Source organism: Bubalus bubalis, chromosome 3 (assembly GCF_019923935.1).
Source record: "Bubalus bubalis isolate 160015118507 breed Murrah chromosome 3, NDDB_SH_1, whole genome shotgun sequence".
In the NCBI taxonomy this organism is placed as follows: domain Eukaryota; kingdom Metazoa; phylum Chordata; class Mammalia; order Artiodactyla; family Bovidae; genus Bubalus; species Bubalus bubalis.
In genome coordinates, this window is record NC_059159.1 from 104,517,105 (window position 1) to 104,805,462 (window position 288,358).

The 288,358-nt window shown below is 41.3% G+C and overlaps 2 long non-coding RNA genes across 3 annotated transcripts; both read right to left on the reverse strand.

The window, feature by feature from the left end:
* Nucleotides 1-26,557: 26,557 nt before the first annotated feature.
* On the reverse strand, nucleotides 26,558-196,666 carry LOC123332828. Of its 2 annotated transcripts, none has more exons than XR_006549897.2 (3): nucleotides 196,394-196,666; nucleotides 195,728-195,852; nucleotides 26,558-26,804 (listed from the first exon to the last, which is right to left on the reverse strand). It is a non-coding gene; the product is annotated as an uncharacterized LOC123332828 (long non-coding RNA). The 2 variants fall into 2 exon arrangements; XR_006549896.1 differs by lacking the exon at nucleotides 26,558-26,804 and adding an exon at nucleotides 184,103-184,517 and having other exon boundaries at nucleotides 196,394-196,643.
* A 45,404-nt stretch (nucleotides 196,667-242,070) lies between these two features.
* On the reverse strand, nucleotides 242,071-243,234 carry LOC123332414. The gene is made up of 2 exons (XR_006640731.1): nucleotides 242,981-243,234; nucleotides 242,071-242,623 (listed from the first exon to the last, which is right to left on the reverse strand). It is a non-coding gene; the product is annotated as an uncharacterized LOC123332414 (long non-coding RNA).
* Nucleotides 243,235-288,358: the final 45,124 nt, after the last annotated feature.

Sequence of the window (288,358 nt, forward strand, 5' to 3'; positions counted from 1 at the left end):
CATTTAGGTTGTGATTTTTTTGTCATTATGATTAATGCTTTAATAAACATCCATTAACCTAAATTAAAAAAAATTATTGAATAATAGTTGATTTACAGTATTGTTAATTTGTACAGCAAAGTAATTCAGTTATATATATGTCAATATATATATATATTCTTCTTCAGATTCTTTTCAATTATAGGTTATTATAAGATATTGAATATAGTTCCTTATGTATTTGCTGTATACTCAGTCACATCAAACTCTTTGCCACCCCATGGACTCTAGCCCATCAGGCTTCTCTGTCCATGGGATTCTCCAGGTAAGAGTACTGGAGTGGGTTGCCATTCTCTTTTCCAGGGGATCTTCCCAACCCAGGGATTGAACCCAGGTCTCCTGCATTGCAGGCGGATTCTTTACCGTCTGAGGCTATACAGTAAATCCTTGTTTCTTATCTATTTTATATAAGGTAGTGTAAATCTATTCATTTTAAACTCCTAATCCATCCCTCTTCCACACTTTTTCCCTTTCGGTAACCATAAGTTTGTTTTCTATGTCTGTGAATCAAGAACGTAAATATATTTACATTTTTTGTTAAGTTGAATTCCTAGAAGTGAAATTACTGGACTAAAAGATATAATATTTAAAATTTAGTTTGTATAAGTCATATTGTCTTCTAGAAATACTGTACTAATGTGGATGTATTATCAGCAACAGCAAGAATACCGATTTCTCTACACACTTGCACTCATAAAAATTTTTGACAGTTTGAAGAACAAAAACAAGTAATATTTTGTTGTTTTAATTTGCATTTTAATAAGAGAATGAACATTTTTTTCACTTGTCTGTTGCCATCTTCTTTTGGAGAATTAACTTTTCATACCAGTTTCCATTCTTCTACTAGGGCATTTTTATTTTTTCTTAATGGCTTTATGGCTTGGAGTAGTTATTTTAGTGCAAAGAATATTTATCTCCCCCAATTTTCTCAGTTTATTTGCTTTTTGGCTTTTTATTTCATTATAAGTAGATGCATTCTGGATTAAGTCTTCTATCAGATTATTCTTGATTTATAGAAAAATTATTTTTGTGTGTGTGTATGTGTTATTTAACTGGTGAGCTTACTAAGCTTTCATATTCATTTGAAATGTTTTTTAACTTATATTTGAATTTCATATGTATTTTTGTCTTATTGTGCTAGCTAGAAATTCAAGGACAATGGTATATAATAGCGGTGATAATGGACATCCTTGTTTGTGACTTTATTAGGAATACCTTAATGTTTAATTATTAAACATGATACTGGCTTTTGTTTGAGATATGTATCAAAACAAATATGCATTTGCTAAGTAAATGTCAATGTATTCAGCTATTTTTACAATTTAAAAGAATAATTCCTGAATTTTATCAAATATATTTTAGCATCTGTTTATATGAATGTGGTCTCTCCCTCGTGAGCTCTCTCTAGAAACAATTGCAAATTTAGAGAAGAGTTGTGACTATAATACAAATAACTATTTTTCTGGAACCATTTGAGAGTTTTTGGCTGATATAATAGTCACAAACTCTAAGTACCTTTGTATATTTCCTACAAACCAGAAATATTCTCTTGCATTATCAAAATACAGCCACCAAAACTAAACACTGAAACATTACTAACATCTAATATGTAGATTCCATTTAAGTTCTGTCATATGTTCCAACCACAGCCCGATAATACCCAGTTCAGAATCACATGCTATCCATACAAAAAAGTATACACACATTTATAGCAGCATTATTCATAACAGTCCAAAAATGGGAACAACCCCAGATGTCTATCAATTGATGAATAGATAAACAAAATGTGTTAGCTCCATGTAATGGAATTTTATTCAGCCAAAAGAAAGAATGAAGTGCAATCATATGCTTTACCTCTGAGTTATTATAATACAAAAGATCACATATTATGTGATTTCATTTATATGAAAGGCCAAGAATGGGAAAATCCGTAGACTGAAAGTAGATTAGTGTTCCTAGCGATTGGGGGATATTGGGAGAGAGAATAGGGGTGACTACTACTGGGTACAAGGCTTCTTTTTGGGGTGATAAAAGTGTTTTTAAGTGGTGGTGATGGTTGCACATCTCTGAGCATAGTAAAAAGAACATCAAAGTGTGTACTTTATAAGGGTGAAATTTATGTGTTATGAATTTTATCTTCATGAAGCTGTTATTAAAGAAAATATTTGTATTTGCACTTACTTATCATGTCCCCTTGGTCTCCTCAATATGGAACAGTGGTTCAGTCTTTTTCTAGGTTTTATTGACCTTGACAGTTTTTAAAATTATGGGCCAGTTATTTTGTAGGTTATTCTCAATTTTAGATTGTCTGATATTTCCCTATGATTACATTCAGCTTATGCATCAGAGCTGGAAATCTCACAGAAGGAATACTGTGTTCTTTGCATTGTATCTTATCATGTGATACATGATTTTGATTTGTCCCATTACCAATGATGTTCAATTTGATCAGTTGATTAAGATGTTATCTGTCAGGTTTCTCTCCTATAAACTTATTATTCCTTTCCCTACTGAATAATTTTATTTTATGGAAAGTTACTTTGGAAGGGTATAAAAATCCATTCATCGTCAAAGTTGTATTCATTTATTAGTATGAACCTGTTTTAACATTTAATTTGCCATGTTATGATTTGTTACTCAAATTACCTTTTTGATGTCAGTTTACCCCAGATTTGACCCATGGATCTTCTCAAATTGGCATTCTATGTCCTTTTAGTATCTCCCCTTCATGCTGGGAGTGATTCCAAATGATTCTCTGGTGTAAGAAAATGCTCCAGTTTGTTTTGTGTTCTGCTTTCTCCAGCCCTAGAATCAGCCATTTTCCCAAGAAGCTCTGGTTCCTCTTAGAAGAAAATGCTACTTAGAAACCAAGAGTTGATCTCTAAGGAATTCTGTCTGATTTGAAGGGTTTCACTGCTTCACATCCTTCTCAGTGGACTGAGCTAAAGAATATATGTAAATTCCTATATATGTACACTCTCTTATGTCTGTGTGGTTCTCTATGTTATTAATATCTGTATCTATCAATGGCAACCCACTCCAGTACTCTTGCCTGGAAAATTCCATGGACAGAGGAGCCTTGTAGGCTACAGTCCATGGGGTCGCAAAGAGTCGGACACGACTGAGCAACTTCGCTCACTCACTCACTCATCCATCCATCCATATATTGAAAGTCATGACTTTATAGTGATCAGTCAGTTCAGTACAGTCGCTCAGTTGTGTCCGACTCTTTGTGACCCCATGAATCACAGCACGCGAGGCCTCCCTGTCCATCACCAACTCCCAGAGTTCACTCAAACTCATATCCATTGAGTCGGTGATGCCATCCAGCCATCTCATCCTCTGTCGTCCCCTTCTCCTCTTGCCCCCAATCCCTCCCAGCATCAGAGTCTTTTCCAATGAGTCAACTCTTCGCATGAGGTGGCCAAAGTACTGGAGTTTCAGCTTTAGCATCAGTCCTTCCAAAGAACACCCAGGACTGATCTGCTTTAGAATGGACTAGTTGGATCTCCTTGCAGTCCAAGGGACTCTCTCAAGAGTCTTCTCCAACACCACAGTTCAAAAGCATCAATTCTTTGGCACTCAGCTTTCTTCACAGTCCAACTCTCACATCCATACATGACCACTGGAAAAACCATAGCCTTGACTGGACGGACCTTTGTTGGCAAAGTAATGTCTCTGCTTTTGAATATGCTATCTAGGTTGGTCATAACTTTCCTTCCAAGGAGTAAGCATCTTTTAATTTCATGGCTTCAGTCACCATCTGCAGTGATTATGGAGCCCCCCAAAAATAAAGCCAGCCACTGTTTCTACTGTTTCCCCATCTATTTGCCATGAAGTGATGGGACCAGATGCCATGATCTTAGTTTTCTGAATGTTGAGCTTTAAGCCAACTTTTTCAATCTCTTCTTTCACTTTCATCAAGAGGCTTTTGAGTTCCTCTTCACTTTCTGCCATAAGGGTGGTGTCATCTGCATATCTGAGGTTATTGATATTTCTCCCGGCAATCTTGATTCCAGCTTGTGCTTCTTTATAGTGATACTTTTACTTTAATCCAACTCAGTAGTTTGAGGTTTCTGCCTTTCCACATTTGTATATCCATCCTCTGAGAGTAAGAAATCTGACCTTTATTATCCTTAAGAGTGTTACATATGTGATAAAATTCTTGTGTAAAACCAGTCTTCTGTTTAGCACCGCTGCTGCCTCCCCTGTGTTTGCCCTTCTCACAGCACTCAAGAGCTAATCTACACCCATCTATTCCTGGCCCTAGATGCTGGCTTTTGGGCTGAATAGGTCAGAAAGGGAAGAGGGGTATGATGAGAAGGAGAAGAAAGTCATTTTTATTTGTTGGCTTATAACTTAGTGAATCATATTAATAGATTTTTACTAATATTGACTCACTCTTGCACTTTCGCAATGTGCCTTGCTTTGATTTTTTTCCACTCTTAAGATTTCTTAATAATTTGTTTTGCTGATCTGCAAAAGCCATGGCATGCTAAAATTTTTCTTAGGCATTCCTTTAATTTTTTTTTTTTTTTAATTTCTACAGGGGAATACATGGCTTCCTCCTGACTTCTTTGCATTTTCCCAGTACCTTTGATTTTGGAAATACTATGAGAATGATGGCTACATTTTTTCAGTGTTGGAAATTCGTGGTATGTCTCATAAGTAAGGAATCACAGGATATCTACTTTTCAGTGGTGAGTATGCCTCTCACAAAAGCCACACCATTATTTATAATACCCTAATTTTTTTCATAGAAACAGAAGAGGGATTCTCAACATTTCCTGAAATTTCAAAAACTCAGAAAAAGATTTCAAAAAAAAAAAAAGAATATTCAACTAAATATTCATTTGTTAGCCCAGCACTGGAAGGGACCAGCCCTAAAGAAAAACTGGTGAGTAAATCAACACCAATACCACTATCATTCATCTCCTTCATACCAGCCTAACCCAAAAGAATTTCTTGGCACCCACAAGAAGGTTAATTGAAAAGATAAATCTACTCTGGGAAGCATTTGTATTTTAAGGAGAGATGGAATTGGGGTAGTGCCATGCTGACATCTATCATTCTACAAATCATAATTATTGTCAGTGACCCAAAACCTGGCGCATGTTATGATGGTTAAATAATGTCCATAGTTTTGCTCTCCAGAAATACTTTTGTCCCCGACCTGATCATTATCATGCTTCTTGGGTCTTTTAGGCCTAAAATGTGTAAGTTGCTTATATTTATCTGGGTAGCTGGTTAATTTTGGTGGTAGCCACCTTGCAGGTATGATTTTTTTCCACTGACAGAAAACAAAGCCTGGAATCCTATCTTTTTTTTCTCTAAAGCATAGTTTTATTTTTTGATTGGAGTATAATTGCATTATAATGTTGTTTCTGCTGTACAATGAAGTGAATCAGCTATATGTATACATGTATCACCCCCCTCTTGGAACTCCCTCCCACCCACCCTTAAATCCTACCCATCTAGTTCATCACAGAGCACGAAGCTAAGAATCCTGTGCTTTAAAGCATGTGTATCTATTTTCTACATGGTTTCATTATTTATACTTTCTTCCTCATCTCCCGCTAACCCTCCCACCAGTCCTATTTAAAGGAAATATTTATTATGTATGTAGTTGCCATTGTTTAGTCGCTAAGTCGTGTTTGACTCTTTTGTGTCCCCATGGACTGAAGTTCAACAGGCTGCTCTGTCCATGGGATTCTTCAGGCAAGAATACTGCCGTGGGTTGCCATTTCCTTCTCTAGGGCATCTTCCTGACACACAGGGATAGAATCCCTGTCTCCTACACTGGCAGGTGGGTTCCTTACCACTAAGCCACCAGGGAAGCCCATTATGTATGAAGATTCCTCAGTGAAGATTTATATATGCCCATGTGTCTTTGTGCACATACATATATTTCCACAGTACATGTGTTTAGTTCACTTTAGTCACTCAGTCGTGTCTGACTCTTTATGACCCCATGGACTGCAGCACACCAGGCCTCTCTGTCCATCACCAACTCCCAGAGTTAGTAAACTCACGTCCATTGAGTCGGTGATGCCATCCAACCATCTCATCCTCTGCGGTCCCCTTCTCCTCCTGCCCTCAATCTTTCCCAGCATCAGGGTCTTTTCCAATGAGTCAGTTCTTCGCAACACGTGGCCAAAGAATTGGCATTTCAGTTGCAACATCAGTCCTTCCAATGAATATTCAGCACTGATTTCCTTTAGGATGGACTGGTTGGATCTCCTGGCAGTCCAAGGGACTCTCAAGAGTCTTCTCCAACACCACAGTTCAAAAGCATCAACATTTATCCTTATGTCCTGATCATAATTATCATCAGTATTATGTATGATAGTGCTTTAACAACATACTAAAAAGAAACCATCATCTCTGGGCAGCGCGGGAGGATGTCCAAGATACATATTTATGAGTGAGTGAGTGTGAATGTGTAAAGGTAAAGAAAAGCAGGGAAGGGTCTGCAGGGATACACACTGGATTTGGTATGGTTACCTCGAAAAGATGTGAGATTGAGAAGAAGTTAACAAAATGGGACTTTTTCTTTACTGTAAAAATCTGTACAGTTTGAATTTTGAATCATGAGTATGAATTAATTTTATAATTTTTAAATAAATTTGCACTGTCCAAGTTGCACACGCAGAGCTGTCTCATATGATGTCAGTCCAACAGTGACCAAACGCATAGCAGACAAACAGCAGTTACCAGAATACATGAATCGTTGTAGACAGAATCATTATTAAATAGTTATTGTTTTCCTGATGAAAGTGACTTCAATTGTTGATAGAAGATGAAATAGAATCAAGACACTTGATAGGTATTCCAGTTGCTGCAAAACAAACCACTCCTGTGGCTTAATGACAGGGTTTATTTTGCTCACAGATTTGCAGTTTGGGTGGGGCAGAGTCAGGGTGTGATAGGGACATTTTGTCTCTGTTTTACTGGACATCAGGTGGGATGACTGGAAGGCTGAAGGCAGAATCATCTGAAGGGCACTCACGTGTCTGGCAGCTGACGCTGACTGTTGTCTGGGATGTGGCTGGAAAACCTCCATGTGGCCTTCCATACAGCTGCTCATCTTCCCTGCAATATGGTGACCAGGTTCCAAAGGTGAGTGTCCCAAGAAAGAATTGGGTGAAAGCTGTGTCAACTTTTTTAACTTAACCTCCAAAGTTACAGAGATCACTTTCTTCACATTCTGTTCATCAAGGGAAAAAAGGTAAAATGAACTCTATCTCTTCCTGGGCAAGTAGCAAGTTCTACGAGAGCACATGGGACTGGAAATACTAACGTGGCCATTTTTGGAAAATACAACCTGGCCCAGTAAGGCCTCTCTTTACTGACGTGGTCTGTACTACACAGCTGCGGAGCAAAGACGGAAAACAGCCCAGAGCTGCTTGCCTGCCCAACTGATTGTGAGTATTGCAACTTTACCTTTACTCTGGAAACCATATTCATGCATTGTGAGAGCTGTGAATTCTTATGTAAGGAACCAAAAGAATTTCAGTATTGTAGTATTATTCATGCTTAGCACAGCCATAGTTTTTAAATCAGCTTTCCTGAGTACTGTCAACTTTATCATAGCCTAAAAGGCAGATTGACACTTTATAGGGACAGTTAAAGTCTATTTTTATTGATTGGATTCAGGAAACTGGTGTATTATTTTTGCCTCTGAGCTTACTTCTCAAATACAACAAAAGAGCCCAGAAAGGAGATTCATGAAAATGTATGGTTTGCAACACAATTTCAAATATTCTCCTTAAATGCACTTTGGTGTTCTTATAACCTACCAGCCACACTTTATTCAAGGCTATGTTAAGTTTAATATGTGAAAAGTCAGATGCATTTATCATTTTTTATTCAGGTTCATTAAGGACTCACTTGTATCCCTAGTGTTCTTGGCTCCCACTGTGGCATGCACACAAGAAAACATATTAACAGTGGACTAATCACCAGGTATGTATAGATTACCCATAGAGTAGCACTTAGAGAATTATCAGGAAACATCCAATTAATGGAGCCTACTAGGTTCACATCTCCCTTTATTTTACGATATGAATTATTAGCCCCAAATCAGCAGTAAATTAGATCTGCAGGGATTCTAATTTTTAGAAACTCTATTACTATTAATTTTTATTTCTTTGAACATAACCAAGTTCTTCTCTCATTTAAGAAGATGTAGTCATCATGTAACAAAAGTCTTATAAACTAAGCTCTTTTGGTGATTGACATGTGAAAAATAAAAGAAAAACAGAGTTTCACACTGCCTTTTAAAGTGTGAAAAAACAGTCTTTATTCATGGTTGGATAAATCAGTCAAAGTGAATTTTAACAAAGTTTTGCCCCCAAATATTTTCTTGTTTAGACTGAAGACAGCCATGAAACATTTCTTTTAAGCTCAGTCAGCATTTCATTCTTTAGGAATTTGCTAGAGACTTAAAACTTTTTCCAGTCCTTTTTCTCCCATCACTACAATGCCAAAGTAGCAAACAAAGCAAGCTTGGTGCCTGTATCTTTCCTGAAACTGACATCATAAATGGAATTCAGATATTGTGACCCCCCCCACCCGCCAATGCTTATGTTTATTGTTGTGTCCTTGTAAAGAACATTTACTGATATGCCCAGCTCAAACAATTATTAAAACCATCAGTTAAGTCAGTAAACCTGATTGTTCTTCAGTTCACCTGCTGCTGCTGCTGCTAAGTCACTTCAGTTGTGTCCAACTCTGTGCAACCCCATAGACGGAAGCCCACCAGGCTCCCCCATCCCTGGGATTCTCCAGGCAAGAACACTGGAGTGGGTTGCTATTTCCTTCTCCAATGCATGAAAGTGAAAAGTGAAAGGGAAGTTGCTCAGTCGTGTCCGACTCTTAGCGACCCCATGGACTGCAGCCTACCAGGCTCCTCCATCCATGGAATTTTCCAGGCAAGCATACTGGAGTGGGGTGCCATTGCCTTCTCCTAGGAGAGCCTTTATAATATACTGATTCTTGGACCCACTCCCCCAAAATGCTGGCTCACAGGCCATGAATGAAGCCAAGAAATCCACACTCTTCAAAAGTTCCTCTTATAATTCTGGGTGTTGGCCCAGGGTGGGATTGACTGAATGGGAATATTTGCTAACTTTTGAAGTAACTTTTGTAAGGTAAGATGTTCTGCCTTGATAGAGTTTTTATAGCTCAAAACAAAGTGATATTATGCTTGAATTTCTATCCTTATTACATTTTACAATAGGAATCCAGGCTTACCCTAAACTTTTATACATTTATAGTAGAAGCTACAGCTTTATAAACAAAATGGGGAAAGAAATTCTGGTTCATAAATCTCATCATTATTTTCCTCTTCAGCTTTGTGTTTGGGCTGAAATGTATTATATATATAAATGTTATATATAATGATTACTTTCATTATTTGGTAAACTTTGTCTTCTAGATCCTTCAGGCCCCTCTAGCTGGAACTCTTGAAATAAAGGAACACCTATTAACAATTAATTATGGTTAGAGGATATGAATGGGGCTTGCCTCATAAAACTGGAATTTTTTTGCGTGTAGAGCCACACAGGATACAAAAATATCTACAGATGGAGGAAACAGAAGAAACAAAGGCACAGATGCTTGAAGCTGCCTGGCACACTTCAGGATGGTGAGTAGCTCAGTGTAGCCCGGATACAAGATAAATGGGAGATATCAGCAGCAGGGGTGGGGGCAAAGAATTCTGTCTTGGTTCTACTTCCCATTGTTTGGAGTGGTTTTTTGAGGAAATATGTTAAGATGGGTCTGAGTGTGCTTCTGGCCCTGAGGTTGATCAGGGCTCAGCTATGGGCAAAAGAGGAGGCAACAGAATATCAGGGTATTTTCTAGTCTTAGTCTCCATTATGTAAAGTTTGGGCGTGTGTTTTTTTTGCTTGTTTATCCTTTTATAAAATATTTTTAGTTGGAGGATAATTGCTTTACAATTTTGTGTTGGTTTCTGCCATATATCTGCCCCCACCGACCCCTGCTGTATCGCTGTATTCTTGATCTTAGTGTTTTTCTTCCACAGTTCAGTTCAGTTGCTCAGTTGTGTCCGACTCTTTGCGACCCCATGGACTGCAGCCCACCAGGCCTCCCTGTCCATCACCAACTCCCGGAGTTAGTAAACTCATGTCCATTGAGTCGGTGATGCCATCCAACCATCTCATCCTCTGTTGTCCCCTTCTCCTGCCTTCAATCTTTCCCAGCATCAGGGTCTTTTCCAATGAGTCAGTTCTTTGCATTAGGTGGCCAAAATATTGGAGTTTCAGCTGCAACGTCAGTCCTTCCAGTGAATATTCAGGACTGATTTCCTTTAGGATGGACTGGTTGGATCTCCTTGCAGTCCAAGGGACTCTCAAGAGTCTTCTCCAACACCACAGTTCAAAAGCATCACTTCTTCAGCGCTCAGCTTGCTTTATAGTCCAACTTTCACATCCATACATGACTACTGGAAAAACCATAGCCTTGACTAGACAGACCTTTGTTGGCAAAGTAATGTCTCTGCTTTTTAATATACTGTCTAGGTTGGTCATAACTTTCCTTCCAAGGAGCAAGCATCTTTTAATTTCATGGCTGCAGTCACCATCTGCAGTGATTTTGGAGCCCCCAGAAATAAAGTCTTCCACTGTTTCCCCATCTATGCCATGAAGTGATAGGACCCAGATGTCATGACCTTAGTTTTCTGAATGTTGAGCTTCAAGCCAACTTTTCCCACTCTCCTCTGTCACTTTCATCAAGAGGCTCTTTAGTTCTTTGCTTTCTGCCATAAGGGTGGTGTCATCTGCATATCTGAGGTTATTGATATTTCTTCTGACAATCTTGATTCCAGCTTGTGCTTCATCCAGCCCAGCGTTTCTCATGATGTACTCTGCATATAAGTTAAATAAGCAGGATGACAATATACAGCTTTGAGATACTCCTTTATCCTATTTGGAACCAATCTGTTGTTCCATGTCCAGTTCTAACTGTTGCTCCCTGACCTGCATACAGATTTCTCAAGAGGCAGGTCAGGTGGTCTGGTATTCCCATATCTTTAACAATTTTCCAGAGTTTGTGGTGATCCACACAGTCAAAGGCTTTGGCATAGTCAATAAAGCAGAAGTATTTGTTTTTCTTCCACACCTTCTCTTAATTTGGTATATACATTCAATGTCTTTGTCCTGGTTTTAATTCTCCCTGTGGTATCTCAGATTATAGAGTGAGATCCTTGAGGGGTTCATGAGGTGCTGATCCTTTGAGAAAGGTGTTTTCCTTTGACTGCCTGTCTAGTTCTGTTGGTGGGCACTGTGGGTGGGCTTGGCTGGACTGTTATAATGAAGCAGCGAGAACTAGATGACTACAACCCAGTGTTCCACTTCTGAATTTCTGAATCAGTGATCGAGTCAAAAGGTGACTACTGCTAAGTCACTTCAGTCGTGTCCGACTCTGTGCGACCCCATAGACGGCAGCCCACCAGGCTCCCCAGTCCCTGGCTCCAATGCATGAAAGTGAAAAGTGAAAGTGAAAGTGAAGTCGTGTCTGACTCTTAGCGACCCCATGGACTGCAGCCTACCAGGCTCCGCCGCCCATGGGATTTTTCAGGCAAGAGTACTGGAGTGGGGTGCCATTGCCTTCTCCGCAAAAGGTGACTAATGAACAGTTAATCTGATGTTTTGCATTTATGGATTTCCATGTAAAAGGTGATGGCGCACAGACATTTTTTCCTCCAGAAATCAAAGAGTTAACATAGAAATCAGATCTAGCTTCCCTGGTGGCTCAGACGGTAAAGCGTCTGCCTGCAATGCGGGAGACCTGGGTTCGATCCTTGGGTGGAGAAGATCCCCTGGAGAAGGAAATGGCAATCCACTCCAGCACTCTTGCCTGGAAAATCCCATGGACGGAGGAGCCTGATAGGCTACAGTCCATGGGGTCGCAAAGAGTCGGACACGACTGAGGGATTTCACTTCACTTCAGTTTTTACCAAGAAAGTTTACACTGATGGTCAAAACACCTGTTTTATTATACATTTAAATATTGATTAGTCTATTAACTTTTAAATTTATCAGTTTTCAGAAACAAATCCAAATAGTTTACATGCTTCAAGGAAATTTTAAAATGCATGTTTACTTCTTCAAAACTGTAATTATTGTGAAAACTCTTGTTGTTGTTTCCACTATTTCGTAGTTATATCTAGTAGTCACATTTGGACAAAATATATAGGCTCCTCATTAATACTACTTGAAGATTTTATATTTAATTACATGTGTTGTCTGTAATTAAATATAAAATTTAATTATATTTGTCTACTTCCAAGACTTTCTTGGGGCCACATTTTAGCACTCTGAAAATGAGCTGTGTACATTGTAATCTCAGGACATTTCATGGAGCATTTTCCCTCCCACCCCCCACAAGCCAAAAGCTGTTATTAAATTTATGCTGCTGCTTGGCCATTTTATAATCAAGAAAGTGTGGGAAGTGCATGCATGGAGGACGCAAGGCTTCGATTCTGCCAAAAGGAAAGAAAGAGAACGTGATAAATAAGGCAGAAGAATTGCTCTGACTGAAGATTTCAAAACGATACCTCCCTCTTCCTCTGATTTTGAACGTGGTTCCGTGTACATCTGACACCCAGAACTTGGAGATGACTTTTTCTGCAGTGCCTAAAGGAGCAACAAAAGATGGATCAGGTGCCTTACTGTCACTTTATTTCCAATATTTTAAAATCGGTGTAGTAAGCTAACGATGTCAATTGTTACTGATGTTAGAGGGGGCATTTTTACCTAGAGATTAAGTATAAAACTTTGGAATGGTAAAATATTTTAAAAAAATTTTTATTTTATATTGGAGCTATAGTTGATTAACAATGCCTTAGTTTCAGGTGTACAGTCAGTGATAAGTGTATCTGTTTGTTTTCAAACTCTTTTCCCATTTAGGATTTTACAGACTATTGAGCAGAGTTCCCTGTGCTATAGAGTAGATCCTTGTTGGTTTTCTATTTTATATACAGCAGTGTGTATATGCTCTGATACTGTCTCCTCCATATCCACTGCCACTGTCCAGACTTCCTGCCTCTTTCAAGTATCTCACTATCCTGCAGAGAATGTTCTGCCTCTCCTTCCTCCAATATTCTCCCTTCCAATGAGATCACCAATTTTATTTTTTAAAAAAGGTATGATATTAAATGTTTTTTAAAATTTTTATTTCAATATTGTTGATTTATAATGTTTGTTTCAGGTGTACAGAAAAGTGATTCAGTTATATATATGTATATGTATACATATTCTTTTTTAGATTTTTTCCATTATAGGTTATTACAAGATATTGAGTATAGTTCTCTGTGCCATGCAGTATATCTACTTTGTGCCTGTTTGTTTTACATATAAATATGTATATATTTTAATCCCAAACTCCCAATTTATCCCTCTGCCCTACTTTTTCTTTTTGCTAACCATGAATTTGTTTCCAAGATCTGTGAGTCTGTTCCTGTTTTATAAATAAATTCATTTGTATCATTTTTTTTAGATTCTGTGTGTAAGCAATATCATACGATATTTGTCTCTTAACTTCAGTTAGTATGATAATCTATAGGTCCATCCACGTTGCTGCAAATTGCATTACTTCATTTTTTTTATGGCCAAGTAATAGTATGTTGTATATATGCACCACATCTTCTCTATCCATTCATCTGTTGATGCGCATTTAGACTGTGTCCATGTCTTGGCTGTTGTGAATAGTGCTGCAATGAACATCGGGGGCATGTATCTTTTCAGATTATGGTTTTCTTCACCTATATGCCCCAGAATGGCATCATTGGGTCATATGGTAGTTCTACTACTATTTTTTTTTTTTAACTTAAAAAATTTTTTTTTCTGATGATGGCCATTCTGATCAGTGTGAGGTGATAGCTCATTGTAGTTTTGATTTGCATTCTCTAATAATTAGTGATGTTGAGCATCTTTTCATGTGCCTCTTAGCCAGCTGTATGGCATCTCTGGGGAAATGTCTATTTAGGTCTTCTGCTCATTTTTGGGTTGGGTTTTTTGATATTGAGCTGCAAAAGCTGTTTGTATATTTTGGACATTAACCCCTTGGTCACATCATTTGCAAATATTTTATCAATTCTGTATATTTTCTTGTTTCTTTAATGATTTCCTTTGCTGTGCAAAATCTTACAAGCTTAGTTAAGTCCTGTTTATTTTTGTTTTTATTCCATTACTCTAGGAGACAGATCCAAAGGGATATTGCTGCAACTTATGTCAGAGTGTTCTGCCTATGTTTTCCTCAAAGAGTTTCATAGTATCAGGTCTTACATTTAGGTTTTTAATCTGTTTTATTTTTGTGTATGGTGTTAAAGAGTGTTCTCATTTCTGGGAATTTTAAAGATTGTCCAGCCCTGTCAAATCCTCTAAGAACCTTCTTCCAACTTTGGGTCCAGAGTTTTGCTTGATAATCCCTCAGCCTGATGATTATAATAAGTTCTTACACACTTCCTATCCCATTACTTTTGACCTCAGAATACTCACCTTTAAGCCAAGTTAAATTTTCTAGTTGCCATGGACAGGTAAGTTGCTTAATGTGCAGCAAAATATAGGAGATATTTGGGGGTCAGACTGCAGTTCAAGTCTCACTTCTGCCATGTCTTAGATGTGCAACTGGTCATTACTCAACATCTATAACCTTTATTCATTTATTCAGGTCATCCAAAAAATCACTGATGTAAATGAAGCTTGTACATACAGAATGTGCCAGCACTAGCCTGGACATGGAGTGTACATTGTGAAACACAACCGATATATTTCCTGCTTTCCAAGAGCTTAGTTTCTGAAGATACATGAGAATGAGTTGCCAGTGACCATCCAGAGGCTAAGTTCTCTGAGAGGGATAGCCCAGGCTTGGAAATGAGGCACATTGTGTAGGCAAAACTTTTAGGGAAATTACATCAAGAAGGAAATGGCAACCCACTCCAGTACTCTTGCCTGGAAAATTCCATGGATGGAGGACCTTGGTGCAGGCTACAGTCCATGGGGTCACAAAGAGTCGGACGCAACTGAGCAACTTCACTTTCACTTTCATATATGAAGAATGACTGGGGGTAGTCAGATGTTCAGAAATAATCATGAGTACCTTGACACTCCTAGGTTATTGGGTTATAACGCAAAACAGAAACAGTGAATATAACACACCAAGAGTGCATCTGACAGGTCAGTACTGAGTCAGAAGGCATATACAGACTAGGTACCATCGTAGACAATGGAGATGCAAAAATGAGTAGGATACTGTCTTTGTCCTCTTGGGTCTCAGTGGCCCGAGGTCCACCCCGAGCTGTGTAGGCGGCCTCTATTACTGCTCTCGTCCCCACTGTATTGTGCTTGCCTGCTCCTATGTCTTGAGACCACCAGTATTGCGAAGTCAGGAATGCTTCTGTCATAGATACTGTGGTATCTTTAATGCTGAGTAGTGCCTAGTGGACCTTTGTATTCATCTTACCCCCATAGCAGATGGGGCCGGGTCCCTGTTACATCATTTCTCCCTTACCTTTTCAGCTTACACCTGCCCAACTTTTAACTCCTCTCCCTGGAAGCTTTTATTTGCCTGAAGCTTTTCTCTGTCTGATTAGGTCCACTCAGTTTGCATATGAGTGCAGGAGAATTTAAGCGCCACCCCAGCAGCTCTCAGTGGCATGCGGTATATAGTTGGTATAGAAAACCTCAGCTTCCAGCGCCTGGGATGACTCTGAGGCATGTCTTCTACACTGGCTCCATGTTCTCCCTAGAGGATTTAGATCCAGTTACCCCAGAGCAATAACTCAATGGATAATTTACACTCCCTTCTTTATCTTTGGAGATGGAAATGGCAACCCACTCCAGTAATCTTGCCTGGAGAATTCCTCGGACAGAGGAGCCTGGCAGGCTACGTGGGGTTGCAGCGTCAGGCATGACTGAGCAACTGTCGCTCACTCACTCCTTATCTTTCTTTCTCCACTTCCTTACCAGTGATTCCAGGGATTTCCATAGCTCCCGAAGAAACTACTTACATTTGAATCCGCCCAGTCCGCATCTCTTCAAGAGAGATAAGCTTCATCTAAATTGTTTCATCTGATTGATGATTGTCATTTATAACTTTATTGTTACTTCTGTTTCGGGTATTCCTTTGGAAAAGGTGTATGGATTCATTACATATTCTAATGTATTATCTATAGATTATAAGATTAAGTCAAGCATCTATCTGTGGATACTTTTTAAGTTGATCTGTCTTTATACTTAGAAATGTCTCTTAATAGTAAACATCCCTGGTGACTCGGATGGTAAAGAATCTGTCTGCAGTGCAGGAGACCTGTGTTCAATCCCTGGGTTGGGGAGATCCCCTGGAGAAGGGAATGGCTACCCACTCCAGTGTTCCTGCCTGGAGAATTCCATGGACAAAAGAACCCGGCATGCTACAGTCCATGGGGTCTCAAAGAGTCAGACACAACTGACCAACTATCACTTATTCCCTCAAGGTCTCTCCGGCTGCCAAGTCTCTCTCCTGTGTTTAGGGAATTCTGCCTAAAAAGAGCCCATCTCGCATGATAGGAATGGAAAATGTCAGATACTTTTGTGGCCACAAGTGGGCACATGATCTGGGCATGGACCATCAGATTTATCCATCTCTACTCTCTCTAAATTGGAAGCAAATGTCGTAGAGAAGTAGGAAAGGCCTAAAGTTGATTCTGTTGAGAAATGGGAGCAGAGGCAACAATTCAAATGGTACCTTCCAACATCCAGTGTTGGTGGCGGCACATGCCAGGACCCAAGACCTCAAGCACGCCTGCACCCACACAGTGTCACTTGAAGATTTTCAAGCGTTGCTCCTTCTCTTGCAGTTTCTGAGCCTGGCTCTCTAGTCCTCCCAGATATCCTTTGATCTCTCCAGTATCTTTCATAGCAAAATTCCTTCTTGCCAACATGTCAAGGTTGGTTTCTATAGCTTGTAACTAAGAATGGTGTCTGTCAGGATAGAGCCAGGAAAACAGTCTTCTGCATATTTCAGGCAGAAGGGATTTAATGTAGATTATTGGTTAAAAGGGTGATGGAAAATCTGGCAAGAAATGGAGAAACAAAGGAAGCTGCAGGTCAGTAATAGCTGGAAGCTGCTATCTCCACCAGGGTTGGAAGGGCAGGGGAGGAAGGGAGCCCATTGTCTGACAGGAGCTAGAACCACACAAGGGTGCCTGGAGAGGGGACCAGTGGGATCCAGGATCTGGAAACTCATAGGAAGGAAGGGTGAGAGGGAGAGAAAGAAAGATCTGATTGTCTTTCTTTTTCTCTCTCTCCAAATTTACACCGTGAAAGTGAAAGTGAAGTCTCTCAGTCGTGTCCGACTCTTTGTGACCGCATGGACTGTAGCCTATCAGGCTCCTCTGTCCATGGAATTTTCCAGGCAAGAGTGCTGGAGTGGATTGCCGTTTCCTTCTCCAGGGAATCTTCCCGACCCAGGAATCAAACCAGGGTCTCCCGCATTGCAGGCAGACACTTTACCATCTGAGCCACCAGGGAAGCCCAATTAACTGTAAGTAACTACCAGAAGCTAGAGGGCAAGGGAGCCTGTAGTACACAGCAGAATAGAAGAAATATTCTGAAAGTTCTGAAAGCCAACAGGCAGTTGACATGCCCATGTCCTAGAAGTCCAAATACTTTAATTAAAAAAATTTTTTCATTAACAGTAACAAATTGCTTTGCCATGCTCTGTTAGTTTATGCTGTACAGAGAGGAGAATCATCTATATGATGTATAGATATATCCCCTCCCTCTTGAATCTCCCTCCCACCCCCATCCCATCACCATGGAGCACCAAGCTGACCTCGCTGTTCTATACAGCAGCTTCCCACTAGCTATCTATTTTGCACATGGTAGTGTATATATATATAGGAGAAGGCAATGGCACCCCACTCCAGTACTCTTGCCTGGAAAATCCCATGGACGGAGGAGCCTGGTGGGCTGCAGTCCATGGGGTCGCTAAGAGTCAGACACGACTGAGCAACTCCACTTTCACTTTTCACTTTCATGCACTGGAGAAGGAAATGGCAACCCACTCCAGTGTTCTTGCCTGGAGAATCCCAGGGACAGGGGAGCCAGGGGGCTGCTGTCTATGGGGTCGCACAGAGTCGGACACGACTGAAGCGACTTAGCAGTAGCAGCAGCAGCAGTGTATATATGTTAATCCTAATCTCCCAATTCGTCCTCCCTCCCCTTCCCCCCCACTCTTTGTCCAAATCTCCATTCTCTACATCTGCGTCTCTATTCCTTCCCTGGAGATAGGTTCATTTGTACCATTTTTCTAGATTCCATATGTATGCATTAATATACAATATTTGTTTTTCTCTGACTTCCCTCACCCTATATGAGAGATTCTGGGTTCATCCACATCTCTGCAAATGACCCACTTTCATTCCTTTTTTGGCTGAATGTGTGAAGAGAACAACCAAGCAGAGGGCTGGGATTTAATCTTGCGCTTTCCTAACTTTTAAAAAAATAGGGAAAGAAGAGAATTTCCCTTAAGCTGAAGCATCAGAGAGAGAGAAGGAAAATGAGGCAAGAGTAGGGCTCTGGATGTCACGGATCTGAAGCAATCAACTCTGCCAGACTCCTGACTGGACTTCTACCAACTAGATCTGTGAATTATTCATCAAGTCTAGACAGGAGACTCAGAGCGCTTATCCAGGAGCTTTGGGTATCATAGCTTCTAAGCCAGGCTATTCCCTGGGTAACATGGGTTATTAAGTGAGGATAACAGTGCTTGCCAACTTTCACTGGACAAGGTGAGGAGCAGCGAATAATGAGGATTTTTAAATACTTGGCAAAATAGAGAAATGAGTCGCAGCACGAATCTTAATTGATAACTTAGAGACAAGCACATTCGCTCTCACAGTTTGAACTGATGGTGTTGTCCTAGATGAATTCTGTGAATAAATGGAATGTAATCTCTTTGTTATTGGCAGTGCAAATGAGGAAACAAAGGTCTGGGTTTGGATTTGTGAGAAGGAACTTGGTATATAGGCAAAGCTTCTGAGCTCATGCCAACACAAAATGAGCACATTACAAATATTTGTTCCTTTCTTCTGTCCCCCTTCTTTTTTATCATAGCTCTAACCTAGAGGGCAAGGGAGAAAGTGGAAATACTTTCTAGAAAATGCTTTTTTTAGAAATCATTTTATAGGAAAATGCTTAAAGGAATTAAACCCCCAAACTCAATATTCCTGCTTATTATTGAAAAAAAAAAAAACACTAAACTCAGTATTCCTGCTTATTGTTGAAAACACCAAAAATCCACGGGCATTGTAAATCAAAGGCCATTTACTTAGGATTTCAGACATTCTTTTAAAAAAAAAATCATCTGCACTTACTTTGTTTCTTAAAAAATCCTCATTTACCATGGCTGCTGTAAAATGCCTATGGATTTCTATTGTGTGGAGTTTCATTCTCAGCTGGTGTCTGGTGTTTCTGTGACCCAAGCAAGGAGTGAGTCCCTGTGATTTTACCACACTCTTTCTTCTGGACACAGATGGAAATGTGATCACTTCAAGGCCCATTGCAAAGGAGCTGGGTCTCTGCCATGGGTCAGCAGCAGTCAGGAGGGTTGCCAAGAGACGGTACAAAACATAAGACCCCTACATCTCCCTCCGGGCTTCTGGAGCAGCCTTCTCCAGCTCAGCTGCTGGGATTTCAGTTCCTTCACTGAAATCCAAACACATCTGTCCCCAGGACAGGAAAGTGCTTATTAAGTGACTTCCTCCATGCTGGCTAGCCTTGTTTTATTCAGCCTTTGAAGACAGTGTGGGGCCTGAGTGAAAAGGGGGCCATTTCAGGAATGGAGGCAAACCCCAGGGATGGGTCACTGGAGTGGAAGCTTGCCAGCCAGCATTGATACCTGTGGGGCAGCCATCAGAGTACTCACTGCTTGGCTTGTCTTTGAAACATCAGCTGCAGCTCAGACAATATCAGATCTCCCTTACGCTTCACCCTTGCATGGGCAACCTGCACGCCTTCTCTCTCGTTCTTCTGGTTGTTCATGGGCACAGTCCTTTTAATCTGTTTAATATCATAGCACAACAGAAATATTTATCACTTCATTTATGTGTCAGTTAGGTGTCTTCAAATATCGATTTTGTCATGACTTTCTGTTTTGGAAAGTATGATTTCAACCCAAAATGTAATCTTTTTTTTGTGAATATATAGGAAGGATGGTAGTGTCAAGCCAAGGTGGTGGAGGTCAAAAAGGTAAGTCTTCCCCATCAATTTTTAGAATTAGGTTGCCCTGCAGGGCCCTATTCCAGACAGGCCAAGAACCTTCCTGGGATGGGGAAGATCCATGTTCAGAGTCTCTGGGTTAGAATGCTCAGGGGGGCAGCTCTTCTCTTCCTCCCATTGTTTCCAGTGGTGCTAACCCCACAGTGGACCCCTAACCCTGAGGCTCCTCATGGAGGCTGGTGCTCTGGGACCCCAGCAGCAGCCCCTGCTCCCCTTGAGTCTGTCTCACCCACTCAGTCATTTACCGTGGTACCTGAATGGCCATCGTTGCAATGTCCTATTCTTTCAGGGCTATTTTAAACATATTTCCTTATTCCTTTTAGTATTTAATTCCTCAGTCCAAACAGAATGCTACGTCCATTCACTTCCTACTGTGGTAAAGAGTTATCTCACATCCTTCATCCTTCCTCTGTCCTTCCAGTTTGTTACACTACAGTTTTCACTCTTTTGCAGTTTCTGACTTTGAAATAGTCACTATTGAGCCAAGAAGCCTACTATTATTATGTTTCCTTTCTTATTCACTTATTATTTTGTCCTAGAGCTGATAAATTACTTATGTTTTAAAAACTGTACTTAGTTTTCTCTGTGTGTGTTTTACAGTTTCCCAGCCCTCATTCCAGTACTCTTGCCTGGAAAATTCCATGGACGGAGGAGACAGGTGGCTTCAGTCCGTGGGATTGCACAGAGTCAGACATGACTTCACTTTCACTTTCAGCTCCTCTATGAGCCCATAAGATCCAAGGTACTAATGTTTTATTGGACTGTAATTTCTTTATAATGCTGTTAGTCTATGCTGTACAATGAAGTGAATCAGCTATACGTATAATGTACCCCCTCCCTCTTAGATCTCCCTCCCACTCCCCATCACACCCATCTAGGTCACCACAGAGCACTGAGCTGAGCTCCCTGTGCTGTATAGCAGGTTCCCATTAGCTGTCTATTTTATACACTGTAGCACATTTATGTCAATCCCTGTTTCCCAGTTCATCCCAACCCCATGTCCACACATCCATTCTCTACATGTGCATCTCTATTCCTGCCTTAAGTGACTAAGCACACCAGGACAGTACCATTTTTCTAGATTCCACATCAATGCAGTAGTATACAGTATTTGTTTTTCTCTTTCTGACTTACTTCACTCTGTATAACAGGCTCCAGGTCCATCCATATCTCTACAAATTACCCAATTTTGTTCCTTTTAACGGCTGAGTAATATTCCATTGTATATATGTACCACCTCTTTCCCATCCACATGTGTTGATGGATATTTAGGTTGTTTCCATGTCTGGGATATTGTAAATAATGCTGCAATGAACATTGGAGTGCATATGTCTTTTTTTTTTAATTTATTTTTTATTGAAGGATAATTGCTTTACAGAATTTTGTCATTTTCTGTCAAACCTCAACATAAATCAGCTGTAGTTATACTTATGTCCCCTTCCTTTGGACCTCCTTACCATCTCCTTCCCCATCCCACCCCTCTAAGTTGATACAGAGCCCCTGTTTGAGTTTCCTGAGCCATACAGCAAATTCCTGTTGCTATCTATTTTACATATGGTAATGCAAGTCTCCATGTTACTCTTTCCATACATCTCACCCTCTCCTCCTCTCTCCCCATGTCCATAAGTCTATTCTCTATGTCTGTTTCTCCACTGCTGCCCTATAAATAAATCCTTCAGTACCATTTTTCTAGATTCTGTATATGTGCATTAGAATGTGATATTTATCTTTCTCTTTCTAACTCACTTCACTCTGTATAATAAGTTCTAGGTTCATCCACCTCATCAGAACTGACTCAAATGCATTACTTTTTGTGGCTAGAAATATTCCATTCTGTATATGTACCACAACTTCTTTATCCATTCATTTGTCGATGGACATCTAGGTTGCTATTGTCCTAGGTCCTAGGACATCTATATAGCATCTAGGACATGCTATTGTTCTAGGACATCTAGGTTCCATGTTCTAGCTATTGTAAATAGTGCTGCAATGAACAATGGGATACATGTGTCTTTTTAAATTTTGGTTTCCTCAGGGTATATGCCTAGGAGTGGGATTGCTGGGTCATATGGTGGTTTCAGTTCTAGTTTTTTAAGGAATCTCCATACTGTCTTCCATAGTGACTGTATCAATTTACATTCCCACCAACAGTGCAAGAGCATTCCCTTTTCTCCACACCCTCTCCAGCATTTGTTTGTAGACTTTTTGATGAGGGCCATTCTGACCAGTGTGAGGTGATATCTCATTGTAGTTTTGATTAGCATTTCTCTAATAATGAGTGATGTTGAGCATCTTTTCATGTGCTTTTTAGCCATCTGTATGTCTTCTTTGGAGAGATGTCTGTTTAAGTCTTTTTCCCACTTTTTGATTGGGTTGTTTGTTTTTCTGGTATTGAGTTGTATGAGTGCTTGTATATTTTGGAAATTAATCCTTTGTCAGTTGTTTCATTTGCTATTATTTTCTCCCATCCTGAGGATTGTCTTTTCACCTTGCTTATAGTTTCCTTTGCTGTGCAAAAGCTTTTAAGTTTAATCAGGTCCCACTTGTTTACTTTTGTTTTTATTTCTATTACTCTATGACGTGGGTCATAGAGGATCTTGCTTTGATTTATGTCATCGAGTATTCTACTTATGTTTTCCTCTAAGAGTTTTATACTTTCTGGTCTTTCATTTAGGTCTTTAATCCATTTTGAGTTTATCTTTGTGTACGGTCCTAAGAAGTGTTCTAATTTCAGTCTTTTACATGTAGCTGTCCAGTTGTCCCAGCACCATTTATTGAAGAGGCTGTCTTTGCCTCATTGTATATTTTGCCTCCTTTGTCAAAAACAAGGTACTCATAGGTGCATGGGTTTATTTCTGGGCTTTCTCTCTTGTTCCATTGGCCTATATTTCTGTTTTTGTGCCAGTACCATACTGTCTTGATGACTGTAGCTTTGTAATATAACCTGAAGTCAGGAAGGTTGATTCCTCCAGCTCCATTCTTCTTTCTCAACACTGCTTTCACTATTTGGGGTCTTTTGTGTTTCCATATGAATTGTGAAATTTTTTGTCCTAGCTCTGTGAAAAATGCCATTGGTAATTTAATAGAGATATATCTGTAGCCTACCAGGCTCCTCTGTCCATGGGATTTTCCAGGCAATAGTCCTGGAGTGGATTGCCATTTACTTCTCCAGGGGATCTTTCCAACCCAGGAATTGAACTGGGGTCTCCCGCATTGTAGACAGACACTTTACCATCTGAGCCACCAGGGAAGCTTCCAATTTAAGAGAGATTGCATTGAATCTGTAGATTGAGTTTGGTAATATAGTCATTTTCACAATATTGATTCTTCCTATCCAGGAACATGGACTATCTCTCCATCTGCTTATGTCATCTTTGATTTCTTCAATCAGTGTCTTATAATTTTCTGTGTACAGTTCGTCTCCTTAGGTAAGTTTATTCCTTGTTATTTCTTTTTGTTGCAGTGGTGAATGGGATTGATTCCTTAATTTCTCTTTTCATTGTTAGTATATAGAAATGTAAATGATTTTTGTGTAATGATTTTGTATCCTGCAACTTTGCTAAATTCACTGATTAGCTGTACTAATTTTCTGATACTAGCATATGTCTTTTTGAATTAGGGTCTTCTCAGGGTATGTGACCAGTGGGGTCATACGGTAACTCCATTTTTAGTTTTAAAAGAAACCCTCATGCTGTTCTCCATAGTGGCTATATCAATTTACATCACCATCATCCGTGCAGGAGGGTTCCCTTTTCTCTATACCCTCTCTAGCATTCTTTGTTTGTAGATGTTTTTAATGATGGTCATTTTAACTGGGTGTGAGGGGATATTGAAAGGTTGTTGCTGAACCACAAAAGACACCAGGATTCTTGGCCTCCAGAGGAGAAGAATTCAATCTGGGGCCACAGATGAGGCTGGATTGCTCAGAGCTTTTGTGTAATCAAGTTTTATTCAAGTATAAAAGAGAGAAAGCTTCTGACATAGACATCGGAAGGGGGCAGAATGAGTGCCCCCCCTCCCCCGCTAATCTTTAGATGAATGTTACATAGCTACTAGCAATCTGCTAATTAAAGAAAGGAAATGTCTCAAAATTCAGAGAATGGCACCAGGCCCCTCACCCACAATGTGCATTTTGAGAATGTTGTGGCCATGCATTCCAGGAAAAAAAACTCACTCAGAAGGACAATGCAGATAGTGGAGTGCAGTTTATTACACTGGCGGACCCAAGGCAGAGTCTCCTCTTAGCCAAGGACCCTGACCGGTTTTTGTGAAAACCTTTTATACCCTAAGTGTATGTGCTCAAACCCACCTCCCCAAATTCTCTGAAACTAGTCTGAACAAAGGAAAAGAGAAATACAATAAAAGTTAACCTATGATTCATATGCCTTAAACCCATGATTCATATGCCTTAAGCCTAGGTAGTTAACAGTGGACTATTATAAATAGGCCTGTGGTCATGGAGAAGGCAATGGCACCCCACTCCAGTACTCTTGCCTGGAGAATCCCATGGATGGAGGAGCCTGGTGGGCTGCAGTCCATGGGGTCGCTGAGGGTCAGACACCACTGATCGACTTCACTTTCATGCATTGGAGAAGGAAATGGCAACCCACTCCAGTGTTCTTGCCTGGAGAATCCCAGGGACGAGAGCTTGGTGGGCTGCCATCTATGGGGTCGCACAGAGTCTGACATGACTGAAGCAACTTAGCAGCAGCTTAGCATACCCCAATAAGCATAGTAGAATTTATAATTCTATTTGGTTACACAGATAATTAGGGTATTCTTTCAGGTGACAGAGAGTCTAGGTACAAGCCCTGGGGCTCTTCCATCTGGGGGGTCTGGTTTTCCAGTTGGTATGTTGTTTCCATAGATACAGGGCATATAGCTCAAAGTCCACAGTCTGGCCCAAGATGGAGTCCTGCTTTCAAGATGGAGCCTGTTCTGTCTGGTTCCTCCTTCATTCCCCCTCTTGATGCTCTTAACTCATAGTATGAGCATTTTTCATAGGGATATATTGGCTCTCTGACCACCAATTTGGGAGAACGACACCAACCTTTGGGTTACAAAGTTCATAATACTTTGTAAAGTGCAGGGACCACAAAGCAGAACTATCAAAGCAACTATAACAATGATAAATATAGTTTTCTACCAATCACCTTTCACCCAAGATAGGACTGAAGTCCAAAAAGGAATGTTTTCATTTGACGTTGCTTTTACCTGGTTTTTCATGTCCAAAGCCATTCTATTTTGAATTACTGCTTTTCTCATTTGTATTTGTTCTTGATTTAAGGCTTGGATGGCTTTAGCACTTTCTAGGAGGGCCTGTTTTGTGAAATTAGTCAAGGCTTCTACTTTAATCATAAGATCTGTTGTCCCTATAGAAGGTACGAATAAGGCAGCAATATACTCATACCACTGAAACACAGACTTTGTCCACCTAGCACGTAAATAAGGTAGATTTACCGGGGCTTTTTGTAGGTTAGGTTTTATGCTGCCATGGGCAAAAGCGAATCCCAGTGTGCAGTGGCCTACCCAGCTGATTGGTAACCAAGGCCAAAGGTTAAGCCCACAAAGCCATTATGTTCCATTGGGCACCACCCAGCGGATTCCAGGGTTATATTTCCAATCAGAGCCTGGCCAATGGATGGACTGGTTGGCGTGGTATGTGACTTCGAATGTTTGTTTACATGGTTCAGGGGATAGATACCCCATATATTTTAGTTCTTTTGGGTCTAATGGACGGTCACTGAACCCTACCCTTTGTTCTTTTTGTTCCCAGCATATAGCAGTGGGAGTAATTAATTGACACTTTTCTGGGGTCATCCAGAAATATTCATCCCAGACTTGGTAGAATTGTCCAACATACCTAGAGGCCTGTCCTCCCTTGCTGGTCAGGGAGTTTTTTCCCTTTTTGTTCTTTAAATATGAGGTATAGGCTTTTGTTACGTCTATGAAACTGGTGTTTACATCAAATGTAGCCCCATGACCCGAATCTAATGACTGTAGGTCTGGCTTACACCAAGAAAGCAAGGAGAGATTATGATTGACAAGAGGAAGGAAAGTCTCTTTTTGTTGTCCCAGAAAAGAGCAGAGTGGTTTAAAATCTCCTTGGCAGAGCGGTGACACCCACCAAGGAAGTCCATCCATCACAGACAGAGGCATACCCACATACCCAGCAGTTGGAGGTGTTGTGGAAGTCCGCGTAGGAATGTGTCCATGAAATGAAAACATTGTCCTGAGTTGAAACAGAAGTTTAATTCAAAATCACGTTGATGAGGCCAAGCAGCAGGAATTGATTATGCGGCTTCATCCTGAAGAGGCTCGTCTGGGATCTTCCTTTCCTTCTTCTTCTTAAGGATGATCTTAGTCTCTCGAGGGTCAGTGGGGTCCCTCTGCTCAGTCCACTCAGCATTTTCTGGGTCTGCGTGGTATGTTCTCTTCATCTTCATGTGGTGGATCCAGGGGTGACACCTGCAACCTTAACTGCCGTAGGGCTGGTTAGAACAGCAGTATATGGACCCTCCCATGTGGGGCCAAGGAGTTGTGTTTCCAGCCCTTGACCCACACCTGATCCCTGGGCACAAATTCATGAATCTGTTCCCCAAGGGGGAATGACACCCTTTCTTGTACAAACTTAGTTAGTTACCTGATTTATTACCTTACCCAGTTGTTCCAACTGCTGTGAAATCTCATCTCCCCTTACCTGAGGCAAATTTGTTGACACCTATTTTATTATGGGAGGGGATCTCCCATACACCATTTCACATGGAGAATAGCCATGGGACCATGGGGTCATCCTGAGTCTGAGCAGAGTCGTCAGATACAAGTCCACCCAGGAGCAGTCAGTCTCTATGATCCACTTGAAGAGTGTCTCTTTAAGTTGGTTCCTTCCACATCCCAAAACTCTGGGGCCCATATGCTATGTGTAATTTCCACTTGATGTTTAAAGTTTTGCTTACTTGTACTAAATCAGCTATGAAAGCTGGGCCATTGTCCAATCCAATGCTGATAGGAAATCCAAATCTGGGAACTCTCTCCCTAAGCAGGCACTGGGTTACTCTGATGCTCTTTCAGTCCGGGTAGGAAAAGCTTCTACCCATCCCTAGAACATACATACCATGACCAGCAGGTAACGGTAGTGTCAATGAGGTTTCCAGTGAAGTCCACTTCCAGGTGTTCAAAGGGCAGCGTGCCTTTTAGCTGAGTCCCCAGAAGTTTCTGTGTTGAGAGGCGGCACTGACCTGTGAGCAGGCAGTGCAGTTCTGAGATTCTGTCCCGCATAGGGAACAGAGGCGGGGAACCAAAAATATTTTCAGATTAGCTCTTCCAGTTTATCATGGCCTAGGTGGGTCGCTTGGTGTGCTTGGCTTACCAGAGTGGGTGCCAGCTCCTCTGGTACCAATAATTTGCCACTTGGCAATTCCCACCATCGCTTTTCAGTCTTGATGGCCCCTTCCGCTTTGGCTAGTCGGTTTTGGGCTTCAGTGTATTTTGGATAGTCCAGCGTTAGCTCAGGCAGCTCTGCCAATATGAGAGCTTTAACAGGGGCTTCACTTGTCACTCCCCAGCCCTCGGCTGCTTGTTTAATGGTCTTATCTGCCAGTCTGTTTCCCCAAGCCCGGGGGGTATCCTTTATTCGATGTCCTCGGCAGTGTATGACGGCAACCCTTTCTGGTTCCCAGGCAGCATCTAATAGGGTCTTAATTTCTTCCTTATTTTTAATATGTTCTTCACTAGCTGTCAAAAGGCCTCTCTCCTTATATAGACCCCTGTGTACATGTAGTGTGGCAAAAGCATACCTGGAGTCTGTAAATGTTTGTCTTCTTGCCTTTTGACAGCTGGAGGGCCTGAACTAGAGCATATAGTTCAGCCCATTGAGCAGACCAGTGTGATGGCAGAGAGCTAGCCTCAACAATGGTTTCTTCCATGACTACTGCATATCCCAACAATCACTGTCCTTGTTTCACCAAGCTGGTGCCGTTGGTGTACAGGACCAAATCTGGGTCCAGGATTGGCTGGTCTCTCAAGACAGGGCTGCTGGCATATTTCCTTGCAATCATGTGAGGGCCCACCTTCTTCCACAGGAAGGAGAGTGGCCAGATTCAGGGCCTGACAAGGCTCAATAGTAACATGGGGGTTCTCACATAACAGTCCCTGGTATTGAGTAATCTGGGATGTCGACAGCCATTTATGGGGGTCCCCTTGCAGAAGAGTGTTGTTGACCTCATGCAGGACTTTTACGATCAAATCTTGGCCCAAAGTCAGCTTGGTTGCCTCCCAGACCAGTAAGCCAACTGCAGCAACTTCCCATAAGCATCCCAGCCACCCGGTGGCAACATTGTACTGCCATTTTGGGAAATAAGCCATGGGTCTGTCCCGTGTCCCATAGCCACCTTGTCCATTTCAGTCACGTAAAGAGTAAACGGCTTAGCAAGGTCTGGCAGGCCCAAGGCGGGTGCTGATGTAATTGTACTGGGTTTGAGTTCTATTACCAGTGGGACTTGTTTTGCAAGCCTGGGGGGGAGCGGGAGTTGTATTCCACCCATACCTCAGGGAATTGTTGAGTTAACTCTCTCTCTGTCTCAACTGTTTAGCCCATCCAGTTTCCCTTCTGGGAGATCATGCAACCTCCATTCATCCTGAGGGGTTACCGAGAGGAAGAGTAAACAGGTGGTTGAGCCCATGCGAAGAGTGGGTCTTTCGCAGGGGGAGGGGGGGAAGGTCACTTGTGCCCCCAATTTAGACAGCAAGTCTCTTCCCAACAAAGGTATTGGGCATTCAGGGATGTATAAAAATTCATGAGTAACTTGGTGTCCCCCCCATCTGACATTTTTGGGGTAGGCTTGAGACACAGAGGCTGCATTTATCACCATCTGAGACCTAGCAGCCTCTGGATCTATTGGTGTATAAAGTCTACAGCCCTCGCACAGTCTTTCATAGAATTCAGAGGGTGATTTGCTTTCCCTTTCAATCACTGTGGAGGGTTTTGCCCTACTTATAGGTTTTCGGGTCCCCCTCTCAACACCTTGTAAAATAGCCACCCGATATCTCTCCAGGTGGCCCCTCCCTTTCTCTGTGTTACAGTCCCAGGTGGGCCTCTCATTGGGGGTGGCTAGTTCTGCCCACAGCTGCAGGTTTGCAGTACACTGAGGTGCTATTTCTTTTAACCATTTTCTGGCCTCAGTTAGGATCCTGTGTCTTTCCTCAGTGCTGAAAAGGGAGACTAGTAGTTGGATTATGTCATCCCAGGTAGGGTGGTGGGTTTGAAAAATAATCTTCATTAGCCTAATCATGGCTTGTGGCTCCTCCAAGTATGGTAGAGTGTGCCTCTGCCAGTTTAATATATCTGTAGAGGAAAATGGCTGGTAATAATAGGCTACAGGGGGAGGATGGTAGTGCCCACATGCTTCCTGAACTGGAGGCTGTTGTAGCTCTCTGAGGGGCATCTGTAGTGGGGTTCTTTCCCCCTGTTCCTTGGCAGAGCGCAGCCTCTAATTCCTGTGTTTTCTTCCCCCTTTCCATCAATACTCACCAGGAAAGGTGGATACAATCTAGGAAGTCCAGCTGAGGTGGAATCCTGGGGGCGTTGACCAGAGGTCTCCATCGCTGGGATCAGAGCCTGCCGAAATGGTGGCTCTACAATCTCCGGGAGAGCTGGCGGAGGGGCAGCGGCTGCTGCAGGGACTTCACCTGGCCCTGCACTGGGCATTAAGGTGGCCTCCAGTCCTGGTGGAGCACTGGGAGGCAGGCACGTCACTATCCAGTATAGGGGAGGAGTCAGGTCATCCCCATCCAAATCCTGTAGAATTTCTTTTTTATTCATTCAGTCAATTTTTGTGCCATTAATATTTTCCCCTTTCCCTTCTGGGTACAGAACCTCATCCAAGGAGGAGGGTCTTGAGCTAACCCTAGCCATGAATCAATATATGGATATTGATCTGGGTGTCCCAGCTTTCCTGAGACTTACTGTATAGACTGCTTCCACTATTTTTAAGTTCATGGTGTCCTATGGTGGCCATCCTACTTCCCATAGGGGCCATTCGACCTCACAGAGTATGTGGAGGCGGTTAGGCGTCATCTTCACCCCATAGTCTCCTCCAAATCCCTTCTTTAAAGTTTTAACCCTGCACTCCAATACAGTTGCCTTAGATTCACTTCCCCCATCTTGCTTACCTTCTCGGACCTTCTTCTACTTTTCCTTTTCATTCTGCCTATGAAGTTCTTAGTACCCTATGTTCTTCTGATATTTCCACTCAATGAAACACTTAAATTGCCATTCTGCCTCCTTCCTAATTGGGGTGAGAAGAGCCTTACCTGCCAGATCCCAGAGGGAGAAAGGGGATTGGCGTGTCTTTACCTGCTGGTCAGCACGACTGAAGCAGAACACCACATGGTCCAAGACTGTTTCTCTCTTAAATTTTTAAAGTCCATTCTGCCTTGGTGGGCTTGATCAGGTGTGGATGAAAACACAGATGGGTTAAATATCCCATGTCCCAGGCTGTCTCCAGAAAAGCCAATTCGTACTCCTTCTCCTTCTAGCCTGACAATTCTGAGGGGGTCAAGAATTTCACAGCAGATGGGACACCTCCTTGGGGAGAGCAGAATATGAGCACACAAAGACCAAGTTTCTTCTCCTAATAATCCCCTGGTGATTGCTTGGTAATAATTTTCCCCAAGATGGCGTGGACACCACCTCCTAAATAACATTCACGAATTTTCTTCCTAAACCCTAACATGCTCGTCAACCTGTGTATCAAGCAATCACCACCACCTGCCTATTCTAGGCTCCTGTGGGTCCATACCCCTTCTAGTCCCTCCCAGGGGGATGATCAGGCCCCCTCTTCCACCCTACTGGGTGGGTTCCTCCTCACCTGAGTGCTCAGTTCCCCTGCTGCCATCCACTACCTGCTAACATTAAAGGTCCAGGCGCTGAGAAACAGAATCCTTCCGGAAAGGTGAGGCGCCTTCCCCCTCTAGAAGATCCAAGCCACAAGGCCTCTGAGTAGTCCCAAATGGGACTTGTCTCCTCAAACTGAATTTCCCAGCCAATGCACCAAATGTTGTAGCCATGCATTCCGGGAAACAAACTCACTCAGAAGGACAATGCAGATAGTGGAGTGCAGTTTATTACACCAAGGCAGAGTCTCCTCTTAGCCAAGGACCCTGACCAGTTTTTGTGAAAAACCTTATATACCCTAAGTGTACGTGCTCATCCACCTCCCCAAATTCTCAGAAACTAGTCTGAACAAGGGAAAAGGAAGATACATTCAAAGTCAACCCATGATTCGTATGCCTTAAGCCTAAGTAGTTAACAGTGGACAAATATCAATAGGCCTGTGGTCATACCCCAATAAGCATAATAAAATTTATGATTTTATTTGGTTACACAGATGATTAGGGTATTCTTTTAGGTGACAGAGAGTCTAGGTATGAGCCCTGGGTGCGAGGAGGGGGTCTGGTTTTCCAGTTGGTATGTCATTTTCATAGACATATTCATGGGCATGTAGCTCAAAGTCCACAGTCTGGCCCAAGATGGAGTCCTGCTTTCAAGATGGAGCCTGTTCTGGCTGTTTCCTCCTTCAAGATAACCCTGGCACCAGGTGGTCATCCTGGGCCATAAAATGATTGACATAAATCTTGAAGAAAGGCAGATTTCCATACAAATATATAGTTTCATTAACATAGATTAGGAGAACAATGTATGAGTGTAACATACTGGTTTGTCAAGTCTTCTGCCCATTTTTTGATTGAGTTTCTTTTTTTTTTTTTCCTTTTTGAGATTAATCTCTTGTCAGTCACTTCATTTGAAAATATTTTCTTCCATTCTGAAATAACTACGAGGTAAGTACATTATGACCCAATTTTATAGATAGAAAACATGAAGCACAGGGAGGCTATCTGTCTGACCACAGTGGCAGAGGAAGGATTTGAACCTGGCCAGTCTGGCTTCTGCATCCACATTCCCAACTCCAGCAATACAGCCTTTGGAAAAAACTTCTAAACAAGCGAACCAGATACGCAGTTGGTAAATGTTTTTTGTTTTTTTTTTTTAACTGAATATGTATTTTATTTTGGCTGTTTACAATAATGGATAAATTAGTCTAAGAATTTTTAAACATTAAAAAAAAAATGTTTTTTTAATAGAGTTCTTTCTCCAGTATGCCCCTGTCCTCTCATATTCATCTGGATTGCTTACTTACTACAGCTGTCTCTGCTGTCATAGTAGGGTTTATTTTTACTACTTTCTGGGGAATTTCCTATATCTCCTTTCTGTATTGATTCTTTGATTTCTGGATATCATTTCTTCTTTCTTGGTGAATCTTATTGCTTTAGTGGGAAGGAAGGAGATCCAACCAGTCAACCGTAAAGGAAATCAACCCAGAATACTCATTGGAAGGAAAGTTGCTGTAGCTCCCCAACACTTTGGCCACCCAATGGAAAAGACCTTGATGCTGGGAAAAATTGAAAGAATGGGGGTGGCAGAGGGTGAGATGGCTAGATAGCATCACCAATTTGATGGACTTGAATTTGAGCAAATTCCTGGACATAGTGGAGGACAGAGGAGCCTTGCATGCTGCAGTCCATGAGGTTGCAAAGAGTTGGATACAACTTAGCTGCTGAATAACAACAAGACCTTTAGAAGACTTGAGGAAAGGTACATGGGAGAGAAATACTTTCTAGATCTTAAATGTCAGAAAATGTTTGTATTCTAGTTTGATAGCACTGGATATGGTGTTCACTGCCCTCTTATTCTAGGTTTATCTGTGACTTGTTTTTTTCCCTTTGTTTTTTTACTATCTTCCTAATATTCTAAAATTTACAACTTGGTATTTTCTCATTTATTGTGCTGGGTGCTCAATAGGACTTTTCTGCATGTCCAAAAAAATGTTCTTGTAACATTCCTTTTGACATTTTTCTCTTCTGGATTGTTACCATAGGATGTTGGGCCTCTTGATTTCAACCTTCTAGTTTAACCTTGTTTTCTATTTTTAAAAAATTTTGAGATATTTTATTTTCCATATATATATAAACATATTTTATCCATGTAATTTTGAATTTAAATTAAAAATTTATATTTTTAAAACACTTTATTATGCTAATAAAAGTGTCTGCTTATTCCTTTTTCTTCATAGTGTTGTAGCCAAGGACCCTGACTAGTTTTTGTGAAAACCTTATATACCCTAATTGTATGTGCTCAAACCCACCTCCCCGAATTCTCTGAAACTAGCCTGAACAAAGGAAAAGAAAGATACAATCAAAGTTAACCCGTGATTCATATGCCTTAAGCCTCAGTAGTTAACAATGGACAATCATCAATAGGCCTGTGGTCATACCCCAATAAGCAAAATAGAATTTATGATTCTATTTGGTTACACAGATAATTAGGGTATTCTTTTAGGTGATGGAGAGTCTAGGTACAAGTCCTGGGGCTCTTCCATCCGGGGGGTCTGGTTTTCCAGTTGGTATATTGTTTCCATAGATACAGGGCATGTAGCTCAAAGTCCACAGTCTGGCCCAAGATGGAGTCCTGCTTTCAAGATGGAGCCTGTTCTGTCTGTCTCCTCCTTCAATAGTATCCTGACCTTGTTTTAACAATAGTTTATCTTCTCTTTCCGAGGTCATTAAGTATAATTCTATTAAAGTTTTCTTCTTTTTAGTGTGCTGTCTCTTTTGAGTTTTCTTTCTTCCTTGCTTCCATTTTGATATCTCTGTCTTTTATGTCAGAGTCTTTCTTCAACTGTCAAGTAATCATTGGTTTTCTGTACTTATTTTTTTTTTAATTTTATTTTATTTTTAAACTTTACATAACTGTATTAGTTTTGCCAAATATCAAAATGAATCCGCCACAGGTTTTTTTAAGGTTAGGTTAAAATAAATTCTGGATGCTCAATGTGCTTAGATTTGTTTTGTTGACTGTAAAGTGCACTGTAGAATAACTGGGTGATGCGTTGGCTTTTTAATTGAGAGATTTCTAAATGTCAGGTCCTACAGGATTTTCTCTAAGCATACAATGTATTTATTTATGTAAAATTGAAGTCTTGAGAAAACTGAGACAATTTCTATTATGGCAGCACAAACAAATTCAGTGTGAGATATGTGGTTCCTAAAACATCTCCTGCTCTGTCTGCAACTTCAACTCTGTCTCCCCACTATATTCCTTATCAAATTCTTCCTCACTACTAAATTCTTACTCATCTTAAGGTAGAACTGTTTGGTTCTTGCTGACCTACGTCCTCAGAATTCTCTTTCTACCCCTAGTCAGCTTTATAAATTATTTTCCTACAGGAAGGCAGTCTAACCAATAGAAGAATCATTCTTCAGTTTCTGCCACATACTGAAACATCAACTGTTGAGGTGAAAAATCTAATAGTTACATGATAGCTATTATAACGGAGGAGGCAATGGCACCCCACTCCAGTACTCTTGCCTGGAAAATCCCATGGATGGAGGAGCCCAGTGGGCTGCCGTCCGTGGGGTCGCTGGGAGTCGGACACGACTGAGCGACTTCACTTCCACTTTTCACTTTCACACATTGGAGAAGGAAATGGCAACCCACTCCAGTGTTCTTGCCTGGAGAATCCCAGGACAGGGGAGTCTGATGGGCTGCCATCTATGGGGTCGCACAGAGTCGGACATGACTGAAGTGACTTAGCAGCAGCTATTATAAACTTGACTTCTGGATTGATGCCAACTTATATATAACCCTTACTTCTGTATAACATGTAATCACTGCATGTAGATCCATTCTACTCATTAAGATAATTACATACATATTAATTACATTTATCTTGATATACATTCGTCTCCTTTTTCAGTGATTCTGCTGAAACCACATGTTTATTTATCCTCTTGATGATTGAGATTTTCTACATATTGGAACAGTCACACTAGGCTGTCCTGGATAGAGACTTTAAATTCAACGCTCTGGACCTCTCAACAATACATTTGCCAGGAATTCCTCCCCCAGTCCTCAAGATCTAGAAACACAGTAGTGATGGACATAGCTGGATCCTTAAACATGATTTCCTTCATGTGGAATCAAATACTTGATTTTCTGGTGTTATTATAACTAGACCTCCTAGCAGCATTTAATACACTGGATTGCTTTTTGCCTCTTAAAGTTTCCCTTGATACCACATTTTCCTGGTTGTGTTTCTATCTCCTGTCACACTAGCCACTCTTCCCTCTCCTCCTTTATTAGGTTGACCTCCTCAAGGTCAAGAGTACTCCAGGATCCTGTTTACTCACCCCATCTCTACTGTCTATCAGGTCTCTTTAGGTGATTCCATCTAGTTCATATTTTTACACTAAGGACTCCATGCATTTATCTTCAACTCTGTTGTATCTCCAGACTTCCCTGGTGGCTCAATGGTAAAGCATCATCCTGCCAATGCAGGAGACTCGGGTTCCATCTCTGGGTTGGGAAGATGCCCTGGAGAAGGAAATGGCAGCCCACTCCAGTATGCTTGCCTGGAAAATCCCATGGACAGAGGAGCCTAGCAGGCTACAGTCCATGGGGTCACAAAAGCCACACACAATTAAACGACATATTGTATTTTCATGACTCCTGACTCTAGTTGCCTACTCTCAGATCTTTATACAGATGTTCAATAGACATCCAGTGCTTAGCATGACCACTATCGAACTCCAGACTCACTGCTATCTGTACACATCTTAACTAACCCTTATCTCTCTCTTTCTTTCTTCCCATTTTGGAAAATGGCACCAACATCCAGCCACTTGCTCAAGCTCCAGATCTGACAATTACCCTTGAAATTCTTTCACTTAACCCACAAAAGCCATTTATCTATAAATACTATTGATTCTACTCCCATAAATGTCTTAAATCTGTCCAATTTTCTGTATTTTCTTGACTCTTACCTTAAAGAGATCATAGTATTTCTTCTAGACTACTGCAGTAGCTTCTTACCTGGGATACCTGCTTTCAGCCTTGTACAGAGCAATCCTGGTAAACTTCTGGAGGCATAAATCAGACCCTGCTACTGCTTGAAATCCTCCAAAAGTCTTTGTGATTTATAGAACCATACATGTTCTCACTTGTCTATCAATCCTTCATTTGGTTCCTCACAACATAAGCTCATTCCTTCCTTAGAGTCTTTGAACCAGCCCTTCTTCTGCCTAGGAGCTTCTCTCATTTTTACAGGGCACATTCAATAATCTCATGTAAAAAGTCACCTCCTCAGAGAATCCTTCATAGGAGACCCACCTAAACTGCTCATTCAATCACTTTCTTTACCATCAGCCTATTTTTAATACTTTGGGTAACACTTATCACTGATATTTTTCTTTCTTGAGAAAAGTGACCTCATCTGTCTCATTCAACTTGTTTCATTAGTACCTGGATCTACAAACAAACAAAAATCACTCAATGCCTATTTGTTGAATGGATGAATAGATGGATGAAAGGCATCTTAGAGGTCAGCTAGTCCAACCTCTTTTAGAGGTAAGAAACCAGACAGAAAAGCAACTTACTAAAGGTGCTTATTGTTATCTTGCTATTTGGCTTACTTTTTAAAATTTGTTCATTGTTTTAGTGACCTCAGCCACATCCCAAAGCAACTATCTTTAATTACACTCTTGGCTCTACCAATTTCATCTGTTTATCATCTCACCCTAGGGCCATATCTTATTAGCATTACCCCACCTGAGGGTGCTTTGGACAGGAGCCAACTATATGTTCTATTGTCAGCTGCCATTCACACAGGTCATAATTTCCTGGGGCAGTCATAAGCTTTGTTTATAAACTTGGGGAACTGACTTTTTAGATGTTTTCTCCTGCTGATCCACTAAAATCCCCCCTTCTTACCAAACTAAATACTTGATAGTTTCTGTGTATAGGGTAGAATTATAAATCTAGCATGTTTACAGGGTAATTATGGTTTGGTAGAAAGAGCTTTGCCTTGGGAAACCTGGGTTTTCTCCATTTCTATTACTAGAAGTTGTCTGAGTTTAAGCAAGCCCTTAATACTCTAAGCTTCAATCTCGTAGCCTGTCCAGCTTTGCTGTGAGCAGGGAAACAATAAAAATGACAACAAAACCCAAACAACCAACAGCCAACTGTCTCACTTCCTCTCTCTCTTCCCTTATTTGGAATAATAAGTATGAACATTCACTTTACAGGATTAAGGGAATTCATTAATAATCCAGTTAGTTGGATTGAATCAACTCATGAACGTGAAAACATTTTGCTAAGTGTACAATGCAATGCAGCCACAAGGCATTCAGTGTAAGGGATTGCTTACATCAATCAGTTTCTAATGTTTTAAAAACACAGCCCTCAGTAATTGTGATTTTGGTTAAGTCCCTGTTTGTTACATGTCAGACTTTCAAAACAGCAGTCTTCTTATCCAATATACTTTGAATACTTTCAATTACTTTTTAATATAAGTATTATGTTCACTGTAACTAATCCAAATGGTCTAAAATGAACAAGGAAAGTGCTACTCTTTCACTTCAAGCCCACAAGTATAAGCCCCAGACATAAGCAGTTAGCATTAGCTTATTATTTTTAGTTACTACCACTACTGCTCATAATAGCTCATATATAATGTAATAGCTCACATAATTCGTTTAGTATTATATGAATCCAAGATTGTTATAAGCACTTTTCATAGGAGTTCATTTTGATGCTCACAATGACTCTACTGCTTACGTACTACCGTTACCCTCATTCTATATGTGAACAAGCTGAGGCACAGACTTGGGAGGCTAATTGCCCAGTGTCACACAGGCGTTTGAGCTCAGGCAGACTGGCTCCAAAGGTCACGCTCCCAGTCACTATGAAGACTATATCTCAGAAACCTTCCATTTGTGTGTATAGAGATCTGTATGATTTGAGTACTTACAGAACACTCCATTGTATGATGTAGCTTATCAACTCCTATCTTATGAGAATTTTTATTCTCTTCCAGATTTTTCATTACTAGAAATAAACTGCAAAAAATGAAACCATCATGGACAACCTAGTGCTTTTGTGAGAGTGGGTGTCTATGGCATATGCAGCTGAAACAAGGGGGTATGCACTAACCTTTTCTGAGCAACACCACCACATTGCCTTGCATAATGAGCACTTATTTTCACCTGGAGTCTACCACTCACCAGAATCACTGTGAGAACCAGTTATTTTTATGTGCTTCTCTTTTTTTCCTCTGTGTTTTACATCTGATTGCTCTGCTGTTTGACAAAGAATTTTACCACACGGTAGATGCAGCATCTGGGGAAAGCTCCTGTTCCTGTGGGATGACGTCTCTGCTTCTGGGCATAAGGTGAGGAGGCATCTGGTGACCTCCCTGCTTGTGCTGCCTGGTATACCCTGAGGCTCTGGAGAAATTACTGTGCGATTGTTCACCTTGGCTCAGCCTGAGAGCTACTGTGACAGATTTATTGGCTCTGAAACATTTATCCAAGCAGAACCTCTAAACCAATATACATTTGCACTCACACACACTCTAGGGAGAGGGGGAGGAGAAGTCTAAGGAGTGGAACTCTGCAGAGATGTAAGTCCGCCCCTCACTTCACTCTTGCAAATTTGAGAAATGAAATGCATCATTTCTTCCAACCTCAGGTGTGTTTCTTTTTCTAACCAGTTTTTCTCAGTCAGTTGGTACAGAAAAAAAAAATGTACATTAATAAAAGGAAATTAATGAGGTCACTCAATCAACTACTATTTCATTATTTGTTTTGTAAGAGAAAATATTAAATAGTCTATGGTTCTTGCCTCTAAAGAAACTTTCAATCTGCTTCAACTCTTGTAGGAATGAAGAACATGTAAGAAATAATCAGTAATAATATTATCGCTATTTTCTTGATGAGAAAAACAAAAGCTTAGAGTGAATATGTGACTTAGCAGAGCTTACTCAAGAATAAATAATAAACGGTTCAAACTCTGGTTCCAGTATCAAAGGTCACGTATTCTCTATTGCATTTGCTGGTAGTCTTCAGACCTGACTGATGCAGGTTTCTAGTTCCAACTAGACATCCTGTAGTACACAGCAGGATGTCTGCGTTGGATAGGACCCAACAGCTAGGGGTCATGGTTTTTAAACACACGACTAGAATAACTTTCCCTTGGGTCTGTGAAAGGTGAGGAGGTAGAACTGTGAAATTCATGCATAAAGCTAGGACTGAGAAAGAACTGCTCTCACTACAGAAGGTGACTATGATGCTTCATTCACTCACGACAAAAGCAGCTGGCAAAGTTCTCACTGATTAGATATCTGGATGGGAAAAATTTCCCCATGATAAATGGCAATTTAAAGATCTAAGTTATACACAGAGCTAGAATCCACATTTTAGACTATTTTCATAACATAGGAACCCCAAATGGGGATATTTATGTAGATACTGGAAATATTTCATACCAGTGAAACTCCTGGAATTCTCAGAAGAATCAAATGTAAAACTTCTCTGATAGTTACTACCAAATAGTATAGTACACACAGGGATTCCACAAGGAAATACAACCTGGCTGAAAATATGCTCACAATTAAGAAGTACAGTCTCACCAAGGAAGTGGTTCGCCACTAGAAAGAGTCAGCAGATACATGTGGGAGGAAGAAGCACAAGAACCTGAGATGTAAAGATCTAAAGCATCTATAAATTAAGTATATTTATAATCATTGAAGAGATAAATAAAAAACCCTCATGAAATAAACCAGGGAATTTAAAAAGAACAGGCAGATATGAACAACAACCAAATAGAACAATTCAAAATGAAAAGCTGTCAATAAAATATAATGGCCAATTTAAAATCAGATTGGGACAGTTAAAGAGTTATAAAACCCAAAAGAGAGGCTGGGAGAAATGAATGACTAAATTTGAAGTTTCGATTTAGGACTAACGGGAGTTTCAGAAGGAGAAAATGGGGAAGGGGCAATATTTTAAGTAAAAATGGCTATGAACTTTCCAGAACTAAGAACAGCCATGAAACTTCAGACTGAAGAACCACACTGAGTCTTGCACAATATAGAAATCCACTGCTAATCCTGTGAAGAGTGGAACACTAAAGAAAAGCAAACTCTAATTGAAGAGCAAGTAGGGAAAAAAGATAATATACAAAGGAACAATTATTAGAATAACAGAGGATATCAATAAAATAGAGACTAGAAGACAATTCTCACTTATCATCAGAATCACCTGAGAAGCACATTAAGCTACAGTATTATGGTTTTACCCCAGATGCTTTGGATGGTGTTCAGGAATATGCATTTTAAATCATCTTCTCAGGTCAAGTATGTTTAAAACCCCCTTTCCTTAGCACCAAATACATAAACACATTGTACATTCTTATGCTCACATTGTTCTCTGGTGTATATTAGTGCGATTTCCCCTAAAAAAAAATGAAGAGGCTGGATCCATAACCAAGGATAATTTCTAAAGTTTTATTATTTTTTAATCTCCAGATATCCATGCTAAATTGTGTCAGATGATTTCCTCCCCCTGCCCCAAATAAAGGCAAAGTATCTCTGACCTCTGAAATCTTTTCCCATTTCTGTCTTCTCCAGTAAACATATGGCTAGAATCAGAGGGCACATCAGACTCCTGATACTTTCAGAATCCTAGGTGTGTGTTTGATGAGACTCATGAATGTTCCAAATTTTCAGTGTTTGGTAAGACATGCCTTCTGTCCTACTTGGTATTTCATATTAAATATAAAGGAACAGTATACCAAAACCACCAGTATAAGAAATTTAGTCTATCTTTTTTTTTTTTTACTTTATAAATTTTATTTTATTTTTAAACTTTACATAATTGTATTAGCTTTGCCAAATATCAAAATGAATCCACCACAGGTTATGGACATCTGTTTTCAGATTAGTGGTTGCTTAACTCTTATAATGGGCTTCCCAGGTAACTCAATGGTAAAGAATCCACCTGCCGATGCAGGAGATGCAAGAGACATGGATTTGATCCTTGGGTTGGGAAGATACCCTGGAGAAGAAAATGGCAACCCACTCCAGTATTCTTGCCTGGGAAATCCCATGGACAGAGGAGCCTGGTGGGCTACAGTCCCTGGGGTCACAAAGAGTCCAACACGACTTATTGACTGAATGACACCACCATGATCAAGTGGGATTTCTCTTAGGGATGCAAGGATTTTTCTATATCTCCAATCAGTGTGGTACACCACATCACAAATTAAGGAATAAAAATCAAATGATCATCTGAATAGATGCAGAAAAAGCTTTTGATAAAATTCAACACCTATTTATGATAAACACTCTCCAGAAAGTGGGCATAAAGGGAAACCACCTCTCAACATAGCAAAGGCCATATGTGACAAATCATATTTCTCAATGGTGAAAAGCTGAAAGCATCTCCTCTAAGATCAGGAAAGATGTCCACTCTTGCTACTTTTATTCAACATAGGTTTGGAAGTTCTAGCCACAGTAATCAGGGAAGAAAAAGGAAAGTAATCCAAATAGGAAAAGAAGAAGCAAAACTGTCACTGTTTGCAGATGACATGATACGATACACAGGAAATCCTAAAGATGCTACCCCAAAATTACAAGTCATCAATGAATTTGGTAAAGTTGCAGGATACAAAATTTGCACACAGTTATCAGTTGGATTTCTATACACTAACAACCAAAGGTCAGAAAGAGAAATTAAGGAAACAATCTAGTTTACTGTGGCATTAAAAGTATAAAATACCTAAGAATAAACCTATCTAAGAAGGCAAATTCTTTATGATTACATAGAAAATATATATAAAATACATATATAAAAATCAAATCCCTTATGATTATACAGTGGGGGTGCCAAGTAGATTCAAGGGACTAAATCTGGTAAAGTACCTGAAGAAATATTGATGGAAGTTTGTAACATTGTACAGAAGGTGGTGACCAAAATGATCCCCAAGAAAAGGAAATGCAAGAAGGCAAAGTGGTTGTCTGAGGAGGCCTTCCAAATAGCTGAGAAAAGAGAAGTACAAAGGAGAAAGGCAAAGCTATAACTAACCGAATGCAGAGTTCCAGAGCAAGGAGAGATAAGAAAGCCTTAAGTGAACAATGCAAAGAAATAGAGGGAAATAACAGAATGGGAAAGACTGGACATCTCTTCAAGAAAATTAGAGATACCAAGGGAACATTTCAGACAAAGGTGGGCACATAAAGGACAGAAATGGCAAGGACCTACCAGGAGCAGAAGAGATTAAGAAGAGGTGGCAAGAATACATAGAAGAACTGTACAAAAAAGATCTTAATGACCTAGATAACCAAAATGGTGTGGTCACTCACTCAGAGCCAGACATCCTGAAGTGTGAAGTCAAGTGGGCCTTAGGAAGGATTGCTATGAACAGAGCTAGCGGAGATGGTGGCATTCCAGCTGAGCTATTCCAAATCCTAAAAGATGATGCTGTGAAAGTGCTGCACTCAATATGTCAGCAAATTTGGAAAACTCAGCAGTGGCCACAGGACTGGAAAAGGTCAGTTTTCATTCCGATCCCAGAGAAAGGCAATGCCAAAAATGTTCAAATTACCACACAATTCACATTTCACATGTTAGCAAGATTATGTTCAAAAGCCTTCAAGCTAGGCTTCAACAGTATGTGAACTGAGAACTTCCAGATGTACAAGCTGGATTTAGAGAAGAGAGAGGAACCAGAGATCAAATTGTCAACATCCACTGGATCATAGAAAAAGCAAGGCAATTCCAAAATCATCTATTTTGCTTCATTGACTATACTAAAACTTTTGACTGTGTGGATCATAACAAACTGGAAAATTCTTTGAATGCATGTCAAGAAGGAACAGTTAGAACCAGACATAGAACAATGGACTGGTTCAAAACTGGGAAAGTTCAGATCAGTCTCTCAGTTGTGTCTGACTCTCTGCCACCCCATTGACTGCAGCATGCCAGGCTTCCCAGTCCATCACCAACTCCTGGAGCTGGGGAAAGAGTATGTCAAAGCTGTATACTGTCACCCTGCTTATTTAACTTATATGCAGATTACATCATGTGAAATGCTGTGTTGGATGACTCACAAGCTGGAATCAAGATTGCTGGGAGAAATATCAACAACCTCAGATATGCAGATGATACCATTTTAATGCCAGAAAATGAAGAGGCACTAAAGAGCCTCTTGGTGAAGGTGAAAGAGGAGAGTTAAAAAAGCTGGCTTAAAACTCAACATTCAAAAAACAAAGATCATGGCATCCAGTCTCATCATTTCATGACAAAAAGATGTGGAGAAAGTGGACACAGTGACAGATTTTATTTTCTTGGGCTCCAAATCACTGTGAACAGTGACAGCAGCCATGAAATTAAAAGACACTTGATCCTTGAAAGAAAAGCTATGACAAACCTAGACAGCATATTAGAAAGCAGAGATAGCGCTTTGCTAACAAAGGTCTGTCTAGTCAAAGCTATGGTTTTTTCCAGCAGTCATGTACAGATATGAGAGTTGGACCATAAAGAAGGCTGGATGCCAAAGAATTGATGCTTTCGAACTGTGGTGTTGGAGAATATTCTTGAGAGTCCCTTGGACAGCAAAGAGATCAAACTAGTCAATCCTAAAAGAAATCAACCTTGAATGTTCTTTGGAACGACTGATGCTGAAGCTGAACCTCAACCTCCAATATGTTGGCCAACTGATGTGAAGAGCCGACTCACTAGAAAAGATCCTAATGCTGAGTATGACTGAGGACAAGAGGAGAAGGGGAGACAGAGGATGAGATGGTTGGAAGGCATCAGTGACTCAATGGACATGCATTTGAGCAAACTCTGGGAGATGGTGAAGGACAGGGAAGCCTGATGTGCTGCAGTCCATGGGGTTGCAAAGATTCAGACACAACTTAGCGACTGAACAACAACAAAGAGGCCAGAGACCTGTACTCTGAAAATTATAAGACACTGATGAAAGAAATAAAAAATGACACAAACAGATGGCAAGATATACTATGCTCTTGGATTGGAAGAATCAATATGGTCAAAATGACTATACTACCCTAGGTAATCTATAGGTTCACTGCAATCCCTATCAAATTACCAATGGCATTTTTCACAGAACTAGAACAAAAAAATTTTTAATTCATATGGAAACACAAAAGACCTCAAATTGCCAAAGCAATACTGAGACAGAAAAATGGAACTAGAGGAATCAGACTTCTTGATTTTAGACTATAATACAAGGCTGCAGTCATCAAAACATTATAGTACTGCCATGAAAATAGAAGTATAGATCAAGGAAACAGAATAGAAAGCCCAGAAATGAGCCTACTCACCTATGGTCAATTAATCTATGACAAAGAAGGCAAGACTGTACAACGGAGAAAAGACAGTCTTTAATAAGCCTTGCTGGGAAAACTAAAAAGCTAGATGTTGAAAAAAAAAATGAAATTAGAACATCTCTAACACCTTACACAGAAATAAGTTCAAAATGAATTAAAGACCTAAAAAGGCCAGATATTATAAAACTCTTGTAGAAAAATAGGCAGAACACTCTGACATCAAGTTCAGCAGTATCTTTTTCAAGCCATCTCCTAGAGTAATGGAAATAAAAACAAAAATAAACAAATAGGACTTAATTAAAAACTTTTAAGCCATAAGCAAAATGAAAAGACAACCCACTGAATGGGAGAAAATATTTGCAAAGCTACTGGCAAGGGATTAAACTCCAAAATATAAAAGAAGTTTCTGGACCTCTATATGACAAAAACAATTCAATCAAAAAACATAGGCATATAGTCTAAATAGACATTTATCCAAGGAAAACATACAGACGGCCAAAAAACACAGGTAAAGGGTGCTCAGCATCATTAATTATCAGAGAAATGCAAAATCAAAACTGCAGTGAGATATCACCTCGCACTGGTCAGAATGGCCAACATCAAAAATATCTATAAACAATAAATGTCGGAGAGGGTGTGGAGAAGAGGGGACCCTCCTACATTGTTGGTGAGAATGTAAACTGGTACAACCACTGTGGAGAAGAGTATGAAGGCTACTTAAAATGCTAAAAATAAAACTACCGTGTGATCCAGCAATCCCACTCCTGGGCATATATGTGGAGGAAACCATAACTCAAAAAGGTACACGCACCCCAGTGTTCATTGCAGCACTATGTATAATTGCCAAGACATGGAAGCAACCTAAACCTAAACAGTGTTTATTGACAGAGGAATGGATAAAAAAGATGTGGTACATATATACAGGGAATATTAATCAGCCCATAAAAGGAAAGAAATAATGCCACTGCCGCAACATGTATGCACCTAGAGATTACCATACTAAGTCAGACAGAGAAAGACAAATACCATATGATATCACTTATATCTGAAATCTAAAAAAATTGATACAAATGAACTTGTTTATAAAATAAAAACAGACTCACAGACTTCAGAAATGAACTTATCACCAAAGGCGAGACGTGGGTGGGAGGGATAAATTAGCAGTTTGGGATTAACATATACACACTGCTATATATAAAATAATCAACAAGGATATACTTTATAGCACAGGGAACTCTACTCAGTATTCTGTAATAACCTATATTGGAAAAGAATCTTAAAAAGAATAGATCTATGTATATGTATAACTGAATCACCGTGCTCTACACCTGAAGCACAACATTGTAAATCAACTCTATACCAACATAAAATAAAAATTAAACAGAAAGAGCCTATATATTCAAGGGTATTCACTCCAACGTTATATACATATATATAGAAACCTGCAAGTCTCCAGAAGAGACAGAGATCAGTAAGATCTTTTTCAGACACATGTAGAAATACATTTGCTTTTTGCCTTGAACTCCTTACACATATATTTGCTTAGATAAATAATGCTATATCCACATGATAGAACTATGCCAGTTTAAAAACTATTTTGAACAGGTGGTTTACAGAAGAAATAAAAATGTACTACAAACACATAAACAGTTAACCTTATTAGTATTAAAGAAATAATAAAATGTCCTTTCATTCATTTGATAAAAATTAGTTTAAAAAAAATAGATTGATAATACCCAGTGTTGATGAAGTTATGAAGAAATGGGCTTAACTTTGCTGTTGGCAGTATAAGTTGGTACATGGTTTCTAGACAGAAAATTAGTAATATATAATCAAATCTTAAAAAGTCTTTTCTTGGCTCAGCAAATCCATATAAAGAATACATTTTTAATAAAATTGAACAAGTGTAACATTGTTTATATTATGAAAAAATTGAGAACTTAAATATCCCCAAATAGGAACTATTTAGCCAGACACAACTGAGCAACTGAACAACTAATAAAATATGGTGTTATATAATGGAATACAGTTAGAAGAAATGTTAATAATATATAAGTAATAACAAAAATGAAAAACAGGTGAAATAATATAAGTTTGTTAAATTATAGATCATAACATTAAAATGTCAAGAAAGAGATGTATTAAGAATTGTTAATGATTATTTCTGGGTGGTTCGAACTTATGGATAATTTTTGTCTTTTTGCATAGTATTGCTTATATACTTTGCAATGAAAGTTTATTTTTTAATATAAATAAGAAAGTTTTGTTCATGGCACTTTTTAATATGAGATAATACCTATTGTGCAAAAAGATTGCAACTATGTATAAATTAGAAGAATAAAGGAGGTAAATAAAGGAAAAAAGGAAGAAGGGATGAATAATCTCTCCTAACAGTGGTTTTCTTTGGCCAGTGGAAAATGGGGCAAATGCTTTCTATTTTTATGAATTTTTCATACTTTCTAATGTATTACCAATTTTATTCTCAGAAATTTATTTTTAATATAAAATTGAATTTAATCAAGTAAGCATCTTTCTACCCTCTTTTATACATGTCTCTGTCATGTCAAATGTCTTCACTGAGTCTTAATGCCAAGTTTCTAGGCTCCAGCCAGGCCACTACATTAGGTCACATTTATAGACAAATACTTCTGAATTTGTGATGTGAATCATGAAAAGAGGCTTGGAAACTTTTCTAGAATCCTTTTAGGAGTCTAGCAGGGAGCTGGGTGGGATTAGAACTGGCTGCTTTCCACTCAACATTCCATCTCAGTCTCTGGAGAGAATGGGGAGTGATGAGATCTTGGCACCGCTGTTCCAGACCCAAGTTGTAGTGTACTGGCTTTTTGGCTGGAACTCCTCACACATATGCTTTGCCTTTCTGCCATCAAGCAGAGGGCTCCTTGCCTGCACCAGTCTGGATGCAGCAGGAGGCCTGCTGGTCCCTAAAGCTTTCTGCATGAATTACTCTGTGTGGTTTCTGCACATCAAAACATGGCACCCACACGCCTCCACCCCTCCCCTGACATACGCTCAGTATTCCATTAGAAGCTGGTTCCATTTGGCCACGATATTAGAGCAAGGCCAGACCTTCTTCAAAAATCACCTAGTTTCCGTCTGCTAAAATGCCGTATTTCTTCTTCCCTTTCCAGATCAAGCATGCTTTCTGGTCCATTTCCAGCTTCTTAGTTCTTCCTCTCCAGTCCTGCCTCTGTGGCGCTGCCTGAATGAACTGATCTTGTCACTCTGTGGTCCCCACGTCTTCCGTGACTCCCCAGCACATTCAGGATAACATACGTATTCCTTGATGGTTAGCCGGGTCCTCCACGATATGCCCCCGACTTACCCAGTCACTGTCACCGCAGGCTTCTCACCTGACTCGATTGCTCTAAACACTGTCATTGGACTTGACCTGCCTTCTCACTTGCCTCTGCTTTTCCACAGGCTTCTCCACTTGGTACCCAATCAATGCCTCATCTTTCAAAACCCAATTTGAGTGTCATCTTACTGAGAAGTTTTTCTTGCCCCTGCTTCCCTCTTCTCTCCCTTGTCTGTTCATTCAGTCCAAGGCCGTATCACCCATGGTCCTTACATACAGCTAAGAGTATTTGCCAGCCCACTGCTGTCCTCCATGGGGTCTTGAGGTCTTTGCAAGCAGGGACTGGGCTTTTCCATGACTTTATCCCAGTGCCAAGCCTACTTTCATAGTTTCTAGACAATAGTAAGCACTCAAAAATAATATCCAGCAAAAAATTCACTCTTGGATATAATCCCAATATATGCAAGACATGTACAAGAATGTTCAAAGCAGCATTTTCTGGATTAATCCCAAACTGTAAATAACCCAAATGTCTCATAACTATAGAATAGGGAAGTAAATCATGGCATTTTAAATAAGTAAATCCCATACAACAGTGAGATTGACTGACTGAATACTGTGAATGAATTTCACAAACATAATGTTGAGTGAAAGAAGCCAGAAATAAGAGTAAACAATGTATAATTTCTTTTATATGAGCTCAAAAAGCAGGTAAAAGTTATCTGTGGTGCTAGAAATCATGAGAATAGTTATTCTCATATGTACAGAGTAACTGATGGAGGGGCATCTGGGGCCCCAGTAGTGTTCTACTTCTTGATCTGGGTACTGACTGTGGAATTTTCATCTAGCTATGTATTTATGATTTGTGCATGTATCTCATATTTAGTAAAAATTTTAATTTAGCAAAGTTCCTTTTGTGAAACATGTTTCTCTGTGGCATTGAGGACAGTGACAGAAATGACCATAGGTTTGACTCAGATGAATTGCCAGCTTGACTGATGCTCTTTTCCTTACTCAGAACAGTGTTTCAGGGCAGGAAGGAAAATTTTTTTGAAACAGAGAAAAAAAAAAGAGAGAGAGAGAAAGCTCTCCCATACAGAGTTCAGCATTTGCTTTGGTGTCAGCAGGTGTTAATTTGGATAGTTTGACTTCTCTACTTGAATTTCGGCAAGCCCCAATGATTTTAGAATGAGTCAGGGTATAATTGGAATTTCACTCTTTGCTTGCTATCTTCATCCTTCTGCTTTTAAGGCTTCTCTTACTGATAGGCACAAGCTTACCGGCCTGTGCACATCTATCAAACATCCCCTATACTAGATCACATTTCCCAGCAGCAGTTTAAAATTGGTTTTCTTCCTCTTGATAAAAGGATTGTGCTTATTTATTGAAATTAACATATGTGAACTGATAGGGTTTTTTTTCCCCTCCCAAATTTTAAGAGCTCTAGAAATTCCAGACTCTGGGGCATCTTTAAAAATTCATTTTCTTCTCTTTAAGCAGATCAGTGAGGGGAAGGAGCCTGGGAACCCTGTCTCTGAAACCTCGCAGTCATTTTGGCTACAGCCTTCTGCAGCCTCCTTGCTGGAGCCCATCCAGCTATCACTGCAGGAACTCACTGAGTTCCTCTCTCACATTCAGTGCTAGAGGCCTTTCAGTGTCTGCACAGATGGGAATTCTGCTCCCACCGTCTCTTTTCACATTTCCTGCACTTTTCTTTCGAAGCACTCCACTGCCCAAAATAGAATCACAGTTTTTGAGTCCATGTGTAGGAATTTACTGGGAGAATGGACAGGGTCTCTGTAGCTCCCTGTGATTATTACACCCTGAGGTAATTTTCCTACTGGCTACCAGGTAAATAAAGGAGTCAGAAGGGTGCTGAGCGTGTCTCTCAAAGAACAGCGTGGGTTTTCTTTCAGGGGGTTGGTGGGGAGGAGCCCACTGTGAGGCAGGATGTTAGTGCTGACCTGTGGACAATGAGGATGCAAGGAGACAGGAGCCTATGTCAGCCCGGCCACCCATCAACCCTCTCACAGTCCTCCGTGCTCCTGAGGTCTCTTCCTGATGGGATATACCCTGCCTTTCTACGTGTGTGTGTGCACGCGTGCACTCAGTCATGTCCAGCTCCTTGCAGCCCCGTGGACTATAGCCTACTAGGCTCCTCTATCCATGAAAATTTCCAGGCAAGAATACAGGAGTGGGATATCATTTCATCCTCCAAGGGATCTTCCCAACGCAGGGATTGAACCCGTGTCTCCTGTGTCTACAGCATCGACAGGTGGATTCTTTATCACTGTACCACCTGAGAAACCCTTTTTTTTTTCTTTTTTTTAAATCAGTTTCCATTCACTGGAAGGACTGATGCTGAAGGTGAAACTCCAATTCTTTGGCCACCTGATGCGAAGAACTAACTTATTTGAAAAGACCCTGAAGCTGAGAAAGATTGAAGGCGGGAGGAGAAGGGGATGACAGAGGATGAGATGGTTGGATGGCATCACTGACTCAATGGACATGAGTTTGAGTAAACTCCAGGAGTTGGTGATGGACAGGGAGGCCTGGTGTTCTGCAGTCTATGGGGTTGCAAAGAGTCAGACATGACTGAGCGACTGAACTGAACTCTCCCTGATCCTCTCTATCTAGTTGAATTATCTCTCCATCCTTTAAAGTCTTATTCAAATCCCACCTCCTCCAGGAAGCCTTCCTGGATGGCTTCAGCTGGAAGTAATTTCCCTCTACTCTGAATTTTTAGAGCCCTTGATGACTATACATTCTGGGGGTACCCACATAAAAGATAATTTATATCACTAATAAAAAGTATTAATTTTAGTATTACTGTTAAGTTTTTATTAATTTAAAATTTTATTATTCTAATAATATTAATTAAAGCATAAATATTTAAATTAATTATTGATTTTTAACTATAATTATTAATTATAACTATTAATTATAGTGCTTGGTATGAGTACCTCCATATAGGCACTATTTTTTGCACTTTACTGATATAAAGTCAGAATCCTGACAATGACTCTTTAAGTTAGGTTGTATTATTACTTGCAATTTATGAATCCTAGCCTGAAAGATCCCATGGATGGAGGAGCCTGGTAGGCTGCAGTCCATGGGGTCCCTGAGAGTCAGACACGACTGAGCGACTTCACTTTCACTTTTCACTTTCATGCATTGGAGAAGGCAATGGCAACCCACTCCAGCGTTCTTGCCTGGAGACTCCCAGGGACGGGGGAGCCTGGTGGGCTGCTGTCTACAGGGTCGCACAGAGTCGGACACGACTGAAGCGACTTAGCAGCAGCAGGGCCCATAATGATGTCATAATTCTCTCATCAGATTAGAAGCTCCATTTACCATCTCTTTGACTTACTGACTTGTCTCTTTCTCAGTACAAGGCTCAGAGTCTTGCAGCTGGTAACTCTTCACCTCATTTTCATCCATTTAATTCTGTTTTGCTTAAGAGACTGAGATCAGGAAAATAGCATCTGAAAATCATTTCCATCAGTCATGTATGCTACCTTTATATTTCTGTCAACAAGGATGATGGTGTAGTGGAGTAGGTAGGATTGATACAAAATCAAAAGAAAAAAAAAGACCTCATTTCATATGTATTGTATGCCAGGCACTGTGCTAAGTGACATATATTCACTCTTTCTTAATCTCAGCTTCTTTCCCCAAAAGATCAGAGAGAAGTTGCAAAATGGTCAAATAAGTAGATGAAGGTGTTCTACCAAAAGGAACATGAATGTAGGAAGTCAAAGTGAATCCCGGGTTCAGTTGTTACCCAAGAACGCATGCCTTGAGGACCCTTCTTTGGTGGTGAGCTACAGATTTGGCTCTAGGCTTCCTACAAAAGGACACACAATCAATTCCAACACTCACATTGCCTCTGAGATAACAACAAACCAGCTATTCAGACGAAGCACACATAAATGTCACATCAAATAGCTTCCTGTTACAATTCTCAGGGCAAGCCAGTCTCATTTTGCTGAAGGGCGAATGTTAAAATCTATTTTAGAAGGAGATAGAGCTATAGGATCTAGTTATGCAGTCTAATTTGATTCAAGACATTCACAGACTGTACACATTTCAGGAAATTCTCAAGTGGGCTCCATACTATCTTCTCCAGATAATTCCCTTTCCACCTTCAACTAAAAGCCGGATAGGAGTTTTAGTTTAACACCCATTAACATTCTATAAAACTAGCATGCCCAGGAACAGCTTCTGGAAAACCCAGTCTTCCAGGTAACATGGAGCTTTAAAAATTGAGGTTTTCAGTGGGGGAAATGAAATGCAAACTCTTTATGATTTATGATGCTTTTCACAACCCAACCTCAAGCTGCTGTTTCAGACCTAATTTAATGCCATCCCCACCCTGCAGCATCCTCATGTTTTGTCCAAACTAAACTACATAGTTTCATGAATATTCTCCATGCTCTCACACACTGTGAGCTAACAGATGCTTCCTAAGACACCCTCTCTTCCCTCCCTTCTCTCCCATGACTTCTCTGCCTACTGTGTCTTGAAGGATGCTATCTTTTCTGATCCCATCTAGCAATTAATGTTACCCCTTATTAGGCTCCCATAGCACTTTGCTTATATCACATTTTATTATCCCCTTTTGTTAGCTTCTTTGATTTTTCTGCCAAACTGTGTACTCCTTCAGGGTGGAATGTGTCTTATTTTTGTGTTTTTTTTTTTTTATCCCAGCATTGGGGATCCAATCTGACCCTGATTTATTTCACCAAATATTTATTGAGGGCTTCCTGTACTAACAAAGCAAACTGGGACAATTTCCATCCTGTGATGCTAAGTGAAAAAACAAGAGTTACCTCATAGTGACCCAAATATGTTTCCACCATTCTCTGAAGCCATCCAGTATTGTGTAGATGGACTTCTCGATGTGGCTTAATTTAGAAAAGGATGACCCAGTAAATAGATTGAACCACAAACTGATTCTACTAAACTCTCCTTATCCTGACTCATTATCGCCCAGATTTGAATGCTCCAAAGGAAGCTGTGCTTGTACACTGCCATTTATTCCAAGTTTGTGTAACACCTGATGCCAAAGAACTTTGGAAAATTACATTCAGCATCTGGATACATCACTTCATTTACCAATAAAACATACGTCCCTTTTAAGTAAAACAGAGCAACCATCCCAGGACACCTTAATATTTTTACAACAGAGCAAAGAGGAGGGTCAGAATTTTTAAAAAGCTGTCTATTCCTCCATGATTTCCTGACAGGAATAGGAAATTTAAGAAGTTACCAAATTTCATTGTCAGTGAAACAGACTACTTAATGGAGGCTATAGTAAGTATTGTGCAAATCTGACCTTATTTCTGGACTTCTAGAACTTTCCATCAGCTGTCCATTACAAAAAGCCATGTTGTGAATGTTAATAGATACATAAACTCTGTGCAAACATGAGAACATTTCCATAAATGGGGTTCTGAAAATGTGTTGAGCAAGCAGTTTGGAAGCATTTTAGATACAACTTAGAACCAGTATTAGATGTTACTTTACATCAAATTGTTTACATTTATACACTAACTAGCCTAACAAAGTTTCTTTTGCTTTGTAAATACATATGCAAAAGAGAATAACACTGCTAATATTTGTTAGAAAATTGTTAATTTACTTTATAGAGGATGTTCACAAACAGAACATAGCTCTTTCAGCAGAAGGTAGATTTAGTGGACAAAGAAAGATTAAGCCCAGGACATTATAAATTCACCATTATTTTTCTATTTTTAGATTTAAAAACTGACCAAATTTATGTTGAGATTTACTTGTGTGTCAGCCTCTGTAGTTGGTACCAAAGAAAGAAAGATGACTAAAATATTCTACCCAAGTGGAACTTATAATACAATAGAGAAGACCAGTAAAACTATAATAAAATTTCAATACCATATTATGTAAATTCTAAGACAGAGATACTCAAGTGCTGTGGAAACTCAGAGAAAAGGCACTGAGGAGGTTAAAGAAAGGTTTCCTGAAGATGCTGAGTCTTAGAACGATGCACAAAGCACTATTTATGAGATGGAGAAAAACTGTCCGTGGTGTAAGAGCAGAAGGCACCAATGACAAGATTTGGAATACCTCACAGATAAAGGGATAGGTGATGATGAGATTTTGAAGGATATCAAGAAGTGATGAGAGAGATGCCAATGGAATCATGAGAAAATAGTGCCAAGTGTTGTGGAAAGCAAGAAATTATAGACAGCAACTCCAGGAGAAGGTAATATTCAACAGTAAAGCACAGAGAAAAAGAGAAAAAGATATCATCACTTAGAATTATTGTTGTTGTCTAGTCACTAAGTCATATCTGACTCTTTTGTGACCAGATGAACTGTAGCCCACCAGGCTCCTCTGTCCATGGGATTTCCCAGGCAAGAATATGGGAGTGGGTTGCCATTTCCTTCTCCAGAGGCTCTTCCTGACCCAGGGACCAAACCTGCATCTCCTGCACTGGCAGGCGGATTCTTTATCACTTACCCACCAGGGAAGCCCCACTAATTATTAGAGAAAAACCATAATTAAAAAAGATACACACCCCCCAAAGTTCACTGCAGCACTATTTACAACAGCCAAGACATGGAAACAAGATAAATGTCCATCAAAAGAGGAATGGATAAGGAAGATGTGGTACATATATACAATGGAATATTACTCAGCCATAAAGAGAAACAGAAGTGTACCATTTGCAGAGACGTAAATGGACCTAGAGACTGTCATCCAGTGAAACAAATCAGAAAAATGAATGTCGTATATTAATACATATATGTGGAATCTAGAAAAATGGTAGAGATGCCTTACTTGCAAAGCAGAAATAGAGACACAGACGTAGAGAACAAATGTGTGGATACCAAGGGGGTAATTAAAAGGGATGAATTAGGAGATTGGGATGGACATATACACTATTGATACTATGTATAAAATAGGTAACTAATAATAAGAATCTACTGTACAGCACAGGGAACTCTACTCAATGCTCTGTGGTGACCTAAATGGGAGGAAAATTCAAAAAATAGGGGATATATGTACGCATATTCCTGATTCACTTTGCCGTACAGTAGAAAAACATTGTAAAGCAACCATACTCCAATAAAAATTAATAAAAGTAAACAAAGGGAACCTAATTAAATTCAACACTTTTTGCACAGCAAAGGAAACAATGAACAAAATGAAAAGACAACCTACAGGATGAGAGAAAATATTTGCAGATGATGTGACCGACAAGGGATTAAGTTCCCAAATTTATGAAGAACACATGCAACTCAGTATCAAAAAACAAACAACCCAATCAAAAAATAAGCACAGAACCTAAATAGACATTTCCCCAAAGAAAACACCTAATTGCCAAGAGGCACATGAAAAGATGCTCAGCATCATTATTTATTAGAGAAATGCAAAACAAAACTACAATGAGATATCACCTCAAACCAGCCAGAATGGCCATCATCAAAAAGTCAACAACAATAAATGATGGAGAGGGTGTGGAAAAAAGGGAACCCTCTTGGTGCAGCTATTATGGAAAACAGTATGGAGGTTCCTCAGAAAACTAACAATAGAGTTGCCATATGACCCAGCAATCTCATTCCTGGATTTTGTCTGGCACATACCCACACAAAACTATGATTCGAAAAGATACCTGTACCCTATGTTCATGGCAGCACTATATACAATAGCCAAGACGTGGAAGCATCCTGAATGTCCACTGACAGATGAATGGATAGAGAAGATATGAGAATGTGATGGGATATTATTCAGCCATTAAAAAGAATGAAATAATGCCATTTTCAGCAACATGGATGGACCCAGAGATTATAATACTAAGTGACGTCAGAACGACAAATACTGTATAATATCATTTATATGTGGAATCTAAAATACAACACAAGTCAACATATCTACAAAACAAAAATGGACTCACAGATACAGAGAACAGACCTGTAGTTGCCAAGGTGGGAGGTGGAGGAGAGAAGGGATTGCGAGTTTTTGATTAGCAGATGCAAATTAGTATACATAGAATGGATAAACAAGGTCCTCTTTTGGCACAGAGAACTATAACTAAGTCACTTTGCTATACAACAGGAATTAACACAACATTGGAAATCAACCACACTTCAGTAAAAATGTTTTTAAAGTAGAGAGAAGAGTTGATGAAGCAATGTCCTTGAGCTGATGGGAGGCCAAGTATATGGGTTGGAAGAGTTGGCCATAAGGAAGAGGCCTCTAACCCTAACCCTAGAGGAAGACCTCTAACCCTCCAAGACACTGGGGAAAGATCCAAGAAGTGAAGCTGTGGTGGGTAAACTTGGAGAGAGGAGCACCACAGGACGACACAGTTCAAGCCAGACGGCTCCAGTTTTGTGTTGAAGTAGGCTACAAAGTCACCTACTAATAGTGAGGACACAGAGACTAGTGAAAAGGCTGGAGGAAAAGGGTAGCTTGGGGCCATCAGGGAAGTAAGCAGAAAGGAGGAAATAAATCTCTGATGGCAGGGGAGAGCCTTCGGTTTGAGATGCCTCTGATTCACACAGCTGTGATTTTTCCCCACCTGCAAGCAGAAGCCCAGGAAGAGAAGCAGGTAATTATAGCAAACATTTACTGACCATTTACAATGTCCCAAAACTGATCTTAGCATCTCTACATATTGTGGTAGGCAGAATAATGACCTCCTAATAATGTCCACATCATAAACTCTGGGATCTGTACATTTGCTGCGTTATATGGCAAAGGGAAATTAAGGTTGCAGATGGAATTAAGGTTGCTGATCAGCTAACTGTAAACTAGGGAGAGTATCCTAGATTATATAGGTTATGTGGGCCCAACATAATAAGGGTCCTATAAGTAGACGAGAAAAGTACAAGAGAAGATCAGAGTGATGTGAAGTGAGGACTCAATCTACCTTTGCTGGCTTTGAAGTAGGAGGAAGGGGACCTAAGTCAAGGAATGGGGGTGACCTCTAGAAGCTAGAAAAGACAAGGAAGTGGATCCTACCCTAGAGCCTCTAGAAAGGAAGGCAGTCCTGCTGACAACTTGATTTTAGCCCCTTGAGACTCTGCCAGACTTCTTGCCTACAGAAATGTAAAACTGTAAATTGCATTATTTAGTTTTTCAAATGTGTGATAACTGGTTACTGCAGAAATGTAAAATATATATATGTGTGCGTGTGTGTGTGTGTGTGTGTGTATCACTTTCTTTTAACCGTCACAACGTTATTTTACTATTTGGGAAATTTGGGGAGTTGATCCTGGTTATTGACCTGGATTATCATGAAGGAAGTGGGGATAAACCTTGAGGAAATGTTTCTATAAAGCAAGGCATTAGCCTCAAGGGAAGCATTTGTAGAATTTTTAGGCAAGGAATTATTCCATTATGGACCACTTCCAAAGGCCCAGAGGGATCAAGGGCTTCTGACAGCATCTAGTTCTTCCATCTAGATGTCCCCATTCTAGACCCCAGTATCTCATTCTTTCCTTATCAAACCCTGACTTTAGCATATGAGATTTGGTGGGGCTGCATAGTAGGGCTTCTCTGTAATTTATTGTTCTCATTCAGGTCCTGGGCCTGATTTTCAGCCCAGTCTGCCTTCTGCCTGTGGTGGTGGAGGATCTCTTTAAGTCCATGAGAGAGGCCTTTTGAATTACATATTATGTCCTGAATAAGCAGTTGTTTTGGTTGAGCCAGCCAACTCCACAGCCTTTATAGTTACCATTGGACCAGATCTCTCATGTGTTTGCGAGTTTGCAAATACCAATATCCCATCCCACCTGACCTTAGGTGAGATGCTTAGTAATTGTAATGTTACATAATGTACTTTACTTAAATCCTAGGGAGTCCTTTTATGATTGTTCAATCTAAAACCTCATAAAATTCACTGTTCCTACAGTTTCCTTTATAATACATAACACCGTAATTATTTTATTTATGTATGTGTCTAAAATTTACTATTTGTACATCAGATATAATGAGACCTTTTAAAATGCAATGCTAGTTCAAGGCTTGGCACAAAATGGACTCAATAAATATTTACAAAACAAATATCTGAATTTACTTCACTGAGCTTGAATGAATTAACAGTGCAGTATATGTGAAAAGCATTTTAATTGTAAAATATTTTATCTGTACCAAACACTAGATGAAAATATTTCAAAATATTCAAAACTGTGTCTTGGTGGATCAATGATTTGATGCTACACCAAAAATAGCAGTACTTGTATAAACTTTATGGATTTTTATTATATAACAATGTTTCAAATGCTCATATCTACAATTTTTACAGTACTTTTTGAAATGCATCATTTTATCTTTAGTAAATGAATTATATGCAAAACTCTAATTATGGAAAAATGGCACATTTGGGGGGTTCTGAATGTGTAAATGATTATATATATAGTGAGGAATTACTTTCCCCTTTCCCCAGCAGCCAGATTGTTTAAATTCCTCTGAGGCTAGAGTTAAGAGAGAAAGACAATATAGCACTGAAATTAATACACCTCTGAAATGCCAGTCACAGAGGCGCCCATCAGCTTTGAGTCCTAACTTAATCGAGCATTGGATACGTATGAAAATGAGTTACTTGCTGCTGTCACATAGTTTGTATCTATAATCAGAAAAATATGAGTCTTAAAGTTCAGGTGCATATTGACATTCTCCAGCCAGCTGAAGGAAGAAGATTATGACCTTTCAAAGCCATGAGCAATCACTTAATGTCCATTTCTTCAGCCACCTGGAACCATCAAATCAAGAAGCGTTTTTGGAAAGCTCAGATTTTGAATTGCAAAGTGATATCCAAATCATCTAGCTATTACACAGCTGGGGCAAAGGGAAATTAATCAAGCAGTGGATTTTTAAAAGAGAAATTTGGCTTGCATCTTTTACAGATGAGGTGAAGGAGACATGCTGAAAACGTTTTCCAGAAACAAAATCCTTTGTGATTATAATTCTTTCAACAGTTTAATGATGTGTCCTGGAGTAATTGTTAGAAATGCATAGGATGGGCATGCTGACTTCTCATATGAAATGTCTAGGATCAATCCCAAACCCATATAATAGAGTGCTGGCTCTCACAGGCACAGGACTGCTTCTCACACTTTAACAAATTTCCCAAACACCACCCTCCTAAATTATTTCCATAGGACTACAAGAAGCAAGTTCAATTGGCTGAGGCCTTAAAGTTTCATGCTTTCCATTTCACACAGGGTTCAGATAGGAAAGAACACTGCTGGCTATCACAATCTGGGTACCTAATAGACCAGTACCTAGTACTCACAATCTGAGTACCTAGTACACCTGTACTACTGCCTGTATTATCTCGTCTCATTCAGCCCACTCTCTAATATCCTGACATGATTTTTTTAAATGTCAATGACAAGGAAACAGACAAATCATACACGGGCACAAATGCTAAGTACCAGAGCATGGATACAAACCCATTTCTAATAGGCTTCAAGGCTCATGCTCTTTCAACTACATTATCTGCTCTTCCCACCAGTGTTAAGGCCAATGCTTGCCACTGGCCTCCAAAGAATGCTCCCTATTTTTGAATCTAAATTCAGCTCCCTGGCGAGTTTTCTCTCAGTGGCTCACAGCATCTGGCAAATTAGTGATGTCTTTAGGAAAAGCCCCATCGAGGCTGTGTTCCCATCAGTGACGACTGCCAGGAACTGAAGCTGGTTCTCATTCAACAGTCTACCCTGGAGCCTTCTATAACAGGAACTCTAAGCAGCAGCAGTTGCTGTTTAGAAGTCATGGCTCCCAACTGCAGCTCACTTAAGCTGCCTCCTAGCCATCTCTCTTGGTAATGACATTTCTTGGCAGTAAACAGGAAAATTATCAGCAGGGTCCTCTATGGGCTTTCCAGTCTCAGATAGCTATGGCTACCCAATAAATGATTATGAATAAAGTCACATAAGCTCTTTGAAGAAAATTATTGCAATTTCAATGCACATTTCCATTCAGTGTTATACTTTTGATTGTCCCCTAGCCCTGTTCTGTTTTGCTGAAGGCCAAGAAGCACTCAGGCTTCTCTTTTTTTTTTTTTTTTTTTTTTCAATTTTTTAATTGAAGAATAATTGCTTTACAGAATTTAGTTGTTTTCTGTCAAACCTCAACATGAATCAGCCATAGGCATACATATATCCCCTACCTTTTGATCCTCCATCCCATCTCCCTCCCCATCCCACCCCTTTAGGTTGATACAGAGCCCCTGTTTGAGTTTTCTGAGCCATACAGCATAACCAATGGGAATTTGCTGCACAGCTCAGCCTTTTCTTAATCTCCAGAGGGAACCATTCTCTAAGGAGAAAGGAATCAAGAATCACTTATTCTCTTCTGGAAGTACTGGATTCAGATCATATCAAGATGGAATGCTGTAAAAACCTCAGACCCTCTTTTCTTAGTAGTGCAGAAGCATCTAAACAAGTCAAGAGTCCAAAAGAGGCCCAGAAATTCTTGAGAAATTCCAGGTAGTATTCAAATGCAATACTATTAGAAACCTCATCTAATGCAGGCCACATACTGAATGTTTTTCTTTCTCCTCAACTTTTTATGATAATTGATTTCTCTTAGCTTGAAAGAAAGCCTTTATTTGATTGAACTGTCTCTCTGGCTACCAATCAATTTCTCTCCTGCCTTTTAGTCTTTACATTCTGCACTAGAGATGAACCTGCTTTGATTCTATTTCCTCATCTTTTGCAATTTGATTCCTTCCCCACAAACTTTAATATTCTTGGATGCTAATGTACATAATTCCAGTGACCTCTAAGTCATCATTTTCCTTTCTCCTTCTCTAGAACCTTCCAGGAGAGAAACCAAGATCTCTGGCTCTCGGCTCCAGCTGAGCTCTTCAAAAAGCCAGCATCATCTTACTAGTCACACGAAGGTGCCATCTTGGAAGCAAATCCTCCAGCCCTCAGCTAATCATCATTACCCACCAGATACCACTGCATGGAGCAGAGACAAGCCTTCCCCTTGAGTCTTGCCCAAATTAAAGATTTATGAGAAAGAGAGGGAGATGCTATTACTTTAAGCCACTGTTTTAACTAAACTACATGACTTCAATCATAAAGGGTCTGACCTCTGAATTCCTCAGCACCACTCATCTGTCACTGAACTCTGCTATCTTAAGTTTTCTTCCCCTTGTACTTAGAAAATACATTACCAGCTCAGTAATTAGTTTCTTGGGGACAGGTATCTCATACTACATTTGTAGAGTTTTCTGTATCTTCTAGTACAGTAACTTTTGAGGCAGTGGATATTCTATAAGTATTTCTTGGTTAATTAAATCAGAGACTATGTGTTCTGTAAGATAAAATAATTTCTTACTGTGCCAGTTCTGCAAACATGAGATATGGTGTAGAGCAGACATATTAAAACCCACGCAGACTCTGGGTAAATAAACACACTGACATTTAAGACACTAAAGTATTTGCATTATAGAAAATGTGTATAATCACCAATTCTTCAAACCTCTAACATGCTTATTTAATGCTCCACTGAAATTTGATATCCAAATTTGGGAATTTATTGAAAAAGTCAAACCACATCAGCATCTCATCACTCAATATATTTTTTTGATTAAAGGGTTACAACACAAATGAAGCAAGTTCACAGTTAATGAGCTACAAATAATCTATTTGTAAATAATAATTACCCTGACAGTCAAATTAGTTAGACTGCAGGTTTATTCCAACACTTTGTATTTATACCAATTTGTTTACTTTACCCTAATTAGTTAAAAAATTTCATCTAAAGATAATTGGAGAGAGATGACTTCTGGAATGACAATATGAGGAGCTCTACAAACTCATTGCCCAACAAAATAACCTAATTGGTCAAAACTATTTTAAAAAACAGTAAATTTAAAAAACAAAAATTTTTTTTTTAAATCTCTGTAAATTGTCTAAGGGAATATAGAAATTGGGGAAATATTTAAGAAAATCTGCTAAATCTTGGAAAGAACAGTGAGAACCTGTGTCACTTGAGTCAGGACCTATTTCCCTTTTTGCCCCTCCCCAACAGCTCAGCACAGTCGACACTCCACTTCAGAGGGGGCTCCCTCTCTATCAAGCTACCACACAAACACTAGCATATCCCTCTGGGATTGAAAGGTTGCCAACGTTTCTCACCCTCCCCTAGTCAGCTGCTGCAAAGGCTACTTTTTAGACAAGGATGGTCATGAGGTTAGGGTCCGCCTTCCTCCATCCAGCTCCTTTTGTAGCCCCACTGATTCTATCCCAGGCAAACAGGGCGGACACTACTGGGACCAATCACCCTCACCACAGTTTGCTCACAGAGAGAATGTTTCACATTGGTCCTCTCGAGGCTACTGCCTCTGCCCATGGCCCTCCTCATTAGAGCAGGAATGGTATCCTAAGAGAAGTAGGTCATTGTCCCTGCTCTCAAATCCACAGCAGTGGCTCTGATATTTGGCTTAGAGGGAGAGGCATGCCAAAAGAAAATGAGATGTAAAAGCTTTTCCCAAAGAAACTCTATTTATTTGGAACACATTGTGGAGAAATTCAATCCTAAGGTCATTCTCGAGGAACAATGGAGGTTCTGGGGGTAAGCACACAGGGAAAAAGAAAGCTGAGCACCAAATAATTAATGCTTTTGAACTGTGCTGTTGGAGAAGACTCTTGAGAGTTCCTTGGACTGCAAGGAGATCAAACCAGTCAATCCTTAAGGAAATAAGTCCTGAATATTCATTGGAAGAACTGATGCTGAAGCTAAAGCTCCCATACTCTGGCCACCTGATGCAAAGAACTGACTTATTGGAAAAGACCCTCATGCTGGAAAGGCAGAAGGCAGGAGGAGAAGGGGACAACAGAGGATGAGATGGTTGGATGGCATCACTGACTCAATGGACATAAGTTTGAGCAAGCTCCAGGAGTTGGTGATGGACAGGGAAGCCTGGCGTGCTGCAGACTATGGGGTGGCAAAGATGCAACAGGACTAAACAACTGAACTGAATTCATAGGAGGTTGGCAGCCCCACAAAAGCAAGAAGAAAAACTGTAGGCTGGCTACATTATCAGAGCAAACCAGGTAAAGAGAGAACTGCTAAGATGAGCCCTCCTGAAGTCAAAACAAACCTGAAATACTGGCTCTATAAGGAGCTCCAAATTTAATTGTATCAGACTGTGGAGCAACATATGTACTAGGACACTATAAACAACAAAAATCAGCTAGCAATTAGTGGTGCCTAACAGCTGGGTGTCACTCCAGTGTTCTTGCCTGGAGAATCCCAGAGATGGGGGAGCCTGGTGGGCTGCCGTCTATGGGGTTGCACAGAGTTGGACATGACTGAAGCGACTTAGCAGCAGCAACAGCTGGGTGTGGATACCAACAGAGAGAAACATCTTAACAAAGAGATCAGAAAAACAGACCAAGAGAGCCCTATTAAAACTAGTCATCTCAGGACAACTGTGCCCATGCCTAAGCCTGCATCCTCTTAAGAATGACATCAAAGGCTTCACAATACATGAAAAACAGGAATTACTAAAATACTCCAAAAATACTGCAGTCATGTTACTAAACGAATAAGCAAATCAATAACAAGAAACCTGAGGGAAGAGAAATCAGATCCAGAGTTCCTACAATATATTATTTTAAAATGTTCAGCTTTTAGCAAAAAAAAAAAAAAAAAAAAAAAAAAGGGAGAAATGTAAATAAGCAGGAGAGTATGTGGCAGATGGGGGAGTGGAAGAGGCAGAAATCACTTCTAGATGCCCAAATGTCTGACTTAATAGATTTCACAACATCCATCATAGTATGTTCAAAGAACTAAAGGAAACCATGCATTAAAAAGTAAAGGAAGGTGTGATGATGACAATGTCTCACCAAAAATAAGAAGAAGAATAACAAAGAGACAGAAACTATAAAAATGAATGAAATGGAAATTCTAGAGTTGAAAATACAATAACCGAAATGAAAAGTCCACTAAAGAGACTCAACAGTGGTTTTGAACTTGAAGAAGAATCAATGGTCTTGAAGATAGGTTGATACAAGTTGCTCAATGCAAATAACAGAGAGATAAAAGGATGAAAAATTAATATAAAATAGTAGCTGAAAATTCTAAAAATCTGATGAAAAACAGTAGTCTATACATCCAAGAAGCTCAACATATTCCAAGCAGGATACAGGCAATGAGATCCACAGCCAGGCACTTCATAATTGAAATGCTGAAAAACAGAAAGAAAATCTTGAAAGCAGTTAAAACAATGAATTAATCATGTACAAAGGAGACCCCAAAAGATTAACAGCTAACTTCTCCCTAGAAACAATGAGACTGGAAGGCTGTGGGATGACGTATTCAAAATGCTGAACTTTAAGAAAAAACGGACAATTAAGACACTTATATCCAGCAAAATAATTTTTTTTAAATAAAGACAAAAATCAAGGCATTCCCAGATAAACAAAACTGAGAGAATTTATTGCTAGCAGAAAATACTAAAGAAAGTTCTTCAAGCTAAAAGGAAGTAGCTGCAAACAGTAATTTAAATCTATGTTTAAAAAAAAGAGTACTGATAGAGGTAATTCTGTAGTTACAGAAGACAGTATTGGGGCATAGTTTTCCTCCTTTCTCTTATTTAAAAAGCAGTTGTGCAAAGCAATATGTATATAATTGTATTTGGGGGACTATATAATGGAAACGTAATATACTTGATTGTAACAGCAAAAAATAGTAGTATATTGTAATAAGGAAAGAATCTCATATGCTAACTAAAACACAGGAACAAATGAAGAGAACAAGAAATGGCAAATAAGACAGTTAATACAGCAAACTCTGTAAGTATATGTTTGCTCTTCTCACTTTTCTTACCTACTTAAAACACAAAATTATATAAAGTAATAATTACAACTATGCGTTGTTGGATTTGTGATATTATACACATACACATACAATAATAGAGCAAAAAGAGGAGAAGAGATTATAAAACTTAAAGGAGCAACTTTTCTATATTTCACTGAAATAAAGTTGGCAAATCTGAAGCAGAGTTTGAAAATTAAGATGTGTATGGTATTCATAGAGTAATCACTATACAATTAAGAGAATAAAACAAAAATATATAGTTGACCCTTTAACAATACAGGGTAACCCTGTACTCCAACCCTCTGCAGGTTGAAAATCTGCATATAACTTACAGTTGTCCCTGTATCTTCAGTTCTGAGTCTGTACATTCATCCAACTATGGATTGTGCAGTACTTGTAATATTCACTCTTGGGAAAATCTGTGTCTAAGTGGATCTGTGCAGTTCAAACTTGTGTTAAGGGTCAACTGTATAGTGAAATATTATACTAGAAAATATTCATTAATGCAAAAGCAAGTAGTAAAAGAATAGAAGAACAAAATATTGTTATGAGTTGAGTTGTGTCTTTCCAAAATTTAGATGTTGAAGTCCTAACCTCCAGAATGTGACTTTATTTGGAGATACAGTCTTTACCTAGGTAATCAATTTAAAATGAGGTATTAGGGTGAGTCTTAATCTAATATGATTAAAATCCTTTTAAGAATGGGAAACTTATACACAAACAGAGGGGCGATGACATGAATAGAGACACAGTGAGAAGATGGCTATCTTCAAGCAAAGAAGGGTGAGAGAATAGTATGGAAACATATACATTGCTGCTGCTGCTGCTGCTGCTAAGTCGCTTCAGTTGTGTCTGACTCTGTGTGACCCCACAGATGGCAGCCCACCAGGCTCCCCCGTCCCTGGGATTCTCCAGGCAAGAACACTGGAGTGGGTTGCCATTTCCTTCTCCAATGCATGAAAGTGAAAAGTGAAAGTGAAGTCGCTCAGTCGTGTCTGACTCTTAGTGACCCCATGGACTGCAGCCTACCAGGCTCCCCCGTCCATGGGGTTTTCCAGGCAAGAGTACTGGAGTGGGTTGCCATTTCCTTCTCCAATGCATGAAAGTGAAAAGTGAAAGTGAAGTCGCTCAGTCGTGTCTGACTCTTAGCAACCCCATGGACTGCAGCCTACCAGGCTCCTCCGTCCATGGGGTTTTCCAGGCAAGAGTACTGGAGTGGCGTGCCATTGCCTTCTCCGACATATACATTACTATATGTAAAATAGATAGCAAGTGAGAATTTTCTCTGTAAAACAGGGAGCTCAACACAGTGTTCTGTGACAATCTAGAGGAGTGGGATGGGGTGGGAAATGGGAGGGGGTTTCAGGAGGGATGGGACATATGTATACCTGCGGCTGATTTGTGTTGATGTGTGTCAGAGGCCAATACAATACTGTAGAGCAATTATCTTCCAATAATTGCATTTTGTTCTATACTACTCAATAGTGTACAATTACAATCTTTGATAATTATTAGTTACTCAAGAACGGTTTTAAGAATATTGTTCAGTTGTCATCACCAAAAGAATGATACTCAGATGTATTCTTTATATAAAACTTCATAAGTAAAAAAAAAAAATTTACATCCAAAAAAATAAAATCTATATCCAAAATAAATGAATAAAATCTATATCCAACTCTAAAAAAAAGGAAGAGAGATCTGGAACAGATCCTTCTCTCACAGTCCTGAGAAGGAACTAACACTGCTAACAACTTGGTCTTAGACTTCTATCTAGCCTCCAAAACTGTGTACCAACAAATTTCTGTTGTTTAAGCTCCAGTTATGTTGTACTTTGTTATAGCAGCCCTATAAATACGCATATAGAAAACAAAGGAACATGGCAGATGTAAAACTAACCACTTCAATAATAATGTTAAGTGTGAATGGAGTAAACATTTCAATTAAAAGATAGCAATTGTCAGACAATAAAAAGACTACACTCAACTGTATCTGTCTATAAGGAAACCTAGTTTAGATTCAAAAACACAATAATTTTGAGAAAAATAAATAAAATAAACCATATCTTGCAAACAGTAAACATAAGAAAACTGGATTGACTATACTTACATCAGGCAAAATAGACTTTAGTACAAAAATGTTAATAAAAATAAAGAGAGACATTTTCTTATGACAAAGGATCAATCCTTCAGGAGGATACAGCAATTATAAACATTCCACCTAAAAACAGTCTGCTGCTGCTAAGTCGCTTCAGTTGTGTCCGACTCTGTGTGACCCCAGAGACGGCAGCCCACCAGGCTCCCCTGTCCCTGGGATTCTCCAGGCAACAACACTGGAGTGGGTTGCCATTTCCTTCTCCAATGCATGAAAATGAAGTCACTCAGTCGTGTCCGATCCTCAGCGACCCCATGGACTGCAGCCCACCAGGCTCCTCCATCCATGGGATTTTCCAGGCAAAAGTATTGGAGTGGGTTGCCATTGCCTTCTCCAAAAACAGTCTAAAATACATGAAACAAAAACTCACAAAAATAAAACAAGAAACAGGCAACTCAACAAGAGTTGGAAGCTTTCATGCTTCAGTTTCAATAATGGATAGAGCAATAAGGCAGAAGATTAACAAATAGAAGCATTGAACAATATTATAAACCAACAGTACCCAACAGAAGCCTTTACCTACAATTGTAGAATAGGCATTCTTCACAAGTGCCGGACTGGATAAGTTACAAGATAGAATTAAGATTGCCAGGAGAAATATCAACAACCTTAATGGCAGAAAGAAAGGAGGAACTAAAGAGCCTCTTGATGAGGATGAAAGATGAGAGTGAAAAAGTCAGCTTAAAACTCAATATTAAAAAAAAAAACTAGGATCATGGCATCTGGTCCCATCACTTCATGGCAAAAAGAAGGGGAAAAAATGGAAGCAGAGACAAGTTTCCCTCTTCTTGGGCTCTAAAAATCACTGCAGATGGTGACTGCAGCCAGGAAATTAGAAGATGATTGCTTCTTGGCAGGAAGGCTATGACAAACATAGACAGTGTGTTAAAAAGCAAAGGCATCACTTTGTCGACAAAGATGTATATAGTCAAGGCCATGGGTCTTTCCAGTAGTCATGTATGGATTTGAGAGCTGTATCATAAAGGCAGAATGCCAAAGAATTGATGCTTTCAAACTGTGGTGTTGGAGAAGATTCTTGAGAGTCCCTTGGACAGCAAGGAGATCAAACCAGTCAATCCTAAAGAAATCAATCCTGATTATTCATTGGAAGGACTGATGCTGACGCTGAACCTCCACTACTTTGGCCACCTGATGAGAATAGCAAATTCACTGGAAAAGACCCTGATGCTGGGAAAAATTGAAGGCAGAAGGAGAAAAGGGCAACAGAGAATAAGATGGTTGTGTGGCATCACTGATTCATGGACATGAACTTGGGCAAACTCCAGGAGATGGTGAGGGACAGGAAAGCCCGGTGTGCTGAAGTCCAGGGAATCGCAGAGTGGGATATGACTTGGTGACTGAACAACAACAAAAAGTGCATGGATTCTCCGTGATCTACCATATGATAGGCAGTAAAACAAGCCTCAGTAAATTTAAAAGGATTTAAATCATACAAATGATGATCTCCACAACAGAATGAACTTAGAAATCAATAACAGAAATTTAGAAAATTTATAAGTATGTTCATATTAAAAAACACTCCTAAATATCCAGCAGGTCAAACAAGAAATTCCAAAGGAATTGGAAAATATCTTGAAATAAAAATAAAATTAAAATACAATATAGCAAAACTTATGGGATGCAAACAAAGCTTTGGGTAAAATTTATAGCCTGTATTAAAAAAGAAAAATCTCATATCAGTAACCTAATATTCCATGTTAAGAAACTAGAAAAAGAAGAGCACATTAACTCTAAAACAAGCAAAAGGAAATAAATAATAAAGACTCCTTACCAACTGAACTATCAGGGAAGCCCAAAGATTACAGTAGAAATTAACAAAAGGAGAAGAGAAAAACAATGGAGAAAAACACAAAACCAAAAGGTTCTTTGAAAAAAATAATTGACAAAACCCTCAGCTAAACTAACAAAAAAGGAGAGATGAGACATGTTTCTAAAATCAGAATGAAGGAGGGAACAGAACTACCAATAGAACTACCAGCCTTACAGAAATGAAAAAATTATAAGGATACACTATGAACAACTGTATGCCAACAAATTAAATAATATAGATGAAACAAATTCCTAGATAGACACAAACTACTAAAAGGAGTTACGCAGCAAAAGACAATCTGGATAGATATAGATTATTAGTAATAATATAAAAAGAAATTATACACAAAGAAAAACCCAGAACCAGATGGTTTCTCTGGTCAATATTACCAGATATTTAAAGAATAAGTACCAATACTTCATAAACTCTTTCAAAAAACAGAAGGGGAAAAAACAGTTCCTTTTATGAAGTTAAATATTACCCCAATAACTATAGACCATTATCTCTTATGAATATAGACAAAAACCAACAAAATATTAGCAAACCAAATTAAGCAACATTTTAAAAGATTATAAATCATCATCAAGATATAAAAAGACTATACATCAAGACCAAGTGGAATTTATTGCAGGAATGAAAAGATTGGGTCAACATTCAAACATTGAAATTATACTAATAAAAATGATGAATCACATAATCATCTCAATAGTTGCTGAAAAGGCATTTAACACAGTAGAACATCCTTTCATAAAAAAACACTTAACTAACTAGAAATAGAAAGGAACATTCTCAATCTGAAAAAGGACCCCTACGAGAAACCTAAAGCAAAAAGGAATTAGTGTGAAGGTTCTGCTAGCTGCAATGTATGTCTATTCCAATTATGCATTCTCAGATGGTTCAGGAACCCCTTGGAACCACTGTGAGATAGACCAATGCTAAAACTCCACTGATCACCAACCACCATAAACCCTTACTCTGGTGCTCCACAGTTGACTCTGGGTCACCTGGAATTAGAGTCAGTTTGGAGCCAGTGTTCAGACTATTTCCTTTTCCCCAATATGCAGTTACCCTCATAAAAGGCCATAGGTTCCCTTAGAAGAAGTCTGGGAGAAAGATTAACAGTAGAGTTGACCCCTGAACAACAGGAGATTCAACTGCATGGGTTCCACTTATACATGCATTTCTTTCAATAAATACATACTGTGGTACTACTCAATCCAAAGGTCGTTGAATCCATGGGTGTAGAACTGTCAATATGGAGGACTAACTGTAAAGTTAAACTTGGAGTTTTTGATTGCATGGAGGGTCTGCACCTTAACCTCCATACTGTTTAGGGGTGAGCTCTATAAATTTTGGTAGATGCAAGATACAAGTGCTTTATAGTAATGAGATTTTTCTTCAAGGAGATTTGGCTTTCCCTTCACTCAAGGACCCGTGGGCCTGAAAACTGACTCAAGTCTCAGAATTGATTGAAGGACCATGACTTTTAGATTCAAGTTAGACTTTTGCTCACTTGAGTTAGAAATTTTCTGCTTGTACAGATCAAGAATAAGTTATCTCTTTTACATCTAAGAAAGTGAAAGTGTTAGTCACTCAGTCATGTCTGACTCTTTGTGATCCCATGGACTGTAGCTCTCCAGGCTTCTCTGTCCATGGAATTCTCCTGGAAAGAATACTGGAGTGGGTTGCCATTCCCTTCTCCAGGGGATCTTCCCAACCCAGGGATCGAACTACGTCTCCCTCATTGCAGGCAGATTCTTTACCACTGAGCCACCAGGGAAGCCTTCTAGAGACACCATGATTATTTAGCCAGCACCAAAGGCCTGTGCAAGTCAGACTATTCTGATAGCTGCTTTGACTCTGCTGTTCATGATGGTAGCCATGCCATTGCCTTTGGTAGCTGAGTGTCTTCACTTGGCCCCTGCCATCCGATTACTTCTATTGCATTTAGGTTTCCCAATTCAGTGACTGCAGTACCAACTGTAAGGTCTGATCTACAGAGAAGAGGGATCACAGAGCTCCCCTCACAAATATATTTTTCAAAGTACTAGTGAAAGGGCTATCTTTTGGATTCTCACATTATGGATAAGTAAGTCTTAAATGAATACTCCACTCTAACATTCCAATCTCCCTAAGTCTTTGAATTCTTTCTTCTCTACACTAAATCAAGGCATGTCTGGCATTTCCAATTTGCTCATGGTGAGCCACATTTTAGTCCATGTTTCATCATCCTAAAAGGGGAAATTTCAATGTTTCCCTCAAAAATCAGAAGCAAGGGCTTCCCTGATAGCTCAGTGGTAAAGAGTCTGCCTGCCACTACAGGAGACAGGGGTTCAATCCCTGATCCAGGAAGATCCCACATACTGCAGAGCAGCTAAACTTCTGTGCTACAACTACTGAACCTGTGCTTTACAGCCTGGGAGCTGCAACCACTGAAGCCCTTGCACCCTAGAGCCCGTGCTCTGCTAACAAGAGAAGGTACCACAGTGAGAAGCCTGCAAACCACAGCTACAGAGTAGCCCCCATCATCAGATGGCCAACACCAAAATCAGATTGATTATACTCTTTGCAGCCAAAGATGGAGAAGCTCTATAGAGTCAGCAAAAACAAGACCAGGAGCTGACTGTGGCTCAGATCATGAACTCCTTATTGCCAAATTCAGACTTAAATTGAAGAAAGTAGGGAAAACCACTAGACCATTGAGGTATGACCTAAATCAAATCCCTTACGATTATACAGTGGAGGTGAGAAATAGATTTAAGGGACTAGATCTGATAGACAGAGTGCCTGATGAACTATGGACAGATGTTCATGACATTGTACAGGAGACAGAGATCAAGACCATCCCCAAGAAGAAAAAATGCAAAAAAGCAAAATGATCGTCTGAGGAGGCCTTACAAATAGCTGTGAAAAGGGGAGAAGCAAAAAGCAAAGGAGAAAAGGAAAGATATACCCATTTGAATTCAGAGTTCCAAAGAATAGATAGGAGAGATTAAAAAAAAAAAAAAAGCCTTCCTCAGTGATCAGTGCGAAGAAATAGAGAAAAACAATAGAATAGGAAAGACTAGAGATCTCTTCAAGAAAATCAGATACCAAGGGAACATTTCATACAAAGATAGGCTCAATAAAGGACAGAAATGCTATGGACTTAACAGAAGCAGAAGATATTAAGAGGTGGTAACTACACAGAAGAACTGTACAAAAAAGATCTTCATGACCCAGATAATCACAATTGTGTGATCACTCACCTAGAGTCAAACATCCTGGAATGTGAAGTCAAGTGGGCCTTAGGAAGCATCACTACGAACAAAGCTAGTGGAGATGATGGAATTCCAGTTGAGCTATTTCAAATCCTGGAAGATGATGCTGTGAGAGTGCTGCACTCAATATGCCAACAAATTTGGAAAACTCAGCAGTGGCCACAGGATTGGAAAAGGTCAGTTTTCATTCCAATCCCAAAGAAAGGCAATGCCAAAGAATGTTCAAACTACCACGCAATTGTACTCATCTCACACACTAGCAAAGTAATGCTCAAAATTCTCCAAGCCAGGCTTCAGCAATATGTGAACCGTGAACTTCCAGATGTACAAACTGGTTTTAGAAAAGGCAGAGGAACCAGAGATCAAATTGCCAACATCCGCTGGATCATGGAAAAAGCAAGAGAATTCCAGAAAAACATCTATTTCTGCTTTTGACTATGCCAAAGCCTTTGACTGTGTGGATCACAATAAACTGTGGAAAATTCTGAAGGAGATGGGACTACCAGACCACCTGACCTGCCTCTTGAGAAACCTGTATGCAGGTCAGGAAGCAACAATTAGAACTGGACATGGAACAACAGACTGGTTCCAAATAGGAAAAGGAGTACATCAAGGCTGTATATTGTCACCCTGCTTATTTAACTTCTATGCAGAGTACATCATGAGAAATGCTGGGCTGGAAGAAGCACAAGCTGGAATCAAGATTGCTGGGAGAAATAACAATAACCTCAGATATTCAGATGACACCACCCTTATGGCAGAAAGTAAGGAAGAACTAAAGAGCCTTTTGATGAAAGTGAAAGAAGAGTGAAAAAGCTGGCTTAAAGATTAACATTCAGAAAACTAAGATCATGGCATCTGGTCCCATCACTTCATGGCAAATGGATGAGGAAACAGTGGAAACAGTGGCTGACTTAATTTTTTGTGGGCTCCAAAATCACCGATGGTGATTGCAGCCATGAAATTAAAAGATGCTTACTCCTTGGAAGGAAAGTTATGACCAACCTAGATAGCATAGTAAAAAGCAGAAACATTACTTTGCCAACAAAGGTCCGTCTAGTCAAGGCTATGGTTTTTCCAGTGGTCATGTATGGATGTGAGAGTTGGACTGTGAAGAAAGCTGAGCGCCGAAGAATTGATGCTTTTGAACTGTGGTGTTGGAAGAGACTCTTGCGAGTCCCTTGGACTGCAAGGAGATCCAACCAATCCATCCTAAAGGAGATCAGTCCTGGGTGTTTATTGGAAGGCCTGATGTTGAAGCTGAAACTCCAATACTTTGGCCACCTCAGGTGAAGAGCTGACTCATTTGAAAAGACCCTGATGCTGGAATAGATTGAAGGTGGGAGGAGAAGGGGACGACAGAAAATGAGATGGTTGGATGGCATCACTGACTCAATGAACATGAGTTTGAGTCAACTCCGGGAGTTGGTGATGGACAGGGAGGCTTGGTGTACTGCAGTCCATGGGGTCCCAAAGCGTTGGACATGACTGAGCGACTGAACCGAACTGAACTGCAACTAAAGAAAAGCCCTTGCAACAGTGAAGACCCAGACAAACCAAAAATAAATGAATAAATACAATTACAAAAATAAAATAAAATCAGAAATAGGACAGGGATGACTGCTCTCACCACTTCTATTCAACATTATACTGGAGGTTCCAGCCAGGGCAAATTAGACTGAAAAAAGAGAAGGGCATCAGATTATAAAGGAAGAAGTAAAACTATCTCTGTAGATGACATGAACATGCATATAGAAAAATCCCAAGGAATCCATCAAAAGCTGTTGGAACTAATAAATGAATTCAGCCAGGTTGCAGACTGTAAGATCAATATATAGAATCAACTGTATGCCTACACAAGAGCAGTGGATAATTCAAAAAATGCAATTAAGAAAATAATTTCATTTACAATAACTTCAAAAAGCATATAATATTGGAAATAGGCTTCACAAAAGAACTGCAAAACTTATACTCTGAAAACTACAAAATACTGCTGCATGAAATTAAAGACCTAATTAAAAGGAAAGCATCCTGTGTTCATGCAGTATTGAGATGGCAAACATCTCAACAGTGCATGAACTGTTGAGATGTGTTAATACTGTTGAGATGGCAAACCACTTCAAATTGATCTATAGATTCAACCCAATTCCTATTAAATCTAAACTAACTTTTTTGCAGAAATTGACAAGATGACCTTAAAATTTATCTGGAAAATCAAGGGACCCAGAAGAGGCAAAACAATCTTGGGGGGGAAAAAAAAACAAAATTGGAGGATGTAACACTTCCCAATTTTAAAACTTGCTATAAAGTTACAACAATCAAGACTTATGACATTGGCCTAAATCTAGATGTACAGATCAAGTAAACAGAAACGAGTAAACAAAAATTATTTTCACATTTTTGATCCAATGACAAGAAACAAGAATGATAAGAAAACCCAATAAAGAAAAAAATAGTCTTTTCAACAAATAGTGCTAGGGCAGCTGGATTTCCACAAGTCAAAGAATGAAGTTGGACCCCTATACCACAATACTATATATAAAAATTAACTCACACTAAATACTATATAATACTATATAAAACCTAAATATAAAATCTAAGATTAGAAGATACTTAGAAAAAATCATAGGCATAAATTTTCATGTGTGTTCATGTGTGTGTTCAGTCATGTCTGACTCTGCAACCCCCACAGACTGTAGCTCGTCAGGCTCCTCTGTCCCTGGAATTTTCCAGGCAAGAATACTGGAACAGGTTGCCATTTCCTACTCCAGGGGATCTTCCCAACCCAGAGATCAAAGCTGTGTCTCTTATGCCTCCTGCATTGGCAGGAGGATTCTTTACCACTAGCATCACCTGGGAGGCCCCCAAATTTTCATGACTTTGGATTACACAATGGTTTCTTAGGTGTAATACTAAATGCCAAGCATCAAAAGGAAAAATAGATAAATTGAACATCATCAAAATTAAAAGCTTTTGTACAATAAAGAGTACCACTAAGAAAGTCCACACACAGTTCATAAAATAGGAGAAAATATTTGCAAATCATGTATCTGATAAAGGATAAAGAGCTCTTACAGTGCAATAATAAAAGAACAACAACTCAATTAAAAAGTAGGCAAAGAATCTGAATAGACATTTTTCCTAAGAAGACATACAAATGGCCGATAAGCACATGAAAAGATGTTTGACATCATCACTGATTAGGTAAATGAAAATCAAAACTACAATGAGCTACCACTTTACATGCACTAAGATGGCTATAATAAAAAAGAGAAATAAAAGCAAATGTTGATGAAATTGGAGCCCTCATTCACTGTTCATAGGAATGTAACATGGTGCAGTCATTCTGAAAAACAGGCAATTTCTAAAGAGGTTAAACTTAAGGTTATCCTACTACCCAGCAATTCACCTTCTGGGTATATATTCAAGAAAAATGAAAACAAATGTCCACACAATAACTTGTATGTGAATATTCATAGAAACTCATTATTATTCATAATAGCCAAAAAGTGGATGCAATCCAAATACCCATCTGATGAATAAATAAAGTGTGATGTATTTATACAACAGAATACTATTCACCTGTAAACAAGAATGAAATAGCCTATATGATTCAACATGGATGAACTTTGAACACATTATGCCAAGTAAAGCAAGCCAATCACAAAGGACCACATATCATACGATTCCATTTATATGAAATGTCCAGTTTAGGCAAATCTATAGAGATATAAAGTAGTTTTGTGATTGCCTCGGGCTGAGTTTTTAGGCATGAAATGAGGAGACTGCTAACGAGTATGGGGCTTCTTTTGGAAGTAAAAGTGAGAGTCGCTGCAAGTGGTGTCTGCAATCCCATGGACTGTAGCCCATCAGGCTCCTCTGTTCATGGGATTCTCCAGGCAAGAAACCTGGAGTGAGTTGCCATTCCCTTCTCCAGGGGATTGTTCTGATCCAGAGATTTGAATGGGTCTCCTGCATTGCAAGCAGATTCTTTACCGTCTGTATCACCATGGAAGCCCTTGGAAGTAATAATATACTGCTACTGCTAAGTCGCTTCAGTCGTGTCCGACTCTGTGCAACCCCTAGACGGCAGCCCACCAGGCTCCTGGGATTCTTCAGGCAAGAACACTGGAGTGGGTTGCCATTTCCTTCTCTAACGCATGAAAGTGGAAAGTGAAAGTGAAGTCACTCAGTCGTGTCTCTTAGCGACCCCATGGACTGCAGCCTACCAGGCTCGTCCATCCATGGGATTTTCCAGGCAAGAGTACTGGAGTGGGGTGCCATTGCCTTCTCCCAGTAATGTACCAATAATATACTAAAAATCATTTAATTTTATACTGAGTTGGCCAAAAAATTTGTTTGGGATTTTCTGTAACATCTTATAGAAAAACTTGAAGGAACATTTGGCCAACTCAATACTTTGGGTGAATCATCTGGAATATGAATTATAAATCAATAAAGCTCTCTATAAAAGTAAAAGATAATTATAAAATGTTTAACTTGTATAAAGTATGTTCACTCCTGTTTTGAGGTTATAGAAATGTCACAGAAACCAGTTTCAGTTCAGTTTCCTACTGCTCTTGGCTTCTCTGGAAGAATCATTCAAGGCAGTATAGACTTAAGTAATTAGAGGAAGAACTAAAGTCAGAATGTGGTCAAACCCCTCTCCACTCTCTCTGTTTCTAGGAAAGTGAGAACTGGCTCAGGACTTGGCTACCTCAAGTGGCCAAATAAGTGAGCACTGAATTTTATTAGAGCAAGCATGGACTCTAGAGGTCCCATGACATATATCACATGAGAAAGTGTTTGTCTTGGTGTAGATTCTCCCAAAGCAAACTCTGACATAAGGACTTGGGTTCAGATAGCTTATTTAGGTGGCTATCCCAGGTAAGTAAGACATGGAAAGAAGAAAAGCCAATAAAATGTATCATAAAGCATGGGTCATTCATGTCATGTGGACCATTAGAGCTCAAGGCCACTGGCCATGCTCTGGAAAGACAAAGTAGAATATGTCTCAAAATTGCCCCACAGGAGTTCAGGGAGACTGAGGCATGGATCTACCAGATCACATCTCCCCCCGGTTGGGAACTAGTCTGAAGGCTCTGTCTGCTTGCTATGGAACAAGTGTCTGTTGGAAAAATAAAAAATCCTTTGGGTTAGAAAAGGAGATGCAGATGCTTGAGGGGGAAGCTTTTAGCTTTCTGGGACTAGTCCTACCCCTGCAAATGAGCTTAGGTGGGTTGTGGGGCTTCAGGGTAGGAAAGCAACATCAACCACAGTCTCTGATGATTAAAGAAACACAATGGGATGGGATCTTCACCCCTACACCCTGACGTAAGAAGGGATTTCCAGATGGCTCTTCATGACCCACTCTTAATCTGGAGGCAAATTTCCCTGCATTATCATCATCCCTCAAAAGGCAAAGTCCTTTATTGATCTGTGGGGCTTATGAGTATCTAGTATTTTCACTAGTGGCTTGTCTACAGGAAATGGGTGCATGTGGAACAGAGGAGGGGTCTAGGCAGAGTCTCCCAGGATAACCCTGGAATATTCAGAGATAATCCTGAATATTCTTTGGAAGGACTGATGCTGAAGCTGAAGCCCCAGTACTTTGGCCACCTGATGTGAAGAGCTGACTTAACAGAAAAGACCCTGATGCTGGGAAAGATTGAGGGCAAAAGGAGAAGGGGGTGAGAGAGGATGAGATGGTTGGATAGCATCACTGATTCAATGGACATTAATTGGAGCAAACTCCAACAGATAGTGGAGAACAGAGGAGCCTGGCGTGCTGTAGTCCATGAGTCATAAAGAGTTGGAACGACTTAGTGGCTGAACAACAGCAACAGGGATAACAACAAGCCTCACCCCTATGCAGATGCTCAGTTGTCCATGGACTGGTCCTTGGTAGTTCGTGGGGAAATCACAATGATAGAAAAGGAACCTTTTGGCATGGTGCAGTTACCATCCTCACAGTTCCTCAGTGCCTCCTTGCCATAGTTCCCAGCTTTTCCTTTTCACCGATTGAATCTTAGTTACTGAGAGAACACATTCTGCTAACCTGAATCCAAGCCTCTCTGCATCATTGATCCACTGTTTAGTTGTAAAACATTAACCATGTATATTAGTACTTGGGTATGTAGATTCCACCTCTCAAGATTAGGAAATGTCAATATTCCTTAGTATAGGGTTTCTCAGAAACTTTCATATACCTATGAGCCCCAACTATCCTTAAGGAAAGGTTTAAGATTCACAAAATTTCTCAAACTTCTTTGTCCAGAAAAGAGTTTTTCACAGACTGTTTCATGGAACTAATGTTCTTGACTACACACTTAGAGGAGCAGTGCTGTAGCTCAGTCCATTTCTTTTACTGATGAGAAAATTGGGGCCCAGAGAGACAAAGTGACTTAAGTGATGATGCAAATTATTGAGGGAGCCAGAACTTGAACCCAGATCTCCCATTTCTCAGGTGTGCTTTGCACAATGGCTGCACAACAGTCCTGGGTTTACCTGAGATGGGCAGCTTGGAAACGGCCCTTTTCCTGTTTGTTTTGTTTTGGGTGCATTAGAAGAACGTCATTCTCCTTCAATGTCTAAACCAGAGGAATGAAACGCCTCATTCCTGTGATTAGGAACTGACAACTAGAAGAAGAAGCAGGTAAATAAAAATAAGGAAAAAGTGAGTTAGGACCTAGACCTGCTGGTGTGACAGAGGTGGCTGTCTAGCAAACTTTTGTGCTCCCCCCTTCATGTAGGTATGCTGATATAAAGTATACATCCAGGGACACCCATGCAACGAGTTCTCACTATCGGGTGTATAAATGAAGCTCTGCACAGCAAGGTTACTTTCTTCACCCTGTCTTGCTCCTTCTGCTAAACAGGAACACAAAGGCCCTAGAGAATGGCCAAGCTGTAAGATAGAAAGAAGCCTGCTTCCTGCACCTGCATATATATGGAGGAAAGCCACCGGATCACCTGGGAAAGTTGTTGCAGGAGCAAGAAATAAACTTTTATTGTGCCAAGCCACTGAGAGTTCTGGGTTTCATGCTGCAGTTCACATTGCCTTAGTCATCATACTGAAGCATGAAAGAAAACGTGGGGCCAAAGGAGAGATGAAACGTCAAAAAAGCATTGGATGACAGATTCAGAAATGTGGAGACACAGAGCCATTTCATCTTAACTGAAAAGAACCTGGAACAAAAGAGGCCAGCCCTTATTTTCAGGGACTGAGGTGGAAGGTTGGGGGCTGGCACAAACAGCACCCCTGTACCATGCCCTACCCCCAACTTCATTCAATCACTAAATCATGTCACCTCACTAAACATTCTTCATAGTATCTGCCTCTCTCCATTCCCACTGCCAGTACCCAGGCTGAGTCGTCTTCATCTTCTGGTTGAATCACGCCAGGAGATAACTAGTGTTATCTTCTGTTAGCTGCCATCCCCCCCTGTGCTGTGCTTGATTGCTCAGTTGTGTCCAACTCTGTGTGACCCCATGGACTCTAGCCCACCAGGATCCTCTGTCCATGAGATTTCCCAGGCAAGAATACTGCAGTGGATTGCCATGCCTTCCTCCAGGGGATCTTCCCAACCCACGGATCAAACCCAGGTCTCTCATGTTGCAGGTGTATTCTTTACCATCTGAGCCACACCAGGGAAGCCCAAGAATACTGGAGTGGGTAACCTATCCCTTCTCCAGGGGATCTTCCTGACCCAGGAATTGAACTGGGGTCTCCTCCATTACAGGCGTATTCTTTACCAGTTGAGCTACCCGGGAAACTCTATCCTCCCCTACCCCTCATTAATCTATTTTCCATACTGGGGCCAGAATCTTCTTTCTAACACACAAATCAGATTAGGCCCACCTCCCTAACATCTGGTTTGAATGCTTTTAATTAATTAATTTAATTAATTCTCAATGTCATTACAATTAAGCCCAATCTTTGCACGATGTATGGCCCTGCATGATACACCCACCTTGGCAGCTCTCTCTCCCATCTTTGGGCTCTTCTCCAGCCATTCTGAACTCCTTCTGGCTCCCTGAGTGGGTCACACCTCTCTTGCCTCTTAGCCATCGCACAGGACTATTCTGACTTCCTGAATTGCCCTGCCCCTTTCCTTCCTCCCTGCCATCTCCTTGTCCCTTCCCTTCCAACAGCTTGACTCCCACTCAACTTACTTGTCACCTTTATTTTGAAGGCTTCCCTGGTGCACTCATATTGGATTTGCTTCTCAGGTTCTGTTTGTCCTTAGTATCCTGGATACCCCCAATTCTCACCCCAGGAACTGTCCTGCTCTACTTGTATGCCTATCAGCGTCTCCACCAGAGTGATCCTGGAGGACAAAACCACCTCACTCATCATTGAATTCAAGCACTTCTCGGGAGCTCGGCACAGAGTAGGCACTTGGAAAATAGGTCTTGAAAGGATGAATTTGGAGGTGGGGGTTGTATGGCTGGGATGCGTGCCACCCTGTACCAGCCTATGAAAGAAAAAGTCTGACATAAGGCAGTGGGCAGTGTTGCTTAACTATTAGTGAAAACACACATTATAAAAATACATGCATTTATTTAACCCTGCACCTTAAGTATCTTTTAACATATGACATTCCAAAGTTACTGTGTTTGGCTGTTTTAAAGCATTTCACTAATTTAGCTAGCTTATCAAGGTGAGTAGACAAGTCCACACATCTCACTCATTCTCTGCCAGCCAGGACCTGAATAAACCAGGCTGTCTGGTCACAAGGAAGGAAGCGAAGCATGCATTGGGTTAAATTAAGATCTTGGCTCTGGAGTCAGGGGTGTCTGGGTTGAGTCATGCTGTAAGATTTACCAGCCATGTGACTTTGGCGAGTGAAATAATGTTTCTCTAGGCCTTAGCAGAGTGTCTGGTACATAATGAGAGCTCAACAGCTGGTAGCAATAATTATTGCTCTATTTGCTACAAAAATTAATGTTAATTTTATCATCTCCTGTGTAATATTGTCATTAGACTGTCATGAAGACATTACTGGTTGTGGCGGGGGCTGTGGGGGCGGGGTGGCTGTTGTACACTGTGTGCAGGAAAAGTAACCAACAAAGATCAGCCCTATGAGGTCATCAGGGGAGACCTAATTCTCCTCATTGGACAGACAAGAAAACCCACACTCAGCAGGGTGCGGAGACCTGCTCCTAGTCACGTAGCCAGCGAGGGCAGAGCTGAGACTCAGACCAGAACTTCTAATCGCCAGGCCAGTTCTCTTTCCACCACACTGCATGGCCCCTGGGCGTGAGCACTTCCAGGTCCTAAAGGCTTCCAAGTTTCTAAGATCAAATAGGACACAGGTATGCTGGGACTGGCTGTTCCCCTGCCTCCATTCATGGGTGCTTGGGGTCACAGGCCCCCGGGGCATGGTTCCCGGGCTGTGGCACACACGGATGTGGCTCCTCTGCCAAAAAGACAGACTGGCTCCCGTGGAGACCAAAGTGTCCTTTAGCGGAGTAGCTGCTGCATTCCCCCTTCCTCAGGACTGGGCTGGGCATGCCAGCTACCCCTGGCCCCTGCACAGCAGACGCCAGAGATGCCTGGGATGTGTGTGCCAGGGAAACTGAATTCACTTCCCACCAGAGTGAACATCAGGACATGCTATGTCTCTGAAGTCCAGTTCTTGCTGCAAACTGCTAAAGCAGATACAACAAGTACTCAGAAGTCATAGACTGTTCAAGTTCGATAGGACCTGAGACCCCATCTTAGTATGAACTGTTTATTTTGTAGAGGAGAAAATCTGGGCATAGAAATGAGCAGAAACAAATATCTAGGCTGTGGCGAGGGTGGGGTTCTTTCTCGAGCATTATCACAACCGGATTCCCCTTATGGACATGAACTACCTCTGACACAGAACACTGCTTAGGACATATGCCATCACTGTGGGGAGACATTTTTGATACAGGTCATCTTCAATGATCTGGAATACCTCCTCAGAATGGCATGGCTGGGCTGAAATCCCAATCTTTGGGGGCCTTCTCTTAACAGGAAGCCTAAGAGGCCATATAGAAGTGTGGACAATTCTAGAACTATTTCAGGATTGGTGCTCATCACTGGTTTTTTGGTGTACGAGAAAGGCACTGGAGAGGTGAGACTTTTGTTAGAATCTGTGGGTCAAGCTGAAAGGCCAGACCAGGGGGATGGCGATCAGCTGGGGGCAGCTCTTGGGTGAAGACTGCTGCAGGCACTGCTGCACCCGTAGCCTAGCCCGTCCACAGGTGGGAAGGAAATCTTCAAGGTACCAACATGGGTTGATCAGTTCATGAAAGCTTTGATATCTTCAAAATACCGTAGGATGTTGATGTCTCAGAACCTCACAGGAGGTCCCTAAACCAGGATTTGCTCCAATCAGGCAGATAAACAGAAGACACACCTAATGTCTTCCATTCTTCACAATATCCTAGTTTTAAATTAGGGACAGGCAACTCCCCCCAAGACAGCAGTGCCATGCCAGAGAACTAAAGGGGGTCTGTCTTTAGCAGAGAACCATTCATAGACAGTGAGGAGCAGAAAATAGATACAAAGGGGGAAACTACCTTCTCTTTTGAACATATTTAAATTCCATTCCATTTAAGGCAGGAGACAGCACTTTTTTTTTTCTTTTTCTTTTTTTCTTTAATTCTTAAGCCTCCACTATCCTCTTTGGGGCCCAGTGCATGGAAGAGATGGAATAAATATCCGACTAATGACTAGGTAAATAAATGAATGAATGAAAGAATAAGTGAGTGTTTGAGTTAACGAGTAAATGAAGTATCTAGGTAGAGAATGATTGTGGAAACACAAGGGAACTGCAAAGTCTTGATAACGCATGCATAAATTTGCATAAATTCTATGCTGGAGAAAGAGGCTCATCTGTTTATATAGTTCTTATCAATAAGGCATTTCCTTTTCTGTTCTGTGTTCTCCTGAACTCTGTAGAAAAAGAAACATTTAACTTTGCTCTTTTGTTCTCTAAACATTTGGGCAGGATTAAAATAACTTGTTGCTGCTATTTCTTTTATTTTGTTAACCAGTTGATCATTTGTTCCCAATCCAGAGTGCAAATGAGCTATTTTTTCATTTAAATCTTCTGTCTTGTCTTTTGCCAACACCTGGCCTTCTCGCCACAGTATTCCTTCACACGCTAGTGAGGAAAAGGCAAAGTGGAAGCAGACAACAAAGTGGAGAACTGGAGGGTGGGATGGGGGTTCTTGAGGCAGATAGTCCTGAGTCCTGGCCTTTACCGTCCAATGGAATAGCTTTGGGCAAGTTACCAATCTCTGGATAATAATGAAACTTCCACCATGAATGTGATTCTAAGTAATAATACAAAGAGAATACTTCATACGCTGTCCATCACAGTGAATGTTCAATATATTTGAGTTACTCTGTTAGGTTATATTGTATTACATTACATCATACTATATACATACAGTATTGTATCTTCAGTTCAGTTGTTAAGTCGTGTCTGACTCTTTGCGACCCCATGAATTGCAGCACACTAGGCCTCCCTGTCCATCACCATCTCCTGGAGTTCACTCAAACTCATGCCCATCAAGTTGGTGATGCCATCCAGCCATCTCATCCTCTGTCACCCCCTTCTCCTCCTGCCCTCAATCCCTCCCAGCATCAGAGTCTTTTCCAATGAGTCAACTCTTCGAATGAGGTGGCCAAAGTACTGGAGTTTCAGCTTTAGCATCATTCCTTCCAAAGAACACCCAGGGCTGATCTCCTTTAGAATGGACTGGTTGGATCTCCTTGCAGTCCAAGGGACTCTCAAGAGTCTTCTCATATCACATTATATATAGCAGCGGTGTAGAATGTGGCCTTATAAAACCAGTGCCAATGGGTGTGTTGACCAAAGTCACATTCCCCAAAGAGATCTCCTCCAACCACCTTTCCCACTCCACTCCAGACTCAAACCACTTTGTATTTCTCTCTCACCTACATCCTAAAATCAATAACCAGTGTTGTTCAGGGAGAAAAGAAGAACTACTGGTTCTTCCTCTCAAACAACATTCAGTGACACCTGAAGCTGGGCCAGTCCACTTGGGAGAAGCCATTGGAGTTCAGGGTCCTGACAAGAGACCCCTGTATGAGGAAGGAAATCCACTTCCAGTGTTGACCTGACTCTCATCCTCCCCTGCAGCATTCCTAACTCTCACTCACATCAACAAGCTACAATTTGTGAAGTTGGTTAGAACTGTGAAAGCTTACGATTATGCGAGCTCAAGATTAGGGCCACAGCTGAGCCCAGACTGGGGTGGTCAAGGCCAGGGCAGGGTCACTGAAAGGCCATGTTTTCTAGTAGCCCACGACTGAAGTGACTTAGCAGCAGCAGCAGGGCTTTTGGCCTTATGCTAGGAAGGCATGAGGAGCTGAACATGTTACCAATAAGAGAAGATAAGTACCTGGACTGGCACAACTCTATGCTTAACCAGGTGGCAAGCATAGTTGGTTGCTTTCTCCTTCCATCTTTTTCTTTGGATTATAGGATCCCCAATTCTGCATCTGGCAGTGTGCTCAAGGGAAGCAAAAACCTTCCCCTAGCCTGAGAAACTAAGGCATAATTGGCGTACACCAAATGTGGCAATCCTCTTCCTCTCCACGATAGACTTGGGAGTGGGCCTGTGACCCAGTTCTGAACGTTGAGACCAAAGGGGTAATTTGTTGAAGGGATCTTCTCAGAAGATTCTTATTGTCTGTTACAAAGAGAACATTCCTTCCTGCCTGACTTGAATGCAATGATATGAGAACATGGCACTTGGGGTGACAGCAACCGTTTTGTGACCATAAGGCAACAAGTCAATGGGCACAGGATAAAACAGGGAAAAGACACAACAAGGGTTTTGACAATATAGTTGAAAAAAAACCTAGTCTGGAAACATTTCTTCTAGACTTTGATAATTTGTGAGATGATTAAAATTTTCGTTTGTTTTAACCATTATTTCATTTCTTCTTCTTGTAGCCAAAGATATATTATCGATACAAACACTATCCAATTCATGTTGTAATTCATTTTGTGTCTGAACTGTTTCTTATTAATTTTCATCTATTATTATCATTGAATATTATTCTGCTGCTGCTGCTGCTAAGTAGCTTCAGTCGTGTCCGACTCTGTGTGACCCCACAGACGGCAGCCCACCAGGCTCCCCCTCCCGTCCCTGGGATTCTCCAGGCAAGAACGCTGGAGTGGGTTGCCATTTCCTTCTCCAATGCATGAAAGTGAAAAGTGAAAGTGAAGTTGCTCAGTCACATCTGACTCGCAGCAACCCCATGGACTGCAGCCTACCAGGCTCCTCCATCCATGGGATTTTCCAGGCAAGAATACTGGATTAGGGTGCCATGCCTTCTCCAGAATATTATCCTGACATATAGTAATATTTTTAAAAAAGGCCTTTGCAAAGGTATATAAGAGATAAACTCCAGTTGCTGAGGCATGAAGATTAGTATTCAATTTTAAGTTTTATAAAAGTCTTGATTTCCTCCCTGCCAGGAACTTTTTCATTTCTGTATGATCCTACCTTTTCTGGGGCCAAAGAATGATTAAGACTTTGAAAAACGATAGATATTGCAGCTACTGCTGAGAAATAGCTCCTGAGAATTCCTAGCAATTCCCATCAGCCACATTTAGACCTAAGTCTCTGGTGATAAATGTTTCTAAACTTAAATTGGAGTACAAAGTCAACAGAACATTTAAATTGGTATTCCCCTGGAAAACCTAGGGTGTGTGTTTGATACATTTAGTAAGCATTTATTTAACATCTCTTATCTACCAGGCACTTTATGATGCATTGGAAATGTAGAGATGCACAACATGGCCCTTATCCTTGAAAAGCTTACAGTGACAAAAGAGAATGTTACAACATGAATAGAGGTATTGACAAGCGATCATATCTAGCCCTCTTAGCATAGTACTGCCACTGAGTTAATTAAGAAAACCACATTCCCAGGCACGTATCTTTGACAGATGGTGTCCATGAAAGCTTCCCAAGCTCAGTCCTCCCCAGCAGAGTTTATTTTGGGAGGCAACTTTCTGCAGTCATCACTTAAGATCCTCAACATTACCTCCTATTCTCCAAAGTCATCCCTTGCCCAACGTGCACCCTCTGTGTGGTTCACCCACAGCAGTTATTTCAAGCAGCAAACACATTTGATAACTGGGTGATGATCTGGGGCACCATGTTTAAAGTGGGGGGATTATGAGTAGTGTCTTGCTTCCTTTTGAATCAGCAAATTCTAAAAAAAGAAATCAGATTTTTGTCCTCTTCCTGACCTGACTGTGACTTCTGAAAAAGGACTGAGCTCTTGAGCTCAGCATCCCTGGGCCAGCAGCCTCAAGGGCATCTTCAGTCCTACATGGAGTTCAGTTCAGTTCAGTTCAGTTGCTCAGTTGTGTACGACTCTTTGCGATCCCATGGACTGCAGCATGCCAGGCCTCCCTGTCCATTGCCAACTCCCAGAGTTTACTCAAACTCATGCCCATTGAGTCGGTGATGCCATCCAACCATCTCATCCTCTGTTTGTCCCCTTCTCCTCCCGCCTTCAATCTTTCCCAGCATCAGGGTCTTTTCAAATGAATCAGCTCTTCGCATCAGGTGGCCAAAGTATTGGAGTTTCAGCTTCAAAATCAATCCTTCCAATGAATATTCAAGGTTGATTTCCTTTAGGATGGACTGGTTTGATCACCTTGCAGTCCAAGGGACTCAAGAGTTTTCTCCAGCACCACAGTTCCAAAGCATCAATTCTTCAGTGCTCAGCTTTCTTTATAGTCCAATTCTCACATTCATACATGACTACTGGAAAAACCATAGCCTTGACTAGATGGACCTTTATTGGCAAAGTAATGTCTCTGCTTTTTAATAAACTACCTAGGTTGGTCATGACTTTTCCTCCAAGAAGTAAACGTCTTTTAATTTCATGGCTGCAATCACCATCTGCAGTGATTTTGGAGCCCCCCAAAATAAAGTCAGCCACTGTTTCCACTGTTTCCCCATCTAGTTGCCATGAAGTGATGGGACTGGATGCCATGATCTTAGTTTTCTGAATGTGAGCTTTAAGCCAACTTTTTCACTCTCCTCTTTCACTTTCATCAAGAGGCTCTTTAGTTCTTCACTTTCTGCCATAAGGGTGGTGTTATCTGCATATCTGAGGTTATTGATATTTCTCCCAGCAATCTTGATTCCAGCTTGTGCTTCATCCAGCCCAGTGTTTCTCAAGTGCACAAAGCTAACAAACCAGGAGTTACTGCTTTCACCATTGGTCCACTTTTTGTAGAATTGCCGGGAACTGGTTTTTCTCTCCCTCTTCCCAAACATAAGCCTTCCTGCCCTCTCTCATTCATCTTCTCCCCCTCCTCTGATGTCCAGTCATCAAGCCCTGAGAGATTGCCCTGGCCTTCTGCTGGTTGCTGCAGCTGTGTTTCTCCTTGTTGGAGAGGCATTGATCCCAAAGCCTGACTGCTTGGGAAGGAATCTTAGCTTCCCTGTTGAGTAGCAGTGTGATTCCAGTTACTGTTACTCCCTTTGTTCTAGTTACTACATCTATAAAATATTTACCACCTTTCTTTCCAGAGTTAGCACTGAGTGTGTGCTGTGCTTAGTCACTTCAGTCAGGCCGACTCTGTGCGACACCTTGGACTGTAGCCTGCCAGGCTCCTCTGTCCATGGGATTCTCCAGGCAAGAATACTGGAGTGGGTTGCCATTCCCTCTTCCAGGGGGATCTTCCTGATCCAGGGATCGAACTCACATCTCTTATGTCTCCTGCATTAGCGGGCAGGTTCTTTACCACTAGTGTGACCTGGAAAGCCCCAGAGTTACCATTAAGGGCTTTCAATTTGCCAGTCTGGTTCACTGAGTGCCTCTTGCTGAACCCCTACTGTTATTGCTCACTGTCCAGACTCCTGGTTGTGGAACCCCAAGAAGACCCATTGCTGTATTTAAGACTCATTCTGGATCTAGGTTTATGCACTTAGTGAAAAGCCATCCAACTGTGTACTTATTATTTGTGTCTTTTTCTGCAATTAGGTTATTATTTCAATAAAATATTTACTTGAAAATGTTGCATTTGTATTAAATCCAGTTAGCCAGACGGCTTACTTTCTCTGCTCTCTTTTTCTCTCTCAGATTCACAAGAATTAGGCATGGATAGTCATTTTGAAAAAAATAATATGAAGCAGGGCAGCAAAAGAACAAAAACTAAAAATTATTTCCATTCCTAGCATTCAGGAACAACCAAGGCTGAAATTTTAGAAGTTACCATTTTCACAAAAAATGAAGTCAGAGGTTAATACTATTTCATAACCTTTTAAATATAATCTGTCTACAAATTCCAGTATATTATTTTAAAAGTTTGTGTTATATTCCACTGAATGGGAATAACACAATTATTTAACCTATCCTTTCCATTAGAGAGGGCTTCCCTTGTGGCTCAGCTGGTAAAGAATCTGCCTGGGTTTCTTTACCAACGTGGGAGACCTGGGTTCAATCCCTGGGTTGGGAAGATCCCCTGGAGAAGGGAAAGGCTACCCACTCCAGCATTCTGGCCTAGAAAACGCCATGGAGTGTATAGTCCATGGGGTCGCAAAGAGTCAGACACGAGCGACTGAGCAACTTTCACTTCACTTCCATTAGAGATATAGATGGTCCCAGTATTTAGCAGTGTTGCTATGAACAGCTCTGGGGCTAAATCATTTCACTGCTCTGGGGTTTCATTCGATTCACACTTCAATTGCTCATGCCCAGTTTAGGAAGTGTCTTGGTCTGTGAAGGAATCCAGTCACTTTCGTATGCACTATGTCTTCTGAACTGTCCTTCAGAAACACTTACATTTCACTGAAACAAATAATAGGCTCGATGAAGCCCTTTTCAAAGATATGATGGGAGGGGACAGAGGAGCTTTGGGTCACAGGTCCCTTTTGCTGGAGTGGGGAGGGACAGGGGGTCTCACCCGCTAAGAGCCCTGCCTTGTTGGGGACTGATGCTGCTCAGAAGCCTGGTTCTGACTCACAGTGGTGTTTGTTTCCTGAGTGTCATTTGCAACGTTTCTGCAGTGCTAATGACTAGAAACTGCTAATGGCTGTGAAAAGCTAATTGTTGTGCAAGGTGCTTCTGCCCTCCCCCAGTTGCCAGGAGAGCTCACAGTCCTAGCTCAGCAGAGCTCTCATTAGCATCTCTGTGTCTGTGACACAGTCCCTAAGGGGGGAATCCTCCTCGCAGCCTGGCAAACAGCCAAACCTCCTCTGTAGACCCAGAGCCAAGAGGCTGTGTGCCGGCCAGCAACAAAACACAGGGAGGCAGAGACTGAAGTAGCCCTTCCCATGAGGAATCAAAGCAAGTGAGACCATGTGCTGTGCTTCAGTCACAGACTCTTTGTAGGCGACTCTCTACAAATAACAATGTGGCAGCTGGGGTGTACCAGGCACCAGGCTGGTGCCCTGTGGCTTTTTCTCCTTTAATCATCCCCCCTTTTCAGAGGACATTGAGGCTCAGAGACCAAATCATTTTCACTAAATCTGTTAGCAGCTTACAGATCTGGGATATGACTCTCAGACTTTTTACTCCAGACCAGATTTTTAATCACTGCATAGTAGTACTTTGTGAAAACTAGTGAAGCAGCTTTGAGCCACACTGGAATGAATTAGTATGCATGTGTGGGCACCCACATTTGTATGTGGTTGTACATTAGGAGAATTTGAACACTGCATTTAACCCATCATATTCCATGATTACCTCCTGAAAGGTGGGCTGGTTAAAAAAACAAACTAACAGCAAGCTCATTTTTGGCCAGTGAATGCTTCTTTCTGTAAGTTAAGATGCAGTGTCTCCCTCTACTTCCACTGAAGTCCTGTTTTCTAGGCTATTTTATAAAATCTCTTCTGTTGATTATCTATCATTTCCCTGTCCTTTAATAATCTGTCCAACAAAGCAAACGTAGGCTCCATAATATTTGTTTGAATTCATGGTGCTTCCAATTTTGCACCAATTTTGTTTCCCTACTTCTCTATGGATGCATATGACTTATTCAGCTGAAGATATCAGTTCAGAGCTCCTCTCTTTCTGGGCCCCCAGCTTTTTAAATGTATCCTTCAATATCCACTTCTTTTCCCAGTTTTTATAGCCATTTGCTGCCTTGTGCTAGTAATTTCACATGCAAAATTGTGCTTTCAATTCTATACAACTTTTTCAAAAAGATATGAAATCAACAGAGAAGGCTCATCCGGAGCGGCCACAATGACTGAGTTCCTCCCACACAAGCTTTGAGAAAACAAAAGGGAGAGGCCAGGAGGTCTGCTAACACAGGACAGAGGGAAGCAACACTGAAAAGCACTGACCTGCCACTTTCAGTCGTGGGAACAGTTACCTGGGCAACCAGAGACTCAAGAGATAATGGGATGGCCTCACCTGCCATCCTCCGTCCTTACTAGGGCTCATCAGCTTAAGACAGAGAGCAGTAGCCTTCACCAGCTTGACTATTCACAGGGCAAAAACATTGGCACTGAAGTTGATATTAAACTCTCAACAACTAAATTCACTAATGAGATTTAGTGTGAGCCAAAAGATTAACAACCGAGAAGTCCATATCATTTCCAGAATCTCAGGAAGTGACATGTACTGACTACAGTTGATAAATGACCCCTAACATAATTATTCCAAGCAGATCATGTAGTGCAGAAAGAGAACACGATGCAAATACTGTGATCTGAAAGTTAAGACAGAAAGTGAGGAAGGTGACTCCCACAGCAGTAAGAAAATGGTTCCTTTATGGAGTCAGTTCTCCCAGATTCCCTCAGGTCTCCATCGGGGATGAGTTATCTTGCTCAGGCCGAACCCAGGACAGCCCCTGTCATTCTTACTTGTCCTCATGAGCTGGAGCAAAATGAGGACAGCCTACTTCCAGAGTTGCTGAGCTGACAATTGCCACCAGCTGTCACACTTCCCCAGCCCCAGTGGGAGGGACAGAACTAGCATGTGAAAAGGCCCCTCCCTTGATTGTATCTGGGCCTTCCTCCATCAGCTGAGCTCACAGCCAGAATAGGAGGGACAGTTTTCAAGCAGCTTCAATAAGCTGGATATATCCTTGTGGTTTCTTTTTGCTGGAGTTTGGGACAAGGCCAAGCACATTCATGATTCCCAGAAGAATACCTCTCCCCCCATGTAAGTGAGAGCTCATTTGTGCTTGTGCTAAGTCGCTTCAGTCGTGTCCGACTCTTTATGACCCCATGGACTGTAGCCCGCCTGGCTCCTCTGTCCATGGGATTCTTTAGGAAAGAATACTGGAGTGAGCTGCCATGCTCTTCTCCATGGGATCCTTCCTGACCCAGGGAATGAACCTGCATCTCTTACGTCTGCTGCATTGGCAGGTGGGTTCTTTACCACTAGTGCCAACGGGGAAGCCCGAGAACCCTTTAGGAGAGAATTAATAGTAACTTCCTCTCTGAAATCTGTTCTTCTTTTCAATATGTTTCAGTGAAGGGTTCTATTTGCTATCACTTGCATTGGTCAGAAACTCATTATATTGCTTACATGTGGAATCTAAAAAAAAAAAAAAACTTATCTACAAAAGAGAAATTATAGATGTAGAAAACAAACTTATATTACCAGGGGGTAAGGTCAGGGAGGGATAAACTGGAAGACTGGGATTGACATATACACACTGCTGCTAAATCACTTCAGTCATGTCCGACTGTGCGACCCCATAGATGGCAGCCCACCAGGCGCCCCCGTCCCTGGGATTCTCCAGGCAAGAACACTGGAGTGGGTTGCCATTTCCTTCTCCAATGCATGAAAGTGAAAAGTGAAAATGAAGTCGCTCAGCCGTGTCCAACTCTTAGTGACCCCATGAACTGCAGCCTACTAGGCTCCTCCATCCATGGGATTTTCCAGGCCAAGAGTACTGGAGTGGGGTGCCATTGCTTTCTCCGATATACACACTACTATATGTAAAATAGATAACTAATAAGGACCTACTGTATAGCACAGTGAACTCTACTCAATACTTTGTAATGGCCTATATGGAAACAGAGTCTAAAAAAGAGTAGATATATGTATATGTTTGTGCTTAGTTGCTCAGTCGTGTCCGACTTTTTGTGACCCCATGGACTGTAGCCTGCCAGGCTTCTCTGGGCATGAGGATTCTCCAGGCAAAAATACTGGAGTGAGTTGCCATGCCCTCATCCAGGGGATCTTCCCAACCCACGGATCAAATCCAGGTCTCCCACATGCAGGCAAATTCTTTACCATCTGAGCCTCCAGGGAAGCCCAAGAATACTGGAGTGGGTAGCCTATCCCTTCTCCAGGGGATCTTCCTGACCCAGGAATTGAACTGGGGTCTCCTGCATTGCAGGTGGATTCTTTACCAGCTGAGCTACCAGGGAAGCCCAGATATATGTATAACTAATTCACTTTGCTGTACACCTGAAACTAACACAACACTGTATTGAGTTGGCCAAAAAATTCACTTAAGGTTCTATAAGATGGTACAGAAAAACTCAAATGAACTTTTTGGCCAACCCAATAAATCAACTATACTCCAATTAAAAAAAAAATTGTTTTAAAGAAACTCAGCAAACATCATCAACATCTCCCTTCCCTTCCCCACAGCTTTCAATTTCCCAGGCCAGTGGTTCCTACCTCCTTAATATTCCTTGCATTTTCTTTTCTCAGTTCTCACGTGTTCTGCTCTGATTCTGACTGTTACATTTTCTTGATGGAATCACTGATGACAACAATGACCCAAAGGCTTATCACCCTCTGTGCTATGGTATGATTTTTATTTTTAATTCCAAATCTGATCGTGTCATCTCACTAGTAAAAATATATATACATATTTTCTTATAAAAAAGAATCTCCAAAACTTTTAAGGATAAATTTCAAGAAACAAAACATGGAGAGCAGACATCTTACTCATTTTTTTTTTAAATTTTTTTATTGAAGGATAATTGCTTTACAGAATTTTGTTGTTTTCTGTCAAACCTCAACATGAATCAGCCATAAGTACACATACATCCCCTCCATTTTGAACCCCCCTCCCATCTGCCCCTCATCCCACTGCTCTGGGTTGATACAGAGCCCCTCTTTGAGTTTCCTGAGCCATACAGCAAATTCCTGTTGGCTATTTTACATATGATAATGTAAGTTTCCATGTTTATCTTTCCATATACCTCATCCTTTCCTTCCCTCTCCACATGTTCATAAGTATTCTCTATGACTGTTTCTCCACTGCTGCCCTGTAAATAAATTCTTCAGAACCATTTTTATAGATTCTGTATATATGCGTTAGAATATGATATTTATCTTTCTCTTTCTGACTCACTTCACTCTGTATAACAGGTTCTAGGTTCGTCCACCTCACCAGAACTGGCTCAAATGCATTCCTTTTTATGGCTGAGTAATATTCCATTGTATATGTACCACAGCTTGTTAATCCATTCACTGTCGATGGGCATCTAGGTTGCTTCCATGTTCTAGCTATCTTAAATAGTGCTTCAAGGAACAATGGGATGCATGTGTCTTTTTCATCCCTGGTTTCCTCAGGGTATATGCCTGGAAGTGGTATTGCTGGGTCATATGGGGGTTTTATTCCTAGATTTTAAGGAATCTCTATACCATCTTCTATAGTGGCTGTATCAATTTACATTTCCACCAACAGTGCAAGAGCGTTCCCTTTTCTCTACACCCTCTCCAGCATTTATTGTTCGTAGACTTTCTGATGATGGCCTTTCTGACCAGTGTGAAGTGATATCTCATTGTGGTTTTGATTTACATGTCTCTAATGAAGTGCAGTGGCTGCGAAGGACCGCGCAAAAGCACGGTGGCAGCGACCGACCGTACAGGAGCTACCCAACGCCCAAGGTCAGGGGCGGCAACCGAGAGCACCAGGCTGCGACAGCGCAGGAGCAGCCGAGAGGAGCTACACCACTGCTGAGGCCAGGGGCTCTTCACAGGAGAAGCTCTATACAGTCAGCAAAAACAAGACTGGGAGCTGACTGGGGCTCAGACCGTGAACTCCTTATTGCCAAATTCAGACTGAAGCTGAAGAAAGTGGGAAAACCCACTAGACCATTCAGATATGACCTAAATCATCAAATCCCTTATAATTACACAGTGGAAGTGAGAAATAGATTTAAGGGACTAGATCTGATAGACAGAGTGCCTGATGAACTATGGACGGAGGTTCGTGACATTGTACAAGAGACAGGGATCAAGACCATCACCATGGAAAAGAAATGCAAAAGAGCAAAATGGCTGTCTGGGGAGGCCTTACAAATAGCTATGAAAAGAAGAGAAGCAAAAAGCAAAGGAGTAAAGGAAAGATATAAACATCTGAATGCAGAGTTCCAAAGAATAGCAAGGAGAGATAAGAAAACCTTCCTCAGCAATCAATGCAAAGAAATAGAGGAAAACAACAGAATGGGAAAGACTAGAGACCTCTTCAAGAAAATTAGAGATACCAAGGGAACATTTCATGCAAAGATGGGCTCAATAAAGGACAGAAATGGTATGGACCTAACAGAAGCAGAAGATATCAAGAAGAGGTGGCAAGAATACACAGAAGAAATGTACAAAAAAGATCTTCACGACCCAGATAATCACGATGGTGTGATCACTGACCTAGAGCCAGATATCCTGGAATGTGAAGTCAAGTGGGCCTTAGATAGCATCACTACAAACAAAGCTAGTGGAGGTGATGGAATTCCAGTGGAGCTATTTCAAATCCTGAAAGATGATGCTGTGAAAGTGCTGCACTCAATATGCCAGCAAATTTGGAAAACTCAGCAGTGGCCACAGGACTGGAAAAGGTCAGTTTTCATTCCAATCCCAAAGAAAGGCAATACCAAAGAATCTTCAAACCACCGCACAAATGCATTCATCTCACATGCTAGTAAAGTAATGCTCAATATTCTCCAGCCAAGGCATCAGCAATACGTGAACCATGAACTTCCAGATGTTCAAGCTGGTTTTAGAAAAGGCAGAGGAACCAGAGATCAAATTGCCAACATCTGCTGGATCATGGAAAAAGCAAGAGAGTTCCAGAAAAACATCTATTTATACTTTGTTGACTATGCCAAAGCCTTTGATTGTGTGGATCACAATAAACTGTGGAAAATTCTTCAAGAGGTGGGAATACCAGACCACATGACCTGCCTCTTGAGAAACCTATATGTAGGTCAGAAAGCAACAGTTAGAACTGGACATGGAACAACAGACTGGTTCCAAATAGGAAAAGGAATACGACAAGGCTGTATATTGTCACCCTGTTTATTTAACTTATATGCAGAGTACATCATGAGAAACGCTGGGCTGGAAGAACCACAAACTGGAATCAAGATTGCTGGGAGAAATATCAATAACCTCAGATATGCAGATGACACCACCCTTATGGCAGAAAGTGAAGAGGATCTAAAAAGCCTCTTGATGAAAGTGAAAGTGGAGAGTGAAAAAGTTGGCTTAAAGCTCAACATTAAGAAAGCTAAGATCATGGCATCCGGTCCCATCACTTCATGGGAAATAGATGGGGAAACAGTGGAAACAGTGTCAGACTTCATGTTTTTGGGCTCCAAAATCACTGCAGATGGTGACTGCAGTCATGAAATTAAAAGACGCTTACTCCTTGGAAGGAAAGTTATGACCAACCTAGATAGCATATTCAAAAGCAGAGATATTACTTTGCCAACAAAGGTCCGTCTAGTCAATGCTATGGTTTTTCCAGTGGTCATGTATGGATGTGAGAGACTGTGAAGAAAGCTGAGCACTGAAGAATTGATGCTTTTGAACTGTGGTGGTGGAGAAGACTCTTGAGAGTCCCTTGGACTGCAAGGAGGTCCAACCAGTCCATCCTAAAGGAAATCAGTCCTGGGTGTTCATTGGAAGGACTGATGCTGAAGCTGAAACTCCAATACTTTGGCCACCTCATGCAAAGAGAGACTCATTGGAAAAGACTCTGATGCTGGGAGAGATTGGGGGCAGGAGAAGGGGACGACAGAGGATGAGATGGCTGGATGGCATCACCAACTCGATGGACATGAGTTTGGGTAAACTCCGGGAGTTGGTGATGGACAAGGGAGGCCTGGCATGCTGCGATTCATGGGGTCGCAAAGAGTTGGACACGATTGAGCGACTGAACTGAACTGAACTGAATGACGAGCGATGCTGAACATCGTTTCATGTATTTGTTAGCCATCTGTATGTCTTCTCTGCAGAAATGTCTGTTTAGGTCTTTTTCCCACTTTTTGATTGGGTTGTTTGTTTTCCTGGCATTAGTTGTATGAGCTGCTTGTATGTTTTGGAAATTCTTTGTCAGTTGTTTCATTTGCTATTATTTTCTCCCATTTGAGGGCTTTTCACCCTGCTTATAGTTTCCTTTGCTGTGAAAAAGCTTTTAAATTTAATCAGGTCTCACTTGTTTACATTTGTTTTTATTTCCATTACTCTAGGAGGGGGGGTCATAGAGGATCTTGCTTTGATTTATGTTATAGAGTATTCTGCCTATGTTTTCGTCTAAGAGTTTTATAGTGTGTGGTCTTACATTTAGGTCTTTAATCCATTTTGAGTTTATGGTGTTAGGGAGTGTTCTAATTTCATTGTTTTACATGTAGCTGTCCAATTTTCCCAGCACCATTTATTGAAGAGGCTGTCCTTGCCCCATTGTATATTCTTGCCTCCTTTGTCAAAAATAAGGTACCTATAGATGCATGGGTTTATTTCTGGGCTTTCTATCTTGTTTCATTAGTCTATATTTCTGTTTTTGTGCCAGTACCATACTGTCTTGATGACTGTAGCTTTGTAGTATAACCGGAGGTCAGGAAGGTTGATTCATCCAGCTCCATTCTTCTTTCTCAAGACTGCTTTGGCTATTCGGGGTTTTTTGTGTTTCCATATGAATTGTGAAACTTTTTGTTCTAGTTCTGTAAAAAATACGCCGTTGGTAATTTGATGGGGATCTCATTGAATCTTAAATTGTGTTTGGTAGTATAGTTCTTTTCACAATATTGATTTTTTTTTTTTTCCTACACAGGAACATGGAATCTCTCTCCATCTGCTTATGTCATCTTTGATTTCTTTCATCAGTGTCTTATAATTTTCTGTGTACAATTCTTTTGTCTCCTTAGGTAAGTTTACTCCTAGATATTTAATTCTTTTTGTTGCAATGGTGAATGGGATTGATTCCTTAATTTCTCTTTCTGACATTTCATTGTTAGTATATAAAAACGCAAGTGATTTCTATGTATTGATTTTGTGTCTTGCAACTTTTCTAAATTCACTGATTAGCTCTAGCAATTTTCTGATATTATCTTCAGGGTTTTCTATGTACAGTATCACGTCATCTGCAAACAGTGAGAGCTTTACTTCTTCTTTTCTGATTTGCATTCCTTTTATTTCTTTTTCTTCTCTGATTGCTGTAGCTAGGACTTCCAGAACTATGTTGAATAACAGTGGTGAAAGTGAACACTCTTGTCTTGTTCCTGATCTTAGGAAGAATGCTTTCAGTTTCTCACCATTGAGAATAATGTTTCCTGTAGGCTTATTATATATGGCCTTTACTATGTTGAGGTAGGTTCTTTCTATGCCCATTTTTTGTAGAGTTTTAATCATAAATGGGTGCTGAAATTTGTCAAAGGCTTTTTCTGCATCTATTGAGATTATTATATGGTTTTTATCTTTCTATTAGTTAATATGGTGTATCATATTGATTGATTTGCACATATTGAAGAATCCTTGCATTGCTGGAATAAATCCAACTTGATCATGGTGTATGAGTGTTTTGATGTGTTGCTGAAATCTGTTTGCTAAAATTTTGTTGAGGATTTTTGCATCTATATTCATCAGTGATATTGGCCTGTAGTTTTCTTTTTTGTTGTTTTCTTTCTCTGGTCTTGGTATCAGGGTAATGGTGAGCTCATATAATGTGGTGCAAGTGTTCTTTCCTCTGCAATTTTTAAAAATAGTTTTAGAAGTATAGGCATTAGCTCTTCTCTAAATGTTTGATAGAATTCTCCTATGAAGCCATTTGGTCCTGGGCTTTTGTCCTTTGGGAGATTTTTTATCACAGCTTCAATTTCAGTGCTTATAATTGTGTTGTTTATAATTTCTATTCATTCCTGTTTCAGTCTTGGAAGATTGAACTTTTCTAAGAATCTGTCCATTTCTTCCAGGTTATACATTTTATTGCCATATAGTTGCTCATAATAGTCTCTCATAATCCTTTGTATTTCTGCATTGTCTATTATAACCTCTCCTTTTTCATTTCTAATTTTGTTCATTTGATTCTTTTTTTCGAGTCTGGCTAAAGGTTTGTCAATTTTGTTTATCTTCTCAAAGAATCACTCTTTACTTTTATTAATCTTCACTATTGTTTCTTTCATTTCTTTTTCATTTATTTCTGCTGGGATCTTTATGATTTTTTTCCTTCTACTAATTTTCAGGGTTTTTTGTTCTTCATTTTCCAGTTGTTTTAGGTGTAAAGTTGGGCTGTCTGATGTTTTTCTTGTTTCTTGAGGTAGGATTGTATTGCTATAAACTTCCCTCCTAGGACTGCTTTTGTTGCATCCCATAGGTTTTGAGTTGTCATGTTTTCATTGCCATTTGTTTCTAGAAATTTTTTTATTTCCCTTTTAATTTCTTCAGTAACCTGTTGGCAATTTAGAAATGTTTTGTTTAATCTCCATGTGTTTGTGTTTCTTATAGTCTTCTTCATGTAATTGATATCTAGTCTCATAGCACTGTGGTCAGAGAAGATGCATGATATGATTTCAACTTTCTTAAATTTACTGAGGTTTGATTTGTGACTCAAGATGTGGTCTATCCTGGAGAATGTTCCATGTGCACTTGAGAAGAAGGTATATCTTCTGCATTTGGATGGAATGTCCTGAAGATATCAATGAGATTCATCTCATCTAATGTATCATTTAAGACTTGTGTTTCCTTAATTTTCTGTTTTGATGACCTGTCCTTTGGTGTGAGTGGGGTGTTAAAGTTTCCTACTATTATTGTGTTACTGTCAATTTCTCCTTTTATGTCTGTTAGTGTTTGTCTTATTACATATTGAGGTGCTTCTATGTTGGGTGCATAGATATTTACAATTGTTATATCTTCCTCTTGGGTTGATGCCTTGATCATTATGTAGTGTCCTTCCTTATCTCTTGTGATCTTCTTTATTTTAAGGTCTATTTTGTCTGATATGAGGATTGCTACCCCAGCTTTCTTTTGCTTCCCATTTGCATGGAATATATTTTTCTGTCCTCTCACTTTCAGTCTATGTGTGTCTTTAGGTCTGAAATGGGTTTCTTGTAGACAGCATATATATGGGTCTTGTTTTTGCATCCATTCAGCCAGTCTATGTCTTTTGGTTGGAGCATTTAATCCATTTACATTTAAAGTAATTATTAATATGTATGTTCCTATTGCCATTTTCTTAATTGTTTTGGGTTGATTTTGTAGATCTTTTTTCTTCTCATGTATTTATTGTCTATACAAGTTCCTTTAACATGTGTTGTAAAGCTGTTCTCATAACTTTTGCTTGTCTGGAAAGCTTTTTATTTCTCCATCAATTTTGAATGAGATCCTTTCTGGGTACTGTAATCTTGGTTGTAGATTTTCCCCTTTCAATTCTTTAAATAGATCCTGCCATTCCCTTATGGCCTGCAGAGTTTCTGCCGAAAGATCAGCTGTTAAGCGCATGGGGTTTCCCTTGTATGTTACTTGTTGCTTCTCCCTTGCTGCTTTTAATAGTCTTCTTTTTGTGTTTAGTCTTTGTTAGCTTGATTAGTATGTGTCTTGGTGTGTTTCTCCTTGGGTTTATCCTGTATTAGACCCTTCGTGCCTCTTGGACTTGATTGACTATTTCCTTTTCCATGTTGGGGAAATTTTCAACTATAATCTCTTCAAAAATTTTCTTATACCCTTTCTTTTTCTCTTCTTCTGGGATCCTATAATTCAAATGTTGGTACGTTTGTTATTGTCCCAGAGGCCCGGAGACTATCCTTGGTTCTTTTCATTCTTTTTACTTTATTCTGCTCTTCAGAAGTTATTTCCACCATTTTATGTTCCAGCTCACTGATTTGTTTTTCTGCTACAGATATTCTGCTCTTAATTCCTTCCAGAGTATTTTTAATTTCTATAGTTGTGTTGTTTGTCTCTACATGTTTATTCTTTAATTCTTCTAGATCTTTGTTAATTGATCCTTTCATTTTCTCCATTTTGTTTTCAAGGTTTTTGATAATCTTTACTATCATTATTCTGAATTATTTTTCAGGGAGTTTGCCTATTTCCTCTTCATTTATTTGGACTTCTGTGTTTCTAGTTTGTGCCTTTTCATTATTTTGTTTAAAAGTATTGTGTTTGAGGTCTCCTTTTCCCATGCTTCAAGGTTGAATTCTTTCTTCCTTTTGGTTTCTGCCCTCTAAGCTTGGTCCAGTGGTTTGTTTAAGTTCTTATAGCATGAGATTTGTGCTGAGTTTTTGTTTGTTTGGTTGGTTTTCCTCTAGTGGGCAAAGCTGAGTGAGGTGGTAACCCTCTCTGCTGATGATTGGGTGTGTATTTTTGTTTTGTTTGTTGTCTAGATGAGGTGTCCTGCACAGGGTGCTACTGGTAGTTGGGTGATGCCGGGTCTTGTATTCAAGTGGTTTCCTGTGTGTGAGTTCTCACTATTTGATACCCCTTAGGGTTAGTTCTCTGGTAGTCTATGGTCTTGGAGTCAGTGCTCCCACTCTAAAGGCTCAGGGCTTGATCTCTGGTCAGGAATGAAGATTCCACAAGTGGTTTGTTATGGCATTAAGTGAGATTAAAACAAATATCCAAAAACAAGAAACCAAAGATGAACCCCAGACAAATGGCAGTTACAAAATCAGGCAAATAATAATTAAAATAATAGAATATACACATATACATATATACCCATAAGCAAAATCAAAACAGTCCGACAAAAATTAAATACAATAGATTGACCCAGCAAACAAAGGAAACCTAAAATTATGTCTACGAGAACAAAACTAACTAAAATGCAGACTGGAAAACAAAACCAAAGCAAGATGCCAATTGGGGAATAAAGAAATGAAAATAAAACTAACAAATATGTTGAGAGGAAAGGTAAGAAAGAAAAGAAAGAAAGAATAGCTATGCAAAGTTAAATAGAGGTAGATGAAGAAGATTTATATACATTGAAGATTAACTGCAAGGGGAAAAGAACAGTAGGAAAAGCAAACAAACGAATAAATGTAGAAAAATAGAATAGGTTTAAGAAAATTAAAATTATAAAGTAGAGAAAAGAAAAAAAAATGTAAGAAGAAAGAGAAAAGGAATAAAATGAAAACTCCACAGAACTGCAAAGTCCCAATGTAGAGGCAGAGGTTTATAACAACAATAGAAAGTGTGACTGAATATACACATAGACATATATACCCATAAGCAAAATCAAAACAGCCCAACAAAATAAAGTACATATTAACCGGGCAAACAAGGGGAACCAAAAATTATGTCTACCAGATCAAAACTAACTAAAGCACGAACTGGAAAACAAAACTAAAGCAAGGTGCCACTTGGGGTATAAAGCAATGAAAATAAGACTAACAAATATGTTGAGACTAAAGGAACGAAAGAAAAGAAAGATAAAATAGATATGCAAAGTTAAATGGAGGTAGATAAAGAATGTTCAAACTACTGCACAATTGCACTCATCTCACACGCTAGTAAAGTAATGCTCAAAATTCTCCAAGCTGGGCTTCAGCAATCCATGAACTCTGAACTTCCAGATGTTCAAGATGGTTTTAGAAAAGGCAGAGGGACCAGAGATCAAATTGCCAACATCTGCTGGATCATCAAAAAAGCAAGAGAGTTTCAGAAAAACATTTATTTCTGCTTTATTGACGATGCCAAAGCCTTTGACTGTGTGGATCACAATAAACTGTGGATAATTCTGAAAGAGATGGGAATACCAGACCACATGACCTGCCTCTTGAGAAACCTGTATACAGGTTAGGAAGTAACAGTTAGAACTGGACATGGAACAACAGACTGGTTCCAAATAGGAAAAGGAGTATATCAAGGCTGTATATTGTCACCCTGCTTATTTAACTTATACGCAGAGTACATCATGAGAAACGCTGGGCTGGAAGAAGCACAAGCTGGAATCAAGATTGCTGGGAGAAATATCAATAACCTCAGATATGCAGATGACACCACTCTTATGGCAGAAAGTGAAGAGGAACTAAAGAACCTCTTGATGAAAGTGAAAGAGGAGAGTGAAAAAGTTGGCTTAAAGCTCAACATTCAGAAAATGAAGATCATGGCATCTGGTCCCATCACTTCATGGGAAATAGATGGGGAAACAGTGGAAACAGTGTCAGACTTTACTTTTTGGGGCTCCAAAATCACTGCGGATGATGACTGCAGTCATGAAATTAAAAGAAGCTTACTCCTTGGAAAGAAAGTTATGACCAACCTAGACAGCATATTAAAAAGCAGAGACATTACTTTGCCAACAAAGGTCCATCTCGTCAAGGCTGTGGTTTTCCAGTAGTCATGTATGGATGTGAGAGTTGGACTATAAATAAAGCTGAGCACCGAAGAATTGATGCTTTTGAACTGTGGTGTTGGAGCAGACTTTTTCAAGTCCCTTGGACTGCAAGGAGATCCAAGCAATCCATCCTAAAGAAGATCAGTCCTGGGTGTTCATTGGTAGGACTGATGTTGAAGGTGAAACCCCAATACTTTGGCCCCCTGATGCGGAGAGCTGACTCATTTGAAAAGACTCTGATGCTGGGAAAGATTAAGAGCAGGAGAAGAGGACAACAGAGGATAAGATGGTTGGATGGCATCACCGACAGAATGGACATGGGTTTGGGTGGACTCCAGGAGTTGGTAATAGACAGGGAGGCCTGGTGTGCTGTGGTTCATGGGGTCACAAAGAGTCGGACACAACTGAGTGACTGAACTGAAAGAAAATTTATATGTAATAAAGATTAACTGGAAGGAAAAAAGAACATTAGGAAAAGCAAATAAAGTAATAAATGTGGAGAAAATAATAATAGGTTTAAAATTTTTTTAATTAAAATTTTAAAAAGGAGGAAAAAACCCCCAAAACTCTCCAGAACTGCAAAAGCCCAATATAGAGGCAGAGATTTATAACAACAGTAAAAATGTGACTGAGAAAAAAATATTAAAAAAAAAAAAGAAAGCTCAAAAGCTTAGATTTCATGCTACTGCTACTGCTGCTAAGTCACTTCAGGCGTGTCCGACTCTGTGTGACCCCATACATGGCAGCCCACCAGGCTCCCCCGTCCCTGGGATTCTCCAGGCAAGTTAGATTTCATAGTGCCAATAAAACCGACAACTACAACGGGGGGTGGCAGGGAGGAAAAAAAGAAAAAGAAAAAAAAATCCAAAAGAATCTACAGGTGAAAACAGAATAGTAGATGTTTTTTTTTTTGAGTCCCTGCTGTCAGAGTCCTTTCCTTCGCTGGGAGTCACAGTCCACTTCGCCTCCCTAGGATACCCTCTAACACTGGGCTAATCTCTAGACCTGCTATGGGGCGGCTCAGATTCTAATCTGTTCCTAGTCCTCTGTGTTCTTGCCTCCAATGTCCACAGCTATCAAAACTAGTGTGTTTTCTTTTGTAGGGGCTCTCAATGATCTTTTATATATTCCACAGACAGTCTGCCTAGTTTATAGTGTAGATTTAATCTGCGGCTTGTACAGCTGGTATGAGGGTTTGGGTCTTTTTCCTTAGTCACTCTGCCCCTGGGTTTCAATTGTGGTTTTATTTTCCACCTCTGGCATATGGGTCGTCCACTGGGGTCTGCTCCTGAGGCTGCCCTGGAGGACATGGGTTTGCCCCTGTGAGGGCCAGGTGTGGAGGTGGTGCAGCTGCTTTAGTCATAGGGATTCTGGCAGCACCAGGTACTCAGGGGAGTTGGAAGCTAAGGCAGCAGGAAATATAATGCTCTAGAAGGGCATGGCAACCAGTATTGGCCAATATGCTCCAGTATTCTTGCTTGGAGGACCCCCTCTCCCTAACAGAGAAGCCTGGCAGACCACAGTCCACAGGGTCGCAAAGAGTCGGATGCTATCAAAGTGACCCTGTGCACATAAGCACAAGACTTTTTTTGCCTGTGGCAGCTCTACCCTAGTGAGAGTTGAGTGTGAAGGTAGCGCAGCTGCTTGGCTTGCGGGGACCCTGGTGGCACCAAGTGTGCAGGGCCATGGACTGCCTCCGCTGCAGGAGTTATGGCCCTATGAGAGCCACCTCATGCGAAGAGTTGACTCATTGGAAAAGACTGATGCTGGGAGGGATTGGGGGCAGGAGGAGAAGGGGACAACAGAGGATGAGATGGCTGGATGGCATCACTGACTCGATGGACGTGAGTCTAGGTGAACTCCAGGAGTTGGTGATGGACAGGGAGGCCTGGCGTGCTGTGATTCGTGGGATCGCAGAGAGTCGGACACGACTGAGTGACTGAACTGAACTGAGAGTCTTTTTTTGAGCCTCTTGTAGCTGGAAATCAGAAGACCTCATTGGCCAGTCTTTCTCTGTAGCTCCACACTTTCAAGCACTTAGCTTCCTTGCCTGGGGTCCTTCTCTGTTGTTTGGCGCATCAGGAACATAGAGGTCCCTCCCCCCACATACCCCGGGGTGGGGGGCGGTTCCTACTTTGTAGATTGGCATGTCAGGCACTTAAAGGGGCACCCTGAGTGGGATACTACTCTGTAGTTCAACGTGTCAGGCATTTTATGGACCAGCCTCTCTATTGTTCAGCTGCCAATGCTGGCGCGCAGGGAGAGAGAGGCTTTAGTGACGGCTCCACCCGCTATGCGTGACTTATAGTATGCCTTACTTCCATGGCTGCCCGGCTTTCTTCCACAGGCATTTCCCACCACAGTCTCCTCCCTCACCTCCCCTCCATCCAGTCTCTTCTGCAGTTAACAGCAGCCCTCACCCTGGGATTGCTTCACAATCCCTAAACTCCAGCTCCCAGCCGCTGCGTCTTCTAGCAGACCTGCATGCCTGTCCAGTTTATGTATGGTTGCAGCAAGCACTGTCTGATTCTCATTCCATTTAGGCTGGCACAGATCAGCTGTTTCCCTGTCAGCTTTAAATGTTTCTCCTCTGGCTCAGACAATTGCCCCAATGTGGGGATCAGACCCATGCTTCAGGTCCCCCACCTGCCAAGGGCAGGTCCACTCCTATTAACACTTCCATTTTTCCCCCTAGTTCTTTTGTCCTATCAAGTTTTGCATGTCTATATATTCTTTTCCACTGATCAGGTACTCCTGCACTTCTGTGTCTGAAGGTGTATTCTTGATGTATCCATGGAGAGAGATGTACTCCATGTCCACCTACTCCTCCACCATCTTGTTCCTCCTCCATCTTACCCATCTTGTTTCAGCAGGGTGTAGAAGGCGCTGAACCATGGTATACCATATGCATTGGTATATCCATGGGCGAGGTAAGCCTAGCCCCACACTCTTGCAGAAGAAGGAGAACAAGAAAGGCTGCTTAGGTGCTTCTCCTCCCACCTTCAACCTTTCCCAGCATCAGGGTCTTTTCCAATGAGTCAGTTCTTTGCATCAGGTGGCCAAAGTATTGGAGTGTCAGCCTCAACATCAGTCCTTCCAATGAATATTCAGGACTGGTCTCCTTTAGGGTGGACTGGTTGGATCTCCTTGCAGTCCAAGGGACTCTCAAGAGTCTTCTCCAACACCACGGTTCAAAAGCATCAGTTCTCTGGCGCTCAGGTTTATGGTCCAATTCTCACATCCATACATGACTATTGGAACAACCATACCTTTGACTACGCATACCTTTGTTGGAAAAGTAATGTCTCTGTTTTTTAATATGCTGTCTAGGTTTGTTCAAGGAGCAAGTGTTTTTTAATTTCATGATTGCAGTCAACATCTGCAGTAATTTTGGAACCCAAGAAAATAAAGTCTGTCACTGTTTCCATTGTTTCCCCATCTATTTGCCATGAAATGATGGAATGGATGCCATGATCTTTTTTTTTTTTTTGAATGTTGAGTTTTAAGCCAGCATTTTCACTTTCCTCTTTCCCTTTCATCAAGAGGCTCTTTAGTTCTTCTTCATTTTCTGCCATAAGCATGGTATCATCTTCATATCTGAGGTTATTGATATTTCTCCAGGCCATCTTGATTTCATCCAGCTTCATCCAGCCTCATCTTTCTCATAATGTACTCAGCATATAAGTTAAATAAGCAAGGTGACAATATACAGCCTTGATGTACTGCTTTCCCAATTTGGAACAAGTTGTTCCATGTCTGGTTCTAACTGTTTCTTCTTGACATACATATAGATTTCTCAGGAGGCAGGTAAGGTGGTCTAGTATTCTCATCTCTTGAAGAATTTTCCCCAGTTTGTTGTGACCACACAGTCAAAGGCTTTGGTGTAGTCAAAGAAGTAGAGATACATGTTTTTCTGGAACTCTCTTGCTTTTTCTATGATCCAACAGATTTTGGCAATTTGATCTCTGGTTCCCCTGCCTTTTCTAAATCCAGCTTGAACATCTTGAAGTTCTAGATTCACATACTGTTGAAGACTCTTCCACTCTTCTCTAGCAGCATATTGGGTACCTACTGACATGGGGAATTCATTTTTCAGTATTCAGAGATCATCTTTTCAGTTCATCTTTCATCATATCTTTTTGCCTTTTCATACTGTTCATGGGGTTCTCAAGACAAGAATACTGAAGTGGTTTGCTATTCCCTTCTCCAGTGGACCACATTTTGTCATAACTCTCCACTATGATCTATCCATATTGGGTAGCCCTACACAGCATGGCTCATAGTTTCACTGAGTTAGACAAAGCTATAGTCCATGAGATCAGTTTGATTAGAGAATTTTGAACATTATTTTTCTAGTGAGTGAGATGAGTGCAATTGTGTAGTAATTTGAACAATCTTTGGCATTGCCTTTCTTTGGGATTGGAATGAAAACTGACCTTTTTCAGTCCTATGGTCACTGATGAGCTTTCCAAATTTTCTGGCATATTGAGTATAGCTCTTTACAGCATCATCTTTTAGGATTTGAAATAGCTCAACTGGAATTCCATCCCTTTCTCTAGCTTTGTTCGTAGTGATGCCTCCTAAGGCCCACTTGACTTCACATTCCATGATGTCTGGCTCTAGGTGAGTGATCACACCATCATGGTTACCCGGGTCATTAAGATCTTTTTTGTACAGTTCTTCTGTGTATTCGTGCCACCTCTTCTTAATATCTTTTGCTTCTGTTAGGTCCATACCATTTCTGTCCTTTATTGAGCCCATCTTTGCATGAAATGTTCCCTTGGTGTCTCTAATTTTCTTGAAGAGATCTCTAGTCTTTCCCATTCTATTGTTTTCCTCTATTTCTTTGCACTGATCATTCCTTGCTATTCTTTGGAACTCTGAATTCAGATGGGTATATCTTTCCTTTTCTCCTTTGTCTTTAGTTTCTCTTCTTTTCTCAGCTATTTGTAAGGCCTCCCCAGACAGCCATTTTGCATTTTTGTATTTCTTTTTCTTGGGGATGGTCTTGATCAATGCCTCCTATACAGTGTCATGAACCTCTGTCCATAGCTCTTCAGGCACTCTGTCTATCAGATCTAATCCTTTGAATCTATTTCTCACTTCCACTATATAATCGTAAGGGACTTGATTTAGGTTATACCTGAATGGCCTAGGAGTTTTCCCTACTTTCTTCAATTTAAGTCTGAATTTTGCAAACAGGAGTTCATGATCTGGGCCACAGTCAGCTCCTGGTCTTGTTTTTGCTGACTGTATAGAGCTTTGTACAGAGCTTTGGCTGCAAAGAATATAATCAGTTTGATTTTGGTATTGACCATCTGGTGATGTCCATGTGTCGAGTCTTCTCTTGTGTTGTTGGAAGAGGGCGTTTGCTATGACCAGTGCATTCTCTTGGCAAAACTCTTAGCCTTTGCCCTGCTTCATTTTGTACTCCAAAAAGAAGGCCAAACTTGCTGTTTGACCAAATCCTAGGCCAAATTTGCTGTTACTCCAGATGTCTCTTGACTTCCTACTTTTTCATTCCAGTCCCCTGTCATGCAAAGGACATCTTTTTTTGGTGTTAGTTCTCGAAGGTCTTCGGAGAAGGCAATGGCACCCCACTCCAGTACTCTTGCCTGGAAAATCCCATGGATGGAGGAGCCTGGTGGGCTACAGTCCATGGGGTCACTAAGAGTCAGACACGACTGAGTGACTTCACTTTCACTTTTCACTTTCATGCACTGGAGAAGGAAATGGCAACCCGCTCCAGTGTTCTTGCCTTGAGAATCCCAGGGATGGGGGAGCCTGGTGGGCTGCCATCTATGGGGTCGCACAGAGTCGGACATGACTGAAGTGACTTAGCAGCAGCTAGAAGGTCTTGTAGGTCATCATAAAACCATTCAACTTCAGCTTCTTCAGCATTAGTGGTTGGGGCTTAGACTTGATTACTGTGACATTGAAGGGTTTGCCTTGGAAATGAACTGAGATCATTCTGTCATTTTTGAGATTGCACCCAAGTGCTGCATTTTAGACTTTTTTTTGACCGTGAGGGCTACTCCATTTCTTCTAAAGGATTCTTGGCCACAGTAGTAGATATTATGGTCATCTGAATTAAATTCACCCACTGCAGTCCATTTTAGTTCACTGATTCCTAAAATGTCTATATTCACTCTTGCCATTTCCTGTTTGACCACTTCCAATTTACCTTGATTCAAGGGCCTAACATTCCAGGTTCCTATGCAATATTGTTCTTTACAGTATTGGACTTAACTTCCATCACCAGTAATATCCACAATTGGGTATTGTTTTTGCTTTGACTTTTTCTGGAGTTACTTCTCCACTCTTCTCCAGTAGCATATTGGGCACCTACCAGCCTAGGGAGTTCATCTTTCAGTGTCATATTTTTTGCCTTTTCATACTGTCCTTGAGCTTCTCAAGGCAAGAATACTGAACTTGTTTGCCATTTCCTTCTCCAGTGGACCACATTTTGTCAGAACTCTCCACTAAGGCTGGTCTGTCTTGGGTGGCCCTACAGAGCATGGCTCAAAGTTTCATTGAGTTAGACAAGACTATGGTCCATGTGATCAGTTTGGTTAGTTTTCTATGATTGTGGTTTTCTTTCTGTCCACCCTCTGATGGATAAGCATAAGAGGCTGATGGAAGCTTTCTGATGGGAGAGACTGACTGTGGGGGAGACTGGGTCTCGTTCTGATGGGTGGGGTCATGCTCAGTAAATCTTTAATCCAATTTTCCTCCCTGATGTTTGATCTGAGATCGAACTATGGTAGGGGTAATGAAGATAATGGCAACCTCGTTCAAACGGACTTGTGCACGCACTGTTGTATTCAGTGCCCCTGGCTCTGCAGCAGGCCACTGTTGACCCACACCTCTGCCAGAGACTCCTGAACACTCACAGGCAAGTCTGGCTCAGTGTCCTGTGGGGTCACTGCTCCTTTCTCCTGGGTCCTGGTGCTCACAAGGTTTTGTTTGTGCCCTCCAAGGGTCTGTTTCCCCAGTCCTGTTTAAGTACTGTAATCAAATCCCACTGGCCTCCAAAGTCAAATTCCCTGGGGATTTTCAGTCCCTTTGCCAGATCCCCAGGTTGGGAAATCTGTTGTGAGTCCTAGACTTTCTTAACAGTGTGAGAATTTATTTGGTATAATTGTTCTGCAGATTGTGGTCATCTGCGTGGCAGCTCTATGTTGGGGTTAAAGGCGACCTCCTCCAAGAAGGCTTATGCCACACGCTGTGTGACTCAGGTCTGCTGCACCCAGACTTCCTGCTCCTGCGGCAGGCCACTGCTGACTCATGCCTCTGCAGGAGACACTCAAACACTCAAAGACAGGTCTGGCTCAGTCTCTGTGGGTTCTCTGGGTCCTGGTGCACACAAGATTTTGTTTGAGTGGTCTGAGCATCTCTGGTGGGTACAAGGTTTGATTCTAAAAGAGATTTTGCCCCTCCTACCATCTTGCTTGGGCATCTCCTTAAGAAAATTATATATTATATTATTCTGAGATAAATAAGAGGACATTTCGCATCGATGAAACAATGGGATGCTATTTAAAAATCACTTGAAACAAGAAATAACAAATAGGAAATCAAAATGTGATAACAGGAAGAAAACACTGAATACCCCACTGTTCACAATTTATGGTAGCCAAGACGCAACCCAAGTGTTCATGAACAGATGAATGGATAAAGAAATATCCATTCTGTATATATATATATACACACACAGAATGGAAATTACTCAACCACAAAAAAAGAATGAAATATTGCCATTTGTAGCAATGTGGATGAACATAGAGAAGAATATTATGTTTAGTTAAATAAGTCAGACAGATAAAGACAAATACTGTATGATATCACATAAGTGTAGAATCTAAAAAACAATGCAAATGAATGTATATATAAAGAGAAACAGACTCACAGACTTAGGGAAAAAACTAGTGGTTACCAAAGAGGGGAGGGACAAATTCAGTGTACAAGAATAATAAACTACTGTGTATAAAATAGATAAGCAACAAGGATATATTTTATAGCACAAGGAATTATAGTCACTATCTTATAATAACTTAATGGAGGTATGATTGATAAAAATACTGGATCACTATGCTATACATCTGAAACTAATATATCATAAATCAACTGTACATCAATTAAAATAAACAGACCTTACTATGACTAAGAAAATACTATGTTCAGAAAAAAAAATTCAGCAAACTAGTTGGAAGATGAAGTTAAAAAAAAATCTCAGAAAGTAGAACAAATGATCAAAGAGATGGATAATGAGAGACAGGATGTAAATATTGAGAAGCAGTTCAGAAGATAAGAATCTACGCAATAGAAATTTCAGAAAAAGAGAAGGGAGAACATGAAGAGTAGAAAGATGATTAAAGAAATAAAACAAGGTCATGAATCTCAATTTTTAAAGGGCCCATCATGCATTAAAACATTAAAAATTTTAAGTTTTATTGAATTAAAGTCACAAATTAACAACAACAAAACATATCAAGATACAGTATTATTAATACCAGGAACAAAGAGAGGACCCTAAAAACTTCTGGAGGCAAGGGGAAGAAAAAAGTCACACATAAAAACATCAAGAATTAGAAATGGGATCTAACCCCAGGCACACTGAAAGCTAGAAACAAGTGGAAAATGCCCTCAGAATTCTAAGGGACAATTACTTCCAGCCAAGAACTCTTATCTCCTGCCAAAGTATCCATCAAATCATCTGTGAGGGTAGAATAAAGATGTGTTCAAACACACAAGGTCACAATAGGATCAGGTCAGGAATGCACAAAGCAGATAAGACAAAGTTAATAACCAGCTGGTGTCTAGGGCTCCTCACTTGGATCTAAAACTTGTGGGGTATGTGGCTGCACTGGATGCCCTGAGCTCTGCTGCTGCTGCTGCTGCTGCTAAGTCGCTTCAGTCGTGTCCGACTCTGTGCGACCCCATAGATGGCAGACTACCAGGCTCCCCCGTCCCTGGGATTCTCCAGGCAAGAACACTGGAGCGGGTTGCCATTTCCTTCTCCAATGCATGAAAGTGAAAAGTGAAAGTGAAGTTGCTCAGTTGTGTCCGATTCTTTGCGACCCCATGGACTGCAGCCCACTAGGCTCCTCTGTCCATGGGACTTCCCAGGCAAGAATACTAGAGCGGGTTGCCATTTCCTACTCCAGGGGATCTTCCCAACCCGGGGATCGAACCGGCAACTCCTGCATCTCCTGCATTGGCAGGTGTATTCTTTATTACTGGGAAACCCAAAAGTTTATTTATGACCTGGGAAGCCTAAAAGTTCCCACCCCACATTATCATTCCCTGTTGAACATGGGAATAAATATTCTTTGCCTCATGAAAGCATTATTTACCATTGAGAGAGAATTGACTCTCTGTTAGGCCCCTTGCCTAACAGAAAACTCCTCATGCTTTATCCCACTTATCCTTTATCCCTTTTAAATTTTATTAAATTAAAGCCACATATTAACAACAAACTATATCACGGTACATTATCTTTGATACCAGGGACAAAGTGAGGATTCTAAAAACCTCTGGTGCCAATATGGGAAAAGAAAAGGGTAACACATAGAAATATCAAGAATCAGAAGTAGCATCTAAATCCAGCCTCACTTAACCCACTTTATCTCATTTAGATGTCAGTTCTTTTTTGTGTGTGTGTTCAGTCGCTAAGCTGTGTCCAACTTTTTGCAACACCATGGACTGCAGTATGCCAGGCTTCCCTGTCCTTCACTATTTCCCAGATTTGCTCAAATTCATGTCCACTGAGTCTGCGATGCTATCTTACCATCTCATCCTCTGCCACCCCTTCTCCTTTTGCCTTCAACCTTTCCCAGCATCAGGGTCTTTTCCAACAAGTTGGCTCTTTGCATCAGGTGGCCAAAGTATTGGAGCTTCAGCATTAGTCCTTCCAATGAATATTCAAGGGTTCGCTTCCTTTAGGATTGATTGGTTTGATCTCCTTGCTGTCCAAGGGACTCGCAAGAGTCTTCTCCAGCACCACAGTTTGAAAGCATCAATTCTTTGGCACTCAGCCTTCTTTATGGTCCAACTCTCAGATCCATATATGACTACTGGGAAAACCATAGCTTTGACTATACAAACTATTGTTGATAAAGTGATATCTTCCTTTTAACATGCTGTCTAGGTTCACCATAGCTTTTCTTCAAGGAGCAAGTGTCTTTTAATTTCATGGCTGCAGCCACTGTCCACAGTGATTCTGGAGCCCAAGAAAATAAAATCTGTTATTGTTTCCACTTTTTCCTCTTCTATTTGCCGTGAAGTGATGGGACAAGATGCCATGATCTTTGTTTTTTGAATGCTGAGTTTTAAGCCAGCTTTTTCACTCTCCTCTTTCACCTTCATCAAGGGGCTGTTTAGTTCCTCTTCACTTTCTGCCATTAGGGCAGTATAATCTGAGTATCTGAAGTTGTTGATATTTCTTCCAGTATTCTTGATTCTAGCTTGTGATTCATCCAGCTTGGCATTTTGCATGATGTACTCTGCATATAAGTTAAATAAGCAGGATGATATACAGCCTTGTTGTACTCTTTTCCCAATTTTGAACCAGTCCATTGTTCCATGTAAGGTTCTAACTTGCTTCTTGACCCAAAAACCAGGTTTCTTAGGAGACAGGTAAAGTTGTTTGATATTTCCATCTCTTTAGCGTAGTCCATGAAGCAGAAGTTTTTCTGGAATTTCCTTGCTTTCTGTATGATCCACCAGTTGTTGTCTATTTGATCTCTGGTTCCTCTTCCTTTTCCAAATCCAGCTTGTGTATCTGGAAGTTCTCGGTTTATGTACTGCTGAAGCCTAGTCTGAAGGATTTTGAGCATTACCTTGCTATGATGCAAAATAAGCACAACTGCATGGTACTTTGAACAATCCTTGGCACTGCCCTTCTTTGGGATTGGAATGAAAACGGACCTTTTCCAGTCCTGTGGCCACTGCTGAGTTTTCCAAATTTGCTGGAATAGTGAGTGTAGCACTTTAACAGCATCATCTTTTAGAATTTGAAATAACTGGAATTCCATCACCTCCACTAGCTTTGTTTGTAGTGATGCTTTCTAAGGCTTACTTGACTTTACACTCCAGGATATCTGGCTCTTGGTGAGTTTTTAGGGTATATTAATTTCAGTTTCTCTGGCACCAAGTAGAGATTCATAGTGAACTCTCAAGTAAATACGTAGTGTTCAGTTTGCACTACTCTCAGCTTTCTCTTGTTTGTTCCCTAGCTGGGAAGTGCTACTCAGTAACAAGCTGAATGCCCTTCAGGAAAAAAATACCATTACCCAGCTAGTAGCCACAGGAAAGGAAGGCGCTTCATATTGAACTGGGTGCTCAGAAAAAAAAAAAAAAAAAAAAAAAAGACAATTTCATGCCAAATGTCGTCCGTGGAGCAAAAGGCCTAAATTTTCCACTCATTCTTTCAATAAATATTTACTGGTACTACGTCCTACACTTTACTACAATGTATATGGAATATTAGATAATGGATTCTGCCACTTACTGCCTTTAATTTTAGTTGAAAAAAGTCTGCTTATTAAATCAATAATAGAAGAGCTATAAGAGATGTCACAATGCAGGATAAAAGTAACAAAGAATCAAGATATCAAGTATCAAAGTCAAACTCCAAACAGCAGTTCCTGAATGGGGAGAGCACTGTGGGCTATGAACCTCAGAGAAGGCTCCACAGAGGAGGTATGATTTCAACTGATCTTTGATGGATAAGAATCAGATTAGAGCTAAGAAGCACTTTCCAGCCAAGGAACAAACAGGACGAAGGTGAGAGCAGTGCAAAGTGGATGGAGCCCTGTGATGGTGTCAAGCACCATGGTGGTGATACTGGGTCAGTAGAGACACGTGGCTACAGACCAAATGCTTGTGTTCTCTCAAAATTCATGTGTTGAAAACTTAATGCCCAAAGTAGTGGTATTAGAAGGCAGTCTTTTTAGAGGTAATTAGGTTATGAGGGTGGAGCCCTCATGAATGAACTCATGCACTTTTAAAAGAGACCACAGAGATATCCTTTGCCCTTTCTGCTGTCTGAGGAAAAAGAGAAAAGACAACAGTCTACAAACTAGGAAATCCTTGCCAAATACAAAGTCTGCTGGTGCCATGATCCTGGACTTCCCAGCCTCCAGAACTGTGACAAATAAATTCCTATGCTTTATAAGCTACCTAGTTTGTGGTATTTTGTTATACCAGCCCAAGGTGACTAAGACACAGATGTTGGAGACACCAAGAATGCCACACCAACAGTGCTGAGTTTTACAATGGGGAGCCACATGTGAAGCCTTCCCCAATCTTAAATTCTTCCTGTATTTATAACCACACAGAATCAGCAACTCCCTCCTTAATATTCCCACAAACTCCTGCACAAGTTTCTCATAGCATAACTATCACAGTGAATGATGATGATTTGTTGTAGCTGCCTTCCCCACAAGACTGGGAGATCTTGACAGACAAGGCTGTCATTTTTACCACTGCTTAGCACAGTGCCATGAACTTAGTGGAGGAAGTCCAGGGTACACTTATTGAAGGAAGAGAATAAGAGGAAAGTGAAGGCCAAGGTAGACTCAATGCAGGGAGATGGGATGTCCTTTCTGCACCATCTCCTTCTGCCCACACCTCCCACAGTCCCTGAGACCCCTCCTTATACCCTGAATGAGTGAGTGAAGTCACTCAGTTGTGTCCGATTCTTTGCAACCCCATGGACTGTAGTCTGCCAGGCACCTCCATCCACGGGATTCTCCAGGCAAGAATACTGGAGTGGGTTGCCATTTCCTTCTCCAGGAGATCTTCCCGACCCAGGGATTGAACCTGGGTCTCCAGCATTGTAGGCAGATGTTTTAACATCTGAGCCACCAGGGAAGTCAATACCCTAGTGCTACAAAAACTCTAGCCCTGGAGGGAAACACCGATGCTTAGTGCTTCTAACCCATTCAACATGTCAGCTCAAAGTTAAAACCAAAAGGAACTTTAAAAGTCTCTGTGCCTTGTGCTATTCTTCATAGTACTGCTTCTAATAAAAATTGCTCTGTCTTGCCACATTCCTCAGTGAGATCAGCTTTTCAATTCCTTTAAACAGCTTAAGAAAGCAAATGTATCTCCTCTCCACCCACTTCCTGACCCAGAAGAGAGGGATCCCCTCTCTACACAAATATATATGATTTCTTAGGAGATCAGGCTTCAGACTTATTAGTAACTCTGGCTTGGAGAATTCTACTGCTAATTTAACATTGGTCAATTTCAGATCCCTCACCAAGGCCATATAGCATTAGGAGCCAAGTATCTGCCTTCTCTTCAGTGTTTTCTGCTCTGTTTGAGGTCCACCTACTTCTGGGAAGTGACAGGAGCTACATAAAAATGAATGCCCTGTGGAGATGAGTTCTCTGCCTCTCTAATGCTTATAATTGTCACTTGGTGGATCTGATCTACATGCAGTTTCATTCCTAGAAGTCGTACCAGGAAAGTCTTTTAAAACTCCCTTAAAGATTAATATATTACCTTGTTTTCCCTCAAGTAATAAACACAGCTTCTAGCAGTTAACAGCTTTGTGAGTTCCCTTCTGAAATGGCACCAGAGCCAAGTGTAATTAACATGGAGGCACTGCCTTTTGTTTTTCTCCCGCCTCCACCTCCAAATCACTCTTCCCTTCCTCCTGTTATGAATCAGCAAACAGCGGGTAAACCAGTTCAGATATTCCTTTTATCTCATGCTCAAGCTATGAAGGTCTTGTAAGCATAATCTTTTTCTAAATAAGTATAATAGCTCTCTGGGTTCATTCTTTCAATAATTTCCTCAGCAGTCACTTTCAGTCAAAAAATGTTTTTTCTTAGGAACACACAATAGAAGAGGGTATGGATTTTGCCCTTGAGGAGCCCTTGAGGGAAGGCAGACATACACGGAGAATTAGAATTCAGTGTGCCAAGTCTACACAGAAGTGTGTACACTGTGCTGGGGAAACCTAGTCACCAAACACCAGCCACCTCTCCGGATGCTCTTTCCAGAGCAAATACATTTAATGTGGGTCTTGGAGTGGAGGACTGCTGGGAAGGAATGGATCTTGCAGGCAAACAGTTCACGCATTTGTACAAAGATATCAAAGTCCCCACTTAGGTTTATATCTGCAGAAAGTTTAATGGTGATCAGCTAATGGAAAAATGATGTTACTCACTGAAATGCCCAACTAGGAATGAAATTTCCTTCTCTTGGCTTTTCTGTTGTTCAGTCACTCAGCTCCTCTCAGAACAGAGGACTTAATGGCCTGATTCTGTGATGAAATTCACATTAATAAGTCTGTATTTGTAAGGTGTTCATGCAGTTTTCCCAGGCAAATATCAGTACATGCTAGATGTCCTGTTTTAATTGGTAACAATACCCTCTTTGATTCTCAAACATCTCTGTGTTTGAACAATAAATAACATGGCTACTGCATCTATTGAGAAAAAAATCTCTAAAATATTTATCTGACCAAGAGAATATGACTTTCTCCTGGTAGATCCATCTAACTCCATAGAACAAAAATGACCTCATACCCTATAGGAATAAAGCACTTTCTCTGAGCTAGGTTACTTGTAGGGAATGAAGTGAACTTGGTGAATGCCAAAGTCAATCCCAAGCACACAATTCTGTGACCAGAGAGGTTTCTGTCCCATTTTGAACTGAAAAACAAACAAAAAACCCTTGCTTCTTCTCCTACCTAGTACCATTTCTAATAGGCCAATAGCCTACCTAGTTATAACAGGAAATTTTTTCCTACTGGGAAAAAATTCTTTTGTATTCTTTTCCCAATGGGCTTTGTATGAAACAAAATGATTTCTAGTTGTGACTAACTCAAATTTAATTCTCCTTGCCTCCAGCTAGGGGAGAAAAATGGATGGACTATATTAAGGATATAAGATGAAGTCTCACAAAAAACTGGAGAATGTCCATCTTTGCAGTGTTACCATAGGGGTTAGAGAACTCTAATTTTAAAATCTGACTCAACAATTCACAAACACTTACTGTGCCAGGATATGGGAAGTTCAATGAAAAATAATCTTTCCCTTATTTTTTAATCAATCAGGGAAGACTAAGTTTTACTACTGTAACAAACAACCTTAAAATCTCAGACAATAAAAATTTACTTCTCACTCAGACTCCGTGGCAATTATCAGTCAGTTAGAAACTCTACTTTGCATAAATCTCATTTCGGTACCTATGCTAAGGAAGCAACACCATCTGGGACATTGCCAGTTTCTATGGGAGAAGGAAAACAGAATTTGGTGAAGCACACATTAGTTCTTAAAGTTTCCACCAGGAAGTGACACTGTCTCACATTTCATTGGCCAAAGCAAGTCTTTTGCTACATCTAAAATTTTAAAGGCAGGAGAATGGCAATGCTAGCATATGTTTCAAAGAAAAAAGAGGCGAAATAACTGTCAACATATTCAATAACTATGACAACCAACACAGAGGTTACATTTTAAAATCGAAGTTAGTCAAAGAATTCCATCACACTGAGCTAAGTTCACTAAGAGGCTCATACAGAAATCTTCCTGAGCCAAGCATTTTATGAATATACAGTTATAAAATATTATTCTCTTTGTTGGAAACTCTTAGGATAAAATGTTCTGATATTTAAGGACCTAGTAGCAGGTAAGGACTATAGGAATTTCAAATGAATATACATACATTAGATAGAGTAAATGTTCAACTCAGTTCAGTTGCTCAGTTGTGTCTGAATCTTTGCAACCCCATGGACTGCAGCATGCCAGGCTTCCCTGTCCATTGCCAACTCCCAGAGTTTACTCAAACTCATGCCCATTGAATTGGTGATGCCATCCAACCATCTCATCCTCTGTCGTCCCCTTCTCCTCCTGCCCCCAATCCCTCCCAGCATCAGGGTCTTTTCAAATGAGTCAGCTCTTCACATCAGGTGGCTAAAGTATTGGAGTTTCAGCTTTAACATCAGTCCTTCCAATGAGTATTCAGGGTTGATTTCCTTTAGGATGGACTGGTTGGATCTCCTTGCGATCTAAGAGACTCTCAAGAGTCTTATCCAACACCACAGTTCAAAAGCATCAATTCTACACTCAGCTTTGTTCATAGTTCAACTCTCACATCCATACATGACTACTGGAAAAACCATAACTTTGACTAGACGGACCTTCGTTGGCAACGTAATGTCTCTGCTTTTTAATATGCTGTCTACATTGGTCATAACTTTTCTTCCAAGGAGTAAGTGTCTTTTAATTTCATGGCTGCAGTCACCATCTGTAGTGATTTTGGAGCCCAAAATATTAAAGTCTGCCACTCTCTCCTCTGTTTCCCCATCTATTTGCCATGAAGTGATGGGACCAGATATGATATCTCAATATCTTCTGCTTCTGTTAGGTTCATACCATTTCGCTTAGAAGAAATAGAGTAGCCAACATCGCCAACAAAAGAGTCCGAAATGCAGTATTTGGTTGCAATCTCAAAAATGATAGAATGATCTCTGTTGTTTCCAGGGCAAACCATTCAATATCACGGTAATGCAAGTCTATGCGCCAATGAGTAACGCTGAAGAAACTGAAGTTGAATGGTTCTATGAAGACCTACAAGACCTTCTAAAAATAACACCCAAAAAAGATGTCCTTTTCATTATAGGGGACTGGAATGCAAAAGTAGGAAGTCAAGAAATGCCTGGAGTAACAGGCAAATTTGGCCTTGGAGTACAGAATGAAGCAGGGCAAAGGCTAATAGAGTTTTGCCAAGAGAACACATTGTTCATAAAAAAAAAAAAGAACACCCTCTTCCAACAACACAAGAGAAGACTCTACACATGGACATCACCAGACGGTCAACACCGAAATCAGACTAATTACATTCTTTGCAGCCAAAGATGAAGAAGCTGTATACAGTCAGCAAAAACAAGACTGGGAGCTGACTGTGGCTCAGATCATGAACTCCTTATTGCCAAATTCAGACTTAAATTGAAGAAAGTAGGGAAAACCACTAGGCCATTCAGGTATGACCTAAATCAAATCCCTTATGATTATACAGTGGAAGTGACAAATAGATTTAAGGGACTAGATCTGATAGAGTGCCTGATGAATGATGGATGGAGGTTCATGACATTGTACAGGAGACAGGGATCAAGACCATCCCCAAGAAAAAGACAAAAAAAGTAAAATGGTTGTCTGAGGAGGTCTTACATATATTTGTGAACCAAAAAGAAAAGTGAAAAGCAAAGGAGAAAAGGAAAGATATACCCATTTGAATGCAGAATTCCAAAGAATAGCAAGGAGTGATAAGAAAGCCTTCCTCATCGATCAATGCAAAGAAATAGAGGACAACAATACAATGGGAAAGACTAGAGATCTCTTCAAGAAAACGAGAAATATCAAGGGAGCATTTCATGCAAAGATGAGCTCAATAAAGAGTCAACATTAGCACTGAAAATAAAAGAATTTCAAATATGTAAGGTACTTCAGACACTTTCTAGCCCCCTTGTTTTATTGGCATGGAATCTTACAGTCTCAGCATTATTGTGCACTAAATGTGGATTTCTCCATTCTCCTTCCTGACACAAATATGAAAAAATGCATAATGAAAAGTTTTTAATGAATGTAACTGAGTTTGGTAAAAAGCCTCAGAAATATTTTAGATTCCAAAAAGCAGAATATATATATATATAACCAATATGATGAGCATAGAAACTAATGCTGAGATATGGAAGGTAACATTAAACTGCAATATGGATCCTGTTGGAAAGAGCCTGGAGTTTTGGATATCAGTAATCCAAACCAGATTTATATGTCAATAATTGCACTAAATGTAAGTGGACAAAACATGTCAATTATAAAAGACTACAATTATCGATTAGATTTTAAAAAAATCATTAACTTGATTATCTGCTACACATAGAACATTAAGACAGACTTTGAAAGTAAAGGAATAGAAAAATATATACATGCAAACACCAAAGAAAATAAGTTCAATGTAGCATTACTACTATCAGAAAAAATACACTCCAAAGCAAGAAATATCATTAAAGAGAGAGACAGGTATTCTATAATTATAAAGAGGTAAATTAATCCTTTATAAAATTTAAATGTTTGTGAATTTATAAGCATAACTTCAAATATATTTAAAAACAAAAAGTAACAGAATTAACCTCATAGTCTATATTGCTACACATAAAAAAAAAAAAGAAAGAAAAGAAAATAACAAATGTTGACAGTAACGTGAAGAAATTAGGATACTTATGTACTATTGGTGGGAATGTAAACAGTGCGTTTTCCATAACAGTGTGTTCCCTACTAAAAAATAGGAAACAAAGATTATGATCTAGCAATTCCACTTCTAGGTATATACTCAAAAGAACTGAAAAAAGTGTCTAGAGGAGATATTTGTACACCCACATTCACTGCAGAACTATTCACATTAGTTGAGAAAGAGAAGCAACTGAAATGTCCATCAAGAGACAAATGGATAAACAAAATGTGGTATGTGTATACAATGGAAAAAGACCCATGCCACAACATAGATGAAACCTGAAAATATTGTGCTAAGTGAAATAAATCAGTCACAAAAAGACAAATATTGTGTAACTTCACTTACATGAGGTATTTAGAGCAGTCAAATCCATAGAGACAAAAAGTAGAATGGTGGTTTCCAGAGAATGAAGGTAGGGGGAAATTGGAAATTATTGGCTAATGGGTATAAAGTTTCAGTTTTGCAAGATGAGAAGAGTTCTAGACATTCATTGCCCAAAAATGTGAATGCCTGGAGTTGTGAACCTTCAATTCCAAGATGGTGGAGTAGAAGGACATGTGCTTACCTTCTGCTGCAAGAACACCAAAATTGCAAGTAACTACTGAACAACCATTGACAAGAGAATGTTGGAACCCACTAAAAAAATATACCCCATAACCAAGGGCAAAGGAGAAGCCCCAAACAAGATGAAAAGAAGGACACAATCACATTTAAAATCAAACCTCATACCCACCAGGGATGCTTGGAGGGCACAAACGAAACTTTATGCACAACAGGACCGAGGGAAAGGTGCAGTGACCCCCACCAGAGACTGAACCAGACCTGCCTTTGAGTGTTTGAGGGTCTTCAGCAGAGGCATGAGTCAGCAGTGGCCTGCCACGGGGACAGAGGTTCTGGCAAAAGCAGTCCTGGAAGGCACAGTGTGTGGCATAAGTCCTTTTGGAGAAGGTCGCCATTAGCTCTGCTATAGAGCTGCCTGCCAGGCGACTCACAAACTGGAAAACAGTCATACCAAAAAAGTTCTCCCGCTGCTGCAAAAGTTCTAGGCCCAACAGACTTCCCAACCTGGGGATCTGGCAAATGTACTGAGTATCCCCAGGGAACCTGACTTTGAAGGATTTGATTACAGAACTTCCACAGAACTGGGGAAACAGAGACTCTTGGAGGGCACAAACAAAACCCTGTGTGCACCAGGACCAAAGAGAAAGGAGCAGTGACCCCACAAGAGATTGAGCCATACTTGCCCCTGTGTGTCTGGGAGTCTCTGGCAGAGGTGTGGGTTGACAGTGACCTGCCATGGGGTCAGGGGCACTGACTACAATGGTCCCGAGAGGTCCAGGCTAATGGCATAAGTCCTTTTGAAGGAGGTCACCAATACTGCCATTGCACCTACCATAGTTTGGCCTCAGGCCAAACTACAGAGAGGAAACAGAGCCTCACTCATCAGCAGAAAATTGGATTAAAGACTGAGCAATCCAAAAAAGGGCAATGCCAAAAAACGTTCAAACAACCACACAGTTGCACTCATTTCTCATGCTAGCAAAGTAATGCTCAAAATTCTTCAGCTAGGCTTCAACAGTACATGAACTGAGAACTTCCAGATATATAAGCAGGATTTAGAAAAGGCAGGGGAACCAGAGATCAAATTGCCAACATCTATTGGATCATAGAAAAAGCAAGAGAATTCCAGCAAAGCAAATACTTCTGCTTTATTGACTACACTAAAGCCTTTGACTGTGTGGATCACAACAAACTGTGGAAAACTCTTACCTGCTTCCTGACAAACCTGTAGGCAAATCAAGAAGCAACAGTTAGTATTGGAAATGGAACAACAGACTGGTTCAAAATTGGGAAAAGAGTATGTCAAGGCTGCATATTGTCACCCTGCTTATTTAACTTATATGCAGAGTACATCATGTGAAATGCTGGGCTAGATGAAGCACAAGCTAGAATCAAGATTGCTGGGAGAAATATCAATAACCACAGATATGCAGATGACACCATCCTTATGGCAGAAAGTGAAGAAGAACTAAAGAGCCTCTTCATGAAGGTGAAAGACGAAAGTGAAAAAGCTGGCGTAAAACTCAAAATCAAAAAAACTAAGATCATGGCATCCGTTCCATCACTTCATGGCAAATAGATGAAATAGATGGGAAACAATGGCAACAGTGACAGACTTTATTTTCTTGGGTTTCAAAATCAGTGCAGATGGTGACTACAGTCATGGAATTAAAAGACCCTTCTCCTTGGAAGAAAAACTATGACAAACCTAGATAGTGTATTAAAAAGCAGAGACATTACTATGCCCACAAATGTCTGCATAGTCAAAGCTATGGTTTTTCCAGTAGTCATGCATGGATGTGAGAGTTGGACCATAAAGAAGGTTGAATACCAAAAAATTGATGCTTTTAAACTGAAGTGTTTGAGAAGACTCTTTTTTAGTCTCTTGGACTGCAAGGAGATCAAACCAGTAAATCCTAAAATAAATCAATTCTGAATATTCATTAGAAGGACTGAAGCTGAAGTTCCAATATTTTGGTCACCAATTTTGAAGAGCTGACTCATTAGAAAAGACCCTGATGCTGGGAAGGATGGAAGGCAGGTGGTGAAGGGAATTACAGAGGATGAGATGGTTGGATGGCATCATAGACTCAATGGATGTGAGTTTGAGCAAGCTCTGGGAGATGGTGAAGGACAGGGAGGCCTGGCATGCAGCAGCCCATGGCGTTGCAGAGTTGGACATGACTGAGAGACTTAACAACAACAAGAAAGGCCTTGCCCAGAGCAAGACCCAGTTTTCCCCACAGGTAGCTCCTCCCATCAAGAAGCTTGCACAAACCTCTTATCCTTATTCATTAGAGGGCAGACAGAATGAAAATCACAGTCACGGAAAACTAATCAAACTGATCACATGGACTACAACCTTGCCTAGTTAATGAAACTATGAGCCATGTGTGTAGAGCCACCAAAGATGGATGGGTCATGGTGGAGAGTTATGACAAAACATGGTCCACTGGAGAAGGGAATGGCAAAACACTTCAGCATTCTTGCCTTGAGAACCCCATGAACAATATGAAAAGGCAAAAATATATGACACTGAAAGATGAATTCCCCACACAGGTCAGTAAGTGTCTAATATGCTACTGGAGAAGAGTGGAGAAATAGCTCCAGAAGGAATGAAGAGGCTAAGCCAAAGCGGAAACTATACCTGGCGGATGTGTCTAGTGGTAAAAGTAAAGTCAGATGCTGTAAAGAACACTACTGCATAGGAACCTGGAATGTTAGGTCCATGAATCAGGTTATATTGGAAGTGGTCAAACAGGAGATAGCAAGGCTGAACATGGGGTTGCAAAGAGTCGCACATGACTGAGTGACTGAACAATAACAACTAATGAACTGTACATTTTAAAATGATTAACAGAGGAGAAATATCATATGACTCCCCTTATATGTGCTATCTAAAAAGAAATTATACAAATGAACTTATTTACAAAACTGAAACAGACTCACAGACTTAGAAAATAAACTTATGGCTGCTGTGGTGGAAAAGATGAAATTCAGTTCCATCCACTAGAACACAGGCACAAATTTCCCCAAACAGAAAACCTTCACAAGGCCCTAGTTCAACCCCACCCAAAGGGAGCAGACTCCACAATTAAGAGGAACTAAGACGGGTGGGTCATGGTGGAGAGGTCTGACAGAATGTGGTCCACTGGAGAAGGGAATGGCAAACCACTTCAATATTCTTGCCTTGAGAACCCCATGAACAGTATGAAAATGCAAAATAATAGGATACTGAAAGAGAAACTCCCCAGGTCAGTAGGCGCCCAATATGCTACTGGAGATCAGTGGAGAATAACTCCAGAAAGAATGAAGGGATGGAGCCAAAGCAAAAACAATCCCCAGTGGTGGATGTGACTGGTGATAGAAGCAAGGTCCGATGCTGTAAAGAGCAATATTGCATAGGAACCTGGAATGTCAGGTCCATGAATCAAGGCAAATTGGAAGTGGTCAAACAAGAGATGGCAAGAGTGAATGTCGACATTCTAGGAATCAGCCAACTGAAATGGACTGGAATGGGTGAATTTAACTCAGATGACCATTATATCTACTACTGCGGGCAGGAATCCCTCAGAAGAAATGGAGTAGCCATCATGGTCAACAAAAGAGTCCGAAATGCAGTACTTCGATGCAATCTGAAAAACGACAGAATGATCTCTGTTCGTTTCCAAGGCAAACCATTCAATATCACAGTAATCCAAGTCTATGCCCCAACCAGTAACACTGAAGAAGCTGAAGTTGAACGGTTCTATGAAGACATACAAGACCTTTTAGAACTAACACCCAAAAAAGATGTCCTTTTCATTATAGGGGACTGGAATGCAAAAGTAGGAACTCAAGGAACACCTGGAGTAACACGCAAATTTGGCCTTGGAATACAGAATGAAGCAGGGCAAAGGCTAATAGAATTTTGCCAAGAGAATGCACTGGTCATAACAAACACCCTCTTCCAACAACACAAGAGAAGACTCTATACATGGACATCACCAAATGGTCAACACCGAAATCAGATTGATTATATTCTTTGCAGCCAAAGATGGAGAAGCTCTATACAGTCAGCAAAAACAAGACTGGGAGCTGACTGTGGCTCAGATCATGAACTCCTTATTGCCAAATTCAGACTTAAATTGAAGAAAGTAGGGAAAACCACTAGGCCATTCAGGTATGACCTAAATCAAATCCCTTATGATTATACAGTGGAAGTGACAAATAGATTTAAGGGACTAGATCTGATAGAGTGCCTGATGAACTATGGAATGAGGTTCGTGACATTGTACAGGAGACAGGGATCAAGACCATTCCCATAGAAAAGAAATGCAAAAAAGCAAAATGGCTGTCTGGGGAGGCCTTACAAATAGCTGTGAAAAGAAGAGAAGCCAAAAGCAAAGGAGAAAAGGAAAGATATAAACATCTGAATGCAGAGTTCCAAAGAATAGCAAGAAGAGATAAGAAAGCCTTCTTCAGCGATCAATGCAAAGACATAGAGGAAAACAACAGAATGGGAAAGACTAGGGATCTCTTCAAGAAAATCAGAGATACCAAAGGAACATTTCATGCAAAGATGGGCTCGATAAACGACAGAAATGGTATGGACCTAACAGAAGCAGAAGATATTAAGAAGAGATGGCAAGAATACACAGAAGAACTGTACAAAAAAGATCTTCACGACCCAGATAATCACGATGGTGTGATCACTGACCTACAGCCAGACATCCTGGAATGTGAAGTCAAGTGGGCTTTAGAAAGCATCACTATGAACAAAGCTAGTGGAGGTGATGGAATTCCAGCTGAGCTATTCCAAATCCTGAAAGATGATGCTGTGAAAGTGCTGCACTCAATATGCCAGCAAATTTGGAAAACTCAGCAGTGGCCACAGGACTGGAAAAGGTCAGTTTTCATTCCAATCCAAAAGAAAGGCAATGCCAAAGAATGCTCAAACTACCGCACAATTGCACTCAGCTCACATGCTAGTAAAGTAATGCTCAAACATCTCCAAGCCAGGCTTCATCAATATGTGAACTGTGAACTTCTAGATGTTCAAGCTGGTTTTAGAAAACGCAGAGGAACCAGAGATCAAATTGCCAACATCCGCTGGATCATGGAAAAAGCAAGAGAGTTCCAGAAAAACATCTATTTCTGCTTTATTGACTATGCCAAAGCCTTTGACTGTGTGGATCACAATAAACTGTGGAAAATTCTGAAAGAGATGGGAATACCAGACCACCTGATCTGCCTCTTGAGAAATCTGTATGCAGGTCAGGAAGCAACAGTTAGAACTGGACATGGAACAACAGACTGGTTCCAAATAGGAAAAAGAGTTCGTCAAGGCTGTATATTGTCACCCTGTTTATTTAACTTATATGCAGAGTACATCATGAGAAACGCTGGACTGGAAGAAACACAAACTGGAATCAAGACTGCTGGGAGAAATATCAATAACCTCAGATATGCAGGTGACACCACCCTTATGGCATAAAGTGAAGAGGAACTCAAAAGCCTCTTGATGAAAGTGAAAGTGGAGAGTGAAAAAGTTGACTTAAAGCTCAGCATTCAGAAAACGAAGATCATGGCATCTGGTTCCATCACTTCATGGGAAATAGATGGGGAAACAGTGGAAACAGTGTCAGACTTTATTTTTCTGGGGTCCAAAATCACTACAAGATGGTGACTGCAGCCATGAAATTAAAAGACACTTATTCCTTGGAAGGAAAGTTATGACCAATCTAGATAGCATATTCAAAAGCAGAGACATTACTTTGCCAACAAAGGTCTGTCTAGTCAAGGCTATGGTTCTTCCTGTAGTCATGTATGGATGTGAGACTTGGACTGTGAAGAAGGCTGAGCACCAAAGAATTGATGCCTTTGAATTGTGGTGTTGGAGAAGACTCTTGAGAGTCCCTTGGACAGCAAGGAGATCCAACCAGTCCATTCTGAAGGAGATCAGCCCTGGGATTTCTTTGGAAGGAATGATGCTAAAGCTGAAACTCCAGTACTTTGGCCACCTCATGTGAAGAGTTGACTCACTGGAAAAGACTCTGATGCTGGGAGGGATTGGGGGCAGGAGGAGAAGGGGACGACAGAGGATGAGATGGCTGGATGGCATCACTGACTCGATGGCCGTGAGTATCAGTGAACTCCGGGAGTTGGTGATGGACAGGGAGGCCTGGCGTGCTGTGATTCATGGGGTCGCAAAGAGTCGGACTCGACTGAGCGACTGATCTGGTCTGATGACCCTCCAGCCTGCAGAAAGGAGACCCAAACACGGAAAACTAAGCAAAATTAAAAGGCAGAGAAATATCCAGCAGGCAAAGGAACATGAAAAAACCCACCAGACCAAACAAAAGAGGAGATAGTCTACTTGAAAACGAATTCAGAATAATGATAGGAAAGATGATGCAAAATCTTGAAAACAAAATAGAGATACAGATAAATAAACTGGAGACACATAATGAGAAGAGGCAAGGAATGTTTAAAAAGGACCTAGAAGAAGGAATAGTCAATCAGCAATGAACAATAAAATAACTGAGATGAAAAACACCCTGGAGAGACCCAAGAGTAGAGTAACTGAGATAGAAGAATGGACAAGTGAGCTGGAAAATATAATGCTGGAAATAAATGAAATGGAGTGGAATAAAGAAAAAAGAGTAAAAAGAAATGAGGACAGCCTCAGAGGTCTTTGGGACAGTTTTAAGCACTCCAACATTTAAATCATAGATGTCTCAAAAAAGAAGACAAAAGGAAAGGACATGAGAAAATACTTGAGAAGATAATAGTTGAAAACTTCCCTAAAATGGGGAAGGAAATAGCCACCCAAAACCAAGAAGTCCGGAGAGTCTCATACAGGATAAACCCAAGGAGAAACAAATCAAACTAACAAAAATTAAACACAACATATATTAAAAGCAGCAAGTGAAAAGCAACAAATAACTTACAAGGGTATCCCCATAAGGCTACTAACTGACCTTTCAAAAGAAACTCTGCAGGCCAGAAGGGAAAAGCAGAATATACTTAAAGTGATGCAAGGGGAAAATCTACAACCAAGATTATTCTACCCAGCAAGTATCTCATTCAGATTTGAAGGAGAAATCAAAAGCTTTACAGATAAGCAAAAACTAAGAGATTTCAACACTAAACAGCTCTTCAACAAATGCTAAAGGACCTTCTCTAGACAGGAAATGCAGAAAAGCCCTATAATAGCCAGGACATAGAAGCAACCTAGATGTCCATCAACAGACGAATGGATAAGAAAGCTGTGGTACATATACACAATGGAGTAGTACTCAGCCATTAAAAAGAATACATTTGAATCAGTTCTAATGAGGCGGATGAAACTGGAGCCTATTATACAGAGTGAAGTAAGCCAGAAAGAAAAACACCAATACAGTATACTAATGCATATATAAGGAATTTAGAAAGATGGTAACAATAACCCTGTATGAGAGACAGCAAAAGAGACACAGGTGTATAGAACAGTCTTTTGGACTCTGTGGGAGAGGGAGAGGGTGGGATGATTTGGGAGAATGGCATTGAAATATGTATAATATCATATATGGAACGAGTCGCCAGTCCAGGTTCGATGCACGATACTGGATGCTTGGGGCTGGTGCACTGGGACGACCCAGAGGGATGGTATGGGGAGGGAGGAGGGAGGAGGGTTCAGGATGGGGAACACATGTATACCTGTGGCGGATTCATTTTGATATTTGGCAAATCTAATACAGTTATGTAAAGTTTAAAAATAAAATAAAATTAATAAAAAAAAAAATAAATAAATAAAATAAAATTAAAAAAAAATAAAAGCCCTATAAAAACAAACCCAAAACAATAAAGTAAATGGTAATGGAATCATACTTATCAATAATAAACTTAAACATAAATGGGTTAAATGCTCCAACCAAAAGACATAAACTGGCCCAATGGATACACAAACAAGACCCCTATATATGCTGTCTACAGAAGACCCACCTCAAACCTAGAGACATATAAAGACTGAAAGTGAGGGGGTGGAAAAAGATTTTCCATGCAAATGGAGACCAAAAGAAAGTGGGAGTAGCAATACTTATATCAGATAAAATGGACTTTAAAATAAAGACCAATATAAGAGACAAGAAGGACACTATATAATGATCAAGGGATCAATCCAAGAAGAAGACATAACAATTATTAATATATATGCACCTGACATAGGTACACCTCAATACAAAGGCAAATACCAACAACTATTAAAGGGGAGATCAACAGTAACACAATAACGGTAGGGGACTTTAATGCTCCAGTCTCAGCAATGGACAGATCATCCAGAGAAAATTTAATAAGGAAACACAAGCTTTAAACAAAGCATTGGGCCAGCTGAACCCAATTGATATCTATAGAGCATTTCACCCCAAAACAATGGATTTCAACTTTTTCTCAAGTGCACATGGAACATTCTCCAGGACAGATCACATCCTGGGCCACAAATTAAGCCTTGGTAAATTTTAAAAAACTGAAATCATTTCAAGCATCTTTTCTGATCACAATGCTGTAAGATTAGATATCAACAATAGAAAAAAAAATTTTTTTAATACAAACACATGAAGGCTAAACAACACATTTCTGAATAACCAACAGATCACTCAAAAAATCCAAAAGGAAATCAAAATATGCATAGAAACAAATTACAATGAAAACATGACAACCCAAAACCTATGGGATTCAGTAAAAGCAGTGCTTAGAGGGACGTTCATCACAATACAGGCCTACATCAAGATACAAGAGAAACATCAAATATACAACCTAAACTTACACCTAAATCAACTAGAAAAAGAACAAAAAAATACCAAAATTAGTAGAAGGAAAGAAATTGTAAAGATCAGAGCAGAAATAAATGAAAAAGAAAAGAAGGAGACTATAGCAAAGATCAATAAAACTAAAAGCTAGCTGGAGAAGATAAACAAAATAGACAAACCATGAGCAGACTCACAAGAAAAAAGGGAGATGACTCAAATCAGTAAAATTAGAAATGAAAAAGGACATGCTACAACATACAACACAGAAATACAAAGGATCATAAGAGACTACTATGAGCAACTATATGCAATAAAATGAACAACTTGGAAGAAATGGACAAGGTCTTAGAAAGGTATGACCTTCCAAAACTGAACCAGGAAGAAATAAAAAATATAAACAGACCAATAACAAGCACAAAAATCAAAACTGTAATCAAAAATCTTCCAGCATGGAGAAGGAAATGGCAACCCACTCCAGTATTCTTGCCTGGGAAATCCCATGGACAGAGATGCCTGGTGAGCTCCTTGTGGTTTCAAAAGAGTTGGACATGACTTAGCAACTAAACAACAGCAGCAGCAACACACAAAAAAATAATTTCAAAAAAGAATCAATAAATTGGAGCAGCTGCTTTTTGTCTCCAAACGAACATGTACACTGAAAACATGTGAGTCAATCCCTGATTTATGTTCTAAACTAAATTTAATCAGCTTGTCAAAAAAAAAAAAAAAAAAAAGATCTTCCAACAAACAAAAGCCCAGGACCAGATGGCTTCACAGGTGAACTGTACCAAAAACTTAGAGAAGAGCTAACACCTATCCTGCTCAAACTCTTTTAGAAAATTGTAGAGGAAGGAAAACTCCCAAAGTCATTCTATGAGGTCACCATAACCCTGATACCAAAACCAGACAAAGATGCCACAAAAAAATATTACAGGTCAATACCACTGACTAATATAAAAGCAAAAATCCTCAACAAAATTCTAGGGAACAGCCAACAACATGTTAAAAACATCATACATCATGATCAAGTAGGCTTTATCCCAGGCATGCAAGGATTCATCAATATTTACAAATCAATCAATGTGATACACCATATTAACAAATTGAAAGATAAAAATCATATGATTATTTCAGTAGATGCAGAGAAAGCCCTTGACAAAATTCAATACCTGTTTTTGATAAAACTTCCCAGAAAGAAGGCACAGAAGGAACATACCTCAATAGAATAAAAGCCATATACAACAAGCCCACAGGAAACATCATCTCAATGGCAAAAAACTGAAAACATTTTCTCTAAAATCAGGAAAAAGATAAGACTGCCCACTCTCACCAATACTATTCAACGTAGTTTGGGAAGTTCTAGCCACAACAATCAGAGAAGAAAAATAAATAAAAGGAATCCAGATTGGAAAAGAAGGAGTAAAACTCTCACTGTTTGCAGATGACATGATTCTCTATATAGAAAAACCTCAAGATGCCACCAGAAAATTACTGGTGCTAATCAATGAATACAGTTAAAGTCACAGGATATAAAATTAATACACAGAAATCCATTGCATTCCTAAACACTATGAAAAGTCAGAAATTAAGGAAACAGTTCCATTCAACAATGAAACAAAAAGAATAGGAATAAATTTATCTAAAGAGACAAAAAACCTGTATACAGAAAACTGTAAAACACTGATGAAAGAAATCAAAGACAACATGAACAGATAGAGAGATATACCATGTTCTTGGATTTGAAGAATCAATATAGTGAAGATGACTATACTATCCAAAGCAATCTATAGACTCAAAGCAATATCTATCAAACTACCAATGATAATTTTCACAGAACTAGAACAAATAATTTCACAATTTGTATGGAAACACAAAAGAGCCCAAATAGCCAAAGCAATCTTGAGAAAGAAGAGTGAAACTGAAGGAATCAGCTTTCCTGACTTCACACTATACTACAAAGTTGTATAGTATAACTATACACTATAGTTCACGAGACAGTATGTGTGTGAAAGTTGCTCTGTCGTGTCCAACTCTTTGTGACCCCATGGACTACACAGTCCATGAAATTCTCCAGGCCAGAATACTGGACTGGGTAACCTGTCTCTTCTCCAGGGGATCTTCCCAACCCAGGGATCGAACCCAGGTCTCCCACATTGCAGGTAGATTCTTTACCAGCTGAGCCACAAGGAAAGCCCAAGACAGTATGATACTGGCACAAAAACAGAAATACAGATCAATGGAACAAAACAGAAAGCCCCGAGATAAATTCACACACCTATGGACACCTTATCTTTGACAAAGGAAGTAAAAATATACAAAGGAGAAAAGACAGTCTTTTCAATGAGTGGTGCTGAGAAAACTGGTCAATTGCATGTAAAAGAATGAAATTAGAATGCTTTCTAACACCATACACAAAAATAAACTCAAAAAGGATTAAAGAGCTAAATGTAAGACTGGAAACTATAAAACTCATAGAGGAAAACATAGGCAGAACACTCTCTGACATAAATCACAGCAAGATCCTCCATGATCCACCTCCCCAAGTAATGGAAATAAAAACAAAAATAAACAAATGGGACCTAATTAAACTTAAAAGCTTTTGAACAATGAAGGAAACTATAAGCAAGGTGAAAAGATAGCCCTTAAAATGGGAGAAAATAATAGCAAGTGAAACAACTGAAAAAGAATGAATCTCCAAAATATACAAGCAGCTCATGCAGCTCAATACCAGAAAAAGGCATAAACCAATCAAAAAGTGGGCAGAAGACCTAAACAGATATTTCTCCAAAGAAGACATACAGATGGCTAATAAATACATGAAAAGATGCCCAACATCGCTTATTATTAGAGAGATACAAATCAAAACCACAATGAGTTTTCCTCTCACACCAGTCAGCATGGCCATCATCAAAAAGTCTACAAACAATAAATGCTGGAGAGGATATGGGGAAAAGGGAACCCTCTTGCACTGTTGGTGGGAATGCAAACTAATACAATCACTATGGAGAACAGTATGGAATTTCCTTAAAAGACCAGTAATAAAACTATCATATGACCCAGCAGTCCAACTACTGTGTATATACCCTGAGGAAACCAGAATTGAAAAAGACACATGTATCTTTACACTACATTAGTGCTATTCATTACTGCACTATTCATAATAGCTCAGACATGGAAGCAACCTAGAAGTCCATTGGCAGATGAATGGATAAGGAAATTGTGGTACATACACACAATGGAATATTACTCAGCTATAAAAAGGAATACATTTGAGTCAGTTCTAATGAGGTAGATGAACCAAGACCCGATTATACAGAGTGAAATCAGTTAGAAAGAGAAAGAAAAATATCACATATTTATGCATATATACAGACTCTAGAAAGATGGTACTGATATCCTATACACAGGACAACAAAGAAGACACAGACACAAGAAACAGACTTTTGGACTCAGTGGAAGAAGAAGAGGGTGGGATGATTTGAGAGAATAGCATTGAAACATAAACATTACCATATGTAAAATAGATAAGCAGTGCAAGTTTGACATAGGACACAGGGGACCCAAAGCTAGTGCTCTGGGACAACCTAGAGGGATGGGGTGGGGAGGGAGGTGGGAGTTGGGGTGCAGATGGAGGGGACACGTATATATCTATGACTGATTCATACTGATGTATGGCAAAAACCATCACAATATTGTAAAGCAATTATACTCCAAGTAAAATAAATAATTTTTTTAAAAAGAAAAATAAAAAACTACTTTTAAGGATTAACATTAAATTACCATTCAAAAGTAAAGTGTACTTCTCTTTTTGATACACATTTAGCTTAGTATCTGAACTAACCCTTCTAATGTTGAGAACTGAAATAAATGATAAAATACAGAAAACACCTTTTAAAAGTATCTAAGAGGAAAATAGAGGGATAAAAAATAAAGAGATTTTATCACTGCAAAATCCACGTGTAGAAACCCATAGATGCAAGAGGAACACAGAAGTTGCTTCTGCCTTGAAGGCATTTATCAAACCTGATAAACATGAGTCTAAGTATTCATGGGATCATATGCATAAGGGATAGAAGAGAAAGCCCAGACCTCCCCAAAGGAGGGAATCCAATATGTAATCTCTCATAAGACTGGAACACCCCCAGATGGCTGTACTTTTAATATAAGAGCAGGCAAATAAATAATCAGATATGGATTTGCAGCCCAAATTCAAATCACCCAAGTAGTTCAAAAACAAACACAAATGATTAACCTTTTAAAAAAACATATTATTAAGGAACTCAGACTGTAGTACTCATGGGTTCATGGCAGAGAAACAGCAAATTCTGTCCAGGGGAATGAACCTTTATCAAAATCCTCAATTTTTCCAAGGAAAGTACAAACACAAAAAAATAAATGTTTCAAGAACATGAAGTAGTGCTTCACAAACACAAAGAACATCAATAAAAGACAGCAAAAGACTGAAATATTTCAAATGCTGGCATTATCAGACATAGAAGTTATGTAACTACAGGTACTATGTTTACATTATAAAAGACAAAGTTAAAAGTGTCTATAGGGAACGGACTATAACCAAGAAGATTTTTTTTTTAAACCGAGAAACAAAATCAAAACATAATACTTTTAATTTTAAAATTCAAGTTTAACAGGAAATTAATTTAGCTGAAGAGTTAATGATTTGAAGCCTCAAAAATTACCCACAATCCATAAAAGACTATAAAATGGAAAATAAAAGTGAGCTTAAAAGACTTGAAGAAAAAAAAATAAGGTCTAAAATTTATAGTTCTAATTAGATTTCATGGAGGAAAGGAAAAAGAGAATCTGGTAGTGGCAATATTTAAAAGTATAATAACAAGATACTTTTGATAACAGATGCAGTGCCTGACCCATAATTTTTTTTTCCTAAGAATTCCAATGAACCTCAAGCAGGATACATTGAAAGAAATCTACACATTGACATGGCACCGAAGAGCTGTAAGACACTACAGACAAAGTCTGAGAACAGAGAAAAAGTGATATACTGTCCAAATAACAGATTCACAGCTAGTATCTCAGTGGTAAAAATGAAAGCTAGAATATACTGGAATGGTATCTTTAAGGTGCTGAGAAATAATAATGTTCAACCCAGAAAGCGAAAGTGTTAGTCACTGCCATGTCTGACTCTTTGTGACCCCATGGACTGTAACCCTTCAGGGTCCTCTGTCCATGGAGTTCTCCAGGCAAGAATAATGGAGGTGCCATTCCCTTCTCCAGAGGATCTTCTTGGCCCAGGAATTGAACCCAGGTCTCCTGTATTGTAGGCAAATTCTTTACCATCTGAGCCACCAGGGAAGCCCTGTCCAACCCAGAACTTCCATCCAATTCAAAATAACTTTCAATAGTGACATGAAATACAGTATTTTCAAGAAATAAGAAAGTGTACCATTAACAGAGCTTCACTAAAGGATATTTTAAAGAATGTTCTTTGGGTTGAAAAGAAGTGATAAAGTGATCTATAATGGAAGGTTTGAGGTGCAAGAAGGGAAGAAGAGAAAAGAAAGCATGAATATGTGGGAAATATAAGTAGATATTGACTATAAATGATATTTAAGTTATAGGATGGTGGCTGTTAATAGAATTATTAAGGTTTAAAAACTTGTAAGGCAGATGGTGAATGTATTAAGTATAGATGTGATGAATGTGTTTTGTAATTTGTAGGTTAACCATTGAGTGTGTGCTAAGTCACTTCAGTCAGGTCTGACTCTTTGCCACCCCATGGTCTGTAGCCCACCAGGCTCCTCTGTATAAGGGATTGTCCAGGAAAAACTACTGGAGTGGAACGCCATGCTCTCCTCCAGGGGAGGTAACCATTAGTGAATTTAAACAGAATATATAACTTTCAAACAAATACAGGGAAAAAAGGAAATTAGAAAAAAATGCTTAATCAATGCAAAAGAAAACAAGTATGAGGTCAAAAAAGAAACAAAACCAAAGAGATAACACAAAACATGAGAGTAAATAATAAACCAAACATGCAAATGATTAATTATAAATGAACCACATGGTCTAGTTAAAAGATAAAGATCAACATACTGGATAAAAAACCTAACAACTTATTTATGAGTCACATAAAATAAAAGAATATGGATAGTGAAATGAAGTGGGACCCCGAGGGCCTCCTGGGCACGGAAGCCTTCCTATCTCCCTCATTTCTTGTTTGTAGGGAACAGCCTCCATGACCTTCCCTGAGTTCCATTGAATTGAACTGCTGCTAGCCAGGAAAGGGCAGGAATGCAGAGGCAAGGGAGGAGCAGCCAAGAAACAACAGTGTAGCTTGGGGCAGGGTCCTGATGCTGCCTCAAGGGATGCAGCTAACAGCATCTTTCAAGCTCTTTACAGAACTGAAACCCTCAATAAATTGGAGATGAAACAATCCTCATTCCAGAGAGAAGGATACACTTTGATGGCCTTGAAAACCAGAGAAGCTCATCTGAAGACCACCTAAAGCCAGGTGAAAGGAATGCAGGCCCTGCACACACATTAATCTTATCAGCAACCCCACCCTTGAACTGTTGCTATAAAGTGTGAAGTGTCAGTCAAACTTCTCATCAAATCCTTCCCGGTTGGTACACAAGACTTTTTGAGAAGTAGGAGCATGCCATGTCCCTCTTGGCTTGGCAAAGCAATAAAGCTATTCTTTTCTACTTCACCAAACCATGTCTCCAAGATTTTATCCTGTACCAGCGTACAGAGTTTTTGGCATCAAAAGGTTAAAATGTTAAAGAGCAGAAAAAGATGTATCGTGCTAACAAGACACAGAAGTGTATATGCATATTAAAGTCAGACAAAATAAACTTAAAGGCTTAAAAAACTGTGTTAGCCAAGCAGTTTATAACAAGTTAAATTTACCAAGAAGATATAACACACTTTAAAACTATATGTCCATAATAATATAGCCTCAAATATATGTAAACCAAAATATAAAAAGAAAAAAGCAAAAGTCTAAGAAGAAATAAGCAAATCCACAATCACATTGGGAGATATTAACACACTGTTAAGAACTAATGAAACAGAGGTGGCTTAGTTGTTAAAAAAAAAAAACTCTGCCTACCAATACAGGAGGTATGGGTTTGATCCTGGATCTGGAAGATCCCACAGGCCATGGAGCAACTAATCCCATGCACCACAACTATTGAGCCTGTTCTCTAGAGCCGCGGAGCTGGAACTACTGAGCCCATGTGCCACAATTACTGAAGCCCACATGCTCTAGGGCCCAGGCTCTGCAATAAGAGAAGCAATCACAATGAGAAGCCACTGCCATGAGAAATCTGCAAACCATGACTAGAGAGCAGCTTTTGTTTGCCACACGTAGAGAAAAGCCCACACAGCAACAAAAACCAAGCAAGGCCAAAAATAAAATTACAAAAAAGAACTAATGAAACACAAAGGCCAAAAATCAAAAAGCAAAGCTCTCATAGAAGATTTAAGCATGAACAAATTTTATTTAATAGATAATCAGAGAGAGAGTGAAGGACGGGGAAGCCTGGTGTGCTATACAGCTCATGGAGTCACAAAGAGTAGGACAAAACTGAGTGACTGAACAGCAACAAAAATAGAATGCTGTGCTCAAAAATGGAACATGATACAGCCAAACTCAGGTAGCATAAAGCTGAAGCATTACTGGCTTATATGTCAGAGGACAGAGCCTGCTGCTGACAGAAAATTTAGAAATTTAAGAGGAAAATACCAGGAGCAAGGAAACTGCAAAATACTGATCTAAGAGTTAAATAAGAATGTGAGAGTTTGACCATAAAGAAGGCTAAGCACAGAAGAATTGGTGCTTTCAAACCGTGATGCTGCAGAAGACTCTTGAGAGTCCCTTGGATAGCAAGGATATCAAAACAGTCAATCCAAAAGAAAATCAACCCTGAATATTCATTGGAAGGACTGGTGCTGAAGCTGAAGCTCCAATATTTTGGCCACCTGATGGGAAGAACCGACTCATTGGAAAATACATAGATGCTGGGAAAGACTGAGGGCAAGAGGAGAAGGGAGCGACAGAGTATGAAATGGTTGGATGGCATCACTGACTCAATGGACATGAGTTTGAGCAAACTCTGGGAGATGGTGAAGGACAGTGAAGCTTGGCATGCTGCAGTGCATAGGGTCACAGAGTAGGACATGACTAAGCAACTGAACAACAACAAGAGTTAAATATAAATTCTTTCCAAATTCTTGGGCAACACAAGTTCAGGGGAGAGCCTCAGAAGGCCATGTTAAAAAAAAATCAGCAGTGGAAACTAAAAGAACTAAGTAGACATATTAGCTGCTGAAACCATAGGTAAGACCATTTGCAATTTGTGCCAGGGTGTCAGGGGATGTTCAACTTTAAGGAATCCAGTATGTTTCACTTTTCTTCCTTTGTGTGCTATTTCTCAAGGATTCTCTGTTCCTTATCAGTTCCTATTCTGGGAACAAGTAGAGCTGCATGCAGTTCTTAGGACTGAGATCATGAGAAAGGGTACCTGCCTGGATTCCTCTCAGTGGCTCCCTTCAATGACTCTTTTCAGCGTCAGCAACCTTGTATGTATGACTATCCATTTTGTTGCAATTGATGGGATTTCATCCTTTGTAATGGCTAGTAGTCATTTTACTAAAGATATATAAGCCTGAATTTCTGCTAATAAAATACACTTGTTTCACTAGAAAAAAAAAAAAAAAAAAAAGAATTGCAGAATATACAATTATTCCAAGGAAACATGAAACATTCACAAAAATTGGTCACATCTTAGACAACACTATACAAATCTCAAAGGATTGAAATTCTGCTATCTGACCATGATTCAACAAAACTAGTAGTCAATAACAAAAAGATGCCTAGAAATTTTCCTTTATATTTGGAAATTAAGAAATACCCTTCACAAAAGCCCATATATGATTTCAAAGCAGAAATCATAATGTAAATTTGGAAGATTTTCAGCTTAGCTGTAGCAAAATTTTCCAACCATATGGGATGCAATTTCAACAGTAGTTAGAAATGTATAGCCTTGAATATTTTAATTAGAGAGGAAAATAGGTTAAAAATGAATGAGCAAAGCATTCATCTCAAGATATTTGGAGAAAGAACCATACAATTAAAGACAATAGAAGAAAGAAAATCATAAAGAGCAAAATTTAATGAAACAGAAACAAGCATAAAATAGAGAGGACTAACAAAGTCAACTATTGGTTATTGAAAAGCTAATGTAATTCACAAACCTTTTGTAATACAGCAAGACTGATCTGGGGGATGCAAAAAGCACTAATAACCAATTTCAGGAATGAAAGAGGCTACCACTGTAGATGCTGCAGATATAAAAAGGTAAGTTATTCTGAACTTTATGTGAATAATTTAGAAAGTTTTGATGAAATTCATCAAAATACATAATCCATTAAAACTGTCTTTGACCTGTGAGACAAACTCAGACTAAGAAACCATTACTCAAGCCCATTCTAAATTCCCTGAAAAGGGAACTTAATTGTACCCTCTTTAGTCCAGTGACCACAACAGATACAATTAATTAAAACCAGACTGTTGAATTAAATTGCAAAACACATCTGCCAGAGGTCAGTACTGAGGGGAGAGAGAGGAAGGAGAGTTTTCAGAGAAAATGGGTCATTGTCAGAGGCAGATATTCCAAAGAAAAATGTACAAGTGTGCACCACTTATCAAGATGTGTGTTATCAACTTTTACTTGTGTATTTGTTTCCCATCACTCAGCTTCTCCAAGGTCATTCTCAATGCCATGTCTGGGATATAGTGGTGCTCAGATCATGTACACTGAATAAATGCTTTAATGAACTTCATCTCTTTGAAATTTTAGATTTTTATTTTTTAAATAGGAACAATAATACTTTATGCCTGAAGGAATGAACTTGGACCCAATAATGCTGAGGTTCTTTTTTTAAACCTATGATCACATGTGAGACTTTGAAATATATATTTGACAACAAAAACTTATTTTGTATATTTTACATGTGTTTCTAAGATAAAAAAAAGTATTAAGTTTTATTAAAACTTATTTGTTTTTATAAGGCATAATAAAAATTGGTGTATTTTTTCATTGAGGTATTGTTAATGAGGTATGATTGACAAAAATTGTATATATTTAGGGTGTATAATTGATGCTGGGGAAGACTGAAGGCAAAAGGAGAAGGGGGAAGCAGAGAAAGAGATGGTTAGATAGCATCATCAGACATTAATCATTAATGTCTGACGGACATTAATTTGAACAAATTCTGGGAGATAATGAAGGATAGGGGAGCCTGGTGTGCTGCAGTCCATGGGGTCACAAAGAGCTGGACATGACTCAGCAACTGAACAGGAACAACAGTGTGATGATATAAAATACATATACATTGTGAAAGAGTTGCCACAATCAAGTTAATTAACACATTTATCACCTCGCACTGCTAGTGTGTGTGTGTGTGTGTGTGTGTGTGTGTCTGTGTGTGTGTGTGTGGTGAGAACAGTTATGGTCTACTTTCATAGCAAATTTCAAGTGTACATCACAGTATTAATTAGCCATTATTTTGTACATTCGGAGAAGGCAGTGGCACCCCAGTCCAGTACTCTTGCCTGGAAAATCCCATGGATGGAGGAGCCTGGTAGGCTGCAGTCCATGGGGTCGCTAAGAGTTGGACACGACTGAGCGACTTCACTTTCACTTTTCACTTTCATGCATTGGAGAAGGAAATGGCAGCCCACTCCAATGTTCTTGCCTGGAGAATCCCAGGGATGGGGCAGCCTACTGGGCTGCCATCTATGGGTCGCGCAGAGTAGGACACGACTTAGCAGCAGCAGCAACATTCTGTATGTTAGATCCCCAGAACTTACTCATCTTATAACTGAAAGTTTGTACCCTGTGGCCAACGTTAAAAAATATATTTTACTGTTACAGATATTTTCAAGACTGAATTGGGCAGTCCGCGTCACATTATCATTTCCAGAGGTGTTAGTATATCCACTGGCATGGATGTCAGGCTATGTGCCTCCTCTCTGGGGTGGGAGGTGGGGCTTATATTTCTAGAAGACTCATATTCTGTCTCCCTTGGGCACCCCCTCTCTGGTCCCTTGTCCCCTTTTACTACTTTCTGGAAAGATCTGATTCCCCAATTGCAATAAAGTTCATCAATGTCAGAAATTTTCTCAAACATTATCCTTCCTTTAACACCAGTGTGGACATGTTATTTATTTCCTTTGTAAAATTTTTCATGGTGTATATGTAAATTTTACTTTGCAGATTTGATTGTTTGATGAATATCACATTTTTAAAAATCCAATTAAATCTAATTCTAAGCCCCTGTTCTTACAGCTGGCAGGAAACTCAGTCACACAGCACTCAATGGAGGTCTTTCTCTTTCCTTAGAGTAGTCCATGAAAACAGGAAGCTAGTTTCCAGGAACCATGGTGCCCAGAAAAATGGATGGCTTCCAACATTCAGTCTGTCATGGTTGCCACCCATAGCCCCATTCTCCAAATCAACATGGGCCCTGAAGTATGGGCCTCTCTCCAGTTGTTGTGCTACTGAGCTACTTGTTTAGGAGAGAGCAACAGTGCCTAGGTTTGGTTTCTCTAAGGCACCTCTCTGAGTTCCTGCTATCCAGGTCATCAGGTTCATGTCTCTGACCCCTGGGGAGGTGACAATCTCTATTTTCTCCCAGACAGAGGGAATCTCTCTCTCCTTCCTCAGCCTTTCTTTCCCAGGTCCTCTCCTCCTTCCCCTCCCCAGCCAGGATGTTGAACATAATCTCCTCTAAAATATGAGGCTTTGAACACAAAAGAAAGAATGTTGTTCTTCCAACAGTTTCTCCTTGGGGCACTGCCAACACCCTAGGGTGAGGGAAGAGAAAAGCTCAGACTAGGAAATGGCACCCCACTCCAGTACTCTTGCCTGGAAAATCCCATGGACAGAGGAGCCTGGTAGGCTACAGCCCACGGGGTCACAGAGAGTCAGACACAACTGAGAGACTTCACTTCGCTCACTTCATACTTTCTCACTGGAGGAGGGCATGGCAACCCACTCCAATATTCTTGCCTGGAGAATCCCATGGACAGAGGAGCCCGGAGGGCCATGGTCCATGGGGTCAGAGAGAGTCGGACACGACTGAAGTGACTAAGCATGCACGCACACACCTTCCTGACAGAAGGAAGGTACATGGAAAATGTAAATTAATAATTACAATAAATCATCCTGCCACACCCTCAAATAGTCTTTTTTTCTTCCAGATTAGAGTTCAAAATTCTTAGCCAGACCTCTAAGGCTTCCATAATATGGATTCTGCCTGCTTTTCTAGTCTTTATTTTTCTCTCTCAAGCCCTGCAGAACAGAATAAGATGATTGGATGGCACTCCTCGCTCAATGGACATGAATCTGAGCAAACTCCAGAAGACAGTAAAGGACAGGGAAGCCTGGCATGCAGCAATCTCTGGGGTCGCAAAGACTCTGACACAACTTAGTGACTGAACAGCAATGACAATGGTTTCCCAAGGCACTGTCGTGTTTCAGTGGTTGTGTTCCAGCTTCTCTCTGTGGCCCCATCTCCCCAGGAAACAGCACTTCCCTCACCTGTAAAGATGCAACTCAGTGGTTGTCCCTTTGAGGAGACTTCTCTTGACTTCCTCAGATAGGAATAGCCACTCTCTTCTGCAGATCCCACTACTCCCTGTGATATTTCAGTTCACTTTTAATATAGATGACTGAATGCCTTTCTCTGCTAACACGTAAGTCCTGGAGAATAACAATCATGTCTGTTTTTAAGGATCCTCCACACTGTTCTCCATAGTGGCTGGACCAATTTACATTCCCACCAACACTGTAGAGGGGTTCCCTTCTCTCCACATCCTCTCCAGCATTTGTGGATTTTTTGATCATGGTCATTCTGATGGGTATGAGATGATATATCATTATAGTTTTGATTTGCATTTCTCTAATAACTAGCAATGTTGAACATCTTTTCATGTGCCTGTTGGCCATCTGTATGGCCTCTTTGGAGAAATGTCTGCTCAGGTCTTCTGCCCATTTTTTGAGTGGGTTGTTTGTTTTGATGCTGTTAAGCATCATAAGCTGTTTAGAAATTTTGGAGACTAATCCCTTATCTGTCACATCATTTGCAAATATTTTCTCCCCATCTGTGGGTTGTCTTTTCATTTTGTTTATTGTTCCCTTTGCTGTGCAGAAGCTTTTGAGTTTAAGTAAGTCCCATTTGTTTATTTTTAATTTCCATTATTCTGGGAGATGAATCAAAAAAGATGCTGCTGTGATTTAAGTCAACAAGTGTTTTGCCTATGTTTTCCTCTAGGAGTTTAATAGTGTCTGCTCTCACATTTAGGACTTTAATCCATTTTGAGTTTATTTTTGTGTATGGAGTTAAGGAATGATCTTATTTCAGCTAACAAATGACCCTGCAATCCCACTTCTGGGCATATATCTGGGAAAAAACATGATCCAAAAAGACATATGTGCCCCAGTAGTCACGGCAGCACTGTTTACAATAGCCAAGACATGCACGCATGCAAGCTAAGTAACTTCAGTTGTGTTCAACTCTTTGTGACCCTATGTGCTGAACCCTGCTGGATTTCCCAGGCAAGAATACTAGAGTGGGTTGTCTCTCCTTCTCCATTGAATCTTCCTGACTCAGGGATTGAAACCACCTCTCTTACATCAGCCAAAACATGGAAGCAACCTATATGTCCACTGACAGAGGAATGGATAAAGATGTGGTACATATATACAGTGGAATATTACTTTGAAAAAGAATGAAATTATGTCATTTGCAGCAACATGTATGGACCTAGAGAGTGTCATACTGACTGAAGTAAGTCAGACAGAGAAGGAAAAATATCAAATGACATCCCTTATATGTGAAATCTAAAAAGAAATGATATAAATGAACTTACAAAACAGAGAGAGGCTCACAGATTTAGAAAACAAATTTATGGTTGTCAGGGGGAAGGGATAGTTAGGGACTTTGGGAGCATGACATTCACACAGCTAAATTCAAAATGGATAACCAACAAGGACCTACTGTAGAGCACATGGAACTCTACTCAATGTTATGTGCCAGCCTGGATGGGAGGTGGGTTTGGGGTAGAATGGATACCTGTATATGTATGGCTGAGTCCCTTCACTATTTACCTGAAACTACCACAACATTGTTAATCAGCTATAGTATTAGTCACTCAGTCCTGTCCAACTCTGCGACCCCATGGACTATAGCCCATGAGGCTCCTCTGTCCGTGGAATTCTCCAGGCAAGAATACTGGTGTGGATCGCCATTTCCTTCTCCAGGGGATCTTCCCAACTCAGAGATCAAACCCCAATACAAAATAAAAAGTTTAAAGTTTTTTTTTTTAAATAAATAAATAAAAAACATGGAAAGAAATTAAACTCTCAAAAATACAAAATCAAAAAATCAAAAAAACCCCAACCATATCTATTCATTGCTCCATCCCAGTATCTGGCCCACATGTAGCTTATGGATGGTAAACAGAGAACCAAGAACACACAAAATAGACTCAGCATGTTTGGACCTACAACATGAAGGTCTGAAGGTCTTGACCTCTGAAGTGCTGTATGTCTGTGTACATTGAGTCACCAGCTTTACCTAGAGTCATTTTGTATTTAGGAGGCACATTTTTCCAACAGTGATTATGCTGGGACCCCATGTTTTTTCTTTTGGTACATTCTTCCTCTAAATACTTTGCATTTGTGATTTGAGTTCCACGCTGTTGGTTCCTGGGACTACTATTAAAGTTTTCACCAAGAGTCTAGGCCAGAGATCCCAAACTAGAAAACCAGTCAGTGAAATGTATCAGTCAACTATGTTTCACTGGTCAGCAAGGTTTTTGTTAGTTGTTTTTTTTTTTTTTTTTTTTAATTTTTGGTTTTAATGCTTTTCACATAGTTACATTGGCTGCTGGGCTCTTGAAGGCATTTAAATCTGTGTTCCCTACTCTATGCTAGCTCTCCATAAAAGCCAGTCAGTCTCTAAACCTTTCCTATACTCCAGTCAAGAGTTAGTCTGTCCTTCTAAGATCAGGAACAAGACCAGGGTGTCCACTCTCATGCCAGTATTACTCAACATAGTTTTCGAAGTCTTAGTACAGCAGTCAGAGAAGAAAAAGAAAGAAAAGGAATCCAGATTGGAAAGGAAGAAGTAAAACTCTCCCTATTTGCAGATGACATGATACTGTACATAGAAAACCCTAAGATATTATCAGAAAATTAATAGAGCTGATCAGGGAATTTACTAAAGTTGCAGGATACAAAATCAAATATACCAACAATGAAAAATCAGAAAGAGAAATTAAAGAATCAATCCCAGTTACCACTTCTACAAAAAGAATAAAATACCTAGGAATAAACCTACCTAAGGAGACAGAAGAGCTATACACAAAAAACTACAAGATACCGATGAAAGAAATCATAGATGACATAAATGCAGGGATAGTCCATGCTCCTGAGTTGGAAGAATCAATGTTGTAAAAATGACTAGACTACCAAATGCATCTACAGATTCAATGCAATCCCTATCAAATTACCAATGGCATTTTGCACAGAACTATAACAAAAAAATCTCACAACTCATATGGAAACACAGAAGACCCTGAATAGCCAATACAATCTTGAGGAAAAAGAATGGAACTTGAGGAATCAACTTACCTGATTTCAGACTATACTACAAAGCTACAGTCATCAAGACAGTATGATACTGGCACAAAAGCACAAGGTTGGACCAATGGAACAAGACAGAAAGCCCAGAGATAAACCCATGCTCCTATGAGCACCTTATCTTTGATAAAGGAAGCAAGAATATACAATAGAAAAAAGATAGTCTTTTCAATTAGTGGTGCTGGGACAACTGGACAGCTACATGTAAAAGAATGAAATTATAACAGCTCATAACACCATATACAAAGACAAACCCAAAATGGATTAAAGACCTAAATGTAAGACCAAAAACTATAAAACTCTTAGAGGAAAACAGACAGAATACTCTCTTACATAAATCACAGAAAGATCCTTCATGATCCACCTCCTGCTGCTGCTGCTAAGTCACTTCAGTCGTGTCCAACTCTGTGCGACCCCATAGACGGCAGCCCACCAGGTTCCCCCGTCCCTGGGATTCTCCAGGCAAGAACAGTGAAGTGGGTTGCCATTTCCTTCTCCAACGCATGTAAGTGAAAAGTGAAAGTGAAGTCACTCAGTTGTGTTCAACTCCTAGCGACCCCATGGACTGCAGCCTACCAGGCTTCTCCGTCCATGGGATTTTCCAGGCAAGAGTACTGGAGTGGGGTGCCATTGACCCACCTCCTAGAGTAATGTAAATAAAAATAAACAACTGAGCCCTAATTAACATAAAAGCTTCTGCACAGCAAAGGAAACTACAAACAAGGTGAAAAGGCAACCCTCAGAATGGGAGAAAATAATGGCAAATGAAACAACTGACAATGGATTAATTTCCAAAATATACAAGCAGCTCACACAACTCAACACCAGAAAAACAACCCAGTCAAACAGTGGGCAAAATACCTAAACAGACGTTTCTCCAAAGAAGACATATAGATGGCTAATAAACACAGGAAGAGATGCTCAACATTACTCATTATTCAGTTCAGTTCAGTCACTAAGTCGTGTCGGACTCTTTGCGACGCCATGAATTGCAGCACGCCAGGCCTCCCTGTCCATCACCAACTCCTGGAGTTCACTCAGACTCACGTCCATCGAGTCAGTGATGCCATCCAGCCATCTCATCCTCTGTCGTCCCCTTCTCCTCCTGCCCCCAATCCCTCCCAGCATCAGAGTCTTTTCCAGTGAGTCAACTCTTTGCATGAGGTGGCCAAAGTACTGGAGTTTCAGCTTTAGCATCAGTCCTTCCAAAGAAACCCCAGGGCTGATCTCCTTCAGAATGGACTGGTTGGATCTCCTTGCAGTCCAAGGGACTCTCAAGAGTCTTCTCCAACACCACAGTTCAAAAGCATCAATTCTTCGGCACTCAGCTTTCTTCACAGTCCAACTCTCACATCCATACATGACCACTGGAAAAACCATAGCCTTGACTAGACAGATCTTTGTTGGCAAAGTAATGTCTCTGCTTTTGAATATGCTATCTAGGTTGGTCATAACTTTTCTTCCAAGGAGTAAGCATCTTTTAATTTCATGGCTGCAGTCACCATCTGTCGTGATTTTGGAGCCCAAAAAAATAAAGTCTGACACTGTTTCCACTGTTTCCCCATCTATTTCCCATGAAGTGATGGGACCAGATGCCATGATCTTCGTTTTCTGAATGTTGAGTTTTAAGCCAACTTTTTCACTCTCCTCTTTCACTTTCATCAAGAGGCTGTTTAGTTCCTCTTCACTTTCTGCCATAAGGATGGTGTCATCTGCATATCTGAGGTTATTGATATTTCTCCCAGCAATCTTGATTCCAGCTTGTGCTTCTTCCAGCCCAGCGTTTCTCATGATGTACTCTGCATATAAGTTAAATAAGCAGGGTGACAATATACAGCCTTGACGTACTCCTTTTCCTATTTGGAACCCATCTGTTGTTCCATGTCCAGTTCTAACTGTTGCTTCCTGACCTGCATATAGGTTTCTCAAGAGGCAGGTCACATGGTCTGGTATTCCCATCTCTTTCAGAATTTTCCACAGTTTATTGTGATCCACACAGTCAAAGGCTTTGGCATAGTCAATAAAGCTGCTGCTACTGCTGCTAAGTTGCTTCAGTCGTGTCCGACTCTGTGCGACCCCATAGATGGCAGCCCAACAGGCTCCCCCGTCCCTGGGATTCTCCAGGCAAGAATACTGGAGTGGGTTGCCATTTCCTTCTCCAATGCATGAAAGTGAAAAGTGAAAGTGAAGTCACTCAGTCGTGTCCGACTCTTCGCGACTCCATGGACTGCAGCCTACCAGGCTCCTCTGTCCATGGGATTTTCCAGGCAAGAGTATTGGAGTGGGGTGCCATCATCATCTCTGCAGTAAAGCAGAGAAATGCAAATCAAAACTACAATCAGATATCACCTCAGACAATCAGAAAGGCCATCATCAAAAATTCCTCAAACAAGTGCTGGAGAAGGTGTGGAGAAAAGGGAACGCTCCTGCGCTGTTGGTGGGAAAGTAAATTGATACCGCCACTATAGAAGACAGTATGGAGATTCCTTAAAAAATTAGGAATAAAACCACCATATGACCCTGCAATCTCACTTGTAGGCATATACCCTGAGGAAACCAAAACTGAAAAAAACACATGTACCCTGATGTTCATTGCAGCACTACTTGCAATAGCTATGGCATGGAAACAACCTAGGCATTCATTGACACATGAATGGCTAAAGATGCTGCGGTACATATGTACAACAGAAAACTACTCAGCCATAAAAAGGAACACATTTGAGTCAGTTCTGGTGGGGTGGATGAACCTAGAACGTATTATATACAGTGAAGTAAGTTAGAAAGAGAAAAACAAATATCGTATATTAATGTATATATATGGAATCTAGAAAGATGGTACTGATGAATCTATTCGCAGGACAGCAGTGCAGATGCAGACATAGAGAACAGTCTTATGGACAAGAGCAGGGGAGAGAATGGAGAGGGTGAGATGAATGGAGAGAGTAGCATGGAAGCATATACACTACCATATGTAACATAGATAGCCAATAGAAATTTGCTGTATGACTCAGGGAACTCACAGAAAAGGCAATGGCACCCCACTCCAGCACTCTTGCCTGGAAAATCCCATGGACGGAGGAGCCTGGTGGGCTGCAGTCCATGGAGTCACTAAGCGTCAGACACGACTGAGCAACTTCACTTTCACTTTTCACTTTCATGCATTGGAGAAGGAAATGACAACCCACTCCAGTGTTCTTGCCTGGAGAGTCCCAGGGATGGCGGATCCTGGTGGGCTGACGTCTATGGGGTCGCACAGAGTTGGACATGACTGAAGTGACTTAGCAGCAGCAGGGAACTCCAACTGGGGCTCTGTAATATCGTAGAGGGGTCAGAAAGGATGGGAGGTGGGAAGGAAGTTCCAGAGGGAGGGGACATATGTACACCTATGGCTAATTCATGTTGATATATGGCAGAAGTCAAACCAATATTGTAACGCAATCATCAATCAATTAAAAATAAATCAATATAATTAATTAAAAAGAGCCTGGTGGGCAGTTGACCATTTTAAGTGGTGGGTGCCTGTGAGTGCATTTGTGTTTGGATGGATGAATAAGCAGGAAAGAGAAGAAGAAATGAGAGGGCCAGATACAAGAGAGGAAACAGAGGGAAAAACAGAACCTGTCACCTCTGCTTCCATCTTTTTTTTCTAGCACAGGGGTATATCTCTTTGAGATGTTGTCTATCCAGATGGGCATTTGCCCTGTGTCAGGAGAGTCATCTCAGCTTCCATTCCACTTGGGTGGCTTTTAGCCATGCCTACATACAGTAAGTGCTTTAACTGATGCAATTCTATTCAGTTTAATGAGTCATATTGAACTGATGCTGTGTTGAGCTATATCCTAGTGCTATTGGGATGATGTGGACATCCTTAGAGGGCACACACTTTAGGAAAGAAGACTGACATGTGGACAGATCACTATCAGATAAGACAGAACAATACAGAGTAGCTGTGGGGACTTAGAGGAGGGGCACTTGGCATGATGTGGAGACTCAGCGTAGACTTGCCAGAGGGGGTACTCTTTATACCAGGAAAAGAAACACAGCAGGGGCCCATGGTTGGGGTGGGGTTGCCAGGAGATAAGGTTAAGGAATAGATTATGAAGAGTAAAACATGCCAAGAATTTTAACTTTAATCCAAAGTCAATGGGGATCTCTAGAAGATTCTTTAAGGAAGGAAATGAAGTAATTAAACTTGGATTTTAAAAATTTAGTCTGTTTCTCTAAATAGATACCCTAGTTAAACTATTCTAAGACATTTTAATAAAAGCAAGATAAAGTATTTCCACATGCTTCTGTGTCAGTGATTGTGCAATGTACATGCGTGTGTGCTTTAACAAAACTGTAGATGTTCTTTTTCCTTCCATTATTTACTTTCTTGTTTTAGACACTAAGAGATAAAAGTAACCTGGCCAAAGATACTCAAAAGTTTCCAAAAGGAAAATAAAACCTAAGACACCCAGGTTCCAAGTTGGCAAGTCAATAAGTCCTATGGAAATTGACCAGGTCCTACCTGAAATTTGTCCTACCCAATTCTTATTATACTCTTAGTTCTACCTGGTGGCTCAGATGGTAAAGCATCTGCCTGCAATGCGGGAGACCCAGGTTCAACCCCTGGGTTGGGAAGATGCCCTGGAAAAGGAAATGGAAACCCACTCCAGTACCATTGCCTGGAAAATTCCATGGATGGAGGAGGCTGGTAGGCTACAGTCCATGGCGCACAAAGAGTCAAACACAACTGACCAACTTCACCTTCACTTTTATTTTAGCTCTCAGGCCCGCTCAACTCTAAATTTTAAAAAGATTCAGTTTGAGTTGAGTTTTTGTCACTGTAGTAGAAGTTCCTTTATTCAGTTCAGTTCAGTTGCTCAGTCGTGTCCAACTCTTTGCGACCCCATGAATCTCAGCACGCCAGGCCTCCCTGTCCATCACCAACTCCCAGAGTTCACTCAAATTCATGTCCATTGAGTCAGTGATGTCATCCAGCCATCTCATCTTCTGTTGTCCCCTTCTCCTCCTGCCCCCAATCCCTCCCAGCATTCGAGTCTTTTCCAATGAGTCAACTCTTCGTATCAGGTAGCCAAAGTACTGGAGTTTCAGCTTTAGCATCAGTCCTTCCAGAGAACAACCAGGACTGATCTCCTTTAGAATGGACTGGTTGGATCTCTTTGCAGTCCAAGGGACTCCCAAGAGTCTTATCCAACACCACAGTTCAAAAGCATCAATTCTTTGGTGCTCAGCTTTCTTCACAGTCCAACTCTCACTTCCATACATGACCTTTATACATTTTTTAAAATAAATATCAGTTCTTACAAATTTATTCCTCATCTATTTTCCATTAATATTTTCATGAATTATTAACAAATAAGCTGTCAATAAGGAGAGATTACAGGGTCTCTTTATAAGGATGTCACATTTTCTTTTACCTCCAAATTATGGCTCACATTTTGAATTTTGCTCATATTCCTAAATTTGCTAACATTTGCTTTTACAAAACCAAGAATTCTAGCAGCTAATATTGCTCAAAAGGGAATTTCCCACTAGGTCACTTTCTGTAAATCTGACAATAAATCAGTTTGAGTGTGTTTGCAGGGCAGGCTCTTTCCCTGCAATGAGGGAAGAAACCACATTTCATCTTTGTCCACCAACTCCCAAATGGGACAAGATATATGATCTGCAACTGCCATAGTTATTGCCAGAGGCTCTTTGCAAACATTTAAAATATTCCCTGGGTCAGATATCTTTCTCTTTGTAAGAATTCTCAGTAATTTTCAATTGTGAGATTAGCAAAGTTGTCTTTTAAGTTTCCGACTCTTATTTTGACCCTCTTGGGCACTATCTCTTGATCCCTGGGTGTCCCCAGTGACTGCCACCTTTGTCCTAAGTAATCCTGGATGATCCAGAGCAGGTATTCCCTTCTATTCTCTCCCAGTTCAAATTTGAAAGTCAGATGGTTGGAAAATTTATTCCCACTCACCTATTAATAGCTAGAAGAGTTTAGTGTCTAGAGATTTTTGTATTTTTACTAGATTGATTTGCCCTCATGCAAAGAAAAAGATCTGCAAAGATTGTGGCAAAACTGATTTATTTTCTGAAGCAATTCACTTTTTATGCCTTTATATAGCAAACAGCTACAGTATTAAGTTACTAGTGTGACAAAGGCACTCTCCTAGGAACTGATGGATACCCAGATGGAGCAGACATAGATCTTGTGTGAAAGCAGCTTACAGTTGACTAAGCAGCAAGCTTTTCAGGCTGGAGGCACCAGGCGGGTCAGGTGCTCGAGTCTGGGCACAGCTGTAGCTCAGCATCTGGAGAAAAGCTTACATTTTATAGGTGCTCAAATTTCTTGAGAGAAGAAATAGACCACTGAGAGGTGAAGAGACCAGAAGTAAGTTAGGCTCCTGATTATTCAGCAACCTTCCATGGAGGGGTAGAGGGGCAAGAGTCCATTTTAAAACCAAAAGTTTGATAGGACACCTATACAAAGGCAAACACACATGTAGCTAGCTGGCACTACAAAGACAGAGCCCCAAAGCAAAATTAAACAAAACTGCAACAAGTAAGTGGAGAAGGCAACGGCACCCCACTCCAGTATTCTTGCCTGGAAAATCCCATGGATGGAGGAGCCTGGTAGGCTGCAGTCCATGAGGTCGCTAAGAGTCAGACATGACTGAGCGACTTCACTTTCACTTTTCACTTTCATGCATTGGAGAAGCAAATGGCAATCCACTCCAGTATTCTTGCCTGGAGAATCCCAGGGACAGAGGAGCCTGGTGGGCTGCCCTCTATGGGGTCACACAGAGTCGGACATGACTGAAGCGACTTAGCAGCAGCAGAAGCAGCAGCAATGAGTAAGACCAGTCTTCCTAGGTGGCACGTGGTAAAGAATCCACCTGCCAATGCAAGAGACTTGAAAGACGTAGGTTCAATTCCTGGGTGGAGAAGACCCCCTGGAGTAGGAAATGGCAACCCACTCCAGTGTTCTTGCCTGGGAAATTCCATGGACAGAGCAGCCTAGCAGGCCACAGTCCAAGGGGTCACAAAGACTTGGACACGACTGAGAAACTGAACCCATAAAGCTTGGAGCTGGATGCTGGGAAGGAAAATCCATTGAGATTTAATAAAGCTGTAACTGGAATCTCCAGCATTTTGGCTTAGAGCCAATATGAGGAACCATAATATAATCAGTATCAATATAATATATAATTGCCAATATAATCAGTACCCTATGATGGAGTAACAGGCAAGTTTGGCCTTGAAGTACAAAATAAAGCAGGTCAAAGGCTAACAGAGTTTACAAAAGAATACATGTGTCATAGCAAACACCCTCTTCCAATAACACAAGAAAAGACTCTACACATGGACATTACCAGATGGTCAATACCAAAGTCAAATTGATTATATTCTTTGCAGCTGAAGATGGAGAAGCTCTATAGAATCAGCAAAAACAAGACCTGGAGCTGACTGCAGCTCAGATCATGAGCTCCTTATTGCTAAATTCAGACTTAAACTAAAGTAGGGAAAACCACTAGGCCTTTCAGGTATGACCTAAATCAATTCATTTATGATTGCACAGTGGAAGTGACAAATAGATTCAAGGGAGTAGATCTGATAGAGTGCCTGAAGAACTATGGATGGAGGTTTGTAATACTGTACAGGGGGCAGTGACTAAAACCATTTCCAAGAAAAAGAAATGTAAATAGGCAAAATGGTTGTCTGAGGGGGCCTTACAAATAGCTCAGAAAGAAGAGAAACGAAAGGCAAAGGAGAAAAGGAAAGATATACTCACGTGAGTGCAGTGTTTCAGAGAACTGCAAGGTGAGATAAGAAAGCCTTCTTAAATGAACAATGCAAAGAAATAGAGGAAAACAATAGAATGGAAAAGACTAGAGATCTCTTCAAGAAAACTGGAGATACCAAGGGGATATTTCATACAAAGATGAGTACAACAAAGGACAGAGATGGTATGGACCTAACAGAAGCAGAAATATTAAGAAGCAGTAGCAAGAAAACAAAGATGAACCATAGAAAAAAATTTTAATGACTCAGATAACCATGAAGGTGTAGTCACTCACCTAGAGCCAGACATCCTAGAGTATGAAGTCAAGTGGGCCTCAGGAAGCATTACTACGAACATGGCCAGTGGAGTTGATGGGATTCCAGCTGAGCTATTTCAAATCTTAAAAGATAATACTGTTAAAGTGCTATATTCAATAATGTCAGCAAATTTGGAAAATTCGGCAGTGGCCACAGGACTGGAAAAAGTCAGTTTTCATTCCAATCCCAAAGAAAGGCAATGCCAAAGAATGTTCAAACTACTGCACAATTGCACTCATCTCACATGCTAGCAAGATTATGCTCAAAATTCTTGAAGCTAGGCTTCAGCAGTATGTGAACCAAGAACTTTCAGATGTATAAGCTGGATTTAGAAAAGGCAGAGAAAGCAGAGATCAAATTGCTAACATCTGCTGGATCATAGATAAAGAATGGGAATTCCAGAAAAACATCTATTTCTGCTCCACTGAAGCCTTTGACTGTGTGGTTCATAAAAACCTGTGGAAAATTCTTAAAGAGATGGCAATATCAGACTACTTTACCTGCCTCCTGAAAAACCTGTATGCAGCACAAGGAGCAACAGTTAGAACCAGAGAGGGAACAATAGACTGGTTCAAAATTGGGAAACAAGTACTTCAAGGCTGTATATTGTCACCCTGCTTATTTAACTTATATGCAAAGTACATCATATGAAATGCTGGTGTGGATGAGTCATAAGCTAGAATCAAGATTTCCAGGAGAAATATCACCAACCTCAGATATTCAGAGGACATCACCTTAATAGCAGAAAATGAAGAGGAACTAAACAGCCTTTTGGTGAAGGTGAAAGAAGAGAGTGAAAAAGCTGGCTTAAAACTCAACATTCAAAAAGGAAGATCATGGCTCCTGGTCCCATCACTTCAGGGCAAATAGATGGGAAAAAGTGGAAACAGTGACATTTCATTTTCTTGGGCTCTATAATCACTGCAGACAATGACTGCAGCCATGAAATTAAAAGACTCTTGCTCCTTGGAAGAAAAGTTATGGCAAACCTAGACAACATACTAAAAAACAGAGACACCACTTTGCTGACAAAGGTCTGGATAGTCAAAGCTATGATTTTTCTAGTAGTCATGTACGGATGTGAGAGTTTGACCATAAAGAAGGCTGAACACTGAAGATTTGATACTTTCAAACTGCAGTGCTGGAGAAGACTCTTGAGAGTCCCTGGGACTGCAAGGAGATCAAACCAGTCAACCCTAAAGGAAATCAACCCTGAGTAATCATTGGAAGGACTGATGCTGAAGCTCCAATACTTTGACCACCTGATACGAAGAGCTGGCTCATTGGAAAAGACCCTGATGCTGGAAAAGATTGAGGGTAGGAGGAGAAGGGGGTAACAGAGGATAGGGTGGTTGGATGGCATCACCAACTCAATGGACATGAGTTTGAGCAAACTTCAGGAGATGGTGAAGGACAGGGAAGCCTGATGTGCTGCAGCCCATGGGGTCGCAGGGTTGGACGCGACTGAACGATTAAACACCACCACAACCACAAGTGAAAGTGAAGTCGCTCAGTTGTGTCTGACTCTTTGTGACCCCATGGACTGAAAGCTACCACGATCCTCCATCCACAGGATTTTCCAGGAAAGAGTACTCGAGTGGGTTGCCAGTTTCTTCTCCATAGGATCTTCCCAACCCAGGGATCGAACCCAGGTCTCCCGCATTGGAGGCACTCTTTACCATCTGAGCCACCAGGGACATTCACACCACCACCATACCTATTATCAATTATTGCCTATTTTCTATGATAATCAGACACCTCTGAGCTGTTTGTTTTACCTTCTGCCCATTTTAAAATTACATTGATATTTTCATGAGTTGATTTTTTGTCATGGCCGTCATAATTGTGAATGAGATTGTTTTGATGTAGAAACCTGTCAAGAATATAGATGAAATAAACACAAAGCAACATATCAGGAAACCTAGAAAGCAGCACTTTCTAAGCAGTATTGTGTCCTGAGTTACCAATCTTTGACTTTAGAAGCTGAATTCCCAGCCACGGCTAGGCTATACTATCCCAGTAACCCAGATGAGAAAAGGAACATAGGTGTGCTGTTTTCTCTGAAAATTATGTACCACTGACCCTGGAATAAGGAAGGAGTGCCCATGTACCATGCTGAAAATATATCTATAATTTATTATGGACCCTTCCAACCCAAGGTTCCTTGCTACCTGCATTTCCTCTGTATCACAGTTCTGCATCTGTGGATTCAACCAACTGTAGGTAGGGAAGTGCTATATTTACTTGGGGAAAATCCATGTACACATGGACCAGTGCAGTTTAAACCCATGTTGTACAATAGGCCACTGTATGGTGTCCTGACATCCTGAAATTTGTTCTGTCTTCATTCTGAAGGTCATTTACGCTCAATTCTCAAAGGTTTTGTCGGGATTTAAGACATTTCAGGCCAGGTTCCTCCTGCACACAACACCGGCATGTGTACATCTACCACTGTCTGTCATCAAGCACCACATCAGAGCTTCTTGCAAGTGCCATTCATTTGATGGCATGGTTATCTTATTTGTCCTAGGGAATTATTTATAATGAAAACTGATAGTGAGTTCTTATCCCCATTGCTGGTACAACAACAATTTTTAAATACACTCCTGAGTTACATTTGTGAATTCTACTCCCCAAGCCGTCTCTAAACCATTGCACAAATTGGAAGGCTCTGCTGCTTCCTTGGAGAAGGAAATGGGAACCCATTCCAGTCTTCTTGCCTGGAGAATCCCAGGGACAGGGGAGCCTAGTGAGCTGCCATCTGTGGGGTCGCACCAAGTCGGACACGACTGGAGTGACTTAGCAACAGCAGCTGCTTCCTTTCCATTGGACACCACTACAGACAGGGTTTGCAGAATTAGCCTGGGCTCTGGGTCATAGTCTTCTCATTACTTAACCTCTCTGAGCCCCAGCCCCAATTTCCTCTTCTGTGTTTGACTGAGGAGGCTGGGCAGTGCTTTTACAAAACTACACTGTCTTCTGAAGAGGGGGCAGATCAAAGTAAGAGAAAGACCTTTATCTGAGGGCTTCTGTAGGGCCTTTGTATTGCTGCAGAAATCAGTGGCTCTTTTGTATGGATTTTTTTTTCAGTGGTTCTAAAAGGGTTGTTCCCAGACCAGTGTCATAAACATCATCTGGGAATTGGAAAAAAACCCATCTTCTCACCCACACCTTCAGGCTCAAAACCCAGCAAGCTATGTCATAAGGCCCCTGGGTGACTCTAAGGCTTGCTCCAATTTGAGAGCCACTGGGGTAGGTCTGGAATTGTGCCGGGGTCCAGCCCTGGCTGATCCAGGGAGTTCGAAGCGGGGATGGCGTCAGCAAGGATCAGGATACAATAGCTTCAATTAATTAGAGATATAAAGAGTAATAGAACGAGGATAGCTCAGCAGGAAAATTCAGTGGAGAAAAGAGGCTGAGTAGCTTGGTTTACGCGGGAGACCAATAAAACTTCAAGACAAGAAGTTTGCACCACTTACATAGGCCACAGGCGTCCTTCCATTTTCCCGAAGGAGAGGAGACACTGAGGCCTCCCCGGTCGGATCTTAGAAGCCCAGGCATAATTAGTAAGCATGGTGGGTTCCGCACTCCAGATGGAGACTCAGCCAGAGTTTGAGAGAGAGAGTGACATGGGGAGACCAGTCTTTCAAGGAACTGATCCCAGTGCTTTATTTTCCATGGTCTACTTTTATACACTGAGATGTTATGCAAAAGTCACGTGGGGTCAGCAGTCCTGACTTTTATCAAAGTCAGGTGCTTCATACAAATGTATACAGAGGTCTTAGGGGTGTTACATCATCTTCTGGCCAGGGGGCCTGCTGACAATTTATGACCCTCTCCTTGTGACAGCGGTCAGTCAACCAGGACACTTATTTCTCCAGGGGTGATTATTCTTAAAACAGACGCCACCCAAATAAAGTTACATTCCTATAGGGTGAGGGTATAGTGGGTTTTCGTTAAAGAAAGAATTTACTTAGCCTAAGGTCTAATGTGATTTATATCAAAGGTTAATACTTATTTCTTCTATATATTCATTAATGTGTGTAAGGGCAGGGGGTGTGGAGACTTAGCAACCAACATTGGCTCAACAAATGAAAAACCCTTCACCAATACAATTTCGAATCAGCCCACTATACTTATACTTATGATTTTCTAACTTTTCTAAGGAACCTGTTTTTAGAAGGTTTAAAGCATCTCGTGCCTCTCACGGTTGGGAGGCTGTGAGCAATCAACATGTGGCCGGACAAGCCTGTCAGGAAGGCTAGAGAACCTTCAGAGGAGTTTGTAGGTTGAAACACTCCTGTCACGCCCAGGAATTATTATTAACTGGAGCTCTAAGTTAACTCCTTCTCCGAAAGAGGTGGGGGGGGGGGGACATCCCCCCGTAAAGTCAGAGGTGTAGGTGAGAGCACAAAGTAGTAAAGTAGGCAGGCTCTGGTTATGGGGGTAGATGCTCGAGGATTTCCAGGAGGACTCCTGAGGCTCGATCCCGCCTTTGCGTATGTCAAGCCTCCTTCCTCATGACCTTTGCCACGGGCGGAGTGCCTCACGCTGGCCCCCAACAGAATTGAGTTTAGATGCAGAGGCTTGTGAGAACTGAACACCTGCTCTGCATAATACAGAGGAAGCTGGAGTTCTGGGTGTAGTCGAAGAAGTAGACAAACAAGGAATGGAGCCAGTAGGATGGAGAGTGGTCTAGATGGTGGGAGCCCGCATGACGTCACATGAGCCATGAGAAAGTTCCAGCCCTACTGGTATGATGGCTGAAGGGACTTTCAGAGCAAGCCTGCCTAGACAGAAAAGGAGAGATATGACATCCCTTATATGTGGAGTCTAAAAAGAAACGATATACAAATGAACTTACTTACAAAACGAAAACAAACTCACAGATTTAGAAAATGAATTTATGACTGCTGGGCATGGGGGCAGGCAGGAATGATGGGGGGAAGGGATGGTTAAGAAGTTTTGGGTTGACATCTACACACTGCGATATTTTAAATGGGTAACCAGCAAGGGCCTACAGGGCCTCAGTGTTATGTGCTAGCCTAAATGGGAGGGGAGTTTGGGGTAGAATGGATACATCTATAGCTATGGTTGAGTCCATTTGCTGTTCACCTGAAACTGTCACAACATTGTTAATCAGCTATACCCCAATAAAAAACAAAATGTTTTTTTAAAAAAAGAGCAGGTCTGTGTAATATACTATTTGTTTCATTTGCTGGACAATGTGATTTTTGTACCTTCTGCCTCATACCTTCAAAAATTTAAAATTTTCTCCTGCATGCAATAACTTTGAATAAGTGGGATCTTGTTTTAGGAAGGGAAGGATGGAAGTTTGGATAAACACCAAGGTAAGGTTAAGAATCAGTGGAGTTCAGGAAATCAAAGTCAGAGATGGTTATACTCCAGGGCAGGGCTTCTCAGCCTCAGCACAACTGCCATTTTAGACTAGATAATTCTTTGTTGTATGAGCTCCTATCAATTGTAGGACTTTCATTCAGTAGTATCTCTGGCTTCTAGCCTCTAGATACTGATAATACCCATACCCCAAATTGTGACCTCCCAAAAAGTCTTCACCCATTGCCAGAACAGGGGAATATAGCCCCCTTTGAGAACCACTTGTTCTGGAATCTTCTAGGGGACGTTGGCTTTTCTTAAGGGCATGTCATAAGGGAGGTAATAGGGATATGGTGAGTCCATTTGCTCTGAATCAGAAGCAACCTGGTTATCCTAGCTGACATATGCAGTTGGAACATCTCTCTTTACAGAGCAGTGTGAAAACGCAATGAGAGTATTTGTAAAGTGCTGGCAGAGGACCTGGTGCCTAGTAGACATATACCCTCTCTCTTTTCCATTTCTATTATAAATAAACAGCCTTAGTAGACTGTGCCCCATGGTGATCCCAGAGACCTCGTACACTGTTCTTTTACCATTTGTCCAGAACTGTGAAGGGACTGAGACTACTTACAAGCTAACAGGTTAACTTCCTTAGGTTTCATGGATGCTGACAGAAGCCACAAAATCCATGGGTCAGAGAGAGAAGATCACCTATGACTGCACAGAAATAGCAGCAGCCAGAGTATCAGCATTTTCTTGGGCTGGTTTTCCAATCCCAGTTCTCCCATGGTGGCACAAAGGGGGCCACATGACACATGCACGCTCAGGGGGCTGCCTTCCAAGAGAGGGACCCTGAGCGTAGGGAACCTCAATCTCTGTATTAGACTGTAAGCATGTCTGCCCGTTGTGCTACTGCTACTGCTAAGTCACTTCAGTCGTGTCCAACTCTGTGCAACTCCATAGACGGCAGCCCACCAGGCTCCCCGTCCCTGGGATTCTCCAGGCAAGAACACTGGAGTGGGTTGCCATTTCCTTCTCCAATGCAGGAAAGTGAAAAGTCAAAGTGAAGTCGCTCAGTTGTGTCCAACCCTCAGCGACCCCATGGACTGCAGCCTTCCAGGCTCCTCCGTCCATGGGATTTTCCAGGCAAGAGTACTGGAGTGGGGTGCCATTGCCGTGTGCTACAGATATAGACTATCTTTTAAGGCTGTTCATTACACAGGCAGATATCCTTGAAAAGATAGTCTTGAACAAAGACACTCTGTGACTCTGCTCACAAGATATGCAGAAAGCTAAGAGATAGTCTCCCAATACTGCTGCTGCTGCTGCTGCTGCTAAGTCGCTTCAGTTGTGTCCGACTCTGCGACCCCATAGACCTCCCAATACTAGTACTCTATAATTATTCTGTAAGCTCTTTGGGGAGTAGGATCATATTTATTCATCTTTGTAACTAGCCCTGGTACCCAGGAGATCATCAATAGCACTTTTTAGATTATACAATAAAAATTCCCCCAAAAAGTGCATGGGATGAGTTTAAGGAGTTATGTTTGGCCTAGTTCAACCTAACTCAATGAGAGTTCTATTAATTGTCAATTGCCACTATAACAGATTACTCCAAACTTGGTGGCTTAAAACACATAAATTTGGGTTAGAGTTCTGGAGGTCAGAAATCTCAAACGGGTCTTACTGGGCTAACATTAAGGTCAGGGCACAGCTGCCTTTCCTTTGTAGGATGTAGAGGAGAATCCACTTCTTGCCTTTTTCAGCTTCTAGAGGCTAACATTCCTTGGCTTGTGGCCCTTTTTACCATCATTAGAGCATCTTCCAGTCTTTCTCTGGCTCTGACCTTCCCCTATCTCCCTTTTTCTCAAATAAGGACACTTTTATTCTACTGAGAATACCCAGGGAATCCAGGATAATCTCTTCACCTCAAAATCCTTAGCTCAATTACAGTTGCAAAGTCCCTTTTTATAGGCAAGGTAACATCCTCACAGTTTTAGAATGTAAAAAATTTTTCTACCCATTCATAAACAAAATCAGGTTTTTTTGTTTTTGTTTTTGTTTTTTAATCCCTTTAATAAAACTTCCCTGAGTTCCCTGAGGTGTAAAACAGAGTCATTCCAGTTTGGGAAATCAGGAATGAAATTTTTCCTTCACACTACTTTTTTCCTCTTTTAATTTACATTTGGAACATAGTTAAAAATATTTTTTACAAGTCCTCTATTTAGCACCAAAAGTATGTTAAGGAAAAAGTGTTTCCAGGAAATAGTAGGCAGCATACCATGTTTACTTATGACTTTTCCATGTTATGTGTAGAGGAGATTATGTATATTTCCTATTCTTTCATGAATTCCTTTCAGAGTAGATAATTTTTCTCAATAGCAACCAGAATGTCTTTGTAGTCTTGTTAAAAGTAGTTGAATGTGCTTTGAAGACCCTATTATACGAGAGGAAAAAAAATTCTTGAGCATATACAATGTGCTAGGAGTTCTACTAAGCATCTAACTTTACCAGCTCAGCTAATTCTCAGAGTAAATCTATCAGGTAGGTATTATCACAGCCCTCGTTTTATAGGTATATGTTATATGTGTTGCCCAAGTCCCAGTACCTTGTAAGACACAAATCACACCCCAGTTTTCTGATTCCATAGCCCTAAAGCTAAACACCCAAGCTAAACTTCTTTCATCAGTCTGCATCCTTCTTCTTGTGAATTATGGCATACATACCCCAAAAATGCATAAAATAGATAATCATAAAGCAAACACTTATGTAACCATCCACTTAGAACAGAAGTTGGCAAATATAGCCCACAGGCCCAATCCATTCTGCTGAATATCTTATGATAAATAAAATCTTATTGGAACACACCTATGAGGATTCCTTTATATACTGTCTATGTCTACTACTATCAAAGCTGAGTAGTTGTGACAGAAACCATATGGCCTGCAAAGCCTAAAGTCATTACTAGCTAGTCCTTCACCAAAAATGTTTGCTGACCTCTGACCTAGATCCAATGGAAGAGCATTACTAGCACTCTGGAAGACTCCTGTATGCCTTTCTCATTCACAACTGTGTCTGTAATCACTATCCTAGCTTTTGTGACCGTGATTTTTTTAGTTAATAGTTTAACCTAAAGGTCGCTTATATTTCAGTTTTGCCAATTTTGGGGGGGAACGTCTCAAGAATAGAGTCATACTATATGACTTTTTCCATCTTGTTTCTCTTGCTCAACACTAGACATGTGAGATTAATCCATGCTTTTACATTTAACAGTTTGTTTATTATCATCAAATTGTACTCTATCCTATGGGTATCACATCACTTATTTATTCCTTCCATTGTTAATGAAAATTTGGATTATTGCAATATAATAACTCATGCTGCTATGGGTATTCCTTTCCATGTCTCCTGGTGCACATGTACATGAGTTTCTGCTGGTATATATCTAGGAGTAGACTTGCTGGGGCATATTTTGAGCTTCATATTCTGATATGAATATGGATACTAGGAGTATTTTGGATACTAGTCCTTCATAAGTTATATGTAGCATAAATAGCTTCTCCCACTCTATGGCTTTCCTTTTCACTCTATTTATGTTGTCTTTTAATGGGCATACGTCCTCAATTTTTAGTGTAGTTAAGTCAATCTTTTTGGTTAAGCCTTTTTTGTCTTAAGAAATTCTTCCCTATCTTTAAGATACTCTCCTCCATTACTTTGTTAAAGCTTTACATTGTTGTTCAGTTGCTCAGGTGTGTCTGACTCTGTGACCCTATGGACTGCAGCACGCCAGGCTTCCCTGTCCTTCACTATCTCCCAGAATTTCCTCAAACTCATGTCCACTGAGTTGATGATGCAGTTATATAGTCTGCCTTTTACTTAAGGTCTTTAATTCAACTAGAATCCACTTTGTGTATGGTGTGACCTAGGGGTCAAAACTTTTGCCCTATTACTACCCATTTGTCCCAACACCACTGAGTGCAGGTAACTTTCCTCTCTGCTTTTCCCCGGGGCCTCTGTATACATAGTGGCCATATGCACATTGATGTGTTCTCTAGGTTACCTTCACTGTCTCACTGGTGTATTTGTGTATCTCCATGCCAATATTATACTGTCTACATTATAAAAGAAGTTGTGAAACTGGTAGAACAATTCTTCCTGCCTTGTTCTTCAAGAGTATATGTGACTATTTTTGGCCATTTGTTGTAGCATATATGTTTCAGAATTAATTTATTAAGTTCCACAAGTCCTACTGAATCGAGAAATCAACTTGGGAGATGCTATGATTCTTACCACATTCAGACTTTCAAGCCACAAACATATTCTAACTCTGCATTTATTAGGTCATCTTTAAACTTTTTCAAAAAAGTTTAATCATTCTCTCTCTACAGGTCTTTCATATGCCTTGTTAGATTTATTCCTAAGAGCTTTGTAGTTTTTAAAATTTTTGTTTAATGCTGATACATAGGACTATAATTATTCTATAATGCATTATGTATCTGGAAATTTGTTGGACTCATTAATTCTAAGCAATTTTTGGTATATTTTTTAATAAAAAAAATTATGTTAGCTATGAGAAAATGAGTTTTATTTTCAATGTTAATATTTTTTTCTGACTTATTGCACTGACTAGGATCTCCAGTGCAGTACTGAATGGAAATAGTAATAAAAGGAACTTCATTGCTTCTGATTTTAAAGGGAAAGTATTCAACATTCCACCATTAAGCATGACTTTATCTGAATCAGGTAGTTTCATTTTTACAACTAATGTGCTAAGAAGTATTTTAAATCATAAATGATATTGCATCTTATAAGATTTTTCATTGTCCACTGATGTGATTTTTCTCCATTAATATCTTAATATAGTTAATTATATTGATTGGTATTCTAAACTGATTTTTAAACTAACCTTGCATTCCTGAAATAAACCCAATTTGGTCCTAATGTGTTGTCCTTTTTACCTATTCCTAGACTAAGTTTGTTAATATTTTGTTTATGACTTTTGCACCTATATTAACGAGGAAGAGCAGCCCTTCTTTTTACTGTCCTGCTGAAGTTTTAGTAAGAGGGTTGTGTTAATTCATAACACATGAGTTATTCTACACTTTTAAATGTACATTTATGAAGTATCCTAGTTATCTCTAGCAATGCATTTTGCCTTAAAATTTATTCAATACAGAAGTAGCAAAATCAACTATACTATTTACATATCCTTTCATTTGCAAACTTTCCTGGTTCTGATATTTTAGGTATATGTCTTGAAAATGACCTAGAGTTAGATTTTATTGTTATTATTTTCATTTTCTATTCAGCCTACAATCTTTGTCTATTAATTGGAGGATTTGATCCACTTATCTTAATGTAGTTAATTACATACATGTTTTAAATCTATCATTTTGTTTTGTGATTTCAATTTTTTTTTTTGGCCTATTCTATAGTTTGTTTTTAATCTCATAGCCTTTAATCTTTGGATTGATTTTTGCACATTCCATGTATTTTTCCACTTGCTACAGTGGCAGCTGTGTATTTTATTTCTCCGTTTCTTGTGATTATTACAAATATCAAATAACATTAAAGTTAACCAACACCATTAAAGCTCAACATTCAGAAAATGAAGATCATGGCACCCAGTCCCATCACTTCATGGGAAATAGATGGGGAAACAATGGAAACAGTGTCAGACTTTATTTTGGGGGGCTCGAAAATCACTGCAGATGGTGACCACAGCCATGAAATTAAAAGACGCTTACTCCTTGGAAGAAAAGTTATGACCAACCTAGATAGCATATTCAAAAACTTTGCCAACAAAGGTCCGTCTAGTCAAGACTATGGTTTTTCCAGTGGTCATGTATGGATGTGAGAGTTGGACTGTGAAGAAGGCTGAGCACCAAAGAATTGATGCTTTTGAACTGTGGTGTTGGAGAAGACTCTTGAGAGTCCCTTGGACTGCAAGGAGATCCAACCAGTCCATTCTGAAGGAGATCAGCCCTGGGGTTTCTTTGGAAGGAATGATGCTAAAGCTGAAACTCCAGTACTTTGGCCACCTCATGGGAAGAGTTGACTCATTGGAAAAGACTCTGATGCTGGGAGGGATTGGGGGCAGGAGGAGAAGGGGATGACAGAGGATGAGATGGCTGGATGGCATCACTGACTCGATGGACGTGAGTCTGAGTGAACTCCAGGAGTTGGTGGTGGACAGGGAGGCCTGGTGTGCTACGATTCATGGGGTCGCAAAGAGTCGGACACGACTGAGCGACTGAACTGAACTGAACTGATTATACTCTTAAATTTATGAATTCTCCTCTCTCCTTACTTATCTGCTACTGTTGTCTGTATATTACTTGTACCTTGTTTCTTTTCAAATTTATGTGACAACGTCTTATCACTTTATTCAATCTGAGCTCTTTCAGGTATAATCATATATTTAAAATATTTTCCCCTGTATTTCTTTTCATTCCTTCTTGCATTTCAGGCTTCCCATCTTAGGCCATTTTTCCTCTGCCAGAAGTTTTTCATTTAAGCAAGATGGAGGGCCAGGAGGTCTCAATACTTGTCTCCCCCACCACCCCCAAAAAAAGAGAGGGGAAAAAAAAAACAAACACAAAACAATAAATAAATTACAAATCAAAGGCAGTATCTCAGGGAAAACTCTGGACTATGAAGAAGCAGTAGCAAATTAAGCAGAGCTAAAAAGTCAAGTGTGACCACAGAGAAAAGTATAAGAGGCATATTATCTGCATCACTCCATCTCCCAGTCAAAACAAGCTCTGCACCAAGAAGGACTGACTCAGAAAAAATTTCACCCCACAGGTAAAATAAAAGCAAGAGAACCCAGGAAGCCTCACTACTGTGAAAGTTTGCAACCTTTATTACAGAGCTTTATCACAGTCTTTACCAGTGCTAACCCCAGCTGATGGAGCTTCCCTAGAGTTCCACGGCTGAACCTACTCTCTGAGGCTGGAACTGTAGCTGTGGTGAGATCTGCTCTCAGGAGCCCCAGTTGCTGCTCAACCCACTTTCCAGGTTTAGGACACCACCACATCTCATCATTCATAGGGCAAGAGCTGCTACTGCTCTATATCCCAACCATCGCCCTAAGTCAAAACTCTATCTTATCATTACAAGGTCGGCCTCTATTGCCCTGAGCCCTGCCCCATCGATTCTGGGGTAACGTTTTCAATAGATCAATAACAAAGAGACTGAATTGATAATCAAAAGCCTTCCAACAAAAAAAAAGCCCAGGACCAGATAGCTTCACATGTGAATTCTACCAAACAGTTAAGAAGAATTAATACCCATATTTCTCCTCCAAAAAAATATGAAAAAGAGGGAACACTATCAGACTCATTTTACAAGGCCAGCATCACCCCGATATCAAAACAAGATAATGACACTACAAGAAAATTAAAGACCAATATCCCTGATGAATAGAGATGCAAAAATTTTCAATATACTAGCAAGTCAAATTTAACTGCACATTAAATTGGAATTTAAGGATGGTTTTAACTTATAAAAATCTCATATGATAATCTCAGTAGATACAGGAAAAGCATGTGATAAAACATATCTTTTCATAGTAAAGTGTTAGTTGATCAGTTGTGTCAGACACTTTACATCCCCATGGACTGTAGACTGCCAGGCTCCTTTGTCAATGGAATTCTCCAGGCAAGAATACTGGAGTGGAGTGTCATTTTCTTCTCCAAGGGATCATCCCAACCCAGGAATGGGTCTCCCGCATTGCAGGCAGATTCTTAAAATACTCAACAAATTGAGAATAGAAGAAATTTTCCTTAGCATAATAAGGGCCATAAGTGACAAGCCCAGAGCTATGTCTTACTCAGTGATGAAAAGTAACTTTATTTCCTCTCAGATAAGGAACAAGACAAGGATGTCTACTCTATTTCTATTCAATACAGTACTGAAAGTCCTAGCCAGAGGAATGAAGCAAGAAGAAAGACATCATTTCAGGAAGAAAGAAGTTAAGATTATCTTTATTGGCAGATGGCATGATTTTATATGTAAAAACCCTACAGACATCACCAAAAACTGTTAGAGCTAGTAAATGAACTCAGTAAAGTTGCAGGATACAAAATCAGTTGCATTTTAATATACTAACAATGAACTATCTGAAAGAGTAATTAAGAAGCAATCCCTTAATAGCATCAGAATCAATAAATTTAACCAAGGAGGACAAAGACCTATACTGAAAACTATAAGACATTGATGAAAAAGACTGAAGACGACAAATAAATGGAAAGGTATCCCATGGTCTTGGATTGGAAAAATTAATAATGCAAAAATATATTACCCAAAGTAATCTCCATATTTAATGCAATCCTGACCAAAACTCCAATGACATTTTCCACAGAAATAGAAAACACTATTTTAAAAACTTGCTTGGAACCACTAGACACCCCAAATAACCATAGCAATTTTGAGAAAGAACAAAAAAAATGGAAGCATTCAGTTCAGTTCAGTCGCTCAGTTGTGTCCGACTTTTTGCGACCCCATGAATCTCAGCACGCAAGGCCTCCCTGTCCATCACCAACTCCCAGAGTTCACTCAGACTCATGTCCATCGAGTCAGTGATGCCATCCAGCCATCTCATCCTCTGTCATCCCCTTCTCCTCCTGCCCCATATCCCTCCCAGCATCAGAGTCTTTTCCAATGAGTCAACTCTTCACATGAGGTGGCCAAAGTATTGGAGTTTCAGCCTCAGCATCATTCCTTCCAAAGAAATCCCAGGGCTGATCTCCTTCAGAATGGACTGGTTGGATCTCCTTGCAGTCCAAGGGACTCTCAAGAGTCTTCTCCAACACCACAGTTCAAAAGCATCAATTCTTCAGTGCTCAGCTTTCTTCACAGTCCAACTCTCACATCCATACATGACCACTGGAAAAACCATAGCCTTGACTAGACAGATCTTTGTTGGCAAAGTAATGTCTCTGCTTTTCAATATGCTATCTAGGTTGGTCATAACTTTTCTTCCAAGGAGTAAGTGTCTTTTAATTTCATGGCTGCAGTCACCATCTGCAGTGATTTTGGAGCCCCCAAAATAAAGTCTGACACTGTTTCCACTGTTTCCCCATCTATTTCCTGTGAAGTGATGGGACCGGATGCCATGATCTTTGTTTTCTGAATGTTGAGCTTTAAGCCAACTTTTTCACTCTCCTCTTTCACTTTAAAGCTATAGTATAAAACTGTATTTTAAAACTACAGTAATCAAAGCAGCATGTTATTGGCATAAAAATGGACCAATAGACTCATGGAACAGAATAGAAAACCTAGACATAAACTCATGCATATCTGGTCAGCTAAGTTTTGACAAGGATGCTAGAGCATACAATGGAGAAAGGAGTGTCTTTCCAAAAAATAGTTTTGGACAAACAGGATATCCACATGCAAAAGAATAAAATTGAACCCCTTTCTTAGACCACTCACAAAAATATGAAATTGATCAAAGATCTAAATATAAGACCCCAAACCATAAAACTCCTAGAAAAAACTCAGGGAAAAAGATCTACAACATTGGTCTTGGCAGTAATCTCTTGGATGAGATGCCAAAAGCACAGGCAACAAAAATGAAAATAAGCAAGTGGGTCTGTGCTAACTTAAGAACTTCCGTATAGCAGAGGAAATAATAAATTGAGAAGTCAAACTTGAGAATGGGAGAAAATATAAGCAAACTGTATACCAGATAAGGGGTTAATACCTAAAATATATGAAGAAACTCATACAATTCAAAAGCCATAAAGCAAATAATTCAATTTAAAAAGGTGCAGAGGACCTGAACAGACATTTTCCCAAAGACAACATGCCAACAGGATATAAAAAGATGCTAAAAAGCATTAATCATCAGAAAAATGCAAATAAAAACCATGGTGAGACATCACTTCATATCTGTTAGATAGCTATCATCAAAAAGACAACAGATAACAAGTTCTGGCAAAGACACGGTAAAAAGGAAACCCTTATATGTTCACTGTTGGTGGGAACGTAACATGGTACAGCCATACGGACAATAGTATGGTACTTCTTCAAAAACTCAATCTGGGGCTTCCCTGGTGGTCCAGTGGTTAAAAATCTGTCAGTGCAGGGGACATGGGTTTGATCCCTGGCCCAGGAAGATCCAAAATTCTGCACAGCAACAAAGCCCATGTGCCACAAGTATTGAGCCCATGCTCTGCAACAAGAAACTGCCTCAATGAGAAGCTTGTGCACAGCCCCACTTGCTGACAACTAGAGAAAACCCAGGCACAGCAACAAACAGTGAGTGCAGCCAAAAATAATAAGTAAAAAATAAATACTAAATTAAAAAATATATGATCTAGCAGTCACACTTTTAGGGTCAGTTCAGTTCAGTCACTCAGTCATGTCTGACTCTTTGCAACCCCATGGACTACAGTGTGCCACGCTTCCCTGCTACTGCTGCTGCTAAGTCACTTCAGTCGTGTCCGACTCTGTGTGACCACATAGACGGCAGCCCCACCAGGCTCCCCAGTCCCTGTGATTCTCCAGGCAAGAACACTGAAGTGGGTTGCCATTTCCATCTCCAATGCATGAAAGTGAAAAGTGAAAGTGAAGTTGATCAGTCCTGTCGGACTCTTAGCGATCCCATGGACTGCAGCCTATCAGGCTCCTCCGTCCATGGGATTTCCCAGGCAGGAGTACTGGAGTGCGGTGCCGTTGTCTTCTCCCCAGGCTTCCCTGTCCATCCCCAACTCCTGAAGCTTGCTCAAACTCATGTCTATCGAGTCGGTAACGCCATCCAACCATCTCATCCTCTGTCGTCCCCTTCTCCTCCCACCTTCAATCTTTCCCAGCATCAGGGTCTTTTCCAATGAGTCAGTTCTTCACATCAGGTGGCCAAAGTATTGGAGTTTCAGCTTCAACATCAGTCCTTCCAATGAATATTAAGGACTGATTTCTTTTAGGAGGGACTGGTTGGATCTCCTTGCAATCCAAGGGACTCTCAAGAGTCTTCTCCAACACTGCAGTTCAAAAGCATCAATTCTTCAGTGCTCAGCTTGCTTTATAGTCCAATTCTCACATCCTACATTACTACTGAAAAACCATAGCTGTGACTAGATGGACCCTTGTTGGCAAAGTAATATCTCTGCTTTTTAATATGCTCCATAGCTTTTCTTCCAAGGAGCAAGCATCTTTTAATTTCATAGCTGCAGTCACCATCTGCAGTGATTTTGGGGCCCCCCAAAATAAAGCCTGTCACTGTTTCCATTGTTTCCCCATCTATTTGCCATGAAGTGATGGGACCAGATGCCATGATCTTAGTTTTCTGAATGTTGAGCTTTAAGCCAACTTTTTCACTCTCGTCTTTCACTTTCATTGAGTCTCTTTAGCTCTTCTTCGCTTTCTGCCATAAGGGTGGTGTCATCTGCATATCTGAGGTTATTGGTATTTCTCCCAGCAATCCTGATTCTAGCTTGTGCTTCATCCAGCCTGGCATTTCATATAATATACTCTGCATATAAGTTAAATAAGCAAGGTGACAATATACAACTGTGATATACTCCTTTTCCTATTTGGAACCAGTCTGTTGTTCCATGTCCAGTTCTGTTACTTCTTAACCTGTATACAAATTTCTCAGGAGGCAAGTAGTGGTCTGGTATCCCCATCTCTTTAAGAATTTTCCACAGTTTTTTGTGTCTACACATCAAAGGCTTTGGTGTAGTCAATAAAGCAGAAGTCGATGTTTTTCTGGAACCCTCTTGCTTTTTCTATGATCCAACAGATGTTGGCAATTTGGTCTCTGGTTCATCTGTCTTTTCTAAATCTAGTTTGAACATCTGGAAGTTCATAGTTCACATACTGTTGAAACCTGGCTTGGAGAAGTTTGAGCATTTATTTGCTAGTGTGTGAGATGAGTGCAATTGTGCAAAAGTTTAAACATTCTTTGGCATTGCCTTTCTTTGGGATTGGAATGAAAACTGACCTTTTCCAGTCCTGTGGCCACTGTTGAGTTTTCCAAATTTGCTGACATATTGAGTGCAGCACTTTCACAGCATCATCTTTTAGGTTTTGAAATAGCTCCACTGGAATTCCATCACCTCCACTAGATTTGTTCATAGAAATGCTTCCTAAGGCCCCCTTGACTTTGTATTCCAGGATATCTGGCTCTAGGTGAGTGATCACACCAAGGTGGTTATCTGGGTCATGAAGATCTTTTTTGTATAGTTCTTCTGTGTATTCTTGCCATCTCTTTTTAATATCTTCTGCTTCTGTTAGGTCCATACCATTTCTGTCCTTTATCGAGCCCATCTTTGCATGAAATGTTCCCTTGGTATCACTAATTTTCTTGAAGAGATCTCTAGTCTACTACTACTTATAGGGTATATCCACAGAAAATGAAATCACTACTTGAAGAGATGTCTGCACACCCATGTTTACTGCAGCATCACTCACAATAGTCAAGATATGAAAGCCACATAAACATCTGGTCAATGGATGAATGGATAAATATATTTTATTTATTTCTATATGTGTATGTATGTACATGTCATATATGTATGTATATATACACAATGGAATATTATTTAGCCATGAAAAAGGAAATTCTGCCGCATCATGGATGGACCTTGAGTGCATATGCCAAACGACACAAGTCAGACAGAGAAAGACAAATCTGTATGATATCATTATGGATGGCTCTAAAGTTGGCTCATAGTTGGCCAACTATGGCTCATAGTTCTGCTGATGATTACCATTTTGAGGGTTTGGGTCTTTTCTCTCCCACCTCTTTCCACATTTTTTTCTTTCTTCCTTCATCTTTGCCTCTCTTCTTTCTTGCATTCTTGCTATCTTACTTTTCTGTCTTCACTCTCCTTTTCTTTTCTCTTTCCATTTGAGTTTGTATGAAATGGGGCAGAGGAATTTAGGAGTGGGGAGTGAAGGGGGTTACATTCATTTCACCTGAGTTGTGTTTTTTAGCCTCAGGATTTGGTGTTTGAGCAAAAAAACAACTCAGTTGAAGCCTATGTGAACTTAGTGTAACTTGAATATCCCCAGGCCTTAGTATGTTTAAAAATAAATGACACTAACTGTTAAATCTTCGTGTTACTAACTCTAATGCCAGACCAAGACATGATTTCCAGCCCCATGAAAAGAACCCTTGCTGGTATCTTGGCAAGCCATCGAGGATTATCTTACATCCATCGCTCATAATGTCCCTCTGATCCCTATCACATTCCCTTCTGTGCCTGTCCCTGTGGGCACATGTTGCTGTAGATAACCCTGGCTGCTATATGCTTAATCCTCAAGTCATCTCAACAAATCAGTGGCTTGAAACATAAGAAATAGCTTCCTCTGTCTGCCTTACATTCAGACGGACCTCCACAGGAGAGCCATTTGTCCTGACATGCTTGAATTTAATAATACAGTCACACTTGAGTTTACAGGCAGAAACCTCTTAGTCCCCAAAATGGACAAACCCCCAGAGAAGGGGAGTCAGAGAGGATCTCAGTACCAGCTGCCAAGCTTTACTCAGAGTTGCGTTCACCTTCCACTCAGACTCACAGATGCCTTCCTCCTCTTGGTGAAGGCTCGTTTTCAAGTGGCTTCTAAGGTACTCCACACCTGACCCCACCAAGGGGTCTCAAGGTCAGTTCAGGACATGTCATAATGTATGTCCAAGAGTCTCCTTGGCTCCCATGATAAGTAGAGGAGCAAGGAGACAAGCAGGCTGCAGAGATGAGCCCAAATCTACATAGCTGTTTTTTCTAGATCTTGAGTTAAGGCCAATGAGAACTTTGGCTCATCCTGCTGGTTACTAATATCCATTCATCCCTTCTTTGAAAATGAAGTTTTAATTATATTCAAGGTAACAACTTACTCTGAAAGTAAAATGCCCCACTTGCTTATAGGTAGGTGTGGCCACCTCAGTTCCAAGCAATGAAGCCTCAGCAGAAATGGGTGGGTAGAGATTCAGGAAAACTCTCCTTAGAGGAGGAGTAGACAGCTGCTCAAGTACATTTTGACCTTTCTCCCTTACTCTTAGCTTTCTGGAATTAGATATGATAGCTAAGGTCCTAAAAATATTTTGTATCATAAAGTGGGCTTAAGGATCAAAGGCAGGCATGAAGTTATAATCTGAAGGTCCTGAAAGTAAAAGTCGCTCAGTCATGTCTAACTCTTTGCGACCCCATGGACTATACAGTCCACAGAATTCTCCAGGCCAGAATACTGGAGTGGGTAGCCTTTACCTTCTTAAGTGTATCTTCCCAACCCAAGGATCAAACTCAGGTCCCCTGCATTGCAGGTGGATTCTCTACCAGCTGAGTCACAAAGCCCAAGAATACTGGAGTGGGTAGCCCATTCCTTCTCCAGCAGATCTTCCCAATGCAGGAATCGAACCCTGGTGTCTCCAGCATTGCAGGCGGATTCTTTACCAACTGAGCTATTAGGGAAGCCTGAAGTTAGGATGGTTACCCAGAAATCTAATTTGATTTCTTCAGTAACCTGTTATTTAAAAACCTATTGTTTAATCTCTATGTGTTTATATTTTTTACGTTTTTTCCCCTGTAATTGATATCTAGTCTCATACTGTTGTGGAAAACCGACCTTTTCTAGTCTTGTGGCCACTGCTGATTTTTCCAAATTTGATGACATATTGAGTGAAGCACTTTAACAGCATCATCTTTTAGGATTAGAAATAGCTCAGCTGTAATTCCATCACCTCCATTAGTTTTGTTTGTAGTAATGCTTCCTAAGGCCCTCTTAACTTCATACTCTAGGATGTCTGGCTCTAGGTGAGTGATGACACCATTGTGGTTATCTTTAAGACCTTTCTGTATAGTTCTTCTATGTATTCTTGCCCCCTCTTCTTAATCTCTTCTGCTTCTGTTAGGTCCTTACCATTTCTGTCCTTTATCATGGCTTCCTTGCATGAGATGTTCCCTTGATATGTGCAGTTTTCTTGAAGAGATTGCTAGTCCTTCCCATTCTTTTGGGCTTTCTTATCTCTCCTTGCTCTTCTCTGGAACTCTGCTTTCAGTTGTGTATATCTTTCCCTTTCTCCCTTGCTTTTCGCTTCTCTTCTTTCCTCAGCTATTTGTAAAGCCTCCTCAGACAAACACTGGGGATCTGGTTCCTTCTTAGATTTCTGGGTCACCATCCAGGAAGTTAGGAGGTGGGAGGGAGGTTCATGGTGGGGGGGCATATGTATACATATGGTTGATTCATGTTAATATTTGGCAGAAACAAACCCAATACTGTAAAGCAATTACCCTTCAATTAAAAATACATAAATTTATTTAAAAAAAGAAAGAGGTCAGTTTTCTTTTTTTTTTTTTAAGTAAAAAACAGGTTTTTTTAAATTTTTTATTAAGCAAAAATTTTAATTAACCAAGAGTTCATGTCTTATCATTTTTATCCATCATTGTATTACTTTATAAATGGCTTGAGAATTATCCATTCTTTGGTATATTCTATGTGTCTCCTTCATTTGAGTAATCAAGATGTGTCTGCATCTGAAAATAAGCTTGTATGATTTTTTTTTTTTTACTTTACAATATTGTATTGGTTTTGCCATACATCAACATGTATCCGCTATAGGTGTACACGTGTTCCCCATCCTGAACCCCCCTCCCACCTCCCTCCCCATACCATCCCTCTGGGTCATCCCAGTGTACCAGCCCCAAGCCTCCTGTATCCTGCATCAAACCTGGACTGGAGATTCGTTTCTTATATGATATTATACATGTTTTAATGCCATTCTCCCAAATCATCCCCCTCCCGTCTCCCACAGAGTCCAAAAGACTGTTCTATACATCTGTGTCTCTTTTGCTGTCTCGCATACAGGGTTATTGTTACCATCTTTCTAAATTCCATATATATGTGTTAGTATACTGTATTGGTGTTTTTCTTTCTGGCTTACTTCACTCTGTATAATAGGCTCCAGTTTTATCCACCTCATTAGAACTGATTCAAATGTATTCCTTTTAATGGCTGAGTAATACTCCATTGTGTATATGTACCTCAGCTTTCTTATCCATTCATCTGCTGATGAATGGTTGCTTCCATGTCCTGGCTATTATAAACAGTGCTGCGATGAACATTGGGGTACACGTGTCTCTTTCAATTCTGGTTTCCTCGGTGTGTATGCCCAGCAGTGGGATTGCTGGGTCGTATGGCAGTTCTATTTCCAGTTTTTTAAGTTTTCATTCCAATCCCAAAGAAAGGCAATTCTAAAGAATGTTCAAACTACTGCACAATTGCACTCATTTCACACGCTAGCAAGGTAACGTTCAAAATCCTTCAAGTGAGGCTTTAGCAGTAGAGGAACCAAAAATTTCCAGATGTGCAAGCTGGATATAGAAAAGGCAGAGGAAGCAGAGATCAAATTGCCAACATTTGTTGGATCATAGAGAAAGCAAGGGAATTCCAGAAAAATGTATACTTCCGCTTCATTGACTATGCTAAAGCCTTTGACTTGTGGATCACGACAAACTGTGGAAGATTCTTAAAGAGACAGGAATACTAGACCATCTTACATGTCTCCTGAGAAACCTGTGTGCAGATCAAGAAGCAACAGTTAGAATTGGACATGGAGCAACAGACTGGTTCAAAATTGGAAAAAGAGTATGACAAAACTGTACATTGTTGCTCTGCTTATTTAACTTATACACAGAATACATCATGCAAAATGCCAGGCTGGATAGCTCACAAGCTGGAATCAAGATGGCCAGGAGAAATATCAACAACCTCAGATATGCAGATGATACCACTTTAACGGCAGAAAGCAAAGAGGAACTAAAGGGCCTCTTGAAGGTGAAAGAGGAATGTGAAAAAGCTGGCTTAAAATTCAACATTCAAAAAACGAAGATCATGGCATCCAGTGCCATCACGTCATGGCAAATAGAAGGGGAAAAAGTGGAAACAGTGACAAATATAATTTTCTTTGGCTCCAAAATCACTGTGGATGGTGAATGCAGCCATGAAATTACAAGACACTTGCTCCTAGGAAGGAAAGCTATGGCAAACCTAGACAGCATATTAAAAAGCAGAGACAGTACTTTGCCATCAAAGATCCATATAGTCAAAGCTATGGTTTTCCAGTAGTCATGTACAGATGTGAGAGTTGGACCATAAAGAAGGCTGACGGCTAAAGAACTTGTGGTGCTGGAGAAGACTCTTGAGAGTCTTCTGGACAGCAAGGAGATCAAACCAGTTAATCCTAAAGGAAATCAACCCTGAATATTCACTGGAAGGACTGATGCTGAAACTCTAATACTTTGTCCATCTGATGAAAAGAGAGGACTCGTTGGAAAAGACTCTGATGTTAGGAAAGATTGAGAGCAGGAGGAGAAGGGGATGACAAAGGATGAAATGGTTGGATGGCATCACCGAATCAATGAACATGAGTCTGAGCAAACTCCTGGAGATAGTGAAGAACAGGGAAGCCTGGTGTGCTGTAGTCCATGGGGTAGCAAAGAGTCAGACATGACTTAGCAATCGGATGACAGCAACAAGTTATACCAACCCTGGATTGGCTACTTCCAGATTATTACTACTAGAAGGAATCAGAAAATAAACCTACGTGTGTAATGGCTCATGGTTACTTACTGTTTTCTGTTAATATCAATACATGCCTCTGTCAAGTTCTAGCTGATAAGGTCCCCTGGTTGTGACCTAGGTTTGGAGCAACTTTCATTGGGGTCCTATGCCAGCTCTCCCATGCTCATCTCTGTGCCCTTGAACAATTTATTCAAGCTCCTTGCACCTAATTTTCTCATGTAAGAAATAGGATAATTAAAGCACATATCTCACAGTAATAAGAGGGTCAGGTAAGATAACACTGTGAAGCTCTTAGATGAGTCCTTGGAAATCAGACCTCATTAAATATTTGCTATGATTACATGTGAGACAAAACCTATCCCTGTGTTGATGGAGTTCGACAAGTTCAGTGATATTGTATCTGCAGTTTCATTGAAATGGCCACGTTTCACTTTTCTCCTCTTGTGTTTCAGAGGAGGCTGGACATCCTGGAACCCATGCCTCCCCCTCAGATGGAGGAGAGAGGTGTGGGTATGTATTTGTATACACTTTCCCCTTGGTTTGTGACATCAGAGAGTGATCTCAAATTAATAAAAATCGTAGATCTAGTATTTTGCTTTTAAGCTCAAGGTCAATGACAACCCTGGCAAGCCCACAGTTTCTTTGTTTAGGATTTCAAGTTTTTCTTCAAATTTTCCATCAATGCCATCCCTCCCACTCAGCATGAAAATACAGACATCTCTGCAACATGGGGCAGGAGGGGTGGCTGTTACAAAGCTTTGTAGACACATGTCACTATTCTGTAGAGAAATAGAAGAGGCCCACTTCAATCCAAGGGCAGCAAACCTCAAGCAGATATCAGTCCAGATGCCCCTTGCATGCCTCCCTTGGACATGAAAAAATAGGAATGGTTGAAATTGAAAATGACTTGGGAAGAATGAGGCACCGTTTGAGGGAGACACCCGGACACAAAGCTCATGAATGCTATTTGTTCCTACTCCATTATTCGGCATCTGCTGCTGACCCGTTGTCATTTGCATCCTTTTGTGCTGGGCCACCTCAGAGATTTCCAATTTTCGTAGACAGATGATGAGTTCCAAACCCACTCTGAATAGGCTGACTGCTGACCATTTGTTTCTCTATCAAGGGTGAAGGTACAGGGCTTGTCTGCAGCAGGATGGCTGCACACGGCCTTCCTTCTCTCTCAATAATGGGGAGGTCACAGGATAATGCCCAGCCCTTGAGAGCAGCCCCGTGAGGACCTCTGGCCAGGTGCACAGGTTGGATGAAGCTGGCTTTAGTTCATTTTCGGAAGGTACTGGGTCAGATTTTCCTGGGTTTGCTTCTTCAATCAAGGCAGAAACAGAATGAAGAGAAATCAAAGAGAAGAAACAAACCTACAGAAAACAAGGATGAAGTCTACCATTCTCCCTGAGCATCCTAGAGATGACAGCCACATCAGGCTGGACCGGGTGTGTGCTAGGCAAAGCTCAAAGGCGCAAACTCCGCATATGTAGGCAGCCAGAATACAGACTCACACAGGCCTGAACCAAGGGCTCATTTCTGCAAGTCCAAATGGCCTGGCAGCTTAACTGGGGGGAAAAATGCATCTCCTCCTAAGCCTGAAAAACCCCACGAAACTCCTTTGTGTTCCAGGAGGTTGGTGAATTCAAAAGTAGCTGCCCAAAGCCCTGTTTGATATGCAGAGGTCAATGGAAGCTCCTGGTTTAGTCTATGGTGAGAGAGGGAAAAATTCAAAACAGCAATTATGTTTTCCTGTCAGATTCCATGTGTTCCTCTGAGTCTTATCCTTGCTCTCTTCCTGATACTTTTGATAATTATTTAATTGGTCTCCAATCTAAATGGATGCTGTCTGAACTGCCTTTCAGGGCTGACAGAGTGATGAGTATACAGCTCCCAGATGAATAAATACACAGAACTTTTCCCCTTCCCTCTGATCATAGAAAAGCAGCACTTTGGATTCATTGATAGACACAAAATGAGACAGAGAATCGAAGCAAGTTCCTGTATAACTTTAATATGCACTTTTTGGGGGGAAATAGCCAGGTATCTAATGACAAAACAGTAGCTTTACAAATAGCACCTGGGCTAGGAAGAGCTAGGGCAGGAGAAAGGGAGGAAACACTGCCTTTTTTTTTTTTTTTTTTTTAACATTTTTCAAATAGAATATGACAAGAAGAGAAAGTGACTCTTAGATCTAAAATAGAGTAATCATACATTCCATATAAACACTTTATCCTGGATTTAGTGCTTCAATTAATATTTAGAGGATCCCTGTAAGAACTTTGAATTTGGACCATTTAAGGCTTGATGAAAGAATATAATGCATCCTCTTTCTAAACTCAGACCTCTTTGCTGCTATCAAATAAGAAATTTTTAAAAATATCATATAAAAAAGTACAATGCTGTTACAGTTGCTTTTTATTATTAACTAGCCCTGGAAAATCCCATGGGCAGAGGAGCCTGGTAGGCTGCAGTCCCCTGGGGTCGTGAAGAGTCGGACATGACTAAGCGACTTCACTTTCATTTTTCACTTTCATGCATTGGAGAAGGAAATGGCAACCTACTCCAGTATTCTTGCCTGGAGAATCCCAGGGACGGGGGAGCCTGGTGGGCTGCCATCTATGGGGTCACACAGAGTCGGACACAACTGAAGTGACTTAGCAGCAGCAGCAGCCACTTCAATGATAGTTAATCCCAAAGCAGCAGTGTGTAAATGCCATGAGAACTGTGATTTCAAACCAGCTTCTCATTCGAGAACAGCGGGGCTAAGCAAACCAACTCCTTCCAGAGACTGGATTATGCTCCTACCTCGGGATCTTTTTAGGCATTGGAGTGGGATTTAGGGGAACTTTCAGTTTATATTGTTTAATCCCGCCTCAGCTCTCTATCAGGCAGAATAATACCTGTGACTTTCTGCAATCCTAGGGTGTTAAAAGGATTAATGAGATAATCCTACTATCGAACATTTTGACATCAAAAGCAAAAATGGGAGCCAAGGATTAGGCCTCTGGGAGGGAGGCCCATCACTGTCCACTCTGAAGCCATCACTGCCTCCCCCACACAGACCTACGTGTCCCCTCCCATCTGCCCTTCCCTGAGGCACAAGCCACACTCGTGGTGTGTCCTCCACAGACCCGGAGAACTTGAAGAAGTGGGTTTTATGAATCTTGGCTTCCTCAGAGCCAATGCAGCTCCAGACAGAGGAGGTACTCAGTATTTGCTGAAGCCATGATAATTTATCAAACATCCCATCATCCTAAAGTACTGCCTTGACTCAACCTTATTTCAGATAATACCCCTGCCAGTTAGTTTGGTGAGACTCTCTGACTAGGGCTGGATGTGGGCCAGGAGAACCAGGGAGCCAGCTTACCTTCCCTTTGGTACCTAATGTTTACTTTTTTTTTTTTTTTTTTTAATCAAGAGCCACTCTGTGTTTTGATGAAACCTTCCTCTTTAGGGTCATTATTGCTGCTCGGTTCCACATAAGAGCTGGAAATTATGACCTACACGAGAGCCTGCACCATTTGCTTCTGCCAGATGCTCTGACAAGGAGAATATAGGAGGAAAAAAACAGCATCCCTATTATGTGCCAACCATTTAGAACAATGCTACCTGCAATTGTGTCAGACTGGTGACCTGCAGACACAGGACTGAGAGGTCTTTTTTGATTAATTGTTGTTCAGTCGCTACTAAGTCATGTCTGACTCTTTGTGAGTCAGCATGGTCTGCAGCACACCAGGCTTCCCTGTCCTTCACTATCTCCTGGAGTTTGCTCATACTCAGTACTTATCTTCTTATGTGATTTGATCTTGAATACCAAAAGCCTAGCAGAGCAAGTGTAACCGTCAGGAGTTCTCATAATTCAGTGCTCATCATCTCACATGTGACCCATTTCACAGATTAATACAATCCTCTAGACTCTGGCATGCAGCTGAATTTACTGCCCTGATTTAGGTCAACCACTCGTAAAATGTTGTGTTATCATATTAAACCAAGACCCAAGGCCACTTATTTGGAGAAGACTGTCAGTCAAACTTTCAAAAGGCTCCCAATGGTCCTACTTCTTGCTATCCACTTCCTGTGTGATATGTACCACTTGTGTGGGGGCTGGATCTAGGGGTTTGCTTCTAACAAACACAATACAGGGAAAATGGAAGGAGTCACCTCCCAGGATAGGTTATATGAGACTGACTGTGTCTCGCTCGCATTCTGCCTTGCTAGGACCCTCGCTCATTTTCTGGCTGTCTTGGCTTATTCACTTTAGTGAACCAAGTTCCCATGTTGGAGAGGCCTACGTAACAAGGAACTGAGGGTAGTGTCCAGCCAATATTGAGCAAGGAACTGTAGTCCTGAAGCCAACAGCTGGTGAGGAATTGGATCCAGCCCACAACTACTCAATGAGCTTGGAAGCTGATCCCAACCTCACTCAAGTCTTGAGAGGATGTGGCCAGACCCAGCCTTATGAGTGTCTTCTAGAGATCCTGGGCTAACCCAGGATTGCAGCTGTGGAGAAAGTCCAAAGCAGGAGACCCAGCTAAGTCACACCCAGATTCAAGTTGTTGCTTTAAGCCATTAAGCTATTTGTTACACAGCCAAAAGTGTTCTGGCACCAATTTCAATGGAGGAGTAGGGGCGGGGTTCTCCCATGTTAATAAGCAAATCTCTGAGGAGGTTTTTTCCCTCACCAAGCAAGTAATTCTCCGAGACAACAACTGGGTGTCCTGCAATTCAACTCCATTCCCACACTGTTATCCATAGACAGCATCAGATTCCACAGATGCAGGCTCAGTCTTGTAAGACGCCCTTCCCCCCACCACTTCGATGCCAATCCCAATCACCTGTGCTTCTGAATGACTGGCTATAAATCAGAGGTTCCCACAACTTTCTCCTTGTGTCTGATTAGCTTGCTAGAGAAGCTCACAGAGCTCAGAGAAACACATTTACTTACTAGATCACTTGTTTACAATAAAATGATGTAACTCAGGAACAGACAGACAGAAGACATACAGAGGGCAAGGTATGGAGGAAGAGCTTAGTGTCCATGCTCTCTCCAAGCTCACTGCTCCGCCAGTACTACATCTGTTCACCAAACGGGAAGCTTCTGAACCCTGTCCTTTTGGAGGTTTTGCAAGGCATCATTACACAGTCATAACTGATTAAATCGTTGGCCATTAGCAATTGATTCAACCTCAAGTCCTTCTCTGGAAGTCAGGGGTGGAACTGAAAGTTCTAACCCTCTTATTACAATACTGGGTCTCCTGGCAACCAGCTGCCATCCTAAAGTGGGGTCCAAAAGTCACTTTTGGACTCAGTAACATAAGAAAAACACTTTTATGGCTTTCTTCCTTTAGGAAATTGCAAATGTTTCAGGAGTTCCATGCCAGAAATGGAGTTAAAGATCAATATTTATCTTGATACAAACCATGATATCAAAGCAGCTCCAAAGAACTAACATGGTGGCTGAGTAAGACATGAAGCATTGACCCCTGCCTTCCATTCACCACTCTGTGCTCCACAGGTATTGGCAGCACGGGGTCCCTTTAATCAGCCAGCAGACATCCATCCTATCAAGCTCAGAGTAAAAAGAGTTGTCCTCCTTTCTTGGCTAGACAGACAGCTTCACAAGCATTAAAATAGCTGCAATTGATCAAAAATTAAACGCAGCAAGATAGAATATAAAAATGAACGCAAGTCACTGGAGTGTTACGCTGGCAATTATTTCTGTGTTTAGGGAAGGGAGTCTGGCTCTTAAAAGTTACTTTCAGAGGTCCACACTGAAGACAAAATCCCTCTCTCTGACCCCACCATCCCTATCAGGACCAGACTCCTTCCCAGGCCAGGAGGGAGCTGTGGGTGAGAAAGCAGGTGGGAAAGCAGGGAGTTGTGGGTGGGAAAGCAGGTGGGAAAGCCCCATATGTAGCCCCTCTCAACTGAGCACGTGAAATTGCTGGATCCTCATGTCCATCAGATGTGAGCTGGAAGCAGGGTGGAGAAAGGGAGGTGGGCATCGAGCAGTGGTCCCTACATCACAAGCTCCCTCAGGTCTCCTGTCTTGATCATCCATCATGACTCCCTTTCCAGCTTTCCAGCCTTGGCTTGGGCCCAGCGCTTCTGTCCTGTCATCTTTAGAGACTCTGAATAATTCCCTCCCTTCATTTATATTGCTTCTGTGAAGTGTAACTTTATCATGTTCCTCCAGAGCCTTCTTTTTCTAGGTTATATAAATTTAGCTCTTCACCCTCCTTTCACAACTTGCCCTCTAATCCTCTTGCTAGTTTATTAATTTTTCTTCATTTCTTACACATATGCACAGATACACACCCTTTTGCAGGGTAAAAGGGCCATGGGAAACAGGACCAAGAAAAATGTGGAAAATTCACACTGAGAAGGGAGGAAAGAAAGGAAGTTTCTTTATTCTGTTAGTAAATGCATGGAAACTCATTTGGGGGAGGTCACAGAATGAACATCATTTGGAAAAGATTGTGGTTTTTGGAAACTATAGTTTCTTCCTCAAGATAAAGAGTTCTAAGTAAGATGTTTTCAACACATGGGGGAGGGCAAGGGCTAAGAGATTTATTTTCTCTTACACTTCTTTTCTTTCTCCACTCTCTCATCTCTCTCCCAAAATCTCACTGAGCCTCTGACTGATCTCAACCTACTCAAACACACTCCAAGGCTTGGAGAAAAACAGAGAAGCCACCTTTCCTGGGATGAAGGCAAGAACAAGAGTGCTAACTCTAATCTCTAATCTCTGCCTCAGGGTAACCCTTAAAGTCAGCAGAGTTTCTCTGGGTACACAAAGCCTCCCTGCCCTGACTGCAAGTTTCTAACCCACAGGTAAGTGCATTTAGGAGACACCTATGGTTATTTTATTGCATTACAGAAAATACCTGAGAATCAGTGAATTTATGCCTTGTTTTTGTTTTCCTAGAAACCCTCTGGAAACCCAAGTTCTTTTTAATTTATGATTTTAAAAGCTTTATTTTTTTCCTCCCTTTCCCCTTTCTCCTTAATCTTTCTATTTTAGGGAGTTGAAAATATTTCTGCTACTCAGGACTTAAATGCAGCCCTTCTGGCATTAGGGGCTAAGGAGAATGACCGTGTTCTCCCCAGACTCTTTCTCTTATGGTAAGTTAAAGTCACCCCGTCATGTCTGACTCTTTGTGAACCCATGGACTATAGCCCGCCAGGCTCCTCTGTCTATGGGGATTCTCCAGGCAAGAATACTGGAGTGAGGTGCCATGCCCTCCTCCAGGGAATCTTCCCGACCCAGGGATTGAACCTGGGTCTCCTGCATTGCAGGCAGATTCTTTACCATCTGAGCCACCAGTGAAGCCCCTCTTATAGAAGAAGGCAACAAAAGGGATCGTATCTTTTCTCTTTGGGCAAGAGAGAAGGAATTAGCCAAGAAAACATGAATTTCTTTAGGGACAAAGAGAGAAGGCAAGTGAAGAACCTGGTGTTTAGTGTTAGGACAAGCCTCCAAAGAGCAGATGGCGAGTGTTGTTGCCACGGGTTACATATATGTCTGTGGCAGGTAGAGCAACACATCCCATCCATCGCAACCCCAGAACCTGTGACCCAAGTCACCTTCCCCGGGGAAACGGACTCTACAGGTGGGATTAAGAGGATGAGCCTTGAGATGGGGAGGTTGTCCTGGGTTATCCAGGTAGACCAAACGGAATAAGGGTCCTTAGAAGAGGGAGGAGGTATGATCAAGGAAGGGAAAGCTGAGGTGACAATGGAACCAAAGACTGCAGAGATGCACTGTGGAGGCAGGGTCATGAGCCAAGGAAGGCAGGCAGCTTCCAGAAGCTGGAAAAAACCAGGAAACCCTCTCCGTTAGAGCCTCTGCAAACAAAGAGCCCTGCTACCCCACTTTCCCCCAGTGAGGCTGATCTTGGACTTCTGACCTCTAAAACTGTACAAAAGTACATTTGTGTTGCTTTTAGTCACTCAGTTTATGGCAATCTGTTGTAACCAGGCAATCTGTTGTAACCAGGAAATCAATACAATGTCTTTTTCAATTTTTTATTGGGGTAAGTCACATAATATAAAACATGCTATGTTAACCATGTTTAACTGTACAGTGCAGTGGCACTAAGTACATTTACATTGTTATGCAAATTTCACCATCATCCATCTCTGGAATTTTTCACTTTCCTAAACTGAACCTCTGTCCCCATTAAACACTAACTTCCCATTTCCTCCCTGCCCCCACCCCTCCACGGGCCCAGCATCACCCAATGTGTAAGGTAGGTACCATTACTCCCATATACCTGAAGAGAAAAAAGAGACAAAACTACTCATCCAAGTTCACAGAAACCAAAGCTGGCCTAATTACAAAGTCTCACGCTTGCAGGATAAAGATTCCCTTGAGTGACTATCCTGATGTTTACATTCTGTCCACTAGATGAAGCACAGCATTCACTAGTGACTATGAGCATGGCCAATTCTTATGACTTGCTTTTTTTTTTTATGGCTCTCATCTGGGCAGTAGTTTGGTTTAGTGAGCTTTGGAGTCAGAGCTCTCACTGAATCCCAGCTCTGGCTGTAAGATCTTGAATAGTATAGCAAAGCGGCTATTGAAATTATATACAACCTTTGACTCCACACTATCAACCCTGAGGATATTGTCCTTAGACATAAAAGAACCAATCACTTAAGACTATACATATAAGGATGATTCGTTTATAGTAGGGGGACAAAAGGAAAGATGAAAGCCTACTATACAGAAATGGCTGAATTAATGAGCTAAATCCAAACAATGGATTATGCAGTCATTGGAACCCTGAGCTGGATCTATGTGAGGAACTGGTGAATTCTACAAAATGCTATACACTGAAAATACAAGATACAGATAAGTGTGTACATATAATATATATACAGATATATAACAATCCCACTTTTATAAGTCAATGACAAAACTCCTTGAGATTATATAAGCAGGGGGAAAAGGTATATAATATATTACAGACAAAATTAAATATCCATTCTTAATTTTTAGAAATGGCAAGGAAATAGTGTTAGATAGATTAGACTGTTACAAGATAAAATAGCTCTGTTGTAACCCCAAAGGAAGTGTTATGACTAATGGGAAGCACTAGAAATATTCCCATTAAACTCAAAAATAGAACTTGATGTTGTGCTACAAGTATAAGAAATACAACTGGGTAAGAAAAAGAAATAATTCTAAAAGTTGAAATGGATCATGAAAAATTATTTGCAGGTGCTACGACCATATGAAACCAACTGAAAAGTTACCATAACCAATAAGAGAATTCAAAAAGATATTAGGGATAGAAAAATAGAAATGTCAGCTTTCACATACACAACCACATGGATGATATAATCTAAGAGAAGACTACATGAATATGGCAACCAAAACAGGAATTAATGAGAATATGTAACATTTACATATAACATTACAGATAACATTTACAATACTCCTGAAGAACTAAGATTTTTTTTAATGGAAACACACACCATGACACAGGTGTGAAATTTCTATAACCTAATTTATAAGTTTAATACATCCCAATTAAAACACCCCAACTGGGTAGGGGGGAAGATTCTAAAGCTCACATGAAAACATAAATTGCAATAACCAGGAAAACTCCGAAAAAGAACAATGGGGTAGAGCGAGGGAGGTGGAAATAGTCATATGAGATATTAAAACATGTTTTAAAATCTTCTCTTAAAAAAAAACCCTTCTCTTATTAGAACAGTATGGTAATAATATGTTAATAGATTGATGGAAGAAAAATAGGAAGTTCAAAGTATACACACATACACATACCCCTATCTATAGAGAGACTTGAAATCATATGATCAAGACATCTCAAATCAGTCACAAACTAGTTCAATAAATGATATTGGGATAATTGGAAAACTACCTAGAAATATATAAAGTTGGATGCAGGTTTCAACAGACACAGTGGGATTGCTGCCAAATGGATTAAAGACTTAAATGCATTGAAACCATCAAAGTTCTAAACAAAAACATGGGGTAGTTATAACCTTGGAGTGATGATGCTCTAATTAAGATTCAAATTTAGAAGTGATAAAAGAAAAGACTGATGAACTTGACCTAAAATAGAAAGTTTTCTATGGGAAGAAACACTATAAAAGACCAAAACAAGAGAGAAACTAAGAAAAGCTATTTGCAGTTCATATCAGAGAGTGCTAACTCCCTAACATATAAAAAATGCCCAATAGAAAAATGGATAGAGAATATGAATAAGGAATACATGGAAAAGGAAATACACATCTCTCATCTCAAACATGAAGAGACGGTCAACTTTATTTATACAAACGAGAAATAATTCAAACTACCCTGACTTAGTTTTCACCTATGAGACTGACAGAATCCCAAGAGTCTGATGAAAACTATTACCAAAGCAACGGGGAAAGAGGCATGTTAAACTCTGCGGATGAGAGGACCTCTGAGACATCAGTACCTATCAGAGTTACAAACGCTCCCCTTTACCTCTGATGCAGTAATACATCCTACAGACACACTAGCACTCACTGGGAAAGACATGTGGCTCAGGAGAGGGTAGTTGATTTCACCATTGTCTGCACACAAAATTGAGAACCATCTCAGAACTTTAATCAAGTTATGGAGTGAAGTAATTCAGACAGAGAAGGAGAGAGATCATTTGACATCCCTTGTACGTAGAATCTAAGAAGAAATGATACAAATGAACTCATTTACAGAAAGAGACTTACAGACTTAAAGATCAGATTTATAGTAGCCAGGGGGTAAGGATGGGGGGTGGAAAGGGATAGTTGGGGAATTTGGGATGGACATGTACACATGTATCCATATTTAAAATGGATATCACCAAAGACCTATTGTATAGCACAGGGAACTCTTCAATGTTATGTGGCAGCCTGGATGGGAGGGGAGTCTGGGGGAGAATGGATACATGTGTATGCATGGCTGAGACCCTTTGCTGTTAATCTGAAACTATCACAGCACTATTAATTAGCTACACCTCAATACAAAATAAAAATTCTTTAAAAGTTAAAATTCTGAAATTAGCTTTTATAAATTAATGAAGTAAGACATAATGCAACTATTTAAAAAGAAAACTCATCATGCTCGGATTTGTAAAGAACTCTATGATATTGTTAAGTTAAAAAAATAAAAGCAACTTATGGTGTAGTGTGTCCAGCTATCATGACTGTACAAAGGCAGAAAGCCATCCATATATGCATGAAAAGCCTCCAGAAAGAGTCGACAGATCAACAACAGTGCTTCTCTTTTGAAAGAGTTTTTGTTTTCTAAGTATGTAAAGGCATTGCATATTCAAAAATTAAATATTTGAGAGTATTTCCGCATTTATTTTTTTGCCATAGGCATACATTATTTAAACATGAAAAGGGTAATTTTATTTTGAGAAGAAGGGAACTTCAAAGTTCAAATTTGGAAGTTAGATTAAGTGCCTCTAAATTCTGGTTCCACTTCTGAGCAGCTGTGTGATTTTCAACCCTCCAAGCTTTACTTCTGACACGCATGTTACAGCTCAGCATGGGCTGTTCTGAGGTTTCACTGAGGTAATGACTGTAGAAGTCTGGGCTCAGAGTAAGCCCTCGAGAAAGACCACTTATTATTCCCTCACAGGTTGTTGGAGAGAAGGCCATGAGATAAATGACCTAAAGCTGCTGGTGCAGGCACTCAGGAAACATTCATACCCTCCTTCCCTTTCTCCTCCAATCCCCCTGCAGCCCACATCACGACAGGCCTCATTGCTGACCAATGTTCCTTGTCTACTCAAACGTCCCAAGTCATCTTTCTTGACAGAATGTCGCCATGAAGAAAAAAAGACTAAAGACTGGAAATAGTGATAAATTACTTGTTGTTTCGGAGGTTTTCTACCCTTCAGACCAACTTATTGACCAGAGACATATTAATACATCTTTTGTTACCTGAACATCACTGACCAGAGATGTTTCAATATTCACTTACATAACAAATTGCCAGCCACAGGCAGTTTCTGCAAAAATCCCCTGGTCAATAATGTGTTACACTGAACTTCCATAATAATTGCAAACTGCAGACCTGGTGAAACTGCTTGGCTGGAAGTGGGACAACACACGCAGTTGAAGAAGCTCAGGGATTCAATCTGGATGCAAATAAGTAATTATGCTGAGAACGTTTGATTTCCAAGTGACCGAAATTTACGATGTACAGAGAATTAATATACCCATGCTTTTCAGCCTCTTCTGTTTTCTTCTTGATGTTACTATTTGAGTTGAATGAATCCTCTCAATTTGATATAAGAAGCAGTCAAAAACTCAAGAGATACTGATCATTAATTACTTTAACCAATATTTATTAAGTACCTGCTAAGTGCAAAGCATAATGCTGGTCTCTGTGTGTGGCCTGAAGAAAATGATTAAAAGTTACGATTTTGCTCTAAAAGTTGAATAACAAAGTAATCCGGTCCTTTAAGAGTAGGAAAATAAAATATCAGTAATTCTAGCCCTATTAATGTCAAGTTTTTCCAAGAAGAGATTATTATGCTTTAAAAGTTGAACAAAGTAACCCAGTCCTTTAGAGCAGGGAAATAAAATATTAGTAATTCCAGCCCTATTCATTTCAAGTTTTTCTAAGAAGAGAGATTATTATACCAACAATTTATATAATAGAGAGACAGGAAATGCCTTAGATTCTTCTACTGTAGTAAGCTTCAACATTTTTCAAACAGCAGTTATATGTAAATGATACATGTGGATTTTGAATCATTTTTAACTGCTCCATTAGGGAGCTCTTGTAGGTGTTTACTATGCAGTGCTTTATAGGCAAAGTTTACCATTTGAAGATAAAAATCTCTACAGATGACGATAGATAGATGTAATACTGCAGATAATGTGATCTATAATGCAAATCTCAGCTGGAGCCTGGAAGGGGAGAGGAGTCAGGCGTGAGGAACAGTTTTGCACAACCTCATTTACTTCCACAGCCCTTTAACAGGGGCATTATCATTCCCGCTTTACAGACAGTGCTGTAGAGCCTTAGGAAGTGAGTGGCTGAGCCAAGTCTCCCCAAACGATAAACAGCCACATCCCAGATCTACTGACTACATGGCATTCTCTTTGTCTTTTTCACCACAATGCTTAATTCCCCTTGCACAGAAGCCATTAATGAAACAGAAGGCTGAGGCTAGGAGTGTCCAAGACCGTGACACAAACAGAGCATTGGCAACTGGCCTCAGAAGAACCCAACTCCTTGCCGGCCTTGATTTTCTATAATAAGTCCTTAGAGATGCTGGTGATTGAGAGGAGGGACTCTACTTTTCAGGCTTTTAAAAATGATCACTCAGCGATGGGGTGTTTTCAAAGTTCAGAACTGCCCATGCCACAGGTTCAGGATAGTGCAATCTCCACACCCACCAAGCCCTATCCATGGCCTGTACTTCCCGAGCTCCCCTTCCCAAACCTCCCCTCCCCAACAGCAGTGTGTTAGTTCTTCAACAGGTTGTGTAACATTTTCATTGCAGACTTCTGTTTTATATCCTAACTAATTTTTTACTTAAATACCCATTATTTTAGAAAGCTCAGGGCAACTTCGTGTTTCCAGGTTGATCAAAATAAGACTGTTATACTATTCGAGTGCTTGCTCCATTTTGCAAACTTCCTATGCATTCTTCCTTAAACTGTGTGATCTCCCCACCAAAAAGTAAAGGAGCCTCAAGTTGCTCTGGCAAGAAAAATAGAAGAAAAGCTGCTGGTGGAGGGGTATAGATATAATCTGATCTTTTCAATAAATCCTTCTGGACTTGGCCAAGATAAAAAAACAGATCTTGCTGTGACTTATTAGAGGTAAAATTTCAGACAAACTAAAAATAGTAACTTCTTAAGGACTCTGAATAGTCAACAGAAGCAGGTGGGCGATTTGCAGAACAAGTGAAAACTTGAACAACTGATGTGGCAACAGTGAATTTCCTGGTTTTATGTTGTTTTTTTTTTTTTCTCCCGGTATCTTCTAGTTTTGACCCAAAGGCAAGCCAAATAGGGAAACTGAACAACAAAACTCACAAAATCTATATTTCTGGCCAAAGGACTGACAATAGGGGCTCATTAAAAGCTGTCGAGTGTGGCAAAAATCCTTACTGTTTTCCCCTCTTCCTTCTCTACTAGCCTGTTCCAATGCCAGTCACACAGTTGCCACAGTAGCATGAACATCTGAAGATCCTGAGATAAAACCTCTCTTAAAAGAGGGACTAGGGAAAAAAAAGTCCCACACAAACAGATGGAGAGCTATATCGTGTTCTTGATTGGACTGGAAGAATCAAAATTGTGAAAATGGCTATCCTACCCAAAGCAATCTACCGATTCACTGCAATCCCTATCTAATTATGAATGGTATTTTTCACAGAACTAGAGCAAAAAAAATTCACAATTTGTATGGAAACACAAAAAAACCCTGAATAGCCAAAGTAATCTTGAGCAAGAAGAATGAAGCTGAAGGAATCAGCCTTCCTGACTTCAAACTATATTGCAAAACCATGGCTATCAAAACAGTACAGTACTGGCATGAAAACAGAAATACAGATCAATGGAACAAGATAGAAAGGCCATGAATAAACCCACCCACCTATGGGCACCTTATCTTTGACAAAGGAGGCAAGAATATACAATGGAGAAAAGACAGCCTCTGCAATAAGTGGTGCTGGGAAAACTGGATAGCTATATATAAAAGAATGAAATTAGAACACTTCCTAACACTAGACACAAAAATAAACTCAGAATGGGTTAAAGACCTAAATGTAAGGACAGAAACTATACAACTCTTAGAGGAAAACATAGGCAGAACACTCTTTGACATAAATCACAGCAATATCCTCTTTGACCCACTGCCTAGAGTAATGGAAATAAAAACAAAAAATAAACAAATGTAAGTAATTAAACTTAAAAGCTTCTGCACAGCAAAGGAATCTATAAATGATGAAAAGACAACCCTCAGAATGGGAGGCAATAATTGCAAATGGAACAATTGACAAAAGATTAATCTCCAAAATATACAAGCAGCCCTTGAAGCTCAATCCCAGAAAAACAAACAACCCAATCAAAAAGTGGGTGGATGGCATAAGCAGGCATTTCTCCAAAGAAGACATACAGATGGCCAACAAACACACGGAAAGATGCTCAACATCAATCATTATTAGAGAAATGCAAATCAGAACCACAATCAGGTATCCCCTCACACTGGTCAGAATGGCCATCACCAAAAAGTCTACAAACAATAAACGCTGGAGAGGGGTTGGAAAAAAGGGAACCAACCCTCTTGCACTGTTGGTGGGAACGTAAATTGATACAGCCACTACACACACACACACACACACACACACACACAATGGAATAAGAGCCATGAAAAAGGAATGCATCTGAGTCAGTTCTAGTGAAGTAGATGAACTTAGAGCCTTTATACAGAGTGAAGTCAGCCAGAAAGAGAAATACAAATATCATATATTAATCCATATATATGAAATCTAGAAAAAAATGTTACTCATGAACCTATTTGCAGGGCAGGAATAGAGACGCAGACATAGAGAACAAACTTGTGGACACAGCAGAGGAAAGAGAGAGGAGGAGGAATTGAGAGGGTAATATTGCCATATGTAAAACAGATAGCTAATGGACAGTTGCTGTATACCAAAGGGAGCTCAATCCAGTGCTCTGTGACAACCTAGAAGGGTGGCATGGAGGGAGGCTCAAGAGGGAGGGGGCATATGTATACTTACAGCTGATTCATGTTGCTATATGGCAGAAACCAACACAGCACTGCAAAGCAATTATCCTCTGATTGAAAATAAAGTTAAAAATAAATTTAAAGTTCTCGTTGTAAAAACAGTATGAAGGTGATTCTTGCAAGTTTTTTTTTCTCTTCATTTCTCCCCAGGTGAAATAGTGATTGTGGCTGCAACTCTAAGAGAAACCCTGTATCTCCAGCTGGATGAGTAAGGAAAGAGGGCTGATCTGCAATAAACTATGTCTAGTCTGAGGCAGTGATGTACAGGATATAATGCACACATCCACATCTGCAGCAGATATCAGTTCCGTTAAGTCAGTCATGGTCTTTTTCTGAGAGGAAGGAACCCAAAATAAGTCTGCCTGCCACCAGACATCTGGATGGTCTCCCTAAGGATGGTGCCAGCTAAGTTGGTAGCTTTACCTGCGGCTGATGTTTTTTTGCAAGGAGATCCAACCAGTCCATTCTGAAGGAGATCAGCCCTGGGATTTCTTTGGAAGGAATGATGCTAAAGCTGAAACTCCAGTACTTTGGCCACCTCATGTGAAGAGTTGACTCATTGGAAAAGACTCTGATGCTAGGAGGGACTGGGGGCAGGAGGAGAAGGGAACGACAGAGGATGAGATGGCTGGATGGCATCACTGACTTGATGGACATGGGTCTAAGTGAACTCTGGGAGTTGGTGATGGACAGGGAGGCCTGGCATGCTGTGATTCATGGGGTCACAAAGAGTTGGACACGATTGAGCGACTGAACTGAACTGAACTGATGTTTTTTTTTGATTCATGCTAATATGAACCTTAAAGATCCCCACAATGTGTGTTCCTTCTCCTGGATCCATCCCACAGTTCTCAGATCCCACAGTCACCAATTTCAACCCGTGCCAAAGATGATGTGCTAATATGTTTTCCGAGCCCAAGACAGTGAGAATAAGAAAAAACAGAGTTAGGCACAGAGGACAGAAAGCAGTGAAAGGTACAATGTGCTACCACATGGACACTGGTTCACAATGGTGTCAGCCAGTGGTTTTACGTGCTCAGCCGTGTGCTCACACCTCCATTCGGGCTATTCTTTGCTACAGCCCGTGGTAGGGAGGAAAAGAACTGATCTGCTGGCTCCCTCCCATCTACCACTGGTAAACATTTGCCCAAAGATTTATTAGGGTTGGTTTTGCCTTTTCAGCAGGTGCTTGGGAAACTACAGCATGTACTTGTGCCTCTGGAAGTGGCAGGAAGAGCAAAAGGCTCTGTGGTTGCTTGTCTGCAGGGAGCAGAGCCAAATGGTCTCACAGGCAGTCAACTGGCCATAGCAATGGCTTAGGTGGAGCTATGTAGCCTATGGACTGGAGACGGGCGAGACCCAACAGTCTCAAGAGGTGCCCAATATACACCCACAAAGAAGCTTTGCATTTTCATTTATTCAACACTTATTACACTCCTATGCACTGATACAGGATCATGGAAAAACAGAAATGCTTTCTGCCATCAAGGAACTTTGTCTAGTGAAGATAATACAAACTCTGCACAATTTTTAGTACTATGAGTTTTTTTAAAATGCCAAAGCTTTCCAGAAGAGGGTATTCAACCATGCCTAAGAATTTGGGGAAAGTGGTTCCTGGAGAAAACCATGAACTGCATTCAACTGTGTAAAATCAAAGTCTTCAGTTAGAAGAGAAACTCATAGCTCATCTGGCCAACGGTTTACTTTAATCACATGAGTCTTTATTATTCCGAGACCCAAGACAAGTTAAACACCACCGCATTCCCCACTTACCTTGGGCTGTATTACATATTCGGGTATTATTAACCACATGCACTTTTCATACCAAAGACACTCCATGTCTCTGAGCCTTTGCAAGTAAAATTCCCTTTCCAGGGTGCCCTTTTGCATTACTAAGGACAGACCAACCTTTTTTTCTTTTTTCAGATCTTTGTTTATGTTGACCATTTTTAAAGTCTTTATTGAATTTGTTACAATACTGCTTCTGTTTTATGTTTTGGGCTTTTGGTTGTGAGGCATGTGGGATCTTAGCCCACCCACCAGGGATCAGACCCACACCCCATGAACTGGACAGCAAAGTCTTAACCACTGGACCACCAGGGAAGTTCCAGAACAGACGAATCTTTTGCTGCCATATCATCCACTCTGAAATTTCATGGCTTTAAACAACATGTTTCTGCTCATTGTCATCACTCAAGAGTCTAGACTGATGACAGATTTATCTTAACATCGTTTCCACAGTTTCTGCAGTAGGGAGATGGGAAAATGGTCAATCACTACTGGCAGCTGAAGCTTCTACCTAGCAGAGACAGGCATCACTTTCCCTCACATCTCATTGGCTCAAGCACAACTGTCCATCAGCCACACTTAAATTCAAGAGGATAAGGACATGCTACTTTATTATGTGCCCAAAAGATAAGAACCAAAAATAGTCCAGGAAATAGTATTTAACAACTCATAATTCTAAAACTTCTTCATCTGTTGAATTCCTACTCAAGCCTCTAGATTCAGGCCAGGTGTCCTCTATTCAAAGCAGCCTCCCTGCTCCATCCCTTCCACCTCCAGGCTGGTTAAAGAGATCTCACCTGTGCTCCACACACCGTTCCCTTACCTCCTTGCACCACAATGCTGCAGAGATCTCCTCTCTCTGCTTGTGTCCCCCAGAGTACTGAGAGCGCCCCAAGGTTAGCAGCTCCTCCTCACTCACCTCAGTGTGCTCAGCACCCAGTACAGTGTCTGCTCTCATCAACAGACACTGAATGCATGTTTGTTGAACTGAACAAAATCAACACCAACAGAACTGAAAATAAAACTTCCTTAAGAATCCACTCTAACAGAACTAAGTGAAGCAACACACAGTGTTTTAAGCTTTCTCAATGCCAGTCTCTCCACCCTCACTGTTTATCAAATTAAAGTGACACATTCAGGTGACAAAAAGAACTTCCCTTGTGCAGAATCTAAATATAAACATTCTAGAAAGCCTTTGCCATAATGCCTCTTGCTAGTCAAGTGTACCTTGCCCAAATCCTCAAGTTTTTTTTTTTTTTTTTCCTAAACCAAGTTCAGCAAGGCCCTAGATGGGGAAAGCAACTCATTTCCCGAGCTCTTTGCAAAGACGAAAATCAGGTCATAAGCAAAAGTCATTTGGAAATCTGATTTCTCTGTGGGCTCGTCTATTCTACTCTGCTAAGTAAGTGGGTGAATCCCACGAGCACCAGTCCTGTCTTTTCTGGGCTGTTAAGAAGGGAGGAGAAATTGTACTCACAAAATTTTTCAAGCCCAGGCCTCTTCATTGGTGGTCACAAAAACGTAGACTGGGCCCACCATGGCACCAAACAGAGTACAGGACACCTCTGCGGAGACCTCCTTGGACGAAAAGCTATGACCAACCTAGACAGCATATTAAAAAGCAGAGACATTACTTTGCCAACAAAGGTCCGTCTAGTCAAAGCTATGGCTTTTCCAGTAGTCATGTATGGATGTGAGAGTTGGACTGTGAAGAAAGCTGAGCGCCGAAGAATTGATGCTTTAGAACTGCGGTGTTGGAGAAGACTCTTGGGAGTCCCTTGGACTGCAAGGAGATCCAAACAGTCCATCCTAAAGAAAATCAGTCCTGAATATTCATTGGAAGGGCTGAAGCTGAAACTCCAATACTTTGGCCACATTTGTGAAGAGCTGACTCATTGGAAAAGACCCTGATGCTGGGAAAGAATGAGGGCAGGAGGAGAAGGGGACGACAGAGGATGAGCTGGTTGGATGGCATCACCAACTCAATGGACATGAGTTTGAGTAAACTCTGGGAGTTGGTGATGGACTGAAAAGCCTGGCATGCTGCAGTTCATGGGGTCACAAAGAGTTGGACAAAACTGAGCAACTGAACTGACTGACTACGGAGACACTGGGCTGGTAGTGAGGCAGAGACGATACTTACCGCATCTCCAAGCAGGCACCCTGCGAGCAGCCTGAGGAACTGTGCCTGGGCCACTATGTAAAGTGTGGTTCATGGGCCACACCTGGGGCCTCATTAGCAATCTGGAATCTCGGCTCCTCACTGCACACCTGCTGAATCAGAACCTGCCTTTGCAGCAAGACTCCTCGGTGAGTCTTAGGTACCTTAGAACTGGAGATGCACTGAGCCAGGCTCCAAGTACACTTTATGGAAGAGTCCGATAGGTATAAGGACAGCTGGACCCATCACAGCCTCATCTGTCACTTGGGAGAGGTAAACACTCCTTGACTCACGCAGCATAGCACTGTGTTGAGTCACTGTGTAGGAGGCAGGAGGGACGGAGGGAAAGGAGGCACGATGGATCCGAGGATCTCAGGGTCAGGTGATCTGTGTACAGCACTCTTTATTACTTTGTGAGGCTCAGCTGGGGTAAAAAGGTGGACAGCCAGTTTACCAAGGGGTGACCTGAGAGACCCAGAAATGCTGCAAAACCATTTCTAAAGGCTCCAGACGCTTCTGGCCTCTTGCTCTGAGAGCTGCGCTGGTGTATCTGTCACAGCGTTCAGCTTAGGTGAAGGGGACGGGGAGATAGGGTAGAAGCAGGATTCGTGCGTTGGTTAAGACCCCCCAAGTCATTGCTCTCCCTTTGGCAATAACCGGCATCTCCTGTGCGTGTTGATCTCCTCCTCTGACTGTCGTTGATTTCTGAGTGCCATCCATCTGATGTTCATGGTCTCTCCTTTCTCCACTGCAGTCCCTCTCACGTCACTGCCCTTCACATCACTTAATTGACTGGTAACTTGACTATCCTTTGATATGATCTTGTTTAATTCATCGTTTTACATTTTCAGGATAGACTATTTTAGTCCATGTCATTCCATCTACCCGGAGATGAAGACATCTCTCTATTCGGCTCTTCTTTCAACATATTCTTATACTATACACAATGGCATTAAATATTTTGTGTGTTCTTTTGCGAAAGAACTGATATGACACATTGCCTGTAGTTACTTACAAGAAACTCACTTAAGGCAAGGTTGGGTAAAAAGCTTGCCGCATCAATTATCTCTGCTCACTCCTGTCTTGACAATCTCTCCATCTCCAATGGCAACTGACCTGCAACCTACAACATTAAAATCACCTCCATCTGTAAAAAAACAAAAAAAAAAAACAAAAAAAAAAACAACTTTCTTCAATACTGTTCTTCCTGAAGCCTACTACCCCATCTCTTTCTTCCTTTTGGTGCCCTTAATTATCTTCTCTGCCTTCATTCCTCTTTTGCTGCCACCTAAGTGAACTCTCTGAAACATACACTGTGGCTGCACTTCCCTGCTTGAAGTCTGTGAGATCTTGCTTCCATTAATTTTGATAGAAATTGACACAGACATTTCCCTTTGCAGCTGAGTTTTGGCCTCACTTACCAACTTTAATTTCAAGTCATTCCTTTCATGCTCAAATTGTGCTTCCAGTCACATGGTGCTTTTGAAACACAGTCATGGTTTTTCTTGCTCCCTACCTGTGTTCATATCAATTCCTCTATGTAGATGACTTTTCCCTATTCATGCCTGATGAAGTCTGCTTGCCTCTCAATACTCAGCTCAGGTCACCTCCCTTGCTGAAGCCTAAAGCCTTGCCTCATCTCCTCTGTGTTTTAAAGTGTCTTAGCCATGCCTGTGTCTTCATTCGTTGCTATGCGAATAATTGCATTCTGCAGTATGACCTTGAATGCTTGAATTTTTATTTTGCCTTTATACCCCAGCTTCTAATATAATGTCTGATATATTAAGGCACACAAATGTTCATTAAACTACATTTCAAATGGGTTCCAATTTTTTTTATTAGTTTATTACATACTATGGTTTTAGATTCATAAGATGTTAAGAATTCAACTTAGAGAGTCATGTACAGTGAGAGGCACAAATGCCACCAAGCTGTACCCTGTGGGGCCTTCCCAGGACAGGATCCCCCTATCCCACCCCCCTTCCAATGTCCTCTGCCTACATCTTGTTTATAGAAAAACCTTAGTCTCCCAGGCCTTCCCTGAGTTCCAAAGAATAATTTAATCAAAGTGAGAAAATGCAGAAACAAAGGAAAACAGTCAGACAAAACAAAATAATAATAGTTTAGCCATTAAACAAAGTCAAGGACTTCTAATTCCTCTTCAAGAGCTGTAGATAATATCCTGCATGCATGTTCAGTCCTTCAGTCGTGTCTGACTCTTTGCGACCCCATGGACTGTAGCCCACCAGATTCCTCTGTCCACGGGATTATCCCAGCCAAAATACTGGAGTGGGTTGCCATTTCCTCCTCCAGGGGATCTTCCTGACTCAGGGATTGAATCTGCACCTCCTGCACCTTCTGCATTGGCAAGTGGATTCTTTACCACTGAGCACCTGGGAAAGCCCAGATAATACCCTGAGACGTGAGGGAGAGGGTTGCAGGGTGCAAATTGGCCCATGGACATTTTTCTGATTGGTTGGTGGTGAGGTAACTGGGAGTCAGCATCGTCAACCTTCTGGTTCCAGACAGCCTGGGGTCTGCAGGCTTGTGGACAGCATATTGTTAACTTCTTCCACCTGCTGGGGATTTCAGTATCTGCAAAACAGATCATGTCTAAATCTGATGATGTTGACTCCCTGTTACCTCACCACTAACCAATCAGAGGACTGTCCATGGCCGATTTGCACCCTGCAACCCTCTCCCTCACATTGTCTTTAGAAACCTTTCCCTGAATACTCGGGCCTTTTAAGCATTAGCTGCCTGGACTCCCTGCTTGGCACCTGCAGTAAATGCTGCACTTTCCTTCACCACAACCTAGTGTCTGTAGATTGGGGTTTTACTGCTCATGGGCAAGCAGACCCGGGTTCGACCTCCAGGAAGCACACTATGGCTCCAGGGAAGTGTACACATCTAGATGGGCTCCATCCTCCCAGGGGAAACAGGTCATGGAGAATGGCCAGGCCTCTTAGCCCTGACCTTCCTCTCCCTATCTGCTTTTGATTTAATCTGCTGAAAAAGCAGCCTCTCTAGCCTCCCTAACTGCCAGAGATGAACCTGGATGATTTGACTATCTGGAAGGAGGAAATGCTGGACCTGTCCCCCTCTGGCCAGATGGCCACTGAAAATTAGGCTAAGGTAGAGTAGGCAGCCGTGAGGCCTCTGCACTTGGGGAATCTAAATAAATAAAGAGAAAGGAACCTGGAGAACTGCAGATGATTTTCACTTAAAACTTCACATTTGGTTTATGGAGCAGAGCAACAGGTTCAGGCTCTATTGGAAGCTCCTTACAAAATCCTGTTTCACAATTGCCCACTTGGCTGCTCCCAAACTTACTCTGTATGCTTCCTCAACTGCATTGAGTCTGGCTATTCAGAGCTGTGCTGTGAGAATTACTGAGTTTTCTGAGGACTCAAATCTGAATGTAGCTGTGCTGGGGGTGGGCCAGTTTCTCAGCTGGCTCAGGGACCCTGAGGGGGTCAATGTATTTTACACACAAAACTATACCCCACAGCTGCCCCCAAGACCAGAGTGTGCAGCCATGAGTTTCAGCACGTGCCCAAGTCTAAATTTGGGTACTTTGGAGTTTTCAAACTTTCTGATGCTCTGATCAGCTTTCTTGTGGCCAGACATCAGGGGCACGTTTCTGCTCTCAGGAGAAGAAATACCTTCTCTCCACACATCACACTGGGCTCACATCATCATGATATGATTGTGAAATGGACAAGAATTTTGCTAAATTCTCAGATGTGTTTGTGTGTGAGCCAGCATCTTGTGATCCTTATGTCCTCTATGTAAACAATTGCAGTGCAAGCTTTTCATTAAGTATTGAAATACTTACGGTTTTACTAGAGCAACACTTTATATATGTATCCATATTTTTAAATTCTGAAATTTGATTTTTTTTTCACACCTTGAGATATACCCAGAAATTTACTTGCTGCCCTAAAATTTCAAATCTAACAAAACTGCATTCATTTAGAAACCATTCATCTATGCCTCGGAAATCCTCAAGAGGAGAATGAAAGTGACATCAATGAAGTCAACTTCCTATTGCAATGAATATTTCTTACTCTGTTCAAAGACTTTTTGAAGAAGTGGAACATAAATACGACAATTGAAATTGATGCAGGAAGCTCTGCATCAGATACTCCATCTACACATGAGGAAATTGAAAGAGTCTAATGCAAGCTGGCAATACTCTTTGAAACAAAGCTATACAGCTTACCGTCCATGAAATGATTGTGGTTCCTGAAGAAGAAAAAGCTTTTCAAAAACACTTCCTCAAAGTTGTCAAACAATAGATGAGATTATTTGAAATTGTTAAGTTGAAGGGAAAATGTTTGGAGTCAGTTTATAAACAATCTCATCATCATCCTTTCCATAAAGAATCAAAGATTTATCAACAGCTGGAAAACTGCACCAAAGTAAACTCTCATGACACCGTATTTTTTTTAATATAAACTTAACTTTTGAGTAATATTTAATTTTCAACTTCCCATGGTGGGTAAACTTTTCCTTTTACACAGTGTTTTTGAGTATAATTTATGCTATTAATTGTAAAGTGAATTTAGAATAACCATAGCTTCCCAGGTGGCTTAGTGGTAAAGAATCCGCCTGCCAATGTGGGAGATACAGGTTCAATCCCTGGGTCAGGAAGATCCCCTGGAGAAAGAAATGGCAACCCATTCCAGTATTCTTGCCTGGGAAATCCCAAGGACAGAGGAGCCTGGTGGGAGACAGTCCATGGGGTTGCAAAGTGTCGAACACAACTTAGCAACTAAGCACATAATGACAGTCCTGGCTTGATTATGGAGGGACAAGAAAACTCCTCCATCTGACATGGAGGAGGGGCTAATGATGGAAGTTTGATGCCTACTGAAGAATAAGGAAGAAAGTGGTCTTTTCCCCCCTCACTTTTCCTTCGATTATAAAACTGTAGCACACTAAGTTCTCGGGGCAAGGCACCCTCTCGCCCCACCCACCTTTCTGCCCATAAGGAAGAAAGGACTAAAGGTAAAGGAACTATACATTGCCCTGTCTTGCCTTTTTTTTTTTTTCAGGTCATTATTTTTTAGCTCAAATGTTTGGCTGATCCAAGGAAATAACATGGGTAAGATAGGATTTCTTTGTCATCCTTATTTCTTAGGACACCTTTGCCTTCTTTCCATGTTGGAAGCAAGTTCTGGTTAGAGCAGCAAGTATGGCTTCTCCAGGCTATCAGCATCCCCACTTAGTTGCAGAGTTAACACTCTTAGCTTGTACTTGCTCATCTGGAACTTTCATGCATAGTGAGCCCCCTGGAATTCTGTGCTAGAGAACTCCTTGAACACTACAGGTGAATGAGACAACAGAGAACAGAGACACTCACACAGGAAGCATCTCATCTGCTCATGTGTGAATTCCACTATTCCATCAGGGCTTTACTTACAAATCCCAAGTTCAAAGGCAGAATTACCAAATATTTTTTGTTGTTGTTCTACAACTCACTTTTTTTTTTAATTGAAGTATAGTTGATTTACAATGTTGTGTTAGTTTCAAGTGTACAGCAAAGTGATTTAGTCATATATTCTTTTTCAGATAGTTTTCCCTTACAGGTTATTACAAAATATTGAGTATAGTATCCTATGCTATACAGTAAGTCCTATTTTTTTATATAGTAGTATATATAGATTGGAGAAGGAAATGGCAACCCACTCCAGTATTCTTGCCTGGAAAATCCCATGGATGGAGAAACCTGGTTAGGCTACAGTCCATGGGGTCACAAACAGTCAGACACAACTGAGCGACTTCACTCACTCATGTATAGATTAATTCCAAATTCCTAATTTATCCCTCCCTCCTTTTGCCTTTTGATAACCACATTTGTTTACTATGTCTATAAGTCCATTTCTGTTTTGTATGTAAGTCCATTTGAATCAGCGTTTTTTTAGATTCCACATATAAGTGATATCATATGACGTTTGTCTTTCTCTGGCTTACTTCACTTAGTATGATACTCTCTATGTCCATCCATGTTGCTATAAATGGCAAGATTTCATTCAAGACAGTGACAGCAGAGCATCAAACCATCGTGGGACTCTCCTGAGTGGTAACCTGAGCGACTGCACAAGTTATCACATAGCTGACGTTGACTTAGGTATTTAAACAAAGAGGTGTAAAATGTGAGGTTATGGAGAGAAGTCCGGTCTGAGAGAATCAGGTAGGGTGGACAAACGCAGGGGTGGGGAGGTAGGGGTGGAGGATGAGGGGATGGAGTGTGGAGGGGGAGGCGCACATTCAGTACCATATAAATGTAAGGGGAACTCATTGTCCTTCTCAAGAGAGAATGACTTTGGATCCATGTCACTGCCAACGGTCCAGGGATCTAGCTGACTGGGAATAGATTATTCTCTTGAGAAAGTTGCCCTCAACATCTAAACATCGAGGCAAGGCAGTTGTTTGTTTTTTCGTTATTCTATTAAAAATAAGCTTAAAGTCATACATAAGAATATAAATAAATGTGAGATTATTTTATTTTTATATGCTACATTTTCTCTCTCAAAAAAAAACAAAAACCTTCTCATGAAAGCTATATATGTTATTGATCAGTGCAATAAAAGTATCAGAAGATAATTTTCAGGTTTTTATGATCTAAAAGACATTTTAGTTTCTTTAATAAAATTGTAAAGAAATATTTCTATTTGTTGGTTAGTTTTTTTAAATGAAACTATGTCTCTTAAATCATATTGTTATTACTTTCTCTCCCCCCTTGGTTATTACTGTGAAATATTGAGGCATAATGCCCAGCCTGTTGTGGATGGTTTTGTAAATAGCTAATATTTTGTGAAAGAGTAATCTATCTTTGCTTTTCAAATTAGTAATATGTGGGCCTCATTTCTACTTGTGCTATCCAAACTAGGAGAAAATTCTTATTAAGCTCCATTATCAGATATAAAATACATTCCCTGTTTGTCCAGAGATTAGACATTGTATTTATACCTTAAAATAATATAAGAATTCAGTATTTAATTTTTGATATAAATTTAAAATATTATGTCAATTATTTTGTAATGTGTCTTTTAATATACCAAGTTGATGTGTCAAAGTTCAAAACTAAATTCTAATATTTGACATGAAAGTGCAATTTGTAAATTTTTACCTTTTAATATTGAATTGAAATTATGCAAGTAATCTATGAGTCTTACTCATTGTAAAAGATGCAGACGATACAGATAAATAGTGGTCCTTCCTAACAAGACCCCTCGAGAGGTGATAATTCTTGTATGTTACACAAATTATTTAAATTATTTTCTTTGCATTTATATCATAATGTGCATATGGAAATTTGGACTTTAAAAAAATGTAAGTGATGTTATTTCATGCTAACTTCTGAAATTTGCTTTCATTTTAAATTATCAATGTCAGAAGATTGTAAGCAGGTGATATGTATATACGTAGATTTAACATATTCTTTTAGGCTTCCCTGGTGGTCTAGAGGTTGGAAGTCTGCCTGCCAAAGCCCGGGACACACATTGGTTAAATTCCTGGTCTGGGAAGATTCCACATACTGCAGAGTGACTGAGCCCATGCACCACAATTACTGAAGCCTGCATGCCCTACAGCCCCATGCTCTGCAACAAGAGAAGCCACCTCAATGAGAAGCCCACACACTGCAAGTAAAGAGTAACCCCCACTCGCCAAAATTAGAGAAAGCCCGCCTGTACCAATGAAGACCCAACGCAGCCAAAAATAAATAAATCTTTTTTAAAAAACGTATTCTTTTGACTCTGCCAGTCCTCAGATATTTCATTATTCATTTATCCCCTTCCTAATAGTATTTTGATTGATTCCAATTTGTCACCCCACATACAGCACAATAATAAACAACATTGCCCATCATGCAAAGGTATTTTCAAGGATACAAGGTAAACAAATTAGAACTCATAGGTCATAAGAGATGTACTTAAAATTTTTTATGGATCCTGTCAAATTATTCTTCAAAAAGACTTAACCACTTTATATTCATGTTCCAATATCCATGCCAAAATTTGTTATTTTGAATCTTTTAAAGTATTGGAAATAAAGTGGGTGAAAACTGGTGTGAGTTCTCTTAGGAATTCAAGGAAAGTCTAATATTAAAAAAACCTATTGAAAAAATTACCTATAATAGCAGAGGAGAAGAATCATACAATACATGCCAAGACGCACTTGATAAAACACAGTTCCTTCTCTATGATGCTTAAGTGCATGTGTCAACCTAACTAGGCCATGGTAACCAGATATTTGGTCAATATTCTGGATATTTCTGTGAAGGTACTTTCTTGGATGAGATGATTTAAATCAGTAGACACTGAGTGAAGCAAAGGACTCTTCTTACTGTGAGTGGGCATCATCCAATCAGTCCTTCAGAGGAAAAAGTCCAGCCTCCCCTGAGGAAGACGGCATTCTGCCAGCAGACTGCCCTTGGACTTGAGCTGCAGCATCAGCTCTTCCCTGGGTCTCCAGACTACCAGCATTCCCTCCAGATTTTAGGCTTGCCAGCTTCCACAATCACAAGAGTCAATTCCTTAGAATAAATAAATCTCTCTCTCTCTCTCCACAAAGACACACACACATGCATGTATCTAGACAAACACAGAGATACACAGATACACACACCACATCTAAGATACAGAGACAAAAAAATGCCCCCAGATAGATACCACCACCGCCACTCTCTTGACTCTATATGAACAGCAGTCCAGAATATGCTTGGTGCTATGCTTGGTGTCAGAACACCTGGTTTCATGGCTGGTTTTGCCATTTACCATCTAGCTCTTTGACTTTTTACAAAGTTGTCTATTATCACTAAATTACAGTTTCAGTTCAGTTCAGTTCAGTTCAGTCACTCAGTCATGTCCAACTCTTTGAGACCCCATGAATCGCAGCACACCAAGCCTCCCAGTCCATCATGAACTCCTGGAGTTCACTCAAACTCATATCCATCGAGTCGGTGATGCCATCCAGCCATCTCATCCTCTGTCGTCCCTTTCTCCTCCTGCCCCCAATCCCTCCCAGCATCAGAGTCTTTGCCAATGAGTCAACTCTTTGCATGAGGTGGCCAGAGTACTGGAGTTTCAGCTTTAGCATCATTCCTACCAAAGAAATCCCAGGGCTGATCTCCTTTAGAATGGACTGGTTGGATCTCCTTGCAGTCCAAGGGACTCTCAAGAGTCTTCTTCAACACCACAGTTCAAAAGCATCAATTTATGCCTTACAATTTAAGAAATATCAAAAATATCATCCTATTCATAGACTGACAGTTTTTAAACTATTGTTCATTGATTACAATAGAATACACAGTACATTTTAAGTGCTTGCCTTCTTTTAAAAAAAAAGAAAGATTTTAAAATTTATTTGGTTGAGTCACATCTTCGTTGCACTGGATCTTCGTTGCATCACACGGCTCTTTTGTTCCAATATGCAGACTCTCTCCAGTTATGGCTTAGGGGCTCAGTAACTCTGCAGCATGTGGAATCTACCCATGTCCCCTGCATTACAAGGCAGATTCTTAAGCACTAGACCACCAGGGAAGTCCTAAGTGCTTGCTTTTTAAGAAACAGGTATCTACATAAACACACAGCATACACACTGGCTTTTCATTCTTATTACAGATTTTATATTCACAGAGAATTCTGTCTGTGTGTATGTATGTGTATTTAATGAAACTGTCTGCTATGAGACTAGAATACTCTGGGGTTTGTCTGGTCTTGTTTTGTTTCTGTTTTTGAACTGACATGAACAAAGATTAGTGCCCCAAGTTTTGGTTAAGTGTGTGTGTAACCTTTTTTTTCCAACCAAAAACACACCACCATTGATGGGAAGAGTCAAAAATAAAACATAGACTCTCAGTTCAAGGAACTATCCAGACTCTGACTTGAGGATAACTTAGTTTTAATATTCCAGCATTCCAGAAGTCAGGCCCAAGAATTCCCCAACTGACAAAAAAGACAGCTGACAGATTTGATCACACAAAAAACCATAACTTCTGAGCAATGGAGGAAACCATCAACTAAGTTAAAAAGACAACTGACAAATAGGGATGTTTGTAACATGTATAACAAACAAAAGATTTGTATCTAGAACATATAGAGAGCTTCTACAAATTGCTATGAAAGACAAATTTCCCAGCAGAGAAATAAGCTCAAGATGTAAACAACCAATTCATAGAAGAAAAGCAAGAAAATCCAATAAACAAATGAAAAGATGTTCAACCTTACTAGTAATTAGAGAAATGCAAATTAAAGCCATATGAGCTATCTTTTTCTATCCTCATCACATTCGCAAAAACTTGAGAGCTTGACAGCATATAGTACTGATTGAGACGCCTGGCATTTTTGTGCACTGTCAGTGAGCAGGTAAAGATTGTTAAGTCTGATCACATCTGCCTCTTTCTCTCTCTTGTAGATGAGGGTGTTACAGGAAGATGGCTACTGTGCAAGCCTGGAGCAGAGTTCTCACAGAAGCTGAAATCTGCTGGCACATTGATTTGGGACTTAGCCTCTAGCACTCTGAGAAATAAATTTCTGTTGTTTAAGCCACCTGGTCTATGACGTTTTCTTATAGTAGCCTGATCCGACTAAGACACCAAGCAAATGGTGAAAATCAGTCGCACCCGGTCCAGGCTATGAGGCTAATAAGCAGTGAGTCAGGTAAGCACGCCAGCACTGGACTGTACCACTGCTCTCTCCCTTCGTGGGGGGCGTCCTGCGGGTTTGCCCTGTCCTGGAGGCGTGCCCCTCAGCCACTGTCACTGTTAGTCCTGGCTTTGTCAATGCCACTGAGCATTTGTGTTTCACAAATCCAGTTGTCAAGACCCCATGAGAGCTGGGAAGAGGGAAGGCTAGGATTCAAACTAATCCTTGCCTGTTTGAATTCTGCACTTTCCTCTCTCAACCACACCACCTGTTCCTCCTCTGTGCTCAACAAATGTGTGTTTCACTGGATGCAATAAAATAGCAGACACAAGTTCATTCTATTTTCTTCCCCACCCTCTGGCTGAAACAAGCAATTTCATCACAGAAAATCATATCGCTGTGTTAGCCACTCTGGTGTGGATATTGGATGTCTCAATCACTCAGTAGCGAGTAGGTTTAGATTCAGCCCAGGTTCTGTGCCTTTCTTCCCTTCAAAGGATTTTTCTACCTTAGAGTTACCTCCAGTTCACAAACCTGCCAAATGATAGTGATAACAAAAACAACGACCATTTAGTAAGCAGTCTAGTGCCAAGGACTCTGTGCGCTAAGCACTTCACACACATCATCTCATTTAATCGTCACAACAACATCTTTGTTATCCCCATTTTTATAGTTCAGGATAGAGAATTAGGCCTCTTGCCCAAGATCACACAGCCAGGCAGTTCAGTAGCTAGAATTTGAATGATTTGAATGATTCTCTATACTCTCTTCCCCAATTTGTGTTGTGCTTTTTAAAATATTCTGTAAGCAGGAGATTAAGAATTATGACTGTTGGGGTCACCAGTAAGAAAGACCTCAAACTTCATTTCAGATGATGAGTTGATTTCACACAGCTAAATCTTCTCTTCAAAGTTTATATTGAGATGGTTGTCTTGTTTTTCTGGTTACAGTAGAAGGACACAGATTCAACACAACCTACTTTCTTCCATGGGGCTTCCCTGGTGGTTCAGACAGAAAAGAATCTGCCTGCAATGCAGGAGACCTAGATTCGATCCCTGGGTCAAGAAGATCCCTTGGAGAAGGGAAGGACAACCCACTCCAGTATTCTTGTCTGGAAAACTCCATGGATAGAGGAACCTGGTGGGCTACAATACATGGGGTCACATAGAGTCAGACATGACTAAGCACACACACACAACTTCTCCCATAAAGTCTTTTTCCTCTCCCACCCTTACCTCTAATGGGAAACAGGAATGCAGTGTAAAACAAGTGAAATGCTAATAAAACATGAGTACCATTTAAAAAGCCTCTTGATGAAAGTGAAAGTGGAGAGTGAAAAAGTTGGCTTAAAGCTCAACATTCAGAAAATGAAGATCATGGCATCCGGTCCCATCACTTCGTGGGAAATAGATGGGGAAACAGTGTCAGACTTTATTTTTGGGGGCTCCAAAATCACTGCAGATGGTGACTGCAGCCATCAAATTAAAAGACACTTACTCCTTGGAAGGAAAGTTATGACCAACCTAGATAGCATATTGAAAAGCAGATACATTACTTTGCCAACAAAGGTCCGTCTAGTTAAGGCTATGGTTTTTTCTGTGGTCATGTATGGATGTGAGAGTTGGACTGTGAAGAAGGCTGAGAACCGAAGAATTGATGCTTTTGAACTGTGGTGTTGGAGAAGACTCTTGAGAGTCCCTTGGACTGCAAGTCCATTCTGAAGGAGATCAGCCCTGGGATTTCTTTGGAAGGAATGATGCTAAAGCTGAAACTCCAGTCCTTTGGTCACCTCATGCGAAGAGTTGACTCTTTGGAAAAGACTCTGATGCTGGGAGGGATTGGGGGCAGGAGGAGAAGGGGATGACAGAGGATGAGATGGCTGGATGGCATCACTGACTCGATGGACGTGAGTCTGAGTGAACTCTGGGAGTTGGTGATGGACAGGGAGGCCTGGCGTGCTGCGATTCATGGGGTCGCAAAGAGTTGGACATGACTGAGTGACTGAACTGAACTGAATCATTTAAATATTGAAGAGATGTATTCAGATGTAGATAAAAATATGATTATTTGTACTCAGAAGAGAAAGCTTCCTGTTAGCATTAGCATGCTGTTACATGGCCTGGTGATTGCAATGGAGATCAAAATACCTGAAAAAAAAAACAACGACACAGCATAATCTCATCAGACTGGAAGGTACACTAATTAACTGAAAATGCTTTCTTTAAGAAATACAGTATAATCTCTATTGATCAGGAGAGACAAGGCTATGCTATGGGGGAGTCAGGTTAAATTATCATTGTAAGATGACCTCCTGCTTATCCAGAATGTCTGGGTTCTGGAATGTTATGATGATCAAATATTGACTATTGATTAGTGCACCAGATACTTCAGAGAACTAGGCAGATCACTGATATGCCCTCAGCCTGGCATTTCCTCGCATTTATTTATTTAATTTCTCTTTACCTGTGCTAGGTCTTCATTTCTGTGTGAGGGCTTTCTCCAGCTGGGACAAGAGGAGGCTGCTCTTCATTGAGATGCATGGGTCTCATCACTCTTCTTATTGCAGAGCATGGGTTCTAGGTTGCAGGGGTTTCAGACCAGGGATCGAGCCCATGTCCCCTGCATTGACAAGAGGATTCCCAGTGACCACTAGGGAAGTCCATTTCCTCACTTTTAAAATTTAATAGTTTGAGACTGACAAAATGTTGACAATTAAAGCTATGGGATGGGAACATTGAGGCACACCATAGTATTCTTTTATTTAGGGTAGGTTCAAAATTTTATACAAGATTCACAGAACAAACTGTGCTTAAACCAGTTTTCTGGGATGTCAAATATAGCACAGATGACCCTTGACCCATATATATCCCAAGGCTGTTCCAGTTCTTTAGATTCACAAAAATCATGATAGCTTAGAATTTGCTCTGACCACCACCACTCCCTCAAAACCTGAGCAATACAGCAGGTAAATATAAATTAAATTGATGTGTTTTTCCAGACCCTCAGTTAGAGTGATTTCACATAGAGGAGCAATGAAAAGTGGGTGATCCAGTAGCTTCAGATGAAAAATTCATGTCCCTGTATAGAAGATGTAAACTTTTGCCTTATCAAAATGACACCTTGAAGTAAGCCAGGGACATGGGCCACCCACAAATGCATCACTATTAAGCAGAAATTGTGAAGCACGGTCCCCTAACTCAGACACGCCCAGAGTGGGATTTTCTCTATTTTTCTACAACTTAATCTGATTTCTATTTCAAGTTCCCTTTATGCCAGAAGAACATACACTGAATCACAATCTATTGGGATACTACCCCCTTTTTTAGGGGTGTATGTAAATCTGAGGGGAGGAATCAAACAGAATCATTGAGAGAAGGGAGACATCATCTCTTCAGGTTGGCAACTGCTGAGACGTTTCAGTTCCATCAGGACTTCACTTACCCATCAAAGCTATTCCTGGATTGTCCCTCATCTCCACAGAAAGTTTGGGTGTAGCTCTCTCAGCTGCAGCCAGGATCCACTGAGGGGCAATTCTAAGGCATCAGCTCTGCAATGCAGGAGATACAGGTTCGATCCCTGGGTGGGGAAGACCCCCTGGAGAAGGGAATGGCAGCCCACTCCAGTATTCTTGCCTGGAGAATTCCATGCACAGAAAATCTTGGTGGGCTACGGTCCATGGTGTAGAAAAGAGTGGGACATGACTAAATGACTAACCCTTTAACTTTTCAGCACCACACTGAACCAGGATGAGACCAGGAGACTGTATAGGACTCCACATGCCTCAAATTATTACACAGGCAGCCACTTCTCTGGTCCCTCCCACTTCTGTGCTCTAGGATGCCATTTTGGGCAGGAGGCTCAACATGTCTTTCTTCTTGTACTTCCCCAGTTGAATAGGAAGTGCTCTCACCACCAGATGAGTGATGATTGAGAAAACACCCCCTTCCCTTGACACCAAGTCACAACATACACTCATTCTTTCCTTCCCCTCCATTTTTCTACCTCCAGGACAGAATACTGGAGTAGGTAGTCTTTCCCTTCTCCAGGGGATCTTCCCAACCCAGGGATCAAACCCAGGTCTCCCACATTGCAGGCAGATTCTTTACGAAATGAGCCACCAGGGAAGCCCAAGAATACTAGAGTGGGTAGGCTATCCCTTCTTCAGTGGATCTTCCTGACCCAGGAATCGAGCCAGGGTCTCCTGCATTGCAGACAAATTCTTTACCAACTGAGCTATTACTTCAGTTCAGTTCAGTCACTCAGTCGTGTCTGACTCTTTGCAACCCCATGAATCTCAGCACGCCAGGCCTCCCTGTCCATCACCAACTCCCAGAGTTCACTCAGATTCACGTCCATCGAGTTAGTGATGCCACCCAGCCATCTCATCCTCTGTCGTCCCCTTCTCCTCCTGCCCCCAATCCCTCCCAGCATCAGAGTCTTTGCCAATGAGTCAACTCTTCGCATGAGGGGACCAAAGGACTGGAGTTTCAGCTTTAGCATCATTCCTTCCAAAGAAATCCCAGGGCTGATCTCCTTCAGAATGGACTGGTTGGATCTCCTTGCAGTCCAAGGGACTCTCAAGAGTCTTCTCCAACACCACAGTTCAGAAGCATCATTTCTTTGGCGCTCAGCTTTGACAGTCCAACTCTCGCATCCATACATGACTACTGGAAAAACCACTGTCTTGACTAGGCGGACCTTTGTTGGCAAAGTAATGTCTCTGCTTTTGAATATGCTATCTAGGTTGGTCATAACTTTCCTTCCAAGGAGTAAGCGTCTTTTAATTTGATGGCTGCAGTCATCATCTACAGTGATTTTGGAGCCCCCAAAAATAAAGTCTGACACTGTTTCCACTGTTTCCCCATCTATTTCCCATGAGGTGATGGGACCAGATGCCATGATCTTCGTTTTCTGAATGTTGAGCTTTAAGCCAACTTTTTCACTCTACTCTTTTACTTTCATCAAGAGGCTTTTGAGTTCCTCTTCACTTTCTGCCATAAGCGTGGTGTCATCTGCATATCTGAAGTTATTGATATTTCTCCCGGCAATCTTGATTCCAGCTTGTGCTTCTTCCAGTCCAGCGTTTCTCATGATGTACTCTGTGTATAAGTTAAATAAGCAGGGTGACAATATACAGCCTTGACAAACTCCTTTTCCTATTTGGAACCAGTCTGTTGTTCCATGTCCAGTTCTAACTGTAGCTTCCTGACCTGCATATAGGTTTCTCAAGAGGCAGGTCAGGTGGTCTGGTATTCCTATCTCTTTCAGAATTTTCCACAGTTTATTGTGATGCAAAGATGGACTTGATAAAGGACATAAATGGTATGGACCTAACAGAAGCAGAAGATATTAAGAAGAAGTGGCAGGAATACACAGAAATGTACAAAAAAGATCTTCACGACCAAGATAATCACGATGGTGTGATCACTCACCTAGAGCCAGACATCCTGGAATGTGAAGTCAGGTGGGCCTTAGAAATCATCACTACGAACCAAGCTAGTGGAGGTGATGGAATCCAGTGGAGCTATTTCAAATCCTGAAAGATGATGCTGTGAAAGTGCTGCACTCAACATGTCAGCAAATTTGGAAAACTCAGCAGTGGCCACAGGACTGGAAAAGATCAGTTTTCATTCCAATCCCAAAGAAAGGCAATGCCAAAGAATGCTCAAACTACTGTGCAATTGCACTCATCTCACACGCTAGTAAAGTAATGCTCAAAATTCTCCAAGCCAGGCTTCAGCAATACGTGAACCGTGAACCTCCAAATGTTCAAGCTGGTTTTAGAAAAGGCAGAGGAACCAGAGATCCAATTGCCAACATCCGCTGGATCATGGAAAAAGCAAGAGAGTTTCAGAAAAACATCTATTTCTGCTTTATTGACTATGTCAAAGCCTTTGACTGTGTGGATCAGGGAAGCCCTCTATTTTTCTCCACCCCTCACCCAAATCCTGGGAATCTAGAGATAGCTAGAGCTAAAATGTCTACCCCTCACTGATACACTGGACATGTATCAGTCCAAACATATTGTTCATGCCTTAAGTATCCTCAAAGCTAAGCTTTTGAAACTCAAACCTTTTTTTCTGTTTTTGTGATAACATCCATTCTCCATGGCAATGAATACCTCACTTGAAGAGGGGAAGGTTGATGGGATTATAGGGTAACAGAAAATAACAGGAAAATTAAGACTGCTATTAATGTATTTTTTAAGAGTCTGTTTATTCATTTATTTGTTTTTGGGTGTGCTAGGTCTTCATTGCTGTGCAGGCTTTTCTCTAGTTACAGTAGATGAGCTTCTCATATATGTGGCTTTTCTTGTTGCAGAGCATGGGCTCTAGGCGTGGGCTCAGTGGTTGTGGCAGGCACAGCAGCTTAGCTGCTCCACAGCATGTGGGATCTTCCTGGATCAGGGATCAAATCCATGTCTCCTACATTGGTAGGTGGTTTCTTAACCATTGGAACCACCAGGGAAACCCTGCTGTAATATTTTAAAATATTATTTCATCACAGGTGTTCTTGGGTTTGGCTGCAAGCCTCAATTTCAAGAGCCTTAGCGCACCTTCAAAGCTCTTCTTCCCTTCCACTCTTCAAGGGAAGATCCTAAAATGCGCTTTCACTGTTGATCCCTCCCCGTGTTCACTGCCAGCTCAGGCTCAGGAAGCCCTGGGGGCCCCCCTGTGCCACTTCCTGAGGCTGCCCAAGCCCAAGGCCCCCGGACTGCCAAGTCAGCAAGGCTTTTCTGCACTTTTGATGCCCTCCCAGGGATTTGAGAGAAACAGTTCTTTTAGCTTCCACTCACTGTTTAACATCCTTGGCTGTGAGCCTGAGGGGCTGGGGCAGGGGCTGATCTGAGTGACAGATGTGGTTCCTGCCCACCTCCCAATGTCATTTAACTTCTTGTGCTCTAAGCATGAAGCTCCCACGCTCTCCTCCAGCAGTAAGAGAGTCCTGTCCAGCAGGGCTCTCCAGTCCTGCAGGAGGCAGAGAGGCCTGTCTGGTGAGTCTGCTCCATGGATTCCCTGGACCACTCAGACAGGTTTGCATCCTAGGATACAGACAGCCAAGGTTCTCAAGCTGGGACCCACAGCTCCCCCAACCAACACAAACTGATACCAAAGATTAGTCAACATACATACAAACCCTAGCCTTTGGCATCCTTCTCACTTCTAGGTAGAGGCTCAAAAGCCAGGACTAAGGAATTTTGTCTCTGTTCATGGACTCAGAGACATTGGAGAAGGAAATGGCAACCCACTCCAGTATTCTTTCCTAGGGAATCCCATGGACAGAGGAGCTTGGTGGGCTACAGTCTATGTGGTTGCAAACAGTCGGACATGATTCAGCAACTAAACAGCAATATCATGGACACCAGTCTGCCTACTCCTGCCTTTGCTCTGAACTCAGAGTCTAAGCAGGGGGCGGGGGGCACACCTGTGAGGAAAGGACAGGCCCCTGAGAAAGTCTTGGATATCTTTTTCCCCCTTCTTGGCAATGCAATGAGCTTTTGTACTCCAACACGCCCATTCTCTCCTCTGATAAAGTCCTTGACAAGTAAAAAATTTAAATCTCTCTTTAAGTCACTGAGCCTAGGGACTTCCCTGGTGGTCCAGTGGCTAAGACTCTATCATCCCAATGCAGGGGGCCCAGGTTCGATCCTTGGTCAGGGAACTGGATCCCACATGCTGCAACTAAGAGTTCGGATGCTCATCTAAAGATTCTGCATGCTGTGACTAAGACCTGGTGCAGCAAAATAAATAAATAAATATATATTTAAAGTCACTGGGCCTGATACACTAGGAAAAGAAAAATTTCCTCTTTGGAAGACTGAATAATGGCCCCCAAATATAGCCATGACCTAATCTTTGGAACGTGTGGACATGCAAAGGAGGCTGTGCATGTGTGATTAAATTAAGAATCACTGAGGTGAGGGAATGATCCTGGATTATCCAGTAAATCTGACATAATCACAAGGATCTTTATAAAAGGATGTTGGAGGAATCAGAGTCAGAGGAGAAAGCAATGTGGATGGCAGCAGAGACTGGTGTGATTTGACCACAAGCCAAGAAATGCCAACAGCTTCCAAAAACCAGACAGGGAAAGGAAAGCATTCCCCTTTGAGTCTCCAGAACAAACCAACCTTGCCAGTGAAACCAGGTGGGGCTCCCAGACACAGAGGGGTTTTTTGTCCCCCGTTTCTTGTAGTCAAGACTCCAACCTCCATTACCTTCCCTGAATTTCAAAGGGCAAATTCCAATAGCTGCTAATCAAGAGAAGAGCAGCTGAGGTAGGAACCACCTGAGGTAAAATTAAAGGGAGTTTGGGAAGGTTCTGTACTCACTGCTATATGTAAAATGGATAGCCATCAAGGTCCTACCGTATAGCACATGGAACTCTGCTCAATGCCATATGCCAGCTGGGTGGGAGAGGAGTCATGAGAGAGAATGGATACATGTATGAGTGAGGCTGAGTGCCTTCACTGTTCGCCTGAAAATATCACATTGTTAATCGGCTATATCCCAGTACAAAATAAAAAGTTTTATTAAAAAAAGATTAAAGGGACAGCTGACGCACACCCAGATTAGAAGGCCAACCACCTGACACCCTACATACACCCTAATCTTGTCAGCAAACCCATCCTTGAACCACAAAACTCATCAAACTCTCCTGGGTCGGGACACACGGTTTTTCAAGGTGGGAGTCAGCTGTGTTGCCCTTTGTCTGGCAAAGTAATAAAGCTCTCCTTTTCTCAGTTCCAGTTCAGTCGCTCAGTTACGTCCGACTCTTTGCAACCCCACAGACCGTGGCGGGCTTACCCAAAACTGTCCCTGAGATTCAATTTGGCACTGGTGTATCGAGAAGCTGAGCTTTCGGTAACACCAATGCCTCGATTTTAGATCTGTTAAACTCATTTTGCATTTTTGACTTCCAGAACTGTAAGTCTTCCAAAATACTAAGTGTGTGGAAATGTGTTATAGCAGCAATGTGTAACTAGTACAGTCTCTTGACACGAGGTAACGTGGAGTTCAGATCCAGTCACAGCTCAGGAGAATTATTGAAACAGCGGTGCTAACTTAAATCTGGAATGTTACCACATAGCGCTGGAGCTGTAGAAGTGATAGAAGATTGAGAAAACCTGGAACTGATGTTTCTTATCAAGAGATGCTTGGGGTTTGCCTATTTGTCCTTTATGGAATGTACATGAGGCATAGCGCCCTAAACACAAAATCAGCAGACCACTTTGAACTCAGGTGGCTGTTTGCTAGCTGAATGATTCAGGGCAAGTAACTTAACCTTTGTAAAATGGGAGATCTCAGTATCTATCTAAAAAGATACTATGATGGACCTCCCTGGTGGTCCAGTGAATAAGAACCTGCCTGCCAATGCAGGGGACACGGGTTTGATCCCTGGTCTGGGAAGAATCCACATGCTGCAGAGCAATTAAGCCCAGGTACCACAAGTACTGAGCCCATGTGCTGCAGCTACTAAAGCCTAGAGCCCGTGCTCCACAAGAGCCCCAGCCAATGAGAAGCCTGCACACAGCAACTAGAGAAAGTCCATACACAGCAACGAAGACTCGGTGCAACCAACAATAAATACATAAATAAATAAATTTTTCTTTTAAAAAATAAAGAGATACTATGAGAATTCAATGAGATAGTATAAGTGAAAGGATTTGATATCTCACAGAGTCTAAGACACTCTCTCACAGATAAAAATATGGCATAGAATGTATAAAAGATTCCAGATATTTGCATGTCCTGACTGTTTATCTTTCAGATAAATGGAAGTTAACTAAAATCTGCCTCAGGTGTTTCAAGGCGCTCAGATTTCATGGAAAGCTTTGGACTCCATCTGTAAGGACCCTTCCAGCTCTGCCATTCTATAATTCTAAATGTCAGCCTGAACAACGCTATGATAGCAACATTAATTCTCTCATAGCAGATAGATGGACCCAAAAGCCCAAGAAAGAAGTTAGAGCTGATAAAGAATGAAGGATGGTGCAGGCCAGTGTACAGACTTCTGAGCATTCTTTATTCATGTATTCATTGCACATATAATCACCATGTGAATACAATATGTGCTAGGCTCTGGTAAGGATGGAGTCAGAGTGATTCAAGGAGAGGGGAGGGTTATGAAAATGAAGAACAAGCTCACCACCACCACAAGTATACAATCAAGTGTGCTGTGCTTAGTCGCTCAGTAGTGTCTGACTCTTTGCAAACCCATGGACTATAGCCTGCCAGGCTCCTCTGTCCATGGAATTCTCCAGACAAGAATACTGGAGTGGGTTGCCATGCCATCAAGTAGGGAAGACAAATTTGTAACTCCCAACAGCCCAACTATCTCTAGGCTTCACCTTGCTGGGGTCTCCAGGGAGGTCACAGTACATTTCTGTGATTTCCAGGGATGCACCTACTCAGGCAGAAAATCAATCCTTTGTTTAATCTTCCGATATTCCCAGGGCCTCTGGGGACTATGAGGGCTTCCCAGGTAGCTCAATAGGTAAAGATTCTGCCTACAATGCAGGATACATTGGCAGACATGGGTTCAATCCCTGGGTCAGGAAGATTCTGTGGAGAAGAAAATGGTAATCCACTCCAGTATTCTTGCCTGGAGAGTCCCATGGACAGAGAAGCCTGGCGGGCTATAGTCCATGGGGTCTCAAAGAGTCGGGGACACGACTGAAGTGACTGAGCACGCACACTGGGGATTCTCACCTGAGCTCACCAACATTGTGAGCCTGCTGGCTGCGGCCACACCAGGGGTGTCCCATGCCTGCTGCCATCACCGCCATCAGGTAGGCTCCTCTGCATGTCAGTGACATGGTTAACTTGCCAGACAACTTTCATTTCAGGGCTTGTGGCCACCTAAACCTTCCCATAATTTCTGTGAGTTGCCATGGTTTCCATCTTCCTTACCTGCTTTGTTTATCACTCATATACCTCCAACACCCTTCCCCATGTTCCTGCTGCAGAACTCAGCTCCTTCTACTGCTTCTAAAGAGATCCATGCACATCAAGCTCTTTGTTCTTCCCTGCCAACCCCTGTCCTCCCTTCTTCCCTCTCTTTGGTTGATTTAACTGACAGTTTGTCAGGAAGGGAAAGGACAGAGAGGGGATTCAGAGGGACAGCCCATTGCAGAGAGATGTTCTTCCTCCAACCACAGGCTCCAAGTCCCTCCCTCCTCCCCGCTCTCTCCCCTCCCACTACTAAGCCACCATGCCAACCCTTCCCCCGGCTTTCCACCCAGTTGCCTTGGAGATTTAGCACTTAGTACAGGTGCTTATTATGACCAACCTAGATAGCAGATTCAAAAGCAGATACATTACTTTGCCAACAAAGGTTCATCTAGTCAAGGCTATGGTTTTTCCTGTGGTCATGTATGGATGTGAGAGTTGGACTGTGAAGAAGGCTGAGCGCTGAAGAATTGATGCTTTTGAACTGTGGTGTTGGAGAAGACTCTTGAGAGTCCCTTGGACTGCAAGGAGATCCAACCAGTCCATTCTGAAGGAGATCAGCCCTGGGATTTCTTTGGAAGGAATGATGCTAAAGCTGAAACTCCAGTACTTTGGCCACCTCATGCGAAGAGTTGACTCATTGGCAAAGACCCTGATGCTGGGAGGGATTGGGGGCAGGAGGAGAAGGGGACGACAGAGGATGAGATGGCTGGATGGCATCACTGACTCGATGGACGTGAATCTGAGTGAACTCCGGGAGTTGGTGATGGACAGGGAGGCCTGGCGTGCTGCAATTCATGGGCTCGCAAAGAGTCGGACATGACTGAGCGACTGATCTGATCTGATCTGACAGGTGCTTAGCCAAGTATTTTCCCAAGAAAGATGTGTGGAATTCAGAGAAGAGCCTCACATACAGAATCTTTTAGGACACAATAGAATAGATCCAGCCCATAAAAGTGCTTCCATTTCATCACCTAAAGCCTCAGCATCCATTCTTTCTTTCGTTTTAAAAATTTATCCATAATTTTTAAAAATTTTAATTGGCGGATAATTGCTTTACAGTGTTGTGTTGGTTTCTGCCATACAACAACGTGAATCAGTCATACATATACATACGCCCCCTTCCTCTTGAACCCCCCTCCCAACCCACCTCACCCCCATCCCACTCCTCTAGGTTGTCACAGGGCACCAGGCTGAGCTCCCTGTGTTACACAGCAACTTTCCACTAGCTATCTATTTTACACATGGTAATGTATATATTTCACTTTTAGTGCTGAATGGGCTTCCCAGGTGGCACAGTGAGAAAGAATCTGCCAGCCAATGCAGGAGACACAAGAGATGTGGGTTCCATTCCTGGGTCCGGAAGATCCCTTGGAGAAGAAAATGGCAGGCCACTGCAATATTCTTGCCTGAAAAATCCCAAGGACAGAGGAGCCTGGCGGGCTGCAGTTCAGAGGGTCGCAAAGAGTCAGACACAACTGAGCAACTGCTCTCACACGCACACACACAATGTATATATATCAGTGCTCCTCTCAATTTGTCCCACCCTCTCTTTCCCCTGCTGTGTCCACAAGTCCATTGTCTGCGTCTGTGTCCCTATTCCTGCCCTGCAGATAGGTTCATCAGTACCATTTTTCTAGATTCCGTGTTTTACTCATTAATGTACGACATTTGTTTTTCTCTTTCTGACCTACAGCATCCATTCTTTCTGGGTTCCAGTGTCATTTGAGATAATACAGACAAGAGTACATGAGCAGGACATGAGGACACGGTGAGCTGCTGCTGTTTGCATTACGAGGACTGTGGAATAGGGGTGGTCCTCGGCGCCTACATCCTGTAATGACAAATCAGACACAGCAGGACCTCCCAGTAAAGGCAGAGCAGGTGCCTCTTCCATGTTTTAGGATCCTGAGTGTTTCAAAGTATCAGTCATGCACCAGATGTCACTAAAGGAAGCTTTTTTGAAACAATCTGACTCAAAATAATGAGGCTCAGTTTGTTGCTATGAGCTCAGGGGGAAAAAATATAAACACAAGCTGAGGCGGATTTAGCCTGAAGCTCATCAAGCTCATACTTCAGGGCCTGTCACTCTAGCAGGTTTTTTGTTTTTTTTTTTTTTTCTGAGGCCCTGTTCCTAATTTGGTTTTTGTCATTTTTTATCCATTTTGTTACAAAAGTTCCCCCAATTGTTAAGTCTCAGGTCCCACGAAACCCACTGCCCTAGGACACCGCCTGAACACGGGCTCCCAGAGGAACAACCCCTGCAAGATCAGGCAACGTGAGAGCTCTGTGGCTGCCATCACGCCACCCCTCCCGTTTCAGATCCTGTGGCCGTGGCCCTTAGAGTCCTCTGTGTCCCCACTAAACGCGAGCCACCTTCCTCCGGGTGCACTCTGCTGCTTCCCATCTTGTCATTTAATCCAGCTATCTGCAAACAACTGCCTGGGGGTCCGATCCAGCCCACCTCCCATCTTTGCAAAAACTATTTTAGTGGAATACAGCCACACTTATTGCATCCACATGTTATTTACAGCGTGAGGCAGAACTGAGTACCTGCCAGAGACACCAAACCTCCTCAAAGCCTACAGGGGTTACTTTTCTAGCCCTTTGCAGAAAATCTTGCCAACCCCTGATGTGACCTTAATAACTTCATAACCGATCTTGAGAACTTACTCCGTCAACCAGAGATCTGTTTAAAAAGGAAATCAACCCCTGCTGTCTCTTCTTCCTCCCTGTGAAACTTAAAGTGAAATCCAACCCCTTGGACTTCCCTCGTGGTCCAGTGCTTAAGATTCTGTGCTTCCACTGCAGGGGGTTTGGGTTAGAACACTAGTCAGGGGAGCTAAGATCCCACATGCTGTGCCGTTCAGCAAAAAAAAAAAAAATTAATGAAAAAAAAAAAGAGAAGAAATCCAGCCGCTTACCAGGCCCCACAAGCATTTCCGTGATCAACATGTAAACCTGACTCCCCGATGTCTTCTCCTGCCCCTCACCCTTCCCCTCACCGTGCCACTCTCTCTCTTTCTCTTTCTGTGCTTCAGACACTAACTGCTTCCGGCTTCAAGTCTTTGCACTTGCTCTTCCTTCTTCCTGGGAGCCCTTCTCTCAGATCTCACATGGTTAAGCCTTGGGATTCAGACTGCAACTCAAACACTGTAAACACTGTCTCCCCAGAGAGGCCTTCCATGACTGTTACCAAACCCAACATGGGTCCACTCACCTGTGAGCAACAAAGCCAAGCTACTGACAGCAGTTGTGTTGAAGGAAAGGGCAGCGCTTAACTGCGGGTGCCCTCCAAGGGGTCCAAGACAGCTAGTGCTCAAAACACTGGAACTCTCCAATGGGTTTCAGGAAAAGGTTTTAAGGCATGGTGAGGGAGAAGAGTCCTGGGTATGTGATCAGCTCATGCACAGTTCTCTGGTTGGTGGTGAGGTAATAGGGGTTAGCATTGTTAATCTTTAGATGCCAGTAGGTCACGGGGCTACATGCTTATGGTCATCAAGTGTTATTTCTTCTGTGTGGTGGTGGTTTTAACATCTGTGAAACAACTTGAGAAATGTGCATTAGATAGTTATTATCTGGGTACTTTAGAGAAGAGCTAAAGCAGAGGATATGGAGAGGGGTCTGTCCCAGGAAGACCCCATGGAGTCCCATGGTTTACATGATCGTTTATCAGCTATCATCTACTTTCAGTCACTTTGGGTTACATGCCCTGGTTTCTTTCTTTTTTTAAAATAGCTCTTGCATCATGATGTTGGTTTACTTGTTTACGATCAATATCTCCCATTAGAGCATAAGCTGCTCTAGACCAGGGCCAGGGCAGGACCGTCTTATCCCATGTTGGAAAGTACATAGAACAGTGCCTGGCACATGCTAGGTTCCCAAGAATTATTTGTTGAATAAATGAATGAACAGAATGGTTATACCTTAATAGGGGGATTCTGAAAACTGAAAAAGAAGCACCTTGAACCGAGAAATTTCAGAACCTCACCACAGCTTATGGTACACTGCAGGGAGACTAGCCTCAGGGTCAATCAGAATCTCCTTCTGGGAATCTTGGGATGTGGGTCTCAGGTTTAATCCGTGACCAGAAAACCACCCAAAGCTGAGATGCATTTAACGCAGGTCACACCTTTCATATTCTTGCCAGAGAAAGAAAACTCACCTTAGGGTTCAGTCTGGACTAGTGGGCCTATTTTTTTTATCATGACACATTTAATAAACAGCCTCTGACACTGAAGCAATAACCAGAGGTGAAGCCTTCTTCACCTTGAGACTGCCTTCTCGGTAGCAACAAGCGTCTCCCATTTCAGGCATTACCCTGACATTATCCAGTGAATTTTTTTTTTTTTTCCAGAAATCTCTTCCTCCTGCTGTTTCCACCCACATCAGCTGCTCCAGTCACTCCAGACAAGCTCAGGACTCTCTACGTGCTCCCACTGCCCTGCTCTCCCGCTGTCCTCCCTGCATTGGTTACGCCCTCCTCATGGCCTTCACCTCCACCTGACCATGGTCTGCCTTCCCCAAGGTCATATTAAGTCCCATCACTCCCACCTCAGAGATCCTCTTCTTCCCTGTCATCCTACCTTACTTTCTACTTCTCTGGTTGACATCCACTGCAGAACAGACCACCCCAAAACTAGTGAGCTTAAACAACCACCATTTTATCTCTGACTCTGGATCAGAAATTTGGGCCAGGCTCAACCTGGTAGTTTTTCTGCTCCATATATGGTGAAATGAAGTCATCAGGTGGAATTCATCTAGTGAGTAAATCAGTCTGGTCTGAGATAGCTCCATCAGCATTTAGCATCTCCGTGGGCTGGTGGAAGGCTGGACTCGGGGTGGGCGTGTCCTCTGGATACCTACACGTGGCTTCCAGCATAAGCATATAGGTAGTCAGACTACTCTGGTAGCAACTCAAAGCTCCCAGAAGAGTGATGAAGGAAAATAAATTAAATATTTAAAGAAACCAAAAGGTGTTGGGGGCAGGGGGTCCTCCAGCTGCCCAAAGCTCAAAAGCCAATATATAAGCCAGCTTGGTGGAAAAATTGCTTTATTTCAGATGCCGGCAACTGGATGTGGGGGGAGTGGGGAGAGTGGCAGACACCTGTCCAAAGGCCGACTACCCCCACCCTTGATAAGCAGAAAGTTAGAGATTTTATAGACAGAAATGGCGGGGGGAGGGGAGGAAGACTACATGTAGAAAAAGCACAGTCATTCCTGACAGTCGTCATCACACTGGTCATCAGTGGTCTGACCAGTGCCATCTTGGTTGTTTTAGGTACAGTTCATCTTCAGTTCCAGGGTCCATTTGTTCCCATTTCTTAGTGGCCAGTTCTTGGAACTGTGGCAGCTCATGTCCTCGGTACAGTCTGGTCATCATGCAGTTAACTTCTCCACCTGGTGTTTTGGTATCTATAAGACAGCTCACAGGATATGGCTCAGAATATTATCTATAGCCCTTGAGAAAGAACTAAAGGTCCTCGACTATGCTTAATGACTACATTATTATTATTTAGTCTCTTTTGACTGTTTTCCTTTGTTTCTGCATTTCTTATTTCTCTGATTAAACTTATTCTTTGACTAAAGTTTTCCACAGAAAAAAGGCAAGCAGAAACTGTGGGGTGAGGGGGGGCAAGGACTATAGGGTCCTGCTCCATTTCAGTATCTTTATATGAATAACTCTTTTGGACAAAAATTCACTTAATAAGTCTTTAAGCAGAGCTGTTTCTCTTCCTCTTTTTCAAGGTAGCTTCTGGGGAAGGTAAAAGCTTGAGAGCCTTTCTGATCACTGAGGGAGTGGGGATGCAGAAGAGGGTGCTGAGGCAGTGAGAGGCAGCTGGCCCAGGTATTGTCCCTCTCTACAGACCTGGCACAGGGTGGCTGCATAGATATAGCCTCAGAATTGGCATCTGCTAAGGACAGTACCATCTGTATAGCAATGAATCTTCCTAGGCAGAGATGTGAGATAACTTGCCTGAATGCACACATTAATAAGGGGCAGAGCTAAGATTTGAATCCAGGTCATTCTAATTCTGATCTTCTTCCCTAATTGCTGTGTTGTACCAGCCCCTCTTCTCACCAATGAAATGGCAACATACAACACTAAGCCTTTATTTCCCAGCCTAAAATAATTTTGTCTAAATTAGTTGCAGTCAGTGGGCCCCACTCTTCTCTCCCTTTAGCCTTCCTCAACCATACCAACCATCCTCAAGAGGTAATTATGTGACTAATCCCTAATAATGTATTAATAATGAATACTAAATTATTAGCATTGATAGCTATTAAAGTGCTATTAATAATTAAAACTTATTAATCAAATCACAGCTGGGCAGTTGAGTTATTTCATTGTATAGAAACTTGGGCTCATGATCACTCAAAGTTACTGGTTCTCTACTGGGGATGGGATGGGGTGGTTTTGCCCCTCACTCTCACCGCAGGGACATTTGGCACTATCTGGAGACACTTTCGGTTGTCATCTCTTGAAGACTGGAATTTCAGTGCTACTGGCATCTAATGGGTAGAATGACCTGGGTAGAGGCCAGGACTGTTGCTGATTACCACAACGAACAATTCCCACCTCAAGGAATTATCTGGCCTCAAACGTCAGGAGTGCTGAGATTGTGCAACCCTGCTCCCATCAACACAGTGGTTGTTGCTCACCTAGATATAGGATCAGACCCTCAGATGGATGAGGTGCTCAGTTGTTAAGTCTTGCCTGACTTTTTTGCGACCCCGTAGACTGTACCCCGCCAGGTTCCTCTGTCCATGGGATTCTCCAGGCAAGAATACTGGAGTGGGTTGCCATTTCCTTCTTCAGGGGCTTTTCCTGACCCAAAGATCGAACCCCTGTCTCCTGCATCTCCTGCATAGGCAGATTCTTTACCCCTGAGCCACACAGGAAGCCCTTCAGAGGGAAGAATCACCTGGCTTATTTGCCCTAGGGCAGAATGATATTAAGACCATCCTTGCTTTTGTATTTGCTTCTTGAACAAGAGGGCAGATTGATTGCCCTTTCTTCTCAGAAGGGAAATGGTTGGGTGATGGCCTTAGGCAACTGGCCTCCAGCAAGAGAGTAAATGCTAGGGCCCAGGCTGAAGCCAAGTAGGAGGTGCGCACACCGCAGAGCACATGAGGCAGGGCTGCTGGTGGACAATGCCCAACTCCCAGGGGTGGGGAGTGGCTGAGTGGAGTAGGTGCCAGTGTCCTGCAGGGGTGGGGCAAGGGAGTGGGGGTGGTCTGAGAGATACAGGGAGGTCCTGCCTCAGCCCTGAACCTAAGCCTCCACAGTCAACCTCTGTGTCAGTCACACCGGACTCCAAATAAGATGTGACTCCAGGGAATTGGGGCTTCCCTGGTGGCTCAGCTGATAAAGAATCTCCCTGAAATGGGGGAGACCTGGATTCGATCCCTGGGTTGGGACGATCCCATGGAGAATGGAATAGCTACCTACTCCAGTATTCTGGCCTGGAGAAATCCATGGACTTATTCCATGGGATCACAAAGAGTCGGACACGTCTGAGTGACTTTCACTTTCACTTCCAGGGAATTGGTACTTTTTTTTTCTGCTGAGTTATTCTTTTTTTTTTTTTTTGCAATCTCTCTTTTTTTGTGATTTTTTTTTTTTTTTTCTGGGAGAACTTGAAACACACTGATACCTGTTTATCAATTTTTCATTCTCCTAACTGGGGCCTCCTTCAGGATATTTTCTGTTTCATCAATCAAGAGCCTGGTATGTAGCAGATGCTCAACACATATTGGTTGGAATATAGGACTTTCTAGGATGGTGATAACAATGCAAAAGCATCTGATGTTTTCTGTGCTTAATGGTTCCTCCTTTGAAAGTCACCAGCCATATTAAGAAAATGTTGACTGTCTTCATTAGGACACCATAGGACTTGAACATATGTGTGACTGGGGGTCGATTTGAGTCCACAAATGCTCCCTGAACATGCGCTGGTCAGTGTTTCAGGTGCTCTGAGGGATATCAGATCAGTTCAGTTGCTCAGTCATGTCCGACTCTTTGCGACCCCATGAATCACAGCACACCAGGCCTCCCTGTCCATCACCAACTCCCGGAGTTCACGCAAACTCACTTCCATCGAGTTGGTGATGCGATCCAGCCATCTCATCCTCTGTCATCCCCTTCTCCTCCTGCCCCCAATCCCTCCCAGCATCTGAGGGATATACAGATAAATAAATCATGATTTCTGCATCAGGAAGTGAAACTCAGCGGGGAAAAAAATAAAACCAGTTTGCAGAGAGTTAGCTAGTCCAAACACATTTATGACAGATATTAAGTGGGAATATAAGTAGAGTGACAGGAACACTGAGGAGAGATCCATTTAGAGAATTTTGTCTTAACAAGGAAAGCTTAGAAGTGAGGCATCCTGAACTGCGTCCGGAAAGCTGGGGAGATATTGATTGGTCCTATCATAAACTACCGGAGAAGGCAATGGCACCCCACTCCAGTACTCTTGCCTGGAAAATCCCATGGACGGAGGAGCCTGGTAGGCTGCAGTCCATGGGGTTGCGAAGAGTCGGACATGACTGAGCGACTTCACTTTCACTTTTCACTTTCATGCATTGGAGAAGGAAATGGCAACCCACTCCAGTGTTCTTGCCTGGAGAATCTCAGGGACGGGGGAGCCTGGTGGGCTGCTGTCTATGGAGTCACACAGAGTCGGACAAGACTGAAGTGACTTAGCATAGCATAGCATAGCATCATAAATTACTACTGTCTGGACCCAGATAAGATCCACCTTTCACCTGTAGGCATGATGCCCTTGATATTATTTTTTAATTTTAATGTAAATATAAGGGACATACAGAAAAGTGCACAGTTCATAAGTATATCAGTTGATGAACTCTTACAAAATGAGCACACTTGTGTAGATGCTACCCAAGTTAAGAAATAGAACACTGCCTTGTTTCCAGAAGCCTCTTTGTGTTCTTCCCCAATGTTACCCTCCCAGCCCCTGAAAGTTTAGGACTCTCTGCTTTCTAACAACAGATTCATGATGCTTGATTTTAGCAAAATGGAATTGTAGAGTATGTTTTTGCTTGTGTGTTGGTCAAAATTATTTTATGAGAATCATCCATTTTCTCCCCACCTAGCTGTAGTTTGCTCATTTTCAATGCTGTAGCGCATTCCATCACATGAATACACCACAGTTCATTTAGGATATTTAGAATTTATCCACTTTACTGGTGACGATAAGTGATTTAAGTTTTTGGCTACTTCAACTATTGCCATTTTTGTATCAATTGTTAGTGGGTATATGTTTACTTCTTTATTGGATATATACCTTAAGGTTAAATTTCCAAGAGAAATTTAATTCCATGAACCTTCTGAAGACAGAATGTCCACTGATATCCTCATCTATTCTTTTTTTTTTTAATAATTTTATTGATTTATTTATTTTTGGCTGTGCTGGGTCTTCGCTGCTGTAAAGGTTTTCTCTAGTTGCAGTGATCAGGGCCTACTCTTGGTTGCGGTGCCCTGGCTTCTTGTTGTGCTTCTTCTCTTGTTGTGGAGTGCAGGCTGTAGGTGTGTGGGCTCCAGTAGTTTGGCATCCAGACTCAGAAGTTGTGGCTCATGGGCTTAGTTGCTCTGAGGCTTGTGGAATCTTCTCAGACCAGGAATCGAACCTGTGACCCTTGCATTGGCAGGCAGATTCTTTTCCACTGCACCACCAGGGAGGTCCCCTCATCTATTCATAATTTGGGGTGAAATCTTTACACGTGAGGTAGTACCTGGGGGATGGATGAGATGACTTTTCAGATGAAATTAACATGATCTGAAAACACAAGGGCTTGCTGATGTGGTGAGCATCACTCCTTGTGTCACTCGACAAAAACCTTGCTGGAACTTGGAAAGGAGTGGCAAGTCCCATGGTGCTGAAAAAGAGTCGGGCATGACTTAGCCACTAACAACAACAACTAGAATGGCAGTGATTCCATCCTCCAGTTCCAGCTCTCATTTTAACCACAGACTTCAGCCAAGCGGAGCTCATGTGCTCTGGCAAGACTTTTTGTGTAACTTAAATCAGGTTTCATCTCTGATTTATTAGGATTTTCTCAAATTGCTAATACCATTATTCTATCCCCATCCATTTCATCAGCAGCAGTTTAAGCTCAGTTGCCTTGAATCAGTCACAGACAGTCCCAAAGGTTTATTTGGCTTTATATTTCTTAACACGATTTATAGCATTCAAATATTGAGTTAGATTTCAGGATGACATTCATCAAGCCTGCTGTAATATGCCCTCCGCTTTTTTCTCATCAGCCCTGTCATCTATTTTGGCAGTAAAAGTGCCACTGCTTTTACCTCTGTCCCATATCATCAGATAAAATCACTTTTTCTTTTCTAGGCTTATATTCCAGCAATGCCCAAGAACTCATCTACATGTCCTGCTTAAATTTCATTCTTTCTATAAAACTTTATAATAAACTCACCTCTTCAAATACATTTTTCCCCAAGGACATATCCCAAATTTGGTCTCTTTATAATACTTTTCCAAATGCTGGAATTGCTTGCATGGGTCAGGGATATTTTATTTTCTGAAGTTAAGATCAAGTCTCTTGAACCTCCAAGAATGTATGTGTTCATGGGGACAAAGAGCTGAAATACTGTGATCTAGGCTGGGAAAACCTCATTTATCTGGCTCATTGTCCAGCCTGAGTTACTCTCCAATGATTAAATCCCCAGGACTCCAACCTAAGAGGCAGAGTTTCCAGTGTCCCTGGAAACACCGTTAGTCTGCCGGACTCCTCACAGACTCTGACAGAAGCTGGAGTGGGATCACCCAGTCCAACCCCTCTTGTTTCATGAATTGGGAACCTGAGATCTACAGAAACCAATGAATCCTAATAAGTCCTAATAATTCTAATCAGTTACTCGGCAAAGTTCTGGATGTGCCCTATGGATATTGTAGCATCAATCATTCCCAACCACTATCACAAAAATCCCCATTGTAGAAGGGAAGGGAACTCCAAGGGAAAAACAACAGGCTTCAAGAACAAACATCAAATTTGCCTTGAGACCCCTGCTCCCACCTACTGATATTCAGGCAGAGTATTTTCCTCTTCTTTAAAATGGAGTATGACACTGCCTCCCTGAAAAATTGCAGAGAACCTGCATAGCACTTTAACATTGTGGAGCTCAGCCAATGGCAGTCAAATGGTAATGTTGGAGAGTATACTCAGTCTTTTAGTCACATCTGACTCTTTGGACCGTAGCCCACTAGGCTCCTCTGTCCACGGAATTTTACAGGCAAAAATACTGGAGTGGGTAGCCATTTCCTCCTCCAGGGGATCTTCCTGATCCAGGGATGGAACTGGCATGTCTTGCATCTCCTGCATTACAGGTGGATTCCTTACCACTGAGTCATCAGGGAAGCCTGATGTTGGAGAATCAAGAAGTAATATGTGGACTCTGGACATTGAGGAAAAGAGCCTGGGAGTTGGGAAGTAGGTAGAGTCTGAGGATAAACTCAGAAATCAGTGAAAACCCTTAGGCTGATTGGCACAGTCTACCAATGCCTGCTTTAAGATTTCAGGGCCCATTTGGAAGATGAATGACCTCAGCTAGTCCAACCATTGCAGCTCAGAGAAGTGAGTTTCCTGGAGTTCTCTAGATCCTGCCTAGTGTCACTCATCTAGTTGTTGTTCCTCTCCTGCAGAGAGGAAGAGCAGAGGAAGACAGGTAAAAGAATAAAAAGATGCTGGCCACAGCTTGCCCTGGCCACAGAGTTTTCAGTGAGAAAACTAGACCTCACCCAAATGTGCTGCTTTCTTCCCATCTCCTCTCTTCCAGGTTCTGAGGGTGCACGCAGATTTCATTGTTTCAGTGCTCCTCTAAAGGACATCCTGTAACTACTTGCTCAGGATTCCTGGCACATTGCTGGGCATTAGGAGAGGCATTCAATAAATCATGTGAAAAGGCATATAGCTGGAAGGGTGTTGAGAGAGAAACTCATTTTTTCCAGGGAGAAAATGGAATGAGGATGGGAATTGAAAAGAACTAATAGCATATGCCTTCCTGCTGTTTGGGTGTAAGAGTGGGTAAAACAGAAGATCAATGGTCCACCTGCAGTCCTTCCTACTAAGCACGCTTTCTGGTTCTCTGCTCTAGGTGACCCCCAGGGGCAGCCTATGGGATCTGTTTTCATTCAGCCCCTCTGCTGACTCCTGCTATCTTGCATCACTGAATGGCTCTAAAACCACTTACAGCCACATGAGAGAACCATTTCCTCTTCCTCGAAACTTTAATATAGTCTTTCTTCTCCTGCTGGGCTAGTTCCTGGCTAAAGTTGAATTCCCAGTTTGGAAATGAACACGTGGTTGTATGATTAATACATGCTTGTTGGTAGAATTGGAAGTCTTTCTTCGGAAATATACAGCTGTGGTTCAGACCAAAGACCAGGGTTTAACAGCAGAGAATAGTAGGGACCAAAAAAAAAAAAAAAAAAAAAAAAAACAAAAAACAAAAACAAACCTATACAGTATTAAGGCTCAGTGATCCCAAACTCAGATGACTGTTACCATAGCCGAGCAAGCTAATGTCACCATCTGCAACAGCTGGGTTTCCATAAATACCACCGAGCCTCTTACTCATCAGTGGCATTGTGTCTCCAAAGCCATGTTGGTTTCACAGGACTGCCTGCCTCTTGGCACCGTTTCAGCCTGTGAATATTTTCATTGAAGATTTCCCCATCTGGCAGCTGCCCAGGAAGTCATGCCCTGGTGTGCTTGGTGGTGTCTTTACAAGGGGATCAAGCCACTGAGAGTGTGACACCTGCCTATGGGCTATGCGGCAAATAGCCAGGCAAAGCAAAAGGTCACAGGGCATGGCTGCAAAGAAATAAATGAGTGGCATGCGACAGGTGTAGCTAGGTGACAGAAGCCCATATGGATGTACTATATTCCTTAAAAGCAGAGTCAGAGATCCAAGAAGTGGCAGATTCATAGATGTAGAAATCTTTTTCCCATGTCAGTGAGCTTGCAGAGTTTGGATTGTCCATGGAGCTCCTCATTTGGAATATTCACCCAGCTGATAATAACGTCTTTTCAGCATCCATGAATATCATTGCACCTTCCTGGGCTTGAAAGAGTCAAGCAATCTGATCTCACGCTAGTCTTCAGGAGATGGATAATGAGAAAAGTCAGAGGTGCTCTATCTTCATCCTGGTGACCTCTACTGGATAGCTTAATTGATATGTTTGGGGGAAAGGAGGTGGGTATATGGTAAACATAGGTTTTCATTTTTTTTCCTACTAAAACTGACCTATTATTCCATTTCAACATGAATACTCATTTACGTGTCATGATTTTCATAGGTGATTTCCTGTACTTTTGACAGTTCCAGTATATATTAAACAGTTGGTTTCTCTCCTTTACTGGCAAACTGGAGCAGAGAGGGGAGAAGCACCCTCTGTGCTCTTTGGATGCCAAGTGGATGGTGTCTAGATCAGTGCTCTGCTTATGGTAAGTGCTGAGTAAGTATTTGGTGCGTTGAGTCTAAGCAAACATATAAACATATCCATGAGGGAAGAAGACAGACAATGTGGGGACAGGACTCAGTGTTCCCGTCACCCCCAAGACCACTCCAGCCCCTCACGATGGGAATTAGGGGTCAGCTGAAGTTGCCTGCTTATCTGGGAGGATTGCTATAAGAATGATTCTCGGTCCTTTACTCACTATGCACAACCTTTCTTAGTGAGGGGTAGTTGTAAGGATCTGATGGTGGAGTGGCCAGTTTGACTGTCTGCTAGCTGCACTGCTCTTTGTGTAGTCACTAAGTTGAGTCCAACTCTTTTTGTGACCCCATGGACTCTGCCAGGCTCCTCTGTCCATGGGATTTTCCAGGCAAGAATACTGGAGCAGGTTCCCATTTCCTTCTCCAGAGGATTTTCCTGACCCAGAGATCAAACCCACATCCCCTGCATTACAGGCAGATTCTTTACCACTGAGCCACCTGAGAAGCTTGCATGGCCCTGAACAAATCATCTAACCTCCCCCCCCACCCCCGCCCAAGCCTCAGTTACCTCATCTGTAAAATAGAAAAAAATCATAGAATCTCTCCAGTGTTGGGCTGGGGTCAGCTCTCACTGGATTGCAAAGGCTGATTTTGTGCTTCCTCTTTCAACCTTACAACCTTACAACCTCTGTCCTATACATGGACATCACCAGACGGTCAACACTGAAATCAGATTAATTATATTCTTTGCAGCCAAAGATGGAGAAGATCTATACAGTCAGCAAAAACAAGACCAGGAGCTGACTGTGGCTCAGACCATGAACTCCTTATTGCCAAAATCAGACTTAAATTGAAGAAAGTAGGGAAAACCACTAGACTATTCAGGTATGACCTAAATCAAATCCCTTATGATTATACAGTGGAAGTGAGAAATAGATTTAAGGACCTAGATCTGATAGATAGAGTGCCTGATGAACTGTGGAATGAGGTTCGTGACATTGACAGGAGACAGGGATCAAGACCATCCCCATGGAAAAGAAATGCAAAAAAGCAAAATGGCTGTCTGGGGAGGCCTTACAAATAGCTGTGAAAAGAAGAGAAGCCAAAAGCAAAGGAGAAAAGGAAAGATATAAGCATCTGAATGCAGAGTTCCAAAGAATAGCAAGAAGAGATAAGAAAGCCTTCTTCAGCAATCAATGCAAAGACATAGAGGAAAACAACAGAATGGGAAAGACTAGAGATCTCTTCAAGAAAATTAGAGATACCAAAGGAACATTTCATACAAAGATGGGCTCAATAAAGGACAGAAATGCTATGAACCTAACAGAAGCAGAAGATATTAAGAAGAGATGGCAAAAATACACAGAAGAACTGTACAAAATAGATCTTCACAACCAAGATAATCACGATGGTGTGATCACTGACCTAGAGCCAGACATCCTGGAATGTGAAGTCAAGTGGGCCTTAGAAAGCATCACTACGAACAAAGCTAGTGGAGGTGATAGAATTCCAGTTGAGCTATTCCAAATCCTGAAAGATGACGCTGTGAAAGTGCTGCACTCAATATGCCAGCAAATTTGGAAAACTCAGCAGTGGCCACAGGGCTGGAAAAGGTCAGTTTTCATTCCAATCCCAAAGAAAGGCAATGCCAAAGAATGCTCAAACTACCGCACAATTGCACTCATCTCACACACTAGGAAAGTAATGCTCAAAATTCTCCAAGCCAGGCTTCAGCAATATGTGAACCGTGAACATCCTGATGTTCAAGCTGGTTTTAGAAAAGGCAGAGGAACCAGAGATCAAATTGCAAACATCTGCTGGATCATGGAAAAAGCAAGAGAGTTCCAGAAAAACATCTATTTCTGCTTTATTGACTATGCCAAAGCCTTTGACTGTGTGGATCACAAGAAACTGTGGAAAATTCTTCAAGAGATGGGAATACCATACCACCTGATCTGCCTCTTGAGAAATTTGTATGCAGGTCAGGAAGCAACAGTTAGAACTGGACATGGAACAACAGACTGGTTCCAAAAGGAAAAGGAGTACGTCAAGGCTGTATATTGTCACCCTGTTTATTTAACTTATATGCAGAGTACATCACGAGAAACGCTGGACTGGAAGAATCACAAGCTGGAATCAAGATTGCTGGGAGAAATATCAATAACCTCAGATATGCAGATGACACCACGCTTATGGCAGAAAGTGAAGAGGAACTAAAAAGCCTCTTGATCAAAGTGAAAGTGGAGAGTGAAAAAATTGGCTTAAAGCTCAACATTTAGAAAATGAAGATCATGGCATCCGGTCCCATCACTTCATGGGAAATAGATGGGGAAACAGTGGAAACAGTGTCAGACTTTATTTTTTGGGGCTCCAAAATCACTGCAGATGGTGACTGCAGCCATCAAATTAAAAGACACTTACTCCTTGGAAGGAAAGTTATGACCAACCTAGATAGCATATTCAAAAGCAGAGACATTACTTTGCCAACAAAGGTTCATCTAGTCAAGGCTATGGTTTTTCCTGTGGTCATGTATGGATGTGAGAGTTGGACTGTGGAGAAGGCTGAGCGCCGAAGAATTGATGCTTTTGAACTGTGGTGTTGGAGAAGACTCTTGAGAGTCCCTTGGACTGCAAAGAGATCCAACCAGTCCATTCTAAAGGAGATCAGCCCTGGGATTTCTTTGGAAGGAATGATGCTAAAGCTGAAACTCCAGGACTTTGGGCACCTCATGCGAAGAGTTGACTCATTGGAAAAGACTCTGATGCTGGGAGGGACTGGGGGCTAGAGGAGAAGGGGATGACAGAGGATGAGATGGCTGGATGGCATCACTGACTCGATGGACGTGTCTGAGTGAACTCCGGGAGTTGGTGATGGACAGGGAGGCCTGGCGTGCTGCAATTCATGGGGTCGAAAAGAGACGGACACGACTGAGCAACTGATCTGATCTGATCTTCCAACCTTAAGTTCAGGGAGTTCACATTGGAAAGTTGAATAACCCCTGAGAGTATTTACACCATGGAAATTGGCAAAGGCTACAAATTAGGGCGTTTTTTTTTTTTTCTGGAGAGCCAGCTGTAAAACAATTTGTGGGGAATAAATAATACAAGTTATATTAAAGGGCTTCACAGTGTCTTGCACATAGTAGGCACTTGAGAATTGTAGATTATTACCAGATTTCTGTAGGACTGTAGGACTTTTGATTTACATTTTTACATCTGTGAAACCAGGATGTGACACAATCAGTTCAGTTCAGTTGCTCAGCCGTGTCTGACTCTTTGCAACCCCATGAATCGCAGCACGCCAGGCCTCCCTGTCCATCACCAACTCCCGGAGTTCACTCAGACTCACGTCCATCGAGTCAGTGATGCCATCCAGCCATCTCATCCTCTGTCATCCCCTTCTCCTCCTGCCCCCAATCCCTCCCAGCATCAGAGTCTTTTCCAATGAGTCAACTCTTCGCATGAGGTGGCCAAAGTACTGGAGTTTCAGCTTTAGCATCACTCCTTCCAAAGAAATCCCAGGGCTGATCTCCTTCAGAATGGACTGGTTGGACCTCCTTGCAGTCCAAGGGACTCTCAAGAGTCTTCTCCAACACTGCAGTAGCACATAATCAGTAGCATCTTACAATTATAATTGGCAGTATATTTCCTCAGAAGCTCCCAAAATAATGGCCTATGTAACAGTTGTTCTAAGTCGCTTCAGTTGTGTCCACTTGTGTGACCCTGGACTGTAGACCGCCAGGCTCCTCTGTCCATGGGAGTCTCCAGGCAAGAATACTGCAGTGGGTTGCCATTTCCTTCTCCAGGTATCTTGCTGACCCAGAGATTGAACCCACCTCTCTTGTGTCTCCCGCTTGACAGGCAGGTTCTTTACCACTTGTGCCCCTTAGGTGAAACATTATTATTATTAGCGGCAGCAGCATTATTACACTAGGTCCTTTGTAATAGTTTTGTATGTGATTTTCAGAAGATGAGGGGAAACACACCAAAGTCTTACCAAATCTAGTAGCACCTGTTTGATTGTAGGGGCGATTAAAGTAGAGAAAGTCTAGCTTCCCTAGCTTCGTTTGTCCTTTCCTGTAACTGAGAGCTCTGCCTCCTCCCAACTGCTGTTTTCTATCCCCAAATCCTCCAGCCAAGTCCTGTCTCAGGAGTGATCCGCTGGGACCCTTGGGATGCATGAGTTGCTCCACTGAATGTGACAACACTGAGCAGGTTTGCATCGACAGCCCAACAGCTCACTAGGCACTGGGAGCTGGAGTCCCAGGAAAAGGCACTTCCAGTGACCATGGTGGGCAGATGAAAGAGGCTGGGCTGTCAGGAGCCTTTCCTGACATTAACATTACCCATACCAGTTGCTGCTTGCAAAGCTGCCAGCCTTACAAACCTTTCCTGGTAGGTGATGATGGCTGAGACTCAGTACACATTTGTTGAATAAGCCAGTGAGTGATTAAGTGCATAATAATAACAAAGTTATGCCAAACAGAAATGTTTGAATATATGAAATCATCAAGTATTACTTAGAATGTTGTAGAAGGTACTCAAAAGAGGGATCCCTACTTGCTGGAGGGATCTATTAATAAATTAATAAATTGCCTTAGCTCTTTTAAGGGATAATTTGCTGATGCATTTTAAAACTTAACACATGGAGAGAGGCACTCACACTCGGGCACAAACTGGAGGGCTCCAAGATATTCATGGCTGTGTCATCTCTAGTGGCAAAACCTGTAAGCGGCCTAAATACTAATAAGGGATGGGTTAACTAAACACTGTGTCGCTCACAACCATTCAATGTGCAGCAGTTGGGAAGAATGAGGAGATTTGTATACACTGATGAAGACAGAAATATTAGTTGGAGAAAAAGCATTTTATCAAACACTGTACGTCATATGACGATGTTTACATCTTTAAGACATGAAAGAAGACCTTTTCCCCCCTATATTATTTATATGAGCTTAAATGCCTAAGAAAAGGTAGTAACAGTTACCTCTGGGAAGAGGGATGCAATGTATGGGGAGGGAGGCAGAGCATATGGCCAAGGCAGACTTTAACTTTATTTTTATGTTTAGATTTAAACATTTTACAACCAAAAGGTAGCCATGTGTTATTTGTGTCATCAACATTTTTAAATAAATAAAAGGGAAGCCTGGCTGGTGATTCCTCAGGCAGAGGCATAAATCCTTGCAGCAGCTCTGGGAGCACACTCTCTGCCAGGGACAAGGCTGCCGAGTCTGAACTGTGAGCAGTCAAGCAAGGCGGGAGCTGCTTAGAGAGGTTGTTCTGCCCTGAGAGGTGATGAGCAGAGACCCATGAAGCCAGGAGCCCCTGCAGGGGCTGATGGGACAGCAGTGGCCACAAAGGCCCTGCCTTCCTCCTCCTCTTTTGTGAATGCCTCTGTTGATGGGGTGTGTGTGTGTGTGTGTGTGTGTCTGTGTGTGATTAGGGGAGGGGAGGGGGAATAACAAGGACAAGGGAGGAAAGCGTGAAGGGAGATGAAGGAGAGTGAAGTCATCCAAGACAAACATGCCTACCTGGTCATAGTACCAAGAAGCCAGCCTTTCCACGGCTGAGAATTCGAGGAGTTTAATGGTTTCTCCCCTGCTCCTTCATTTCTCCAACCAAAGGCAAAGTGGTCTGCCTGGGCGGGTTGCTGTTGCTGTTCAGTTACTCAGTCATGTCTGACTCTTTGCGACCCCATGGACTGCAGCATGCCAAACCATCTCCCGGAGTTTGCTCAAACTCATATCCATTGAGTCGGTGATGCTATCCAATCATCTCATCCTCTGTCGCCCCTTCTCCTCCTGCCTTCAGTCTTTCCCAGCATCAGGGTCTTTTCTTATGAGTCATATCTTCAAGACAGGCCAAAGTATTGGAGCTTCAGATTCAGCATCAGTCCTTCCATTGACTACTCAGGGTTGATCTCCTTGCTGTCCAAGGCACTCTCAAGAGGCCTCTCCAGCACCACAATTCAAAAGCATGAATTCTTTGGCACTCAGCCTTCTTTATGGTCCAACTCTCACATCCATACATAACACTGGTAAAAACATAGCTTTGATTAGACAGACCTTTGTTGGCAAAGTGATTTCTCTGCTTTTTAATACATTGTCTAGGTTTGTCATAGCTTTCCTGCCAAGGAGCAAGCATATTTTAATTTCACAGCTGCAGTCACCATCTGCAGTGATTTTGGAGCACAAGTGAATAAAATCTGTCACTGCTTCTACTTGTTTCCCCATCTATTTGCCATTAAGTGAAGATAATCACAAAGGTGTGATCACTCACCTAGAGCCAGACATCCTGGAATGTGAAGTCAAGTGGGCCTTAGAAAGCATCACTACGAACAAAGCTAGTGGAGGTGATGGAATTCCAGTTGAGCTATTCCAAATCCTGAAAGATGATGCTGTGAGAGTGCTGCACTCAATATACCAGCAAATTTGGAAAACTCAGCAGTGGCCACAGGACTGGAAAAGGTCAGTTTTCATTCCAATCCCAAAGAAAGGCAATGCCAAAGAATGCTCAAACTACTGCACAATTGCACTCATCTCACACACTAGGAAAGTAATGCTCAAAATTCTCCAAGCCAGGCTTCAGCAATACGTGAACTGTGAACTTCTACATGATCAAGCTGGTTTTAGAAAAGGCAGAGGAACCAGAGATCAAATTGCCAACATCCGCTGGATCATGGAAAAAGCAAGAGAGTTCCAGAAAAACATCTATTTCTGCTTTATTGACTATGCCAAAGCCTTTGACTGTGTGGATCACCAGAAACCGTGGAAAATTCTTCAAGAGATGGGAATACCAGACCACTTGATCTGCCTCTTGAGAAACCTATATGCAGGTCAGGAAGCAACAGTTAGAACTGGACATGGAACAACAGACTGGTTCCAAATAGGAAAAGGAGTACATCAAGGCTGTATATTGTCACCCTGCTTATTTAACTTCTATGCAGAGTACATCATGAGAAATGCTGGGCTGGAAAAGCACAAGCTGGAATCAAGATTGCCAGGAGAAATATCAATAACCTCAGATATGCAGATGACACCACCCTTATGGCAGAAAGTGAAGAGGAACTAAAAAGCCTCTTGATGAATGTAAAAGAGGAGAGTGAAAAAGTTGGCTTAAAACTCAACATTCAGAAAACGACGATCATGGCATCTGGTCCCATCACTTCATGGGAAATAGATGGGGAAACAGTAGAAACAGTGTCAGACTTTAATTTTTGGGGCTCCAAAATCACTGCAGATGGTGATTGCGGCCATGAAATTAAAAGATGTCTACTCCTTGGAAGGAAAGTTATGACCAACCTAGATAGCATATTGAAAAGCAGAGACATTATTTTGCCAATAAAGTTTCTGTCTAGTCAAGGCTATAGTTTTTCCAGTGGTCATGTATGGATGTGAGAGTTGGACTGTGAAGAAAGCTAAGCGCTGAAGAATTGATGCTTTTGAACTGTGGTGTTGGAGAAGACTCTTGAGAGTCCCTTGGACTGCAAGGAGATCCAACCAGTCCATTCTAAAGGAGATCAGCCCTGGGATTTCTTTGGAAGGAATGATGCTAAAGCTGAAACTCCAGTACTTTGGCCACCTCATGCGAAGAGTTGACTCATTGGAAAAGACTCTGATGCTGGGAGGGATTGGGGGCAGGAGGAAAAGGGGACGACAGAGGATGAGATGGCTGGATGGCATCACCGACTCGATGGATATTAGTTTGAGTGAACTCTGGGAGTTGGTGATGGACAGGGAGGCCTGGCGTGCTGCGATTCATGGGGTCGCAAAGAGTCGGACACGACTGAGCGACTGAACTGAACTGAACTGATTGATATTTCCCACAGCAGTCTTGATTCCAGCATGAGCTTTATCCAGTCCAGCATTTTGCATGAGTCACTCTGCATATAATTTAAATAAGCAGGGTAAGAAAATACAGCCTTGATGTACTCCTTTTTTTTTTTTTTTGAAGCCAGCTCTAAACCTCCTCACCCGAGAATCGCATTGCCAGTTGGGACCTCAAAAAGTTATCTCAGTCACCCCCTACTAGGAAGTTAAAAATTAAGCAGACCTTGGGGAAAAAATCATCACAATACACTCAGAACATTTTTTTTTTCCTTTGGAAACCTAAATATTTTCCCTTCCTTCTTCATAGACCCACATTCTTATTTATTTCCTAAAATTGTCACAGAATGGGATTCTACCATTTGCTTGGTCTGCATCTATCCATCCATCCAATTACACTTATATAGAACCAGCCTCATGTATACATGTATCTCATTATTACGGGGCACTGGGTTTTCAAGGGTGAAGAGTTTTAAGAATGACTTTGAGGACATAATGTTGCCAAATTCTTGGCTCTCTGTGCACCAGTGCCAAACAGAAATACAGAGAGAGTTATGGAGAAGAAAGAAAGAGTGGCTTTATTATTTTGCCAGGCAAAGGGGGAACACAATAGGCTAACAACTCAAGAACTGCTTTTCCCCCTCCTCTGTGAGTAGGGAAAGGTTATATAGTCAGGCAGGAATATGTGGTAAGGATCAAGGCATTAACAGTCTTATAATCTTCTTTCTTCTGCATTTTCTAAAGGATGGGGTTGTTGACAAAATTAGGGTATATGCATGGTCCTAGGTCAAGGTCCAGTGGTCCTCTCCTAATCCTGATGAGCCTCTGCCTCAAGGATGAGCCTCTTGCTGCTTCTCCTTTGATTAGCTACAGTTTTGCCTTTTGGAACTCAGAGAAAGTCATGGAAGCTGGAGGCCTGCCTGCAAGGAATGGGGGACAAAAAGGCCTCTGTGCCCTGGAGTCCCACAGGGACCTGCTCGGCATCAATAATGCAAAAAATGAGTACAAGTGTTAAGTTTCTCCAGGCAAGTATTTGGGGATATGAGTGATGAAGGGTGGGAGAATGATGGGGAAGTGGGGGCAGTGACCAGAGCAAGAACACTCCAGACAAAAGGAAAACATGGGCCGCAATATGCTGCAGCAATTCAAAGTCCCCTGTATTCAGAGAGGAGAAAAGAAAGTATAGGAAACAACCTAAACTCAGTGATGAATAAGCGAATTAGAGTTCCCATAGGATGCTGGGTGAGATTTTACAAAGCACAAGAGCGTCATTCCGAAGGATTTTTAAGCTTGCTAATGAAATGCCAATATAAGGTATGGAGGCAGAAATGCAGTCAAGTGATTTGGAACAGGAAACCAAATTTCTGGATTAAGAGCGTGCTGGTGTTTCTCACTTCCAAGCCAGGGCAGCTGGACAAAGTCTGATGTGCTCAGAGGAATCTCAGCCTTCAACTTGATTTTTCAAACATTTAAGTTATGGAAATCATCCTTTGCAGAAACAAGGTTAAAAAAAAATTGGAATCTGAAAAACTGTTGCATTCTATTTGAGATGTAAATTAAACTTTTTAAGAGGCTTTAAGAGGTAGCTTTTCTGGGATAATTGCATTGCAAGGACTCTGGGCCAATCACTCTTTAACCCAAATGTCACCTAGCTGTGAATATAAAGAGGTGACATCTAAATCTCTGAATCCAACAATGCTCAAGCAAATCTCCAGTGTCCCTTGCCCCTTTATTGCTGGCGGGCTCTGAGCTGTGTCTCTGTGTGGTTGTGGGGACCAGGCATGAGTCCTCTCCCTGTTTGTCTGTTCAGCTCCATTCCACCTGCCTGTAAAGAAAACTCCCAGGAGGTGCCCTGCTTTTGCTGCTGCCCATCGTGTTTGCCAGTTGTCCATGCCCAAGGGCACTGTCTCCAGTGACCCCAAAGCTGTCAGTTCTTGGAAAGCCAAATAGCCATGGTGGTATGAGTGGATCCCCCAACCCTGGAACTACTCTTAGTGATCCACTCCCAGCAGCGACTCTTTGTATGGTCAGTGTCCCCAAAAGTCCCTTATAAAATCAGTTCTGTCACTTCTGGCTTTGGCTAGCAGCACCGCTGAGGCAGTTAGCTGACCTGGCAGGGAACCCAGACCAGACTGTTTCCTAAGGGTCCTCATCTCCCTTCTCTTCCACTGCCTCAGCTCCAAACACTCCTCCCTACTCCCCAAGCTCTGGAAAGAGCCTCTAGGAACTCATCAAACAGACCCAAGGTGGAGGAAAGCTGCCCTGCAGGCAGGGAACAAACATTAGCTTCATCAACCAAAAGCTCTGTGCTGCTGCTGCTGGGGCTTCTAAAGTCATTTGATTGGCTTTAGTAGTCTATAAACGTAAAATAAGGTTTTCGTTAACCTGTGAGAAAAAAAAAAAAAACACAACACACAACTCAAATAGCAACCTGATTTTGTTCCAAGTTGCATTATAGTTGTTCCTCCTAAAGGCTAGGTTAAGGTTAAGGTGACTGAGCTATAAAAACACAATAAATGATATAAAAGCGATAAAGGCATCAACATGCCAAATGGGAAAAGCAGATAGTTTACTGCATGTAAATTAACAGTGTAAATATTTATTATAAACTGATGCAAGACAATAAGCTATCATAATAACAGTTCCTTCAAAGAACCTGTTGGGATGGGCTGAGGTGCACTGGTTAACATTTCTTGGTTATCTACAGGTTCTTACAAATCCTCTTCATTTCTTTTTCTAACTTTTATTTTGGATTAGGGAATAGCCAATTAACTATATTGTGATAATTTCAGGAGAACAGCAAGGCAACCCTCTTCATGTCTGTCTAAAACCAACTTCTTCCAGTTTAGTAAATTCATCAGAGAGAATTTGTTAGGATGAATTCTTTTATTTCTTCACTGCCTAGGAGTGTGTTTCTACTGTGTGCCAGGCAGTACTTTTTGGGTATGATGCACGATTGACTTGATGGGTTTTCTTTTTGTAACTGAGGGACAGAAAGCAACAAACAAACAAAAAAGAAATATTTCTGGGATTTCCCTAGTGGTCCAGTGGTTGGAAGTCTGTCTGCCAATGCAGGGTACATGGGTTCCATCTCCGTTCGGGGAAGATCCCACATGTCTGCAGAGCAACTAAGCCCCAGCGCCGTAACTACTGAAGCTCAGCGCCCCGGAGCTGCGCTGGTCAACGAGAGAAGCCGCTGACTGCAGTGAGAAGCCGTAGGAGCACCGCAACAAACAGTAGGCCCCGCTCTCCGCAACTAGAGAAAGCCAGACGGCAGCAAAGACCTAGGGCAGCCGAAACTGAAAAGAAATAAAAATTTAAAAAGAAACATTTACTATAATGTCAAGCAGTGATGAGTTGTGAGGATAAACAAAGAAACCACAGGTGATAGGGACATTTCAGATAGGGTCAAGGAAGCTTCTCTACGATGGTGACATCTGAGTAGCTGTGGGACTGAAATGCGACAGCACCCATAGGGTTATCTACAGAGAAGCATGTCCAGCAGGGAGTAACAGCAGATGCAAAAGTCCTGAGGTAGGGTGAAGTTTGGGAGGTGATGCCAAGAAGTGGTATTTATGTCATGTGTGCTATAGGTAGGTCGTGATGAGGACTCGGATTTTACTCAGCGTCTTTGATAATTACAGATAATTTCTCACATTAGAATCTATTGACATCCTGATCATTTGCTTAGTGGATGCTATGCTGACCCGCTCAGATATCCTGATCCCTCTTCAAGACCTCCACACCCACCCCTCCTCCGCAGCGGGGAAGGCAGGCTGCAGAAGTCGCAGGCCAAGACCTCTCCAGGAGCTGTGCGTTTAAGGGAGCGGCCTCACGCACGCTGACACGCCCTCCCACGCCCGCGGCAGCCAATGACATGTCAGCGTGGGAACGAGGCTCGGCCCCTTTCCTCAGTTGGAGCTAGCCTGGAGGTCAGCCTGGCTTCTGAGCCTTTTGGACAGTGAGCAGGGGTTGTACCACAGTCCAGCGTCTACTTTGTCCAGTCTTCTGGCCTCATGCCACACAGGTGTTGAATTGTTAGTCGCTCAGTCTAACAATTTAGACCGACTCTTTGTCCGACTCTTTGTGACCCCATGGATTGTAGCCCGCCAGGCTCCTCCGTGGGAGAAGGCAATGGCACCCCACTCCAGCACTCTTGCCTGGAAGATCCCATGGATGGAGGAGCCTGATGGGCTACTGTCCATGGGGTCGCTAAGAGTCGGACACGACTGAGCGACTTCACTTTGACTTTTCATTTTCATGCATTGGAGAAGGAAATGGCAACCTACTCCAGTGTTCTTGCCTGGAGAATCCCAGGGACGGGGGAGCCTGGTGGGCTGCCGTCTATGGGGTCCCATAGAGTCAGACACGACTGAGCAACTTCACTTTGACTTTTCACTTACATACATTGGAGAAGGAAATGGCAACCTACTCCAGTGTTCTTGCCTGGAGAATCCCAGGGACGGGGAAGCCTGGTGAGCTGCCGTCTATGGGGTCGCAGAGAATCGGACACGACTGAAGTGACTTGGCGGCAGCAGCAGCAGCAGCAGGCTCCTCTGTCCATGGGATTTTCCAGGCAAGAATACTGGAGTGGGGTGCCCTTTCCTTCTCCAGGGGATCTTCCCAACCCAGAGATGGAACCTGGGTCTCATATTGTGGGCAGACTCTTTACAGTCTGAACCACCAGGGAAACCCACAGGTGTTGCATATACCCAATAAATCTCTGCCACACAAATCTCAAAATCTGAGAAGCTCCTCTGCCCTGAGGAGCTTAGCTAAGGACACTTCTCAACCACGAAATGCATCCAACAGATTTCTATCTAGATGGAGGAGTAAAAGATGGCCATAGATGTATTCTGACAAGTGAACAGAACTGGTGAGTTAGTTTTTTTAATTATTATTTTCCTGATTTGGATGCCCAGTTTTTGTCATTTGACGCTTTTTCTAAAAGTAGAAGACTGAGAAGAAAGAGGGAGCGAGTGGGGAGTTTTCTGAGTTGGAATCCGGTTTTAATTTTATTCTCAATTAGTTCATTCCGGGATATGGAACACATATTAACTATATTTGGCTAATTGTGAAGAGATGTCACCAGAGTAAGTCTTAAGAAGTTTTTGTCAGCTTGGCTGCTCGCTTTTCTGACTTTTGAAAAATATAAAGGTTTCAAAATAGAGGTAATGCTGTTTATCTTGAAAATTTTTTGTTACTGATAAGTCTTTTCATGTGCCAGCCGGGCTGAATGTTGTGGAGTCATGGGCTATCCAGGTGTTTGATATTACTGCTGCTTGGTACAAAATTGCAACTTGAAGGTCGATCCTCATTTAGCCACTGACACAATTTGTTTCACCACTGTCATGCCACGCTCAGGACAGTCATCAAAATGTGCCCAGTCCCTGTGCTTTAGTGACGTTTAACTCTGCCGCCAGTTATGTCCCTGGTGTTTATTGCACCTTCTTTTTCTCAATGAATCTCCATAGTGTTGGCATGGCTATGTAGCCACCAAAAACGTTCATTTCCCAGGTTCCCTTGTTGTTTGGAGGATCGGAGGAAGGGAGTTGGGGAGATTAGGGGCGTGGGAAGAAGTAGCCAGAAGTCATTTGGTGGGATTTCTGGGAATCATCCTGATGAGGACCTGAGTCACCTGAGGGACACCCATCCGTCTTCTCTCTTGTCCCCCGCCTTGCTCTCTGAGTCACGGGTATCAAACTTGAGGTTGTATTAGAATCATCTGAAGGGCTTGTTAAAATGGCTGCTGCTTGTTAAAATCCTGCTCCCTTGTTTAACAACCCTGCTTGTTAAAACTGCTTCGCAGTTTCTGAGGCAGCTGGTGGTGTATGCCCGAGGATTTTCATTTGTCGAAGTTCCTAGGTGATGCTGATGCTACTGGTCTGGAGCCCACACTTTGAGAAGGGCTACCCAGTAGCTGCAGCCACAGTGACCATTTTGTGAACATAAGATTATCTTGAGGCTGGGAAGCCAAGTCCTAAGGATTGCGGAACGTAAAGACAGACGGAATTGGGATTTCTGACTTTAAATTTGTGATATCATGGTTTATAATAAATATATATTTGGTTTTTGTCCTGTTTCTAGCACAGATGCTTCAAATTTCCTAAGGGGTGAGAGGGCTCAAGGTGTCTATTATGCTAGTGAGGTGGCTCTAGGACCACCCCTAGGTCTCCAAAGGGTAGGAAAGGAGCTGGTTGCCAGGGGAACCAACACTGTGAGTGAGGGTTGGGATGTTACTTCCCACCTCTTGATCTTTGGGGAGGGGAGGAAAGAGGTTGAATCCATTACCAGTGGCCAGTGATTTAATCAACCATGCCTATGTAATGAAGTCACCACGAAACCCTTAAGAACAGGGTCTGGGGAGCTTCCAGGTTGGTGAACACGTGGAGACGCCAGGAGAGCGATGAGCCAGGAGACAGTGTGAAAGCCCCCTGTGGTTTTCTTCATTTGGCTGTTGAATTCTTCTTCTTTAATATTAATAACCTGGTTACCTAGTAAGTAAAATGTTTCAGTTCTGTGAGCTGCTGTAGCAAATTCATTGAACCTAAGGAGAAGTTGCTGGAACCTTAAATCTGTAGCTGGTCAGTCAGATATACTTGGGCTTTTGACTGGTTTCTGAAGTGAGAGTTTGGAGGCAGGTCTTGTAGAACTGAACCCTCAAACTTGTGGAATCAGAAGCTGCCTCCGGGCAGATTGTGTCAGAACTGAGTTAATTTGTAGGATACCCAGCTGGTTCCTGAGAACCAGCATCCCCCCCCCACCCCCCAACGTTGGTATTAGAGGCAGAACTCTTTTAGTCAGTCCTGCCTCCTTACATTTCCTTTTCATGAAAGAAAAATAAAACTCTTGTTAAACCACATCTTCTTGAATTTTTACTGTATGCAGTTGAACCTACTCATGTTTGTGAAAAAGGCCTCAGGCCACATCTCCTATTTCCCTCTTCTCACTTTTTAGAAATCCCAGAGTCTCATCTTTTTTTCTCCCAAGTGAATGGAAAATTGTAATGTGACTTTAGTATTTGAACTCTAGCAATGAAAGCCTTGTTTCTTTATATTAAATTTGGCTGTGTGGCTTAAGACTCCATGAATAAGTACTTACCCTGATTACCTTATGAGAGATTGTACACCCTGAATCCTGGGTGCAGAGATGGAAATTTGCACATGAACCGTCCATGGGATGGACGTTACAGGGGTCCCTGAATCCTATGCTCCAGAATCCTGCATGTAAGGATTTTACTGTCTCAGTGGAAGCCATTGGAATCAACAGTGACTTTTGTCTCTTATTTGTAAGTAAGGAGTGATGAGGCTGTCTGCTTTTTCTAGAGATCATCCTGCCTATCTGATTAAGGAAGGAAAACTATGCAGGATTTAAGGTTACTGTGATGAAAGTCTCCTTAAGAAATACTGAAGGTCCTTTGTTAAAACTCTCTTTGAGAATTTGGTGTGCTTGCTCTTTGAAATAAATTTTTATCAAAGATTAAGAAAAAGCATGACTATTGGTCGCAAATAATACAGCAGTTGCTTGTGATTGGCTGTTGCCATGGGTCCATAATTAGGGCTCCGGTTGAAATAATTAGAGGGGTCAAAACATTTATTCTTCACCCACACATTCTCAGTTGCCTGGTGATACTGGCAGAAGAGGTCAGATGCTGCTTTTTCCATCTCTGTTACCACAGTGGGCACTTTAGCTCCAGGGCAAGCCAGTATTTGGACAGTTGAATTCTACCTGTAGGCTGATAGCTGCAGGCAGGGCAGGTAACATCAGGCATTGGAAATGCATCCTTGTCTCCAACTCCACGCTGGGGAAGACTGCATCTGCGGTGAGATTGTACCCCAGGTGCTGTTTAAAGGCAGAGTGTGTAGGAAGAAATTTTAAAAACATTCTCATGAACCCTAGTCTTATAAACCTAAACCTAAAAATGGTCATCAAATATCACTGTTAAAAAGCACTTTGCCAATTTCCTGGTTTATTGCCTCTTTCCCTACTTTCAAACTAACCTACAGAAAATAAATCATTGATTCTATAAGATTCTAAGATGTCTCAGCAGATTAAGGATCTCAGCCACCTGAATCTCCCCCAAAAGCATACGTTTCCCTCTTGGGTTTCCAGACACCAGCCTGTGGGACTCCTCGGCCAACAGGACTGGAGCCTAAGGCAGAAGTTAGGTGACGTGTATATAAGATGGTGAGCTAGCTGAGCAGGGGCTTGAGCATGGCAGGTGTGTGGTTGCCATGTGCTTTAATTCAAGCAGAATCAAATCCCTCCTGAACAGAAGAGGCAGGTAGACCAAGTCACAAGTTGATAGTCTAGGATTTGTCTTGTCATCTTTTTCATTGTTTTAACATAGGTAGCAGGAAAATCCCGTGGATGGAGGAGCCTGGTAGGCTGCAGTCCATGGGGTTGCTAAGAGTCAGACACGACTGAGCGACTTCACTTTCACTTTTCCCTTTCATGCATCGGAGAAGGAAATGGCAACCCACTCCAGTGTTCTTGCCTGGAGAATCCCAGGGATGGGGGAGCCTGGTGGGCTGCCATCTATGGGGTCACACAGAGTCGGACACGACTGAAGTGACTTAGCAGCAGCAGCGGCATTAGCTACTGACGCTTTTCTGTGGGCGTCATGTGCATTAGGCAGGTAAAGATGAGACGGAACTTCACTCCACCCCTAACTGGCCCCGTATACACAGGCTTCTGGTATCTACGACCCTCCTCATTTTCTTGGTTTTATACCTATGCTGCAAAGTTGGGTATGGGGAGGATCCATGGGGGTAAACTAGAAGTGATCCAGCAGAAGTCCCCAGCACAGACAGGGCAGTCTTTCCTTGAACTCAGGTGTGGTACAGGATGTTAATGAAGTGTCCTTCCATCACCTAGTTCCTGGGCACAGGCAGTGGGGCAAACGTATAAATGTTGTTGCAGAAGTGAAGTAAGTGGAGCAGTGATTCAGCCTCCAGGTGAATGTGCCAACAGTCCCCCTGCAGGAGACCCATTGAAGGTCCACTCAGGCCCCATTTTTTAAGGAGATCTCCAGTTGCCTGAGTCACTTTCTCTTTTGAGTATCCCCCTCCTTACCTCTGCTTCAAAACCCCTGTGTTTTTTCATACTAGACATTGATGGCCCAACAGACATGGAACCCCCCCAAATGGGAACCAGTGCCCTTACCTTGGAGGCAGGAGAGCTTAATTTTTCCAAGGTAGCACAGAAAAGGAGGAAAAGGAGAAGGCTGGAGAGCTTAATTTTTCTGAGGTAGCACAGAAAAGGAGAAGCAATTTACTCTCCATTAGCATTTCCTAACCTTTCACATGTGTAACCATCACTTTGGATATACTGAGGACTCCAGGCAGGGCTCTGTAAATAAGCCCGACAGCACCAGTGCACACTGAAGACCGTAGATATTAAATAACAAGAAAACAATTAAGTTTCTGGGCTGTGCTCTGTGGGTGTTTGTTCCTGGCAGTCATTATTGGCATCTGAAGTCCTGGGTTGAGGAATTAGAATCAACAGCTCTTTTTCCACTTTAATTTTTGCAACACAGTAGGAATATATACATACACACACACATTTTTTTTCTTTTTGCTTTGAATTATAGACAATATCTCACAAGTATGTCTTGGAGATGCCAGCCAAGGTGCCTACATTTAAATTTCCTAGTAGGAGGTTTGGTAAGTTTCTGGAATTGATGAAGCTTTTCAGTCTGACACCATTTGACCCCTGGCATGTAGATCCATCCTGTGTTGTAAAAGCTGGAGTGGTGAGGGGGGCAAGATGGAGAGCCCAGGTCAGGATAAATCATTTCAGAAGGATGCACAATGCTGCCTGGACAATAACTACTGCCTCTTTAAGTCAATTAATGTTCTCCCAACGGTCCATGAGTGCAAATGACTCTAGAGAGTGATGGCTGAACAGAATAAATCATAAAAGCTTCCTACTCTCCCAGTTATTGTAAGGATATGATTTTTAAACTAACAAAGCATAGCATTTTCATTTTATTTCCTCATGGAAGAACTTGGACCAAACACCCCTAAAACAGAGCTCCAAATGCAAATTATTTTTAGTTTACTCACCTGCAGAGTTGATTCTTTTTTCCTGACAGATTCCATTCCTTGATTAAATCCTGGAACTTCATTTAATATGTTAGGTCAGAACCAGCCTCCCTAAAAACAAACCAAATTAATAATGCAATTCGTTATCTAGCAGGCTGTTTCTTTCACTGCTCTGTTTGCTAAAAAGAAGCATGAAAGATGAGAGACCAAATAAAAAACAATAAAAAAACAGAGATAGATGAAAGGAAAGCGGAGATGATAATTATGGTAAATAGGTTTGAAAACAGATGTGCCTTAAATGAAAGGCTTTTCTCAGTTAAAAAAAGAATCTCATTGACCTTAATTTCTTTATTAGGTTCTTATCTCATTTTTTTTTTTTTCTGCTTGTCTAATTGCCCAGAGAGCAATGTATGTACATCTCAACGGTAGTACTGTTAGGTTAGAAATTACACCGCAGGATGGAATGGGGAGGGAGGAGGGAGGAGGGTTCAGGATGGGGAACACATGTATACCTGTGGCGGATTCACTTTGATATTTGGCAAAACTAATACAATTATGTAAAGTTTAAAAATAAAATTAAAAAAAAAGAAATTATACCGCAAAAAAAAAAAAAAAAAGGAAAGAAATTATATTGCTTCAGATCATTTGGTAGAAGATTTCTTGAATTTTTGACAAGTTTTGGTTGTTTTCAAAGCAATGATAAAACTCAAGAAGTTGTAATACACACTTTTGGCATCATGAGCATCTCCATTGCCTTAGTCATTGTCACCCTCATTGATGCTGTTGATATTAGCAAACCTGGAACATACTGATTTCAATCCCAAAGGCAAATAAAAGTTTGCATTAGGTTGAAATTATGGTCTCTTGTTTGGATCTGATGCTTTTTCTGGATGTTATAGGAAAGCTTTGGTGATTTTTAACAAATGAGTTCGTTGCTTTAAAGATGCTTGATTAGCAAACACAAGGCAACAAAAATGAGTAGGCAGCTTTCTACAGAGAGGCCAAGGGCTTAAAAAATATGGAATTCCTAACACTGGAGAAACCACTGAACAGATATAAAGCATTTTCCCCCTAATTTGATCTTGTTAGAAGCAGTATGAACTAAACATGTCTGTACTTTCAAACGGCTACCTCTATCCTGCAGATCTGGAGGAGGAAATGGCAACCCACTCCAATATCCTTGAGCATGGTTGGAAGGGAGACCAGCAGCGTTGGGTTTTGATAAATATTTGCTGCATCCAAATCTGAACAAGTAGACTAGACAGTCCAGGGAACACTGTTTACACTATAATTCCTGCCCCATCACCACACTTCCAAAAAACCTGTCTCCTAGAATCCCACCCTTAGGGAAGCATTCCTTTGATTGAACAAGTTTGTATTTGAAAAATGAAAAGTGGTCATTCAGAAGATTAACACAATATATAGGAGCCATTGGAAGAAGAGGGGTGGGGAAGAAGGTCTATGCTCCTTCTTTGAACCTGGGTAAAGAAGAGGGAATGGTATAAAAGAGTGGCTAAAGCCCAATCTAGAGAGTCAGGGAGACCTAGATTAGAATTCTAGCTCTGCCTATTGCTGGCTGTGTGACCTGGGACAAATTACTTCACTTCTCTGAATTTCCTCTGTCTCATCTTTAAAATAAGGAAAATAATCCTACTTTCTCAAATGAGTTGGGGAATCAAATGAGTTACAGTGGATGTTTTAATCCTACATATTCAGGCTAGGTGGGCTGTGTAGAATCATATTGTTCAGTAGCTCAGTTATGTCCAACTCTTTGTTACCCAATGGACTGCAGCATGGCAGGCTTCCCTGTCCCTCACTATCTCCTGGAATTTACTCAAACTCATGTCTGTTAAATGAATGATGCTATCCAACCATCTTATCCTCTGTTGCTCCCTTCTCTTCCAGCCTTCAATCTTTCCCAGCATCAAAGTCTTTTCCATTGAGTCAGCTTTTTGCATCAGTTGGCCAAAGGATTTGAGCTTCAGCATCAGTCCTTCCAATGACTATTCAGGGTTTATTTCCTTTAGGATTGACTGGTTTGATCTCTGCTGTACAAAGGACTTGCAAGAGTCTTTGCCAGTATCACAGTTTGAAAGCATCCATTCTTTGGTGCTTCGCCTTTTTTTATGGTCCAACTCTCTCATCTGTAGATGACTACTGGGAAAACCATAGCGTTGACTAGATGGACCTTTGTTGGCAAAGTGATATCTCTGCTTTTTAATATGCTGTCTAGGTTTGTCATAGCTTTTCTTCCAAGGGGCAAGCATCTTTTAATTTCATGGTTGCAGTCCCTGTCTGCGGTGATTTTGGAGCCCAAGAAAATAAAGAATCCTAGTTATTGCCCAATTATCTGACATGCCTTGCCAGTTTTCAGGTGTGACAATGACCTGTGGTTCACAGTCGAAGGTGTGCACCAGCACAAGGGCCCTTCCAGAGAGATCTTAATCTGGCCTGTGTGGATTTGTGGTAAGGAGATCACCATCAGTGTCCTTCCCCTTTCACTTTAGCAGAGCTGCTCTGCAAGGGGCAGGGTGGATACTCTTAAATCTAGGTTTTTTGGTTTAAAAGAAATAAATAAAAGGGCTTCTCTTTGGGCTAAAGGCTAATAAAATAACTTTCTCTACCTATAATGCACACTTCCTTTTGGCTACCACTTTCTGCTTTTTAAAAGAAATTATCTTTTATTGAAGTATAGTTGAATTGCAATTTTGTGGCAATTACTGCTGTATAGCAAAATGACTCAGTTATACATATATACACACACACACACACACACACACACACACACATTCTTTTTTCATATTCTTTTCCGTTATGGTTTATCCACAAGATAGTGAATATAGTTTTGTTACACAGTGGGTCCTTGTTGTTTATCCATTCTGTGTATACCAGTTTGCATCTGCTAATCCCAAATTCCCAATCCAACCCTCTCCCACCTCCTCCCCTCTGTGGCTGCCACTTTCTGAACTAATCAGTCATTCTAGTCACTGGCAGCTCCTATCAACAGCCCTGTTGCTGGCATCGCTCCCCATACACTCCTGTAGCATTAATATTTCATGAGGAACAATAGGGTAGAACCATACACCAGTTCCTGGAAAAGAATAAAGCACGGGAAAGAATGAAATAAAATGGCCTGAATACTTGGAGGGAAATGTGATAAGCCCAGAGCCAGTTTCCTCAGTGGTGTTTTACAGAAAAGGATTTATTGTACAACAATGAGCTTTTATTTATTCTTCTTTCAGTAAGCATTTTTGCATTATTATTCATTCGGCAATTCAGCTGGGTATTCAGAAGTGACAGCTTGCCAATTTTTTTTTTCCACAAACATTTTAGACTTTAACATCTTAATCTGAAATCATTTCAGTAATTACATGGGAGTAATGGGTGGGAGGATGCGGGAAAGGTAGCGGCATTTTTAAGATGCTCAGACCAAGAGGAATTGTGCTAGACACGGAGCTCTGACAGCTGTAGGTGGGACGTTCACATCTCTGCTTGCCCATGGAGAGCAGGAACAGGGTTATATCAGATGTCCTGTCCAAGTGTCGCAGAGTCGGACACGACTGAAGTGACTTAGCAGCAGCAGCAGCAGTGCCATCCAAGATAGCACTCTTCTCTCTTGTCATTTTTGAAAGCAGGAGAGGAATTACTGAAGCTATCAAAGGGCTGTACCTAATCAATCGACTGGAGAAGGAAATGACAATCCACTCCAATATCCATGCCTGAAAAATCTCATGGACAGGGGAGCCTGGTGGGTTATAGTCCATGAGCTCACACAGAGCTAGACACTGTGATCTCTAGAAAGAGCACAGAGCTGGACACAACTGAGCTCACGCACACAATCAGTCAATCACTCTGCCTAGTGAACTCTCTAATCTTTTATCCTGCTTTATTCTCTTCATAGCAGTTGCTGTTAATAGTGTTATACTTCAGTTGATTTACTTGGCTTATTATCTGTTTGCCCAGTTAGAGAGTACCTTCCATGAGGACAGGCACCTTGTTGGGTCTTATTCACTGCTGCATCCCCATCACCCAGAACAGTGGCTGGCACACAGTATGGGCCCAATGTAGGAGTGCTGAATGCTGAGGCAAGTTGAAGAGTAGTCAGACACTTTCCCTTATCTTGCTGTATTAAGCTAGCTAGCAGGAAAGCAAACTGTGTGGATGCTGAGAGAGCCTGAAAAGCCAGGCAGGACCTCAGAAGCTCTTGATTTTCCTTGGAAGGCCATTCTCTACAAGCGATGATATGGAGCTTCCTGTGCATCGCTTCCTGAAGAAGAATCTGTTGCCCCTCCCTTTAAATGCTGTTAAAAGTAAACTCTTTTAACACCCTTGTGCCTGCTTTCCCAAGTCCTGCCCTGTACATGCTACCCTACTCTATTCCTGGCCCTGTTTTCTTTCGATCTCATGGCTGAGGTCCAGAGGTGCCCTACCTGCCAGCATTACCAGTTGGTTTTCCCCTTACCCTGTTGATTATGTTCGGATGGTGGCTTAATACACATGCATCTCTGAAAGAGATAGCTTCAGCCGTATTTCTCAACTTGTATTGCAAAATATAAAATCTTGTGGTTATTGTTGTTCAGTTGTTAATTCATGTCCGACTCTTTGTGACCCCATGGACTGCAGTGCACCAAGCTTTCCTGTCCTTCACTATCTCCCTGAGTTTGCTCAACCTCATGTCCATTGAGTCGTGATGCCATCCAACCATCTCATCCTCTGTCACCCCCTTCTCCTCCTCTCGTCCATCTTTCCCAGCATCCAGGTCTTTTACAGTGAGTTGGCTCTTTGCATCAGGTGGCCAAAGTATTGGAGCTTCAGCGTCAGTCCTTCCAGTGCCTACTCAGGGTTTATTTCTTTTAGGATTGACTGGTTTGATCTCCTTGCTGTCCAAAGGACTCTCAAGAGTCTTCTCCAGCACCACAGTTGGAAAGCATAAGTTCTTCAGCCTTCTCCTCTGTCCATGGAATTCTCCAGGCAAGAATATTGGAGTGGGTATCCATTCCCTTCTCTAAGAGATCTTCCTGACCTGGAGATCGAACCCAGGTCTCCTACATTGCAGGCAGATTCTTTACCATCTGAACCACCAGGGAGGCTGCTTGTGGTTATTAGTAGAAATTTTGTGGAAAAATGTTTCTATGGTCAAATGAGGGTGGAAAATATAGAGTTAATCGAAGCCATTCCCATAAGTTGTTTCTAAACCTTTGGTGTACTGGTGTGTATTTGAATATCTGAGACAGGGCCATGATACACAGTGATGTTTCCCTCAAAATTATTTGACCATGGAACCTTTCTCTCCTAAAATACACATTACCTCTTGCTTTCACTGAAACATAATCTAGGAAACATTGGTCTATAAACTGCAGGAGAATGGTATGTGGGGGTGGTAAGCCAGAGCTTATCTTACATTTGTGGGTTTTACCTTTGAAGACTGACTGTTCATCACCAGTTGGTTGGGGATTACCATGATGTGTAAGTTCATAGAACCAGGACCATGGCAATGCAGAAGATGGAGAACCAGGGTTTTGAAGAAGGTGTAGAGGATTTAGATGGAGAAGGAGAAAAGAAAATTTCAAGAATGGGCAAAACTGACAGGGAGGTACATAACAGTGTTTTTGTTTTTTTAATTTTCTTTTCCTCAGATTTCTGAAAATTCAGTGGGACTTTTATTAATGGTTCCAGTCCTGTTTTTTTGTTAATAAGTCAGTATTGATTTGCATCCTTTGAAGTAGATACTAAAACAGAACTCAGTGTACCCGGACTTTTTTTAAGGGAAATGCCTGTGTGACAGAAAATGGGGAGAAGCCTGGGAAAGCTATCAGACATTATACAAGTCTGACCCCAAGTGAAGGAGCAAGGGAAGGGAAGTTGGGTAGAAGTGTTGTGAGCTTCTGTGAAGTCTAACGAAGGGTTAGCAATGCTATCAGGGAGGCCTGTGTCAGTCAGTCATTGAAGAGCCCACTGTCTCCCAGGACTGGGTCTGTCCAGATATTCCCACTGTGCCGAGTTAGCAGCTGGGAGCAGCCTGTGGGAAACATGGCCTTGGTGCAAATATGGTGATGGCCCCTTGATCAGTTAAGCTCCCTATGGTTGGCATTCTGCAAGACACATTCTCTTGACCACCACACTTAAGAAACAGAGCTTTAGGACTTCTTGGTGGTCTAGTGGTTAAGACTCCATGCTTCCAATGTAAGGGGCATGAGTTTGATCCCTGGTCAGGGAACTAAGATCCCACATGGCCTTGCTGCGCAGCCTAGAAAAATACATAAATACAGTTTTAAAATTTAAAAAAGAAGAAGCAGAACTTTATAACAGGTAAACTAGCCTACATGTGAGGAGCAGACTGCCTCCAAACTTAAAGTTACACATCTGAAATGAGGGATCAGGGCAAGACAGTATTGGTTGCAACTGACTTTAGACTTAGCCTAGTAAAAACAGTGTCTTGTTACTTGTCATTTTATGAATCTCCAGATGAGAATATTTTATATTCTCCGGGGGGTAGATTCAGTTTTTGTGGGATCTCATCTTATAAAGTTGGATGTTGAGGATGGGGAAGACTATCATTAAGAAAAAAGAATATAAATTACAACCACAAAATTATCAGAGCTATGCCCAGGGCCTTGAAAAGCAGGCCTGCAAGTAAGAGGCCAGCTCCAGCCTCACTTTCTGCACGCATGATGAAGCCACCCATGCCCATCTGCAAATTATGGATAAGAATCTTGGAGTATATGGCCTGAGCATATTCAAAAATAATTCACTGTTGATAGATTCATGAAAATGTAAAATGCCTCACAAGTGCTTAATTATCTGAACTGTGTGTGCTTTCAGTGGCAAAGAAACAGCTGATGAGCGATAGAGAGAGGGAGCCGCAGAGGTTAATGCACAGGGGGCCACCCTGGCATGCACTATCCAGCTGAGCTGGCTGAGTTGCTGACTCAGATGCAGGAGCATGGGTTCTCAAACCCCAGCTCCATCACAGTCTTTGGAGGGGAGCACTGCGTGACTTTGGTTCTCTGGCTTTTCCCCTGTCTCTTTAAGGTCACAAAATGAAGGAAATGAGGGAAACATGTTACACACACAAAACTGTTCTTTTAGCTAAGCCCACAGTGCAGTGCAAGAGGTAGTCAAATCCCGAGGGCTTCAACAAACACACTTGTGTTGGTTTGTACAGATCCAAGGATGACAAGATGTTTCCCAGAATTCGCCTTTTTTCCCTCCCAGAATTCATTTTTCTAGAAGACTCCAAACCATTCAAATGGAGAGACTTCTAATGAGAGAAGTAAAGCAAAACAGAAGTGAAAATAAGGGAGGAATAAGGAAGAAACTGGGAAGGGGAAGGAAGGACAAACAGCAAAGGGAAAGGGAAGGGCTGAAGGCATGAGGCCCAATTGAATCTTGTAGCATCATTTGAAAATAGACTGTTCAGCTCATCCAGATCTCATGAAGGGAAGCTCTGATACTGGATGCACCTTTGCTGGACTCTGATCATCCAGAGGTCTCCATCCCGATGGCTTTCTAGCTTGGTTTCCAGTCCATCTCAATATTCTATTGCTGAGATAGTCTTCCTTACACCCAATGACAGTCTGACTCCCCCAACTCAACATGGAATGAAACTCTGCAACTTGCTGTGCAAATCCACCTCCTCCCCAAAATGGTCTTGTACCACTTATTTCTTCATCTCACCTCATTTCTTGGTATTGCTTGCTCTCTCTCATACTTACTCAGCCCTAGTTTTCATTCTTTATATTTCTCTATACCTAGACCCATTGTTCCAAACAAACAGATCCTTGTCTGATGAACTTAACATGATAATTGGTATTTCCTCCAGTTCTGGGTCTTCTCCATATCTGATAAGCCCCCAGAAATTTATTGTCCCACGTACAGCACCTATCCCAGTGGATGGCAGATAGCAGGATCATAAGTGTTTTTTCTGGAAGGAAGGAATGAATGCAAATGACATTTATATGCATATACACTTCCCTTGTTATTCCTATGACTTTTGCTTCTTTAAGATTCAACAAGTTTTTCATTTCCAAAAAAATGTACTGAAATAACTCATTTTACACACACGCACCTGATACTTTTTCTGTTGGAAAGGTCCTAGTTACTGCTTTACTCTTCATTTTTTTCCTACTGCAAAATATCAATAGTTTATAGCAGACTAATGACTCAGGAAAGCTCATATTAAAAAAAAATTCTGCTTCAAGGCATCAGAAAGCAACTAAGAAACTCAGGATCTGAGAGGCAGGAAGAAAGGGAGCACGTGGATGTGACCCTAACATTCTACACTGCATTTCTCCTCTGGGTAGATGCCAATTTCTTGACATGGTCTGAAAGGCCAAGGATCCAGGCAAAGGGTGACATTTGAGAGGTTGAGAAGCTAGCTGAGATTTTGGAAATCTTCTGGAACTAGGAAGAAAAGAAAATTAAGTTTGTGACTGCCAAGGCATCAGGGCTTGTATAATCCAGAGCTCTGAAAAAAGGGATAAACAGAGAAGGGAGCCCAACATTTGGAGGTTTTCCCCCTTCAAGGAATTCGAGGATTAGTTAGAAAGCTTAAAAGCCATGTTAATACCATCTAAAAATTAAAATGGTGTTCTTTGCAGTCTTTCAGTCCTGAGAAGACAGAAATTGGAATTCAGGATAGGCCATATTAAACACGTCAGTGTCTTATCTGAGTACCCTAAAGGAGCGGTCCCCAACCTTTCTGGCACAGGAACCAGTTTCATGGAAGACAGCTTTTCCACAGACTGGGGTGGAGGAGGAATGGTTTCAAGATCATTCAAGTGCATTACATTTATTCTGCACTCTATTTCTATTATTGGGCTTCCCAGGTGGCACTAATGGTAAAGAACTTGCGTGCCAATGCAGGAGACATAAGAAACATGGGTTCGATCCTTTGGTAGGGCAGATCCCCTAGGCTAGGAAATGGCAACCCACTCCAGTATCCTTGTCTGGAAAATCCATGGACAGAGGAGCCTGGCAGGCTATAATCCATAGGGTGGCAAAGAGTTGGACACGACTGAAGCAACCTAGCATGTGTTTCAGTTATTATCACATTGCTCTACCTTAGATCACCAGGTATTAGATCCCTTGCCCTAAAGAACTATTCCCTAGGAGCAGGTGAAAATCAGAAGTAAACTGAGGCTTACTTAGTCCCTAATGGCATTGAGGGGAACTCACCATCGCGTAGGTGCCTGCAAAGGAGAGGGTAAATTCTCTCTGAAAGAAGATAATGTTATGCAAGCCTCTCGACCATTTCTTACACAGTGTATCTAGCAAACAGTCAGAATTTGTGAAAGGTATGAAAAAAAGGACAGAGATGAAAATAGAAAAGAGAAACAAATGGATAGGTGAGTCAGATACTGAAATAATCAAACATTGGCTGGACCATGTTCAAGAAAATAGGTAACAAGATGGAGAATTTTACCAAGAAATGGAATCTGTTTTTAAAAATGATCAAGTGAGAATTCTGTAACTGATATTAAGATATCAGTACTTTATTTTGGGGGGCTCCAAAATCACTGCAGATGGTGATTGCAGCCATGAAATTAAAAGATGCTTACTCCTTGGAAGGAAAGTTATGACCAACCTAGATAGCATATTAAAAAGCAGAGACTTGACTTTACCAACAAAGGTCTGTCTAGTCAAGGCTATGGTTTTTCCAGTGGTCATGTATGGATGTGAGGAAAAACATCTGTCTTTTATAGCAATAGTTTATAGCAGACTAATGATTCAAGAAAGCCAAGTGCCGAAGAATTGATGCTTTTAAACTGTGGTGTTGGAGAAGACTCTTGAGAGTCCCTTGGACTGCAAGGAGGTTCAACCAGTTCATCCTAAAGGAGATCAACCCTGGGTGTTCATTGGAAGGACTCATGCTAAAGCTGAAACTCCAGTACTTTGGCCACCTCATGCGAAGAGTTGACTCATTGGAAAAGACCCTGATGCTGGGAGGGATTGGGGGCTGGAGGAGAAGGGGATGACAGAGGATGAGATGGCTGGATGGCATCACTGACTTGATGGACATGAGTTTGAGTGAACTCCAGGAGTTGGTGATGGACAGGGAGGCCTGGTGTGCTGCGATTCATTGGGTCACAAAGAGTCAGACATGACTGAGTGACTGAACTGAACTGAAGTAGATTTAACAGATTATTGATCAGTGGGAATACCCTGGCAGTCCAGTGGAAAGTTAGTCAACTGAGAGTTACCAGGAAATATTAATAGCAAAGCATATCATTACAGACAGAAAAAGGAATGTAGAATACAGAAAAGAGCATGAGACAAAAACAGGGAGAAGGTTTAACATATTAATACTTGTTATGGGGCTTTCTGACGGAGAAGGCAATGGCACCCCACTCCAGTACTTTGCCTGGAAAATCCCATGGGCAGAGGAGCCTGGTAGGCTGCAGTCCATGGGGTCGCTAAGAGTCGGACACGACTGAGCGACTTCTTTCACTTTTCACTTTCATGCATTGGAGAAGGAAATGACAACCCACTCCAGTGTTCTTGCCTGGAGAATCCCAGGGACAGAGGAGCCTAGTGGGCTGCCCTCTATGGGGTCACACAGAGTCGGACATGACTGAAGCGACTTAGCAGCAGCATGGGACTTTCTGAAGGAGGTGAGAGAATAGGAAGGAAGCAGTACTTGGAGAGAAAATAATAATTTTCCAAAACTTTTGAGAGATACCAAGCCACAGATTCAAGAAGTTCTATAAAATAAATACAAGTGGGTTAAATACAAAGAAAACTACCCCTAAACGTATAGTCATAAGACCACAAAACACTGGGGACAAAGGGAAATCTTAAAAGCTGCCAGGTCAGAAGACACATTGTTTTCACAGGAGCAAAACTTAGGCAGATGGAAGACTCCCCCTGAAAATAACAATGAAATTAAAAAGAGTTTTTAAAAAATGACTTAAAAGTATGGAGAGAATCCTGCCACCCTAGAATCTATGAGAGAAAACAGCCTTCAAAAATAAAATAAAGATTTTTCCAGCCAGACAAAAACTGAGAATTTCATCTCTTCCAAAGCTGCACTTAGAAAAAGGAGGGAGGAAAGGGAAAAAGTAAGAGAGGTCCCTTCGGGAAGAAGAGAGATGAGTTCAAAAGAAGTCACACAAATGCAGGCTGGAATAGAAACCGATGAAAAGAGAAATATGTAAGGATAATTTTAGATTAATATAGACTACATAAGACAATAATAATGGTGGTGGGATTTATAACACATGAAGAGGGCTTCCTTGGTAGCTCAGCAGTTAAGAATCCACCTGCCAGTGGAGAAGACATAGGTTTGATCCCTAGTCTGAGAAGATCCGACATGCTGCGGAACAACAAAGCCCATGCACTGCGGCAGCTGAAGCCCATGTGTCTAGAGCGCATGCTCCACAAGAAGAGCCGTGATGGCAGTGAGAAGCCCGCATCCCACAACTAGAGGGTAGCTCCTGCTCGCGGCAACTAGAGAAAAGCCCGTGCAGCCACGAACCCAGCACAGCCCCAAATAAATAAAACACATGTAGAATTAAAGTGCATGACAGCAATGAAAAAAGGAAACATTTAGTCCGTTAACAAATGCAGTAATTTCATCTTGTCCATTTCTGTATCATCAACACCAGGCACAGTGGAAAGTATACAGTGAGTGCTATATAGTTGATTGACAGTCCTCAAAAAAGAAAGAAAGAAAGCATTTTAAGTACCTAATGCATATAGTATGCCAATATTTCTTCCATGGACTGTAAAAAAAAAAATAGATGGAGAAAAGAGAAGACCAGAGACATAAATTTATTGTTGAAAGGGTACCCCAGCACCCAGGTCTTTTTCACTGACCACCACTCCTTTGGTGCTGACTTCAGAGTCTTGCTTTGCCCTCCACCCACTTCAAGACTGGTGACATTTTAGACTGCTTTATATTCCATAAGTGTTCCTGGGAACAAAACCTTGCACCCCATTTAAGAGCCTGACTCCAGGGCAACTCTATGTGTGCTCACCCACCTGGGGCCCAACTCTAATCTGGGTCCTGGTGTGTAACCACTTTCTTAGTCTCTTTTGTAAATATCTTTCTCTATGTGACAAAGCATTGAGAAACCCAGACTAACCTCTGAAGCCTGGGTGTAGGTTGTGGTTCTTTATATTGGCTCAAGCCCCCTTTCCCTCCAACTGTTGAGGCTTTGTTCTGGAAGAATGCGAGGGAGATGGAGGAGAACAGTGCAGCAGCCTGTTGTCTGGGGAGCTGTCAGAGTTCATTTTCCAAGCAATTCTTCCAAAGGTCTTAGGATGACAAACTGCTTCTGCCCTGTCGATGATTCTGTTTTTAAAGGGAAAGTCCTAGAGGCTGCAGGGAGTTGCTAAAGGGGAGACAAGAAAATGAGAATTTGAGCTTTCTTACTATCCTCTTCCAGTCTCTTAACAAGACCAGTAAGAGCTGGTAGGGAACGTACAATACAGGACTGGTTTACAGACACAGTGACTTTGTGAAATATTTTAATACAGTCAGTTTTTAGTTAATGTACAAAACAATCCAGTAGGTTTCTGGGCAGAGGAGAAGGAGCTTGGGTTTTGCAGTTCCATAGCTTGATGTTGTGACTGAAGCAACTGCACACACATACACATGTGCGCAGCTTAATTTCAGTCTTTATTCTGCCCCGTACATCACAGACCAATCACCCAACCTCTCTGAGCTTCAGTTTCTCCATCTGTAAGTGGGGAACAAAGTATTTCTCTACCTAACCTGATTTGTTAGGTTAAGTATAAGTATGTCTCTACCTTACATGATTTTACAGGGAGAATAAATGAAATAACATATATAAATAGGTTCTTGGAATGGAAGAGTCCTAAGAACAATCTCGATTTTTGTTCCTTACCTCAAGAACACTGCAAATACTGCAAACTGTGACAACTAATGAGTAATTCACAGAAAATATGCCAGGAGTATTTAGAGCTGGATAGATACTTAGGGCCCTTCTAGCCAAACACATCTATTTTTCAGATGAAAAAGTGGAGTGAGAGCCAAAGAAAGTTACTTTCTCAAAGTAATGAAATCAGAAAAAGAGGGGGAAGGAAGAGCCTCTAAATCTGATGCAAATTCTGCCTGGAGTCTCCCTCTGTAAGGGAGTCAGAATGACCAGATCCTGGTGTATACTGTTTCTGGTTGGGTTTTTTTGTTTTGTTTTGTTTTGTTTTGTTTTTTTGATGTACACAGAGAGTCTGATGTGAGCATTGAGATTAGTGGCTGATTAAAGAGAGATGCTAAAAGTCATAAGCATCTATTTGATGTTTTCTCCCTGGCATAATATCAGGAATTACAAAAGCACTGGGAGACTTCTGTAAAGAATGCAGGCAACCTATCTGAAGAATGTTTTGTCAACAAAATTGTCTCCAGTGAAGGCCATGCTATACCTCCTCAGAATGAGAGGGTGTCCTGGTCACTGCTTCGGGACCATTTCCGAGACTTCTGGGGTTTGCTTGCAGCTGCTCACACATCAAAGAGAAAAACACAGGTTTCTAGTGGATCCTTCATCATCTTGAGAGCAGCTGGAGGGAAGAAAGGAGGACACCAGACATGTGAGGGTGTGTTGACAGACCTCTGAACACACGTCACCCTCAGCCTCTGCAGCGGTGCCCACATAAGCTCCTCCATGGAGTGTTGGGACAGTTTCTGGTATCGGGTTAGAGTGTCTTCAACAGCACAGTTTTAGGGACAACTGCACCGTCTACTTGGTACAAGACTTATAAAACATTTCCTGAGCCCTTGATCAAATGACAATGAAAATAATACTCCCCACCCCTGGCCCCTTTGGCTCTGGGGGTCTCAGGGGCCTTTGAAGATGAAGTGGCGGTTTGATCCTGAACTCACTACCACCACCACAGCGTGAAGCAAGGCTTTCCAGCAAGTCTTTTCTCCCCTCCTTGTTCAAAGGTTAGAAATCAAAGAGCCCAGCTCTCCATGGTCCCAGAATGCTGCTGGGTTTACCCAGCCGCACATTGGCACTGGGTCAGCATCATTGTTTGGACTTGGGTGTTCCCAAGATCACATTCATCCTTAATCAGTGTCGTGCTCTGAAGTGGCAAGCCCCGGGGCCTGCCCCAAATCTACAGATTTCATTGATTTCATGTCCTCAGGGACTGAATAGAACACCTCTGGTTCAACAAAAATAACTGTCACTGACTCAGAAACAAGAATTGGCCTATCCCCAAGGGGCCAAGTCACCAGGCAGGAGGGCCCTCCCTGAGGCCTGGCATGGTCCCTTTGTTCTCTACCAGTCAGCTAACTGCCTTAAACTGTGTTGTCATCTCTGATTCAGCTGTTTTTTTCCATGCAGGGGTAGCGGTAAAGTGCTATGGAAATCCTGGCTACATCTTATTGATAAAATATAGCCAGTTGCTGCCAAGCTGAAGTGGGCAATGGATAATTCAAGGATGCACTAGAGTACTTGACATTGGCTGCCGCTGCAGACAGTGAGGAGGGACCATAGTGGATGGACTTCACTGGCCTTCAGACATTTTGTGCAAAATCATCAGAAGCTCTAGGGGACAGAAAGGCAGAGCCACAGCACTGATATGACCCATAAATGCCAGCCAGGGACACCAAACAGGCAGGCCACAGTCAACTATTTTCATCATCTGTGTGCTAAATACCACTCAGTGTGGGACAAGCACTATGGTGAGACAGTAGGTTATTCTTACTGGAGCAGGATGCTGTCCGCACACAGCAGGCCAGACCCTGATTAGGCAAGACCTAATCTCAAGTAAGACCCTGAGATAAGATAGTAAGCAACTCCACACTCATTTTGGGCAGTAACTAAAGAATGTATATGTATTTGTGTTTTTTAATTTTATTTTAATATATTTATGTTCTGTGTGTGTTATATATTCTATGTTGTATTTATGTCTGTATATACAGTCCTGTGTGTTCTTTGGAAGGAATGATGCTAAAGCTGAAACTCCAGTACTTTGGCCACCTCTTGCGAAGAGTTGACTCATTGGAAAAGACTCTGATGCTGGGAGGGATTGGGGGCAGGAAGAGAAGGGGACGACAGAGGATGAGATGGCTGGATGGCATCACCGACTCAGTGTACATGAGTTTGAGTGAACTCCGGGAGTTGGTGATGGACAGGGAGGCCTGGCGTGCTGCAATTCATGGGGTCGCGAAGAGTCAGACATGACTGAGCGACTGAACTGAACTGATACATGTGTGTGCACTCAGTTGGTTCAGTCATGTCTGACTCTGCGACCCCATGAACTATATGTAGCCTGCCAGGCACCTCTGTCCATGGGATTTTCTGGGGAAGAATACTGGAGTGGGTTGCCAAGCCTTCCTCCAGGGGATCTTCCAGACATAGGGATCAAACCCTGTCTCCTGTATTACAGACAGATTCTATGCCACTGAGCCACTGGCTAAGCCCCCACATACATATGTAAATACACATGCATAAATATATGAAAGTGTTAGTTGCTCAGTCACTTCCAACTCTTCACGACCCCATGGACTGACCCAGCCTGCCAGGCTTCTCTGTCCCTGGGATTCTTCAGACAAAAATACTGGAGTGGGTAGCCATTCCCTTCTCCAGGGGATCTTCCCAACCCAGGGATCGAACCCAGGTTTCCTGCATTGCAGGCAGAGTCTTTACCATCTGAGCCCCCATACACACACACACACACACACACACACACACAGTTATACATACACATATATAAATACACATACATCTATTTTTTAAAAAACCACCTATTGCCCTCCTCATCTGCTTGCTGACTGAATCTATTCACTTGCAAAAAACCTTGTGATCATTGGGTTTAAAACCAAAAATCACTGTGTAAAAATACCTTTTTTAAAAGGTGCAAATATAATTTACTTCAAGTAGACAAAGACTTATAAGGACAGAGAAAATGCAGTTTACTTCAATTAGACAAAGACTCATAAGGACAGAGAGTTGAAATGATTTTTTAAATGTTTGGGTTGGGTTGGAGGATAAGCTTGTCCTGGCTGACTCCACTGGCATCTGAACTCCCTATTTCTGAATTCAAGGCCAGGGTTATTTGCCATTGCTGAGCTCAGGAGAGAAGTCCTGCACCATCAAGAGGGCTGGGCCTCAGCAGGTGCTTGCAGAGGCCGGGGGCCCCATCCTGTTCCCCCTACTTGCCAGCCTGGTTCCTGGGCTCCTCCTTAGATGAATGTAAATGCTGAATAAATCAATATTTTACATTAGATTAAATGTTTTACAAAGATAATTCCAGTGATCCCATAAAGTATGACTTAGAAGTGGGACAAGATTGGAGGTAGAAAGAACAGTTAAGAGGATATTACAGTGGGTACCTAGTAAATGCACAGTGGGGGTGGAACCTCTGGAAAAGTGTACTGGTGAGCCTCACTTGAGTATCAGTGGCTCTTAGGTATCAGGACAAGGCTTACTTGCCAAAGAGAAGAGAGTCTTCCACTTGCATGCCCAGCCTCCAGCTATAATTGAGAGTTTAATTTCTAGCTAGAGTAACAGTCCCCAAATCTCAGTGGCTTAACATAGTAAATGCTTCTTTATCCGAAGACCAGAAGTTTCCATGGATATGAGTGGATACAAATAGTTATGAGGGGGAACGGTAACTAGTTCCAGTTGCCAGAAGAAGTACGTCAGGCCTGCCAAGATAACAGATATAGAAATGCAGGTGTTTCATAGAAAAGACCAACTCATTTCAGTTGCTAAGAACTTCACAGTGAGGAGAATGATGTACAAGGCAAAGCAGTCTAAAATATGCTTGACATTTATTTATTTTTGAAATTTATTTATTTTTGACCATGCTGGGTCTTTGTTGCTGGGCTTGGGGTTTCTCTAGTTGCAGCGAGCAGGGGCTTCTCTTGTGCTGGCTTCTGTTGTTGCAGAACTTGGGCTCTAGGGTGGGCGGGCTTCAGTAGTTGTGGCTCCTGGGCTCTAGAGCACAGGCTCAGTAGTTGTGGGGCATGGGCTTAGTTGCTCTGCGGCATGTGGGATCTTCCTGACTCAGGGATTGCACCCGTGTTCCCTACATTGGCAGGCAGACTCTTTACCACTGAGCCACCAAGGAAGCCCTGACATTTATTTTTTGAAGTGTGTTTTGGGGACTTTGGAGGCTGCAGAGCCCAGTTTTTATTCTGGCTGCATGTTATACCTGGTTTTCTTCTGTCATCTGGTTAAGCTGCCATCATTGGCCAAGTCACCACTCTAGTGTGAAGACAGAATAGCAATGTAATAACATAATAAAAGTAAGTCAACACATGTGTATAGAGGTTCAGTTGAAAGAGGCAGAGCAGATGGTAGAACAGCTGGAGTTCACCCCATTAAAACGGAAAGTCATCTCTAGTTTGTTCTCCTCTTGTAGATCATCAGTGGCACGTATGGAATAGTCAGGCTTATTGCTGCTGCTCCTCTTTTCTGAAAGGAGAATATAGAAGGTTTAAAACTGGGAGATAGTTGAAGGTTTACCTGGTCCAGCTGTCCCATTTCATGGGTAGGGAATCTGAGACACAAATGGCTTAAATAAATGCCCCAAATGACAGGCCAGTAAAATACACAGTTCTCGTCACCCGTCCCCATCCACTGTACAAATCCTCTGTCCGCCTCCTCCCCTTCCTTCTCCCCTTCCTCTCCCTCCCGTCCTTCCCCCTCCTCCCTCATTAAAATCATCTTAAGAAAACAACTTTGAATAAAATACATGATCTAGAAAGTAGTTACTCCTGTCAGCTCACAGCTCTGATAAGATTAGGGGTCTTACCTGTGGATCTTAGTATTCATCAGCAGACAGGTACTCCTGGGGGACCATCAGCAAGTCTAGAAATGAAGAGGTTCGCTGATGGCAGAACATTTTTCAGTCCAGTGCGTCCTCAGAGCAAACAGCCGTGGCATCACATGTTTCTGTGTCATTATTCATACTTGTGCTCTCAAAGCATTACAGGAAAACTGTGTGGCGTTTATGAGGCACTTTATCAACAGGCACACTGAAGAACCAAGATGTAAGAGAGTCCACAGGGAACTGATGGAGCAGGACGCTGCTCCTCACATCTGGCTGTTGTATGTGGGTCCTTAAAATCTGACCTAGAGCAGCGAACTGCCCTTCTTATTGAGTGATGGCACACTTGATGCACACCATTACAGAATGTGGTATGACATTTCTTTCCTCCAGAAGTGACGGGGGGTGTGATGATCTGCGGGTAAAAGCAGTTTGTAGACGTAATTATGATGAGGAGCTAGTCACTTAACCTCTCTGACTTTTGTTTTGGTTCCCTCCCACCTCCCTTTGTAAAATTGAGGAATTGAAGTAGATGACCTCTAAGACCCTTTCTAGGTCAGACATTTTAAATCTGCAAACATAAAGTCAGCTGCCTCATATAAGGATTAAGTTTATAATTTTCCCTCATTAGCAATCTGTCCTACTCAGCCCAGAGAGGAGAGAACAGAGCTTTTCTTAGAGCTGTAGGCATCAGGAAAACCCAGATTCTTGATCCGAATCCCCTTTCTAAGAAGAGATTTTTTTCTGCTTTTCTATGTGGCCACAAATCCCTGTGCTCCTAACTTGCTGGCCAACTATTAATAATACTAATTTTAAATCAAATTAAAAATAAATGAGCCAGTTTTGGATTAGATACCCACACTAGAACTGACTCCACAGCTGTTTAGAAACATTCTTGGTTGTTAGTGAGAAAGAATCACATTACATTCATCTACACACCCCAGTTACTAAGACTCCTAGAAGAGATGTGGCAGGACAGGAAGTCTTGTCTTAAACATGAAATATCAAATCTCCTTAGGAAGATGAAGGGCATAAATCAGAATTTTTAATTGGAGCCTTTCTTTTGTGTATATAATAAGCATTTGTGGTAATGTTCATGGTTAATCAAGTCTGGCTGTTTTTATACAGGAAAGATTTTAGTTAGATTATTCTTAAAAAAATTTTTTTTAAATAAAGGGCATAATAGCCTTATAAAGAGGCAACATCTCTGTGTGAAAGAAGATGCTATCTCAGAACTAATTGCAAGTGTCAGCTGTGCAGAGCAAGAGTTATCTCAGATGGTTCCCTCATTCATTTCTTCCACCACAAATTTTTTGAGTGCAGAAATACTCTTGCATTCGGTGCAGATGTTGTAAATATAAAAAGAGATGATGTGTGCGCTCAAGGAACTCACAGTCCCATAGGGAGACTCACATGCACTGGGCACGCTCCATCCACCACGCAGACCCCAGGGATGGAGAAGATGCTGGGAGACCAAGAGTAACCACCCACCACCCAGGTGTTGGGGAGAGCTGCAGGGTCACTAAGAAGTAACATGTGGGCTTTGTCTTCCAGATGAATGGTTGACATTGGCAACAGAGATGTCAGGAATGGGTGCTTGTGCTGGCTATCTTTAGTTTGCCCCTGCAGGTCCCATCCTTCCCATCCTTTACCTTCTGTTGGGATGATGGGGCCAGCTGACCTGGGTGAACCCTCTTGACAGGTGTGGTGCCCTTTGGTTTTCAGTTGTGACCCATCAATGGGCAGCCCCAGCAGGAGCTTGGAGAACAGGAAGGTGAGGTCAGGGTATTGTATGCCCCTGGTCTCCTTCCTGAGAAGGCTGGTTGATTCTCAGTCTGAAATTAGACCAAAGGTCTCTGCTCCTCTCAAGTGGCTTCTACAGGGCCCTCTCCTTTTGAGTCGCAGTAAACACTCTCCTGTATGATGGGCACTATGTTATGCATTTTCCCTGGGCTTCTCTGCCCTTGTACTCCCCTTCCTGTGCAACCTTCTCTTTGTACATTGATTTAAATGTGCAACCTCTGCCCAGCTGGGACCCTGGCTGACACAGCATCAAAGACTGAGGGGCTAGACTGAGTGAAGATAAAAGGAGTGAAAATTTAGCCTCCGATTAAAATTAATTAATTAATTTAAAAACAATTGTATGAAGTCACCCTATAGGTCAGAGATGCTAGAAAATAAGGGACAGTTGGGGTGGGCGGAGGGCAGACAGGAGAAACACCAAAGGTTTATAATCTAGGACATCAGGATGAGCGAGGATTCTGAGGTTGCAAAGATCAGCCTGGCCGTGGCATGGAGGATAAATTAGAGAGTATTTTGCCATTCCCTAGTTGGCTCTCAACTTCTCCATCACCTGAGCAACCAATTTCCTGTAGGAAATTTCCTCTTTTGTAAATATTTGAAGTGTTTTCTTGTTAGACCCAGATGAATATAAGCATCTTAAAAAGCCCAGGCAATGAGATGACAAGCTGTGACATGTTCTCAGGGGGCTAACTTCTTACTGGCAAAGGGCCACAGGCTTCCCTCACATCAGAAGGCTGTTATTCTTTTTCATAAGGGTCAGTTCAATGCAGTGTTCTCACGTGGATTCCAGAGCAGGCTGCCTGGGCTTGAAAGCCTGCCTCAGTGGTTCCACTCAAGTTTTTCTATCTTTGTGAGCCTTGATTCCTCACAGGTAAAGTGAAGATGATAGTACCTAACTTATGGAGTTGTTTGTTACAAGCATTAAATGAGCTAATACTGTGTATATAAAATGATTTTAAAAGTGTCTGGTAGACGTTAAGTGCCGTGTAAATACTTGCTATTATTATTTGGGGATTTTGGGTTGGAGCAGGAAAGGCCGAGGTCTCTCTTCCTTTCAAATACCAGGTCATCCCTATATTAGAACAGTAGGTTTTGGCTGTCATTTCCTAAGGATGGCAGCTTTGGAAGTTGGAGCAAGCATGCACTGATGGACAGGGATGCTTGCTGTAAGACGAAATCATTTCCCAGGGGCAAGCAGTGGTTTTCATGTTCTCCAGCTGGCAGAAACTCCAAGGTCTGTTACTTGAAAAGATTTCACTGGTGCTGTGAGCAGGGCCATTATTTTCCAGTCTTAATTATCTCCTCTGCGGCAGGACACATTGCTCCAAAACTGAGCCCTACTGGTAGGCAGGGCAGCAGGAGAGAAAAATTGGAATGGGTACAAATCAGAAAGCACAGCCATTCAGCTGACCACCGACTCTGAAGGCAAATACAGCTGAGTCCCCAGGGGAGCTAGAAAAGGGAAATGTCGCTTGAAGAAATAAAATTGTAATGACCACAGGGGGCATAAAGCATTCTATTAAAAGACTCAGGTCTGCATTGATAAAGATCATTGAGGACAACTATTTGAAATTTTCGTTGCTGTCTGAGTGATTCATTCCACTTCCTGGGAGATTCAAGTCCCAGGGCACCAGGGAAATCTCAGTGCACAGAGTGTTGGTGAAAGCCCACAGCTCAGCTCACTACCCAACTTAACTCATTGCCTGCCTCCAGGCCCCATGTGTGTGATGTGTGTGCGTGTGTGTGTGTTTCATCCTTAAATCAATGCTCCATCCTCTTGGAATTAAACTCCTTTGACAGCCCAGCTGCAGTATCGATTAAACAGCTTCCTTTATAGAGTGGCTCAAGTTGTTTTGGAGAAAGTGAAAGTGTTAGTCGCTCAGTCGTGTCCAACTCTCTGTGACCCCATGGACTGTAGCCCCCCGATTTTCTCTGTTCATGGGATTGTGCAGGCAAGAATACTGAAGTAGGTAGCCATTTCCTTCTCCAGAGGATCTTCCCAACCCAGGGATCGAACCCAGGTCTCCTGCACTGTAGGCAGATTCTTTACTGTCTGAGCCACTAGGGAAGCCCAAGCCTCTCCCCAAAGCCAGGGATTACTTCTGAAGGCTGTTCTCCAGGGGTGGGGTCTCCCCTACGGGCTTGGTCATTCCAGAGCAGCCCCATTAGCTGGGCATGGTATATGCAGGTTTATGCTCATCGTGGGCAGGCTGGGAGTCATTGGATAGAATATGCAAGTTTCATCTAAAAGATGCAGGTTTCTCCACTGTGAAAAGACTCTGCGTAAGTGAACAAAATACCAAAACAAAATCAAAAAGAACAAAACAACCAAAACCCCTCTACTACTTACTGACGGCTCAGAATGTACCACTGCATATTGACCAGTCATTCAGATGCCCTTGAAAATGCTTTTAGAAAGCAACTCAGGGATTGTCTGGTGATCTGGTGGTTAAGACTCCACGCTTCCCATGCAGGTTCAACCCCTGGTCAGGGAGTAGGATTCCACATGCTATTTGGTGTGCCCAAAAGAAAAAATTAGTATCACTATTTAGAATTGGAAGAATATCTAAATTATTCTTTTGTAAATAGTCACATCATAAATCTCATAAGTGGTTCAGCAACAAAAAAGCAACCCAGAATTTAAACCAGTGTTACTTCATACTTACAAGGCATAAATAAAACTCTTCTTTCTCTAGGAAAGCTGAGGCCTAGCCATCTATTTACAAAGCTGTCTTAGAGATGTAGGGCTTCCCAGGTGGCTCAGTGGTTAAAGAATCCATCTGCAATGCAGGAGACGAGGGTTTGATCCCTGGGTCGGGAAAATCCCCTAGAGGAGGGCATGGCAACCCACTCCAGTATTCTTGCCTGGCGAATCCCATGGACAAGAGGAGCCTGGAGGGCTACAGCTAAGAGTCAGACATGACTGAAGTGACTGAGCATACATGCACATTAGGGAAAAAAAATCAGGAATTGTGGTTAGGATTGTGATGTTTTAAATGGCCATAAATTCTTTGCAAGTGCTCTTAACAAGAAGCAGATTCTTTCCCCTCCTCTGATTCTGGGCTAGTCTAGAGGGTTGCTTTGGCCAGCAGAATGCAGCATAAGGGAAGTTGTGAGACTTCTTGGTCTTGGCCTTGAGGAGCTTGTAGCTTCTGCTCTGACCTTCATGAATGGTACCTCCATGTGAAGATGTCTGAGCTGGCCTGCTATAGAGGCCACAGGGAAGAGAACCAAGACCCCCTAATGCACGATTACCAGGTAGGCGAGTGAGGCCAGCCTAGACCGATCAGTTCTGTCCACTACCAGCTGGCTGGAGCTGCACCAGTGACCCCAGGCTGAAGCTTCAGCAGAACGGCCAACCTCTTGTTGCTGATGTTTAGTCACTCAGTTGTGTCCTACTCTTTGCAATCTCATGGGCTGTAGCCCACCAGGCTCCTCTGTCCATGGGATTTCCCAGGTAAGAATACTGGAGTGAGTTGACATTTCCTTTTCTAGGGGATCATCCTGACCCAGGAATCGAACCCAGGTCTCCTGTGTCTCCTGTATTGGCAGGCAGATTCTTTACCACTGAGCCACCAGAGAAACCCATGCCTAGCCTGGATTCAGCCCACATGCTGACTTGCAGAGTCAGGAGCAAATAAGACAGCTGGTGTGTTAAGTCATTGAGTATTGAAGTGGTTACTCAGGAACAGATAACAGTCAGAGGATGTGTTTCTTATTTAGTGCTTGATTTTTCTGAGAAATAAATTTTAAAAAACCACCTTCAATTATAGAAAATAATCAGTGGAGTATTTACATTCATTAAATCTTATGGGCAATGTTAACAGAATTGAAGAAATTATTTAGGCAATATAAACAATCTGGATTGCCCATGCCAAAGGGTCTAACTCCCCAGACATCTCACTCTGATGTGTGCTCAGTTGCTCAGTCGTTTCTGACTCTTGCAGCCCCATGGACTGTAGTCCACCAGGCTCCTCTGTCCATGGGATTTTCCAGGTAAGAATGCTAGAGTGGGTACCATTTCCTCCTCCAGGGGATCTTCCTGACCCAGGGATCAAACCTGCATCCCCTACATTGGCAGACAGATTCTTTACCCCTAGTATCACCTGTGAAGCCCTCACCTTGACTGTCCACCTCCGTTTCTCAGAAGTAAATGTTTTTTATGAGAATTATCCATGAAACTGACAATTTCTGACTTTTCCTGGAACAGTGCAGCCATAGCCTTATTGGTCATCCATTATTGGGTTCACGAATATTCAGATCATAGGTTTATGTCCCCTTCTGTGCAGTAAGAATTTTGTTGTTGTTCAGTTGCTCACTTGGGTCTGACACTTTGTGACCCCATAGACTGCAGCACACCAGGCTTCCCTGTCCTTCACTATCTCTCAGAGTTTGCTTAAAATCATGTCCATTGAGTCAGTGATGCCACCCAACCATCTCACCCTGTTGCCTCCTCCTCTTTCCCACATAAGGGTCTTTACCAGTTGGCTCTTTGCATGAGGTGACAGAATATTGGAGCTGCAGCATCAGTCCTTCCAATAAGTATTCAGGGTTTATTGCCTTTGGGATTGACTGGTTTGATCTCCTTGCTGTCCAAGCATATGTCTTAGCATAGTCAGTGAAGCAGAAGTAGATGTATTTCTGGAATTCCCTTGCTTTTTCTGTGATCCAATGGATGTTGGCAGTTTGATCTCTGGTTCCTCTGCCTTTTCTATATCCAGCTTGTATGTCTGGAATTTCTCAGTTCATGTAGTGCTGAAGCCTAGTTTGAAGGATTTTGAGCATTACCTTGCAAGAATATAAAATGAGTACAGTTTTGCGGTAGTTTGAACATTCTTTGTGATTGCCCTTCGTTAAGATTGGAATGAAAACTGACCTTTTCCAGTCCTGTGGCCACTGCTGAGTTTTCCAAATTTGCTGACATATTGAGTGCAGCACTTTAACTGGATCATCTTTTAGGATTTAAAATAGCTTAGCTTTGTTCATAGTAACGCTTCCTAAGGCTCACTTGACTTCACACTCCAAGATGTCTGGCTCTAGGTGAATAATCACACCATCATGGTTATCTGGGCCATTAACACCTGTTTTGTACAGTTCTGTGTATTCTTGCCACCTCTTCTGCTTCTGTAAGTCCTTACCATTCTGTCCTTTGTTGTGCCCATCTTTGCATGAAATGTTCCCTTGTTACCTCTAATTTTCTTGAAGAGATCTCTAGTCTTTCCCATTCTGTTTCCCTCTATTTCTTGACATTTTTCACTTAGGAAGTCTTTCTTATCTCTCCTTGCTAATCTTTGGAACGCTACACTCAGATGGGTATATCTTTCTTATTCTCCTTTGCCTTTCGAGTGTCGTCTCAGCTATTTATAAGAACTCCTTGGACAGCCATTTTGCCTTTTTGCATTTCTTTTCCTTGAACATAGTTTAGATCACTGCCTCCTATACAGTGTTACAAACCTCTGTCCATAGTTCTTCAGGCATTCTGTCTATCTGATCTAATCCCTTGAATCTATTTGTCACTTCCACTGTATAAGGAATTTGATTTAGGTCATATCTGAATGGCCTAGAGGTTTTCCCTACTTTTTCTACTTTAAGTCTGACTTTTGCAATAAGGAGCTCGTGATCTGAGCTACAGTTAGCTCTCAGTCTTGTTTATGCTGACTCTCTAGAGCTTCTCCATCCTCAGCAGCAAAGAATATAATCAGTCTTATTTTGGTATTGACCATCCAGTGATGTCCATGTGTAGAGTCATCTCTTATGTTGTTGGAAGAGGGTATTTACTATGACTAGTACTGTTAGCCTTTGCCCTGCTTCATTTTGTACTCCAAGGCCAAACTTCCCTGTTACTCCAGATATCTCTTGACTTCCTACTTTTGTATTCTAGTCCTCTATGATGAAAAGGACATCTTTTTTTGGTGTTAGTTCCAGAAGGTCTTGTAGGTCTTCATAAAAACATTAAACTTAGCTTCTTCCCTGTTAGTGTTTGAGGCATAGACTTGGATTACTGTGATATTGAATAATGGATTGCCTTGGAAACGAATGGAGATCATTCTGTTGTTTTTGAGACTGTACCCAAGTACTGAATTTCAGACTATTTTATTGACTTTGAGGGCTACTCATTTTCTTCTAAGGAATTCTTTCCCACAGTAGTAGATCTAACGGTCATCTGAATTAAATTCGCCTGTTCTGGTCCATTTTAGTTCACTGATTCCTAAAATGTTCAGGCTTGCCATCTCCTGTTTGACTACTTCCAGTTTTCCTTGATTCATAGACCTAACTTTCCAGGTTCCTAATTCTACCTAAGGCCTCCTTTACTTCATATTCCAGGATATCTGACTCTAGGTGAGTGGCCACACTATCATGGTTATCTGGGTCATTGATACCTTTTTGTACAGTTCTTTTGTGTATTCTTGCCACCTCTTCTTAATATCTTCTGCTTCTGTTAGGTCCATACCATTTATTTCCTTTACTGAGCCCATCTTTGCATGAAATGTTCCCTTGGTATCTCTAGTTTTCTTAATGAGATCTCTAGTCTTTCCCACTGTTTTCCTCTATTTCTTTGCATTGCTCACTTAAGGCTTTCTTATCTCTCCTTGCTATTCTTTGGAACTCTACGTTCAGATGGGTGTACTTTCCCTTTCTCCTTTGCCATTCACTTTGCTTCTTTCCTCAGCTGTTGGTTCTGACAAAATGTGGTCCACTGGAGAAAGGAATGGCAACCCACTTCATTATTCTTGCCTTGAAAACCCTGTGAATAGTAAAGAATTTAACCTTGCCTAAAAGAAGTCTGACCTTTTTCCTCAGTTAATGGGAGATGTGCTTCTGGAGATCAGTGGAGAAATAACTCCAGAAAGAATGATCTCCAGTGGCATACCTCCCATTAACTGAGGAAAAAGGCCAGACTTCTTTTAGGCAAGGTTAAATTCTTTACTATTTATAGGGTTTTCAAGGCAAGAATAATGAAGTGGGTTGCCACAGGCCTGGAAAAGGTCAGTTTTCATTCCAATCCCAAAGAAAGGCAATGCCAAAGATTGCTCAAACTACCGCACAATTGCACTCATCTCACATGCTAGTGAAGTAATGCTTGAAATTCTCCAAGCCGGGCTTCAGCAATACATGAACCGTGAACTTCCTGATGTTCAAGCTGGTTTAAGAAAAGGCAGAGGAACCAGAGATCAAATTGCCAACATATGCTGGATCATGGGAAAAGCAAGAGAGTTCCAAAAAAACATCTATTTCTGCTTTATTGACTATGCCAAAGCCTTTGACTGTGTGGATAAACTGTGGAAAATTCTGAAAGAGATGGGCATACCAGACTACCTGACCTGCCTCTTGAGAAACCTATATGCAAGTCAGGAAACAACAGTTAGAACTGGACATGGAACAACAGACTGGTTCCAAATAGGAAAAGGAGTACGTCAAGGCTATATATTTTCACCCTGCTTATTTAACTTATATTCAGAGTACATCTTGAGAAACGCTGGGCTGGCAGAGGCACAAACTGGTATCAGGATTGCTGGGAGAAATATCAACTACCTCAGATATGCAGATGACACCACCCTTATGGCAGAAAGTGAAGAGGAACAAAAGACCCTCTTGATGAAAGTGAAAGAGGAGAGTGCAAAAGTTGGCTTAAAGCACAACATTCAGAAAGCTAAGATCATGGCATCCAGTCCCATCACTTCATGGGAAATAGATGGGGAAACAGTGGCTGACTTTATTTTTGGGGTTGCTCCAAAATCACTGCAGATGGTGACTGCAGCCATGAAATTAAAAGACGCTTACTCCTTGGAAGGAAAGTTATGACCAACCTAGACAGCATATTAAAAAGCAGAGACATTACTTTGCCAACAAAGGTCTGTCTAGTCAAGGCTATGGTTTTTCCTGTGGTCATGTATGGATATGAGTGTTATGTATGGACTATAAAGAAAGCTGAGCACCAAAGAATTGATGCTTTTGAACTATGCTGTTGGAGAAGACTCTTGAGAGTGCCTTGGACTGCAAGGAGATCCAACCAGTCCATCCTAAAGGAGATCAGTCCTGGATGTTCATTGGCAGGACTGATGTTGAAGCTGAAACTTCAATACGTTGGCCACCTGATGCAAAGAGCTGATGCATTTGAAAAGACCCTGATGCTGGGAAGATCGAGGGCAGGAAGAGAAGGGGACAATAGAGGATGAGATGGTTGGATGGCATCCCTGACTTGATGGACATGGTTTTGGGTGGACTCTGGGAGTTGCTGATAGACAGGGAGGCCAGGTGTGCTGCAATTCATGGGGTCACAAAGAGTCGGACACAACTGAGCAACTGAATTGAACTGAATGGGAGGTGATCTCTAAGCCTTTAGCATGTCATGCCTGATAGGAGTGTCTTTGCCTCAGGATCTTGGGTCAGATAGTTACAGTGTGATTTAGGGTTGGGGCACTGAGCCACACCACCAGTGTGACTCAGATTGGGGACTTTGGGTCATATAGTATCAGCTTGACTTTCTGAGAAGCTGGAAACTGAGATCAGCCTAATGGACAGTCAGCCATACCAATGTGTTAGAGACCCCAGTAAAGACTCTGGATCACCAAGGCTCTGGTGAAGTTCCCTGATGGTAATACTCTGCATGCTGTCACACACCGATGCCAGGGAAATAACATTTCCTCCCCCCTTGAGGATAACTAGAGACTCTGCAGTTGATCCTTTTCCTGGACTCTGCCTCCTCTGCTTCTTTTCTTGGCCAATTTTAATCTATATCCTTTCCCTGTAATAGCATAACTATGTGTATATAGTACTTTCAGTGAGCTCTGTGGGTCTTTCTAGTGACTTATCAAAACTGAGGATAGTTTTGAGAAGCACTCACCTTGAGGTTGCAGTTGGTGTCAGAAGTGAGGGTAACCCCACGTGGACTGTTTCCCTAACTTTGTTGTTAGCTAACTTTCACACCTTCCTTCAAGGTGCAAATCAAATGTGCCTCCAGGAAGCCTTCCCTGACCACCCACTCTGATTCTAAAGAAAAATTCCTTCCTCTGAATTCTTACAGTTTGTTGGACTCACTTATAGCTCCCTATGATACTTAGAAAATGCTTCTGGGCTTTGCTGTTGGTCGTGGATACCTATCATATGTCCTGTCCTAGATTTTAGTGCCTTGAGGAGTCACCTGGTTTCTCATACCCTCCTACTTGCGGTAGCCCCCACATTGTTTTAAACTAAACATTGTGGTAGTCAACACAAATTTTGCTGCCTCTACTATAAACTAGCAATTTCTGAAACTTAGGTTACCTTAGTATTAAGGAGGCTAAAATAATTTTTCACTCATTCAACAAATACTTATTGAGCATCTACTATGTGCTAAGTTCCAGGTCTTAGCAGCAAGCAATGAAATAAGTCCCTACCTTTCAAGACCTTCCATTCTGGAGGATAAAGAGAACAAATCAACACACATATGTCACATTAGGTAGTAACGAGTGAAAGAATTGAGTAAAAGAATTTTACTCAATTTACTCAATTTACACAGTAAAAGAATTGAGTATAATGGGGATAACTAGCTTAGATAGAATAGTCAGAGAAAGGCTGTCAGAGGAAACGACGTTTCAGCAGGGACCTGAAAGAAGCAAGTGGGGGTGGGGAGCCGTGTAAACAGTCTTGAAAGTTGGTCTAGTAGCCTAATGATTTCAATGACTGAACTGGTTTGTTAACGTGGTTGTCTGGCTTCTTGAATGGCAGAGGATTCTTTCTCTAAAAACATTTGTTTTAATGATTTAGGAATTTTAATCCACTCAGGACATGCAGATACATCCTCATAGTCCCTTTAAGGATAGATTACAGGTAAAACAACTTGGATGTGCAGAAGGAATAAAGCAAGTTCATAGCTGACTAAAGACAAAGTCCAACCTCTTAATAGCCTTCATGTGTCAAATTTCTTGAGAGGACGCTGAGGAGGATGACTTTTGCCTAAATAACAATCATCCCACAGGGGAAGAATCCTTCAAACAAATTTCTTCAGGCTGTTAGACTTTGTTAGATTGAGGAGGGTTCAGTGGAAGCTTGACAAGGTGTCACCCAATTCTAAAGAGAAGACCTGAGTGATTCAAATAGAAAGATCCGAGCAAAGGTAAATGAGAATAAAAACTTTGTAAGTTGTTAAGACCCAGGGAAAACATACTTTTTCAATTTAGTTTCAGTGAACAAACTAAGGTTCATATACTTAGGTTTGTTTTTTTTTTTTTTTAAACAAACAAGACAAAATCTCTTTGTAAGTATAATTGGATGCTCTGAGAGAAGAAAGGTGTGACTTTTAAAGATGGTGATTATAGAACTGTTCCATTTCTACTTTCTGCTTTCACATGGTCCCTGTAATTGCTCTGCTGCTTTATAGGGAGTGAGGGGTGCTTTCTGGATGTTGCGTTTAAATATAGTCATTGTTCTGTGATCTAGAATTTCACTCTCCATAATGTGCTATTCTCTGGCATTCTTGTATATATACATAGGAGAATAAATGTCATAAAAACCTAAAAATGCCTTCTGAATCATCCAAAGAGGATTAAATTATATCATTGCAGCTGTGGTGCTGAATATATTAATGTATTAGTATATTAATACTAATACATTAATACATTAAATACATTAATACATTAAATACATATATTAATGTATTAATGCTTCTTTAAAAAATGGTGAGCCAGGGATGATGTGTTGCACACATGTATACCTGTGGCGGATTCATTTTGATATTTGGCAAAACTAATACAATTATGTAAAGTTTAAAAATAAAATTTAAAAAAAAAAAAAAAAGAATCTTTAACCAGGATGCACCATTCCCCTACTATGCTGTGAAATGAACTGTTCAGATAGGCTTTTTTTGCACTGTTCATGATTTCGAGTTGGAGACAAGATGCTGTGGTTTGGAAAAGGTGGGAAAGGGAGCCTGTCCAGACACGGTGTTTTAGAGCTAAAGTCTAGATTCTAGAACACCACCTAGAGTCTCCAGAAAACCACCTTTATTTCATAATTTCTCTCTCCTCCACCCAGTGAAGTGGCAAAAATATTGATGAGAAAGTATCAGGAGGAAAAGTTGAAAAAAGAGGAAAATTTGGTTCAGAAAAGTTGCTGTGCAACAGGAGAAAAGAAATACCTTGCTCATTTCTCTCTTTTTTCCCCATCAGACATACCAGAAGACTGGTATGGAATATATTTGCAGCATCTGTGTAGAGAAAAAGAAGTCTTTCCTTGGTACCAGGGGAACGGACATGCTGGTACCAAGCATGTACCAGCCATAATGATGTATGTCACGTGGGAACTATGCTAAGAAACCCCAAACTATAAATAACTGTAGGGCAAATTCCTAGGAACTTAAAACCAATTTATTTAGCATTAAATAAGCACCTTCTATGCCCAACTATTATCTATCAGTAAATAATGCATTAGTCAGTTAATTCTTTTTTATTGTTGAATAATATTCCATTGTATGAATATGACAGTTTGCATTCCCATTCATCAGCTGATGGACATTTGAGTTGCTTCTATTTTTTGCCTATGGTAAATGATGCTTTGGTGAACACTGTGTACAAGTATTTGTACATTTGTGTACTTCTATGCTATGAAGGATATAAAAGGAGTATAAGATACAGTCGCTGTTTTAGTATTTGGCTAACTCACCTACCAGGCTTAACCAAGCATGTGAGTTACCTAAATGCTAAATGCATGGACTGTGCTTTCCAGAAGGTCATGGGTTTATGTGAAACACAAGGTGTACACTTAAAATATTTAAAATGTGATCCTTGCAGGAAATTGCAGGTGCCCAAATGGTTTACACAGAGTCTAAATAGTCCTTCATTGAAAGGGGAGAAAATGACCTGCAGTGGGATCACTTGGTGAGGAAAGATTTAGCTTGTATTTTTGGGATCTTTGTTCATAAACCATTTTAATTCAGGAGGAAGTATGCCCATCATAAAGCCATAAAGAGAAATTCAAGCAAATAAATATACACAGGATAGCAGTGCTATAGGATGGGCTAAGGCAAAACACACATCAAAATGGAGGAAGAATCTCAAAATGTTGAACATAGAGTGACCATATAACCCAGAAATTCCACTTCTAGGTATATACCCAAAAGGGTTGAAAATATAGATCCACAAAAAAATACTTGTACACAAACATTCATCAAAGCATCATTTATCATAGGCCAAAAGTAGAAACAACCCAAATGTCCATCAGCTGATGAATGGGAATGCAAATTGTGTCATATTCATACAATGGAATATTATTCAATTAAAAAAAAGTAACTACTGATGCATGATTGACATGAAAGAACCCTGAAAATATTACACTAAATGAAAGAAGACACACACAAAAGGTGACATATTGTATGATTCTGCTGATACAAGACATGGAATAAGCAAATCCGTAGAAACAGAAAGCAGACGAGCAGTTACAGGTGCTAGTGGTAGGGCTGGAGGAAGCAGAGGATGGGGAGTGACTGCTTCATAGGTACTTGTTGTTGTCATTCAGTTGCAGTCATGTCCAACTCTTTGTGACCCCATAGACTACAGCACACCAGGCTTCCCTGTCCTTCACCATCTCCTGGAGTTTGCTCAGACTCCTGTCCATTGAGTTGGTGATGCCATCCAACCGTCTCATCCTCTGTTGCCCCCTTTTCCTCCTGCCCTCAATCTTTCCCAGCATCAGGGTTTTTTCCAGTGAGTTGGCTCTTTGCATCAGGTGGCCAAAGTATTTGAGTTTCAGCTTCATCAGTCCTCCCGGTGAATACTGGGAGGAAAAATCAGGATTGATATCCTTTAGGATTGACTGGTTTGATCTCCTTGCTGTCCAAGGACTCTCAAGAGTCTTCTCCAGCACCACAGTTTAAAAGCATCAATTATTTGGTGCTCAACCTTCTTTATGGTACAACTCACATCTATCTGTGACTACTGGAAAAACCATAGCTTTGACTCTATGGACCTTTGTTGGCAAAGTGATGTCTCTGCTTTTTAATACACTGTCTAGATTTGTCATAGCTTTTCTTCCAAGGAGCATCTTTTAATTTCACGGCTACAGTCACCATCCACAGTGATTTTGGAGCCCAAGAAAATAAAATCTGTCACTGTTCCACTTTTTCCCCATTGATTTGCCATGAATTGATGGGACTGGATGCCATGATCTTAGTTTTTTGAATGTTGAGTTTTAAGCCAGCTTTCCCATTCTCTTCTTTCACCCTCATCAAGAGACTCTTTATTTCCTCTTGACTTTCTGCCATTAAAGTGGTATCATCTGCATATCTGAGGTTGTTGATATTTCTCCCGACAGTCTTGATTTCCAGCGTGACTTATCCAATCCGGCATTTCACATGATGTACTCTTCATAGAAACTAAATAAGCAGGGTGACAATATACAGCCTTGATGTACTCCTTTCCCAATTTTGATGCAGTCTATTGTTCCATGTCCAGTTTTAATTGTTGCTTCTTAACCCACATACAGGTTTCTTAGGAGACATGTAGGGTGCTCTGGTATTCTCACCTTTTTAAGAATTTTCCATAGTTTGTTGTGATCTACACAGTCAAGCTGTTGTGATCTACACAGCTTCCCTTGTGGCTTAGCTGGTAAAGAATCTGCCAGCAATGCGGGAGACCTAGCTTTGATCCCTGGGTTGGGAAGATCTCCTGGAGAAGGGAACAGCTACCCACTCCAGTATTCTGGCCTGGAGAATTACATGGACTATATAGTCCATGGGGTCGCAAAGAGTCAGATACGACTGAGTGACTTTCATGTATATAACCACCACCCCTGGTGGCTCAGACAGTAAAGAATCTGCCTGCAATGTAGGAGACCAGGGTTCAATCCCTGGGTTGGGAATATCCCCTGCAGAAGGAAGTGGCAACCCATTCCAGCATTCTTGCCTGGAAAACCCCATGGGCAGAGGAGCCTGGCGGGCTACATACAGTTCATGGGGTCGAAAAGAGTCGGACGCGACTGAGTGACTTTCACTTTCACACAGTCGAAAGCTTTAGTGTAGTCAATGAAGCAGATAGTCAATGAAGTAGATTTTTAATTTGTTTTTTAATTCCTTTGCTTTTTCTGTGATCCAATGGATGTTGGCAATTTGATCTCTGGTTCCTACCTTTTCTAAATCCAGCTTGTACATCTGGAACTTCTCAGTTCACGTACTTTTGAAGCCTAGTTTGAAAGCTTAATAGGTATAGATGAGTTTTATTTGGGGAGTGATGAAAGGTTTTAAAGTAGACAGTAGTGATGGTTGTACAACTTAGTGAATATACTAAATATCATTGAATTGTTCACTTGAGAAGGATGAATATTATGGCATCTGAATTGTACCTCAATAAAGCTGATGTTAGAAAGAAAAAGAAAAATCTGGAAAGAATAGCTCTCCCAAAGTTGTAAAGAATAATATCACTCTGGCTCCTAAGAGTGAAATTATAAAATAGCTCAGAAATGAAGAAAAGTCATGGACAAAATATAGAGGAATCATAAAAACAAGGTTCTATCTAGTGCTTTCCCTTTCTCACAATATTATGGGGAATTAAAGGAAAACCCTATAAGGTGTACCTGAAGTAAGTTAAAAAGTGGGGTGTTATATACCATTTTACATGATAAAAAAGTCATGGTATCATTATTTGTGCATATGTTTTGCTATAGATGTTTTAGAGTGATCTGATACTTGAAAATTATCTAGAAATAATTTTAAGCATACAGAAAAGGTACAGCGATAGTACAGCGAGCACCATATATATCTTTCCACCCTTTACTCAGATATGCTAATGTTAGCATTTTGCCCACCTGCTGTATCATTTAAGCTTGCACTCTTCTTCCTTTATAATGTCGGTCTCTCTCCTCCCTCCCTCTCACCCACTTTTTTCTCCTTCTGTGTCATATATATATATATATATATATATATATATATATTTGCAAATATCATGGCCACTTATCTAACGTATTAGTGTGCAGTGTAGAGGGAGAGAATATATGTATACTAATGGCTGATTCACGTTGTTGTACAGCAGAAACCAATACAACTGTGTAAAGCAATTATTCTCTGGTTAAAAAAAAGAATAAAGGTATTATCCTACGTACCCAAAGTAAACTTATAAACCTCAATAAAGTTACTATTAGTATATTGCATTTTTTCACCTGTGCTCTTGAAGTTACACCTGTTGAACCTTTGTAGTGGATATATTGTGCAATGGTGTACCTCTCTTCCCAACTTTCTGATCCGTGACACTGTTTAGACAGCTTGAAATTGTGATGGAAGCATTTATACCACGGAAAATGATAAATACTACATATTAGGGCTTGGTTTATGTTTTCATTGATTTTCTAGGCTTAAGTGATGGAGAAAATGTTAATATAGTTAAAAGTGTGCCATGTCTGTAGCTGTCTATTGTAGATAGCCCAAAAAAATGAGGGAAAAGGCATATTCTTCCAGTTTTTTGATAACTATCATCAAATTAAGCAAAAACTCACTTGTTATCAATGAACATGTGTAATTCTAAAATTTGTCATTGTTATTTCACTTCAGTCTTAAATGTAAAAGAAAAGAATGAAGATTCAAGTCAGAAGTACCTGTGTTCATCAGTAACTGTTTTGCAAAATCAGATAGTAATCAAGCATTTTTCATAGCCTAATTTTTTCCCACAACTTTTTGTTATGAAAATATTCAGATATACAGAAAAGTTAAATAATAAAATGCACTATATATTCATATACATTTAAAAATTAACATTTTGCCATATTTTTTACTGAACAATTGGAGAGTAACTTAGATATTTCACCCCTAAACACTAAGCATGCATCTCATAAAAACAACCACAGTAACATTACATACCCCCAAAAAATGAATAGTAATTCCCTATTATCCCGTGCTCAGTCCATGTTTCCATCTTCACTGCTGACCCAGTAACAGCGCAAGCTGTATATGTGCTTGTCTGTTCCATTTGCCCAGAATAGCTTCCCACCTTGAATATTTTTTCCCAGGACTTTTTTTTTCTTTAAATAGAGCAGGTTAGTTATTGAATGTTTGACTTTAAGGATTTAATGGATTGTTTACATGTGGTTTGTTTATCTTGTTCCTGTAGATTCTGTAAATTAGCAGTTAGGGCCAAAGCCTTGGTGTATTCAGGTTATACATTTTTGACATTAATACCTCAGATATATTTCATGTTGCATCACATCAAAAGTCTCAATATCTGGTTGACTAAGACTCTGCTCCCAGTGCAGGGGGCATGGGTTTGATCCTGGTGCGGGAATCCTGCATGCTGCCCGGAGCAGCCAAAAAATAATACCTAGATGACTCACTGTGATGGGCTGTTTGATCACATCTCCCCAGTGTAAAAGTATGTCCTTGCTGTTGCAGGTAAGAGATAACCTGTGTGCTGATCCGGCAGTACGTGGGTAGCCTGTTTACCAGGTGATTACCAAAATCACCTGTTTACCAAAATCACTTTTTACCTGGTGATTTTGGGAATTCAATGATGATGATCCTTGCCAGAATCAATTATTTTAGCAAGATTGCTGAAATTTTCTTATTCTGATTTTCTAATTCTGTTCTTCTTCCTACAATTATTGACTGCCACTCTGTAAGGAAGAGCTTTCCTTCATCAGCTGAGAATGCACTAGAGGCAGGGTCATGCTCAAGTCTTTCCTGAAATTACCAGTTTTCAGAGTCAGGCATCACCAACGGTGATGACAGATGAGTCAGTGCCTCACAGTTATGACCATTGTTTCAGATGCTCTGATTATCCCAGACTTGACCATTAGAACCCTTTAGATAGTAGCCCTTTTGTCCTCTGACATCCTTCTCCAACCTTTGGGCACTTAAAGGCCTTTCGATGAATCTATCTCCAGTTCACCTTGCACTCTCAATACCCCAGGTATGGACTAAGCCCTTTCTCCAGGAATCCCTGGCTCCTTTATATGCGCAACAATTTAGAAACTTGATCTGGGCAGTGGGCATGCTCTGTGCTACTGGGTGTGCTTAGCAGGTGGGCTGAGCCCCTCCAACCATCCAAATGAGGCTGCTTCAAGGCAACTCTGCCCTCCTTTCACCACTTGCTGCTGCTAAATTGCATCAGTTGTGTCCTATTCTGTGCGACCCCATAGATGGCAGCCCACCAGGCTCCTCCTTCCATGGGATTCTCCAGGCAAGAGTACTGGAGTAGGTTGCCATTTCCTTCTCCAATGCATGAAAGTGAAAAGTGAAAGTGAAGTCGCTCAGTCGTGTCTGACTCTTCACGACCCCAGGGACTGTATGTAGCCCACCAGGCTCCTCCGTCCATGGGATTTTCCAGGCAAGAGTACTGGAGTGGGTTGCCATTGCTTTCACCAGTTACATAATATCTAATTCTGTAAGGGAGGGAGGGGACACAATTACATATCCAGACCAATAATTTGGGGAACAAACAAGTTTGTTGAGCAAACTAAACTGAAGAGAACAGAAGTGTTCCCTGTACTAGGAAAACCGTAAACTTAACCACAAGAGGTCTTGTGCCAAGGCAGTCAGCAGTGCTTTTCCAGAGGGAGGGAGCTTGTTAGTTAACTTGGCAAGTGTGTTAAGTAGAAGTGTGTTATTTTCTCAATTGAAAGCAACTGAGAGAGTAATGCGAGCTATGTGGTATTCTAACTATGATGTGCCTTGACGATTTGATGTACTGTGTTGATAAGTTCATCACACTCCCTTCCCATCACCTTCCTTAAGGCAGGTTTCTGATCTGAATTAGAATTCTGAGGATCTATTTCATGCAAAGTACTTGTTTATCTTGCTTAACTTTTATTTGGTCTCTAAAACTTAATGTCATTAGGGTTTTATTCTTTGACTCTATCTTCTAGTATGGATTCACTTGGATGTGCCTGTAAATGTACTTTCAGCCCTTTATTTCTGTTACTTTCTGTTACTCCGTGACTCTATATGTCATTATAATTATTACCCCTTAGAACACAGTAGTGATTAAATATGGCATGTGCACTTTGGTGATATGTATGTGTGTGTAGGCTTGTCAGCAGGACTGAGTCCTCTGTGTGGAAGGAGAAAGTGAAGCTGAGGTCACATACTCAGAGTGATAGATCCAGCACTTGGTTGAGTAGTCCTCCAGCAGGTTGGGGTTGGGACCAGAGCTGCCCTCCCTGGACCACGACTGCTGACTGCTGGCGCCCTCAGCATGCACGGCCAGGCGACCGAGACAGTCCTGGGTGGACACCCGGCTTCCGGCTTGAAGGGGATTCTGGGATACTCCCTAATTTTGAATTATAACCATAGGTTTGATGTACAGATAAAAAAAGTTTGGCAAAACTCAATGAAAACATTCTACAAGAATCAGTTGGGTATATGGAATTTATAACAAAAGCTTTATATAAAAATCAATTGAAAATGAGGGAAAAAAACAAATTTCAGCCACCTTACATTGATTCACTTCTAGAAGCAAGATAAAATTTTATACTGTCCACTCTTTTTGATACTTCTTTTTTATCAGTGTTTTCCAGATATAGATATCTGTATATGTGTATGCATGTATATTTATATAAGATGTATATATACCACATATACTTTATCCATTCATCCATTGGTGAACAATTATGCAAAAATCTGCAATAAACATGGGGATATGTATATCTTTTGAGTTAGTAATTTTGTTTCCTTCAGATAAATATCCAGATGTGGAATTGCTGGGACATATGGTAGTTTTATTTTTAATGTATTTGAGGAATCTCCATCCTGGCTTCCATAGTGACTACACCAATCTACTTTCCCACAGACAAGGCACAGGGATTCCCTTTTTTCCACATCCTTGCTGAGACTTATTGTTTCTTCTCTTTTGGTTAATAGTCATTCTAATGAGTATGAAGTGATGTCTCATTGTAGCCTTTATATGTAAATTCCCTGATTATTAGTGATGTTGATCATCATTTCAAGTGCTCTTGGCCATTTGTATGTCAGTTTTGGAAAAATGTCTCTGCTCATTTGGAAAAATGATCCTCTGCTCATTTTTAATTAGATTGTTTGCTAACGAGTTGTATGAGTTCTTTATATGTATTTTGGATATTAACTTCTTATCAGATATATGATTTTGTCCTACATTCCATAGGTTACCCTTTCATTTGGTTTATGGTTTCCTCTGCTGTTTTTTGGGTTTTATTAACTTTAAACTTTTTGTTTTGTACTGGGGTAGAGCCAATTACAATGTTGTGGTAGTTTCAGGTAAACAGTGAAGGGACTCAGCCATCCATATACATGCATTCATTCTCCCCTCAACCCCCCTCCCATCCAGGCTGGCACATAACACTGAGCAGAGTTCCATTGCTGTACAATAGGTGCTTGTTGGTTATCCATTTTAAATACAGCAGTGTGTACATGACATTCCCAAAGTCCCTAACTGTCCCGTCCCCCCAGCAACCATAAGTTCTTTTTCTAAGTCTGTGAGTCTTTGTTTTATAAGCAAGTTCATAAGTGTC